This window comes from Anopheles stephensi, chromosome X (genome assembly GCF_013141755.1).
Source record: "Anopheles stephensi strain Indian chromosome X, UCI_ANSTEP_V1.0, whole genome shotgun sequence".
NCBI classification, from domain to species: domain Eukaryota; kingdom Metazoa; phylum Arthropoda; class Insecta; order Diptera; family Culicidae; genus Anopheles; species Anopheles stephensi.
The window spans coordinates 11,445,251-11,724,423 of record NC_050201.1 but is presented as its reverse complement, the minus strand read 5'-3'; the positions used below and the strand labels follow the sequence as shown (position 1 = coordinate 11,724,423).

Here is a 279,173-nt window from a genome sequence, read left to right as displayed (position 1 = left end):
TACATAGGAGAGCCTCAAACCAATCATGTCTACGTCATCAGCGTTTGCCAAGACCCTGGATAGGCTTATAGAAGATGGTCCCCGAAGTTTCCACCTCCGAGTCACGGATGGCTCTCTCTAGCGCTAGGTTGAAAAGGAGACAAGCAAGCCCATCTCCCTGGCGCAAGCCCTTGGTGGTAGCAAAGGGCCCTGAGAGTTTTCCATCCACCTTCACCTGGCATGTGATGTTGGCCATTGTCATTCTTACAAGCCTGGTAAGCTTGGCCGGGATTCCAAAAGAGCTCATTGCGTCGTACAGTTTTATCCTGGCTAAGCCGTCATATGCGGCTTTAAAATCAATGAAGAGATGGTAGGAGTGGAGCTAATGCTCCGTGTTCTTCTTCAAGATTTGCCGCATCGTGAAGTTCTGGTCAGTGGTTGATTTTCAGTTTCTTTCTCTCTCTGTCTTCTCTGATAGTTTCCAACTGTCTCTTCAATGAATGGAACAAGGAATGGGGTCGGCTGTATCAGTGTGCGATATATGGCGCATTTCGTGCGTTGTAGGAGTCTTCTGGATCTCTGGAGTCTCTGGTGCCCGTAGTAGGCACGATCCTCGGAAGTCCGAAGTTACGATCGTGGCAAGGTAGCAAAACTCCTCTAATACCTCATCAAGATCGTCACCGTCAATCCAAATAATCTGTTTCCGAGTCGTGCTCTTTCACGATCAGAGCCTCCGCAGGTACCTTTGTCTTCATCGCGTTTTAGTCGGGTGTACGCCTCGCACACCGTAAGCAAATATCCGTCCGATGATGTCGATGTAATCCGCGAAGTCATGATATTGAAGATACCGGGTGATAATCGTGATGTTGAGTTCGAGTTAACACTTGCTTGATTTGTCAGGCGCTACAACCGTAAAGTATTGAAGATCTACTGGAGAAGTCCTCACACAGTCCCAGTGACGTCGTCTGCAAATCCATTATCCTGGTTCTTCTGGTCTGTTGCATTAACTTCATCTGCGTTTGGGGCTATCACGTCTACTCCTGTCCATGAAAACGGCCTGTCCTGGTTCCAGTACATTGGCTATTGGCTTCAGCCAAGATTTTTCAATACGCTGTCCTCTTCCATCAGCCTATAAGTCCTCATGCGTGTTCTCTTCCTCATTGGTGGTAAACCTCATTAACCCTCTTCTGTGAGTAAGAGCGTGCCCCTTAGATAGGTAGAATTCAGGATTCCTTTTCAGAGTTATTCGTACGACCGTCTGATGTTCCTCTCCTGTTATTCTTGTTGTTTGTCAAATGTTGCTGTGTTAATGTGCTTGCCCTCCAATTGTGTTCTCAGGTCCGCAATGATGATGTTCTTTAAATCTTCCTCACTGTAACCTCGTTATCTGATCTGATTGTTATCTTCAAAATTTACTCCACTCCAGAGTGAGCCTCTCCTTAGGGCTCTAATGGTACTCAACAACTTGCAGCAGCCGATTGACTATCATGTCCTGTGTCTGACTAATCATCTTCCAGTCGGACACAGCTAAAAGGGTTTCATAGGCGTATGGAGGTATATAACATAGTCTCTGGAGGTGATAATCGAGATGGTACACGATCTACATGTGCAGTTGCATACGGTGGTTGTTGTCTTCCAGATATGTACTGCCTAACTCATTTCTTCAATATCCGGCCCGCCATATTGACTGCTGGCTAGAGCTTTAATCCTCATTCAGGAATAGCGGTTAAAGATCTAGGACTACATGCTTCCACCCTCGGCTCCGATTCGATTTCCGACAGATTCGAATACACTGAGCTCACTGTTCTTCTCTACACTTCCATAGTGGAACATGAGTCCGGCAACCTTATTACGTGCCCCCATCAGTGGCGGATCAACCTAGGAGCGGAAGGTGCCGCCGTTCGGGACCTCATCGGTTGGGGGGGCTTCGTCGGTGAGGGAAATCTTGTCGTTTATCTCTAATATCTCAATTAGAAGGGCCTCCAAATGTCCTGTCCCACCACTGGCCCCCATGTCATTCCTTCTCCGGTTAGGACGAGCCATCTAGATAGCTCAGTAAGCTGTTGGTTCATGCTCCTTCTTAACATACCCTATTTGCCCGATAGTTTAGGACTCGTACACGTAGAGGACTTCCGGGACGTATCAATACACTGGACATATTGTGTTTCCTATATTGCTGCATTCTTCTGGATCGCAGAAGTTTATGAAGATTGCCTGAGGAATTTGCTTTTTAAATTGGCCCAGCGTCCGGCAGGTAAGTACATTGTTTTGATCATCAATGCAATTCGAAGACCTCTTAGTTCACTCGGGTGTATGCAGTGGACTTAGTGAAGCCAGAGTTGCACACCCAGGTGAGCCCCCAGAGCTACCTAATGACTTCAGAGTTTCACAGTGTGGACATATCTTCTTAGCTCGGACGCAACTATATGGTAGAGGCGATAGGAACGGGGTTCAAATCCCATCCGGACCGTTCCCCCGTAGTGAGGATTGACTCTCCAACTACTTGGTATCAGTAAGTCTTGTAAGCCAGGAATGGTAAGCTTGACCTCAGAGAAAAAAAAACCATTAGATCAAGAAGAGAGAGAGAGAGAGAGAATTACCTTTATATTAAGGACAGAGCTTCATAGTAAAGGGCGAATCTTCATACTGAGAGTCCTCAGGTTCTTACGATAAGGTTACAGAGCGACTTAAACTTACCTGCTAAGGTCGTCCAACCTTCCAAGGTTTTTCATCACTAAACCAAGTAAAACAAAAAAAATTTTTTAAGGAAAACTGATTTCTGCAAATGAAATTCCAAACCTTTATTATTGCCTACTTCATCATTTTTGTTTGCAATTCGTCACCGCTTTTTCTCTTCTCCTTCTGCCGCGTCCTTCTCTACCCCCTCCAAGGGAGTCATTATTTGTATACAATTTTACATCATATTTATATACGCCGTTTGGGATGCAGCGTGTTTGATGGTGTGTTGCTTCCATCCCCAAAAAAACTATAATATGATCATCCATCGTGTGTTCATGTTCGAGTGTGCTTCTTTTTACGATGGGCGAATGTGTTTGTGTGTGTGTGTGTGTATGTTTAATACGCTTCTCCGCTAGCAAAACGTCTAACATTTAGTCCAGCGCACATCTACGTGTAACATTACCATTTTGTAAATGATTCGAATACTTATAGTAGAAAGAAACAAATAACGTTCCTACCTAACGGGACGTCTATGTGTGCGTGTGTGTGTGTGTGGTGTGGTGCGCGCAATACAATAACAGACTTCGATTAAGTGGGTGTTCCTTTTATGCCGTTAACTAACCTCCCCCCCCCCCCCTCCCCCCTCCCCTCTTCCCACAGCAATCACTTACTACCACCAACACCTCACGGTACACGGTAGTACACTTATATTGCACACCTAAAAAACAAAACAATAGAACTAATTTGATTCGCAACCACCCCCCCACACACACACTCACTCAACACACAAGCTTTTGTCAGGAACGTAACGGGTGTGTGTGTGTGTGCTGATATTAGTCACCCTCCGATCTGCCGCTTAACGTACAAAAGAGACAAACAAAGAGCTGTTTTTGTTTTTATATAGTCCTTTCATAATAATTACATCAAACAAAATAGTGTTCATTCAGTTCTGCAGAGTCTGTGACGGTAATGCAGCAAACCATCTTCATCTCTTCTTCTATCAAATTTTCAATAATTCCGTCCTAATTTTTTTGTTTGTCGCATGCCGCATGGGATGTGTGTCTATTTGATGCGATTACAAATTCCGAAGTCATATTGGTAGCTCAGACAAATATCATCCAAATCGCTTTAGAAGCATCGTTCCCAAATTCAAAAGTTACAATTTGTTGTTGTTGTTCTTTTTTTACTATAACAAACTCGCCTCTCCCACCCTCCCTCCTATTCCTTCCTCTTACTTCATTTTCCCCCTTAATTTTGAATCAAGGGTGTAAATAGGGGTTTTTAATATATGTGTGTGTGTGTGTGTGTTCAAACAATTCCTTCACCAATTATTCATGTATATAGAGGTATATACAAATTATGTTATATCAGTTTGTTATCAATCGTCCAGTTCCTGGTCGAACTCCAAAGCAAACAAACAACAAAAAAAAAACCGAAAACAAAAAACCTGGAAGAAGAAAAGGAAAACAAAATGTCGATGGGAAGAAAAAAGGTGTGTACCGCACCGCACACCACCACCATTGCGCGCGGACCTTGTTCTGATGGAAATTATTTTAAACTTCCTCCACCGGTTCCTGCAGCAGTTCGCGGTCCAGCTCCAAAAACAGTTCGTACGGCATGGAATGTGGCTGTTGTTGGTGTAGGTGGTGGTGGCGGGCCGCCGACGGTTCCGGTTCCGTTTCCGGCACCGTGCTCAGCCCGCTGTTGTACACCTGGTTCAGCTGCATCGCAAACACGTCCAGCCCGTGCATGTTCGGTGCGAGCCGGTTGATGATCAGCTCCATCACTACCGAGCAGTCGCGCGGGAAGCGCAGATACAGCAGCAGCTTGTGCAGCTCGCACCGGAACCGAAACGTCGAGACAAAGTTGATCTCCCGGTCGAGCATATAGTGGCGTCCGACCATTTCGCGCACCGCCTTCAAGATGACATCCTTCATGCGCGGGAGCCGGTGCTGGTGCTGCTGCTCCTCGATCCACTGGTTCCGCCGCCCGAACCGTTCCAGCGTGACGTACTTCTGGATGCACGCCATTATCGCTTGGCACAGGCCCTGGCGGAAGTTGGAATCGCGCGAGGTAAACAGCACACGGATCATGTGCTCGAGCAGGTTCGGTATCTCGGCGTAGTGATCGTGCAGCTGGGCAAACGAACGGGCGGCCAGCTTGCGCACCTGATCGTGCTCGTGGCGCAACAGCTGCCACAGAATTGCCCGATACTTGTGCACGTGCGCCGTGTAGGTCGTGTTTTCCGGCGCGGCACCACGGTACCCGCGGTACTCGAGCTTGGAGATAAACTCCAGCACCAGCAGCAGGAACGGTGTGACGGGATCGCGCTGCACGGGAAACGTACCGGCACGGTCGTGTTCATCCGGGCTGCGCTCCCCGAGCGGCAGCAGCGTCTTCAGCTGCCGCAACATAAACTCCATCGTGCGGTTCGCTTTCGCGGCAACCTCATCGAACGACGTGTAGACCGGTGCCCAATCGGCATCCGGATCTTTGTACTGCTGGCGTTGACCGGTCAGCTTGGCGGCGCAGGACGAGTACAGCTGCAGTGCGGCATTCCGTATCGGCCACTGCGGTGAGCGGATGTGGGCCAGCGCAAGTATCATCAGCTCATCGATGTGCGGCAGTATCGACTCGTTCAGTACCGTTTCACGGGCGAGCAGATTGAGCTGATGCAACCACAGCACCATCATCACCGGCGGTACCGTCTCATCGTTCGATTGCTCGCGCTCATGGTCGGCCGCCCGCTGGGCGAGTTGCATATGCTCCTCGAGATACATACGCAACGGTGAGCCCGGCACAATGTCAACCGCGTCACTGCGCATGCAGCTGTGCAGCATCCAGATGTAGCCGCGATGTCGCCGAAAATCGTCCAGATGCTGCTGCGGGTACTCTAGCATCGTCTCGCACATGCGCTTGATCTCCGCGGTGTACCGCTTCAACGGTCGGAACCGTGCGCTGTTGGCGCCCGTTTCGCCGGTAAGAACGTTCTGCTTGAGATGCATCAACTGGCGCACGACACGGCTCAGACAGTTACCGCCCGCTTCGATCGCACCCCGGTGACAGGCGGTCGTTATGATTGTGGTCAACGTTTGCAGATAGCCCTGGAATATGCCGAACGCGTGGCTATTTTCCGTCTCCTTATTGTTCTCCACTATCCACAGGGCAGAGTGCTCGATAAAGGTGGATACCGCCTAAAATAGAAAGGGGAATTATTAGATTGTTATTAGCGAGTAGAGGCGACAATCGTGCCGGTCTTCATACGACAGGGCCGAGGTTCAAATCCCATACTTGGCTATCCAACTGCGTGGAAGTACACTTGGTTAGCCGAGGTTTTTTCTTTGCACCACCTTGAACCAGAGCTCAGAACATCCGGTCATGAAAGAGTTTTTTTTTCTTCAAAATTCAATCCAACCCAAGGCAGAGTCAAGCCGAGTTTGACAACACTGGATCAAACGATCGCAGCTAGAACGCTTCACCAGCAAAAAAATGATATCATGCTACTGGCATCCGGGAGTCTGACGGAAGTGTTTCCGACTTGTTGTAGAAGGAATCTGTAACGCTAGAACAAGTATTATTTCCCTTCAACAATCGTACGGAGGAATATGGGGATAGGGGGGGGGGGGAATCGAAGGCGATGAGATGAGGAATCCGGGGTATCATTTTCCCCCTTTGCTACTCAACATTTCCTGCCTTACACACTAAATTTCAGACACGATAAACACACACTCCCTTTTTCAACGCACCACACTACAGTACAACAGCAAAACGTAACCTTTGGACGATTAAATTACGCACCACTACGGACGGTAAATGCGCCATTAGTTTTATCGTGTCGTTTGGGAAAACATTAAATGAAAGGAAATTCCGCACGTTGACTAAAAAAACAATGTTTGTTGTGAAACGAAAAACGTTGTTTAAGCGATAGCGGTTGTTCGATAAGCCGCTCGGTGGAACTAAATCCACCATCAACAGGCAGGCAGAATATGAAAGGTGCTGGTGATATCATTGCACGCTCGAATAAGATGCATCGACAAAAAGGAATGTTTTGAGACAAAAAGCACACAAACTAGAATTAAAGTATGGTAACGGAAAATTTAGAGAAATTGCTTCTAACCTAACAGCCAAGCTAGATAAATTGCTGAGAGAAAGCAGAGAAGAAAACACTTACCCGTGATGTTTTCCAGAGCGCTACCAGCATCCTGCGCTTGGCGAGCCCCATCTTCGACGAATCGATACAGCCGGGCGCGTGGTTCGTTTTCCATTCGTGCGATTGTTCGAGCAGCATCTGCAAACACCGTTCCATCAGCTCGAAGCTCGTCCCGTAGTACGGTTCGTCAGCCTGCTTCGCACAGCGCATGGCATAGCTCGCCAGCTGCCACACCTCCATCACGCAGTCATGGACGCGGAATAGTTCCGCATTGGTAAGGGCCGCCCGGCCGTCCGGAAACCCGAAACATATCTCCGTACAGCGGTCGATCAGCCGGTGCAGCTGCCCGTTCGGTTGGTCGTCTTCCGCCAGCACGGCGGCAAAGAAATCTTGCTTGTGGTGGTGTATCGCATCCCGCACCTTCCCGATCGTGTCCGCCAGCAGCTGGTGCAGCTTTTGCCGCACCGTGTCGGTATCGTCGCCGCGCGAAAACACGATCGCCAGCTGGTCCTGCAGCTTCGGATCGAAATGGTACGCGACGGGCCGGTTGTACAGCATCTTGAGCGTGATCAACCGTACGTCGTCGAATTCGCTACGCAGATGGTGCTGCAAACCGTACACCATCGAACGGAACGAGGAAGCTAGCTCGTCGAGCGGCAGCGACGCGGGCAACAGTTTCGCGATCCAGGCAACCTTCTCGGTCGGGCGCATCTGCAACACATACTGGCTGGATGGGGTGAACTCGAAGAATTGCTCCACAAACGCGGCAAACAAGCGGAGCGCGGTGATGGTTGGTTGATAGTCGACGGGTTTCGTGCCGGGCGGAAGCAGGTATCGATCGTACATGTCGTAGGACATGAATTTCGCCACCAGGGCTTGTGCGTCGCGGTTGAACTCCTTGCCGGTGGAAGGAGGTCGTTGCTGGATGTGGACGATATGTTTCAGCAGATTGCGACACACCGTTACGATCGTGTTGCACACGGCAAGATGGCCGGGCGTTTCCATCACCTCCACCATGTAGCGTGTCAGGTGTGTCGTGAGTCGGTACGTGTTGATTCTTTCCGTCGCACCGCACGCGATAATGTAATACCCGAGAGATTCTATCAGCAGCCCGAGCGTGGCCGGTGGCAGTGGCTTCTGCCTATCGGCCAAATCGCACAGGTGCAGCAGGAACGGTTTCAGATAGGCGTGCTTTTGCAGCTCGCGCCGAAACAGGAACGCCAGCAGGAACAATTTTTCGTGCTTGTTGTGCTTACAGTACGGTGGGAACAGATTCTCCACACCGAGCTCCTCAAAGTGCACCGTTATGACGTGCTCCAGGTTTATATGGGTGCGGTACACGGTGCGGTAGTCCTTCGGCGTGAAACAGCTGAACCAATACTTTGCCATCACCTGCACCAGGTCGTGTTCTTCCTCGATGATGACGGTTGCTACCAGGTCGAACACAAACGCGGTCATCCGTTGCTCCTTATGCAGCAGCCGAACGAGCGCCTGTCCACCGGTGTGCAGATGCTTGTACTTGAGCGACAGCCGAAGCGCCCCACCGAGCAGATCTGTGTCGAGGTGCAGCAGCGCCATCAACGTTTGCACCTTATACTGACCGAGCAGTATAACCAGAAGATGAAACTTGTTACGATTTATCCAGGACCATCGGCTCAGTTCCGGCACCACGATCTGACGCATGAATCGCTCATCCTTTACGAGATACTTGAGCAAGGCGAGCATGTTTTCCCGCGCCCCATGATACGGTGACTCCAGGTTCGTTAGCACGATGTGCCACATGCGCTCGTACTGTTCGCCGGTATGCACGTTCCGGAACAGATTCAACCGTTCGATGGTAAGCACGTTTTCCGACACAGTATTAAACCAGCGGTTGTAACCGGCGGCGGGTGAGAGGAACAGGGCGAGATTTCGTGCCGCTACGCTCGCAAGTGTCGGAAGCGTCTGCATGTGTGCGAGAAAGCGGGAATTCAGCATACCATAAATGGCGACGCTATTCTCATCGCATTTGCCAAGATCCGACACGCCGTACACCTCCTCCAGCGGTGCACCTTCCAGCACATTCCGGTGGCAGAGATTGTAGTAGGATTTGGAAATAATTTTCCGCTGGCTGTGGGTTTTGTTCGCATCCTTTAGGTTGGCCAGCAGCGTGCGGGTTAAGATGCTGCTCGACGAATTTGGTTCTGCGCCGGTAGCCGCCCGGTCCGGTGCTTCACCGTCCGCTGCATCGTTCACAAGCATCGGTTCCAGGTTGCTTTCCGGCATCCCGGTACCAGCAGTACGGCCGGCGTAGTTGCAGATATCCTACCGAATGGGGAACACATTCTGGTTAAACAACGCACAAAAACATCCCGCTTCCCGCGGTGCCCCCGCTCCGACATACCTGACAAACGGCGGCTACGTCCGAAAAATCGTTCGCCTCGTCGAGCTGCAGCTTCCAGCGGTGACACTGCTCGTCGTAAACTTCGGCCTGGTCGGCGTCACTCTGAGATTCCGCGTTAGCGTTCTCCATCTTGTGGACTAAACTACAATAGCGCTTCGCGAAGCTGGTTCTTTTGTTTGCACTGTCTATCGCGAGCGCGACTGTACGGGACGCATCTAGACTCTGTTGCGTTTAGTTCTGATGTTTCACGGAATTGTTCTTTTCCCGCATGTTTGCTCGTTGATAACAGGTTATAAAGAACGATTCCGCTTAACCGGGTTCGGCACGAACGATTCGAACGGCCGAGCAGGACGCAGCTTTGCCTGTGTACACGGCTTAGTTCAACACTACACATCTCTACATGCTAAGGGTGTATTTACATATGTGAGTGCCGGAATCGGACCGTAACTATATACTTTTTGGGGTTATTTGACGAAGGATTATTTATTTATTATTTAATTATTATAAATAATCAATTAATAACGATCGATCGATAAATAACGTTTCCTAACATTTTTGCTTAACTTTTACCTAAATTTAAGGTAACTCAGTAGCGAAAAGTGAGTGATGTGAGTTGGGTGGTTGGGGGGGGGGGGGGGCATCTATTAAAACTTTAGCCCTTATTTCAGACTTAAGTCGATGGGAGAATATGCTCCTATTCGACAGTTACCTTTCATTATGGAGATTTTAACAAGGGTTAAGGGCCCTACGGGACGCACTAACAATTCTGAAACTGAACCCGAACCAAGTATCCTGGATTCAGTTCCTATCCGATTTGGAGTTGGTTCCGAACCGGCGGCTCCTGTAAAATCAACTAAGTCCAGCTCAATCCATCCTTGAATTTTGAAAATTTTTCTTTCAGTTGATGCAAGTTCAGGTGAACTAAACATGAGCAGCAACTTTCACTTTTATTATTTAAAAATAAAAAAATAAATAAATACACCTACACAACTTGTATTTAGTTTAGAAATTTATACACAGAGATATACGTCCTGGCAGTTATTACGAGAATAAATTAAAAAAAATATATAAGAAAAGCCGCATCAAAATGTCCGTTACTCGATTAAATATCGCTTTTGAATTTCCATCCATCGAGCTACACTTGAAACCGTGCAGTATAAACGCGTGCCCCCCGCGAAAACGCTTTCCTGTTGTCTCACTCTCGCTAATCTTCCCGTTCCCGCTCACACGCGCAACACGCACACTTGCGTGCCATTTTTCGCTTGTGGTATTCCCTTCAGCCCTTTTACCGTATCAACCGCACCGCGGATAGAGTGGGAAAAGCGCACACAAACCCACACACACGCAAGTGCGCGGTCTGTTGTGATCGCGCGAACGTCAAACACGCCACTTGTTCGAAAGCGGCATTCAAAGCGGTCGGACGTTTGGCGATACAGCTCCGAAGTGATTTGAACAGCAACGACGACGGCGTTGTGTAGTTTTTGTTTCCGTTTCCTTTCCATCCATTCACTGTGTTTGCGGATAAAGCAAAAAACGTGTGCTGTTCTTCAGGTGCGTGCGTGCGTGATTCTTAAGTGGGGATATTAGATCAATAGAATAGAGTTTCTCGTAGTGTGTCGCTTGGTGTACTCGATGTGATGGTTTCTGCATATTTGTTTCACCCAAAAAAAGAGTGTTCATCTTAGTCGTACGAGGAGCGTACAAGACGCCGTATACTGTATCCTTGTTGTAATTGGTAGCAAGAGAAAAAACGGTTTGCCGCACGTGTAAGTTCCTCATCGGCCTTCCTATCAACCGACGTCAACCAAAATCAAGAATTGTTTGCTGCCACATAAATGCGGTGTTTTACTTTACGCGGCGCCAGCCGTACTTGCGCTGGAATGTGCCGCTGGCAGCAAGGGTTCGCGGAAGGGCCCCACCTAGGGTCATCTCGGCAACAGCGAGAAGAAAGACAAACGTAAACAACTTCTCGAGTGGCGAATTCGAAACAACACAACACCCCACACACGCCATACTCAATTCCTCGCGCAATTGCTTTGAAAATGGGTTTCCTCTGTCATCGCTGGTCTTTTAACATATTTTTGGCCTTTTTGAAAATTCGAATATTTAAATTCTTGTTATCGAACCTGCAAACATTTTGCGTTCTTGTTTTTGTGCGCATTTTTTTCTTTCTACACTCCACCTTCTCTCTTTCCCTTTGATTGGTTCTTTGTTTTCATCTCGATGTTCCGGTGTGCTGTGTGTGTATGTATCCTTGCGCATGCCGAGATTACAAAAAAAACACACATCGCTTGGAGCTTCACAACGCCAAGAAGCGCTCGAATCTGCCACTTGGGACCAAGGTTCAGCGACTTTTCCCTCACATACGCGTGAGCGTTTGTTTGTGTTTTACGGCTGGACTGTGTGGGCCCCGCGGAAGCGATCCACCAGTACGCACGCGTGTACGGACACGCTTCCATGTATGCGTGTTTGCTCCCTTTCGGATGCTGGCTGGAGTGTAGGCTTCATCCTAGAAGATTCTGGACATTCTTTGTCATCCGATATCCTGTGCGAAAGAGAGAGAGAGAGCAAGCGAGCGTGTAAAGATCCTTTTCGATTCATTTTTAACCACTGTTTTTCTTTGCCCTTAACAGCCCCTACGCTTCGGTTGGTTTTTCTTTTTGGGAACCTTTTTTTTTTAATCGGCTCTTCCGAGTACTTACAATCGAGAAATGCGTCCGTTCGGTGCATATTGGTTAGGTTTTTTGTTGTCTCATTCCTCTAAAAGCGATCATTCAATGCGTCGCTGTGTGTTGTGTAGAACCGGTCCGGAGCGCAGCATCACGTAGCATCAAATTATCTACACAGATGAGCACTTGCACACACACACACACACACACGCACACATAAAGAAGCGTATGCTCATCTCGTGGATGTGTGTGCATTTTTGCTGTTTACGGTGTGTTTCGGTGAGGAAAACAAAAAAAACCGTACACAAACACTTCTAACCACCACCATCGGTCAGATAAAGGTTCACTGTGTGTGTATATCTACATTGGTGTGTAACATAAATCCCACAAATGCTAACGAGGCTGCGAAGCGTGTTTTTGGTTGTTTGTTTGATGATTGTACTCTTCTTCTGTTATTGTTTTAATTATTGCGATGCATTGTACTTCCACCTTCATTTTCCATACCCAACACACACACACACACACACACACACACGCAATCGAAACCAGGAAGGATGCTCCGCGCTCTTTTTTTGGTTCGTATCGATTCCGATGCAATGATGATGGCAATGCCCCACTGCGTATGTGTGTATATGTGTATCTCACGGTAGTATTGAATTGACAACACACTGGCTGCACCGTGGTCGGGACGTGACCGCGGACATTACCGCAACGACGTTCGTCCTTCAAGGTCTAAGGTCATGGGTTCAAACCCTTGGCGTTGGTTGTATTTCGGTACCTCAAGGTTTTTCGATCCGATGCGCTTCTCCGTGATATAAAGGTCAGCTATCGATTATTCCGGGTGTAATGGGAGCCTTCTTGAACAAATTCAGCTAATTTGCCAGATGGAGCGATTCAATGAGGATCGCGGAATAAAAAATCTGTTCATTGTAAACATTAACTCTACCCTCTTGAAATCCGTTCGAGGGATATATTTATGGCGTTTTTCGAAATCTGAATAATACAAATTGGTTATTGGAATTCGGTCAGTTGGGTGCCAGAGGAGACAAGGTAGGACTAGGTATTGAATCCCGTCCGGAACTTCTCCCCGTACGCAGGATTATGCTGGTAAGCTAAATCAAGTAAGCCAGAAATAGAAGAGTTCAAGACCTCTCGAGGATTCTATCACGGGCTCCGAAGACACTAAAGAACTAGCAAAACTCTTCGCTAGAAATATCCGTCCAAATATGGATTGATTCCCCGTACGCAGGGCTGACTATCATTGACTATGGCTAAACTAAGTCAAAGTAGTCAGAAATGGTAGACACCAAGAACTCTGGAGGCAGTAGAGTTGGAGCAGAAGGTTTTTATGACGGCCTCCTGAGGATCGCTAGAAGAATGGGTCCGTCCGAATATGAATCGTCTCCCTTTGTAAAGGACTGACTATCTTTGAATATGGCTAAACTAAGTCAAATAAGTCAGTAGGTTTGATGTTGCACAGTGCTGGGAATATAGTTCGGTGGACAAGCCAGTAGTGGCGTAGATCTTCATAGTACAGGACCTGATAAAGTATTCCGCCAGGATCGTCTTCCCGTACCCAGGTCTGGCTATCCAGCTATACGGGTAAACTAAATCAAATAAGTCAGTAATGTCAGACCCAAAGACCGCTCAAGGTTGTAGAGCCAAACAAGAAGAAGAATAAATTTAATCAGTTTAAAAAGCTCATGGATATATTTATCCCGCTTTTCGATATCTTGTACGTCCAAGTTTTCCGGAATGTCAAAGACAGGACTTGGCGTCGAATTCCTATCATGGATCATCTCCCCATAGACAGGACCGACTATACAGTCTTTCGAGTAAATGAGGTGAAGAAAGCCAGAAATATAATAAAATCGAAGTCCTCTTGAGGTTTGAGGACTAAGGAAGCAGTTATTCATCAAGGACTCCTTCGGTGGAATTGTCTTCCCATACGTAGGACTGACTATCCTTGACTATGGGTAAACTAAGTTAAGGGAGCCAGAAATGGAAGGCCCCAAGACCTCTCGATATTCTAGAGTCAAGCAAGATGTTGTGCATCACGCATCTCAGTCAGGTGGTAGATGTGACAGCGGCACCGGTCTTCACTCGACAGAACCGTGGTTTAAATCTCATCTGGGCCGTTCCCAAATAGTGAGGTCTTGACTATCCAACTACGCGGTATCAACAAGTCTAGTAAGCAAGAAATGGCAGGCATGACCTAAGAGATTGTTAAGCCAAGAAATAAGAAGATGAAGCATCTCCTGAATGTCCTGAGGAGAACCTGAGAGTAAACTAAGTCAGGCAAGTCAGTAATGGTAGATCTCAAGACTTCTTGTAGTTGTACAGCCAAAGAAAAATCCTCACAAGGAATCATCATTAACTTCTTCTCGTTTTCTTTGTGTAAATGCTTGCAAAAACCCCATGTGCTACAACAATGTTTACATACGCTTAAACTGTAGCTTATTGAATTACGATTGATTCTAAATAAAGCGGCATGACGCGGCACCAGATCGCACCATCCATTACCCATTCGATACAATCCATCCGTCCGAGAGTTGTACAGCAAGGTCATTCGACACAACCCTTTTCCAATATTCTCCCTCGCCAAAAGTAAAAAGAAAAAAAAAATCAATCCTCACGAGTATCGGTTTTTTTTTGCTTGCGAATTTCGGTACAAGCTTACAACAAGCAGCACTACATTTTATACATCAACACTCACACATAGACACAGGTTTGGAAACAACAACAAACCACACACCAGAAACAAAAAAAAAATCCGGCAACCGAAAGCAGCAACCGATCGTGGAACCGATTTCGAAGCGGTATAAAAATCGAGTGCACTTTCCACAGCGTGCTTTTCCATTGGGAAGCTGGGAGGCTGGTGATGAAGAGCGGGCGGGTTGGAAGAGGGCGGAGGTTTGGGGTCTATGGGGGAAGGAAAGATAAAAAGTGTGTATACGTGCACGTAGGAAGACGTCGGCAAAATTGGGTTTGTCGGATCGAGGTGCGATGACTGGATCATCCCTCTCCTCCCTCTCTCTTCCCAACCCACACCCCACCCACACCCCAGACGGCGCCGGTGGAGGCAAACTAATTTCCGTTCTGGTTATAATTGAAAATTGCATTTTCACCTCGGGATGCGCCCGAGACGCGGATGCTACACCGAGGCCTTCGCAAGGAAGCAAGCCACGTTTTCGCTCTTTGCATCTTCAGCGAAAGACATCGCTACCCTCACGGGATGATGATGATGATGAGGATGGGAGCAATAATAATAAGAGAAACAAATTAATGTAATTGAAATGTTGCAAAAAAAGGGCGCGCACCCTGCCGGATCGGAATGCATCGAGCGATTGTCCGTTGCAACCCTAACCTTCATAATGCGCGTAGGATAGTTTACAGATTAGCAATGGTTTGAAATAATCCAGATTCTTCCGTTTTCCTTGCTGGGAAAATGGGAAGCGACACTGGCTGAATCCATTCGGTGCGGCTTTGAGAATGGTACAATCGATTCCGCGTGCAATTCTCATGACATGACCAGCTCGCGCGGAACAGGCTGGCGAGTCTAATGGTGTGTCTTTGTACAGTTCATAGTACTCTTCAGTGCAGAACGACTGCTCCAATGTTCTTTTACACATCTTGGTCCCAATAATCAAATTTTGCAAGCTTTGAACAGAGTCCATATCTCCTAAGGTGTACGTCTGGAGCTATTAATGGGTCAAATTTTACCGGGAGTGACAGGTGATATGAGTAGAGACTCATAAGGCTGTCTCTGAACCTCTATGTTTTTGTCCGTACTGACTTATGACCCAGGATAGGTGAGGTTATAGAGGACTACAGAGATGTGATTAGCTTGTTGTATGCCACTAATCTGCATCCCGAAGTCAAGCCATATGACAGGATCTGGATTGGTTTATATGAGATGATGCCAGAAGTCTCTAGTGATAGGTAGGGAAGTCTGGTGATAGACTCTAGAGATAGCAAGGAAGTCTCTAGCGATAGACACGATAGTGGCGGCGGTCCCCGCATGGCAGGACCGGGTATCCAGTCTCATCCTATATCAAAAAGACTAACTAGCTTACAAGTAGGTCATTTAACCGAGTATAAAAGTAAGTTCTAGATTAAAAAGAAGAAAAGGGAAGACCTGGGTCTTGAGAGTGTTCCATCCATCTTCACCTAAAACGTAACATTGGCATTAAGAATGCTAAGCTTGAGCAGAATTCCAACAGACCTAATTGTGTCGTCGACTGGGTGTGATCAAGTTATGGAAGTCGAAAATGGTAGGCCAAGATCTCTCGAGATGCTGGCATATGAGACTTTAAAATCTATGAGGGAGAAGGTTCTCTTCTCGAAGATTAGTCGCATTATGAACATCAGTGGTTGATTATTCATCCCGAATACCTCACTGATAGTTTCCCATTATCTCTTCTTCAAATGGGACACCGCTCGACACCTTGTAGTATCAGAGAGAATATCTCTTCACAGCAAGTGAACCTCTAGCTGAGATAACTGATACCTCAGCACTACTTCACGCGAAATAGTTATGTGACATGGTTATGAAAACAGTTGCAGGCGGAAAATAGTCACCGTACAGCTCAACAACGCTCGGTAGCTTCAGTATCATCACATCGAAATCGATCACATCGCACTGTTTCGAGCTGATTTACCCATAACAAAGATGTCCCTTGTTGGGCACGGTGTAACGGCCTGTGTAACGTACCGAAAGGGGGTTACACGAAAAACATTATTCGCTCACTAAAAACAGGCCGGCCCAAAATAATGCTGCCCAGTTGTTGACGATTATGGCATCCTACAATTATTTCAATTGTAAGCCCCGTGTGATTGTGCAAGCGAATCACTGCAAAATAGGAAAGAAGAAGCGCACCAAACACATTTCTGTGTTAACACAATGTAACACGGTAACGTCCCAGTGGTTCGGGTGGGTGCTGCTGCTGCTGCTGGGTGATGAGCTAGATGATTTGCGTTGCCGCTGTGCCGATCTCACTCTATTTTCCCTTTATTTGTTGCATCTGTAACCGACGCACTACGGACCACTCGGCCTATGGGATGTATAATTTGGGTCTGTTTGTTTTTTTTTTCTGCTACAGACTGGCCAATATTTCTAGCCTCGGAGCGTGATGCGATTTTCTGCCATCCTTTACAATCGGCTGTTTTTTGTGAATGATTCTTTGCCCGATTTTCGTTGGGGTCTGAAGAGTGAATGAAGGGAATGAAACGAAGCAATAAAAAAAAAACCCTCAAAGCAGACAAAAGAGAAATTAAGTATTTGAAGTAAAACACAATCTCATTTTTTGATTGACATTTTAATGTGCTAAAAACTGGAGCACACCACATGCGCCAGTGTGGAGACGTTTCTTGATGTCTCCACAACAAGCGCGGCACACATGTGTGCACGCAGGTTTTTTTGTTTGCTTCGGACGCTAGAAATCGTTGCACATCCTCCCTGATTGCTTTTTTTCCTCTTTCTCTCTCTCTCTCTCTCTCTTTCCTCCGCTTCTTCCCCATGCAGCGATTTTCTATGCGTTTCACTGGTCGTCGCGAAAGTAACATAAGAGCGAAGCACTGACGGCCGGATGACATAAGCGAGTTGGCATGCTAGAGCGCTGTGCCGCTGGGATGGCTTATGCCTTTGGCAGCATGTTTTCTGTTCATTTGTCTGCACGCCTCGCCAACCGCCGAGTGCCATAGTTCTGCTTTACATTTACACCGCTTACGGAATCACAATGTCTTCCCAATTGTTTTCGTGACACAGCGCTGCATAAGATGTGTGTATGCTGCTGCTGCTGTTCATGCTGGGCAGCGGTGAGATACTTGCTGTCCGGCATGTTTTTTCCCCCTTTAAATTTTCCCGCACGGTTCGCATGGTGGCTATTGGCTATTGTTGGTACGCATTATCAAGCTGGAGGGTTATAATTTATCGCTCAAGGTAGACAGTCGGTGATAGTTTGAGTTGCTGCTGGTTGACTGATGAAGTAGTCGACCGTTATGGCGAAGTTTGAAGTGATGTTTTTGATGTGGTTAAATACGATTGAGGAGCGAGCTCTCTCTGGAACGCTCCAGAATATCCAACACAAAATAAAATAAAAAAATCACGTCCATGTGCTTCCGTCCATGTGTAATGCCGTATCCTTCGTAATCACGAAATCAACGAATGTAACGTAACGCCGTTAATAGTTTTATCGAGAATTAACTCCCGGATTGGGAGCAGCTCCATATAGCGCAACTGGTAAGCGGTTGGCATTGCAACACACCTGTCTGGCGATCAAATTTCGGCAGCGCCGCGAGAGAGACAGCAGAGCAGAACCTTTATAGAAGGCTTTGATTATACGCTTCTTCCGCGAACTCTCTCTCTCCATCCAGATCCTCTCTCTGCTTTCAATTGGGGGATAAACTTAACCTTGTCATAGACAGGAGGACGACAACACAATAACCGCAAACATCACACAAACACCGCAAGTCGTAAAAAATGCGGTAGTAAGTACTACACAACGATCCTCTACTCGTGATGTTGGTTTTTGTCGCATAAAAAGGAGTTGTGTTGTGTGAGATGGGGGGCTCTTCGGTGTAGACGTAGAAAAGGAATCCAGTTTTTCGCCAGCAAAGAGAGTTGTGTGCTGTGTTACCGTAACCGGATGGAAGTCTCGAAACGAGCCTCTCTAGAGTGTGTGTATGGTAAGCTAAGCTTGTGCTTGTTGTGTGGGGCCCCCCTACAGGAGATCAGTAAAAGGGAAGTTAGAGCCCGCACATGCATAGCTGCACACAAACCGCAATTTTCTCGCTATAGGCTATAGGCGGTGGTGGTCTGGTCTCTCTCTTAGCTCCTAGCCTCTAGCAGAGGCCGCGCGTACACTGGCCCCAACGTTACGTGCCAACCAATTTCGGATCCCTTACATAGTTTCCCGCCGCTGTGCTTCTACCGTTTCCCACACACCCCGGAAAAGCCCTTCTTACTTTCATCCATCACCAACACTCTGCATCAGCATACTCTCGATTTCGTTCGCGCCCGCTTGCCTCAAGGTAACGCGGTTTGTGCGAGATTGGTCTGTAACGCAATTTCTAATCTCCACTACCCCGATATTCCGCCGCCTCGGAAGATTGCTTCCCTTTCGCCAACGAGCAACGAGAACGGTTGACATACTTTGTCGGTACCACCGAACCCGGAGGCGCTCTGCGGAACACCACAGCAGCTTTATTAATTTATTTTCTGGAACATCGTAATAATCGATGTTGTGTTGAGCTGGGGGTTTTTTTTTTACATATTTTCCTCCACTCGAGTTTTCTAGCGTTCCGTATTTCGAGAAGCCTCATTACATCGGAATCCGGAGCCAATGGGGTTCGATTTAATAATATCCTCCAATATTCCTCAACGCTCGAAGGCACGCTTGTCGCCACATTCGACACGTTCTTAATGCCGTGAAATGAGTGATAACAACGATCGGTTTTGCTGGTAGTAAACACGTTACCCAATATGGGTCGGGCGGGTGGACGTGACTCGTTGGGTTGTTTGTAATCGCCCTATTTGCGAACAAGCGACGAAAGCGAGCTCGATAATCTCTGTTTTTACTACCACACACATTGGACCCTCGTTTAAGCGACAAATCACATGTGCATGCTAGAAAGAGAGTGAGGGACGTGTATTTGTAGTGAGAATGATAAGCAAGCCCTAAAATGGCGCTGATTGTCTAAACAGAAATGGGGCAGTTTTACTAGCAATGACGTTTCGAGAACTGTCAAACTGGCCATTGTTGGGTTCTAGTAATCGCATCAAGCTAATGATGGAGATTAGACCATTAGGGTTAACATTTCGACAGTGCCGTGAAGAAGTGCTGTGCATCGATTGGTGCGGTGGCATGACACCAGACTCTCCAACCAGCAATCTTGTTTATGGTTCCGGCTTACACAATGGTCACCTCACCTTAATACAATAAGCGCAAAACCTTCGGTCTGCACTTGCTGCACTTCAGGCACAGCTCGCCACAGCGAACCAGCTTGCGCCTGGTGGAGGTCACCTTCTAGTGGGGAGAGTGTTATTTCGACTACTTTTGCTGCTAATTGCATCAATTGCTACGATTAGACCTTCGGCCAGCGTTCCTTTCGTCTTCGGCGTCAGCAGAGCGTGCAGAGCATATTGCGCGAGCTCCGCACGGCAGGGGACGCACCGTGGGACACAGTTCTCATGGTTAATGCATTGGGTTTCGGCGTTGGCAAGGTGCAGCAAGAAAGCTGCCGCAAATTTTCAACACTTCCGATCGATTGATCGGAAGAGAAAGTGCTGCTGGATCTACACGGTTGCGCCCACCGTGCACCGTCTATGGGGGGGGGGGTAAAAGGTGCACCAGCCAGCAAGTATCGCCGAATAAGGGGGCCTTGAAAACACGACTAAACTCTAAGCTGCTCGTCGACGCCCGGCACCAAATTAGACCAATCGTTTGTTTCACTCGTGCGGTGAAGTTTTCATGAGTTTTCGTATCCGCGCCAGTTTCCACGTTTGCTGCCCATGTATCTGTCCCATTTTCCCAACCCAAGGTGCTGCATGCCCAGCAACACCACTGACCACATTTCGTACAGCGATTTTTTGGCAATGTCTTGTTTTTTTTTTTGCTGCCTCTCGCTCACTCTCTTCATTAATTCCACTTCAATGCCGCGCTGCGAGAGTAAGAGTGGCCAAAACCCTTCCACCCAAAATGCGAAGGCCACCAATGTTTCCCAAACCGTGTCCGGATCCCTTCGCCCGCCGGTGTGAGGTGAGGTGTCGAAACATTAATAGAGACGCACCACCGAAACCGCTGTACCCGGCTGGAAACAGAACCTCGCGCAGCGAAAGCAATAGGAACTAAAATGGGAAGACGCCGAAGAGGCAGGCAGGCATTGGTGGTGAAGACTTATAAAACAATTCGCCACAAGCATGGAGAAGGAGAGCTGAAGAAGAAGAAAAAAAACACGCATAATTATTTGGAGGCCGATTCGCTTTTCTGATCTTGGACAGCGACAGCAATTTCATTGCGAGGCAAGATGGCAAGGCCTAGCTCAGAGAAAAAAAAAAAAAACAACTCCCCCCCGAAACATTGATTGACTATTTGTTGGGACGGCTTCAGGTGTGTGGTACCCTCATCCGAAGTACACACATCCTGCGTGGCGAGAGTTTCCGAAATTCGTCTGCTTGCTTTTATTTTGGTTTTTCGTCTAACTTTCAATCGGATCTGGTTGGTTGAAAGCAGTGCAAAAAGTTAGCCCAACGATGGACAAGCAAATTATTAACCTCGAAAGTGTTCAAGTTTCTATCCTCTCGCTGGTGGACGCTAGCTAGATCTGGGCAGAGATGTTGAGGCTTATCACTGGTTTGGTTGGTTTTGGTGGGGTGTCTGTGTGTGATCCAGCTGTCAACCGGGCAAACCCCCTAACCGTCAGGAGCTGTCAGCCGTGTATAACGAATGGCCTAGTTCGTGAGAAACTGTTGCGCCCTATTCCAACATTCCCGGCGTGGCCCCGCGCATTGTGTCTGCCGCACTTTCTCACACGAGTGCGGAGAACCGATCCGCGCAACGGATTGGCAAACATCCCATTCTTCCTAACCGAGCGTAGGAATCATCCCCCATCAGCTGGTGTGTCTCTAGGTCATCCGCACAGACGACTTTCGACGACCTGTCGCGGCCTAGATGTCGGAGAGGGTTGGTTGCCACATTCCAGCACGTTTGGTCCGTGCGCTGTGTCAATTCTGCCGTTTGTTTTTGGGTGGAATGTGGCCTCAAGATTTTCTTCCAACAGTTCCATCCAATACACCGTGCTAGGTGTTGAAGAATTTCTAGACAAGTACCTTTTTTGCCCAAGCACCAAGCCGCACACCATCTGACACAGGTTCAATCCGTAGGCCCTCTTTATCCAGGCACTCCAGAAGCAATGATAACATACTCCGGTCGCCTGCCTGGTGGTACGTGTGCTTTCTATTGTGGTTTGCCATACCGTACCCCGAGCACCCTATTCTGGTTTGCCTCTTGATTCTGTACGCTACTCGCCAACGGCCACCAGCTGACCACCAGGCTATTAATTTCCCTGTGCGTGGTTTCCGTTTTGCGGTTCGGGGGGGGGTTTTTTTTGTTGTTTTTATTAAAATATTTCCCCGCGTCTCGAATGCTCGGAGATGTTTTTCCTACACTCGAAAGGAAAGAAGCGAGGAACAAAGCACCTAAAATCGAAGTTACGAAGACTCGAAGCGTTCGCGCTATTGGCGCTGTATGCAATCTAGCCATTGCTTTCCACCAGCTTTTTTTCCACGGGCTTGTTTCGTGATATGTTCCCGGGTTCCATCTTCGACTGCTCCGGTACGTTTAGTATGTTGTTTTTCTCGCCCTTCTCCCATGCCCGCCGAGCCGGGGCTGAGGTTTTGTGGTAGATTTTCCTTGGGGTTTATCGTTTCTTTTTTCTCGGAAACAGACGCTACTGCCCTGTTCCCTGTTGGGGGCACCCAGTCGGTCCGTTAGACCGTAGACGAACGATTTTTGGTTGTTGTTGTTGTTGATGCTTTTCCAGTGTTGCGGACATAAGCGCCGAAACGAAGTGGTCGATTGTTTTGGGCGAGCAAAGCGTGAAGGCTGCCTGGTTGTCTGTTACTCCAACATCTCCAATGCGGTGGGTGCGCGCACCCACCAACGGGAGGGGAAGGGAGCAGGAGGGGAGGAAGAGATTCGGCACTCACTTCCTTGATTTCCACAATCCAGGTGCGAAAAGAAAACGCACCGCGCCTCGATTGGACGGTCCCGCCTGGCCACCATCGCATTCCATCCACGTTTCGGCAAGGGTGCGCTAGACGCCGGGCCCGACCCCGGCATCGTGAAGTGTAGTGAGTATGCAAAACTGCTGCTACGTGCGTGCTGCTGGCAGTCACGGTAGCACAGAGGCACACCGGAGGAGCACCTATCGATATCGTATCTAATTGGTTCGATGCGGAATATTTCTATCATATGGTTGAGTAATACGCTCAGCTGCGCCCGTGTGTTACATGTGCATTGGCCGGTAGCTGGGTGGATGATTGGTAGTATGGAGGCTGTGGCGATTTGTTGGTACAGATATGTCTTGTCGGTGCTTTTGGGGCGATTTGTGTAGACCAATATATCTAGAATACTAAAACTGGATTTGCTGTAGTCTTTGTGCTCAAGAAGGACCAAGAAGAAGCCTTGAGTAGTCAATAGCCATAGGTTTATTTATTCGAATTTTGAATTTCGTGCAGGTCTTTTATGTATTCAGAAGATACTCCCGTGTGTCTATTTGTACCGGAGGAAGTGATGTCCACGCTACTTAAATCTGTATCTGACATATCTACATCAGAGAATCTATATCCGAGCTGAACTAAGATCTAAAAACATTCTAAAATACTAAAAACTAAGATCTAAGATCTCTCAAGTACTAACTTCAGAGAACTTATATTCGGTCCAAGAGCTAAGATCTCTTAGAAATACAAAAAACTACGATCCTAGATCCCTCTGAAATTACCATCACATCGAAGAATTTATATCTGATCTAAACCAAACAAAGAATCCATATCCGAAGATCTAACATCTCTTAGATCAAAGATCTCTAATATCTAAGATGATTGCCTATGAGGATTTGCGATCCAGATATGATTTGATCCTAACTTTCGAACAGTGGCTAGCTGGAAAATCTAGACCAACATATCTGAGTTCGTTGTCGACCATCTGTTTAAATAGGACTAGCTATCAAACCTCAACGAAAGAATCAAGCTATTATGGTGAGGTGTTGCATGTACTTGAAAGATACATCCATATGTCAATCTGTGAATGAAGGATGAAGGGTTGCCCACGCTTCTTAGATCTGGATCTTCCAGTTTGATCTAAGATCTAAGATCTCTTTGAAATACTTTGAATTAAGATCTGAGATCACCCCGAAATGCCTACATCAGAGAATCTACATCCTTTCTGAACAAAGTTCTATAATCTCTCTAAGATCTCTTAGAGAAGATCTTTCATTTTGTATCAAATAAAGAGATGCCCACGCTCATTAGATCTGGATCTAATCAACTACCTGTTTTTAAAGTACCTACATCAGAGAATCTATATCCGGTCTGATCCAAGATCTCCCTGAAATGCCTACATCGAAGAATCTATATCCGTTCTGAATAAAGGTCTAGAATTGCTCTAAGATCTCTAAGACAATAACTGTCAATATGTACCGCATAAAGAGATGCCCACGCTCTTCAGATCCGGATCCCACCTACTAGCTGTTTTTAAAGTACCTACATCAGAGAATCTATATCCTGTTTGATCCAAGATCTAAGATCTCTTTGAAATACTTTGAATAAATATCTAAGATCTCCCTGAAATGTCTACATCAGACAATCTATATCCGTTCTGAACAAACAAAGTTCTACGATCTCTTAGATCAAAGTCCTTTACGATCTCGGATAATGATTGTCAAAGAGCATACAGCGGTACAGATCTAAAACATTGGTCCTATGTCTCCAATATGTAAATCTGTATCGGATGTAGAGATGCCCACGCTCTTAAGATCCGGATGCATACTTGTTGTTTCAGATATACCCACATCGAAGAATCTATATCCGAAGTTCTAAAATCTTTAACATCAAAGATGCCTTCGATCTAAGGTTTCTATGATGAAAGTACTGTACAGAGTACTGGTGTTAGCTTTATTATTGTATGTATTACTATTCGCCCACAGTAAAAACATAAATAAGTAAAAGAATCTTTGTGCACTGATCCCCCAATATGCCTTGATGTGATTCGTTACATTAGAGCTTGTTCTACATGTGTTCCACGTGCAGGAAACCAGTGATCTCAACTCATGTACAATCGTAACTTGTGGTCTAGGCAATTCCCTCCATCCTAACGGCTTACGGCTAGAAACAATGAGTTCGTTGTCTTTTCAAACCGTCTAGATTGGATCGGCGTGCTCGAATCGTTCTTTCGGATTTCATTCTATTTAGCATTGGAATGGTGGTTTCTTTCATGTGCCTCCCAGCACTCGCCATACGCCCTGCAATAACATCCATCCATCCCGGATCTAATGGTTTGCCCGCGTCTTTCATCTCCCAGCATCAGCAAGCAAAAAACGGTGATGCCTGGCGTAGAAGCGTCGTCTAGCTCATTTCCTTTCTCCGAGACGATAATAATAACCTGTTTCTTTTTAAAACTGCATCGTGTGGGATCTGGAGATGCAGCTGCACGGTACACTGCACCGTCGAGGCTGGAAGCGAGGCTGCTGGATGAAATAACGGGCTAAAACAGAACCGATGCCTCTGACTTCAGATAACCCCTCCCGGGCCCGGACGACATTGCGTCCTGTCCTCAACCTCAGCAAAAAGGCAACCCAACGCTACACACATCTGGAGTTGCGTTTGAGAATCCGCTTGGGTAGTTTCGGTCGCTGTGTGGTGCTCGATGGAAGGTGATTGGAAGAAAACTTTCCCCTCGGAGTCCTGGGCTGGCCGGGAAAGAATTTGAATATCTGTTTACTGCATTTCGGTTGCATGCGTTTGTTTACGATTGAAGAAAATGGTAGTTCTTCCACCATGGGGTACTTAGGGTCTCGGCGGTGCAAAAGCGGAGCAAAACGGCAAATCAGATGAAAGTTGGACGGACGGTTTGTTTTGGAGCAGTCGTAAAATGGAAACACATGTTGTGGCATGTGCACAGCAAAAGCTGATGTCATTCCGGCTGTCGAACTCTAACAGCGACGCGTACTACTGTTTTGGGGAAATTGGGGCCATTTTAATCGCTTGCAGCAGTTACCAACATCTCATCAATCTCGCTCAAATTCTCGTTTCCCATTCGCAGAGAGGGCGCCTCGCCTAGAAGTGAAAGCACGGAAATCACGCCACCAAAACGCCCGGACTCCAAACAACCCGGACCGCCAGAGCTGTACGCTGTTCTGCGCATCGGAATCCCGGTCCACGGGAAGGTAAGTGAGCTGGAATCGCAGCCCCGGGGACATTTGATGTTGATTGATGTCCACCAATCTGCCGCTTCCCGAAAATCTGTCTCTCTAACACAAACGCCACCGTATCTAGCTCTCTGTCACGGGGTTTGCCGGTTCCCACCGTGCCCGATTAGGACGCTTTAATGAGCCAAATTGAAACAGTCCAGGCAGGCAGTCGCAGCGCACAGAGAACCGAAAGGGAGCACCGTTTTGTCTGGTTGGCTGTCACTTATCTGTTCAAATTTTATGCAAGTGGGCCATCCGCTTCCGGGTGGGAACATCGCGCAGAGCAGTGTAGCTGGTAAGGGTTTGAGGTTTGACACTCCATCGGGGGTAGAACAATTGCTTTCCGGACGGTGGGGAACAAACGGAAGCATACAACGGTTTTGGCACAGTTTTTTTTTTGACGGCCCCAAAAAGGGAACAATAACGAGCGAGCGCACGAACGGCTTAACTGCGTCGCTTAAGCAGCTTTACATCACGTGCACAGGTGTATTGTCGCCCACGCATTTCACCATGGTCGGTGGTGCGTGTGTGTGTGTGTGTGCGGGCGTGGGTATATGGCTTCCAATGTCAGACCTTGTCTATTATGACAGACATGTACACGTGTGTGTATGTGTGTTATTTGGTGGGACTTTGTGTAGGGAGAAAGGTGAAAGTGTTGACAGCGCTTCTCAAGCGGGTGAATAGTGTGTTTAGATGTCAAAGCTCTACAATAATGTAAGGTGAGGAGGATAAGGAAGTCCCCCCGAAAAAGAACACTTCAACTGACAGCTAGAACAATCAAGGTCACGTGTGTAGCTTACGAATTGTACCGGCACGATGTGACACTGGTTCTGCTCGGGCACGAACTAATAGAACTGCGGTGATGCATATCATTTGTCGGACATTGTCGAATGGTATACACGCCGACACATCGTGCACGCTCTCGTCAAATCTCGTTTTACGCCCAGCTGTTTTTGCAGGTGTAACCACTAATCAAACAGGTAATACGACTTTATTACGTACTGGTATACAGTGGCGGTAATGAATGTAGAGCTATGTGAAGGTTTAACGAAAATCAAAAAAAGGTCTGGATGGCCGGATAAAAGATTTTAAGAGCGCTTTAATTAGTCTGATAAAATTATTAAATCATATAAAAAGAAGCTGATGAAGAAGCTGAAGAATCCGGACATATATACTCCGCTTGGATTCGGTAAATTCGCAAGATATTCGAAGATATTAGATTGGTTTTTTAATGCGATTCATCAGCATCCTCTCAACCGAGCTATCGACCTGAGAAGCTGTTTTGGCAGACAGGTGTCTATTAAAAAAATTGCTACAGTCACAGAACAGTGGTGATGTCCGTAAGAAATTTTAGTGAATTTTCGGTAACCTATTTGTCCCACAAATTGAAGATATGACCATATGCAGGTCTCAGAACACGAGTGCTTATTACAAACCAGACCCTTTCTCTCTCTCTTCGCGGCCTATTAGGTCATGCCTGCCTATTCTGGCTCACCAGACTTAATGCTATCACATAGTTGCATAGTCAGTCTTCACTGCGGGGGAGTCCTCCTCCGGATGGGATTGGAACCTCGGTCTTGCCGTATGAAGACTGGAGCCGTTGTCCCGACCCGACAAACCAGACCATAAATTCCAAACCTCTTAAAGAACATTGATCTTCGAAGTGCTCAAGGCTCATCAAGGAACCTAGTAATGGTCCTGTCCGGATCGTCTCCTCGTACGCAGGACTGACTATTCAGCTATTGATGTAATAACCTTTCGATGTTATTAGCACCAATGGAGATAAAGAAGAAGGAGAATTTTGCTGTCAGCTTTGGTAAGCTGTCACCAGTGGCGGATCAAGCCCCATTGGAGGACCTTTTAAGATTGAAATTTGGAGGCATATCGAATCTGTTGACGGGGCCAAAGTTAGAGTCCAAACGGAGATATTATATGAGAGCCCTTAATGGAGCTCGGAGAATTCTAAATGATCGAAGCTTCCAGGAAAGATACCCCTTGAGGCCCCTAGTATCTGTTCAATATACACATACTATGGTCCGTACTCGAAGGTCGTTAAGCAAAAGTAGAAAAATAGAACGCAAGTTGAATACCTGAAATTGAAAAAAAGAGGGAGCCTGAATTAAAACTGTCAGGTAAAACAACCGATTCTGCTGCACAAATTACTTCCGACTAGAATAATCGGTGTTGCGGAAACTGATGGCTTGGACCTTGAAAAAATGGTCCATACTCCAATATTTAACTATTTTTTTAGATAAAATTTTACAGTACTTTTTATTAAATTTCCAAACCATTTTTCGAAGGTAAAAATTGATAGAGTCCGGATTCGAAATAACCAGAGCTTCTGTCTTATTAATAACAAAATAATGATGTTGTTACACTTATTACCAACACTGTAGTCCCACTGATCTACTCACCCCAAAATGGAGACAGTGAACATATTTTAATACCAAATAACCTGATTTGATTCCAGAGATTGGACGTTGGCTGGATGGTTTTTTGTCCGTGTCGCGCTAAAACTACGTACACGCTTATGCAAATTCCATGCCAGCTTTGTGCACGTATTTTATAACCAGCGCCGCAAATGCACCACATGCAAAACCACCTTTTCGTGGGATTTTTATCAGTACCGTTTTGTAATCCCAAGCCAAGACCCTGGACCCCAACAGACTTAGGGTGCTATGCTGTGGGGCCTGGTAAAAGGGGTAGCAGACAGACGGTGTTTGGCGTTACGGCGTGATTAACGATTCACAAATTATGCAACTTATCAATTCCATGGCAGGACGCTTGGAATGTGTTTTTCGGGGGGGTTGAATGTGCAGCATGCTAATTACTATCTTCATCAACCTTCATCCAGGTTGCACCCGGGGTAGTGCACGGGTCGTGTGGGTTTTCTTTCCAGATTACGCGAGGGAAGACAGTACAGCGGGAGAGGCAGGAAAAAAGCGGCTGGTTGTGCAATCGCGTTCTGACAAGCGCCGAGACGTTTGCAACACTTGTCCACGTACACGCCAACCTTATGTACGTGCCATTTGCAAGTAATCTGCATCTGCATAGTGTTGTGACCAGAAACGGAGTTGAGCGGATTGATAAGAGATGTGCGCCTGCAAAGGGGTGAGCACAGTCGGTGATGTCTCGGCCGACCGTCTACGGGATGGCAAGCATAATGTGTGACCGGAAGAGGAGTGTAAATCTAGAACAGGTTACTTGCTCATCTCCAACTCCCAATCAGCGAGAGATGCACAGCAGTGACCGTAGCGCGACATTGAGCTGGTGTTTGCTTTGGGTGTGCATTGGAAATCGCCAATCGTACCACAGCGCCATCGAGTTACAGCATCAGGGCGAGCGAATAGACGAAAATACGCAACATATACGAGACGCACCTCCGACTGTGTTGTGGCAAAATATGCGTGACACAAAGTGCGGGGAGAGAGAGAGATGCGGGTAGATGAAGGGGGCGGGGAGGGAGGCAAAAATGATGGAAATTGATCAGATTATGTAACCGTGCCACACTGTGTGCCGGAAGGTTTAACGAGGCCTGCTCGGAAGTGGAACCGGTACGCAAGCGAATGCGCACACCGGTTGACTTAGTTAACCGTTTCGCCCGGAGGGATGTATTCAAATTTGTGGCAAACATATCGAGACTTGAGCGTTGAAGATGGGCACGTTCTACCCTGACCGTTTGTCACATTTTGTCTACATTCCTTGGGAAGATATACGCGGTGAGAGATAATCAGGTCCCAAGTAGGACAACCTGTTATGCGGATCGGGTAGAAGATAGGAAGAATTTCTGTCAGGTATGCAACACCTGAAGTGCGTTGAATATCTCATTATCATACAAGCCTGTGGGGTGAATGGTCCAGAAGACTCTTCTTGCACGTCACTGCCGACAGTTGCTCCGCAAAGTTTATCACTCGCGCATCATCTCCGGAGAAGAGTTGTTTTTTATTTGATCAGGTGTGCTGCTCTCTGGATGAAGATAAGATGCCGTCTTATCTTATGTTTTGGTTAGGTTGTTGTCTTTGAGTGATCGATGAGATGATGTAGACTTCAAGCTTATCGTGTTCGGATAGTAACTTTACTATCTGAGAGGCGGGAATACTTTTGGAGACTTCCTCTCTTTATCGTAGAAAGGAATTTACATTGTCTTAGGTGATGTTCTTCGCCACTTATCTAGCAATAGATGCTGGGATTTGGGAGTCTACGAAGTTTTGAAGGCGGGTCTAACTATCTAGCTAAGGGCTGAAATCAAGTGAAGGAGGTATGAAATAGAGATCTGAAACCTCTTGTGGTTGTAGTGTCAAAGAAGAGAATAAGACGAAGTTTTGTCGAGCGTTTGACATACTCAACTTATGAGAATTTGCCAAGTCTCACCCAGGTCCTGCAAACTTACTACAAAGCTTATACTAGGACATCACTCAACTTTTCCTAGTCTCGCCCAGGTTCGGCCAAACTCACTCCAAAGTTAATATCCGTGTTCAACGACTAGATCTTAAACTGACATAAACTTTGTTTTCACTCTGCTCGACGGTATTGTAGGGACGCTTGAAGTTACGGGATAACCTAACCGATACTACGATGTATCGACCACACTTTATACCAACCAAAACGATCCGTGAGAAAATGCGAATCTTCGAGCAAGGTTTGACTAGTGATGTAACGTGTTGCTGTCTCGCTCGTTCTCCTAAAAAAAACCAGAATGCTATTATAGTTCGCTCTCCAATAAAGTACTTTAGTAATTGAAGTTCGTTACAGCTTAAAAAGTTACTGCTATGTGCTCAGTAGATTTCCCCAATATGTCGGCTATATCTCTATGCTCTAAGGTGCTTTATCTGGTTTTGTTAATTAATGACACACTTTTTTTTGTTGTTGAAATCCCACCTGCAGATGAAACAAACCTAGACGATAGGATCGTCCCAACTAGTACGCAAGCGAATCAAACCCATCACCAGCAACGCCGCGCTTCGTCGGCCGAACTACACAGCGCAGCGACCAGATCTGGATCACCCGGTGCGGGAATGATGCGCCCGATAAGCACAAGCCAAAGCGTCATGACGGACGCCCAGGGACTAATCGTACCAAAGAAGCTGGTCAACCCGGTGCTCGAATCGATCGATCGACAAAATCTGCACCGCGAAATGATGTTCAATCAGAAGATGTAGGTGTATGGGGAGGATCAACCTCCCTGCTACGCGGTAGCATGCTGGGCATGATACTATTTTTTCTTCCTTTTTTTCTATTAGTGGCAAAAGCGTACTGAACCAAAAGTCGGAACTGCAGCGTGCGCTCGAAAAGCAAAAGGAGCGTCAGGTGCTGGCGGCACAAAATCTCGCCAAGCAAACGGAGCAAACCATTGCGACCGAGCTGGGCCGCGTCATCATGCAGCGGGCCCAACGGTTGGAGCAGCAGAAGGGTGGCAGCGGGACGGGCGGGAACGATCCGACCGCCGGTTCGATCAATCCCGAGTATTTAAATGCACGCGCCAAACTGCGGGCCACGGTCGATACGAAATGAACGGGCGTGCAGCCGTTGGGCGCCTCCATTGATGATACGCAGTAACGCTTCCTGGTTTACTTCCTAAAAAAAAAAAAAAAAACAAGAACAATTACACCCGGACACGATGGAATGGGATTGGCCGTACCCCCTGGGGCATGTTTGTAATTGAATCGGTTTTGTTTTAAGCTTTTTACGTTTAAGAAAAATATTCTTTTTTAAACTATTCTTCAGACACACTTCTTCAGAAACGAATAGCAAGTAACGTGCAGCAACAGCAGTAGCAGCCATAGAAATTAGGTTCGAAGTTGGTATTTGCGAGTAGTGTATGTGTGTGTGTGTGTGTGCGTGCGCGCGTGCGGTACGATTTCAGCAGAATGGAACACCGTTGGGTGGCAAAGGGGCGGGAAAGGAACCCACAAAATAGGGGGGAAGAAAAAACTACAACCCGCCAGCCAGCCGGGGGCCCGTTCAGCACAACACTGCGCCCAGTTTCTTTTGAAGTGTGCCATTTTACTGAAACGAAGTGTGAATGAGTAGATCGAATGTATGTGTGAGTCTGTTTTTTTTACCCGCCAGTGATAAGCGAAGTATGTGTGCAGAAGGATGCAGATTGCATGCAGAAAACCATAGGCTTTAAATAGGATTAGTGAATGAATGCGCTCTGTTGGCTGCAATAATTGTGTGTGTGTGTGTGTCTGGTTTTAAAGAGAGAAAAATCGTCGTGAAAAGCTTCACCCTCAACTCTACTGATCTGGTTCCTTTTGCCTATCTAATTTCCCCCCTCCAAAAAAAGAAGCTAGAAACGTTTTTTTGGAAAAGGAACTCTTTTTTACACCTGTACATCGTGTTTAGCGCGACCTGTGCTGTAATCTAGTTTGAGATGGCATTTCTACGTCTGTGTGTGTTTGTGCTAATATGTACTGATAGGTGATAGGAATGAAACAGGGCAATGAAAACAAAACAAAAAAACCAATAGACACCGATAGTTCTTCCAAAAATACAGAATGCAGATTAGATATTTCTAACCCCACGGTATTGTACTGGAGACTGGTATTGGGAATGATCGAGCTAGGGACAGAGAAGAGAGAAAGGGAGAGAGATTTTAATTATACAATCAAATCGTCGTAGCTGATTGTTTTTTTATTTGGGAGGGGGACGATACGTAGATAATAAAATCAGAAGATAAAGATCCCCCCCCGTCAAAAACCCACAACACGCCAAACACAGCTCAAACCTATATCCTCGTTGGTATTAAAATTGGAGTAAAGAAAAAAGGCATCCTATATATACCAAAAAAAGGGAAACAAAGGAAAACCAGATGGACTAGATATTCAAACACTAAAGAAGGCTGATACGCGGATCAACAGAGTAAGAAAAGGCGCGAGCTCAAAAAACCGATAATCTCCGAACCGTTTTGCGTTCAAACGAATGATAATCCCGGAATGGAAGCAATTTTTCTTTTCTTTCTAAACGCATAGAATCGCTAATTATGCTCAAGAAGCAGAGTTCCACTAAAGCATTTCTTCTCAAATAATGTAATTAAACGTTACTCGTTGTTCGTGTGCTTGTACATACAGGAATTCCTATTTAAATGATCACAATCAGACCCATATGCCATCGTGGAACGGAATTTGCGGTAGAGTTATTGCTCAAGCTCAAGGTATGTGTGTGCTCAGTACGCGGAAGTATGGTGGAAAAGATCATCCATGACAGGCCATCAATGGCGGCCCGATTATCTATAAGACGTGAAGAAACTTCCCCATACACACACACACACACACGAAACCTCACCGATTGCTCACCAAACCAAACGCCTTCGTTGCGTTTATGCACTGGGGTAGAGTGAAACCGCGACGGCGACCGACAACAGAGAAAAACTGCTGGTTTGTGTAATTTGCAAAAGTGTATTTGGCAGTAGTTTCGCGGATTGGAGCGTGTATTGTTCGATCGTCACCAAAATAAAAAAAAAAAACAAAAATCAATTCAAAAATTGCAAAAGAGCCTCAACCGTTCAGGATACCCCGTTTGTGATAGACCGCTCACGCAAAGGACACGAACGAAAGCGAAGTTAACATGATGGATGGACGCAAACAAATGTTGCGCCACGTGCGCTCTTTTTTTTAAAAAAAAACTCATCACCTCCCAACCACTTGGGTGGAGGAAACATGGTTTTGTAGCAAGCAGGGAAAGCAAAGTAACAATGATGGGCTTCATCTACCCTTTTTACAAAACAAAAAAACAAACAAACAAACAAATTGGGCCTTAGCGTAACATCTTGGAGACTTTGAAGTGCGGAAAACGTGAATGAAATACCTTTTTTTACCATGAATGAAAAGTAAGCAATCAAGCAACAACACAGACGCAACACATCTTACCACCGCAAGGCAGATCGTACAGTGAGTTGGAGGGATTTTAAGTTTAAGAAGTGAAGCATTTTAATGTATACACGCACCCACACACACACCCGCACATAGAGCAACAGGATGTTCTTTTTGATGTATGTGTGTGGGTGGTGTCTATAAAGGCTGTCCGAATGTGATTATGGGTGATTTTTTCGGTTTCTTTAAAATTATAAAAAAAATTGGAATTATGTTGTTTGTAAAGTTTAGTTGTTTGTGGTTCTCATGTTTAAAAAAAAAAAAAGATTGTTTAGAAATTGATCAGTGAATTGAAAAAATGTTTCACGAACATGTTGGTAATTTGATTTTTAAATAACATTCAGTTACGAACATACTAAACAAAAATCATATCGAAAGAAGAAACAATTTTTGGACACAAAACACAAAAAAAAACATAAAACAAATACACCCCTAAAAACATTTTCAATGACACAATGATTTATAATTCGCAAGCATAATATATACAAAGCCCCACTACCCAGCGTACCCAACGTAGTGCAGAAACATATAAGTGTCTTAAGCAAAAGAAAGATTGAACTTACAGAACAAAACCTTAACAAAAAACCAGCGTGTTAGCGTTGTGGGTGTGTGTATGCATGTGTTACCGGCGTATAGTAGTAGCAGCAAACAAAAAAAAAGCCAGAAAATAAACAATATACCCTACTAGTTCTCTTGATAAAAAAAAATCCATCTATATTTTAAATGTTTCTATTTAAAACAACAAAACACTACTACACAGTTCTTTTAATTGAAAAATAGTATTTTCTGCATTGTGAAAAAATAGAAATAAAAATAAAAACAGAAAAAAAGTGTTTAGGGGATCTTCCGCACGTAACGAGTTTAGGAGTAGTTAAAGTGAAGGTGTTAAAAGAAGATGAAAAGATTAAAACAATATTAAACTGTGTACCCCAACCAGAGCAAGAAAAAAATATCGAAAGAGAGAATAGAGAAGAAAAAACAAAATTTTGAGTGTAAAAATGGTTCGATTTTAGCACACTCAGGCGGTGATGGAACAAAAACACAAAAAGAAAGGACAATTTTTAACATTACAATCAATAGAAGAAAATCGGAAAATCAAACATAAAAAATTTATATTTTTTGGCCATCAATCCACCCATCCAAGACGACTGTGAATTAAATCACAGACTAGCTTTGGTTGGGAAAGGATGGGATAATATAACTTTGAAATGAATCGCAACGAAATTTCACTACTTTTCCCATAATCTCTCTTGATGGTAATTTCTGTACTACCCTGAAACCATCACCGATCGGAAACTGTTAAAATCGAAACCCGTTCTTTGCTCGGATTCGGATTGATTCGTGACTATCTATATCACACCCTGAAAATTGTAACGAAGTGAGACGAGAAGTACAGCAGAAACAAAAGAAGCTGGTAGAACCGTTTATTACGTGTAAGCATTTTATTAGGTTTTAAATATAGGATTAAAAAAAACAGAAGGAAAACCATAACTCTCTAGTTGGCGTGTTATTTTTTATTCGCTGGGTTTAAGCTTCTTTATGAGAAAACATATTTTATTGCTTTATTTTATTTAGTTTTTATTCATTTTTAATTCTCATTTTAATAATATTACAGATTTTTCTCGAAACGGACCGATATTTTCCCATACCATGAGTTCCGATAGTGAGAGACCGCGATCTGCTCGAGTGAGAAACAAATGTGCTCGACATTAACGACAGTGAGAAAACAGCTCGAATCGTTGTGTGGTTAGGCTAGTGCCCGATAGGTAGCGCTCGCGGATATTCAAAATAAAGTCGTTGATTTAGGTTGTTTACTGATTAAACATTTCTTTGAGGGCAATGAGGACTCAACAGCAGGTTAATGGGTTTCTTATCTCTGATGGTCTGTTATATCAATTTATAAGAACAATTTAACGGGCTTGAGAGATACATTTATACCACTTCAAAATTAACGAATTCAAAGATACGATAAAAATACTTATTTATCATTTAAACAACAATTTAAATATTTTTTTGCAACATTTTTCTTTCGTAAATCGATTCAAAATTAAGGGTTATTCATCAAATTGATGAGTCCCGTAAATTGCAGTGAACCCAAAAAGACTAGTGATGGGAATATTCCCTTTTTCTTAACTCAACGGAACCAGTTTCTTTTCGGAAAGGAACGGAATGAACTTAGAAGGGTTCTTTGAACCTACTTTAGTGGGAACAAGGTCTATCGTGCAGTAGTTGTCAGTGTACTATTCTCGTCTCGATAATAATATCGTCGAATAAAGACTGCCGTTTCTCTAGAGAAGGGAATCTTACAGTATAACAGGTTCTTTTAAATAAGCGATTAAATTAAAAAAAGTTTAACAATTATTAACACTCGCCTCTATTATCTATTACAACTGTCAGCAGTTTAACCCTCTCATGGTTTTAACCCTCTCATGGACGACTAAATAGATAGGTGCAAAAACACTACTCTCTAATTCTATTTGAACCTAGCTTCGATCCTTCCATTGAAGGAACGGAACGAATTAAAAATCATATTACCTTACCCATACCTCGGCAGGAGCTCGTTCTTAGAAAGAAAGCAAAATTTGATTGATGTTTTGATTAATGATACGAAAGCACGCGCTCTAAACAGAATTTCTGAGAGTTGATTTTAAATGTCTTAAAAATGTCGATAAGGAGGGTGTTGGGAACACTTGAACGCTGTCATATGCAAACACGTAAGCCATGAACGATTGTCATTTTTGTTCCATCAACATTCTCCTCGTGTCAATGACATGAACCGTAATAAAGATCTGGTGGAAGCATAGGATAAGAAGTGAACAAGCGTCAAACATCCCGCAAACCTTGATACGAGACGACTCGAGGGATAATACCTGCCTCCGACCGGATCGGATAAAGTCAAACGGCAAATTGGATTAGTAGCTTATTGTGACTTTGCCCCATTGTATTGCCGTTTGCCCTTTAGCGTGGCGCGGATTTTCCTATCCCGGTTTCAGCGGGTTAGCCGCACCGGCCTCACCGACCCCGAAAGTAAGTTGTTGGCTGTTGGTGTGCTGGTGTTAAGTCCATAATTTACAACGGCTTATGTTGCGCCTTTTCCCCGAAACGGACCTGACCCACCGAGGACTTGCCAGAAAGGGGCAAGTTAATCCAGTGTGTGACCTTACGGTTGGGAGCTGCGCTGGTGAAATTACAACTGACTTTCAAAGTCCTGGTTGGAAGTCCTTAAACGCGGAACCTTGCCTTAGCCCTCGCAAAATATTATGCCCTAAGGATATCCTCAAGAATCTACAAAAAAGACGCTCTAAAACGCGAAATCCAAAAACGCGTTGGGCAACCGGAATCTTACGAGTAAATCTTGGGTAGCAAAAACTGTTGCTACTGCCCGTCGTCCCAGGCTCATGCCTACCTGGGATATTCCCCAGCCTTTCGATACGGTTTGTTGGTTTTACGGGAGAGGATAATTGGATTAGCAGATTTAACACGCTGCTTATCCGGAGAATCCTTTCTACGGATCGGCTCTTCAGGTCTCGGGCATCCTTACACCCGGCTCAAAGAAAGGGGGAACCCCTGTTTTTCGGAAAGCAAAGTCACCAACGCTAATCGTCCTGGCAATGTGGTGTTCGGTATTGAGTAGCTACCCAGTTCTAAAGGGGTTTGAATTGTTTGGTTCGGAAATCGGATGGCTAAACACAGGATATTGGAGTTTTAAGGTGCTGAGCAGTAGGAGATAAGCGAACGATGAATCTAGTACAGATATTGGATGATTAATGAACTTTGGCATATTGATTGAAGTTTTAATGCTGGCAGCTTGTTTGTTGAAGTAACTTGGTACTGAGCTATCAAGATCTTTAGTGAGGACACATCAAGGACCCATCAAGGACCCATCGAAATAGACAGTAGAAGAATGAGGTCTTAAATACCCAAAGTATAGGCGTTGAATCAACTCCAACAGTAGCTTGCGTTGGACCTGTTACTTGGTAATATCTCACCAACAAAATTCTGAGTCCTTGCACACCCCAAACAATGGCGTACATCTCAATTTACTTCCCCTCCAGCATTATCCCACCTGTAAGCACAGCTCGCCTGACATCAAAGCATATCGTTGCGTGGACCGTAAAAATGTATCCTTTTAGACGACGAAATCTGACCTTCGGAACAGGAGCTCTGTACGTATGTCTTTCTCCAGTTTTTTTGTTGTTGCTATTCTTCTCTTGCGCTATTTACACTGCAGATTTTCCCATTCGGTAGCATCTATAGAATAAATGCACCGCAAAGCGTACAAAGTCTGGCCCGGCAAACACGGCTCTCCAGTTTCCATTCACCGCGGCAGAGATGGGACCGGCAACCGGGTGGATTGACAGGACGGTGGTAGGCAATAGCACCTACGCGGTGTACGCGAAATCGGAACCTCCAACAAGGTCCCCGGGCTTGGCATCCGGGCTTGGGAGCGTCGTGTATCTTGCTGTTGTTTTCTCTTTCCAGTTTTCCTTTGTTGCAGACAGGATCGTTGTGGGAATCTCAGGGACCGATCCGTTTATAAGCAGCAGCACCCCAACACGGCAGCGAGAGGACCTAGCGCGGTCCTCGCTTCCGAAACCGTATCAGATTACGCTAATTTTTCTCACCAGGTTTATCGGCAACTTGGGCCCGAGGGTCGCCATCACACTTGTCCAAAACACGTAAATTCTCGCGTCCCGAGAGAAGATTGGAGATAGAAAGGAACCTGGACGCAGACAGCAGCTCGAAGTAAATGCCGGAACGGAAGGGGGTGTGCTAAAGGTGAACCTATACTACCGGAAGCTGATGCCTACGGTTTACCCGGTAACGGATGAAGGGATCAACGGATGAGAGTAGGTGAGCTATCTGATGTCAGAATATATCTATCGGCCTCGGTGAGCAGACCGTAACGAACCGCTTCCATATTTCAATTCCATTTTTAATATTCTACATTCAAATAAAACGATTTTACGGCGATTTTTTAACCCGGCGAAGAAAAAAAAGCACGCTGTGCGCGTCTGACAGTTGTAAGGATTCTTACCGTTGCGTAAACACAATTGTTGTTTGATTGTGTGTGTGTCTACCAACCACTGAAAACAGCCTCCAAAAACTCAATCCGTATCTTCATTAATAAACAATTCAACAACATGATGCGAACCGCGCAATTGACGTTTGTATCGGGCAATGGCGGAGATTGCTTCTTCACAGCAGCAGCAATTAAAAACAACAAACAATCAAATTAAACCTTCTGCTTTGTGGTCGATTGGACACCTACTGATAACTGCTGCTACCGGCAACAGTCGGCAGAAGAAAGCCGGAAGATACCACCAGCAGCGTAAAGGATTGACGGAACAATACGACCGTTAGAAAAGTCCCGGGGACTAGTTTGTGGCCGGGGGTCGCCTTTTACTCCGGAGTCAAGCGCACGACGCGTGTTTAGTTTGGGTCCTGTGTGCCGTCCACAGATTCTGCGGACCACTCGCTTCTGGAGCATCCTGCTGCTGGCGCAAACGCCACGATCGATGCTGATTGTTTGTCAATAAATCAGCGTGCGGTCTGTGGTGTGGCTACCGAACAACAACACTCCCCACGGAGCGGCAAGCGAGTGAGACACCGCAAGGCGAGGGGTTTTTGTTTCTCAGTTTCTCAGCTACGGGTACGGTATGCACGGGGATGAATATCTTACGCCGCGTGTGTGTGTGTGGTACGGTGTGCAGTGAGATATTAACGGCTGAGAATAAAAATCTGATCAGCAAAAAAAAGATTTTGACAGTTGGTAAAATCAGCAGCCTTGGTCAGCTTTGGTGCTGAGAGTGAAGAATTCTTGGATGGTTTTGGCTATTGAAGCTGGCGCTAGAGCGAGAGAGCGATCCGAGACTCGTGGATATTCGAGAATCTTCTTCCTGATGACCAGCAAGAGTCTCCAAGAATCCAGAATCCAGCGTCTTGACGTATGCTGATGATATAGACAAAGCTCCCGGGACTTATAAACGCTATCCGATGGTGGAATAGATAGAGGCCTCAGGCATTGCTCGGCAGGACCGAGATTTAAATCCCATCCAGACCGCTCCCCCGCAATACGCACTGACTACCCAATTACATACTATTAAGAAGTCTAGCAAGTCAATAGATGGTCGGCGTGTTCTTGCAGGTCGTTACGCGAAGAAGAGGAAGAAGACTCACAAACGGCTCTGAGATATCTTCTTCTTCTTCTTCTTCCTTGGCACTACAACCTCGAGAGGTCTCGGCCTGCCATTTCTGGCTTTCTGTGACTTAGTTTTACCCGCAGTAAAGTAGTCAGCCTTACGTACGGGGATGCGGTCTGGATGGGATTTGAACCCCGGTCCTGCCGTGTAAAGATCGGCGCCGTTATCGCCTCGGCCACCGGACCGCCCCAATTCTGAGATATCTATTCCGTCTATAAAAATCTCTTAGCGGACTTTGGAGAGGAAGAGGCTTAGAGTGAGAGATTTTGACCCTGTATGTGTGGAAGGATAATGGAGTTACAATAACGAGCCTTAAGATCGATCGAGATATTCGGACAGAATGGCTTCGGACAACTCAGCCTTTTAAGACTCATTAGATCGTCCACATGGGCTGAGCAGTAGTGGAAGCTCCAAATTGGGATAGAGTGATGGCGTTAATGAGTCCGCCAGAGAAAAAGGCCAAGATCTTCGAAAGGCAGACGATTGCGCTCGAGGGCCAAGACCGTATGTAAGCAGCTCATCAACGCTCACCTCCATTTGAGAGGCTCCAGAATTATCCCAAAGCCAGTTCGCACGCGACGAATAGTTGTACTAAAGCAATGCTAGGTCACGCATATTAGTAGAGGTCTAAATACCCATCGGAGCTATCGAAAACCGAGACCGAAAGTTTTACGAACTCTCTCACGCATGCTGCAAGTGACAACGAACATCACCAAACGATACCGTTACCATCGTTAACTAGCGTTCCGTCACGCCTACGTCCTTCCAAGCGCCTGGTAACGTTGGTGAAGTCCCTACTCTTACGGGCCGCTGGACGATCCATCAGGACGATCGATCGGTCGATAACGCAATCGGTACCGCCGACCATTCGGTGCAGGTGCAAATACCCCCTCCCGGTCCGATACCTGCGAAATCAGTGGTTCCGATCGGTCCGTTTTGTCTCTGTGATCTTTGTCGCAACCGTGTGTGACAACTGTTGTTTTCGCGCAACCAACGCCCAGGGTCTCGGTGTGTTCTCACGCACAATCGCACGATGGCCGCAGGTCACACTAATCAGGAGCGCAAGGAGTCAAAGTAGTTATTCCGGAGCGTCGACAACCTGATAGCGGTGTCCCTTTGCGGATGAACCAATTCCGTACCGCCCGCCACCAAGATACACCGAAGGTAGGATAGTGTGGAAAAGTTATCGGATTGGGATTGTGTAACGGTTACCTTCTTCCCTTTTTTCCTAGTTTCGAGGAATGGATCTGGAAGAGGGCGGTTTAGGTGGATATTAATTTATTGTAGCTGCGATTTATGATACTTCGGTCCCGTTCGGCTAAAAGGTGTATCGGGGATCGGTGTCGGAAGAGTTCTGTGAGCGAATGGGAAGAACTGAAGACCCCTTAGCGCCGGGTTCGTCTACCTCGAAAGCCTTCGCTACAGTTCGCCGGTATATCTAAGGCTTTTGTGGTTGATTTTATTTATTGTACGGTGTACGGTCGTGGTCCGCTACTGCGTTATTACTATATCGGGTAGGGGTAGGGCTCTGGGAACAATCCAGGAATATCTTCCATCTTGACATCCGCCTACACCCACATCTTTTTGCGGTGGAAATGAATGAGATTTTAATGTCCCGGCAGGATGTAAATTATATCCTTTTGAAAAAACAAAGAGAAGTTAAAATATCGCTAAAACTATACCGCGCCATGGATTATCCTCGCTCGTCTAGGGCAAAATCGAAACATCGTTCCCAAAAAACCGAGACGCAAGCACAAGTGTAAGGATGTTACACGTGCACAAGATACGTGATACACACTTTTGGCAGATACGCTCGGCGGTGCATCTTTGTCCCGGGGCCGGCACATTAGGAGCGCAAAAATTTGAAAAAAAAGGACAACAAAGAACAAAACCCAATGCAAGCAGCCGTAAATCGCAAAGGGACACATCGGCGGGTCTTTCTATCGAGTTGGTCCCGTTTGTCGGCAACCAGCGGGCGGTCGCCGAACCATCAATTGCGTAAGCGCAGTTAGCGATCACTGGGCCACGAAACCTTCCACGAACCGTATTCCTGGCCGGGTTCACAGGCCACAGAACGGTTGAGAGAGAAAAGCAACGAGCAAACCAGGAAAAAGGGCTGACAGTAGTAGGATTCCTAGCGTTGCTACACACACCAAGGACCAAGGGGTCAAGTTTTCCTTGAATCGGCCCGATTCCTCAGATCATGTTCGGAGGTAAAGCGACAAGAAGAAAGACCTTAGCTGGTGTACGATTGCTGAATGCACTTGACGACAGGGCGGCTGTGTGTGTTTTGTTTGTCTGTGCCCTGCGAGAGAGAGAGAGAGAGAGAGAGAGAGAGAATCGTTTTCCCCAGAGATCTTGGAAATGTTCTGGTGCTCTGGTGTGCTGACAATTACCTCTGCCAAACGGGGATAAAGCAAGGAAAACTCCAATCTTGGCAAACGCTGTATCTGATAAGCGTCTGAGCTGAAGATCTCCAGTGTGATCCAATATCTTGAGATGTGCGTGAGACATCCAGTAGGACACGCGACCCACCGATTGGGTGCCATTTAGCAAGCATAATCTGCGGTCGAACACGTCACTTATCGCTTTATGATGTGCTGTGCGACTTTATGGCGCAGCCCGGCCAGTTTACTGCCGTACCTAGAGATGATTACTTTATTGGAGGGTGATGACGTGACTGAGAACTGGCTGGCCGTTACCTCGAAGTACCCCTTGACTCTCTTGTTTTGGGGTGTACAAGGTAACACTACCTCACCAATAAACGGCGAGGTCAATATTTAATAGGCCTAGACATTCTAGGGAGATAGAGCTTTTCCTGGGTAGAAAGTTTTGGTATGTTGGTTGGACCTCTTAGTAACAGGTCGGTTTATCCACAGGTTAAGCAGGTTGTTGGGTCTGAAGAATTCTAAAATAAAAGATGTTTTTTAAAGAGATCTCAAGTGATTCTACCTAACAAACAAACGTATTCTTCAGGTAATCTGAAGGATATTGAAGACTTGAGAACAACCAATGTAGCAACTCTCGTTGGGTAGGGAAGATATCTCGGCCAGGCTTAATATCTGTTTTAGCATGTTGTTAGTTCTGAACTAGTTCAACAACAGTCTTCCTACCCTTAGCGCATCTTCACTGTACCTACCAATAACAGTGTCCATATGCACCCCGTATCTACCCCAAAAAAGTGTCTTGTATGCTTCACTTTTTTTTCATTAAGAAAACATATCCACATTTTACGCTGCCAATACCTTCTGAACCGAGTGATGCCTACCTCCAGGAAAAAAAAAGGAAAAACACCAAACAAATGTATTATTGAGGCGTTATGATCTAATTATGCTCCAACCTCCTTCCTTCCCATCGCACAACAACCGTTGCTATTTTCTTTTCTTTTATTTTTTTGGTTGGGTTGTTAACAAACTTAACAGGCGTACAGGGAGGTCATTTTGGGTAGAACCTAGGTACCTCCCTTCGTTTTACGTTTTTCTGTCTGGCCTCCATACCCTTAAGAGTACCCTGACGGCTCCGTACTGGTCCTGAGCGGTGTACGCGAGGTAGCAAAAAAAAAGAAGGAAAATCTGCACAGAGACAGTTATGCATCCGTGACCTTGAATATGGTCTAGATTCGTCCAAAAAAAAAACTCACCAAGCATGGCGAACCAATGCGAATGCTTCTTTATTGTGGAGGTGTCACCCGGTGGGCATAACGGATCGCTGATGAAGTTGTCATAATACCGTGTTCGTGTCGTGTCTTTACGCCCAGGAGGGGTGGGCAAAGGGAAACACACACACACAAGGAAAAGGGAAAAATAAGGAGGCGACGATGTACCAACCCCGTACGCCCCATTTAACCCTTTTTTCTCCGCGTTGTTCGGTGTTGCCCGGCACGAAATGGACCCTTTTGCTGTGAGTTTTGGAAGCTTCTGGTTGGTTTTTGCTAGCGAACGCTGCCGATCTAGTCTTATTAATTGACAGATTTGATACGGCGGTAGCATCACATCTTCAATGTGACTCTTCTCCAATTTACTACATGTTTTTGGACGTAAAGGATGTTTCAACATGTTTAATAAAAAATGTGAGGTTTGTGATGATAGCATGGATGTCTAATGGCTCAGACTCTCTATGAGAGACTCTATCCCCTGGTGAGTTAATTTATAGAGACTTTGACTCATTTGACTTCCTGCGTCGCTTTTTGAATCTCTATGATCTAACCACCCTAGAATTAAATCGTGGATTCCTTAGACTTCTGATATTGTCAAGCGCATTGTTTAGAACATAAGGACATTTGTTTTAAGCACTGATAATCCTGATGAGGTCTGACTATCTAACTGCGTGCTAAACCAAGATACAGAACTCTAGAAATGGCACGGCGAGACCTCTAGATCTATAGGTTGTAGAGGCAAGAAAGAAGAAGAAGAATCCAGATGAGATCTCACCAACCTATAATTAAGTCGTGGATTCCATAGACTTCAGATATTGACTTCGTATTGTTTAGTCAATCGCATATGGACGACCTGATAATCCTGATGAGGTCTGACTATCTATCTACGAGTAAAACCAAGTCACAGAACCATAGAATTTGCATGGCAAGACCTCTGGAGATTGTAGAAAAGAATCTAGAAAAATTGATAAAGAAGAATCTAGATGAGATCTCACCAACATGTAATAAAGTCGTGTATTCCTTAGGCTTCTGATATTGTCAATTACGCATTGTTTAGAACATGAGGACATTTGTTTAAGGCCTGATAATCCTGATGAGCTCTGACTATCCAGCTACGGGTAAAAACAAGTCACAGAAAGCCAGAAACCTCTGGAGGTTGTAGAGCCAAGAAAGAACAAGAAGAATCCAGATGAGATCTCACAGTAGATACAGATATCATCAGTGCTATCAGATCAGATACTGATATCGCTGAGTAGGTTCCCCATCAGAAAGAGGCATCATACCTAGCGATACCTAGCCTACAGATGCTGAGTCTTATTGGACAATAAGAGTGCTTGTAAAGCGTAGCAATCTAATGCATAAAATAATCATTCTCATCTTTACTACAAATCAAATCTTCAGCCGTAACTTTGTACGCGTATCAGACAGCATTCCCGAAAACCAGGTCACGTTCGCTCCATTTACATATTGACTGATTAAAGATGCTGACGGTGTAACATTCGGTTCGTTCCTGATAAAGCAGGACTTTCTAGCTCCTTTAATACGCTGTCAGTAATTATTGCAACGCACACACTCGCGCGAACAGCATATATCTTTGTCTCGCTTTAAGTACAGGCTCCGAACGGTCCCCGTGTCGATCCGTGCCTTAACGACGTCTCATTTGTCAGCGTAAAAAGGTCTTTGTTTCAGGATCAGTTTTTTTTGTATGCATTATGTTTTCCGCCTCGGGGTGACTATTTCTGTTTTTTTCATGCTTTTTATATAGGTGCGCGTGATTCGCTACATTTTTTTAGCATTGTTGGCTCTTCGCTCCCTATTTGGGAAGCTTGTTGACCAATAAGGATGGTAGCACGGTAGCCCGCTTCCTGATACGGGTGCTTCTGATAATAGTACAGTAGAGAGTAGGCAAAACGCGACGCGTACGCACGCCGTCAAATTTACTCTAGGGTAACCGTTTTTTTTGCTTTCTTTGTTTCTCTCCCAGCCCGAAGGTGCTCAACTGCCCCAAACAGTGTGACGCGTTACGTTATCCTGGTTGGAGGAAAACTAATAAAAAAAAAACCCTCGGCCGCGGACACAAAAATCGAAGGGTGCGTGAGAGAGCCCTTTCGGCGGTTTACAAACCCGGGTACCCGAGGCTATAATGGGTGTGTGCGTAGTAATATGATGTTTTGGTGTCGGCTCCGCCTTCTTAAATACAGAGATTTGCGCGATTGGGCCCGTGCATTAGCGCACGCACAGTGGATCAGACACACACATACACACTCGCAGTACGCGGTTGCATTCGCGCTGGCAAGGCCACTCCAATGTTGTTGGAGCAATATGAACTGAGGCTATACGTACCGTGGAACCGTTCGCAGGACCTGTCTGGTCCTCACGAATCGGGATGCTGTACGAGCGTGTTCGCGGTTATCCTTCGATTCTGCTACGAAATTGTGTGCTATTTTGTTGGTTGAATTTTGTGACACTGTTAGAGCAAGAAAGAGAGAGAGAGAGAAAGACCGTGAGAGCGAGAGAGAATTACGGTGTGATCTTGTGGGCTTAGAAAATTAGTTCTGTCCCCTTGCAAAACGGCTAGACAAAAAGGTTGCCCGTCTCGCTCTAGCCCGTTACGCACGTAGCACCTTCTTAGCCTAGTCTTATCCGTGGCCACGAGAGACCATGGCAGATAATTGCCGTCCCTTTTCCCTTTGGCCCGTGGGGATTCACGGCGAGCGCAATAGAAGAGTGCGGTGCGAGACGGCCAGTTCACGCCAGCCAGCCTTTCTCTGTCTTTCCTCCGTCGGTGCGGTTCGTATCTCACCAGCGCAACGGATCGTTCGCTCTCGCTCTTGCTCACACACAACCGATCGGCCCGGGCTAGCTGCACCGGATAAAACGATATCCCTGTACACATCTCGAGCATACGCATATCTCACTGCTGCTGCTGTGTGTGTGTGTCACGTTGTCTCGCTTCCCCTACCGCGACCGTAGCAGACTTTCAGCAACCGAAAGCGAAGGAAAAGCAAAATAAAACACGAAACAAACAAAAAAAAAAATACACGAAAAAATCCCAAATCCCGAACCCATTCCTCAGTCGAAATTCGTCAGCCGGATGAGAAAAGCGTTTTACGCTAGCAAACCTATAATTAGTCGAAACGTGCCCGTCGTTGGTTTCGCTTGCCAGTTGCTTGCCATTCAAACACATATACGACGCACCGTCCTTGGGCTTGTGGCGTGGTTTCCGTTTCCACTGTATACCTTGCCACCTTGTTCTGTTCCTCTCCTTTCTGGTCTGGGTGCTCCCCAACAAAAAAAAAAATCAAAATCGCTGAGCATCATCTGGGCTCCGCTGGGCAGGAAAGAGTAAACACACACACTCACTGTGCTCAACGACGATCACGGCACGCGAAAGCGAGAAAGCCTGCAGCAAGGTAGATACTGAGTCAACAGGCACTACTACTACTACTACTACTACTGTTGGGCTAACTACACGGGGCAGGATTTTGTGAAAAAAGGAAGAAGAAATTGAAGAGGTGGAACAAAGTGATAAGAGGAGCAATGTTTTTCACGTGAAGTCTTGGTGAAATCGGTGTAAGGTGAAACAAGAAAAAAAACAAGGATAACGATATAGCTGAGTCTAAGATCGTGAAGAAAAGGAAGATAACGGTTAGATTACCCAGGAATTGCTACGTGAAGTGCATAATTCAGCAAGCTCCCGTTTAATCCGCTGTCAACAACGATCACCGATTATCAACTCAACTATCAAAAGACCGTTCCCGGTACGTGTTGTGTTATCCTCCGTGACATTGTGTGCCTGTAGGTGTGTGCGAGTATTCCGAATTCTGATAAGCGCCGATCGATACCCGCGCATCACCTTGCCGATCGTACTGAAGGACTCCCCCGGCGAACAACACAACAGTGTCAAAGGATCTCCACCCGTGTGCGTGTGCGTGAGATTCCGAAGCGAAGTGCATGCGTGTGCATCGCGCTTTCAACGCGCTCCAAACGCCTGTGGTGCTCCCCTTCCCCATAAGAAGGAGGAGGTGTTGATTTTTGTTTTGGGCTGGTACGGCGGCACTAACACCGTCGAAACCAACAACAACACCAGCTCCAATCTGGCAAAGGCAAAGCCAGCATAAAATCCGTGCATCTTCTCCTTCACACACGGAGCCAGAGCAGAGCCGAAAGACCCGTGGCAAGGAGGGTAAAAAAAAAGGTGTGTACAACATACGGGCACGCATCCCCAAAGTGTGTGTATGTGTGTGTGTACGGTTTGTCAGAAAGAGATAGAAGACGCGTAGGACGCGGGCAGGATTTACAAGGGAAGTACGCGCGGCACGCACGAAGCCGTACCCGAAGCGTTGCCGAACTCTCGGCTGGCCACACACCAAAAGCCAACCAAGTGTGTGCGAGAGCAAGAGAGGGAGAGCGCGACACTCCAGTCAGAAGAGTGAAAGAGTAGGCAACGCAGGCCTGTGCGTGTGTGTGTGTGTGTGAGAAGGAGTGAGAGGGGTGAAAACGGGGACGCTCTGTGAGCGTGGCAGCGAGATCGCGGGATGAGCAGCGTGACAGAGAAGGCAAGCGTGAAAGCGAGACCGTGCGAGAGGGTACCGGCAGCAGCAGCAGCAGCAGCAGCAGCAGCAGCAACTAATGAACGCCGTTCAGTGAGGCCTTAATAATAGTGTTTAGAAGTGGTTAATTTCGGCTTCAACCGCTCCGCGAGGCAGGTCACAAAATATCGCACCAGCGCTCCAAACCGGGCAGCAGCCATCAGCAAACCCTTGTGTCGTCGGAAGTTTTGGGTGTGCAAATCTTCGCCCACCCCGTGTGGGGCGCTTCGAAACTTCGATTTGCTTCGGGTTTTGGATTTTTTTTTGTTGCTTCTGTTTTGGTTATGTTGTGTGTGCCCCATGTGTGTATGCTTCCGTCCGCGTCGTGCTCCAGTTCCGGTTCCGGGTTTTGTGATCGCCGCCTAACTAGTGCGCGACACGTGTGTGCGGATGTGCTTCGATGTACCTGTGCAATTGTGTGCGTATGTGTGCTCCGTGAGTCCTGTGAAGCATAAAGCAAAAAAAAAAAATTGAGTCACCGGTGTGCTAATGTGATCCTGATGACAGTGAAGGACCTCCGGCAGGATTTAAGTACCCACCACCCACAATCAAAATCAAACATTGTATCCAGGCCGGGATAATCCATGCGCAAGCAGAAAGAAGTTACAGTGTGTGTGTGTGCCCCGGAACAGTGATCACTAGAGCGAACTGATGGCAAAAGTATGTGTCTTGCAGTAGAGATCCGATCAACAGTGTTAACTCTGAGCTTGATGTAAACCATCCTTAAGAATCAAGTTAAAAAAAAATCCGAAAAAAGAAGAGATCCCTCACCCAGAGCAATCTCCCGTGCGGAAGAGGACCCTCAGAAATAGCAAGTGTTGTACGGGGCGGGATACGATATCCTCGCGAATCCCCGCTCTGTGTAAAACGGCCACAAAATGATGGCTTCACCTAGTTTCATGACGCAGTATCACAATCACCAGTGGAACAACGGTACAACACAGAGTCAGGTAAGTCCTCCCGGATCTCTAATGCAATAAATTCTAGGTGCTAACAGAGACTCTCGTACATCTGTCCGCTTCCCACGTTCAGCTGTCAGCGTTAAACATCCTGCCATATCAGTATCCACCACAGCCACCGTCGGTTAGTAGTCTTGGATCGGTGGCGTCCGTAGGTTCGGCTGGCCTGTCACCAACGCAGTCTATCGCCTCGTCCAGCGGTGCGGCCAGCAATAGCAGTAGCTTCAGTACCGTCGGTGGTCCCGGAAATCACGGATCGGCCGTCGCCCTCGGGACCGCTGGCTGTGGGCCGGTCGGTGGTGGAGGTTCCAACACTGCCAGTCCCGACGTAACGGCAGCCGCAGCGGCAGCAGCAGCCGCATCCAGTGCGGCCGCATCGTACGGTTTCGGTATGGTGCAGCAGTCCGGTGCGCTTGAGATGACCGCAAGGTAAGTTGGTATCAATGTCCTTTTAGTCTCTCTCTCTCTCTCTCTATCTGTGTTCCAAAAATCATAATTCTGACATTAACTGTCACACATCTCTGTATCGCGATTCTGACGAACTTTCTTTGTGCTTCTGTGCTTCTCTCGCCCGCTATATTTTCTGGCTCTTATCTCTGTAGACCTCAAGCCATGCACTATCCGTCGTATGCGTCGTACAGTCCTGCCAGCTACTACAATAACGTCAGCATGACCAGTCCGTGGTTTGCGCAGGAAACCATGTACGGAACGGCGGCCGGCTGGCACGGTGCGGACGCGTACGGTCTCAAGCTGGAGGAGTACTCGCACCAGACGCAAGCACAGCGCCGTTGCGCACGCTGCACGTGCCCGAACTGCATCAACGAGTTGTCCGGGCTGCCACCGGTCGTCGGTCCGGATGAGAAGGGCAAGCGGCAGCACATCTGCCACATACCGGGATGCGAAAAGATTTACGGCAAAACGAGTCACCTGAAGGCGCACCTTCGCTGGCACACGGGCGAACGACCGTTCCAGTGTAAGTGGCTGTTCTGCGGCAAACGGTTTACGCGTTCCGACGAGCTGCAGCGTCACTTCCGTACGCACACGGGCGAAAAACGGTTTACCTGCACGATCTGTAGCAAGAAGTTTATGCGCAGCGACCATCTCGCCAAGCACGTGAAGACGCACGAAAACAAAGCGAAGAAGATCGCGAAACGGTCGGAAAAGCTGGAGGAGGCGAAGATGCGACGCGAGGAAACGAAACTAAAATCGCTCGAAACGTCAACGCCTGTGGTGTCGCGCAAGCTGCCGGCTGGTGCGTCGCTCAGCAAGCTAACCACGGCCAAGCGCCCGAAGCTGTCCGCCAGGGATGGGGGTGAGTCACGTCGGGAGGAGGACGCCGCGGGTGACAGTAGTCTCGAGCAGCAGCACACACCTCAACAGCACCAGCAGCACCAGCATCACAGCCAAACGTCCACCATGCTGGAGGACATCAATGCCAACATACGCGTACCTGAGATCAAGTCGGAGTATGGGGCCGGTGCACTGAATGTCCTGACGCCACCGCCGACCGGTAACTCGCCAACCTCGGCAACAGCAGCGGCGGCTGCTGCAGCGGCCGCTGCTGCGGCAGCTGCTGCCGCCTACCAGAACTACCACCACCATCATCACCATCACGTGGCGGCCCATCATCACCATCATCATCATGCGTCATACTTCCAGAGTCCCTTCTTCCAGGCGAGTGCCGACGTCGGCACGGGCACACCGGCCGGGAAGGGTCACTTCCCGAGCTACTGTGACGTGAGCGGCGGGAACTTCGGTCACGGTAGTAGCCATCATGGAGGAAACAATCTGCGGCTAGGTGGTGGCACGAACGCCGCCACCCTATCAGGCATGTCTTCTACCTCGCTGAGTTGCGAAAAATCGTCCGTTAGTCATCGCGTCGGAGGAAGTAATGCGGGCGGTAGTAGCAGCAGTAGTAGCAGCAGCAACAGCACCACCACCAACAACAATAACAACAACAGTACGACAAACACCAGCAGCAGTAGCAGTAGTAGCAGCAGTAGTGCCATCGTCGAGCTCAGCAACAGTTTGGTAAAGTTGGAGGAGTATGCCAACGGGCATGGTCTCGGTGGGAGTCGTCTCGAAAGCTCCGCAGCGGCCCCGGCAACAGTTGCCGAAAGTGGTAACAGGGCCGGCAACAGCACCAACAACAACACCAACACCCTCAACAACCACGTACTACCTCACGGTGCCCCGCTGTACCATTCGCTCGCCAGCGATCCACCATCCCACCATCCGTACCATCCGTACGCGGCAATGGCCAAGGCCGGTGGTGGAGGTGGTGGTGGTGGTGGTGTTGGGATGCCATCCGCCTCCTATGGAAGCATCTCACCCTACGAGCAGGAACCGTCCGGGACGGCTCACCAACATACGCATCCGTCGGCCGGCGTACCGAACTCCACGTCGGCGTCATCGTCCCATTTGGCCTCCACCTACAACATGATGATGAGCAACTACTCACTGCATCAACACCACCAGCATCAGCAACAGCAACAACAGCAGCATCATCACCATCAGCACCAACAGCACCAGCAGCAACAGCTTCTCAATCAACAGCAGCAGCAGCAGCAGCAACACCACCAGCAACATCAGCAGCAACAACTTCAACATCAACTTCAGCTCAACCTTACAGCGCAGCAGGCGAACGCCGGTGCGACCGCCACGAACGCACTGTTCAAGTAAGTCCCACTAGACGAAGTTGCAGTTGCTCCCCCTTACAATTTCGAACCGCCAGTGATTGCGCCAGAGTGATAGTTGAGTGGTCTTTGACGCGAATAGAGTTCTAGTGAGATTGTATGTGCCCTTGCGGCAAACAACTTCTTCAGAGATTATTTAACATTAGATATGTGGTCCTTGCGGGGTGTGGTCGTGACCTGTGTGGTTTGTATTATCCGGAAGGCTACCATCGTTCTTCAAATGTGCTATAGTAGCGGTTAGTATGTTATATGTAATGTCAGAAAATAAATGGCGCCCGCCAAGAACTCCCTCACTGCTCTGCTTGGCTGTGGGTTTTGCCAGGCTTCTCGATCGGAATAAAGTCAACCAAGACTGTCGTAACAAAACTGCTCAGGGACACCATTTTATTTGCCAACCGGTAATGCATACTTAAACCTGTGAAAGACCTGTAAATGATCAGAGCATGCTCGGTTTCGATGTACTTAGAAGCCGCATGACGACCCAGTTTTCGTAAGGAGATAGTTCAAATAGTGCATAAAATCGCTGGCCGAGCTACAAGCAAACATTCTGTTTTCCGCCTCAAGTGTATCCTCCAGTATATCTCCTCCGGCTACGTGTAAGGAAAAACAATCGCAACAGAATCACGCTTGATTAGCGCATTACGAGCGTGCGCTTCTGTCAGCTTTCTCGGTGTAAAATATGAAAATGTAAATACAAAATTGTACAGTGACGGGTTTTTTAGCAAAAAAAAAAAAGCTAGCTAAAATTCAAACAAAAAGCTACCCAGAAAAAGGCCCCGAAAACTCACCAAACAATGCGATAAAATCTCAGTGCAAAATTTCTTCGTTCAATAAAACTCCATTTATAGTCGGCAAAGTGTTGTTTTCTGAGCGGGTTTGAGGTTAAAAAAATATGCACCAGTAACTGATAGTAATATAGTGAAAGCTCTGCTTTCTTTTTGTTGTTTTTTCGTGCCCCGTGAACTGGAAATTTAGAAGTTTAGAAACGCTCAGATATTCTGAGGCTTTCCAAAGACGCGTGGACATGGTCGAAACCGGTGACATTTCGTGGGCCGTGAGAATGACCGGGTTCGTTTAAAGAGGAGAGGGCGAGAAAAAAAAAACATGAATTTGAATAATGTACAGAATAAGCAATAATACAAAAAACAACAACAACAAACAGTTATATTTAGACAAGTGCGAAGAAGTGGTGTACGAAGCCTATATACACATATAGACATCCTGTAGACATATATTTATGGAACCTTTCCCAACCTTTCTAAACGTAAGCGAGAACGTGGTTGCAACGAACCAATAACTTTACGATGATTATACTCTCAATTGAAAATAAATTACACAAAACCGCAATGGAAACTGAAGCTAACGTGGTGTTGCTGTGCTGATGAGCTCTCCCGTCCCGTGAGGATCTCGAACTATCCGAAACTCCAGTTTTAAACAAGGAACAGCTCGTGGTGACTAATGATGGGTCCTGATGGGTGACGTTCATCTCGCTGTGTGGCTGATGATAAGGTAACGAACTTCAAGATATTAAAGGGAAACACAGTTTGGACACGGTCTGACATCTGCTGCCCCTCCAACAAGAGTCACCATCAAAACGTGGCGACAATCCGCACCGCAGAATTAATGCATCGAATGACGCGCCGCCCGCTGTATCGGTTGGACGAAACGCGGAACGTTGTGCGGGGATCACCATCAAGAGATTTGGAGTTGATACATTTTTCATGCCCAACTTCTTCGGAGTCAGTCAAACCGTATCGGGCGGGTGTTTACCATTTCAAATGATCGGTCGTCGGACTGTCGGCGCTGCCGGCTGTGCCAATTGCAGTGCGCGGGTACGGCGGCACCACCCGGTGCTCTCGATATGATGCGGCTGTGGCTTTATTAAATATTTATTTGTTTACTTTTGTTCTTTTTTTTTCGCAGCGAACACTGACTGTTGCGTGCCCGCTGACGATCCCGCTGACGACACAGTCGTGTCGGACGCGCTCGAACGATAGGAATCGAGCCACTAAAAGGTGCGCGTCCGCCAGACCAAATCTCTGTGCAGTGTCTCTGCGAGCTGTGCTGTGCCTGTGTTCCTGAAGTAAAGGTAAGGTACCGACCCTAGTGCCTAGGACTTCGATATCCAAATATTGATCGTGGATTGGGATTTTTTTTCTTCGTGGGATTTCGTGTTGGTTCTCTGGTACGCCAATCACTACTAGCTCGCTCGCACTCACCGCAGAGGACGTAGCAACGCCGACAGCTCGACTCCCCCCGGTCATTGGCAAACGGCAGCAGCAGTAGCAGCAGATCACACCACCCGGGATTACGCCGGTTCCGCGAGCGTGTGAAGGCAACGGGGGTTTGCTTTTGGAGCGCGGTTCTCTACCACGCCTACACACGCGGGTTTTGGAAAGGGTCTAGCCGTTTTTCTTCCGTTGTTCTCCTCCTAGCGCCGATCGATGATGCTCACGCGTTACGCGGCTTTTTTCGGGTAGAGGCACCCGGGGTAATGGCGAAACAAAGCACCATTAGTTGGCGCTCGGATACAAAAACTATCGGGCGTGTACGTTGCAACGCTGCTGCCCGAAAGAGGGGTACCAGAGTCCCTGTTGCCTGCGCTGTTTGTCCGGAGCTCCGGCAGAGATCCTCGCCAAGCGATCCTGTCCATGGCTGCCATCGTCCATCAACCGTGTCCACGTCCATCAAAGTATGCGCACCGTGTCTAGGATAGGCGTCCCGGCCGTTGTTGGTGGCGCTTTTTGAAGACTCATGCTGCTAAATAAGCGGACCCCTGCGAACCGCCGGTACCCATGCACCCTGCTGACGTCTGCCAGCCACCCTAGTGTCAGTACAACGGAGCGTTGCTTAATAGTGGGCAGTGCAACATTGCACCGTGAATAGTGGCCGCGGTCCGGGTGAAGGAGCAGCAGTCAGTGATGTTTGTGTGAGCTCGCTTACAAACACTAGATACACAATGAAGTCCTGGCGGTTATCCTTTGCCACATTATACGGCTGTCATCGATTAGGCTGTCTGTGAGTAGGTCGCACAAGTTTGAAACTATTGTCCGGGAGTATTGAAGTATCGCAGAACGTGGTGTGCGTGAAGTGTGTGAAGTGCTTGGTGACGCTTGGTGTTCAAGGTGTGTTCCAAGTCGTGATTAGCTGGTGCTTGACGGGGCGGGGGAAAAAAAATGGAGCGACACGATCCACGCCATTTCTACTACAACGAAGATATGTTCACGGTAAGTCTTCCTCTCCTTACATGCATCTATCTACTGCAACATGATACCACTACCACCCAAGTAGCGCGCGATCATACTCCCGTCACGACGATGCGGTCGTGCTAAATGTTTCGCACTGCTCCACTAACCGATGCTCAAAGTTGTCCCGGTGGTCCTCAGAGTGTTTCAACAAGATCATTTCCCGCGGACATGCTATTTCCGTCGCGAACGGAAGCAAGCGGAGATCGTTCACAATATCTTCCGCGATCGTGTGTCCGCTGCCGAGTGTGGTCCCGGGTGATTAATTCTGCCCCCGTACCTGTGTGGCCCACATTTTGAAGTGTCATCGGCAAGTGTCAATCTGCCGCCGCCACAAACTCCACGGGGTCTCATTACACTCTTGGCGGCGATCCAGTCTCCAACGAAATTCTCATCAACTCAACATCACGGTTGTGCAGTTACACCGAAAACATGAACTTTAATTTCGTTGGTTCTTGGGCTTTCTCTCTCTCTCTCTCTCTCTCTATCTCACTCTCTCTCTTGTCCTCTCTGTATCGAAACGTAATCAGCGCAGGCAATAAGCGCACGCACAGCAAGTGAAAATTAGTTGTGTACCACCTCGCCTCCATTGCTCCACACGCCCGAGTACGGAGGGTTCTCCAAGATTTTTTTCCCCAAGTTACAAAGACGACATCAGCCCATCGTTTAGGGTTTCAAATTGCGCGCGGTGCCGCTTTTAGTCCCGTATTTTGACTTTTCTCCCCCTTTTCCAACCAGCAGGGGGAGAAAAGCAACAACAAAAACTACCACCCGGTGTGTGTGGTGCACCACACTTCTTGGCGGAGGCCCTCGTAAACTTCACACTGCAACATCGGCAAATGGGGAGATAAAAAATCCATAAAAATGAAACCCGTGTACCGAATGAAATTAAATTCACTCCCAGTTTTTTCTCTGTTTTCCCCCTTACTCGCCGTTGTGTCGTTACTTTCGCGTACCGAAGGCGCGTCTGGTCGGCGGGAAAAGCGAGCACGAGATGCTGAGTTTTGTGAAAATTACTGGCAGAACAGGGCAACAACGATGAACAGAAGAAAAAAAAAAAATGGCATCTCTTGATGGGCAGACAGTAACGTGGTGGATGATGATTGGAAAAAGAAACAGATTGTTATCACCAGTAAAAGCACTGTCATACCCGGGACACGGAGTTCGCAGCATCTGAGCTGATTCTGGGCTGGCCATCTTTCTCTTAACGGCCAATGCTTCATTTGCCGTTAAAGATACAATAGTTGGAGGTTATCTTAACCGGCGATTTGGCAGCTTGGTGGGTAATAATCGGAGTTTTATATTTTTTTTGCTATTGTGTTTATTGTTTATGGACAGATAACTACTGTTTATTTGCACAGATTGACAACATTGATTTGCTTTGGATCGGGGGTCTCCTGTCTCTACTGTATTGTCCAGGTTATAAAGCAAGCGGCCACAGACTTCAACCAAAATTACAGTTCAATATACAGTTTTGGTTGGTATTTTTGACCGATGTAGACGCCCTGAAAGGACTTAACGATTTAGATCGTTCGGTGCCTTTCGCATTACATGACCAACCCTCTGGGAAGAAAGAAGAGTCTAATTCGCCGCACAATGCAGCTCATAGAACTTGTCCTTTTAGTGGCCATTGTCCTTCTACATATTAAGCCCAAATATTTTTCTGAGCATCTTCCTCAAGAACGCGGGTTCTATCGCTCCAGGACTCCATGTCCAAGAGTCCATGTTTGAGAGGCCTAACGACCTCTTGAGGTCATGCCTGCCATTTCTGGTCAGATTTTATTAGACTTATGGGTACCGCATAGCTGGATAGTCAGTCCTCACTATGGAGGAACGGTCCTGATGGGATTTGAGCTCCCATCCCCAGCTTCGTCTTTCGCGACTGGTATTTGGAGCGGAGATATTTGTCGAAGTCGAGAATCTAAAAACAACTTACCTAGTATGTTAGCTGGCCAGCCAAAGAAACAAACTATCGCTGAGGATTGCCGCGGGTAACCTAGATTCGCCGTAAGGGTGAAGTTATTGCTCAGTCGTATACGACTAGTCGTTCAAACTTTTTATGAAATTTGACAGATGAGATCGGCTGACAATTTGATTGCACGACTTCAACTGTGGCCCACACCGGGCACGACTTTGGGGTGTGTCGGTGGTAGAGGCAGGACCTGGGTTTAAATCTCATCTGGGCCCTTCCCCACATAGTGAGGACTTTGTATCCAAATATGCGGTATCAATAAGTCTAGTAAGCCAAACATGGCAGGATGACCTTAAGAGGTCTTTAGGCCAAGTAAGAAGAAGAAGACCTCCACTGTCAAATACCATACAGTGTTTGTAAAACTAGACGTATACGATTGAGTAGTGACTCCAGCCTGGGAAACTGGGACTTTATAGAGCATTTATAGTCCCAGTACTCACATAAGCTTCGCAGGCACGCGGACTCTCTTCAAAACTGACGCACCCTTCGAAGCCGCAATTCTGACTTGTTCTGTACGTTAAAATCGCTTATTGTTCTAAACATGTAGACACTTGTTTTATGACCCGAACAACACTGTTTGTTCTCGCGAAAGGCACATTGTGTTAAACATGGGGACGCTTGCATTTATTTACCCTGGGAAAATACTGTCAAAACGCGTCAAGAACGCGTACGCTCGCTTCCTCCTTTTCCCATCTTTTGGCGGAAAACGCAAAACGAAAAACATAAAAATAATTCAACACTAGTTACCGATTAGCTTTAACAGCAATTACACTGGCCCGGTGCCTAGGCGTTGATTGAGCCGAAGATGGATGGCTTGATTAAAACCTTCGGCCAAACGATAATGAGCGCTAAACATTGTAGGAACGTGCAGGGGAAAGCGAGCAGAAAGTAAAATAAAATAAATTTATAAAAAAAAACCACAGCGAGGCACACACCCGGGCTCGCGCCTCCCACCCCCCCCTGCTCCCCTAATACACAGACACAGTGGCGTGTAAGTTGCAAGTGCACAAGTGCCTGACTGGAGGCCTCACCGCACATTCATTCATATGCCTCATCGCAGCTCCCTTTCTCGCTCTTTCTCTCTCCCTTGCTGCCCCTCCCGTGGGCTGATACCATTCATCTTCACCATCCGTCAAAACCACGACAAAAGCGTTTATGGTTTATTTTGTTTTACTTTATGTTGTGGAAAAACATAACAATCATCCCGTCAGTATCACTATCATCAGCGTGATCATCATCATCATCAATAACATGATCGGGTGGTATAATAATCAACATCGCTGCCAGTGCGGCAGCCAGCGCGCATCCCATTCAATAGGGTACAATTTCGGACCGAAGTGACGAAATGAAAGTGATGATAAAAATTAAGTGGTTGCAGGCGAAAACGGCTAAGCGTTACCCGGGCTGTCGGTGTGCGCGCGCGCGCGCATTCGCCTGCTTGTGTGTGTATATATGGGCAATGAATGCAGCAGCAGCAGCAGCAAAAAAAAAAAGAAAATAAGAGTGCAATAAATGCATCAAAAAACAAAACAACAGCATAAGAAAAAGGGGTGAGATTGCGTTCCGGCGATCAGGTGGATCATCTTTGCGTGTTGATAGCTACAAAACCAACTAGCTCAGCAAAGTTAAAAGCAAGCTTAAGGTTTGTGTAATGGATCTCTTCCACGTACCCGAGCCCCGGTTTTAAGCTAATTTGAAAAGAAATATTAATTTAATTTTAATTTAACTACAATGCCTTTATAATGTGCGCCTCTCCGGTGCTCCGCTTAAACGGGGCGCTACTATTAAACTGTAGCCTAACCGTAACGAATGGATGCGAACGGCTGCGAATGCGTGCGCTTTCGTTTTAATCCAACTACCGTTTCGGTATGGGATGGGACGTACACTGATAAGGTGCACGCTTTTTGTTTGCCTGCTAGCATGGCCTTGCTGGGGATGGGTTGGTAGCATAATTGGTAAGCGCACCTGCTCTCTCGCAGCGGGGAAAAGACACACACAAAGTTTCGCTCTCATCTATTCAGGTTCAAATCCGGATGTCGTACGGAGGAGAGTGGACAAATTTTGTTAATGTTCTATAAAAATTGCATATTTGAATTTCCGTCAAACACCTCTTAAAGGATAAAGTGAAAATATTCTCCGAATTCGATTCTGAAATAAATTTCTGACAATACTCTGACACTTCGGATGATTAATTTAATTGCTCTGGACTTATAATTATGATGTCTATTGCTCCGAGATAATCAATTCATGCTCCAGGGCGACCCGGTGGTGAGGTGACAACGGCGCCGGTCTTCATACGACCAGGACCCGGGGTTCAAATCCCATCCAGATCGTGTCCGTAGTGAGGACTTAGACTATCCAACTATGTGGTATTATCATTAAGTCCTAGTAAGCCTAAGAGTAAGAGGTCGGTTAGACCAAAGAAGAAGAAGAAGAATTCTCCAGAATTATCAAAGTAATCCTAATCCATTGCTGTAAAAGACCCTCGTTAAAAGGGTTAAAACTTCTTGCTGACATATTATGGGAAGCTCAATGCAAGCCAAGCACGATTCCATGATACCATATGTGAACATGACGATAACACATCTATTTTCGCTAGACCCCTCAGCACAACCTTCGACCAAGGGTCTCTAAAGTCCATCGTTTTTGGAGTTGGAGTTTTTGGAGTTGATTCAGATTCCATGGATTTTCTAGTAAAACTACAACTCCGATGACTAGTTAGAACAAGTGTTTTAATGCTTAAGGAATGTTTTCCTAGAAGATAATGAGGACGTCTGTTCTTCTTCTTCTTCTTTTGCCTAACGACCTCATAGGGCATGCCTGCCGTTTCTGGCCTATTAGACATCATAATACCACGTAGTTGGATAGTCAAGTGGGATTGGGATCCGGATGGGATTTGAACCTCGGTCCTGTCGTATGAAGACCGGTGCCGTTATCTCCTCCACCACCGAGCCGCTCCGCGACCGAGGATTTCTTCAAGAAGTTCAAATCTGGAATTCGATTTACTCGATCCCTACTAATTATTTGAGTTTATTGGCATTCAGGGAGGTTAGAAATGGTGTTTGAGTGCTCAAGGAAATCATCCTCAGAATTGAGGTTGACATATATTCTCTACATCCTGTAACTGGTTTCCTGGACTTTAACCCGAATCTTGATAGCCCTGCACAGTGAGAAGACAGTTCATTGGGACTTGTCACTTTGTGTTAGCTACTGACGTTGATAGCAACTGGGCCATAAAATCCTTGAACGTCGAGGACATTCGGTTCTCATGCTTACTTACTTCATTGTTGTGGGAAACGTAGTCCGGATTCTTGAGGATATCTATCCCTGGAGCTATGTGCTATAAAACAAGTGCTTTTAAAGATACTGTATTGTAGTAGTAAGAACTTCAATTTCTCTGAAAGAAGTCTATATAGTGCTCTATAGAGTGACTTCATTTTTTTCTGTTCTACACTACAATGATCAAGAATAATTGAAAAAGCAAACGAGCAATGAGCTCTTCGCAACAAAACCCAGGCAAAGAATTCCAATTTAAGCTGCTGTTAAGAACGCAAGCCCAACGGTGTTGCTTCACAATTAAGTTCAACATTTTAACGAGTGAAACATTTTGCGGCCCTTATCAACAGCGGCTCATCACCAATTTAAAGCAAAAAAAAAAGGGCAGCGAGCAGCATCCACACAGCAATGGCGCAGTTGGCGCCGCCGCTACTAAAAAAAAAAAAAAAACGCCAAATCGTTCGCCGAATCGATCACGCGGACTTCACTTCTCGCATTATGAAATATCGATAGATCGTTTTGTTGATGGTACGGTCGGTTTTCGCTACCAGTTCTTCCTCACTCCCCCCCCCCCATCCCACACCGTCATGAGCCACCGCCACGCTATGGGTTTAATGGATTGGGCTGCCGTTCCCCGGCAGAAGATCCCGACGGTGAGCCGCCCCCCCCACCACGGTAGCCCGATGGCTGCAGTGTGCGACCAACACCCAAGGGTGAGGTGCTGGTGGCTGCGCTTAAGTGGGTCCCAAAGTGCACGACGAGGGGCCTCAGCAAATGGATCCCGATCAAAACCGATCGATAGTGTGCGGTGTGAGATTGCGATCTACTACTACCGGAGCGATGTGGAGCAGCAGCAGCAGCACTTAAACAGCCAGCGCCCTCGTAAATCCACCGAATGTGGCGGGCATCACCGAAATGGGAAAGAAGAAGAAGGAGGAAACAAAAAACGTTCAAAAACAAGAACTCCGACGTGCCGGAGCGCCAGTGTGCGCGCGAGGTGAGCCTGGCCCGGGTCCGGGTAAAAGAGTAGTCACGACTTGCCAGGGCTCCGGCTCCGTAAGCCCCGTAATTAGGATAGAAATGCGAACGGTGCGGCGTTCGGTAGGATGGGTCCCTTTTGCTTCTCCCATCATGCCGCCTAAACGAGCATAAACCTAGCGAGTAGCAGCAGCAGCAGCAGCAGCAGAGGCAGCAACATCAACAACAGCTTCTTAGAGTGTGCGGCAAAGTCCGGCAACGCTTCGGAGGGAAAAGATGAAACGTTTGGAAAAACTGCCAGTTCATCGTCGCTCGGACACCGGCTAGAAACTAGCCCACGGTTCCACGGTTTCCCAAAAAAAAAAAACTCTCCCTCAAAAATCGTTGGCCGAGTATACGGAGCAACCACAAACCACGGTTGGCCCCGCGGGCCCAACTGGTCGAGTTGCCGAAAGGACTTCAGACCGGAGCGCGTGTGTGTGTGTATGTCTAAGGGGTCTTGGGATCTAGGTCTAGCAAATTGATAAATAATTACAGGGCCTCCGGGGCCGGTACTGTGGTACCTCAAGGGAGGCTAGAAGCCGGAGGGCGTCCCGGGCGAACGGTCAGATCGCTAGCGCCACACCGGGACCACGTCCACGTCGCCGGCCGAAAACCGTTGCCTTGATTTGCCGCCCGTTTGCTTTCTTCCGCTGTTTCTTCGCCGGTACCGAGGGCCAACCTAGTGTCCAGGTTGATGCCCTTTTTCGCTAACCTGTCAAGTAAGTGCATGGTATCGGTGGTGCTCCGGGAAAGCCGTACACGAATAGCTTGGTCATCTACGGTCATCATCGCATTTCGAATGCCGCCGCACATCCCGCTCGCCCTTCCCGCCTGGTGTTGGGTTCACCTCCCAGCATCGGGCACCCCGGGACGCACGTATCGATGGTGTGCGCGCCGATCAATTTCTGAAGATTCATCGGATGAGATTACAAGAGTGTGCCGTAAGAGCTGCCTTTCCGTGGGTACCCCCGTTCGGCTTTCGCATATATGTATATGCGTAATGGCCTTTATTGAGGGGTTCGTCGATGCCGTCCCAAGCCGAACCGAGGGGTGAACGGGAGGAGGCCTCACCTATGGGCAGAAAGTCACACACAAGCAGCCAGTACGCGCGCGGACGCTCTTTGGTAGCTTAACCTCCGAACTTTCGGACGCATTCGTACACCGCGCACTAGTTGCCGAGTCATGCTCGGTAGTTGTCCTGCGGTCTGTTTTAACTCCATCTTTTGTCTGTGTGTGTGTGTGTGTGGGTCGGATGCTGTGTTTACTTTACGATCCTCTTTTCATCGCCTCTGAACGGTGCCGGCTTACGTCAGCCGGCAGCCGAAGCGTGTACCGTCAGGGAATATTGGAACAGCGGGAGGCGCCAATCGTATCCTGGGTAAACTCAACGCAGGCTTCGGATGTATGCATCCTGTCATGGTGGATGATGGAGCTGACGGAATGGTTAAGATATAAAATACGTAATTGCAAGGGATGGAGATAGTTGGGTTTGGCCGCTGGCGATGAGTTTGCGACACCTACCAACGCTGTCATTATGTGATTCTGGACACGTTAATGGTGTGCTTGTTAAGCTGGTGATACTTATTGATACAATGCCTTTCTTTCTGCAGTTGGTTTCGATCCGTTGACATTGCTTTGAGGTATTCTTGGAACTCTGGAATTTGCTCGTTTCTTGGAGAATCTCTTGGTGGTAGGTTCGGCGAAATCCGGATATATTCTAGATTTGACTCAGATATTTAAATTCATTTGGGAGTCTTCCCAACTTCAAGATATTCCTTTTCCTGGTGATACTGATGTTGCATTTCTAGCAGTACATTAGCAAGGCGGTAAGAGTCACAGCCACCTGCGGCAACTGAACTCAAATCTCTAGCTGAGCTCACTAGCACTCAGAGATGCATTCAATCCCGCGTCTCTCCCCGGTCAGAAGGCATAATTACTAGCCCAAGCCTAATGTGCCCATCTCGGACCAGGCCGAAAAGGGTACGTCCTGCCTCGATTTAGCACACGGAGCTCGCGAACTGGAACGTCGCCGCTAAAGCCGCCACTCATCACCAAACAAAACCAAAAAGCACGAAAAAAAAGATCAAAATCCAAACACACAAAACAAGGAAATGGTTAGGAAAATGGCCCAAAACGTCAATGGCGCGGTACACTGGGGGTCATTTTTGCGGTTCACCCGTTCCGATAAATGGCCACCAAAGCGCCGAAATGAAGAGGAGCCTCTTGCAATATCAGCAGTTTGATTAATGGTCCAGGAGAAGGAGAAGCAACCAAAAAAAAAAGAAAGAAAAAAAGGCAACCCGAAAGCCCAAGTCAAGCTCCGGGCGACGTCGGGAAGTTTTTCGTCCGGACCCAGAAAAGCCAGCCAGCAACTATCGTTTGTGCGTGTATGTGCACTTTTTTGTTTCTTCTTCTTCTGCTCTACCTCACTCCAGTCAGATTTTCATCTACTCGGACCCGCGGACGGTCCGTTACTCTACTCGTCCCACCGTGATTGTCTGAGTTGCGCCACACGGCCTGGCCAAAAAGATGGATGGATGGTTTTTGGGTAACTTTTGCTTTTCGTGTTTTTTTTCCTTTTTCTTTCGTCCCCGGCTTTCGGCTCCTTTTTGGCCTTGATGGGGTCCCGGGAATGAGCGAAATCGGCGTTTCGCTCAAAACACTATCGGTGTGTGTGTGTGTGTGCAGGGTTGGGTAGGCCTCAGAAAGCTCTGAACGGGGTTTTGGACCAACGACAAGAAAGAAAACAGAAAGGAAACCCATAACCGGCGACGGCCACGGACAGAAACATTTATTAAAGTAGATTGATGATGAGAATTGTTTTAATGTCTTGTGAACGATCTAATTTACTTCTGTCTGCCGAGTCTTTAACGCCGACGCCAACGCCGCAGACGACGACGATGACGAAGATTTCCAGGATCTTTGACGAAAAGCGATAATGGAAGGGCGAGCGGTCACGGGGCGGGCATCATGGATGGGGATGGGGAATGATTGAGTTTTTGATTTATTTCGCGTTAGAGCGGCCTTTTGATGGTGCCGTACGTTTGTTTTTCCCTTGGTGTTTTGTCGGTGGGAGTTTTGATGGACTTGGCTTGGATGTTTGGTGTTTGCAGTCCCGATGGAAAAGTGGCCGTGAAAAATCTCAGCCTAGCAATCTTGATAGTGATTAGCAACGCAACGCAACGACGTTGATGCGTTAGGAGTTGATGTGATGCTCTACGTGGACATCTTCAACAAACTTCAAGGTTCAAGGATTATTTCAACTTCGGGACAGGATTAAACATGGTCGTGAACAAGATACATCCTTGGCTGGGAATTCGCACCAGGATCTTATGAGCTTAGTAAGCGGCCGTAAATTTGTTGATGAACTTGTCACATGCGAGTTGACACACGCTCAAGAACTCACTGGACTTCCAACATCCTGGAGCAATCATATCCTGAAGACGTTGATGCGTTGGGAATCATATACTACGCTAGGTGGAAAGTTGTAGAAATCTTCAAGGTTCCAACATTATCTTAACTTCGAAATAGGATTACGCATAATATCAAACAAGGAACATCCTTGACTGAGATTAGTCCTCGGGTATCGTCCGCAGATGAAGATGTCATATGCGAGTTGGCCCACGCTTGAAAGCTCACTGGACTTCCAACACCCTGGAGCCATCATATCCTGATGACGTTGAATAAATACATGCTCTAGGTAGATATCTTCAAAAAATTTCAAGGCTCAAGGTTTATCTCAACTTTAGGATAGGATTAGGCATAATATTAAGCAAGAAACATCCTTAACTGGGACATCGCATCAGGACCTTAACCCTAGTCTTGGGCTACCATCCGTTGATGAAAGTGTTACATGCGAGTTGGCACACACGATTCCGAACTCCGATCCAATACCTTGGAGACTTCATCTTACGATGACGTTGATGCGTTAAGAGTCTTGTAATGTTCTAAATTGATATCTTGAAGAATCTTCAAGGTTCAAGGATAGTCTTAACCTTGGGATAAGATTTGATATAATATCGAACAAATTTTATTTTTTGACTGAGAAGAATATCAGGACCTTAAGCCAAGTAATCGGCTGCCGTCTGCTGATCGAAATGTCACTCGCGAGTTGGCACACGCTAAAGAACTTCGAGTCAATACACTGAAGCCTTCATCTCCCGATGACGTTGATGCGTAAATCATCCTTCAACAATCTTCAAGGTTCAAGGAAATCCTAATTTCGGGATAAGGTCTATAATTTTCCTCGAATATTTAATCGGGCAAGTTACATTCTTGACTCAGAAAAGATATCAGGACCTTAACCTTAGTCATCGGTTGTCGTCCACTGATGAAGTTGACTTCTTCAAGAATTTTCAAGGTTCAAGAATTATCGCAACTTCAGGATAGGATTAAACACAATTTTGAACAAACTCCATTCTTGACTTATAGAAGATATCAGGACCTAGTCGTGGGCAGCCGTCCACTGATGAAGTTGTCACATCCGAGTTTGCACAAGCTCAAAAATTCCAAGCCAACATCCTGGAGCCAGCATATCCAGATGACGCTGATCCGTTAAGAGTCATATAATGTTCTAGGTGACATTCTTCATAAATCTTCAAGGTTCAAGGATTATCTGAACTTCACGGTTCAAGGATTCAATGCAATGTCGAACAAGTCTCATTCTTGACTGCGAAAAGGTATCGGAACGTCAACCCTAGTCATCAGTCGCCGTCCACTGATGAAGTTATCACAGGCGAGTTGGCATACGCTCAAGAACTCCCAGGTAACACCCTGGACCTATCAGCTCCTGATGGCGTCTCGCGCAAAGTTAATCAATTTCCATATCAAATGAATGGTTCTCGAGCTTCTGCTGTTGGAAGAATTAAGGTCTCCCCCTTCCTCATCTCGGACTTTGCCATCAAGGAACATGGGTCGCAACCGAATGCCACCCGCGATGTTGCCACCGATGGAAAGGATCCGGGGACATAAAAAGCCAAACAACCACAGCAACAAAAAAGGCCCCCCCCCTCCACCCCCTGAACGATCCTCTCGATGTTGGGGCGTCACCAGTCGATGCCGCCCATTTTGTACTACTTAATTTAATTATCTTTTATGTTTGGTCGGTATTAAAAGGGAAGGCAAATGGCAGGAGCAAAAAAAAAAAAGTTACCAACCTCGACCATTCCGGCTGCTTCTCCTTCTTCCAAGGTTTCGCGTGGTGGAATGCCTGCCTGTCAGGACTTTCTATTAACTTCTCTAACGTATTTAACGGCCACGTAATTATGGGATTTAGATTTTAGAGCAATATATACGACTACTTTGAGAGGGTGCAACAGCTAACACACGAGCGCACACACACACACACACACTCGACTATCAATTGGTCGTTGCTGTTTTTGGGGTGCTCGAGGTTAAAATTATAATTTAGATTTACTGCGTGTATGCGTGCGTATACACCCTCCGGATAATGAAATTTACTGCCATTTCACACTAATGAATTTGATAACGACTTCAAATCCGCAATCGACTTGCATCGGAGGGGTTTTTCCCCTTCGGGAAAATTGAATTGAAATTTTTATCTCATTACCGCGTCCTGCTTCTGGTCCTCGGTCTCGACTGGATCGGGTGCGGGCATTCCACGCTAAAACCGAGCCCTCCCGCCGCGATAAGACGTGACGCGGTAGACTTTTATCGTGATTTCTACTGATGTTACCCCAGTAGGATACTTGGACGAAAAATCGATCGAAGTACCACTGTGCCCGCGCGTGTGTGTGTATTTGCGCAAGATGGTAATAAATTTAAAAATTACTCTCCATTTTAGACGCGGCAGACGCGAACCACACCCAGCAATTGGGTGTGCGGTTTCGGGAAAACCTTTTGGCGTGCCGAAAATCACTGCCGCGGTACCATTGCCAGGTTTGGACAAATGTGGCGACACTGATCGCCGGAAAAACTGTACGAATCGCTGCCCCCGACCACCCCCCCCACCCCACTCATTCCCAAGACTCTGGCGGTGCTTTATTTATTTTAATGTAACAAATGAAAAGCAATAAATAAATCGCAAACCCGGGGGCGGTCTGTTTTGATCTCGGCCTTCGGCTTTTCCCCTTCTGCGCCGAAGTTCCAAGGTTCGGCTTTTAAACCGTAACGGGGGAGGGAGTTGTTTTTTTGTTGGCGTGGGTGAGAAAAGCTGGGGCAAGTGGAGAATGTTTTTCTTCAAACCTTCTTGTTTTCCCCCGCTAGCTTGCTTGCTTGCCTCTGCGTTAGCTCATCGCAGCCGCATATTGCACGATTGAGCGAAGGTGTACCGCCCACCACTTGGGACTACGTCGTCGTAGTGGTTGTTGATGAAGTTGATGAAGTGCGCGTAAAGTTAGCGGTAAGGTGCTTCACCGACACTGAAGTGGATGAAAATCCCTAGTGCAGTTTTCCACCAACAAAGCATCGAGTGAGTCGAGCTTGGGTAGGGGGACAGTTGAGATTTTGATAAGAGGATTTGATGAGATTAGAGCTAGCTGGTAGAATTTCTTTACCAAGGATATGATGAGATATTTAAGGGTCGAGGATTCTTACGGATAACGCGTGGATAAACGCATTTAGCACGAACAAAAGACATCAAAAGAGTAACATTAGGAAGCTTTCGCTTTTTTTTTGTTGTGGTTGTTATTGTCCCTCGCCTGCTACTTTAACGATTGCGTGATGTAATGAGATGAATTTGACGAATTTACAGAGTCCGCAAGACTAGCCGGTAGACATCTGCCGTGCTTTTCGAGATGCCACCCTAGTGCAGTCTGTTTGCTTTAACCACATACCAGGGCCACTTGAGTGTAAGCGCAACGAATTGCAAGAAAATTGGAAAACTAGACGTAATAGCCGGTAGTATAACAACCAACAAAAAAAAAAACCCAACCGTGTGGGGACCCTCTCGAACGATCTGTGAACGATCGATTGATGAGTTCGTGACCGGGTGATGGTTTGTGGTGGTGTGTGCGGCGAGGAGTCTCGAGTACGGTTGCCGTTTCGCTTACGGAAGTGTAAAATCAATTTTCTGTATCATAAATCACTCGTTACTTTCCCTTGCTGCCCTGCTTACCTTTTTACCCCGAATGCATGTGTCCCATATGTCGCAGTGACATACGGCTATTATGCCGGGCTGCCGGGTCGGGACGAATGGTCGCTTGGCTTTTGCAGGTTTCCCGCTGCTAGTAGCTGTAACTACGCTAAGCGCGATACGGTAATATATTTTTCCCCACTAATCTCAACGACAACAGTAGCCGTACCTGTGATATATCCCAGCCGAGAGCGCTACCGAGCGAGCGCCATGACGCCATGTCTGCCATGGAACCCGGTTGCCGGAAGTGTATCGGATTTCCGAAAACTCGCTCATGGTTCCGAGTGTGCCGGTCGGGGAAGGGGGGTTTTCCACCAGGACTACTGTGGGAGAGAACATCCAGCTCCCTTCGCCGGTGACGTTAGCGAAACATCCGCTCGAGTCAAGTAGCGACCGGTCGCAAACGCACTACACACTCAACCGTATACATATATATTCATGACAGTGCAGGATACACATTTAGGCGTATAAATAACTCAACTTTCACCCCACCGGTTGCAGTTGATTTGGCGAATATCTTATTTGTAGTGTCAGGGAACTAGAGATCCAGCAATAGAGGAAATAAAAAAAACACCCAAATCGATGCAGGATGGCTAGATAAAAAATAGCTTTTATACATCTCCAGAAACGGAAGTCATCAAATGCGTCCCAGTTTGGCCACGGGTGTAGGCAAACTCCTGACCCGTTAATACCGGAAGCACTGCTTCCGTTGTGTCACACGATACCAAACCACGCACACACAGCGATACACAGGGAGAGAAATGGTGTTTTGTTGCAAAAAAAGGGGCCATCACAGGGGCAAAAAAAAAAAAGCTGGAAGAAAATCAGACATTGGGACCAACCGGCACAAAAAATAAAACCAAGAAGGGATATTCCATTATTTCTTCGCAACGGATACACCGGTGGACGCTGGAAACGATGTATCTTTGCTTCCTATTTGTTGTCCATCCATTTTGCCTTGATGGTCCCCGTCCACCCCCGGGGACATCAGACTATTGTTGGCTATTACGACAATGCGAGTACGACGTTTGTGCAGGCCTTACCGGGTCTGTTAAGTGTCCTGTTAAGGGAACTTGCGTGCGGCATGCCTTTGCGCTGTGTTGCGTTTATGAGTTTGGCAAACAAGATGTGTAAAGCGAAAGAAAGGTGAAGGGAAGGACAAGGCGAGCGAGAGAATGGACGGGAGGGAAAACAATCTTTTCTTGATGCAACGCGCGGGTAACGACGACCGTTGACAGCGTCTTCTCCACGCGGCCCCGGCAAACACCGAGCGTAACAGTGGGACACCGTGCGGGCAATAAAACAGCTGTATTAAATAGAGTCAGCACGCAGAGGAAAGGCAAGAAAAAAAACCTTAACCCCAGAAAACTGCTAGGCGCTGATGTTTCCCGTCGAGTGTACTGCCAATCGAGTCCTGGTTAATGTTTTTTTGACGTCCTGTTTTTTTTTTCTCTCTCTTCGCCCAGAGGTCTCGTGGCACTGTGGAATATATTAGAATGTTTTGTTGGTTGGTCTTTTGCTTCTTGCTCTTTTGTTTGTTTGCCTATTTCGTAAGGTACTGTGGGACGTACGGGAGCAGTCATCCAATTTTATGGAGTACACAAGAAGCTGGTACTTACCGGGGTTGGTATTGCTTGGTGCGCGTGGTTTAATAGCCGCATGTCCGGCTCCGCTTGTCGGCGAAATGAAAGTGTTTGCGTAGTGTAATGGTTTGAGGATGGGTTTAGCTTACAATGGCTGATAGCCTCCCCCAGGGAAAAGAGGAAGTGCCTGTACAGCTCTATAGGAATCTTAACGACTCACAGTGACTTAAACGAATCGTTTAAGTATCGTTTAGGTGCTTATGAGCTGTTTTAGTACGCTCGGTGGAAATGGTCGGAGATTGCTAGGAAGTATTTGAAGTTAAGTATTTCAAATGTTTACAATTTGTATGCCACATAAAATTGGACACTTTGGAAGAAACGAATTCTTGAGATGGGAATGAGACAATGTTGATGTTCCATAGCGTACTGCTGTGAAGGTTTCTAGAAGTATGTCATTTTAAAGAGCTCATCTCTAGATCATCTAGATCGTGATGACAACTGAAGTTACGCAGTACAGTGTGACATACATCGCACTAGTATTACTCTTCCTCTTTAGTTCTAAAATCTCGAGAGATCGTGATCTGACATTTCTATCTTCTTTATCTTGATTATACCCGCGCATGGAACCGGACATCAAAGTCCTGAAAGGTGTAGAAAACCTGCTGTGCGCTATTGCTCTTGAGGACTGAGAGTTTTCAACACTGTGTAAACTATGGTGCAATTTATTGGCACAAATTCTACTGACTTTTCGTGGATCCGGAAAGATCCCGCTTCTTAATGGCTTTCATCAAGCGGAGTGATTATTCGCCACAATGGAAACCCTATCAATCCATTCCGCTTTAGTTTAGTTTAGTTGGTTTAGTCGGTTTGCCATTTCTGGCTGTCTTAACTTGATAATCAGTCCTGCTGCTTATCGGTGGAACGCAGAACTTTGCCCACGGATGTAACTGGGAATTAAATCAAAGGTACCTCAAGAACAGTCGCTCCCCTAGCCTGAGAGTTCTCAGAACTATGAAAACTATTTGCAATATTTGGCACAATTTTAATGGATTTGCAGTGGTTCTTTCCGTTAAGATCCCATTCCTTAGTGTCCTATAACTAAGCAGTTCTATTACTTTCAGCAGTGGAAACTCTAGATAAAATTTCCTAAAACCATGCTCATCATTCTTTTACTTCTTTCTCTTAAGGTAATGCTTGCCTCCATTTCTGGCTTACTAGACTTATTGATACCGCACAGTTGGATAGTCAGTCCTCAGCTATGGGAAAACTGCCCAGATGATATTTGAACTACGGTCCCGCCGTTCGCGAGGAATGGCGCCGCTGTCGCCCATCGTAAGGATGTTCGAAATTATAAAGCGTCCATCTCACACATATCTTCTTTTTCTTCGTTGGCACTGCAACTTCGAGAAGTCTTGGTCTGCCATTTCTGGCTTCTTTGGCTTAATTTTACACCTTTATTTAGATAGTCCTACGTATAGGACGAGATTCAATATCCGGTCTTACTGTATGAAGGATAGCGTCGCTACCACGCCAGTTACCGGACTGTAGCTCTACTCACTGTAGCTCTCAAGATCGTATACTGCGTCATTTGTTGCGGTAGACCTCGTGCATACCCTGCAATACAAGGATAGCGATCATTTCTTTATCTTATTTGTTCAGATATTAGATCTCGTAAGTCGTGTTAGATCTCGTAGGTAGCGCTAGCGTCGTTGCAAATAAACAGCTTCCCAAACAGCATTCATGGCGGACGATCGATCGACGATGGCTGTATAAATAAAGCGCTCGCTAGCTCACCTACCACAAACAGAAGCCACTACCTTTAAGCGGGCACCGGTAGCACGGGCAAACCTGCAAATGCGTGCCCCACTGGAAAGGTAAAGCGAAAAAAAAAGAATATAATTCCGCAAGTGTAATCATTAAAATGCTACCGCACGATCAAACTGTACCGAGCACTCCTTCTCTACGGTACGGAACGTGCTGAGTTTATACCGGCATCAACACACACACACACCACCGTTCGCATCGGATCAATGTATCCGGGATCCGTAATAAAAAGTCTCGGCACACACAGAGCACACAGCACATACCGCCGCACAACGAGAAACGATCCTTGATGCTATGGCTCTATCTCTTCCACTCACGCACACACCGTCATCCACCCACTATATCGTTTCTCTCTCTCTCTCTCTCGCTCTCGTTCGTTCGTCTCCACCACCGCGTTACTGTAGCGCCCCTACCCCCGCGCGTAAGCTGGTTTTTGAAGCACAATTAATTCAATCCGCAGCAATTGATTACTGGCCGTGTAATAGTCTGTAATCAGTTTCGGAGGATAATTTGCTCTCGTTTGCTGCTTACACGGTTGGCGATGCCTACCTGGTTCACCTTCTGGTGGCTGGCGCCCGGCACTACCACCGCTCGCTTAGTGGCATGATCTCGGTGTACGGTGCCTTTTTGTGCACCCACACCGTGTGGACACACCGTGGCAAGTAGAGGGACAGACGGTGCACGGTGTGTGAGTCTCGGTGGCTGTATTCAGCGCGCATGAACACTATAATACACCTAGAAGCTAGAGAGTTAGCTCTAGTTTTTTTTTTTGTTTGGTTGAGCTACTCGTACTCGTTACTTCTTCTGTGTGTGATGCTGAATACCGCTACATTCAAAAGCCAGCCAGTTGGCAGTAAAATTGTCGGCTGTCCGGTCTTGTGTTTTAACGGTGTGTGTGTGTGTGTGTGTGCTCTGTAACTACGATCCTGATCCTGCGAGACCGGGACGCCAAGACACGGGTGCAGTTGCGGTTCGCCCTCTTTCACCAGACTCTTAGCTACCGCCGCGCTTGGAGTGACGTAAAGAATATTATAAATTGCTCTACAATCAATGGTACACGTTCGCGTGATTGCTGAAACGGTAGTTTGCTGTTTTCCGAAACCCGTCTACATCACCAACTTGCCCAGGTGCTATTACCGATCGAATATCTTCGAATAGCTTTGGCAGCACGCGCGTCCGCCAACCCTGGGCACGTTTGGTCGGTGGCTTCGGACCTCAATTCCGCTTCCCAAGCGACCAGCACCGACAGTAGTTTTAATGCTCCAGCTGTTACTTGCGGTCGATGGGAAGACCGCTTCCAGGCAGGCAGGCAGACTCCTAGACAGATGGACCCGATTGGGGTCCCTGTCTGCATCTCGGAAGCGTAAAACCGAACCCGGACCATCCGCCAGCGTTTGGGAGCCCCCCCCCCCCCCCCCCCCCTTTCCCAAATCGCAAGGTACCTTTACGTATTCGGGCTTATTTATTTAAATTCCATTCGCGCGGCCATCGTTCAGGTGCGCGCCACAACCGAGCATCGGGGAGCGCTTGAAGTTCCTTAACGAAACGAAACAAATCAATTCCTTCACCCTGCCCTTACCGACGTCAGCTGATGCTGATGCATCTCTTACCTTCCAGAGGTCGGCCCCAGCACCGAATCTCGGCTGCGGAGGAAGTTGAGATGCAAGCGCGCTCACCGGGCGTATAGTAGTGACGTGCAAATGACTATTATCAATGCAGATAACGTGCAGGCGGGAGTCTAGGGTGCGAAGTTAAGCGAGGCGAACCTTGGTGAAGGTATAGACAGAGCGCAGGGCATTCGGGCATCGACACACGTTTCCGTATGGCGGGCGAATTCCAGCCTCAATTCCATGCTCCCATAATCCGTTCGTTTCTTTGCTGGAAGGTAAATGAGCCTTTACCCAATGGTGATGCACCTTGGTGCACTGAAACGGATCACGCTGGTTGTCCCGCCATGATCCGCCGGCTATTGTGGTGGTTGAAATGAGCGCCAGAAGAGCTGCATGCAATAAAGTGGCAGATAATCGGTGAACGATTATGTACGATCCCGGCGCACTACCGATGTACTGAGCGGATGTGTCTAGGGGTTCAGGATCGGGATCTAGGTGCATCGATCGTCCGAAGTTCGACAAACGGTGCTAATGTCAGTAAGGTCTTAAGGCACGTTTAAGTGGTACCGAAACGAAACGGAAGCCACGAGAAGTAGCTGATGTCTAGAGATCCAGAGCAATTGCGGCCGTCGATGGTAGGCCATATCTGGAGGCAACCTTGTCGATTTCTATGATTGGCACAGCTGAGGGTGAGGACTCTTTTTTAAGCGATTTGGATCGTGCTTTCAAGATCATGAAAATGTTCCACTTCATGAAGGAAAATGCTTTCACCAGTGTGTGCATTACGTAGTTCTACTCTCTCTCTCCCGTTCTTCTTCTGTTTTTGCTCACCCTTCCTTCCAATCATTATCCCTCTTCCCACACGTTTACACACAAGGTTAAAGGTTTCAGCGAGAGTGATACGAGCGAAGCGTCCTCGCAGGAAAAACGGAACAGGCACACCCTTCGGAAAAAGTAAATGATGAGCCTGATTATAGTAATGAGGAGATTTAAAATCAATTTGTCAGTTTATTCAGTTCCTCCATTCCGACGCGCCAGCCCGCTGCAGATAGACCGGCGATAGGATCGTTTCCCGTGCCGTTTTCCTTTAATGTTCTCCTATTTTCACTCCGAATTTCATTCATCGGACCCGATGACCGATTCCGTGTTCCGTTTCTGTGATCGGTACAAACAATGAAGCACACATTCAACGGTGCGTGTGCGCCGCTTCGCGTTGACTTTAAAATTTGGCACGTGAACAACGGCGCTAATGAATTTCCATCCATTCCGCAGTGGGCAAACGTAACGCTGTTCCCGTTCCGTGGACGGCCAGACATTTACGGGTTTGAGAGTGGCCGGGCACGTGGCGGTGTGTCCCAAAGCAGCGTGTGGCACGTGTGCTATGTTGGGAATTTGTCGCTATATCGCGCCTAATGTGACAGTCGCCTTTGTTGTCGTTAGGCCTGAAGCTAATGTTTTTTTTTTTTGTGGGGAGGGTGGTAAGCGAAGGCCGAAATTAACCATGTTGACAGCTATTCGTGTCCTTGCGTGTGTTATTTTGGAACCGATTGCTTATGCAAATGTGATGGTTGGTGTGCTGGAGCGGGGGTATTGGAATGACCTTACCTTGGTCAATGACTGTGAAGTCCACCAAGAATTGGAGGTCACTAAAGCTGAGGTGAATCAGCCGCCCAGAGACCTCGGTTTGGGGCGAGAGTTTCTCGAGGAATTAGAGACCTCTAATCTCTGGTGGAGATGAATCAACCGGCCAGAGATCTCGGTACGGGACGAGAGTTTCTCCAAGAATTAAGTGAGGTTTCGTCTTAAATAATTATTCCATTGGTCCGCGTCCATGGGACCTTGTAGTTATCTGGGGATTTCAATAAACTTGATGACCCACGGAAGCAGTACAATTGAGAAACATTTATTGATCTGTCTTTATCGAGAGTCGTGACGCAACCGCAGAAGCACAAATAGGAAAGTTCAAAGTAATAATGGCGATGACGCCAGTTTAATAGAAATGAGAAAATATTGAACGTCAAAATCTCCACAGACTTCGTCTCGTCCAAACGGGCCTCGTCCAAATCCAAGTCTAACGTACCTTCGCGGACCTTGTTCTGCGGATCTCGCCCAAAAGAACTCTCGAAGAGACATCACCAAAAGGACTTCGCTTAAGAGATTTCTCTCAAAGACCTTACTCAAGGAACTTTGTCCAAGACACCTCACCCAAGAGACTTCATTCAAGAAACTTTATTCACCGTTTATGTTGAGACATCGGATTCATTGGTCCAAGAAACATATAAAGTCAACATCTTCCCAAGCCCTAACCTCACCCGGGGATTCTTCATGAACCCTCCACCCTCAAAACCCCTTGATCCGTCACCGAGATGAGCCGAAAATGGCACGGCTACTTAAGTTAACGCACACGCGGAAGATCTAGATGCTGGCTTCCATTTGAAGCTAACCGCAACCGGCGAGTGGTCAACGAAATTGGTTCGAATCGGGTTGGCGCCATCGCTTAATTTGTGCTACAACTGCAACAATAGGACCCCTATACCCCACGATACGACTCGGCAACGTGCTGGATAAAACAGAAAGCATCAATGAAGCAGGTCTCTCGTGTGTGTGTGTGCTGAAACAGGGCGAAGAAAATCGACACGGGGCCACCAAAAAGGATATCGATCGTACGCAATCGATAAGCGGGAACCACTAAAAGTAGTGGCCTCCAGGCACCGAAACGAAACCCATTACGAGCTAGGGCACATTGAAATGGATGGAACTATGACTGTGTGGTTTCGCTGCTACCTCTCGACCTTACCAATGACGTTCGCGCAGTCGGCAGTCGAGATTGCCTCATCTTCTGCCGATGCCGAAGTAGCGAAGCGCTTGGATGGTAGAAGAGTAGCAAAGAGCGAGAAAAGAAAAGCAAGTAGGAGCAGCTAGAAACCTGCCCGTGCTTGTAAATTGGGCGAAGGAAAAATGAATAATTGGGCGAAAAATTCATAAGCCAGCGTGACGCACCGAGAGAAAGTGTACGACGCCGGTGTGCCGTTTTCTTTGTGGCCGAGAATCGCCGAGAAAAACAAACACGCACCGGTAAAAGGGTTGGAAGAAAATCAAAGAAAGCATCCATCCGACGCTGGAGAAAATGCTCTGGTCAAATGTTGTGCCGATGTGCCAAAGGTTGTTCGGTCAGTCACACCGCAAGTCTCCACACAGTAGTGTAGACTCCAGACGCTAGCATGCTTGCTTTCGGTTCGCGGCAGCCGCATCCAACATCCAACAATAGCCGCAAAATTGCCACAAATTAATTAGATTTAATCTAGTGAAATCAATCGAAGCACCTATCGCTGCCCCCTATTATTGCCTTCTCCACTTTCTCCACCTCCATCCACCAAGACCAGCCAACCAGCCTCCAGCCAACCTTTAGCGCCTTGTTGCTGTGGCTTTCTACTCGACCGAAATTTCGGCAACAAAAATGATGAAGCCCTGCCATGACGGTGCAGTTTCTTGGTGGGGGCCTTTTTTTCTGGTTGCGGTTGGTTCCCTTTTGCTTCGCTTTTTCGTAGCGCTTCGGTGCCGCCGCTTTTTTTGTTGGTGGTGGCGGGGAATGGTTGCTGACGGGAAAGCCAATGCCGATGATTTTCTCATTTTTTAAAGAGCCTTTACAAACGCTTCCGATGACGCAATGCTTCAAATGGCGTATAAGAAATTAATATGATCGTTAAAGGAGTGGGATGGTGGGGGGGCCGATAAAGAGTCAAGTGGTGTTTGGTTTTTGGGGGTTAGGGTGTGGCGGGGGGGGGGGGAGGGGGTAGCTTAGCGCCGGACAGAGGAGTACATGAATTAAGAAGGTAAATAGGGCCAGGAATTGCTGGGGACTAATTTTTAAAAATAGCTCAGCGCGTGTGCAACGAAGTGCATTGGGACTCTTCTAGTAATTACATGCTATCTGTAAGGAATCAATAAAAAATGTAGATTTGCTATTTATAATGTGAATCGGTTACCTTTGAAATCGCGATTACTTAGGGTACAAATGATCTGAACAATGATTACCTTCCACTTGTTATATGGTCATCTGTCGTGGCCTCTGTGTAATTTATAATAGAAGACTCTCTCATCCTTTTGTCTCATAGAAAAGTCACAGTCAAAACACTGTTGAGCGGCTGTCAGGATCTGGATTAACTTATGCCAGATGTTCCTAGACATCACATTTTCTGCAATTCCTAAGCTCTTATCGTAGTACGCTAGTATCAAGTTACCTAGTTAACAAGGAGTCGTATAAGGCATTCATTAAGTTTAACTAAATATCTAGGGAAGAATAACTACAGATTGACAGAAAATGAGATCACTGGACTATAAGCGTCCTAGATTCCTATATGATTCTAGAGATCCAATTTTCTACGACTCTGAAGATCTGATGATCACAAAGGTCCGGAGATCTCATTTTCTACAACACTGAAGATCTCATCCTAGTGTTCCAGTACCTAGTTGCGTAGTTAACGAATAGACATGTAAATCGGGGCGGTCTGGTGGTCAATTCGATAATGGTGCCGGTCTTGACATGGAAGGAATGGAGTTCAAATTTCACCCAGACCGCCGCACCGAACGCAGGATTGACTATCCAGCTACGGATAAAATCAACTCACGGAAAACCAGAGTTGGCAGCCCAAGATCTCTCGAGGTCGTAGTGCCAAAGAAGAAGAGCCATGTGAGGCTCCTGTCAACCTTAAAGTTATATTGCACCTTTTAACCTGCCCTGAATTCTCACCTACATGGAAGGCTATATCCTGTTTTGACGAATCAGAAGAAGAAGAAGATCTATCTAGGTATCTAGATCAGACACCTAGTAAACAAGGACACTTGAGGTTTTCTGATACACTCATAGCATATGGTCCCAGAGATATCGTTAGTCTCCAAATCTGAAGCACTTAATCTATTTATCTAGTATCTGGATATCTAGTTAACGAGGGGATTTGAAGACTTCTGTCAACCTTAGAGCATAAAATCCTTAAGATCTCGTTTTTCAAGATGACTAAGTAGTAAGAACTTCTTCTCTTTTTCTTTCTTGGCACTACACCCTCGAGAGGTTATGGCCTGCCATTTCTTACTCTCTGTGACTTTATTTTACCCGTAGCGATCTAGATGGGATTTGATCCCCGGTCCTACCATGTGAAGACCGGTGCCGTTATCGCCTCGCCCAAGTAATGACTTTGGAGGTTCGGAAAATGAGATCTCTTGAATGCATATGGTCCAGAGATCTCATTTTCTACTACTCCCAATATCTTACCCTAGTTCCCTAGTACCTAGTTACTTAGCTAACCAAGAGACGTGTAAATCTTCTGTCATCCTTAGAGCGTGTGTTTATGAAATATAATTTATTGCAACTCCGAAGCTCTTATCCCAGTTCCCTAGTATCTAGATATTAGATTAACGAGGAGACATGTAAGGTTTAATATGTTGTTTTCGAGTACAATTGAATGTATTCCGAAGTCAGAGACAATGTTTTACCGTAACAATCCTTATATAAGGGTCCAAGGTTTCCAGCATAATGAAGATCTGATGAGAGAGCTCTAGGAAACACATCTCCATTCAAAGCAGGTGTAGAAGTTTTGTACTTTGGACACCTGTAGGTTCGTTGATCGCTCTCGTTGATCTCTATTCTACCTCAACAAATACAAAGTACGTCATAACACCGTGCGTTACGCCGTTATGCTATTGAAAACTGTCTCACTTAGGCTTAATTGGTTTAAAATGAGCTAAAGAAAGTGTTTACCGTGCGCTCGAAAGCCAATGCGTCTAATAATTCGTTCACCACACCATATTTTCTTCATTTCTTCCATTACCCTATCTGCCACCTGTAACCATTCTTTCGAAAACCATGTGTGTTTTTTTTTGTGTGTGGTTGCTCTGGACCAGCACAAAATAAATTGTTCCCGTTGCACTGCGTCCCAGTAGCGTCCGAGAATATTGCGATTAATCACGATCGAAATGGATTGAGGGCTGGCAAGGGACTCTTCGATCTCGTCGGTTTAGTTTGATAAGTGCAGATGATTGTTTATCGTTGGCCCCAAAACAGACCATCTCCAAACCGGGAGAGTTTCGTACGGGTAAGCTATCTACCACGGCACACAGAAGCGAGTACGTACTGCGGAAAATCTTTTGATCACCTATCTGGCGCTGTATGGTGGATGCGTTTGTTTCCTTTCGCAACAAAAAAAAAAACCCCTTTAGCGTGCGTAATCGATGGAAAAGGAAGGAGATCCTCAGGATCTCGGGAGCGGGGAGCGCTTGTGGACGGGTAGGAAAAGTTATTATCTTTTTTAATTATAATTATTATCAATAATAACAGGTTTTGCAGTGGTAGCGCGATGCGTGGTGGTAATTTTTCCAATGTCCAACACCGTTTTTCTTTCTTTTTTTTTTTGGGAGGGGAATCGCCCATCCTGGAGGTGCTGAGTGGCCGGCGAAGTAGCCCATTTGGCACGCAGGACATGCAACCGGGAGCTCGTGTTAGGGAACATGTCAAAACGTTGCAAAAACAAATTGTTCCTTACCCGCGCATGGAGGTTGAGGAATTGATCTGATTGAAACTACAAGCAATCACTCCAGGACCTGTCGCCGGTTCCATCAGAAACTAGGTGAAGAGTATGGATTGAGTAGATGACCTTCAGGCGTTCAAGATGTCTATGTTCTTGCATTAGTTCTAGGTCACACCCGTCGTTTGTCACACACAACGCCGCCTATTACCCTCAAAAACCTGAAAGACTTTGTGACTTTGGAAAACTGTTGTAAGGTTCGGCGAGTCAGTTGGCTGCTCAGCGCACAAGTACCACCAAACCATTAAACAATGTTAATAGTCACATGGGGCCCAAAGCTGTCATCATTGGCTTTGATAATGATGGGCGGCTGATGATGGGTTTGCTGAGTAAAAGCGTGACGGATGGTTGCGGCCGCAGTAGTTGGCAGCCCTTTCTATCCCTTCTGCTCGGTGCAGAGCGAACTATCATTACATCTACTGTTACAACTATTACAAATCGTAGCACGTGTTTTGGGGCAAGAAGGGAGCAGCACAAAAGTACCTAACCTAACCGAGCTAAGAGTACTAAGAAAACGAACTTTTTAACGGACAATAAGGCAGTGACTCTGTCTCGCTGGTTCCGCTGGTTTGGTGCGGTCCAACCGGGAGGGGGGGCTCCACATGGCTGATTGTCGGTATGCATCACATGATTATGATATTTAGATAAAGTAATTACAAATTACAAAACAAACAATCGTTTCATAATGCTTCGTAGCTCCGCCAACACCGCTGCTGGCTCGTTCTTGGTACTTGTACAACGAGGTTTGCCAATTGTGTGGTCCGAAAAACCGCACAGAAAGGTAGGCCCGTTCTTTTTAATGATAGTTCGTTTTGAGGTTCGTTTCACCCGCTTTTACTCCCGTACGCGTTGTGCATGAGAAGCTATCATGGTAAGCAACCGCTTACGCTCGCTGCCATACTTACCATTCGGGAAATGTCTCCTAACTGTGGCCCGGTAATGATAGGACACCGATCGGAACATGTCACTTAGTAGCCATATTTATGCACACACACTCTCACAGCGAGACACCACATACACACGGTGCCCGTAAAGCGCAAAACCGTTTCGGGAAGTGGAGTGGAGTGCACATTTTTTGAGGTTATGTGGTCTGTCCGTGTTCTCAGGGATGTGCTATTCTGAAGTATATCCCAAAAACAACATGGTGTCTGCTTTTGGAAAGGTTAGCGAGACGGAACCGAAACCATGTTCCACCTACGCCCTAGCAAAGCACCCGGCATTCTAATTATTACGTTACGAAGCGTTACGACGCGGCTTATAGTAAACGCTGCAGAAAAATGGCATTTTTCCGCCATTTGCTGATGTCCAAGCATTGAGCTAGCGCAGTAATTGCTTTGTATGGGATTACTTGTTTTTGTTTACATAGTTGCTCTAGCAAAATTTGTTTAATTGTGGTTTTACAGGGTTTCTTGTACTATAATGGGACCGTTGAATAGCCTACTGGCCACGAAAGCTGAGAAACTTTTCCGGCACTTACTTTTTCAAGGTTTTAGTGCCGAAAAACGGTTTTCAGTTAATGTAGATGGTCTACGAACAAATTGTGAAAAATGGTTGAGAATTTTTTGACAGGTCAATTGTTACCAAACAGCTCTTTTGCTAAGTGTTTTGTAGAGTAGGACTGTTATACTTATACTGGAACCGTAACGTAAAGGAAGTGAAAAAGAGATAACTTTTCACAAGTCCATTTTTTTGCGCAGTAATATAGCGCCTGGGCACTGTGAGTTACCTGAAAATGATAGTTTTTTCGCCAGAAAACGTTTTTCTGCTAACGTGGCTGGGAGGCTAATCACTCAGTGGATTTTTTCAACAGGAAAGTGGAATATTGCAATCCCTTTGTTGAACGTTGCAATTATACAATGGAATGAAGAATTCGGTATGAGGAAAATTTGCAACCAAACTGTGGAATTTTGCAATAAGCTGTGGATTAAAAAAGCAGTAATAAATGCAACATTTCCCACAAATTGCCAATACGGGATCTAACTGTAATACGTAAAATTTAAATTAAGAATCCAGAAAATTAATTTAGTTTTTAATTTTATTTATTTATTATTTTTTAAGTTTAAAGCTGGAAACTAATGAACAAATGAAATTTTGTAATTTTATAGTTTGAAAGGATTGAAAATCAAATGCTCGTCAGAAACTCCACAGCCGAGTTGCAAAATTGCCTACATTGAATGCAACATTCCATTGTATGACTGCAACGTACCACAGTGGAGTTTCTTTGTACAATTGTCCAGTTGAAACAGCACACCGAGTCATTTAATAAATCCATACGAAATCCAGTATAGTACAAGAAACCACAAAATCTTTGATACAAAACTACGTTCTTGATCCGAAAGCTTGCTTGCGACATCCATTATATAACAATGGTTTCAAGTGTTGTATGTGTTTTTTTTCCAAATATCCACACCAATACAATATCTATCTCCTGTACACTCATTATACCATACACGGGGCGGTCCGGTGGCCGAGGCGACAGCGGCGCCGGTCTTCACACGGCAGGGCCGGGGTTCAAATCCCATCCAGACCGTCTCCCCGTACGTAAGGCTGACTACTTTACTACGGGTAAAATTAAGTCACAGAAAGCCAGAAATGGTGGCAGGCCGAGACCTCTCGAGGTTTGTAGTGCCAAAGAAGAAGAAGTACACTCATTATGTGCTCACCCCGAATACGTACACGCACCACCGTACACTACTTACACTGACGAGCTGTCAAAAAAAAAAGGCAGGGTTGCTTAACACTGTCTCACGCGCGCGCGCTCGCACTGCCAGCATGTTGACACTTGTCTATCAATTAGCGGCCAGGTACGGTCTACCGGTATCGGTGTGGAAAAATGTGCTCACACCTTCACGATTGACCATTTCCAGCATTGCGAAACCGTGCAATTCGTAACCAATAATTTCGGCTCCCCGATATCGTTGTACCTCCGTTCCGCTGCTCTTAGGCTAGAGCGAGAGCACCATCATTATAGGTCCGGGGCCGTTTGTAGCAACCAACGGCAGCGGTAGAACGATTTGTTTCTGTGCGCTCTGCTTAGTGGCATTAGATAACACAAATTATCGCCCGCTATAGTAGTGGAAGCATTCTGCTGACTGCTACTGCAAAAACGAAAACCGGTCTAACGAGCAGCCGGATAGACGAAGAAACGACCGACGGTGGTGCACAAATGCACAGTGCAAATTTGCATTCATCTGCCCCCTCTCCCCCTCCCTCGCTCCATCTGAATAATGAATTCGATAAACATTCGCAAACTACCACGTTGGTCGCAATTGGACCGGCACAATGCCGTGGAATACCGGTACCCCATTCTGCTGCTTCTCTCTTAGCGCGCGCGGTCTGTGTGTGTGTGTGTTTTTTTTTTATTGCCCTGTTGTTGCCGCGGTGTGATAAACCTGTCAATTACGTTCCTCGCTGTGTTACTGCCGCTGTCAATACTGCCGGCAACACCAAGACCCGGGGTGAAAGGAAGGTAGTTTTTATTCTTCGGAACTTCTTCCGACGTGAAGTAATCGATCGCATAATAATTCCAGTCGCGAAGGAAAGGCATCGAACGTTGGGAGTCTGAAGTGATTAACATCAAGCACTCTAGTTCCGCTATGCTTTTAAAAATCGGATAAGAAACTGAACGAGCAAAACAAAAATCTTCCATCTTTAGGCCTGTTTTCAGCAAATAAAAAACAGCACGACCATAAATTCTACACACAAAATGGCATTTTTCCACAAACTCGGCTCGACCACGTATGACAGCCAAATATGCCGATTTGCGATATCGATCATATGAATTATTTTTCCGAACGCAGCAAAAATCCCTCTCTCGAGTGTGTGTATCTGCTATCGCGTTCGCTGCATCTGCTCCTCCCACACGGACGTGGGACATTGGTTGCAACATTATGCGCGGGTTTGGTCGTTGCACGGTTGCCTCGGTTCACATGATAAGAATTTTATCGTGATCAAGGCGCATAAACGCGAGAGCGAGAAAGACAGAGCGACAGAACAGTAAATGAAAAAAAAAAAAGATTATTTTTGCCAAAGAATGATTGTGATTATATGGCTCGTTTGTGTCTGCTTTCTGGCCGACATTTGTTCTGTTTCTTTTGGGTATAGTTTAACACACAAACAGGATTAGTAAGAACAAAAAAAAAGGTAACAAAATGGCGATCGGTTTTGTTTCCGTTTTTATCATAAATATTTCTTCATCCTCTTGTACACTAAACGATGGGTTGAGAAACACTGGCCTTTCTAAGTTACGTGGAGATAACGTGGAGATGTGAGTATGTGAGTTCACTATTTGCTTTTGGAAGTAGGACCTTACTAATCTCTTTCTCTCTCTCTCGCTCTTCTTTCATCACAAGTGCATTCGTAGGAAGACAGGCAGGTCAGCAAGATTTGCCTGATCTGTTTCGGACAAATACTTTTCCAAAAGTACGACTTCCTTCCAGCCTGCAACAAGGCAAAAGGTACGGGAAGGATGTGTGGGTGGGTAAAGATGGTGGAACGAAAAGCTGCGTAGACGGGCCTCATTCCCCCTCTCCCCCCTCCTTTCTCTTCCACGTGCAGTTACCATCCACGAGAGCCGAGAAATAGCCGGAAAGAAATGAAGGATATAAATTTAAAACAATATTTATATTTTTCGACTTGGCGCTAATTATAGGCTACGGGTGAAGCCATTTTTCATACACTCCGAGTCGCCCGGAATCACCCGGAAAGATCCCGGGATATTCCTCGCCTCCCCCCCCCCCCCTCCAGTTTCGCTGCAACCATTCCTCCCGCGTTGATGTCAGCGCAAACTGAAGAAGTACCAAGGACTGTTGTTGTGGAGCTGCGTTTGCACAAAACAACGTTCAATTGTGTTCCGAAATTCCGAAACACTCGCTTCAAGCTGCCAAGCTGGGCAAAGGAAGGAAATAAATTTTTACCTCCCCACCCCCCATGTGTGCCAGACCACCCCCTTCCTTGTACCGGGGGAGCTCTGTCTTGGGCATTTGCAATGCACGGTGCCAGACAATGCATATATGCACCGTGTGCAGCCGTATTCGTGCAAGCCACTCCCTAGCAGTGCAGGAACAGGGACCAGCTCACCCACCTTTATCCCCGATCCAAATGCATGTTAAGAAGGCGAGGAAGGACTGGAGGTAGGAAGATGTCGGGTTTGGTGAATTCGATTCCGATTCACGTTGCATTTCGAGTCGGAAAGGATGACGTACGAGTTGTATCAAGGCAAAAAAAAAACCCCAAAAGTCTTCCACATTCGTGACGGGGTTTTTGAAAAGCAGTACAAAATTTTCCCAGAGATTAGTTGAGAACGATTGGAAGCATTGCTTGTCTGGTGCTGGTGTTGAGGATTCATAATCCCGAATATAGTTTACCAGATTAGCTTACGGAACGTTAACATCGTCTGACAAGACGGGTTGAGTAGCCTCGTACTCCACACAAGAGCATAGAGGACGATCCTTGTCATAATGTCCGGAAGTTACAAGCTTTTGAAGTCGACCTGAGATATGCTATGAATGCAAAATTATTAGACCAAAGCCTAAACACTAAACACAGATGTTGTAGACCCAAGGTTTAAAGTAGCTCCACAAAATATCTTCTTTGTGGGCCCAAGTCTCTCAAGGATTCTTTGGGGAGTGATCGAATATTCAAATATCCTTGGCTCATCTGTGTCCCTTATTCACCACATTCTCGAGTTATGCAGAAACATTGTAGGTTACGCGTATCTTCTTGAGGCAGGATTGGCCTATCGAGGAAAGAACTCTTCCGATGTATAACCAAGAATAACGCGATGAGAAGGCAGTCTTAAAAGAGATATTGGGAATCATCTTTCAATTCATCGTTTAAGATTTCTGTCACCTTTCAGATTTTCTTTGGGTGCTTTCTAGTCTCCACACATTAACCTAAATACAAGATAACCACAAGATAACCTAAATTAGAACGCAATCACTAAACATATTGATAAGGCGTAGGTGATATCGTGCTCCGATGAGGCCCCGTCAGTATGTCTGGAGTAACTCTGGGATCTGTTCAAATGGCTATTCAGTTCCAAGGATATGTCGTCCTACGAAGACTGTCAGAGAAGAACTTGATTACTACGAAGCATCTATGATAAAGCGGGAACTTTGGGGGTCCTGGTATACTGGCGAGATTTACATTTTCTGAAGCTTCCTTAGACAAACATCAGATGCGTCAGAATCTGATGCATAATATGCATCCATATTCTACAGTCGCACAGTATCGCCATCTTGTGTAAAAGTTGTTTAATTTAGCCAACATTTAAATTATTCAAAATGATTAATTTTCGTTTTTTTTTCTCTCCATCTCTCTGTTTCCATTTCCATTTTCCCGAACGCCATGTACGGACCATCCTGCACACGCCAACCGTTTCCATCATCTAAAGGTGAGTCATTTCGTTTCCTTGCTTGGCGCATTTAAATGAGAAACGTATTTTTCTTAGTCACTGCTTCTCTACCGCCCGCCTGAATGTATGCAATATGCACATCCCGGAACGGTGGTTTACGTTACAGCAAAATGGCTGCGGCCAGGGAAAAACAAATGGAATTTTTCATGCCCAAAGTCCTCACCTCGTTGACCACTAAATACACAAACACACTTGCAGAGCCTGGCTGGCAACAAATTGCGTACGTTTGCAAACCTTTCTCCCGCTCACTGCTCTTATGTCTCTATTGTTTCCAGCTGTAGTTTTGTTTCCTGGTGCCCTTTTACTTATCGAGTGCTCGTAAACAGTGTGTCAGCTAAAATGTCTTTCCCCTTGGCCCATTCCCTTCCCATTCTGAAGGAGCTCCCTCGGTAGTCAAGAGTTTCGTGCACGTTGCTTCGTTTCGTGAGTGTAATTTTACTCTTTTCCCAGCTCCCAGGGCGTGGTCCGGCTCATAAATCAGACCGAAAGTGACTTCTCGACTGAAGAGAAGTACAGGGTCTACACAAGGTCGTGTATTTGTGCCCTCCACCCGCTCTCTCGCACTCCCTTTTCGCTTTCTCCCCCAGCCAGCCTTCCCGCTCCGCCACACATGAGCGCCATTAGCCACAACTGCTAATCTGTGGCAGTTGGTCCACGATTTCTCCGGCAGACTGTGGCATGAGGGAGACTCTCACCTTCGTTCTGAATATCCTGGAGGTGTTCTTGGTGGAAAAAGAAACCCTTGGTGCCAGTTACGAATGACGATGATGAACTAGCTCGGATAGTTGGTGTGCTCGTGTGTGTGTGTGTTTATATGGACATTTGGTAAAGTCATCATACCATCCACTTTAAGGATGCATGATTACTCCCGCACGCACTCCGACTGTGATTGGATGGTGGAGAAAGCATTCCTTTTCCGAAACTACTTTTCGAGATATCTTGAACCGGCCATCGGGCAAAGTGTTCACCCACTCGCAGATAGCTTCCGGCAAGCGGACTCCGGCCATGTCTTGGACACTCCTTGCTGTGAAGCAAGGAACCCACCCGAAAACCCCGGTACGGCCTAGTATTTATGTACGCCTCGACTAGCGAACAGTTGTGCGTAACAGTCCGTAGCTAATGAAGTGCCCCAATGAATTATCTCGCTTTGGTTCTTCCGGACGGTTTCCCGCATAGCTGGCTGGTGTGTATGTTGTCCGGTGTTCTTGAGACCGAAGGGTGCGTTAGCCGAATGTGACTTCCGAACCAAAGAAAGCATTCTGGTTGATTTAGTGCTCCCGTACACGATATTTTGGATGTGACGTTGCATACACTTAACCCGCGCCTGGAATTGCTGATGGTCTAAAGCACTGGACGCTGGCTAGGGCGACTAGGATATTGCTGTACAATAACGTTACTGGAACTCTCCACCAGCACTGGAGCTCTAGCTCGAGACATTCTCGAGGATCTGTAACTATGTCCGAAGTTCCAGAGCACAACAGGATACACCGTTAGGCCTGGGCGTTGAATTCGCACCGGGTCAGAGACTTGGGCGATTAACGCCACCCGATTAACAGCTGGCAGGGCCCATCGCGCCACGGAACACCGGTGGCAATTTCGCACGCCTGTTTCGTCTGGCACAAGTTCACACGCGCAATCGCCACCACAGTAGCGGTAGTGCACATTCGCCTGCCTCCAACATTTCCACCCCAAAATATCCGGCATGTTCCCTGCCACGCAAAAAAAAAAAAAGAGAAGGGATTCGCACACACATACTTTGCCTAAATACGCCACCTGATTATAGTGTTTAGCCGATTATTTTCCTTTGCTGCTTCTGCCTGCCCCGTTGGCCGGGTAACGTGCTGTCCAGCTGTTACTGGAGTGCCTCCTGCCTGGCTCGCACCCCGGCCAAGGAAAGTTTCCCTTGGGGCTGAAGGAAAAATCACCAAAAAAAAAAAAACAGCAGCAGAACCAAAACACACGCAAATCAAAACAATCGATTCCAGCATGGTAGAAATAGCAGGGATGGGTGAGTGGAAGTGGAAAATCGTACCTCCTCCCACCTTATTTCACCCCCCCTTCCCCTCCCCAACATCTTCCTCCTGCTTCTCACAGTATTGTATAAATTATTGAGTGTGCCGACTTGAGCTGCTGGAAGCTGCAGCTAAATTATTACATTTCGTTCCTTCGGGTACCACGTTGATGACCGGTTGTCAATATTGGTAGAGCGAATGTGAAAATTATAACACATTTCGCGCTCCACAAGAGAGGGGCCCCTTTCGATTTATAATTAGTGTTAAAGCAACACAGAAAAATCAAGATAAAGATAGATTTTCGGAAGTTAAGGTGAGACCTTGAAAGAGGTGTCGTAGGACTTGTTAGTTGCAAATAAATGCTTTTTATTAAGAGTGGTATTAAGGTCATCTGTCTTGAGGTTTTCTTGAAGAGTCTGGACACTAGTAAAGCTCAAGCTACATCCCGAGGTTCTTAAGATTTAACTTCAAGACTTGGACTTGGAATCCTTACAGATTTTGTTAGGCTTCCCGACATGTCTGTAACCAAAAGTGAGGTTATAAAAATAACCTCTCTCCCTCTCTCTCTCTTTCCTTCGTTCGTTTGGGGGCCACGCCGTTCTCATTACGCACTACATTCTGCGGGGTATAATTATAGACCCCAATCGGCAAATCGGCGGTACTGGGACAGGGCCGAATCGCAAAGGAAACTGCACAGAAAATTCGGCTGATCTAAATCCGAAAATCCGCTCCAAATTTAACGATGATGACGGTGTTGTGCAGTACGAATCAGCAGCAGCAAAAAACAATTCGGCGCCCTATTGCATCTCTGTGTGTGCGCGACTTGCCTCAAGGGAGCGCCTTTCGCGATATGATGGATTCGCGGAAACAAAAAAATAGAAAAAAAGGAAGAAGACGAAGAACAAAACAAAAAACCCCGCACCGGCAACGCATCGAATCGCTTTGTTTTCCACGAAACACTAATGGATTTAAATGCATGGGCCTCTGCACCGAATGAACCTTTGGTTGTAATTTTTTTTTTCTCGCGTGCTTCTCATATCCTGCGAACTTTGGAGAAACAAAAAAGGAAAACCATCCTCCTAAGAGCCCCCAAGAGTCTTGGATTTGAACCTCATCCCACGATCATTCACGGGTGAAGTTTGAATGTCGTTCTGTTGTTTCCCGTTTGCACAGGTTTTTTTTGGAGTTGCAAAATTAAGATAGACAGCAGAGCGGGGTTTTTTTTTTACTGGGGGCGATACTAGACCTACATACAGAGCATGAAGCCACCGAGGGTCCTCTTATCGCGTGCAGAGAACAGAGCATGGAGTTACGAGAAGCGGGAAGAAAACTCCGCCGCGCCAGACCTGACGTGCTGACCCTTTTCAAACGTTCATCGGCCAACTGCGTGTCGTTGGATCTGTTGGGTTCTTTACTGCTCCTGCCAGGGGAGCACACACACCTGAGCATACGTTGAGCTGTTCTTCCGGGTGTTTCGTGCCGGACACTTGCTCACTCCGCACTACACTTTGAGGACTCTAATCCTAAAGCGCCCAGCAGTACGCTTGTGATCAATTACAAACATTCCAGAATATCTCTCATGTTCTCAGTGGCACTCATTACCCAGCCAAAACCAGAGGAACCGAAGAAACACAAGAAATACTCACGATGCTGCATTCTATTAAAACACCATTAAAAGGTAATCGGTCCTGTGCGACGGTGACGAGTCAACCTTCGAAGGTTTTTTTTGTTTGTTGGAAACTGGTTTAGAATTGGGCGTAATATGCCCGACGAAACGAAAAAGCTCAAAACCCCAACGATCATAGCTTCTAGCTTCTAGCGATCGGTGGGTTAGCGTGGTTAGGGTTAGGATTAATTACAAACAAACGAGCGGAAGTGGACCCGATCAATTTCGGATCGAAAAGATATTAGGCGAGGGGTGCGATCGTGCCCGTGCCTGAGATTTGTGGGATCCGGCGCCCCCAGAGATATAATGGTTCTGTTGTTGTTTGGTTATTTCTTTTTCGGAAAGGATTACCACGCAACGCAACAGAACGGATCATTTGCCGCGGAGTAATACGCAGTGAGAGAGAGAGAGAGAAAGAGAACGAACGAGCAGAAGAAGAAGGAGAGGGAGCGAGTGGACAAAATTAAATAGAGATTATAAGCTCATTATGATGATCTTATTAGCACCATTATTCTCTAACCTATTCTAAGATTGCGTCTGACAGTCGGTGGAATGGTATGTCAAAGTAGGAAGAGATGGATGAGTTTTTCGAGCTTGTCGTTTTTCCTCCGGACGGAAAAGAGTTTTTTTCGAAGAAGATCTTCAATTCGGTTCTGTTGGATTGTTTTTGAAAGGCATCAGCAAGATTCTGGGAGGATGGCTGTGGGGTTGTCTTTTTGAAGTTGTTGCCCCTGAAGTATACTAATTTCTGTGTAACTAAAAGCTTTGAGGGATTGCATGAAACGTATAGTTCTGTGGTTATAGAAATCTTGACGGATCTAGAATCTTGGAGTAGACTTCAGAATCAATGTCTGAGAAGATGTGTTATCATATAAATGCGCTCAAAATTTAATGGCAAATTTGAATTCTACCCGAACTAGGATATTGAACGAGTTCAGGTTCAACACACACACCATCTCAATCTGTTAAAATCCTTGTGCTCTTACATCAAGGACTTCACGAGCGGATATCCTACGATGCCTTGGAAACTAGATTTTGATTGGAGTGAAAGATCACGCTAGAATCTGCCGATGTACAGGTTTCTATGGGAGTTCCTTACTAGTAGTATTCATATCAACAAAGCCGAATCTTCCTCATGGCAAAGCTCGAATAACTTTCCTTATTCACATTAGGTCATAATTATCAAAGATGTCTTGGATTGCTAAAATTCACTGTTAAGATCCCAAGACTCTAACTGACATTCGAATCCCATACCAGGATTAGTTGAAGACATCAGCTACCATTATACTTTCCTTTGAAGAGCTCCAATAACTTTATGTCAAACATCCTGCCATAAATGTCCAGATGAGCTGTTTTAATTCACTGTTAAGGTCTCAGAACTCTAACCAACATTCGTCTTCCATGTCAGCTTTTGTTGAGCCCACCTCAGTAGCCATAATATTTTGTCCTCTCTCCTTAAGAGTGCTCCAACAACTTAACTTCAAACATAACGCCATAAATACCCAAGATGAGATGTTAAAATTCAATGTAAAGGTTTCAGGACTCTTATCAACATTCGTGTTCCTTACCGATATTACTTGAGGACATCTCAGAATACTTTCGTTATTATGAATTCAGGACTCCAAAGTTCCTGTTCCATCCTGATATTACTTAGAAACATTTCAAAAGCTTCCTCCCCGTCCTTGGGACAGCTCGAATTACTTTACTACGAACATCACGCCATAAATGGCCAAGATGAGATCCCAGGATTCTAACCGACATTCGTACTATCATACCAGGATTATTTGAGGACATCTCAGTAACCATCATACTTTCTCCTTTCCATGTGAGAGCTCCAATAACTTTACCACAAACATCCAAGTCCAAGATTTCCCAACATTCGTCGCTACGATGTGAAAGGTTGTTGACTAGATCATCCCAGGACGTAGGACGCCCATACCAAATGCGTGTTGATTACGAAAACTCCCAAGCTGCACAGAGCCTTCTTCGCGAAACTGCATCCAGTCAGCGGCGGCTTAAATGAAAACCCCCGGCTGCCGGTTTTGCAATTTCGGGCGCCAACCCGGCCCGAACATTCAGCCATTCCCGCTCACCACCAAGCCCAGTAACGAGAACAAATATTGAAGGAACTAAGCTCTCAAAGCAAAACCGTAGAACGTGAAGATCGTGAGAACTTTTAAATTAACTTTTCCCTACACTCTGCCCGCCCCGTAGCGTAACTCCCACCTACCCCGGGCCCGAGAATCCCTTTCCAGAGCGACTCCGTTGCAAAGGGTGGGAAACGGCGGAACCAACGGCCATTAAAAAAAATCCATTTCGAGTTTCGGGAGTTTCACTTTCGTTCGCGGCTCAATTCCGGGAAAATCGCCGAAAAATCGGCGATACCGATCGGCTCCGGCCGGACTTACGGCTGGCGAGGGAAAAATGATAATAATAAAACAAAAAATTGATTTACTTTTAATAACACGGTTCGGGGATTCATTAGTCTTGCTTGCAGCAAGTGGCTTACTGCAAACCAAATCAACACTTGCTCGTGACTCCGTTAGCCATCAACGGTGGCATCCCGTCACGGTGGCTCAAACTAATTAGAAGCAACGAAGGAATCACGATGCGTGTGTCCTATTAGCGAAAGAAAAGGATATCTAAATTAAAGTAATGAATGTTTCGCTATTTTATCGCCCAACTTAACCAACTCCGAAAAGCACATAAAACTGGTGTAAAGTGGCAACGAGAAGCGGTACAAGAACGCCGAACTTCCGATTGCGTTTGTATGCGAAGCGAGCAACATAAATCCGACCCCGAAAGCTCGTTCCCTAATCGGTAAAGTAAAAGGGAGAACCCGCAGCGGACGGATTCGCATCGGGCCGACTGCAGTGAAGAGTCGAAAAGCAACGAACGAAATAAAAATCGCGAACCGAGATGAAATGAAATTAATAAATGCTGCACCTTGTAATTAAATCGCTTAGCAGCAGCAACAGCAGCATCGCAAGCGGAATCTCCGTTCGGACGCGTTTGCTGGCGTTCTGTGGTCCTTCACCGGGAACCCTCTCTCTCGCGCCCCTGTTCTCGTCTACAGCCCCCGAATCTTCTGCAGTGTTCAGGTTTTTTGGTTTGGGAGTTGAAGACATGCAAGACGACCGCCGGTTCTCAGAGCTTCCTGCCCAGCTCGTCGACGGGAAGCCGTAGCAGTACTTCGTTTTCCGTCGTTGTTGCGTCCTTATAAATTGGCGCAACAACGCATTAAGCCACGCACATTGCGCACAACCCGGCACGAAAGCCAGTGTTTGTGTTCCGAGCGAGCTAAATTAGAAATGTGAAGTGAATACAGTAAAGTATTTACCTTGCTTGATGCGTTTTTACCACACACACACACACACTTCTGTTTTTGCAATTATGCACCGGGTTTTGCCGACTGTTCGCATCCGTCCGCATTATCGATCTACGGATGCGTCTCCTAATCGAATCCCGGGCAAAGTCGTAAAACAAAAATCAGCAAAAATAATAATGCTCGTTCAATCTTTCCTTTCTTTTTTCTTCGCCCTCCGTTTTTAGTGGTGGTGGATGGTTCTTATCAATTAATTAAAATCTTTGCTCGGTAGAGGGCTTTTTTTCTCTCTCTCTTGAAGCTGCACTCTTCAACGCTCTTCAGGCAGACAGAGGCACGCACCGTCTATCTGGCCGGTTTGCACTTGCAGTACACGCTTCGGCCTGTGCGTTGCAATCCTGTTCCCTGGGAGCCGTTTTTAATGGTGCAGTTTTTGACGTGTACACCTCAGGTCTGCGTGTGCTGATGGCCTTGTCGTCGGTTCGGCCAGAGATCAATCGGGATCGGTTTTTGGTCGATCGGGGAGGGGGGGGTTGAAGATGAAGAAGAGTGCTGATGGGCCGGGGGAGCGAGGTGGGGCGTTTTTTCGTCTTCAACCCCGGATCAATCCCGGATCTGTGCGAGTGAAGGGCTCATTAGGAATGCTAATGGTGGTTAAATGTTCCGGCGCGGTGAGCAGTTTGCAATTTAGCGGGAAACGGGCTTTTTGGGTTTTGAATGGACGAGGCTTCAACGCTCGCACAGGAAAAGCTTGTCGAACGGGCTAGAATGGTTGATGTACTGGTTTTACGTGTTTGAAGCTGTAGAAAGCAGGGAGCAATCTCTCAGAACTAAGAAGTGGCAAGTTCTGAAAAATGATGTTGAGATAATCCTGATGGATATGACGGGCAATAGAATAAGGCTCTTCTGGATAAGCCGCTTTTCCTAGACTGCTGCTTGTGATACTTGTAGTAAAAATATCCAAACCAAAATATGGGAAATAACGTCAGCAAAATCCTAAAATTATGGAGCAAATCTGTCTAAGGTCTAATGGTGTTTGGTTAGTTACTCTAAAGAGACTTTGAGTCTAGAGCTGCTATAACAACCAAGCAATTCCGTAGTAAGGTCTAAAATTGTCAGGAGATATCGCAAGATGACAGAATGACAAAAGGTATATCAGAATCAATTTCTTGAGATATTTAGTGATATCCCCATTTTTGGCAAGATCTCCAAAAAAAAAAAATCAAGCTAATTCATTGAATATCTAGATCAAACCTCACTTTTACACTTTTAGAACATTACGCTGGGATAGCCCTGTAAATGTTTTGATTCGCGAATTCCTGAGGAACAATTTCTAGCAAATCTTGCAACAGTAGTTGTAGAGCGTATACAGGCTTCCTAGGTCAAGAATGTAGCACTGTAGGTTTTCAGGAAATCCTGGAGAATATGAGCTAATTTGGAGCAAACTTAAGCACTGAGGCTGGTGTCATTGCTCAGTCGGATTCGACCGCAGCCTGATGTAAATTGGAAAACGTAAATATAAATGCCTTTATTTTTACGTCTAGACGAAGTGATGAGTTGATGGATAAATGAGACCTTGACCATATGATCAGAGGCTCTCACTTAAGGCTCTCATGAGTTGTGGTTGTGTTAACATTTCGGACATTGGTTTGACAGATAATATTTGAGAGCAAACTATCATGAAAAACTAGACATAGGGAAGAGAGACTTCAGAGTTCCAAAAACTCTTTAAAAATATGAACAAGATCTGGAGTGTCGATACTTTAGTGATATGATTTGAAGAATGTCCATGTCCATGAGATTTTCGGCTCTTTACTTAATGGTAGGTTTTGGTATAATGGACGAAATTTCAACTTACGGCAGGAATATCTAGTATTAAGATTCTAGTAATAATCAATTCGATGTATCTTGCTATAATATTTAATGTTTGAAACTATAATCTCACTATAAAAATTCTGAACTAGCTACTAAAGACTTAGATGCCATAGTGGTTAATGCAATAAAGCAGAGGAATGAAACGCAATGAGAAAAGCGACTGAAAATGATTTAATATTCACACTCTCCCATACCATTCTCAATTATTAACCTACCTCGTTGCAATGCATTGAGCATCTAAATCAGAAAGTCTTACTGTTACTACTAATACAACCTTCCTCAGTACCATTCACCACCATTCCAATGCAAATATCTCTCGCAGACTCGCCAACCTGATTAGCCCTCAGCCCTGAAGATTGGTGAATAAAATTAAACCTATTAAAGAGCTCTCGCCCAACGGCATGCGCATCGGCCAGCGATGCTAATTGCTGGCTGTTGCGCTGTCTGCGCGCTTGTCTTCACAAATTATGGATGAGTTTGATGCGCCGAGCTTCCAAATATGCAAAGTACCGGCACGCACGCACCTGTTTTGGGCACCCCAGCCGTCCTCGGGTTCGCATCCCCCGGTGTTGTTTGTTTGTTATCAGTAACTCGGGGTGAGCGGTCTGAAGTCGCTAGTGTCGGTAAGGAACGGGGCTCGAATTTGGGGCGAAAGGTGTAGAATGATGATCGATTGTCTCAGGCGTCAGACAACGAAATTCGCTTCGCCCGGTACTTTCCTTTGATGTGTGTAACAGTTCGAGTAGAGAGCGGTAGAATGTCCGAAAACAACAAAACATTGGAACAAGCTCGTCTAGCTCTATTCGGTTATTCCCCCTCCCAAAAAGAGCGCTCCAAGCGCTATCTCGCTAATGATATTTTAAATGATCGTCAAATCGCTCGCGGGACCGCTGGAGAGCGAGGGTCCGGGTGAATTGGTATTTATTTACAAAATCCGAGCAGCTCTTCATCGCTCCGAGCGTTTCGCGAGTTTTTCCCACGGCCCGGTCCGGACGTTCAAGGACATGAGTCATACAGGGCGATGTTTCCCAATCATCCTTCCGCCCGGGTCTGACCGTCCCACACTCGAGCAAGGATTTTGAAATATGATCAGCTTGAATACACACACACACACTTGAGGAGAACAGTGTCCAAGGGTGAAGCTTTTCCACCCGCGGCCGCATTTTGCAAAAGCGCCACCAGTGCCGCCAGGCACCCGCCCTCCCCCCCACCGAAACTTGCAATTGACTTGCCCTGACATAGACTTATAGCATCTAAGTGGATTTAATAAATATGGGATTCGGCATTCGGTTAGCGCGTTTCGCGCCAGCGGGGTTTGCACTGGAACAACAATTCCTCGGCCCCTTGGTTCCTTGGTTTGGTGGGCCCCCTTTTCGCTCTGGTGGTGTAATTTTCCTGTCAAATCGCCTGAATTTATGCGCGCAGGAATGCACCGTGCGCGAGTTATTTCGTTTCGCCCGTTCGCGCTGTCTCTGTGCTGCCAGCTCGCCCGCCCAAGCTTGGACAGCTGTATGTCCCATCAGTTGGACCCTTCCCTTTCTCACTCCCCCCTCTCCCCCTTACCACCCGCTCAACCTCCTGAAGGGATCCACCAGGGGCGGAGGGCTTATTGAATTGTTGCTATTGAAGTCCACCGAGTCCACCGGAGAAGATGTCGTCGATGTTGCGCCGACGCTGCCGGGGGTGAAGGATGAATCAGGAAATTTGTTTCTTTTTTTTCTGTTTTCCCGTGGGTATGCACATTTATTACTTCGCCATTGCTTTAATATGTTGCACGGGCATGGCAGGGCATTCGCCCGAACCGAACGCTCGAAGTTTACAAATTGGTTTCCCAAGAACAGTTTCGCAGAAGTTTGCGGTTACGTATTGACAAATGTGCGTCCGTTTGAATCGGTGCTCAGCAAACGTGTAATAAATAAACACTAATTACTAGAAATAAGAATACATTTATAATATGAAAACTGTATTTATTCTGTGTCCGCGTTTTTAAAACTGCTCGAACATGCAGTTCATGCAGTTGACAGATTGTCATTTGTTTAGTATCCATTTTTGCTATAAAGTACTAGATGTCATCTTTATAGCAAGCTCCTCTTAAACAAATACTACTTTTACCTAAGGCAGCCATTTTTTTCTCGTTACGCCTTCACAAGTCTGGCAAACTCAACCACGTTCGCAATTATCCATTATCACTGGAGAAATTATCCATCCAGCTGGTGCTGCCGCTCGCCGTCTACTACGCTTGCTGGCTGCAGCACGTCAAACGTCACGAATCTGCGGCAGCGGCACGTTAATCATGGTGAAATTTACAATCGATACGAAATGTGTGAAACACGTCCGTGGCCCTTCCCCAAACAGCGGGCGCGATCGCTTTTTTTGAGTTTGGTGTTGAGAGCCCCCCCTCTCCAAGAAAAAGCACCGGAAGAAGTAGAAAAAGCAGAAGATGAAGAAAAACTTTCCGTTTCCTTCCCCTTTTCCCTCCCCGAATGTGTGTGCGCTAAGGTGTGCAAGTTTGCATCAAATTATTCAAATGTGTGTTCACATTTACATAATTATGGTCCATTTGAATAAATAAAAGATTCCGCCCGATCCTTCCCACCCACCCTCCCCCCTCGGAGTGGGAGGTCTCGAGGGGGGGGGGGGAGGGGGTGGAAAGCTCATTCAAAGTTTACAGTTGGGAAAGGTTTTTCGCCTGGGCAAATCTGTGCCCGTTTGTTTTTTTAATAGCGCCTCATCAAATTTGGCTGCGCTACGAGGCTAAAGTACTGCTAAAGGAAGAGGGGAAAGGGGGGGGGCTTTTACACGATATCCTTAAAGGCACGGTGATAGCAAATTGCCCATGCCATTCCCATCCCCGTTCCAAATTAATCGATCAAACCGGCTCGGCTCGTCATCACATCAAACGCTAATTGATGCGTCATCGCGTTGCTCCAGCTGTCAAAGCGATAAGTGTTATCGTGTTTATAGGCACGGATCCGAATCCCGAACCGCGAGGGCCACCGATTGGCCTGGTTGCGCTTTCGAAAGCCATGTACGTAACCGTTTTTTTATTCAAACTGGTGAAACGGTGAAAAAAACCCTCGATCTGGAGGGGGGATTTTCCCGCGTAGAAAATCAGCCTTTTTGTGGTTTTCCCTCATTTTGTGGACAATAAAATAAATTTAGTTATAAAACGCGTAACAGCAAATGGTGGGCCTGTTTTTGTTCGTCTTCTTTCATGAATTATAATTTTCTCTCGCTGTGTGTTTTTTTCGTTGTTACACTTGGATGCCCGTTTTTTCTAAATATTCGTCCCACCTCACTGCCTCCTTCCTCCTTTCACGCGGCTCAACCCCACCCAACCCTCCCCAAACCTGGTGGTCACTAGCGAAGAGATAACAATTCCACTTCCAATTTTGCCTTCTGGTTCGTGAACCATGCAATCATTGGCCGGGAGAGCCAACCAACCAGCCCCTCCGTTCTTACCCACCACCACTTCTCCTTCCTCCATCTGCTCACCGAACGCTTTAATTGAAGGACGATACGGAATGAAGTTACAAACATAAACCGGAGCAAATGGAATACCGAAAACTCGAATGAATTATTCAATCACGTACAATTATAAACAATTTGCTGGCCCGTTGTTTTTCCCAGCCCAACATTTTTCCTTCCCACCCACCCACTAGCTTGAAATACCTTGCTCTCTCTCTCTCTCTCCCACACACACACTCTTGTTACGCGCCGCGCCCACAGAAAAAAAACCCCTCACCCACCCATCCATCCAACCTGCCCTCGGCCGCATTGATACCGAGAGCTCATTCATTGTTTTTATTATGATTTCGTCCATTGCGATCTCTCCCCACCCCCTTGCTACCCTCTTCCACCCCTACATTCCGGATGATACATTGTGTGTGTGTGTGTGTGTGTGTGTTTCTATGCCACAATTTGTTTGCATTTCACGTGCTCTCCTCCGGGTCTGATTTCATTTTTTGTATGTATTGTCTTTGAAGGGCAAACGGATTGTGCCGATTTATTGTACACTGTGATAGAATAATTCGTTGTCACGATTCTTTCTCTCTTGTGCTGTTTGTGGTTTGCAATAATTTTTTTTTTTGGGTGGAGGGGGGGGGAGGGGGGGGTTGGAAAGAAGATGAAAAAAGATTCGATTCATTGTATTTAGATTTAAGCGGCACGGTGGATTCATTTTGTGCTGGGATTTTTTTGTGGTTTCTGTCTTTATTTCAACTTGTTACTTGATGATTCAAACACGACTGTATTTGTTCTTCTTTTGCTTCATTTTTCTCTATTAGAAGTTTTGTTAAATCTCACATATTTTTTTTCTTTTCGAGTTTATTTCTCTCGAACTCGTGTACTTTTATTTCCACTTTCATATAATATCATATATTTTCCACTTTCATATCATAAAGTGTTTTCTTATGATTGTTATGAACTGTTGATATAAAATTATTTCCTCTACTATACTTTCTATTTAATTTAAATTAAATTTAATTTATGCTATTTTTATAAATTAGTTTGTTTTTGTAGTTTTCTTTTTAATGTGTATTCATTTTATCCTTTTAAATTTTACTTAATGTTTAAGTTTTATGTTACAAACACACTGAGCCGATTGTAATATTACCGATTGGCTTGGGAAGCATTGTATAAATCTTTTACGTAAAAAACATTCTATTCTGTTTCGTCTATTTGTTACTGTTATACATTTTTGCGCTATTATTTTAAATGTCCTGCTTTGTTGTTTTTTTAATAATTTTATCAGTCATATTTTGAGTATTTCTTTTCATTTTTTAAATCATTTTTTAAACCTTGTCGAATAATGCAAATGTCAATTTAACGATAAAATTGTTTTTATTTATATTATCAAGATCGAGTTAATAATATTTTAAATGGTCTCCTTTTTATATTTTTAATATTTTCGTTACAATTTTTAATCTAAACCGTTAAAATTTTTGACAGTTTTCAATTATATTATGATTGTTTGCTTCTTTTATTCCATTCGCTGGCTAACGTTTCGGTTTCCTTCTATAATTATAGTGAATCTAGTCTGCATCTTTTTCTAAAACATCTTATCAAATTTGATCTTAAAACTCGTTGTTCGTATTTTTATTAGCTAAATCATGTTTTTTATTTTTATTTTTGTTAAATTTCATGTTATAATAGCATCTTATAAACTTTTCTTGTGTTGTTTTTAAAGTATTTTCATTTGCTTACAGGTTTTTTTCAGTTGATAAGGCAATAGCAACCATTATTATTGTACGCTCCTTAGATGAAATGGCAAACAAAACTAGTTGATGCAATAATGAGTAGTTGATGTAATCTGAGGACTAGTAATGTCCTCAGATGATATGATCATAGTAGCCGTTGATATTGTACGCACTTTCTTGTGTGCTAGGAGGACGCGTAAAATATCAACGGCTACTATGATCATATCATCCGACGACATTACAATAAAAGGCATTTGATTTCCCCTGCTGCCTAAACCGTTTCCATATCAACAAGATTTCTGTGCCATTTCATTTAAGAAGCCTGCCATAAAAATGGATGCTATTGCCTTATCAACTGAAAAACCCTGTATTATATGTACATGGTTTTCTACCTACAGTTACAAAACCCTACTGTACTGCTTGATCAATTCGGCTTTGAATATTACTTTCTTTCATTTAATTTTTAATAATATTTTTTTCTCTAAACCATGATTTTTGTTTGCGTTTTATTTTACCAACGAAGTAGATTTTTTTGTCATGAGCTGCTGCTACCATTTCCTCTAACTCGGTGCTATTTATCCATTATCTCATCAAACGTGAAATTCAATTTGCACTCGTTACTTTGTTGAATATTTTTATAATCTTTGTTCCAGTTTATTTGTTTTCACTTGCATTTACTTACTTTTATGTTCTTAACAACATTTTACTAAATTATCTTGCGTAAAAAATTGCGTCTAAATTATCTAGTGAAAATGTAGCAATATTCTTTTATCTGCTATACACACAGTCACACAAAGCAGTTCCATTGCTATTTCTTCCAATCACTTCCAACCGCAAGACCCTAGCCCCAACTCCGATCTACCCCCTCCCTCCCCTCCCTCCACCCGTTTTTGACTTCTGATTTGCGTGATAGTACAAAAACAAGGAATTTCTTTTTTTTCCATTTCTTCCCATCATTACTGCACCACTTTTCATTATTTAACAGCACAACGATTAATGCAAAACTATGACAGGAGACGTGTGGGAGCGAGAGGAGGGTATGCGGATGGGAAGAGATTCTGGGTGGACAAATAAGCGTGTCGAAGGGGAGGGGTGGTTACAGAAAACTTGGAGGGAGTAGGGGGGGGGGGGGGTGCAAACTGCTCTGAGATTTTAAACATTTGTTGTTGCGCACGGGAAGAACCGGGGAGTCTCGCCCGGGGGAAACGTGTCATTTAACTCAATTGTAACTTCATTTTCTTTTTCACCCGGGGAACGGGAAAACATTTTTCCAGCACTTTTCCAGCACCCGGTGGTTCCGCTCACGGTTTAGGGGATTGGGGGGGTAGTTCAAATCGATTCACACCGTTCATTATCATTTTATGGCTCTATTGTGAGTTTTCACCAGCTCGCCGCCCCACAGACCAAACTTCAAGATGGTTCCTTGTGAAGGGGGGAAAGGGTGACGTTGGAACTGAATTTTACATTACACCACACCGGACAAGCTGGTGCAAACAGGAAACTGAATGGAAAAAGAAACAAAACGGGTGAAATATTTAAACGAACAAAAAAAGGGTTCCACCATTCCCCGAGCTGGACTTCGTTGATTTAGGACTTTAGAGGTTCAAGAAGTCAAAAAAATACAATGAACATTATGGGGTGGAAAATTCACCCCTCTCTATCTCTCTCTCCGTCCACCCAAGTACATCGGCTTGGAGGTTACGTAATGGCACATTATCCTTTTGGCCGGTCGCAGGCGAGCCGATGACACAGCGCCGGCCAGTTGCGTAAGTATACGTCTCTATATACGCCGGTACGGCTTGTCATCGCTTCGGCCCTACCGGACCGGGGTAATGATAATAATAATAATTATAAAACCAGCTTCTTCTTAAGGATAGCTTTGAACCTGCTGAGCCACGCAGCAATGGGGTGTTTCCAACGCGTGGAGTAAAAAAAAAGGACATTCGGAACCAGATTTGTTTTTGGGGCCGGATTTTCATAATTCTTTCCCCAAAAGCACAGCTGAATTTCATATGCAGCTCTGTCGTCGGTTCGATACACTCATTAGAGTGGATTTTTCCATGTGCGTGTCTTTATGTGAGGCGGGAGTCTAGAATACACCAGGGATAAATATTTAAATTTCAATCACCGGTTGCCGTGCGGGAAATTAAAATTTAATTTAATTCCTGCAATGCATTTCTTCTGCGTGGCGTCTCGGACGAGTTTGAAGCAGTCGGTTATTGGTCGATAATGTGGTTGGAGAGGAGTGTTGTAGAACTAGCTGGTCGATTTTTATGATCAGACTAGAAGAATTTTAATGCAATAATCAGTAATGAGTAGGAGATGCGATACAGTGACGGGCATTAGACTGAGACATCCTAATTTTTCGAACAGCTTAAATGTGAGGTTATGATATCGAAATTCATCTTGAACGATTGGTTTTTGAAGCTTTGTATAAGATCTTGGGAAACCGATGATCGATCAATCTAGGCTGAAGAGTCTTAGAAACAGAAGAAGAAAAGGATGTATTGGACGACAGTTGCTTCTCTTCTTTTTTGTGACTTGATTTTACCCGTAGCAAAGTACGAGGAGACAGTCTGGATGGGATTTGAACCCCGGTCCTGCCGTGTGAAGACCCGCGCAGCTGTCACTGCCACTTCAGAAGACCGCTCCAATAAGTCTAGTAAGCCAGAAATGGCAAGAATGACCTAAGAGGTCGTTAATCCAAGAAAGAAGAAGAAGGCTCTAATAAATTTTTAGTGCTTCTGATGCAAACACAATCGAAGTAAGCTAGGGAATATAATAAGATAGTTAAAAAATAATAACCCTAGACTTCCCTAGGCTAGCAATACGACCAGGCTGATCTTCATGAATTTAAAAAAAGACCTTTCTAAATGAAGTGTCTTAGAAACAGAAGAAGAAAAGGATGTTTTGGGCGAAAGTTGCTTCTCTTCTTATTTGTGAGGTAGAGTACGTCCATCTCTGTTACTTTAGCTTTACTATAAATTCGCATTATTAGAAGCATACTTTCTCCTCTAACTTCGACTACCTGCAGAGTTATAAGACTTCAGCTTCTAGGTCTGTAACATGTCAGTGGGAGCTGCAGCGAATATTATTTTTTATTTCTTACGGAACTCAGAGTTAAATTTAGGCATGGTTATACCTACTTTGAGTATCGGAAGAGTAGTAGTCGCAAACAATGGAAATTAAATTGGATTTAATAAAATTGCTAGAAATAAAATTGGAAATTAAATGGAATTATTATTTTGTCTTTCACTGTATCTCTATATAGTTCGTCCTGAGAATATCTCACTTTATCTTGAACGATGTTGTCTAGAAAGTAGAACAGATTTCAGGACTTCTTGATGATATTCTACATGAGTGTTCAGTAGAGTCCAGAAATTAGCCCAACTTTAAAAGTTCATTTTGAAGTCACTATTATAGTATGTTTCACACTATATCTTCGTTATACCTTTATTAATTATTTTATCTTAAAATTTAATCACACTCTTTAACCTCTTATAAATGAGAGCACCCTGGCTATTGAAGTTGAGGCATAATGGACCATTATACGGTAGGAAATATTGCACCTGGTGGAATAGGACAACAAAAAAAAAACAGTACATTCGCCCTGCATCATATTTCAACTGTTATTTTATCCGTTTCTGCTAGTTTTTTCCTCTTTCACTCTGAAGCAAAACTTAATTGCGTAAAAACATGCTCCTGCAATCCTTCACGCGACCAAAACGGTAAGGATAACAACCAATAAGAACGCGTCAGAGCCAGGGACAATGACCGATCTGGTTCTATTCATGCGAAAAGAAAAACCCGATGCGTGCGCTGTAAATAGGTTAAAACTGCATAAAAGCAGACGGGAAGCTGTATGACGCCCACTTCCGGCAAAAGTGGTGCACCCGGGTCCGTTTTTGTGCAGCACCCTTTGGCCCCGCTTGGTTTCTATACACGGAATGCCGAAACCGGAAACTGTCCCTTCCTTACACTGCATTTGTTCGGATGCAACTGGATAGAGTAGGGAATGAAATGCATATAAATGGTTGAGCTTTTTTTTTGCTCTCTGTTCTGCGGGTTTGATAGTTTTCCCCTCGTGATGTGGATGTGAAGGATCTTTCTTTCTTCTGATGCTGCTCGTGTTAGAAAGACAATATGATTGCACACTATAATCATACAATTGACATCAACTTAGAACTTTATGTCATGAAAGAACAAATAATCCTCGAGCACTAGATGATGTCCAAGTTGAAGTAGCGGATAACTTTAAGCAACGTGTGTTCGGAAGAATGTATTGCTGGACGATAAAGGATGATTGTGTAAAATAATCACCAATGATCACGACCTCAAATGACTAAATTTGGAACTGAATGTCTCGATCATTGTCGGACAATTTCATAATTGAGTCACACTTTATCATAAACGTGAGAGATCTCTAGAGTCTTCGTCGTCTAAGAGGCTTAATATACTAAGAGACTTCGTTGCTCTAAAAACCTAGTCGGCTAATGTGCTTCGACTTTGAGGTCTCGTCTAGCAAAAGATTTTGTTCTCTAAAGCGCTAACTTCTACCTAGAAACTTCACCGTCTGAAAGATCTCATCTACGAAGAGACCTCGTTGTTCCAAAAACCTCGTCTAATGTGCGTCGTTGTCCATTGAACTCATCTACCGAAAGACCTTGTAGCTCAAGGCAATACTGTCTTCTACTTAGAAATCTCGTCGTTCATTTGGCGCTCACCTACGAAAAGACCTCGCCATCTAAGTTATTTCCCCTGTCAATTGGGTCTCGTCTATCAAAAGATCTTGTCCTCCAAGGGTCTATCTTCTACTTAGAAACCTCGTCGTCTAGAGGACCTCATCTACGAAGAGATGATTCGATCGTTATTCCGCCGCCCATTGGGTCTCGTCTATCAAAAAATCTTGTCCTCCAACCTCGTCGTCTAAAGAACCTAACCAACGAAAAGACCTGTTTGTTCCAAAAATCTCGTCGCCCCTTGTGGTTCAATAAAATACTTTATTCTACTTAGAAACCTAGTCGTCTGAAGGACCTTAGCAAGTAGCGGATCAACCTAGGAGCGGAAGGAGCGGCCGCTCGGGTCCTCATCGGTCAGGAGGCGAAGGAAATCCTGTTGTTTCCCACTAATATCATAATTAGAGGGACCTCGACTGCCAATCCGCACCTTGTCTCCAAATATCTTGACCAACCGCTGACGAAGAGCCCTCGTTGTTTCAAAGACCTCGCCGTCTATGTTATTCCGCGGTTCATTAGACGTTGTCTACCAAAAGATCTTGTCCTCCAAGGCTCAATCTTCTGCTTAAAAACATAGTCGTTCATAGGGATCTCGTTTTTCCAAAAACCTTGTCGTGTAATTTACTATACCGTCTGCCAAATGAGGTCTCGTCTACAATAACAGCTCTCCCAATGGCTCTCCTCTACTTAGAAACCTCGTCGTCTAACTCCACGACTCCACGCGGGTTTATCTTCTACTTAGCAACCTCTTCGCCTAAAGGACCTCACGCACTAATGAAGTCACGTTTACCAACTCAAAATTTTAGACAGTTCTTCTTCAAAAAAACCCTTTCCATAAAACAGACTTCACTTATCAAGAAACCCTTTCATCAAGACAACTCTTTATTCTAGAAGAATTCATCATTTAAGCGAAATTATTGTCTAAAAGTATATTTCCAAAATTTTTTGAAGGTCTAACGAAGTTCTTCAATCCCCCAAATGGGACTTCTGAAGACTTGAGACTTCGTTCAATACCACCGGATAATTCAATTGTAAAGATCCGATTTTTAATGCTGCTCTATGATTAACAGTACGATACAACCGGATATCGAAGAAATAGGCTAAGAAAACCTTTAAAAAATTCACCCTAAATTTATTATAAGAACAGACAAACGTCATCACAACGTTGTCATCCGATAGTGCAATCCTTCTGCAAAGCGTATCCGATTGATTGGTTGACGATCCTCAAGATACAATATAAATGGATAATTATATAATGTTACTCCTTACTCGCAATCGAATCAAAACACGATTGTGATCGCATCTGCAACAAACACCCTGCAATATATATATGGTAGATAATTTATATCTAATCCTGCACATTATTATCAATTCAATTGCAACCGTTGATTACAACGAAATGATAGCATTTGTTGGCGTAAAATCGTCAACACAACCGTAATGACTGGCTCGTATCCTCGGAACCTCAATCACAATCCTCTCGTGTGCGTGTGTGTGTGAATAGGACTCGTCAAGTAGTAATTTATCCTTCGTCCAGAGCTCAATTCACTTTCTTTTCGTTTGCTACCAATTCATCCTTATCAAACTTCAAAGCCTTAACAAAGTTTGAGTTTTTATAGTAAAAAAAAAACTCCCAAAAAGAAACATCAGCAACTCGATATTGACATACGAAACTGTCTAAATATTTACCAAAGCCTTTGATGTTCCTTACAACACGCGCACGTGTGTGTGGGAGGATGAAAATTCATCCCTTCTTTTTTCGTTGTTGATACTTTTCCTATCACACACACACACCCCTCTGACACCGTACGGCAACAACCCTTTTTTCGCAGATTGGCCACTTTTCCACTCAAATTCCACTGGCACAGATTGTGGGGGGATGATGATTAGGTGTTTGAGGGTGCTGAGAGTGTGTGATGGGAAAATAGCGCCATCAATTTTTTTTTTCTCACAACTCCCTTACGGAAGTCCTTGGACCGATAGGATGGTGCTAATCAGCATGCTGGGGAGAAGAATAAACTTTTCCAATATTTTCTTTCCCCTTTTGAAGGTGGGCGATTTATTGAGTTTTATTGGAGGGTTTTGGGAAGAATTATTTGACAGTTGAGATTGATTTTACAGTTGTTGATCTTAGACAGAGTTCGAATTGACTGAGATTTCGGGAAGGTTCTTACGCTTTGGAGGAATCTCGGGGTATTCTGAGAAATGGAGTTTTCAGCAATTAATTGTTCGATATATCTTAGCTATAGACACCGGAAGTCTTCAGTTTCAGATTTTCGTTTTCAACTTCTTTGGTGAGGTATTTTCCTCGGATACAGCATCCTGGAACTTTCTGCGGTACTTCGCGACATTAGCATGCATAAGACCACTAGACCTTAGGGGCGGTCCGGTTAAAGTGGCGACAATAGCGCCGGTTTTCATACGGCAGGACCGGGGTTCAAATACCATCCGGAATCGTTCCCACGTAGCGAGAACTGACTATCCAACAAAATATCCAACAACGTATTCTTTAAGTCTAGTAATCCAGAAATGGTAGGCATGACCTAAGAGAGGTCGTTAAGCCAAGAAGAGAGAGAGAGAGCGAGGGAAGACCACTAGATTTTTGAGCCATCAACTCTCCAGACCTATGATCCATATACCAAGGGTCCTCATTCATCTGGGACATCCACTCATGTTAAAGTTAAAGTTCAGAATACATTGTCAATATTTGTATTTCGTTATCTTTCTGTTCAAATTTCCATTCAAAAAGGCAGTTCTTGAAGCCGTACAGCTTTTGACAGCTCCAGTACCGAATCTATCTCCAAAGTTTCCGAATCTAAATGATGCGATACGCTGTTCCAGATGCCAGCAAAAAGGAAGTTCTTGAAGACGTTCCGCTTTTGGACTGCTCAAGAATCTGTTCCAGTACCGAATTCAAACTCCCAAATTTCTGGATCTAAAATTAGCGATACTCTGTTCAGGATTCCAGCAAAAAGGAATTTCCTGAAGACGTTCAAGGTGCTGCTCCAGCACTGAGTGCAACTCTCTGTTTCGCAAATCTTCAGAAAACGTTAAGAATTAAAATTGGTAAACTCACTCGAGGACAATTTCACCGACAACTTCTCATCCTGTTACATCTTCCAAAAATCCTCGTAACTCTAAAAGCATTCCTCGTGCATCCTTCTGCTGTATTTTCCGAAGCAACACAAACGCATATGCGCGCCAAGCTGAATCGCAGTCATGTCGGATTCCGGTAGCCCAAAATCGGTAACCAAACTGGCTGTGTGTGTGTGTTTGAGGATAATGATTATATTTGTTAAAATTAGTCAATAGACAAACTGTGTTGTTCGCGAGCGGTGCGTGTGCGCGCGCGCACGCTCATTCTCGGCTCCCTGGCGGTTTTGTGATCGGGCTTTTTGTGGGGCCTTCGGGATTTTCTTTTTTTTTGTCGTTGGTAAGCGGGCCGGATGTATAGGGCTAGGGGAAACTGTTTTCCCCCCCCCCACACGCACACACGGACGCGCAAACATGCCATCTTTATCGCTTATTGGCGCAGACGGTCGAAAAGTAGGCGTTCCTAAGCTCTCTCGCCCCCTCCCTTCTGGGAGTTTCGCCGGAAAAGCTGGACCGAATATAGAGAGAAGAAAACACAACACACCCGCAGGGAAAATGGGCGTGTTGATTGGTATACACGCAGAAGGGTTCCCCTTCCACGAACCAGCACACGCACTCACAAAAGCACATGTAAGGGCCGGCGCGCGCTCTCTCGCTCTCACTCAGCAAGCACGCCATCGCGGTAGCAAGCGCCATCAAACGACGCTCGAGCGTGAGCGCTCACTAGTGTTGTCCCGTTCTCGTGCCAACTGGCAACGGTTCTCGTACGCGGGCCCCGTAACTGATGGCTGTGGGTGCTGAGCTCGGGTCCGTGCTCCAGTTTGACAACTGCCGGCGATTCTCGGAGACGCACAGCGTGTCGTGTCTCTCATCGACGCAGATCGCAGCTAAAAGGCGCAGCGCGGTGTTTCACAGCGGTACGGACCGAACCGAACAACAACAACAACAAAACCCTTTTGTCCCAAACCCTGCCTTCCCGATTCCCTGGTGGGAGTCCCTGGTGTGTGAGAGTGTTTCGCTGTGTGTGTATGTGTGTGAGTGTGCTTAAAGAAGGCGAACCAGCTTGAGGTTAGGAATAGGATAACAGGGCCCCCCGATAGTAATAGCTTCAGTAGCAGTGTAGTATTAGCAAATGGTAGTAGTAGTGAACAATATCTTCACTGTCTATGTGTGCGTGATCCTCCCCTTCTCTCTCACTCTCTTCTGCGCGCTCATCCTCTCATCCAACGCCAACGGTTCGGGTTTTTATGGGTAGCGAGGGAGTGAGACCCTATTCATCATCGGAAGCAAGTTATTCAAAAAACTACCTTTCCCGTTCGAGGGCTGCAGCGAGCGCGTGTTGTTCCCGTAGGGCCTCTTAGAAACTGCATCTTCCGACTCAGACTCGGCTCTTCAGATATTAGCTTAGATTAGCTAGATCTAGTGTTGTGTGTGTGTGTGCGTATGTGCTTTGTGGACATTAAAAGTTTTAATTTGGTTTTATTTTCACTACATCCCGGGTAACTTGGAGTTGAAGTTGAAGTTTAGAGATAGGACCACAGTCGTCGTGCATCCTTAGAGCCGTCCTCTACAGGGGCATAGAGATAACAGCAGCATACCCGACTCTATTCCTGTAGGACATCTCAGATCAAACGGGTCATCAATCAATCAACACGAACACACACACACACAATAGACCAGGTCTTTCCCGTGCGTTGAAGAAAGAGAGAGATAGAGTGATATCATCCCAGATATAGACAGAGAGAGAGAGAGCGAATCAGCGTTCCCGTATCACTAATCAACGATGTTCACTTTCAGCTTTCTCGTATAGGCCGCGTGACAGGGTTAGGTCCCGTATAGCGTTCCATGTGTTCAATGCGTGTCAATGGTGCAAATGTGTGATAGTGATACGTATAGGTGACAACACAAAATGACACTTGGTGCGATAATCATAGTAGCAGCAGCCGTAGCCGTAGTCACGCAGAAGGAAACGAGTAGCTCAGCTTAGTGCACTGCGTTAGTCGTGCAAAACATTTACGCACAACGACGTTAGCGATCGTTGGTTGAGTGGCTGTGCGTTGGGTGATTTTCAGCGGTGTCCGGTCCTCCGTTCGTCAGGATATTGTGGTACCGATTGCGGTATCCGTGGTTATATCTTCAATCAAACCAGCCGGCGATTGGCGTGCTACGATCAAACCTCCCCATTTGTATTGTCCCCATACATATATTGTCTGTGCTTTGTGTGTTTGTGAGCATCCGCGTGGGTGTGTGTGCGTGTGTCTGTGTGTGTGTGTCTCTAGTGAAAGCACGCACAAGTTGTGGAGAACGGTAGAGATTCGTATTCGATCCGCCCGTCAGGTGCTGCCACCATCACAACGGACCATCCGAGGGGAGCCGGCTTCGATCCCGTGTTCAGCATGTTGACCGACATGAGCCCATCGGCCGGGGCACAGTTCTACAGCACCCAGATACCGGCCATGGGCATGAACATCACCAACATTACGACCCACATGCAGAAACCAACGGTAAGTCGCCCGTCCGAGGAAGCGTGTTTACAGGCGGAGCAGCCGATTCTTCAAGGTTCTCTAAACCTCCAGAGTCCTCAGCATCGAAGATGCCCCCCTATATCGCGAAGGTGTCATCTTCGTGTTGCTTTGTCCTGCGAAGAGCTTCCCACTTACTTATCCAAAAAAGACATCAACCTCTAACGACTTCCTGCCCACACAAAGTGACTTCGGTGTCACACACGCACCGAGAGTCATCAGCGCTCGTATCGCTCGACACCATCAGCTCGCGCTGCCTGTCAACAACTTCCCTAACGATAGACCGGTGCACCCGATAAGCCGGTCACAGTCACCGGGCAAGGTCGTCCGGCGTACGAAACTCCCGCTTTCGTGGGGCCGCCCTTTTGTTCTAAGCCCGCCGTGGCCCTAGTCCTTGCTACGCAACCCGGTAAGTCGGTGCGCGTTTAAAAATATATCAAACCATCATTAGCCGATCGGATCGGTTGGATAAGACGAGCGCGAAACATAGACGTGTAAGCACACTCGCGCCCCTGGGAAACGCACGAGGTTCGGCTGATGGTCTCGTTTTCCGTTTTTCGTTGGGTAAACACATTAGCCATATTAGCTGTCATCCCACGATGACACTATCGCACCGACACGATCAGCTTGTAAATGAGGTTGTAAGCGATAACGAGGGGAATCGAAATCGAATTTCTAATCCCGCCTAGCCACTGTTTCGGCGCTTGTGCCGATTAAATTCTAGCCTCTTGGACGCTGCTTAAAAACCACCAACAAGAGTCTTGGGAACATCTGAAAACGAAACCCGCGACTCGTACCAAAGAAAAAAGAAAACGGAGACGCAAAGAACCGAGGAACAAAGTTCTATTCATCATTGTACCGTCAGCCTAAAGCAGCACAAAGCAACAGAACACACCATTTTCCGAACGGTGCGCCGTTCGTTTGCCCGGTAATTGAAATAATTACCGAAAGGAAATCTAGAGCACAACACACAGTGCGAAGGCAGCATCAAACGCAACGAGCTAGGCAAATTGTCATCGTTCACACAATTACTTCGAGGCGTTTTTTTGATCTACATTTTCTTCATGTTCTCCCGGGGCAGCGTGTGTTAAAGAGTCCGGGCTTGTTCTAGCGGCTTATCGGGCCTCAAATCCTGCAAAAGTCCCTCTTGACCTGCATTGCTATTTTGTTGTTGTTGCTTTTCTTGGTTTTGTTTTCATTTCACCACAGCACTGTTACCACCGGTTTATCGGAGGGTGATCGGGATTTTGGTGCAAAGAGGATTTTCGTTCTTAGGTGTGTATCGGGGATTGACGAGATTAGCTGAATGTTATGTTTCTTACTTTCGGGTTGCTGTTTTTGTTTTGCTGCTCGGTCCGTACTGTACGATAAGCGCAATGCTCGAGTGCACTTCGACCTTCGGGTACGATCACCCGCTGACGTCCGACGCAGCAGGACGTGCAGAACGTGTTGTCCTATTTTTTTTTGTTGCTTCCATTTGTGTCATACCCGTCTGGCGACGTGTCCTCGGTGTGGCTACAATGTGCAAATCCCTTAACAACGAAGAGAGCAACCCCTGAAAGCCGGGAGCGATTTTTTTTTTTCGTTCCTGGAAAGCTACGGGCAAAGCTAATCTATTTAGTGCGAAGTGGTTGGGAATCTGGGAAGTCAAAAGGTGTACAAGGGAGCGAGGAGGGGGGGGGGGGGGAGAGAAAAGGTGAAAATGAGCTGGCAAAATAGCAACAACGGTGCACTGATTTAGAGCGCAAACAGTTAAATCCTTAGAAAAGTGACGTTGGTAAGAAAGTCCAGCACATTGCGAAGATCGCTTGGATGGATGAAGCTGTAGTAGTTCTAACGCGCACTTGTTAGTTCATCGGAATAGAGCGATCGGTAAGTGAAGCGCTTAGTACACCGTAGGTAATGGTATGTAATCTCGGGTGTTGAAGCATCTCAAAACCTTTTCCATCGTGCTCTAATGCTCTTTCTAATGCCTAAAATGTCAAAATCACACTCCATTGCGGCACACTAATGTGACAACACTCCACGACACGCTCTCTCTTCTGATCTTTTTAATGGCATTACTGACAGCGCGCTCCTTAACATTTCATGCATATCTCTGTGGTTAAATAAAACGTTTCTTTTACATCTTCATCCTATGCACCACTCTCTCTCTGTTGTCGGTTTCCTCACCAATCACAAGCAAACCCGGTGCCGCGGATCACTTTTTGGCTTGTGCAAATCCGGCAAAAGGTTACTTCTCTACTCCCTCCGAGGACCTTCTCCGCACCATCCCTCTCCAAATCGTAAGACAAATTGTTTTCCCGCCGGCATTCTTTTTGAATGCTGGAATGGAATAAATTCTACAGTAACTATGTGGCATACCAGTAACAGACCGAACAAAACAAAAAAAAAAACCAACGCCGACTGGCAAAAGCCCATATCTCATCTTGCCGCGGTCCCAGGGTGAATTTATTCAATCTGCGCGAGCATTTTCCTCAGCCCCCTTGTCCCATCTCCATGCCGGTGAATGCTAAATGTCGCTAAAAATATGCCTCACGCTGGGTGCACCCCGGCGGGCTACGTTCCCGGGCCGTGTTTTCCTCGGCCGCCCTCCCGGTGTGTCGCCATGATCCTAGAACACGACGCGGTTATTGTGGTAACGCGTTAACGGCGTTAAGCAAAATAATCAAACACCGAACCCGGCTCTTCTTGGGCCGTCTTTTGGCAAAGCTAGCAAGAGAAAGAGACTGGACCAAAAAAAAAAAAAAGAAGCCAAAAAGGGCATCATAAAACCGCGCGCACGGCAGGGCCTGACAGTCTGAAGTCGGTGGATGGTTTGAGTTTTTTGGCGGCGTGTGTACCGCGAGCCGACGGTATTTTGGTTGAATACTTCATCCGTGGCTTTTTTTTTTTGGGGTGAGTTTCGACGCTCGGCAGCATCTTTCAGGTCTCGGGCGAGGATTCTGGCTGAAACGCAATCCTCACAGTGGTTCGCTACCGCACAGCCACCGCGCCTGTGGAATGGAATGTTTTGCATGTGTTTCATTGACAAATTGATACGACCGAAACATCGACACCGCTGGCGGAGTCGGATGGATGGATGGATTGCTCCGGATTGCGTTTGCTATTTTGCTGGTGGAATAAATTTAGCACACCGTGCAGCTGCGAGTCAAAATCTCGCACCGTCTTAATCGCTGTAATTTAAATCCATTTTCGGTGATTGGAGGAGCTATCTCGTTAAAATAGATTGCCGATCGGCAATCGTGTAAAGGAATTTTGCAAACAATTAGAGATTGAAGACATTTTTCATTTAGACGTTTACGAGTCTTAGTAATGTGTTATAGTATTATGAATAAGACTTTCCGATTGGATTTTTGATATTTGGAAATTTTTAAGTGACTCGTATGACTTCACGATATCTACTGTCAAGTTTTTTGGTCGTGAAGTTCATTTTAGGTTCATTACTTGGGTTCATTCTGGAGGACCTTATCGACCTTATCTGCTGCATGTCTAGCTTCTGAAGCTATAAACTATTTTAACCATAATAACCATTCTAAAAATCAAACAACAAATATTGATACGCAGCAGTTCATAATAAATTAAATTAACTTAAATCACTTAAAATAACTAAGGGCGAGATATTTTATTGAAATTTCTGTACCTAAAGAAACTTTTTAGGCAACTGAATGGTAGCTTCAGAGCCTTACCATAATTCCAGAGCTTCCACAAACGAATAAGTCTAAAAAAGACTCAGCTTGGCAAGTTCTACAGATCACTCAAAATGCATTCTCAACAACACCAATTGATTCTCCTCTGCGTGAGTCTCCTCTTTCTTTGTGGCATTATAAAGTACTCGTAGCTAGGATATTGCAAGGTCGTACCAGACCAGAGCTGCTTTCAGGCAGCGTGAGTCTTTGGATATCATCAACCATGACAGTGGATTTTAACACTTTTCTTCAACTAGTTTAAGTCGTTTGTAAATGCTATTTGTGACAAATGAATATCAAAAACAAATGCTCGAGCTTCTAAATACTTCCATCTGGATTGGCTTAACCGACCTGCTTTGCTAGGTTTTATGGCTTACTTCTTCTTCTTCTTTGGCCTTAGGACCTCTTATAAGTCATGCCTGTCATTTCTGGCTTACTAGACTTAATGATACCACGTAGTTGGGATAGTCAGTCCTTACTACGGGAGAACAGTCTAAATGGGACTTGAACTCCGGTCCTGCCGTATGAAGACCGGCACCGTTGTCGCAAACACCAGCAAGCCGCCTTATTGCTTGCTAGATTTCTTAATTATTATAATCTACACAGATATTATAGTCCGGACCATTATAGTCCACACTTCAGGGCATTGGTCGTGGAATGTGGAATGGAAGTTTAATTACAGCCAAATACAGAAATCAGAATGCAGAGATATTCAAAAGTCAAATGTACGATCACAGCTAAGAGCTGATTGACAGAATTTTTGATAACTAGGACCAAGATTCGCCAACCCTTCTAGAACTCACAACACTCGATCCTGCTATTTCTTTCTAATCTCAAACTATTTTGAAGTATAAAAAGTCTTCTAAGCTGGAGCACTTGCTCTAGAATATTCGCGCATCTCCATAACCACAAATACCCCCGTAAAGGCCACGTGTTGAACCGTAACCACATACCGCGATCCAATCGGCACCCACACTCAAACACCTGAAGAGTCCACCCCATCGAAACCCATGGTCACGGGCATTGCAAATCAGAATAAAATTTTTAAAAACGGGCGCCCCATTTCCAATTCCATCGCACTTCGACCAACTCCGGTGGCATCACATCACCGCCGCCTAATCGTTGTGACCTAAGCGATCAAGCGAACGCGCGAAACAAGTATCGGTGTTCCATAATGCATGCGTTGCTCGGGTACAGCAGCTGCCGCTGAAATCAACATGCACTCCCGGCCCGGTCCGAGCTTCTTCGGCAAACAAACAACGTCGGACTAAATCAGCTGCATTGATTTGGTCGCTTGACTTTCGACGGCTCCCCCGCACACACGCGGCCAGCGCACGTTGGTTGCGGGAAATATGAGTTTATAGAAATCAAATGAAATCACCATAGAAAGGATAATAACGTCTCCGTTCGAGGGCTGCATGCGATTTGAATTTGAAATGACAGTCGGTGACCTGGACGGTTCTAGAATGTTTCGCTTGGAGCGGATGTTTTTTTTTTTTTTTTGGGGGGGCGAAGTTTCTCGTACTTTCCAAGGTCTGGGGACAAGCTCGAATAATCAGCAGCTCGCCTTGACGAGCAGATTTTGGCGGACGTACCAAGTGCATCCACACCTGACCAGGGTTTGGTGAGCAGAAGCTCTGGGCCCTTGGGTCCAACGCTTCTCCAGATGACCCAGTGTAAAACTCAGGCCCAGAATTTGGTGACTAAGTCCTCCAAGGAAATCGTTTCGTCCAACATAACCTCAATCCCTTCGGGAGCTGTACCTCGAGAAGTTAAAGCTGCTTTAAAGTGTGACCGGTGATTTATTGTGTATTAATCGATTTGACGTGATGCGTTTACCCGACCGCGCACCAACAATGAACTTCACCAAGTGTACGAGCAACGCAATGCTTCCCGGCAATTCGTTTCGCCTACTTGAGAGTGCAGGGCAGAGGGTACGCAAAGCGTTCCCATTACCACAACGCGTGCAATGCGTGCGAATAAAAGGGTGTTCGACCACCTAGACAGGCGAGAGGATAGGTCGATAGAGGAATGCTCGTCTTTCTAAACGGAATAAAATAGAAAAAAACCTCCGAATCATCAACCCTCGGCGCGAAGAATGCGTGAAATCGGGTGGAAAATTTTAAACACCCAAAACCGAAAAAAAAATTAAACAAGAAAGACAGACAAGCAAAGAGAAGTGGCGCCGGCCGTAAACGCACACGGTCCGGTGTGGATTTTACCAATTTCACGGCTAATTATGATGCGCCACGGTACCGCGCTAGAGGAGACGGTTCGAACCCGGGTCCCCCTATCTAGCCTAAGGAAGCCGGGCATCTGTTTGAAGTGTACGTGAAATTTGGGAAATTTTACACCCGTAAAAAGGGCATCAATCCGGTCCCCCTCGGAGGGAGAAACCTGCTAATGGCTATGATTAATGGAACTATGGACCGTTCGGTACAGTTTTTCGCCAAAACGGGTGTGTGTATGCGGTGTGAAGGGTGCAGGGTACGGAAAGACGGATGGTTCTGCAGGACATCTGTAAAAGGCTGGGAAAACTGATGAAAATAGGAAGAGCGTTCGGTGGTGTGCTAATGGACATGAAGCGCTCTGGCAGCGTACAAACCGGCATTTTAAACCGTTCGAGTTTTGACAGCAAGGACAGTTGATGTACTTAATATGTATTCTAATGAATTGTTTACCATTTACTAGTATTGTTGAACACTTACCGTTGATCGTGCTAGAAGAAAAAAGTCATGGGATGAATTATGGGTTAATTAAATTGCTATAATTCATTTGCTATAATCTTACTGAAGTTCGAGTCGTAGTTCTATTTATACCATTTACTTCGCGAGTGGTAAACTAACATGTTATAATATTTTTTTTTATTCATAAAGAACGGCCTGGCCGTATTGCTAACATGTTTAATATTGCTATAAAATAAATTGGTTTATGATAGTGAATGAATGACAAGGAAAACTATGTATCTCCTAGTCAGGATTCTTGATTATTGCTCTTGAAGTGTCTCCGCGCTTAAAATGAAGTCATTTGGAAATAAAACAACCAGGTATAGATATATAGATTGCTCAGATTGATTTTGATATCCAAATCGCTCATAGTTTTAAACATGGAGGCATTTTTTTATGGCATAAAAGCCTCTGTAAGAACTCTCCGAAATACTTCCCTGTACTAGATGTCACAGCCTTTAGAAGCCTTGATTTTCTATGCCTCGATATGTCCCCTTTATAGGACAGGAAAGTAAGGTCTTCTTAACCCTCAGAACGCTCCAAATACAAAGTTTACACCTTAAATTAATACAACTTAAATTATCAAACTGATCGTTAGGTAGGTCGGATGCAATATCGTAGTTCACGGATAGTTACTCGCTAGAACGGTTTGGAATTCGTCTTTTTTGCAGTACTTTAACTTGTAGGATTCATCCGAGGATGCTATAAAAATTCTGGTTCCTTTGATAATGAACCTAAGTATATTTACTCTAGATGTGCTTCGAGAGGAAGAGTTTTGACACTTGGTCTAAGAGTTCCTAAGGATTTTCTAAGGCTTTAATCGCTTGGCGATCTTGGCCTGTTGCACAAGTGCTTGATAACTCTCATAGTCTAGCATTGCCGTCTACCAATTCGATATCCTAGTCTTTCAGCAGCACGCATAATTTCATCCCAGTTTTCGGCCTACGAAGCCCTTCCTGTGTCCATGTGAACTAACCTAAAAAGACTTGACGGGCTGGATATTCTGGTGGTTTTTCCATAACATGACTAGTCCAATAGGGCCCTGACGAGTCTAATTTGCCTTAAAAAGGGAGAATCACCGTCCGACTCTTAGAAACTCGTCTCTATAGTGGCTCCTTTATTGTCCTGACACACATACCAGTGGCGGATCAACCTAGGAGCAGAAGGAGCGGCCGCTCTGGGCCTTGTCGGTTAGAGTGGCCTCAACTGCCATTCCGCTCAGGGCCTTCAAATTATGACCTACCTACACATACGTAGCCAACAGTTTGAACATATTCCTCAGTATCCAATCCAATGTCCTACCTGTATTGCTAACAACTTTTATCAGATATAAAAAACGGGTATTCTCTTCAAAGTTAGGTACTTAAAACAATTTCAAAAACACAACAATCGAATCGCCAACTTAAGTTCTCAAGAAACCATCTCCTAATTCGATACGTGTCTTCGGCATCAGCTGTCATCTGTCACAAATTGGACACAACTAAGTAGCGAGTTATTTGTGACAGTAATGCTTGACATTTGTTTTATCACCATTGCCATTTTCACCTCGCCGCTGCAAATGTCACACCCTACACCTTCCCTTCTCCGCCCAGTCTCACACCTTCACGTGCTGGTGCTTCATTCTTCAACACTTTTCACCGAGCATTGCAGGCAAACCCTCCCTATCTCACCCCATTTAAACCCAACATTTGCTTGGCCGCGTCGTGTGAGGTGTTTCTGCTGGAGTTGCCCTTTTTATTCGCCCTCACAAGCCCCCGCTCCCCCGCTTTCCGCTCCTCCTCCATCTCCAGCACCCGTTGCAGTACCCCCCCGAGCGGTGGAGTGGTTACAATCAATTTGAATAAAATTCAAATCACGTATCACACGCTGTCCACGCTCTAGGGCGAGCACCGAAACTGAAATAATAATAAGTAAAAGTAAAGCGCAAGCTCAACGGCAAAGAAAGGAAGAAAACAAAAAAAAAGACAAGCAAGCTTCGCAAACAAGAAAAAAGCACACACACACACGCACGCGCGGGAAGGAAAAACTTGGCGCTCGGAAAACCGGTGCGGCCAGCCATTAATTATAAATTATTCACGATTTATTATTAATCCCATCCGTGCATCCGGGGGTCGGGCAGTGTGCAGTGTTTTTTTCTGTTTTTGTTGCTGCATGCTGCACCACATTACCTTTGCATGGTCTTGCGTTGCCCTTTACCTCCCCCCCTCCCCCCGCTCCCACCCTCTCTTACACCCCTTTTTTTCACCCACCCTTGAAGGAATGGCAAAGCTTTTCAACGCGCTGCGAGGTTTGGTGGGTTTGATTGCAAATTGGCCATCCCACCACCCACTTGGTGGGGTTGTCGCCTAAACCCCCAAGGGCGGCTCGCGCACTGTAGAAGCGCTCACCACATATACATAAACATAATCTTGTACGAAAGATCACGGTACGCGCGGGATACGGTCACAAATCGACGGCTCTCACACGGGCTCTGATTTATTATCTCTTTGCATCCCCCCCCTCCCCCCCAACCCTCTCTCCCTTACGGCCTCTTCCCATTCCCTTTATTTATGCTGCGTATTTTTTAATCCGATGCTTATCTAGCTCCATGCTGCGGGAGAACAAAACTCACCACAAGACAAACATAGTCCCGGGCCCTGCTAACGCGAAACGTTTTCGGGGTAGTTCGTTCGTTCCATATAACGCTCCATTCAGGAACGGACAGCGAGCAAACGATTGCACCAAACACAACAACAAAAAATCCTGCAGCCTGAACAGAACTGCACCATAATGCACCGAAACGATCATTCGACAGCGACTCGTCAAACGTTCGACATTCCTTTCTTGTGTGTGCGCGCGCGCGCCTCTTCTCGCATACTCTCACATAATTTATGCTGAAACTGTAGCCTCCCGCCCTTTCTACCTCCTCTTTTCATCACCCTCCTCTTTGCATCAAAAATCGGGGGAAGAAAAGAAAAAGTTTGCCGCCGGCTAGTGCATATCGGGGTGTTGCGAATGCAGCACGAATACAGATAGAAATTTACCCGTAACAAAAAATTCGACACGTACATAGTTAAAACTTGAAGCTAAGAGAAGACGAAAAAAAGCGAAAAGTAATAAAAAAAAACCCCCATAAACCACAATTGAAATTTTATGGAGCTAAGAAGCGGACAACGTCAACAGTGGATAATGGTAGGAAGAGATAGCATTTTCTCACTTCTTACGACCCAGCACCCAGCGTGAGGTCCGCTGCCGCTAGAGCAGTGACTGTTATAGTTGATTCGATTATCTGCTCTTGATTAGCGCACGACACCGAACTGTCAAAAGAGCACAGTTGGCGATGGCCGCCGCACACAAAAAAAAAGTGCAGCAAACGCGCACACGCATAACCAAGAACATGCAGCCAGCAAATGAGCGTTATCCCAGCAGGATGTCCGTTTTTGGGCTTCCGTTGAGTGGTGTAAACCGCACAGCTGGATCTCTCTCTATCGGGCTGCTGGGTGGCGCCGAGCGACCGACCGGGCAAGTAGCGACCAAGTTGCAAAAGTCAGTCCGTCAGCGCACGAGTGCATCCAGCTGTGTGCCCCTGCTGGCGTTGGGGTGATTTATATACGCTGCCTTCGGGTTCTGCAACTTCGCAACAAAGTTGCTTTATTTGTTTATGTGTTGTACCACGGTGCAGCGATGGAATTGGTTTTGCGTTTTGTCGGGAACGCGGGAACAGCGAAAGGCACAACACTGGCTGTGCTGCACACCGGGATATGAAACTGTCACCAAAAAGCTGTGAGCCGAATGTGTGAATCATTAGCGGGTAATGTATGGTCAGGGCGATGGTGTGGGGAGCACAGAATTGCTTACAGTGAGGGACATCAGAATAAGACTTGGGTTGGGAATTGTGGGTTTTGAGTTCGAGTCTCATGTTGGATGAATCAGAAATTTTCTGAATAGTATACTCTCCGTAAGTCCTTATACTCTTGATCTCTCTCAGCTGTTTACCAGCTCTTTGAGCTTTGGAAGATTACTTCAAGAAGACCTTGTGGAACAAGTTGTCTCGGGCTAGCAATGTTATTCGAAGGTCATTTCTATCAAGCTATAGTCGTCATCAAGTCTAGGAGGTCAGAAATTATAGGCTAGGATCTCTGGAAGTTGTGTAGTGGACAACTAGCTAAGGGTCTTAAATTTTGCATATTAGTTTGTGATTATCTAGAATTTATCGGACTCGTAAATGATCGGTTTCTAAGCTATTCTGGACTCGTCCAAAGGCACCAAAGTGAACTCCAAACAACTAGCTAAAGGTCTAAAACAATTCATTTTACTCTGTGAGTGTCCAGAATTTCCAGGACTCTTAAATGATGAGTTTTGGAGATATATCTTAAAGCCTAATCTGAACTTGTCTAAAGCCACTATACTGAACTACGAACCAGCAAAGGTTCTAGAATTTTTCATTTTGCTCTGTGTGTGTCCAGATTTCTCAAAATCCTACCTTCAAGTTTTTGAGCAATATCTAGCCTACTCTGAACTCGTCTAAAGGCGCCATAGTGAACACAAGACAACTAGCCGAGGACCTAAAATTTCGTGCTTCACTCTGTGAGTGTTCAGAATTTCTGGAACTCAAAATTTCAAGTTCTTGAGCTATATCTAGCCTATTAGGGGCTTGTCTAAAGGCTCCTATGCATGTATTCTGAAGATCCTCAGTAACTTCCTTCTTGATACTCTCGGTCATGTTTGCCTTGAGAAGTTAGACATTCAATATAGTTACTTTTTTGATGGAGTAAGTTCGTACTCAGAATTAGGAAATATATCACCCAAAACACCACAATATTCCTTTCGAAGTTATTTCGAAGTTTCAAAGTGCCACAGAAGCAGAGATCGTTCGAATGAAAAGATACTGGTGATGTTCTTTCCAAATTTTGGAGCAGCTATAACCTCATAGAACTATCGAAAGCTGTTTTATTCTTGTTTTGCCCTACAACCTTAAGAGATGTTGAGCCTGCAATTTCAGGCTCCCTTCACTTGGCTTACCCACGATACGAGAAGAGATATTCAAATCAGGTGTTAGAATCACAAATCGCCAGGTGATCTTATTCGATTGTCCTCCACTGTATAGCGTGCTTGGTCGCGTTTTCCTGTACGGAGGTTTCATTATTATGATTATCGCCATTTTTATTGCTGGAACTGCGATGAAGAAAAAACGAGCAATAGAAAACTGGGGTAAAATTAATTCTTACCCCATTTGTCAAAGGCGGGCGCGAAAGAGTGGTGCCTTAATTGCGATTGCGGGAAATCTGTTTCCTGAGTGTCTTGATTCCTGGAAGCCAAATGTCATTAGCGCACACAAGTTGAAGACGATTTTTCCAAGCCCTGTGGTGGTCGGCCTCTCGGCTGGAGCGATGCCATGGGAAAAATTGTTTCGAAGGTAAATAAATGGATCGTGCGTGTGTGTGTGTATAGAAAGGGAGAAAAAGAAGGAACAGATTTCGAGCTATTATCGTCTTGGTCGAAACACGCGATCGGTTTGAAGATTGCTGGTGCTGCAAACAACTGCAGGGCTGACTGCAGACTTGCAAGCAACCTTGACAGATCACAGCCACACTACGCTACATTGTTTCGTTCGTAATGAGCTCTGGAGGTTCCTGCTTAAAATGTAAGCCATCCGTACGCCAAGGCCAAAAACCGCACGCTTATCAGCTACGGCGGTGCTTCCTAGCGATGGTCGTTTGGTGCCGTGACCAGGATACTGAGCGTGGCACGCAACAGGACGGTCCGGCCAGCGGTTCGACTCGTTTGTCTTGGAGCGCTCAACCTCCGGGACTACGGAGTAATGATTGAGTTTTCTTTTGCGTTTCCTGTCTCCAACACCTCCTGCCTTTCCTTCTCCTCCCTACCATGGGATAGGCGACCTCACGCACAAATAAAGCAGAGCAAAACGCATGACACGCACTGCAACTCACCTTCGACCGGTTCGCTGGATGCGTGTGGCGTGTGGCGTGTGCATCCCACACACACACACACACAGGGATAACAAATGGCAATCGCTACCACATTTGCCCGGTTCGATTCCGTTCGATGATGCATCCCGTTGCATGTGTTGTACTTTGTTGCAGAATCTCGGTCCTCGCCGAAACATTGTTGGCGATTCCCAGCGCCGGAGGCCACTATTTTTGTCGAACAGGCTTCAGTCAACCCCGACACCGGACACGCAAACTACCAACTGGAGCGAAATTGTTGTCCCGCTCTCTCGCTCCTACTCCGATGTAGCTTCCAGTGTTCCAGTGCTAATGATCCTGGAGACTCGGTCCGTCAAATGTTAATTTAGCTACAATCACATCTTCGCTCATCTTTGTCTCTGTAATGCCAACTCGAATTGCGATTAGCGGGCCTATTAGCGGCGGAGGTAATGGAAATAGAAGTTACCACCTGCAAAACGTGCTACATTGTGACATTGATGGGGATGATTAATCAAACTGGTGCAAAAACTGGTACTTGGGCATGAACTCACGAAGAAGCATTTAGAAGAAGCGGGATGGGATTCCTGGAAGCGTATAAACAGAGCCATTAAACTGCGTCTAAAGCAGGATTTTAAATGGTGCCACTGAATGTCTAAGTCACGAATCCAGAGGCTCAATGATACGAAATGGGAGTCATTATAGTGCTCTCTGACGACAGACTATGCTAAACCTTCGGATACTCGATATTCACTTGGGTTGTGGAGATACTTTGCTCTTAAAGGCCTGAACGTCCAGAATTTCCGGATCTCCAAGATGGTCAGATTTTATCTAATTATCTCGACTACCAGCCATCTAATCTGGACTCGTCTAAATGAACTCAAGATTCTCTAGGTGAATTTACTCTTGGTTCTGATTGTCTGGAGAGGTTAGACCTTCAAAAGGGTCACATTTTTGCAAGAGTGAGTTTGTACTCAAAATCTGGATCTTCCTTGAAATCCAAAGTGTTCAGAAATTGCAGGACTACAGGTTGATTATTTTAGGCACTCAAGCTATTCGGGACTCGTCTTCAAACGCCAAGATGAACTCAGGACATATTTTTCGAGGATTCACGGCGTCTTCGTTCATTTCTTCCACAACCGTCTCGTTCTTGGTTCTTCAAAAACACTCACAGTTTTGAGAGATCAAGCTCATACCCAAACTCTGGAACTTAGTTATATCTAGCTCACAGTAAGAACATTCGTAATATACATTAAAATCTGCCAGAGTTCTTTACTTGTCCAAAGCTGAGTTGGGCCCTTTTGGACCAAAGCTTCAAGGTTTTTGAGAAATGAAGGCATCACCAGGAGAACTTGAACTTCAAAAAACCTCACCGTCACCCCACTAAAGCGACTAATGAGACACAGCGAGAGTAAGTCATCAGTTTCAACCCGCACTTCCCTCCCATTGTGATCAATTAATCGTATGCAGTTCTTTCTCGCCGAGAACAGAAAAAAAGAACACAACAGGGAACAGAACAGCCAAAAAACAGTGTTCGGCTTGCTCATGCAAATGCTAATCCGGTTCGGAAGGCGAGAGCATAATAACGAAAGACGCGCGGATCCATCGATCGATCGATCCGTCCGATCTAATGGGTTCTGGTATGGTGTGGCCGGGCGAAATGCAAAAGGTGGCCGGCGCACGAATGAAATACGAGTCAATCGATCGAGTTTGTAGCATCGGTCTCACTGTGTGTGTGTGTGTGTGTGCGATTCCTCCCGTCACCCCTAACCCAGGGCGGATCTCCACCCGGGTCGGAAATCCCGGAGCGCCAGCGCCAAGGCGAAGAACGAAGCGAACGCGAAAGCAACGGGGCAAAAATTTGATGCGGACTAAAAGCGTGTGTGTGAGGAGGGGGATGGGAGGACAAGGAAGAGGCAGAGGGAGTTGCGGGATTGACCGAGCGGCGAAAGAATACATAAATTTGAAACCCTCAAGACAACATAATTATAGAGCATCGTTAATATGGGTTTAAGTAATAGTGTGCGGGTGAATAGTACGGATGAAAGGGTGGAGCGGTGAGGGGTGCGGAGAGCGGGTGGTACGGTGATGCTAGAGCTAGGCTGGGAAAGGCCACAAAAATGCCGCTAGATGGAAGCGGGCGGACGCGGAAAAGGATCTCGGAGTACCGTGCAAGACCGAGCGAGCGAGCGATCGATGCGTAAGTGTGTCCGACGCGAAACGACAATCGGAACGCTGATGAAAGCACCGAATTGAAGGCGCCCCCAATTCAACCCCAAAAAGAGCTTCTCTTCTCACCACCCCCCCGCTCCCCGCCCCCCAGGCCCTTTTAAGCCACCCGCGGAAAAGCGTTTCAAATGTGTGCCGCCGGCGGTGACCGGTAGCCAAGCCTCGATCCATTCCAGTTCTTATCCGACGGCTCGGACCAGCAACATTTTAATGAGTAGGTGTGGGTGGGTTGGGTGGGTTTGGGTGGTGATGGGTGCACCTTCTCTTCCCTCCCTTTCACGCAATTTTCTCTTTCGCGGCCGCCGCTTTAACGGCAAGCCTCTGGAAAACAAATAAACCTCACAGGACGTGCAAGTCATGCTCGCCACTTTGACCCAGGATTCACCCTTGTAAAATCACCCCCAAGAGTAAGTGAGAGGGAAAAGGGTTTTGCGCTCGAGTGAGAAAAAAGCATGGGGGAAATCGCGTGCGGCGGAAGGTTTTGGCGTTGCGGGAAAATAAAGGGAAGTCCAGCGTTAAAACAGCCAAAAGCCATTAGCGATCACATTCGTTGGCAACGATTCGGCCCGGGGGCGCGAAGCGAAGTTCTTGGGGGGGCAGGAGGAGACTCGCCCCAGGAGTAAAACGCTACCAGTAGGCAAATGGATCCTAACTACGAACGCACACACACACACACGTGCAGAGCGAGAAAACCTCAAATTGGTTCAATTTTAGGTTTTTCGGCTAATAAATACATCAAGAACAGATGCACCGCCGACAGCACCGACAACCGATGTTTAAGGGGACAGTTTTCGGCTGTTTTGGGTAAGTTTGTTTGGTGGGTTAGCAAGAAGGAGGGTAAGGGGGGGGGGGGGGAGAGGGGGGACAAACAGAATCAAGAGTGTCCGAGTGTGTTTCCTTATCGATTTTATAGCCCTCGTGTGTGCACACAGGCGCGTTCGGTTCGTGGAGGCGATTTACGGGCGAGTGAGTAGCGGTACGGACGGATCTTAAGGTACGCAGGAAGATGAAGTTTTCAACACCGAAAGTCGTTAAATTGAATCCACTTACCACGTAGGGTTTTGCGGTTTTCGGAATTACGGGACCAAACTTTTATATCGGGGGTTCGACTTTGATGGCGAGGCGCCTTAAGTCCTGACGGCTACCGTGTGAAGTGATGTTACAAATTGGGCTGTAGTTTACTGTAAATCTTTTACGAGTTTCCTGGAAATAACTTTTGCTCCACAGTTAGGATATCAGAATAGGTCTTTTGGGGTATTCCAAGGAAATTACTGGAAAAAAGTTTGAGAAATCACTTTGAGATAATAATTTAATCTTGACAGTTCCTATCAGTATTTCTTAATGACAGAGAAGCGACATCAGTAAGTGATGAGACCTTTTGAGGGTCTAAGATAAGCTCTCGCAACTTGGGATCTGTCTTCTTGTGACGATCTGTCAGATCTTCTCTGGATATTACAGTAGCGATGTGATCATTATTGAGTAGCGAATAACTGAGACTGAGTGTCTAGGACAACTTGTCAATACCTGTGACCTGTCAACTTGACAGTAGGGGTGCTATAAGAGACTGGGTTTATCAAAATTTTACTTCTTTATCTTGACCTGTTTAGAGTAGAGCACTGCTTATGTTGCCGTTCCTCCACCAGGAATCTTGGTCCAGAACTGAGCTACTGAGCTGATGGTTCACTTTCCTTATCTACACACCCTGGTCACTTACTTCGCCTAGAGATGGTTCTTAGGATTGACCGGTCAAAAATGGAGAAAATTATTGACATCCACTGTCAGCATATTCAGGGACTCGTTCGTAGAAATACTATGATATGTATGATATCGTGGAGAAGTTTGTGGAGCCCACAGTAGACAAAGCAGAACTCCTTTACAACCTCAAAATGGTCGATTTCAACTGTTCTTCAACTTCCAAGGCTAGCTCTATGATTGTCAGTATTTGTCGCACTTAATTCAATTCTATGGACCTTGCGTTCCAGTGGGGCGTAGGCCTCACACACAACAGCAGATATCATCCACAAAGAATTAAAGAGATCGAGTAAAAATCGTGCTTCAAATGTCAAAGACCCAGCACTGCATGACACCATCCAGAGCAATACATTCTATTCTGAAAGAAGAAATTCATTCGAAATAATAGCGAAGTTTGTCTACTTCCCTGGAAAGTTGGTCTACGTCCTGCCAAGTTGGGAGTAGTGATCCGTGGAAACGTCTCTGACAGTTAGTCCACGCTTCTGATCTGTCTATTTGAGAGTAGTAGCCTTAAGATACAGCTCAACTAACTGACCTTGAGCAAAACTAACATGGATCGCACAAGCTGTAAAAAGCTGAAAGCGTTCTCAAGGATTCTGATCTAATTTCTGATGTTCATAGCTCTCTACTGAATAAAAATTCGTTCATGAATGAAGATATTCAGTATCCAATTGAATCAATTTGTAAACAAAAACTCCACCTCAAAACCCAGTTGCTAAAGGAGCTCCTATACTTCCCTGATTCCTGGTTGTCAGACTATCCTCGTTAGTTTGAGGGTCATTGCGATACTTATCCCCAAACTTTTAAAGTGAGTTCTAGTTCGAGGGTTCATCCCTTCCATTCCACTTCATCTCTTCCTCCCCTCCTCTTCCTCTTCCACATGCTTACCCATTGGGTAATTAGGGTAAATCAGACATGAACTTCAAAAGTTTTACTACCATAAACAAATTAAACACTCCCTTGAAGCTATACGCACACACACACACACACACACACACACCAGGGCGATGGGTTAAAACGGCGGCAAACTTTAAACGATAAAAATGAGTGGTTTCGATTTTCGTACTTTCGCTGCAACTCTCTTTGCTTCTGCTCCTTTCGCATGCTTTGCTTACCACACACACGTGCAACCCTGCACAGAGTCGTCGAATGGCCAAAGGCGATGGAAACCCCCCCCCCCCCCCCCTCCCCATCATAGATCCCCGGCGCCAGTCAGCGGGTGATTAATGTATCGTTTCGCCAGTAAAAGAAATTAATTGTTAAAAGATCAACTGGGGGGGGGGGGGAGAAAAATAAAAAAAAGTAAACACCGGACCCCATCCACCGAGGCGAACGGTGAGCTTTTGTTGCGGAACTGTGGCGGTTTGTTTCTGTGGCTCCGGCCTGGAACAGCCGAATAATGGCCTCGGTTTGGGTTTTTATTGTTTTTTTCCACCCGGGCCCGTCAATCTGCAACCACGTTTATGGTCGCCCGCGAGCGGTCCTGCTCCGAGCGGTTTCGTGGAAGTCGCGCAAAGGGTTGATGGGTTTTGTGATGGGGAATAGGCCCAACAAACAAACGGCCCCAATTTTGTACCATAATTCTGTGAAGCCATTCTCGAGCCCGATATAACATTTGGGTTACATTTTGCGGCAGTCTTTTCGGGTGTGCTGATCTCTCGCCGGCTCATTCGGGAGAGAGGATCAACAACAAAAAAAAACGAAGCATCAGAATATTAGTTTCCGTTCTTGACGATAAAGACGTCAATATTTTGAGCAAACTTGCTTTAAAAAAGACTCACAAGAGTATAGTTGCAATTGGTGGTCCGCTAACAACGGTAGTGTGTTAGCACAACCCTAGTGCGACACAGTTTCGGAGGCTTCTTGAACGTAACTCGCGCGTAATCGCCACCGACCAACGGCCAAACGATGCAGATTACGGAGTCGGATCGTCGCGCGAAACCAGTTCGGACAGTGGCAAGCGCGAGCAGAGCAAGTGCGCGTAGAAAAACGGAACCGGTGCGGTTGCGGGCACCAAGAGAGCAAATTGCACGTTTAACGAGCAAAAGCCGGGAACCCGTTGAAGGTTGTGCCCGCTTCCTCGTGCGCGATCGCGCACCATCGCGCGCCGCCAGGGTGCCATTTTCTGAATCCGGCCGGGGGGAAAACCGTGCTGCCCCGCTGGTACGCGCTTAATCGCATTGATTGATCGGTTGTTTTGATAATGTTTCCTGGCGTCGTTTACCCTCCCCTTTAACGGCTAAGAAAGAGACTTGGCTTGGAGGGGGGGAGGGAGGGGCGATGAAACAACAGAGTCGCGGAGGTACCAAACAACAGCTTCTGCGCTTCAACTCGTGTTGCTCGTTACACGCACGCGGTTCTGGCTCGGTTTTTTTCTTGCGCCATAAGGGCCGATCGGTCTAAGTTCATGTTCATGCGCAATACGTCGTAATTGGAGGGTATGGAAGAGGTCAGAGCGGCAAGGAGGAGAGAGGGCTGCAAGAAGAGAGGAGAAATAGGATCGGCAAAAGGGGTATGACAACGACAAGCGAGGATGCTAGTGAAATGTTGATAGGGCGACAAAAAAAAAAGGCACGAAGAATTGTGACGAGTGGCGCTAGCGCGTTGGATTGTTTTTAATGAAGAGCGAAATTAATTAATTGGGCGATTGCGTTAAATCAACACAAGACACGAGAAATGCCCGACCAAAGGCAAAGATTGTGGACAGCTGATAGTGGGGGGGGGGGGGGGGTTCCAGTTCCAGGAAGTTGAGTGTTGGTAGCTTGCCCGAATTCAATGCTGCTGCCATCAACGCTGTTCCGAAATGTCACCAACGCGCAAGATCGCCACCGTATCAAGATTCGAGTTGATCCGAGAATACAAGCAAGTAATCTTCGTTCTCAGTACAGTATGTTAAAGGATCTTGATAGCTAATGCTTCGACAAGCAGAGCTCGTTCAGAAAATGTTGCTCCGATCTCTATACCGAAGAGCATTCGAATGCGAATTTAAAAATTTGCCAAGAGTCCTCAAGATATTCGACGCATCTTCGAATCGGGCTGTCCGTTTGGGAAGATTTTTTCAAACCTTGCTCTTCGGATGAAGCAAGAGCTGTCACCAACAGCTGCAAGATATCATCACTCTGTCTGCCATCAAGAAACTCACTATTTCAACCGTACAAATTCCTTATTGCGACGCAAACTTGACGCTAACCTTTAACATTCCTTTCCGCGACCCTTCGACCCTTAATCGCTGTATGTGCATGTGAGCGTGTGTGTGTGTGTGTGCACGCTTTGCATGATCAACCCTTTCGCCATTATCCTTCAAGGCTAACTACAACCAGAAACCGGGAGTCGGTGCACCGGTGTACACTGTTCCGCCTTTATCTCGCCTCGCAGTTTGCCCACCATTTGAATATCATACCTTTATCTACCATGTTGCAATCTGTAGCATGAAGAAGTGGCGGGGGTGGTGGGGTGAGGTGAGGAGGGAGTTTTAATCGTCGTCGCTGCATCGAATTCGATCCCTTTCGAACCGCGCATCAAACCCTTCCCTTCTGTGCTAATGCAATTATCGCTCGTATTAATATTCTCATCCACCTTCTAGCGATTTACCATTTTTGCAATTAGAAATACATTCATCATTCGTCACAGTGGGGTCAAGCGGGAGAGAGGAGAGAGGGGTGATTTGTAAGGGACCCAGTGTAAAGCCCCGAGGCGGGACGGGGTGGCTGGTGGACCGGTTTGACGGGTTTTGGATTGCCATTGCAACCCTGCCGCTGCGTCGTGCATCACTCCGCAACACGCCATCGAGAAGCGATATCGAAGGAATCTTGTACATGCGCGGATCAACAAGGCGGTTTGCGCCATTCAACCTAGCCCTCCGGTAATCTTCGGCGATTGATGTGTAATGGCTGGCTGGTTGGTTGGTTGCAAGCCCCCGTACGTAGGGGGGCTCTGTACGTATGATGCATGTTTGAAGGCAGAATTCCTACGTGACCATTCGAAAACGTGCTCTGATACAATATGGATGAATGTCCAACGTTGCTGTCCCTCGAATATGAAGAGTTCCGGTCGGGACACCTCTGACTCACGTCCGGTGCTGGGCGAAGATTCCATAGGCAAAACGGAAACCCCCGAAAGAGCAACCAAAAAAAAAAGGAAGCAATTAAATCAATTTCTGTTCCTCATCAATTCTCCGTCCCAAGGGGAAAAAAAGGGTGTCAGAGTTTGATACACTTCGACGTCTCCAAAACCTTAAATGTTTATGGAGTCTACCGGCACCACTTAACCATAACAACAACAACAACAACAAAATCATCTCAGCACCAAGACACTCGGAACAATTTTCTCCAGAATTCTTCGACTTTCGACGGAGGAGTGTGAGGGGGGGGGGGGGGGGGGGGTTCGTATAATGTCGGCGATGATTTTAAAACCCTCCATCATTGTGGTCCCACTGATTGGGTGCGACGGTTTGGTTAGACCGTTTAGTTTTACGACCTTTGGAAGCTGTAAATGAGTTTCGACCCGGCCGGGCCCGAAATGAGACCAAATAAACCAAATTGGACCATAAAAATCGAATACCTGTTCGGTACTGGCGTCGCCGCCTCCACAAACATCTTCGTACCGCTGCATCCTTTAATGGTGCGGCGACGATGGTACACAAAGCGAGAGAGAGAGAGAGAGAATGAGTGTGTGAGAGAATGGAAAAGCATCTCAAAAATCAAATCCTGACTCGGAAGGACCACAGCAAGTGATCCGGGTGGGTGAGAAGGCGCGCGCGCGCGTTCCCTCCAAGAAACAAAGGTAAACGCACCGAAATTCTTCCCCGGTACGTTGTATCTTTGGGACGTTTGGGAATGTTCAACAACAACAAAAAAACAACACGAAATCCCCATAAACTCATCTCGTACGCGTTAGGGCGACGGCAAACCTGCGGCAAACCACTGAACCACTGATGGGGAGACCCCATTAAATCACCTGTTTTCGGGGTTCCTTCAGGGGTTCCTGATCGTTCGGGCACCGTCATGCTGCAGGGTGTTTTTTTTTCTTCTCTCCTGACTCTCTGGGCTCGTCTACACGTATTGTGTATGGATTGTATTAAAACAAAGACCGCACCATTCTTGACGCCGGCCACGTCGGGAAGTCCAAGGAAGTTGTGAATTAAGCCCGTCGTCGGAAACGAATTATAATCAGCCGACGAATTATGATGGACGGCCCAGCGCCGGCTCCTCTTCGAGGGTGCACGGGGTTTCGCTTTGGGCCAGTGGTGGGTTCGCTTGGGTGATTGAAACCACAAAACAAAGAAAGGCAAAAGTCAGAATAGGAACCAGCCAAATAAAAAAAAAACTGAGTAAAATGTACCTCAAAATGTAGCTGATGCAGAGAACCTCAATATCCTTGATTTTTTTTTTATTTTTGATTTTGTGTTTGCCCAAGCGGTTCTTCAAGTTGAAGTTCATTCCCGGACATTTAAGAACTTCAGAAATAGGTGCAAAAATTTGTTGTTACCTTCAGGTGGGAAAGTTCCCGATGCGATGTCACCGACAAGTGTCACTAACTTTTTTTTCTCTTTCTTCCTCACTCTCTCTCTCCCTCTTTCCCTTCTTTTCGATTCCCTTTTCCCACCCACAGGAACATCCGGGATTGCGAGGTACACCGCTGGCAATGTTGGCGGCCCAGTGCAACAAACTGTCCAGCAAGTCACCGCCACCGTTGGCGGACGCAGCCGTTGGCAAAGGGTTCCACCCGTGGAAGAAGAGCCCCATCTCGTCCGGACCCCACTCACCCTCGAACACACAGTCGGTCGGGCTGGGCGGTGGGAACGGCGGTAACGGTTCCGGTTCAGGTGTTGGTAGTGGTGGTGGAGGTGGAGGTGGAGGAGGTGGTGGAGGATTGGGAGGAAATTCGGTGTTGCAGTCATCGCTCGGGCGACTTTCGTCGTCCGGTAGCTCGTCCACCATTAGCCCGATGGCAAATCTCACGTCCAGGTAAGCGTGTGCGACATCCTCTAGCCTTTTGTTACAATCGCTTAAATTTAAAGAGTATATGTTGTGTGTGCGTGTGTGGTAGATTAAAGTAAAAGATTAATAGTTAGAGAGAAAATACGCTGCTTATAGGTAGCATTAGTTGGCGAACAAATGTGACAGCTGTCAATTTTATATGTATTGCAAAGAAAAGCGCACCTCACAACTGCTTTTATGATTTGCCTTTTTTAAGTCAACAGTAAACATTGCGATTAAGTCAACTGTCAAACAAACGGGTAATGAGATCCCATTCTTTCATCCGTTCATGCAATCCAATTGAATTCATCCGTTTGACAAGTAGTGAATTCTGTTCAGCATAGAATATGTTAATAATAGCTCGAGATAGGCATTTTGCACCTCAATGACACTAAATGCTGAACACCAGTATTTGACAGCTGTCAAACGGCAACTAGATTCACTACAGCACACACTGTCACCGGCACGAAACGAATTGTTAAACGATGTTGTATTATTATTCTCTTTTCTTGTTCTTCTTATCACTCTCTTTCTCTTTTTTCTATTTCTTTCTTTTTCTTCCCCATTTTTTCTCCGACGAATGCCCCTTTGTCTAAATGTGCCAAAACTACATTTGTTGTTGTTTGTTGTTGTCTCTCTCTCTCTCTCGCTCTACATTCCAATACGCATGTATACGTGTGTTTTTGTAATGCTTCCCCATCCTTCCTTTCCTTTCCTCCTCATCCCTCAATTCCTACCACATCTCCTGATTGCCCTCTGGTTACCGTTGTGCGATCCAGCGATCTTTACTTTTCCGGTGCGTCCGGTTCGCCCGGTGGGTGTGGAGCGGACAATGCGCACCACACCCTCCAGCACGCACTGGGGGCGGCAGCGGCAGGCAAGGTCGGTGGCGACGGGGGCGGACCGGGGCAGGCAAGCTCGACGGCGGCTGCGGCCGCTGCGGCCGCCGCCCAGCTCGGGTCCGTTTACGGCCGCCACCCGTACGACTGGCACCCGTTCAACGCGGTCGGCAAACCGGACGCGAACGGGCTGGGCGGCAACGGGGGCCACGGGACGCCGACCGGCTGGTGGGACATGCACGGGGCGGCCGGCAGCTGGCTCGATATCGGTACGAGCGCCGCCGCCGGTATGCACGCGGCGACGATGGCCAACTATGCCGCGTCGGCGGCGGCCGCCTCGGTGAGCGGTTCCGAGCATTACGCCTCGACACTGACGCACGCGTCGCTCACCAACACCGCACACCTGCTCGGCTCCGGCCAGCATCTGCTGCAGGATAGTTGCTACAAGAGCATGCTCCAGCCGGGCGGCGTTAGCGTCGGCCAGTCGGCCGCCGGCGTCGGCGTGGGCGGGTTCGGGCTAGGTCCGCACGGGGGAGGTTCGCCGGCACCGCCACCGAGCGCCCCGCAGGCACCGTCGCCGCGCAGCCAGCGGCGCTACTCCGGCCGGGCGACCTGCGACTGCCCCAACTGTCAGGAGGCGGAGCGGCTCGGTCCCGCCGGCGTGCATCTGCGCAAGAAGAACATCCACAGCTGCCACATACCGGGCTGTGGCAAGGTGTACGGGAAGACGAGCCACCTGAAGGCGCACCTCCGGTGGCATACCGGCGAGCGGCCGTTCGTCTGCAACTGGCTGTTCTGCGGCAAGCGCTTTACGCGCTCCGACGAGCTGCAGCGGCATCTGCGCACGCACACAGGTGAGAAACGATTTGCTTGCCCCGTCTGTAACAAACGATTCATGCGAAGTGATCATTTAGCCAAACACGTCAAAACCCACAACGGCGGTGGTGCCAGCGGTGGCGGCGGTAGCGGCGGCGGCGGCGGCGGCGGAGGTGCTGGTGGCGGCAGCAGTGGTGGTGGTGGCAGTGGTGGTAGTGGTGGAGGTGGAAGTGCAGGAACAGGATCCGGTGCGGGAAGTGGTGGCAGCGGTGGAGGCACCGGTGGCAACAGCTCATCCGGCCCAAACACCGCCAGCGGCAATGGCGGCGGCAATGGTGGAAGTGGTACCGCCAGCAGCCGAGGTGACAGTGCATCCGGGACGAACGGTGGCAGTGGTGGAGGTGGTAACGAAGGCACCAAGAAGGGCAGTAACGCGCAGGCACCGCAACCGATGGACGCACACTGCAGCGATTCGGAGGAGGGCGCTGTGACCGGTGCGTCGGTGACAGATCACTTGCACGGTGGACCGCTGGGGTCGCTATCGGCACCGCACGGTGTGATGGGCGGAGGGCCGCCCGGCATGCTCGGTGGCGGGTCCTGCCATTCGATGGGCTCTCCCGGACTGTCCCACTCGCAACAGCAGCAACACCATCAGCAACAACCAGGTTCCGGCCCACATCACCATCACCCGCATTCGCATCATCCCCATCACGCACATCATCAACATCATCAGCAGCAGCAGCAGCAGCAACAACATCATCACCATCATCATCAACAGCAGCAGCACCACGCGCACACGCCCAGTCCGGGCCTGGAGCACGTCAGCCAGCAGCAGATGGATGTGAAGCCGGGCATTGTCTGAGGCCCGGTGCAGTCCGACCTGTTCGCACTGTTCGGACAGCGCACCGACATCGTCAGGGCAGCGGCAGATTGGATCTGAACCGTGCTCACATCCAACAAACACACACAAAATTGCAAGTATAGCTCTGTTCGGGGGATGCTACCGAATCTCCCCCACCAGCGCAAGTCTCGATCCGTTTAACGTGAGCCGTTAAAAAAAAAACCCCCAGACCCGTACACTAATCAAGAAGAATGTTCAAGGTTACACCCAACGATCGTGATCCTTTCGAACTAGCTTAATGTCTCTAGGAAATAGTGCTGTTTGTTTTTTTTTCGTTTCCTGCTTCTTCTTAGAACACATCTGACATCCGTCAGGATGTAGGGCTTTGATGTGAGTATGTCAAAACAGTAATAAGAGGATTAGAACGAGAAGTCTACAAAATAAGGGATATTACAAAAAATATGAACCATAAATATGGTTACTTAACTTAAAAACAGAACACACTCACTCACACCCACACACACACTTTGTTATTTTATCCTCGTAATTGTAATTCGCTTTTTCTTATCTCGTTTTGTCTCATCGAACGATGGCGTCGATGAATTGTGAATCAAAATAGTAACAGCAACGCGCAGCAAGAGTAACTAAATGAATCTAAAGTAAATGTCATTCATCTGTCTGGTGGATGAATTAGTTGGATGAACACGCGCGAACGCGCGCGTGTGTATTGTAATATTGGGGATGATAAACACTGACACAGGGTAGCGTTAGTATCTGTACAGCCTAATGGGATCGTTGCGTGGTGTGTATGTGCCACCAGACGGCTACCAACATCCTGGATGTTAGTGCAGGGTTTTTCTCTCTTGCGATAAATCGTTACGTTTCTAGACATCACGCGGACCATGGATAGACGCTGAACAATGTATCGAATACACTGTTGACGCGCGGGTATGCGCGCCGTAATACTTAAGCCTGGCGAAGGGATATTACTATATTGTATTGCAGAAAAAAAAACATCACATTAACTATAACAGAAAAAATGAAGAACGAAAACAACAATCTTGTCCGACGAACCGCGATCACATTTGTACTTGGGGAGGGTTAACGTGAATTAAACAAACAAAAAAATGGGGGAAAGTTATCGGTTACTAATTTAACTTTAATCTCACTGATAAGTGTAAGTCTCTTGTTAGAAACGGGGATGGTAAGCGGGGTGTATTGTACACCGGTCCCAGCAGCCGCGTCAAGAAAGCGATCAGTGCCGAAAGCAAAGCTGAACGAACGCTTCAAATACGAGCCGGGCTAAAAGATTTGGGAAGCAAGTTTGGAAACTGCGAAAAGGAACGGTGGTCCTTCGTTTCGACGGCGGCTAGCATGTTAAGTGCATGTATGTAATAATTGAAATGTAAACAGTAAACATTCAAAATTTAGACACCCAAAAAGAAAAAAAAACCACTCACACACGCTAACATATTTTCACAAGTAAAAATTTAAAGCACTATTAATTAAACGTTCAATCCCCTGTTTAGGCGCAAAAGTTTTAACACAGAATCTCGCTATTGATGCATGAACTCGATAATGAATCGATCGATGTGTTCATGGGGAAAATGATTTATACGAAAAGAACAACACACAGAGAAAAAAACACGTGGAATGAACTATTTCTATCTACCGTCGCTAATTTGTTGTGACGGTTGGTGCGATTGGTATAAGTTTTTATCATTAGTAGGTAACTATTTTATTACCATTATTATTATTATTATTACCACTACTTCCCCTCGTTCCCCCATTCCCTTACTCCTTTCCGTAATTAATTAGGATGAACTCAAAATTGTCTTACGGAATGAATGATTACATGCAAGCAAAGCAAAACTATTGATGGATCGTAAATATACACCTTATGACACCCAGCTCGTTTTGGTGGATTTTTGATTCTCATCTACATCGTGGTGCTTAATATCACTTAGTCTAGCATTAAAGGGCAAACTTCTAGGAGAATCGAGGTCTTAGGATGCTGCAAAAGTCCTCGATATCACTCACGGTCAAGCGTCGTTGTCTGCTCTAATACCTAATATCTTGGACGCATCAAGGCATCACTTAGTTTGGCCTGGCCATGACTGGAGTCTGGCAAGTGTAATTCGATGCACCATAGTCCTCCATAATCAAAGATCCTTCTGCGCATGTTCTTCTCGAAGGCGGCTAAGAGGAGTACGAACATCTCTCGGGACTCAAGATCCTTCTGAGTATCTTCCTGAAAAGTACGTCAATTTTGACCAGAGTTCATGTCTCTGTGGCATAGGTGAGTACTGGCATTCTGAACGTTCTACATATATTCCCAATTTGACTGGAGAAGTTTCCGCAGCCTGCTTAGTCAGCACCCTTGTTCGCATCTCAACATCTTCGCAACAAACTCATACTAGCACAATCGGTAAACCGTCAACGCTTAATAGCGAAAGCTATAGCTTCCCTTCGTAAAGACGATACTTGAAACGAACCCCGCCAAAGGGCTACACACTATCAATCTTGCCGGCCATTATAGACAGCCGGGCCGTACGTGAAGCATTATTATTATTTACCCACGAATCAATGCTTGGTTGCGCGGGTTGATGAGCTAATTGCTGGTAGACGCTGCCCGTAATCAATTACTTCCCCTAATTGCCTTTGATTAGCGCTCTCCGGTTACTTTTTCGAGCTGCATCGTGCTGTGCCGGCACGCTCGCTTCCCGCGGTCCAACGAAATCGGATCATCGCATCAATCACGCGTGCGACGTAATTTGTTGGATGGTTTTTTTCATTTGTTTTCTATCATTGTCTGGGCAGTGCAGCAAATGATCTTCGTTTGACAGCAGTGGAGGAAAGGGTTATTTCATGAGTTTTTCTTTGGAACTACTACTTTGAGAGGTTTAGGCTTACTACTTCTGACTTCTTTGAATAAATCTTACCTGCAGTAGGATAGTAAGTCATCGGTCTTTAACAGGCAGCAACGGGTATGGAATCCCGTCCGGATCGTCTCTCCGTAGACAGGACTGACTAGTCAACTACGGCTAACATCAAGTCAAGGAGTCAGCTCGCATCATAGTTTTGCATCAAGCACACTAAGCTGATGCTTGGGCTCCCAACATTCAAGGGGTCCCAAAGAGTATCTCCCTATAAGCTGACCGTTAGGTCCTAGGAACGTATGTTACAAGAAGCCCCTTGTAATATCTCTTCCCATTCTAGCTCTATTCCAATCATCAGATTCGACATGCTAGGGGTCGTCAACTATTATTCCAGCAGCTTGATCCGCCACTGCGAGGCTGTAGTGCCAAAGAAGAAGAAAGATAGGCAGTCTTGCGTACGGAGAGACGTTCTGGACGGGATTCGATGACAGGTCCCATGTCTAGTGCACTCCTACCACCAAATGCAAGTTTGTGCTCTAAGACCCCTGCTTTACTGTTGGACTAAAAGCAATAAACAATGAATGTGTGGAGAATAGGTTATCCGCCTTGCAAAACAAAGACCCACACTTGAAGATGGAAGAAATTGGCACACGCACACCCACGCACTCCCACTCACACACAATCACACTCTTCTCACAAACGACGATAAGTAGATATGACAGCAACCTCGTTGTGCCACTGACACCGAAACAAAGTGACAAAAAAGCCTTTTGAACTGTCACGACACGGCCGAAAGATAAACAAAGCGGAGTTCGCAGCAAACGTTTTTACATTGTCTTCCCAGTGCGGTGCGTGTAAATTTCAACCGTAATAACTTCAAACCCCTGTTGCGCATTTTTCCTCCCACACCTTTCCGCTCACCGAGTGTTTGACATCTCGTCACCATAAAATAAACACACACGCACCAATGGTGGCGGCGGCATCTCTTTATCGGTGCGTCGGTCCCGGTACCCACACATTCCCTAACTCCATACCAGCGTGTGCGGTACGGTGACGTGTCGGTCGACGTGTCAAAAACTAATAAATTAAGTGCAGTGTGGTGTGAATGCGGCAAACATTATAATCACCGACGCTTCTTCACTTGCACCGAAGCCGGTTTAGCGTGAATGAATCCGTGGAATGATAAAAATCTTGCCCTCCCTTCCCGTGCTTGTGGCCCTGTCCCCATACAGGCAAATCGAATGTGTGAGCATGTGTGTGTGTGTGTGTGTGTGTGAGCCGGCAAGGGCCAAGACCGCACACGCAAATGAGAATAATAGAACTCCTCCGAACCGAGGAGTGCTTGCTCGGTTTCATTAGCCTTCAATCTTAACCCCCCGAAGCATCTTTCTGCGCGTGTCGGCATTATTATCTTTCTCCAAAAACCCAAACAATTTCGGTTTCATGTTGTCGAAAAAATACCCCCCTCCCACCTACTTCACTCTCTCCTAGGAGTGAGAAGGAAGCAGTGGAAGAAGAAAGCAAAGGGTGCGGATTGTGGCCGTACAACACCGAGGACAAACGACCGAAGCATCGGATCATTAATCAATCAGCCGCTTTCGAACCGCACTGGAGTTGATGGCTCGTGGTCGGTTTGTGTGCTTTTTTCTCTCGTGAGCTCTCGCTCTCTCTCTCCGTCACTCTCAAAAGACAAGCCTTTTGGGCAATGAGTTTTATTAGTGTACTACTTAGTGGTACCGTGGCAAGGTTTTCCAGCAAGGTGTCTACTAATTGGATGTGAGTGTGTGTGTGTGTGTGTGAAGCTTGTTTGACAGAAAGTACAGTGTGTGATATAAACAGATTATTCATGCTCTACAAAACGTTACGAGAATAAAAAGGTATTTCAACTTTATTTATTATTGATATATTGTTGATTATTTACTAACACTACTCATATGAAACATGAACTTACACATGCAGTGACGGACAATAGAATAAGGCCTCCTTAAAATAAGAATATAGTAAAGGTGTAAACATGATACCGTTTTCTATTAAAATTGGTTGAATATTTTGGGAAAACGATCCTATCATTGGATCAATTAAGAATTCAATTCTTGATTTTCTATTTGTCGTTCTGACGGAATTCTGACAGGGCGGTCCAGTGGCAGAGGCGATAACGACGCCGGTCTTCACACGGCAAGACCGGGGTTCAAATCCCATCCAGACCGTCTCCCCGTAGGCGAGCTGACTTTTGTACTACGTGTAAAATCAAGTCGCAGAAAGTCAGAATTGGAAGGCTGAGACTTCTCGAGGTTGTAGTGCCAATGGAGAAGCAGATTCTGACGGAATTATGGCCAAAACACATAAGACAGCGTATTTTCTTTTTTTGTATAGTTTTAGGCATATCCTACTTATATTTTTCAATTTCAACTACCAGCTTCGATTTGAAAAAAATCAGTTTTTTGTGTTGCAATTTTTTGTCATTATTTGGTCAAAATTTTAAATATTGCTTAAGTCTGAATTAAGAACCTCCCCCCAACAATCACTCACTTTTCACAACTATCTTTTTCGAACTTTTTACCATTATCAATTATTTATTTATTATTTATTATTATTATACTTTATTATAACAACATTTATTTTATTTTATCTACACTTTTACCTAAAGTTTAGGTATCTCAGTAGCGAAAAGTGAGTGCTAGTGAGTGAGAGGGGGGGGGGACTCTCTCTTCAGACATTAACCATATTCGATAGTCCGTCAGTGTATATGGTAATTCTAATGTATAATTGATATGATATTCTAAAACAAAATTCGAGCTACCCTGCATCTGACGACCTTTTAATAGAGTTACCTTCCTTAGACTAGAGATCATAAATTAGCTGCTTTTTCTTTTCCAAATAAACCTCCTTTTTCATCACCAAAATAACATTCCCCATACGCAATCAAAGCAATAAATTGATGTAAATTGATACAAATCGCGCTATTCTAAGGCATCGAGATGCATACCGTTTTGAAATTTTGAACAAAAAAGAGAAAATTAAGTCACACATTTCGCACGATTATGCTAATTTCAAATAAGAAAGAGCACCATAAACTAAGCTTCCCCCTTTGCCTATTCGTCAATTCAATTGGCCACGTGGGATTTGTGGTAGTGATACGGCCCTCCACCATATCCCTTGCAGCCTGGGAACCAATGCTGAACAATGTTTGTTCTGCTTTCCTTTCACTCTCCACGCACGCTCCCAACAATGGACAGCAAGGGACAGAAGGAAACACCCGGAACAGACGCGATGATTGAAAAATCTGGTGATAGATAATGCGAGCAGCAATATTGACACGGACTCATCCGCCGCGAGGCCGACCGGGGCAATTGTGAACAATCAGCGGTCCGGGACCCTCTTTCAGCCGAAGGGAAAACCGTCGGCCGATGCTCGTTTAGTAGCGTGCGGTACCGCAGAAATGATCCGATGCTTCTAGCTCCGTGTTGATTTCATTAGGGATTGTTCGGTTGAGGGTGGCTCGTTGAAAGATTATTCAATAATGCCACTAGCTGGTACAGGACACGGTGACTTCTCGAACCCGGGGAACCCGTTGCAAAAATCGCAAACCCGGGGCCCGTTAAATCAGGGGTGAGGCTTAGCGTAGGAAAAATCAACCATTCACGCACGGCTGAAAAGTGGTGCTGGTGGAAGAAGATTTCTTCCACGTCGAACGGTGCCCGTTATCCTTTAAGCTCTGTTTTGCTGTTTTTTTTTCTTATACAAAAAGGAGGCAAGTGAATGGGCTTTAGCGTGGAACAGCGCATCGACATTACATCGGCTTTCAGTTTTTTTTGGTTGCTGCTACGTGCTCGTCAAAATCAGCGATCTGTGGTAAATTGGGAAATTATGCAAATTTTCGATGGTTGCTTTCTCGGAGGAGACGAGAAACGGCTCGGTAGAAATTCGATTAGGCAGCGTGGTGTGTACTTGACAGTATGCTTATGGAGTGCATTAACGTGTGGAAATGTTATTTGTCTCCATCAGTGATCTAGAATGAGATTCAATTTTGCTTTTGCTATGAGCCTTATTATGAGAAGCAAATTTTACAATTATTTTCTCGTATCAAATTTATTTTATTTTAGAAAAGATTTTTATTTTTGCATTCAGTTGTAATTCTTTTCAGATTTAATATTATCTACCAGTAATTTATTGAGTAATTTTGTAGCTATTCGTAAGCTTGTTGGAATTAATTTTACGAACACGCCTTTAGCTCTTGTGCATCTGAGAGAACAATTGCCTAATATCAGGCGTTTAGTCGTTTTTGTCGCACAATTTTTATTGCAGTCCCGATGCAAGAGTTAGCCAAATTGCTAACCATTATTTTTTTTTAAACCGAAAATAATAATTTTAATTTTTGATCGGAAAACCCCTTTCCAAAGCCAAAGGTTGACCAATCGGAACAAAGCAAACGGAAATGAATTACAGTTCCACGTATTAGATGTCTTTGTTGTAGACCAATTCACGTCTAAAAACTCATCGCATTCATTCCCTTCCCATTGGATGCGTTCTTTTTCTGTGTTTGCTTTGGCCACACCAGCTCTACCGACCGCTTTCCGTGCTCAAGTGCCTTGCTGTACATTTATACACTATCTCTCCAATTTTTGTTTTAATGTTTTGTTTCGCTCTTCGCCCAACCCAACGCACATTGGTTCTGTACGTACCGCAATGTAGCATGTAGATTCTACTGAATGAGGCGGAAACATTAAATATTTATGACACGATTGCAGCCCATGCGGAACTGGGAGCCTCCCGGGCTGTCCCTGGTGCCGTCTCGTTCCGTGGTTGAGGTTGGCGTGCTTTTGCCTTTTCTTTTTTGTTCCCCTCGCTTTGTGTTGCGATGTATGCCGTCCACGAAATAGTTTAAATTAAAACAGCCATACGAATTTACATTTTCATCTACGTCAGTTTTCAAACTGGGCGAGCTTACCGATGATTTGATTTACTTTATTTGGTTGTTGATTTATTTGCGGTTTGAATAAAGAGATTTTTATTTTAAAAATGAATGAACCATAATAACGATGTCTCACAAGACAAGACAGTGAACATCGAATGTTTCGAGTAAATTCATTGACAAGCAATTCATCTGTAGCACGAGCAGTCAGTGGTGGATCTAGTCATGAGGAGACTTGTATCGAACCTCTCGAGCCCAATCCATTCTTCTATCTTATTCTTTATGACTTTTTTACACGACAAGGCTCTCTGGAAAAGTAGGCCTTTCGATGCCAAGTTCCCTAAGGTAGATAAAGTGAAGACAAAGAGCTACCATTGACTACGAGGTGTCTTGATACAACCTTCGTTCTACATCATTTCTAGAAGAGAAGCTAGCTAATGTCCTCACCTTTTCGGCTCCGAGATCTGTAGATAGATGACACTCTAAGGAAGAATAATTTAGCTACGAGGTCTTGTAAGAGGAGAAAATCAGACGATAAAACCTCTACAGCTTCAAGAGAAGCTTGGTAGGGGAAGTTTCTTGGATAATGAAATTTCTTATACTATGAGTGTTTCGGAATTATGAAGTCTACTTGGAAATCATTGTCTTTCTTCAGCCAAAGAAATATATAAAAATACGAGATCTTGGAGTAGAAGAAAATTATTCAAGGAAGCCTCCACATATTCGAGGTCCTTTTGCAGGAGAAGTTTCTGAAAAAACGAGATTCCTCATCTTGTGAATTTTCCTAGAAGAGGAAATTTTCCTTGGAGATCTATGTCTTTCTTTATATTAAAAGACCTCAGAAACTACGAGGTTTTGGATTAGACGCAGATCTGACACTGAAGCCTGTCTAACGTTCCCTTCGGCAAAGGAGTTCCTTCAACTTCATGGACTATGGACTCTGAAAGTTCCTTGGAAAACGAGATTCCTTGTACTATGGGTATTCCTAGATAAATGTTTGTGCCTCGGAAATCCATTTGAAGCTTTTTTAACTATAAGGTCTTGTTATACAAGAAGATTAGACGAGTTTGTCTCTACAACTTTGTGATCTCTTTGTTGAGGAAATTTCTTGGCAAAAGATAATTCTCTAACTATGAATTTTCTTAGGTGTGGAAGCTTTCCTTGAGGATCCTTTTCTCTAGTTAGACGAAGAGGCCTCGTTAACTATTAGGTCTTTGATTGGAAGAAGACCATACGATGAAACTTTTACAACTTCAATATCTGTTAGTAGGGGAAGATTGTTGAAAAATAATATTTCCTGAGGTGAGCAAGTCTTCCTTGGGGATCCTTGCCTCTCTTTAGACACCCAGGCCTCTTCAACTACGAGATCTTGAAATGGAAGTAGATTAGACGAGAAAGAAGCGTACAGTATAAGTTCCTCTAGGTGAACAGATCTTTCTTGAAGGTCCTTTTTCTTTAGACGAAAAGGTTTCTTCAACTTTTCGTATGAGCTTTGTATGGGAAGAAGATTGGATAACAACTTGAAGGGCTCTCTTAGATCCTTGTCTTTCTTTACGTGAAGATGCCTCTTTAACTACAAGGTCTAATATCAGAAAAAACTAGACAGAGAAGATTCTACAACTTTGAGGTCTCTTGGTAGTTGAGTTATCCAAAAAATTGTGATACTCTTTGCTATGAGTATCTCCAGGTAAGGAGGTTTTGGTTCAATATTCTTAACACTCTCGAAAGAAAATCGTATTGTGACACAAGCTATTCATAAGCCTTTATGCCCATAAACTTCTCAATTAGGGTTCAATTGTATTTTAATGTACCGAATACTTTATTACTTAATGTTGTCTGTAAATCGACAGCTATTTATCTTCAACAGTTGTTTCCTGCGACACACGCCTTTTTTATCAACCCTCCCATTTCAACGCGTGTCAATACACAATCTAACACCTAGAATCTTAAAGGCCGGTGACGTGTACAAAACACACATTCACACACACATAAGAACAACAAACACCTCGCCAACGACAAATCGTTGGGCATCACCGATGAAGTCAGACGAAATATTCGGAAAATGTGACACGCGTCCTACCGGCGTCAATAAATAATAGGACAACTAATTTAAACAGTGGCGTTCAATTGCACCCATCAGGGTGGAGGGGGGGGGGGGAGAGGTTTTTTTTGCTGTTACTTTTAACCAATGATTGGAAAGCATTCAAATTCAAAGCCTGGGTGACACAAGAAAAAAAGACCGACCGATTCGGATCGTTTGCTACCATTAAAATGATATTGTAAACCGGCGCCCCGGGACGGGACGCACCACAAAAGGCAACCTGATTTCTCCCGAGCAGCCAAGCTCCGGACACGTGCGTAGTTGTAAAGTTCGGCTGTAAAATAAATCCCTTCGAGCGCTTTGATCTTTTTTTGTTATGAGTTGCACCCTCCCTGCCGGTTTGGCCGTGATATCTTATCACACCGAGTGACAACAGTAAGGTGAGCTATTGAGAGATAAAGGCGTTCTGGTCCTTTAGCGGTCGATTTACAGTTTTTTTTTCTGGACCGTATCGTTTCGGAGTCCAAAAGCCTCGGGAAACCATTCATCAAGCCGTCTATTGTTTCGGTAAAAAATTAAGCAGACAGCCGGCAAACATTGAACCCCAACTTCCCAAACAGTTGCATGGAAAGATTGTATTAAACTCGTGCCAGATAAATTTAAATATAAATGAACGAGTGTGTGGCGCTCGGGATCTGCACGCACTATTATTGCTTAGGCGCTTTCGCGTGTGGGCAGCAAGATTGCGTGCTCAGCCGGCCTAGACAAGAGGACGATTATAGGCGCATACGCGAATCGTAAAATAAAATGCACTCACTGGCCTTTCACTGCCAACCCGAATGCCGGTGGTTGGAAGCACCGCTGGTTCGCCTTTCGCTAGATCAGACCAAGACGCATTAATTAATTCTCTGCCCTCAATCATCAATCAGCAACCCAAAATAGTAGTGAAAAGAAAAAATCCACCACAGCCATACATTTTTCATGCACGAGAAGAGCAGATGAGCTGATGATTAAAATTGAATAATGAGCTCGGGAAGTGGGTAAAAGAATACGTGAAACACAAAAACAAGCAGGTCGGGAATGTGTATGCAGAAACGATCCGCTATTAACATTATGCTTCACATTATGCTGCTTTCGTGGTGGGTTTTGTTTTTACCTTCTTCTTCTTCACCGCATATTATTCGTTTAAAGTAACTACTTGTTTGATTAACCAGCTCAAAACCTCATATCATAAATCTTCGCGCGACAGTTTACAACATTTTTGACGAACCAATTTTTAACTCGCCTTCTTTACGATGACGATCGAACAAGCTTCGTCCGGTAACGCATCAATGTGTACCCCGTTCGCTTGGGATGTGCCGGATTTTTTTTTTCGAGGGGCGTAAGAAAAGATTTATTAGTAGGCATAGCTTTTATGGCACTCATTAAAGAAATCCTATCCCGCGTTGCTACTGGGTGGTTTTTATGGGTTGGAAAAAAGGGTTGGGGGAGGGTGTAAAAATGTGTCGTAAATCAACACCACCGCCACCAGCATTTTGCCCCGGACCGAGAGTTCACGGTGCCGAGAGTGCGATGTCTTGGGATGGGAGCTTGATTATGGCCATTGATTTACGATTTTACGTACCGGCACGAAATTGAGGAATTTTGGAGTAGCTTTACAATCATTAATCTGACTAATTCCAATCACGCCTTCACTTGCTAGAATTGGGCGGTATTAGATGATTGCTTGTTATCTCATTTTATATGGAATGGATTATGGCAGATTTTATGGCATTATTTTTTAGATAATTTTTAATCATCTTGTTAGTAATTATGAACTCACGATTAGTATGTGATTATAGCTTGCTAGTGCTATAAAATAAAAAATAAAACTAGAGCATGTGATGTCGAATATCTGTTGTTGGGTGTACGTTGCTTTTTTGTTTTTCCAGGGGTGGCTTGCACGGCCTCTCCCCTAACCTCCTGCGTCGTCGGAGGGCCTACGCATCCTTGCTTAATCTCCCTTGGGATGCTAGGACATGGAGAACAGACGCTGGCCATCCCCCTTCCCCCGCTCAATTCAGCCATATGACCCATCCTCCCAAGGGGTTGCATTTCCCTGTGTACCCAAGCTCAGATTATTGGAGACGCCGTGGACGTATTGAGTTGGAGTAGAGAGTATGGAGATCCTATATTATCCTTCAAGAGGCGTCGGACCATACCCGTATCAGTGCGGTATTGCTACAAACACTGACCACAGAGGCTCTGATCGTGATAGAGCCCGAGTGGGAAGCAGCGTGTTAGTCGACGGCGACAACCTCGAGGTGGTAGAGAAGTTCTGCTATCTTCGGACTGTCGTTACTTCGGATGATGGTTCTTCATGGTTCTATATGGCCACGAGAGTTGGTGGTGTGTTCAAGGATGGAACGTGGAGGAGATGGAAGAACCACGAGCTTGCTGAGCTATACGGCGAACCGGACATCTTGACGGTGGCGAAGACCGGCAGGATACGATGGCTGGGGCATGTTATAAGGATGCCGGACTCATCTGGCTGATCTGGCTGGATCAGGTGAAGGGAGAGCTGTCAGAGACCGGGTGCCTACACGGATGGGAAGCTGCAGCCAGGGAACGATTTTCCTGGAGATCTATTGTTGACCGGGCCATGTCACGACGACGTGCTCTTTAAAAGAGTAGGCCAACATGATGATGATGATGTCGAATATATTTTGCTTAGCCGTTTTTCTTGGAAAATTATTTTACTATTCCTCTTTTATATGACAATAAGGGCTCCAAGCCGTCATAATTAAAAAATTCTCTTTTATGTCTCTAGTGTTACGAAATGCTTCTTCGAAAAATGCTAAGGAAAGGTAACATAATTTGATTTCACTAAATGTGGAGTTGAATAATATTGAATTGCGTCGAGCTTTCTGCATAAAACTTTTGGAACTGAAACAAGGATATGATTCGCACAAGATTTTAAAGCAATGAAGAAATTAAAGATTTCAATAAGAACTTTCAATTCTTTATTTATTTTAGTCGTACCGGTAGCATTGACATTCGTTTGTCCAGGTCATATTTCAATTTTCAATCATATTTCTAAGACTCGTATCATTAGATTCGATATATCGTCCTTATCAACTGAAATAAATGTCATAAATCTTGCCACGGTTTTTCATTACCTACTTGAAAAAAACATGAACTCTTCAACGAGGAATCTTGAGCAGGAGCTTGGAGCTTGGAACTGCTTCTGCTTTCGCTCTACAACCTCGAAAGGACTTAGTCAGCCATTTCTGACTTTCTATGACTTGATTTTACCCGTAGGTGATTAGTCAGCCCGGCGTACAGGGAAACGGCCTGGTTGGGATTCGAATCCCGGTCCTGCCGTGTGAAAACCGACACCGGTTTCGCTTCAGGCACTGGAACGTTTCATGGAACCTGGAACACCATGCGATGATTTCGAATCCCCTAGAAAGCTTCTAAGACTGCTGAGGGTCATCCCTTGTTGGCGGTTCGACATAGTTCGAAACTCATCGGGGACTTAGGCAGAAAGATTTAGCGTCGGCAGGCACGATTTTCAACTGATTTCTCTAAGGCTTTGACTTTGCGGATGATATCGACATCATTGGACGGATATCTGCGGCGTTCGAACGAAACGAGAGGTCCCTCGGATTGGATTCAAGATAATTGCAACAAACACAAGTTACCTTCTTGCTGGAGACTACTCCTGGGAAGTATAGGAGTTCTGCTACCTTGATACGATTGTAGCTTCCGGAGAAGGGTAGTTGATAGAGTCCTAGAGGCTTAGAAGTGCCTACCATGGGCTACAAAAACTTCTACGAGCCAGAAGACACCAGCAACACACGAAATATTGATAACTCCCGTAGTCCTCTCCGTTCATAAGTCCTATGCACTATGCTGACAGAGGACGATGGTAAGGACTATCTCTTGGTGAAGTGTTCGATCAGGGTATGCAAAGAAGGAGACTGAAACACGAGCTTACTGAGTGTTGGTTGAGACCGCTAGTCAACGCCGAAAGGAATAAGATAGCTTGTGGCATGTGATGTGTGGGGTGTCAGACTCTTGCTCTACTACGAAGGTGTTCTCGTCAGTAACCTGCTCGGTGTAAGGCGTGGAGGACCACAACGAGCTTAGCACTTGGATCACGTGGAGTCAATCTTTTCGGAGATCAGATTAGTAACTTGGCAATATCAATACGACTTGCTCACCAAGCGGTTCGTGGTTCGAAGATATCTGATTGTATACCGCATAGATAGATAATCCGTCCTCACTAGGGGGAACAATCCGGATGAGGTTTGATCCCCGGTCTTGCGGTATGAAGACTGGCGCCGCTGCCTTATCTACCACCAGGCCACCCCGGAAATTTAAACTAAGACCTAGAATAATCTCAATTTTACAATGAATTTCAGTGATTTTTTTAAGTGAACATTTTATACCAAACGTGCAAGCACCTTGCTACTAAGCTGTGTTTCTGAGTTCATTAACAGGAAGATCTGCCTCTGATTATGGCTTTTTAGAGCACTTTTATGTTATAATAATTTAACCGTTTCAAGAGAATCAAAAGCTTCAAAAAAAACTTCAAAAGGTAATGATAAATTGTTTAGAAATAATGTGATAAGTGTAGATAAATTAACACATAATAATCAAACTAATCATCTAATAAAGTGATCAGTTTCGTTAACGGGCCCTTAGTAAAGACGAGACGAGATCTAACGAAACGAACGTTACGTTTTTCCCTTTCAACAACAGGCAGCTACAGACACGAAACAGGACTCTCAACTTCTTGTCCGTCTGGCGACCACAACAACAATTGTGGATGCGGTTTCGACCCGGTGGCGTATAAAAGGATTTATCCCCTCGACATTTGCGGCATTTCATTGCGGCGTAACTGCAAGACAAATAATGTAAACCATTTGAGAAAACAAAAGACCGACCGAACTTCTGCAGATGGAAGTCCGAGCATATGGTGTGGGACACTTCAACTTAGCGAGCGAGAAAAAGGGGTTTGTTGATGGTTTTTTTTCTCTCTGGACGATCGTCCCTCACTAATGCAACTTGATGCAAAATTTGAAACAAACCACTAACACGAAAAGGAAAAAAAAGCTGAATCAACTGAATCGAAAAAAAAGTTTTCACTTCTCTTCTTGCCACCATTCGACTGCCAGTGTTTTGCCGATGGCAGATGACAGAAAGAAAGTCGATCATAATCGCTTTTCGAAATATCATCATTGTTTTGCTGCCTTCCCGATCCGGACGATGTCGACCAACTGTCTCCGTGTGGGGGTCCTTGCGGGTCCGCCACACCGTCCAGCCAGTGTATCGTTAGCGCACTGCCATTGTTACCTCTGCTCCTGCTGCAATAATGCACGTAATTGCATTTAATTAGCTGCAACAGGAGCTTGGCATTTTTGAATTGAGACGAATCGAACTGGCGCAACTGCAACAACAAAAAAATGTGTAAAGCTGCGTGCGTGATGCTAGTGGTTTTAATCGAATCCTTTTTGTTCTTGACTCTGTTGCTTTATCCTACAGTCCAACAGGCATGTCAAACACGGGTTTGACGGGAGGGATTTTGTGGATTGAAGATTCTCTTTTTTAATTATATTTTATAGGGCTTCGAATCATCGAATGGAGTTTTTGAATCACTTGGTGGAATGTTTCAATTTGATAGTGGAATATTGCAATCTCGTTGCGGCAAGTTGCAATCATTCAATGGAATGTTGCATTCAGCTTGGGGAAATTTGCACCTTGTTATGGAGTTTTGAAACTCTACCGAGTGTCTGTTGCAATCCTTTCAATCTGCAAAATTGTTCGATGACATTAGTTCGATGAAATTAATATTCCACTATATGATTGCAAAGTTCCACATTGGGATTGCCGATTTCCATTATCTAGATAATACATTTTAGAAAATGATTAAACTGTTCCATTTTATGTTTCGAAACGATACTTTGGCTATATGGCCCGTGAGCAATAGGAGCCCGGCTAGCAACATTGAATTGCGTTGAAGCGAATAGTGCGTTATCTTCAAGACTTCGCAAAACTTGGTGTTAGAGCTGAAGAGAGATAAAGAGAAGCTATCCGGCTTTTATGGATATGCGGATGCCGATTGAACAGCTGATACTATTGAACGATCTTTTGGTGGTTACTGATCAAAGTATTCAGCAGTACTGTTTTGTGGTCTAGTAAGAAACAGCCTACAGTACAGTTTAGTTAAAGGGTCTTATGAAAGATCTGGGATTGTGTATGGTACAACCTGTTCTAATATTTTTAGATAACAGAGGATGTATATGAATAACCAAGAATATGGAATGTAATCGAGCAAAGCATAGTGATCCTCAAGACTGTGCTACTATAAATCAGCTGGCAGATATTTTTACAAAAGCTATTAATGCTAGTCGACTTGAAGACTTCAGTTAGGAATATTGAGATGGAGTGTAGACAAAGTTGGCTTTTCCTCAAGTAGGTTTTTTTGGTGTCAACTCTACCGTTAAGAATTGCTTTAGCTGCTCAAACGAAAATATTTTACTAAGCATTTCCTCCTAAAATTCTGTCTTATCTCGGGCATACTCGGTTGTTGTTTTTTTGTGCCATAAGACTAGGTCCCATGGTCGGTAGGGTCACTTCGAGGTCTCCAAGACGAGGTCTCTTATTAGAAGGGGTTTCATTGATGAGTTCTCCAAGTTCTTTGGATCCTTGGAGGAACCCTTAGAACTTTCTTGATAGACGAGGCCCCATAGTCTTTGACATTCTTTGGGTGATGAGGTTGACGAGTCCCAATGCTCTAGATGACGTTCTCCATAAAAGACGAACACTTTTGAAGGACTTCCCTCTGTCCTATCTCGGACATACTCGTTTGACTTTTTTTTTGTGCCATAAAAATTGAATTTTTATAGCATATAGTATCCGAATGTGACATTCGCGAACCACGGTACGCAATATATTATTCCTTCTGTGCAAACCCATCTCACACCTTCTTATTGTTATGTTTTCTTCTCCTCCTTGATGCAGTGTTTAATACACACAATAGAACTGTTCCCTCGGCATCGCCAGACCCTTCCCTGTAATAATCCCTAATAAAACATGCTTACAGAGAACTGTGCAACCCATCCTACAAAGAGGGAATCTGTTAAGGATGTGCAAACAGTAACGGTGTGGTTTTCTGGTGACAAATTAAGCACACCAATCGAGATGTGTACCGTATCTCAAGGTATCTGTCCTACCTCAAGCCATTTGGACCGCTGGTAAGCTGTTTAAGGAAGAAAGGATCTCCCCCTCTTGCCGGCACTCAATAGAATCGATCATCGAGCATGCAGCTGATAGATCACTTGATTCCGGTAGGCTGTCGCGCCTGCAAAAAAACCCCTCCGTACAATTGTTAAACTGTCAGTGCATCGGATTCACATTACACAACAGCGCACGACCGACGCTCTCGGTAGGCATCTGCAGCAACAACCGGCATTCCGACTTCTTGCTTCCGTGGACCAGAAGGTACACCAATATCGGTGCAATAAAATTAACACACACACAAAACACTGAATGAACAACCGTCCCAAAACACACAAAACTCATCTATCATCAAATACCGATACCGACGCCGTGAGAGAACACGAACGGACAGATAAAGAACGAAGTGTCGGGGGATAGGGAGTGATGGAGGGTAAAAACTACAAAATCTGAAAAGTTATAAAAGATGAAAGCAAAATTGTGTCGTAAATTAATAATCACACACACACACTTACCCAATCGGCTCTCTTGGCTTTGTAAAGCGGCATGAAAATGCGGTAGAATGGGCGTGAAATGGTGACCCATCCCGGGTGAAGGACGAAGACGAGGACAGGAGGGGGAAAGGATATGGGTGCGGGCAAAAGTGGAAAGGTGGGAAGTAAGTTAAAGGCATGACTCTCAACTTTTGGTTGTTCGGACCGTGTTCTAAGCGCGTGGCATAGACAAAGTTTGCTCTATTTGGACAGTGGTCGGCAACCCGGTTTCGATGCAGTTCGAGTTGTGTTGGAGTTTGGGATTATCACAAATCAATTAGGGAAGGATAATATGACGTTAGCCACTTCTAAATAACGCTTCAAATCTTTACGTAAATGTTGAAGATTTCAGTAGGATCAGGGTAGAGTGTGGGACTTCGTTTATCCCTCCCTCCTTTCGGCCCTTTTCCGACGGGCTAACTGATTATCGACAAAGTTCCTTGGAAGACTCCATGGTGTTAGACGATTCCCGATGGTCGGTGTGGCTTCTTCAATGACAAAGTCTCTTTGTACACCAGGCCTAATGGACATGTCCTTCCAAAAAAAGATTTCCTGGTGGATACGATGAGGACATTTGAAAAATAAAATCTATAAGAGCAACGGGGCCCTGGTTGCCACCAAGTTCATCCAAGATTTCACTCGATATTGCTCTGCGACTATTATTACTTCTATTCTACGATTGTCAAAGTTGCTTGGATCAAGAGGCTCCGTAGACGGAGAGATCCCTTGGTGGACGACCTTCCATGGTCTTTGAAGCCCTTTGAATGATAAGGTTTATTAGTAGACTAATCTGGTCGGTCAGGTACCTTCGATGATGAAGTCTCTTGGTAGGAAAGACCTGATAAGAGATGACAACCTTTCATGCTATAAAAAGCGTCATAGAAGATGAGGGCCCTTGAGGGACTAAATCTCTTAGGCATAGGATCCCTTTGGTGGTCGCCCACTTCACCTATGGTTAAACCACAAATTGCTCGGTGACTCTGATTACTCTCAACCAACGTCTGATTGCCTGATTGATTCTCTTTGCAAACAAATGCAAGCAAAAGGTCCCGTAAACGTAGAGTTCCCTTGATGAAACTGCCCCATATACTTTTGAAACCTTTAGAACCATGAGATTTACTAGTCGTCGGGACCTCGGGGATTGATTTCTTGGTAGTCCAGGCCTCACAGATGAACAGGAACCTTGACAGACAAGATCTCTTAGGCCACCCACATCACCTATGGTTAAACCAGAACTTACTCGATGAGTCTTATTATTCTCATAGCTCGTTGGATCCTTGGCGGACGTAGAGAGCTCTTGATATACGAGGCTCCATAGCCTTTGAAATTTGTTGGACGATGAGGTCTATTACTAGACAAGGTCCCAGGGTCACTTCGAGGTCTACGAGGCGAGCTCTATTAGTAGACAAGACTTCATTGACGATTACCTCGTGGACGTAGAGTTCTCCTGTTCAGCGAAGCCTCATAGTAATGGACATTGTTTGGACGATGAGGTCTATTAGTAAAAAAAGTTCCTGGGTCAGTTAGGCCTAGGCTAGGTTTTTATTACGAGGTTTATACCTACGTCAGTTATACGAGGTCTTATTGACGAGTCTCCAAACTATAGATGATGATCCGCGTTCCTTGGACCCATTTATTTCACGTAGTGACGGCCAGGCCGTATATCTTAGGACCCTTGATGGATTTAGATTTCTCTTGATAGTCTAGGAGGTAAAAGGAGGCAAAATCAATAGTCTTTGACATTGTTTGGACGATGAGGTGTCTTTAGTAAACTAGGCCCGACCCTGAGGTATGACCTCGAAGTGCATCGAGATGAAGTCTCCAAGACGAGACCAATTCCTGTATGACATCTTTTCTTGGTAGACAAGGCCCCATAAAAAAAAAAACGAGGAGTCATTCGGCGATCTTCTATTTTATTCGTGTTATTTTAAATATTTTTAACGTTTTTTATGGGTTTAAAATATTTCAATTGTAAGAAAAACAATTCCCAGCTTAAAAAACAAAGTTTAATTGACTATTGAAGCAGTTGACGATGTAAATCTGGTAAAGATTATTTTTAAAGTTACTCATCTGTACTATTTTTATAACTTCTGATTAGTGCAACATATCACTGCTAATATATAGCAAGGTAGTTTTAAATAAATTTTCTCCTTTAAAGCATGAGCCGTAGTTTGCCCACCCCTGCCCGTAGTGAGCCGTAATGTGTTACAGACATATATACCGGGCATGTCGCTTGTTCACCACCGCTTTTTGTGTGTGTGTGTTGCTGTTCAGATTCGGTAGGAAAAACGGCATTTTAATCCCACCGTCGAGAGATGGGTCCGTTCCGTTTTAAAAAGTGACCGATTCATGCTTATTGTTCGCTTCGTTCTATTACGTGTGCCTAGACACATCCTTCGGTTGCGTCTGTACGTTGGCTTTTTTTTGTTCTTCCTTCGGTCCCCTTTGCTGCTTCTCCTGCTTCTTCCTCTTCTATTCCGGCGACTCCGGGTCCAACACGGGTTCGCACATACCTGTGAAGCCGGCAACCCGGCAAGCAAACCACGCCATACACCACGGAACAGAACATAAATCATCGAAGAGCTGCTCGAAGCAGTAAAATTCCGCCTCTACATTGCATGCGTACAGGCGTCCCTGTTTTGTGGTGGTCAGCCGGGTCCCGGGTCCCGGATATCATTGATATCTTGTAATTGTCACCCATCAGGGGGATGCCGGGATTCCGTGTCCCGGAATCGATAAATCACCATTTTCGATTGAACGGACGTACGATTGCGGGTTGCGGGCTACTCAACTTCAATCAGCATTCTTCCAGCCAGCCACCTCAACCCAAAAGGTCCTGCCGGGGTGGTTTTTGCGGTTTTACATTTGCAGGATTCGCAATGTAATATTCATTGTCCCGTGTCCCGTGTGTTTTTTTTTTTTTTTGCGCAGTTGACATCCAACGGCCGGCCGAGAACTGGTCCATCTGTTACGGACTGTTACGGGAAGTTTGATCGTCTGCCTTGTCAAGGATGCAACGTGTACGGTTGAAAGTGCATTGGCAAGCAATCAAACCTCATGCCAAACAGCGTCACAAATCAAACATGTGTTGGATGCGTTGTCCGGTCGGATGAGGCGCGTGGGAGTGTTTCGAGAGTATCCAGACGCAATCAGATAAATTTTACAAAACGTCACGTTTCCCAGTGCGCGGTATCTGCAAAAATGTAGCGAGTGAATAAGTGGGAAGTAACCGCACATTCAGGTCAATTATATTTGCATGGCTGTGTGTGAGAGTATGTGTCTGTTAAGTTGGCAAGACTAATCATGACTCTGACGTTATAATGATACCAAGTATCCACAAACCGAGAACTCTCCACCAGTGTTCCCGCGCATTGTTTCGTTTCGGAAATAGCTCCGGTATGGCCTAGGTAGGTAGGTAGCGTTGGCACCCCCTCTGGCAGTACATCCAACTCGAACTTCAACTCCAAAAGTGCAACAATTCGAAAACCGTTGGCACAAAGTACTACTTTAAATGAAGACAGCCAACTGCTTACCTCACTTGCATCCTCTGTTGAGCGGCATAAAAAACAACTCCGATTCGCAACCTATAATCAGTCCCCGGCTAATGACCGACGAACCGGAAACCGAACTCCGCTGTCGACGGACTAGCCTCACCCGTTGTCCTAGCTTCCACCTTGACACACGCCGTTGTCCGATTTATGGAAATGGACACAACACCGTGGAGACATATCCATACAGGGCGAAAACAAAAAAAAAGACAATGCCTTTGTCTCCAAAGTATGTGCGTTTATAGTTGACAGTTGGGCAGGTTGGGCTTCTGGGTAGTCTCGGCCTCGGAGCGGAGCATATAGCGAGTTGAGTTAGCGAGGGAATAAATAGGAAGGAAACGGTCGTGATGCTACAGAAACACCTTCCGAGTACGAGAAACAGGTGAAGAAAGGGTCAATAAAACAGCCTCAGCACGGGGAGAGCACTAATCAATACATCAGCTGGTAATAATCGATTCCGGATAAACATCTGTCAGTACTATGGCTGGGAGGTATATTGCATCTTCATATAATTGGTTCCATTGAAGCAACTGTTTTCCAACCAATCGTTAACGGACATGATGTGTACAGCACGAAGTCTTTATTATTTAATCTACTCTAGCTTTGAGCTGGAGGGATTATATCACGTTAGTCTGCTATAATGAGTTCGACCTCTCAAGTGCGTTTATACTATATGATCATAAGCAGCTGTATACTATTGAAAAGAATAGTGTAGCTATAATCCGACTTTATAGCATACATTATCGTTCAAATGTCACATAACCCATCATCCTAAGTGCGGGACTTCAAACAGAAATCCCCTCTTCTAATGAATTACTAACTAATTAACTTCAACCTCACTTTAATGCTATCGTTACCTCATTAAATTAACGGTGGCCTTATATATCAAGGGCCCACTAACGACACGCACTAGGTACGTGATACGCGTTCTTTCGGGCAGCGTTTTGGGAAGTAATTGGAAGTAATCTCTGGCTGACATTTCACACCATTATTAGCGAAAATTATCGGCACATCCGACCCCGGGAGGGGAGGTTAATATTTCACCGGAGGAGATTAGGATTCCTACTCCAACGATATGACTACTTCCTTTAGTTACAGTTGGATAGATGATTTAGCTAAAATGGTTTCTATCTCTACCGCAGAACCAGGCAAATTAATTCCGAAACAAACTCTGACCACGGCATTGCTAAGTCGCCCAGTCAAAATTGGTCTCCTGGACGCTCGAGACCTGCGGGTGCGGAACATAAAAACTGGGTTCCTTATTTTTCCAGAGCCATTCCCCGGAAATCGATACCCGATAGTACCCCGCAGTACCGGGGCGCAATGGGTGTTTATCCGAGCAGAGTCTGCCTCGGCAGATCATTTTACGTATAATTAAAGTAATAAATCTTTATCTCTTATTTTTGTGTCTAGTTTGGCTTTGCTCGCCGCACCGCGCGTCGGCCGGGCGGAAAAAGTCGTTCGAAATAGGAACGGGCAACTGGCACTAGGCCCAACGATTGTCTTGCCGACTTCCGCTTTCCGGGGCGGGGGTTGTTCCTTTTTTTTATTCTTCATTCGAGTGACCATTTTTGGGCCTGCCTGTTGGGACCCCATTTTGGCACCGTGTGCCCTGCCCTGGCGTGAGTCCCTCCAGAGAGCAGTGTAGTTATCGGGGGATTTTATTTTTCTTTGTTTTGTTAGTTTTATTTTTAGTTTCAGTTTTTTGTTCGTTGGTTCCGCGGTCTGCTTTCCGACGATAAATTTCAATATTTTACAAATTAAGATAATTACACTCGGGGCGTCCAACCCCGTGCCGCACAACTTTTTCGGGGATAAACCCACCGGACCCACGGGAGGGCGTGTTTGCTCTGTGGCAGTTTTTTCTTTACAAGAGGAATCCTGGGAAAAAAGGGGGAAATAGAGAAATAGAATTATACATGCGCTGCCCACTGGACCATCTTCGGATCTTGACCGGAATTCTGGATGCTACGCGCATTTTGGGTGGGAGGCTAAGGGAGAAGAGTGGAAGGATCGGGAATCTGTAACGAGATGAGCTCTGGAAGGAAATTGTAGCAATTCTCTCCAGCTTGAATTGAACAAGAAATATTTTCTGTTCGAGAACCTAAGAACAGCTTGACGATCTTTTGACAGATCTCACATAAACGTCAAAAGGACTTCAACGGATAAAAAAATCTTCCATTGTTCTAGACAAGTGTAGCATCTGGTAAAAAGAGTTCTAAAACACTTGTGGCTGTTTTCCCCCTTTGTTTAAAAGGATGCATTAGGCTACTTGTAGCTTCTGGTGCCGTGACCAGGATCCTTTCAGTTTGATTTGACACCCCCACGTCTGTCAGATGTTGTCGAACGCTTTTAGGTTGTAATGATAGACAACCGACTCCTATTGTCTGCCGCATCATGCAGACCGCACCAAAACAAAGCATCCCACACACGCATTCCAGATGCTTGGAATGAAAGGGGTTTTGCAGTTCCAACGGTCCCAAAAAATAAAAACGGTCCCCGTCGTCTGTAACTGGAGCACAGTGGCACCAAGGCACCCTTTCGCTTTTGCCGATGATCCTATTAATTAGCTTTTAATTAGACTTATCTCTCTCTCACTCTCACTCCCTCATACACACGCGCGCGGTATCTCGGAGTGATGGTGTTTGATTACCAGGGCCCCCTTTTTACTAGGCATCATTATCTAGCAGGATGATGGACACTTGAGGCGACGTTCGAACTGTGACATGGTGTAAACTGTTACCGGTGGTTTAATGAAACTACCGGAACGGCCAATTTGCGCCTACCGGAGCAAGTTTTTTTTTTTCGATTGTCATGTTTCGTGTGCATGCTGTGTATGAACAAACCGAGAACTTCCTGTGGGTAGCAAAGCGAGCAACAACAACAAAAAAACGTCATAAGTGAAGTGTAACAATAATATTTGTCGTCAGCAACGTTTCCGTTTGTTTTTGGCGGTGGTGAATGCGGTTATGGTTGATTTTTATTTTGCTCAGTTTCCATTTTACGTTTCTAATGGTACCTTACTTAAGCGGACCGTATCGCGTCTGTCATGCGTGACCAGTGGTGAAGTGGATGCCATTTTTATTTATTAGTTGCGAAAGTGTTTCACTTGAACGGTAAGCAGGGTGTGGCGTGATTTATGCAGCTACAGGTAAGAGAAATTGCTAAAGGAGCTGCAGTGTACCGGTTGTGGAGATTTTGTCCAAGAAATCCTGAAGAAATTGAGCAACTTCAATTCCAGGCGAGGACGAGTACTTCGCGCACGACACAAATGGTTTTTTTTTTTTGTCTTCCGGAACCCTCTTGTGTCTTTGCGTAAAGATTGCAGTTAGATGTGACTCGTTAGGTATTCATTAAAATGTCATTAGCCAGAGTGAGTGGTGGAAGAGCATTTTGGGGGTTGAGAGTTAAAAGAAATGCATTCAACGGGGGAATCCTCTCTCTCGAATGAACAAATGTTCCAAGTCGTTGAGTTTTCACTTTGGGGACAAACTAAACCGCAACACTGAACGGTGACGGTTCAAGTACTTCCAACTGACAGTTTCCATATGAATGTCTAAAGACTTCTCCAGAAATGTGTCATTCGACTATCGTACCAGAGGCAAAACTTTAAGAGCACCCATCGCGAGATCTCCAGAATTCTCCATGTCCAAGAAACCAACAGATTCCATGTGAACCTCCCAGTCAGGTCAGTAATAGGAATCAAGACGGACAGTCTCCATATGCCCAAGGATTCTAAAAATGTTTCAATCGTTCATGATACTACAGTTAGTACAGTATTTCTATACCTCGGTTAAGGTACTTTCATGTTCAAGAGGACTGGCAGTCTGGAATGGCGAAGAATTTCTCCTGAAACGTGTCAATTGATCCGATCCGTCTCGAGGTATTCAGTTCCCTCGAATGATTTATCTACCGCGGTTTAGGTACTTTCATGTCCAAGAGAACTGACAGTCTGGATATGAATGTCCAAGAAATCTCCAATCGATCATTGTTCCAGTCAGGTTAGTAAGAGAAAACATGTCGGGATCTCCGGTTCTCTCAAAAAACTTCCCAACCTCGCTTAAAGTACTTCCATGTCCACGAAACTGACAATCTCCATGTGAAGTTGTCCAAGGACTACTCCAAAATCGTGTCAATCGAGCATCGTACCAGCGTCAGGTCAGTAAGAGCATCCTTCCCCAGATAGCGCCCAGATCTCTGTATGATTTACCCTAACATTCACCCAACCTTCAGCATATCGGCTTGTGCATTTTTCCCAAAGTTAGCAACAACCAGCAATTTTACGACCGAACAATCAATTTTTCATTTTCCACAGCAACGCAACTTCATACAAAAAAGGAAACCAAATCGGTGAACAAGCGTGCTGGATGTTTATGGTAATTTATGGTTCACTCCCGTTCCAGCCTTAGCGGTTGGCTTCCGTGTGCTTCCGCTCAGATCGCACAGACACCACCCTCCCAGGAAAAGGACATCAAACAAAATATCAATGCTCCGGTGCAGGTCCACGGGACAATCACCCCCCCTTCCATCCGATTGGTCTGTGCTCCGATTTGAATAAGAGCAATTTGCGCTGTGTCGCCCATTGTTGTGGGAGCTCAATCCTCTCTGGCCATGCCGATTGTTGTCCCTGTTGATTATCACTACACCAGGACACGGAACTGACAACGCTCCAACACTGGGACCTCCTGTTGGTTGGCCTGCCCAGTTCCTGTTCCCGTTTGGGGAAACCGATTTGCGTGCGGCGACTGCGAGGGGGGGGGGGGGCAGAAAATGTCCCCATTTATGAAATAGTTCATTCACGGCAGCATCAAACCAACTTCCTTCCTGGTTGCCGATGGTACGGTCACTACAATTACGGTGTCGGTCCACAAAATCAACTCTCTTCGGTTGGGTGCTGGATGCCAATGCTACCGTACAGACAGTTTGCCAGTGCGCCCAGAGATGATTGAGTAGGTAGCACCGCACAGGGCGATAACTGCAATTCGGTGTTGAGCAATTGACGGGATGAATGCAACCCCGAAAGTGGATCGGTTATTACGCGGTTTTTTTCCCCCTGCAACACTCTGTCTAAAAGTGAAACACTTGAATTATGAGGGAGTTTCTTTTTTCTGTTGTTGCGGTCAATCGATCCGTTCCGTTTCTTATCCGTAGTTCTAGGCGATGAAATGGGGTTCAGGTTTTTGCACGGCATTGTGCGATTGTACAGAGCATTGATTGTAGCTCATCACAGACAATGACAATGACAATTGGCTTAGGTACAGTATCAACTGTCAGTTCAGTCCTTTATGGCCGTTTGTTTGGCGGTGTATGCATAATTTATTGGCAAGCGAATTTTACGGTCGGTGGTCGTTTTTATTTTCCAAACTGAACAGCTAACAGTACACAGAAAGCACGGTACTGCATGCAAGGACTGTTGCATTATTACTGTGTGTTTTTGTATTGGTTTTTGAATCTTTGTAGTAAGCTCAGGATTTTTTTATGGCTCCTGTTAGTAAATTGAAGGTTTCTATGCTCACCGTTTTTAGTTTTCTATTTTTTATCTTTTCTTCCCATATTGATCTATTGAATATTGCTAATTGAAGTGTACCTACCCCTAACAAGCTAAAAGGAACGCTTGTAATATACGTTTTTTTAATATTTTCCTTTATTTATATAAAAATTAAGTGTTCTTTTATGGCTATAGAAAGTTAGTATTTTGCTATAAAAATATCCCAGCTACTATGTGTCTTAGTATAACAATTAGAGCATAAGTTACACTTTTTATGGTATGGTATAAATGTTTTAGTCACGCATTAGTATTTCTCCTTTGTCTACATAACCTTTTTTTAGTATCTTCATTCAAATTCGGTGGTTCATGTCTAAGCTTAAGTAATTTCTCTTTGGGCTTCATAATATGAGAAGCTATAAAAGAGTTCATGTCTTTGCCACATCTGACGGCCATTTCGAATTTGCTAAATTACTGACAGCCACTTATGTGAGACGTCACATGATTCTTCTGTACAATTATTCATCTCCTGCTTGAACTTTAGCTCTACAATCTCCGGAATACTTGCCTTGCTTTGGTTACCAGCAGAATGAACGTAAATATATTTGCTAGATCTTACGGCCGTGTCGTATTTGCTAATTTACTTTTATGGCTGCTACTAATTTGAGGCGTCAAACCACTCGTTCTTCTACTTCTTGTACACTGGCTCTACAATCTCAAAAATATTAGCTTGCTGTTGCTACCAGGAGAATGAACACTTAGATGTCTTTTCTATATAGCTTTCTTCATAATTGCTATATTATTGTTATGATATCTACTAAACTGAGGTGTCACAAAGATTCTTCTTCTAGTTTGGCTCTATAATCTTACGAGGACTTGGTTTGCTATTACTATAGGTGGAATGAATGTCAGCTTTATTTCAGACTTTTTTTTATTAAAGTAAGCTCATTTTAAAATAAGTTTAAAATATACACCTATCGAATTTTGGCGAACGAAGTCCCTGCTAAGGGCGCTTTTTTTTACTGCTGACAGTTATTTCGTATTTCCTTAATGTTAATAATTAAAGTGTATACTGCTTTGAGGCGTCACAAGGATTATTGGTGTAATCAACTCATTTGTTTCTTCTTTTTCTTTTACTTTGGATCTGAAATTTCGAGCTGTTTGGGTTGCTTTGGTTACCAGTAGAATGAACACTCAAGTGTCTTTGCTAAACTATGCTTAATGTTTCGTTTCGTTACGCATCTGTTTTTCATCTTCATCTACCCTGTTTAGTATCTCACCTCAAAATAGTTGGTTCATATCTAGGCTAGAATATTTATATTTAGGCTGCATATAAGAGGGCATAAAAGAGGCTATGTCTTTGCTACATCTGACATCTCTTTCGTAATTGCTATTTTTTATGGCAGCTACTAATGTGTGTCATTTCCAAGTGAGTATCGATCTATTCTCGGCAAACAAAGTCCATGCTGAGGATGCATGTCTTTACAACATCTGATAGTTATTTCGAGATTGCAGGAATATTTTTATAGTACTTTTTAATTGAAAGTGACACAGAGATTTTTGTGTATAAATCACTCACCTGCCTCTTCTTTGGCATTACAAGCTCAAGAGTACTTGGCTTTCCATATCGTTTGACACATTTTTCCCGTAACTGCGCACAAATCACTCATAACTTCATTTACCCAAATTAAATTTATCATTAAAAGAGCTTAACTGTTCATACAAATCCACTGTTTGCTGGTCGTGTAATTCCAGTAATTCGAATAACCAGAATCATTATGTTCCACACCCATCATGCTCTGGTGTGCTGTATCGTTGTCGAGCAACGGTGGAGGAAACAGTACCGAGCAACAGGCACTCGCCCGACAGCAGCTTACACTCGTCCACAGTGCATAATCCAGTCAAATTATCGGATTATCGGATCTCCTCAACAACCGAAATAATCGCCACACGGATCGGTACCGGTGGACAACCGTGGTACAACCGTCCAAAACAGCGAAGCGATGATCACTTTCCCTCCCGTGCTTCGCCTTTCGCCGTACCAGCGCTAATAAAGCCCCCCCGCCGTCGAGTACACATTTATTATCCTGTCATTTGTCATCATTCGGGATTCGGGGTCGGCACGGTTCGGAACGGCAACGGTGACAACTGACAGACGGAAAAGCCGTTTCGTTTTGCTGTTGCACTAGTTATTTAGTCCCCCGTCGGAAAATCGGACTACCAATCCGTGGATGGTTTGGATTGGGAAAATCAAAAGTTCAAAATTGAAAAATAGACACGGAAGTAACATCGTGGGAATGGTACTGTGACCAGCAGCATCACGTCAGGACTCAACACCAACGTTTTTTTGTGGAAGATGGTGATGGTAGAGAGGTAGACAGAAAAGAAAAACTTTTCCCCCGCGGTCTGGTAAAACTTTGCGCCGGGTCCAGCTCGCATCCTTGTCGATGTGCATTGTTTTACATCGTTAGTTTGACCGTTAAGGGGGGGCTATTTTCTTTCTCAACCACAAACACACAACCTGGTTGTTGGGCTTGAAAGCATGTAGGGCTATTATTATGTTTGGTGAACTCAACGCCCGGACCCGAAACCGGAACTATCGCCCGGCTTAGATCACTTCCACTCGCACGCCCACTTTCCAACTCGAATAAAAAAAGTTGTTCAAAAGTGCATACATCCTTTCCCGCATGGTAATGTGTGGATGACTTTTACAAACTCCCCACCACCGGCCGGTTAGGGCCTGGCAAAGGTTAGACAGTTTAATGTGCCTTTAATAATATTTTATTCTTCAAAAATGCTATTTTTCATCTCCGGCCTGGGTCGGTGTGTCCCAACGGCAGGCACGCGCTTCGAGAGACTGCAAGGAAAAATAGGTTCTCCAGCTGTAAATGCCTGTTCCTGGATGTCCTGGTGAATGCGCCCAGTTTCTAAGGGGCGGGAATCGGTAACAATATACCTTAGGCCAACGAGATAGAGACAGAAAGAGAGAGAGCAGTAGAAGAATTACAACAACGAAAAACCAGGAGGCCTCCTGACGGAACTGATTGATACGGGGTAAAGGTACTCCCGGGTCCTGACAGCCATTGTTGTGCAATGAAGGGAAGCTGTATTTTAATGCACCTCTTTGTCGTTGATTGATCAGTGCTAATCATGGGAAAGATTTAGTTGGGAAATGTGTTTAGTTTATTAAATATAATAATAGATTTGGCAACGACACCGATTGGAACAAGGTAAAAATATGTTTACAGTAGACATTATGAGCAAATTAGACGAAGGAATGAACGAAATCGCAATATTTTTTTTAGATATTTAGGACATCACGTTAAGAGGACGCCAGAGTTGGATGTAAGCGCAAAATGATGCTCAAACCAGAAATCTTAAATAGATTTTTAGCTTTAAGAAGCATTTCATCTTCAAGTTTTAGTGTCCTGAAATAGGAACGCTAGAACTTGCCGATCCTAGCTATCGGAACCTAACGTTCTAGAATTTGCTGAATTGAAGTCACCTATTTTGAGATGAAGGTTTCCCTTGGACCGTCCACTGACATATCATTAAATAATCTCAGTTTTTCAATCACTCAATTCTCAATTCTCTTCAGAATATCTTACTCAAGCTATCCATCATGTTTGGAATGCGGCATATCCTCTACGTTTGGGGATATCACATATGGTCCAGATAATTATTGCGGGATACCTTCTCTTCATATCTTTGCCAAAGTGATCTAGCTGACTCTGAAGTTTATGAGTTCTGGGCTGGATGCTCAAGATAAAACCTGGAGTGACCTGTTCCGCAACTTTGAGTATTTGTGGATGAGGTCTTATGTTCTCAATGCTCAGTAAGGATATACCCATTTCTGTCGTGGTCAGTGCGCTTATCCTCTGATGTTACGAGTACAGTATCTTTGCTCTCTTGAACTTGGAGACTAGCTTTTCAAGGATTCTTGGAAGTCTGACTTGAGGATCCTTCCATGGATATTTACTTCCTATCATTCTAGTGGACCGTTAATCTGAGCCTCAGATCCAAATAAAACTACTCCTCGGCAACTGCCACCAAATTCCAATAAAAGTCTCCCATTGCACCTCATTTGCTCTCCTCCATCCTCAACTCATCTGGCTCCGGCAAATATTTATGCATCTCAGCTTGCGGCGTCTTATTTTCCCGACCTCAGAGTACCTCACTGTAGTTAGGTGTTAGAGACCCGAACCACCATTGCCGGCTTTCCCACCATCTCAGCACAAACTAAACTACCAATACCGACCCCTTACCCTCACGGGATCCACGGCCTTTCCAGAAAATCAATGCACAATTCCGCTTGGGCCCCTGTTGAAGTAACGGCGGCGGCATAATAAACGCCCGGCGCCTCCACCACATAGCGGTCTCATCAAATTGGGAATAAAGCTTGGGGAGACTTGGCAGGCGCCACCAGTATGATTCGGCGGCAAATTTTCAACCAACAACAACAAGAAAAAAGTAACCCTCCCCAAAAGCCAAAGCCCCGATCACCGCGATCACAGGGGAATGCTACTCTTTTTTTTCACGCTCGCTCACCATGTAGTAACACCGTCATCGGTGAATCGCCGAACTGGTCGCAGGATCCCACGCAATTATTATTTACGCAGCAAACGACCGGCGGTTGGATGAGGTTGGCTAGAGAGGAGGGCCAGCTTTTTTTTCGTCGCGTCACTGCCACGACTGTGCCACGGTTGCGCCCGCGTTCCCGTCAAACGTTTCTAGTTTTCCTTCGCTTCGAACTTCGGACCGGACGACCCGGAGGTCCAAGGTGGGTAAATTATTCTGTGCCGCGCTACTCACGTTCTGATCTGCCTAACGATCGGGGTTTTGGGTGGGTTTAGCTAGCTAGCTAGCGGCCAACCGAATGGGAACGCTCCAAATTGTAGAGACCCGGCCAGTAAGACGACGCCACTAGCCGCACCGTGGGGTTTGCTCGGGGAAAATAGCTCACCGAACGCGCCAAAGAACTCTAATTTTCACTCATCAACATTTTCTCAATTTCACCCGACGCCGCCAAACTGCCAAAAAAAACTAGGCGGGGGAGGGGGGGGGGCATTCACACACACACACACACACACCGAAGTTGAAGATCTTCGAATCGTTGCATATTTTCTCAAAATTATTATTATTGTTCGTTTGTAGGTTCTCCGGTTTCGGAAGACGGCCTAGGTCGTCTGGCCTAGTGGTGCCGTTTCGTTTCGTTTCGGCTCCGAAACAACCGAACCGTGAGGGTGATTTGCGTTTTGCGATCGATTTTGGGTTCGATTCTTACGACACGGCCATAAGCCGGGCGATGGCGCGATGATGAGGCTGGAGACTTTCATCCGGCGGCTCCCGAAGGCATTCATTACCCGGGGGCCGTGTACGGGTCTTTCGGTCCTATTCGGGCAGCAGTCCAATAAATGCGCCACCAGATTACTGTTGAATCATTCACCTGCGTGCCGTCACCGTTTGGCTACTTCACCCTTTAACGAGCGACAACGGTAGGAATAACCCCCCCCCCCCCCCCAAATTCGTTCGTAGCAAAAATTCTAATCCAACAAAATTGGTCCTAAATTCTGCGCCGCAAATATACGTCTGGCGTCCCGTTGGTGTAACCGATCTTCAAACTCCTCCAACTTTCCGGTTCGGAAAAGGTATCCCACCGAGAAGTATCCTATCGATCGATGATTGAGCATCCCGAATCGATTATCAAGCGGTGGGGTTTTTTTTTCGATACGGAAAGCGCCATCTCCTCTACCATTAATGATGACCCACTGGTTTAATGGCTTTGGACAGGGTTTATTTTCCAACCCGGGCGTTGTTTTTTTTCTATTCGTTGCTGTTGTTGTTTGCTTTCCTTCATGAATATGCACGGAGCTAATATATATTGGTAGGCAAACAGGACCGCTCTCAGCGTGGCGTCCCGGCATCTTCCGCCCTCTATCGAAGTAAGGATATTCCCCAAGCATTGGTCCTTTCTTAATAGGAGTGTAGAAGATAAACATTGTTATACTGGCGCCAACGTGCCAAATCCTTGCGCAAATTCCAACCACGGTAATAATCATCTTTAATGTTAAGTTTCTGCCTCAAAAGCCCCGTTACTAGCTTTAATCGCGTAACCGGGAATAAAATTTGGCAGAGCGAAAAAACCCTTAATTTGGGTTGCATTTAATTTGTTTCGTATCACTGAATCGGTAATAATTTAGTGAATTTAGCTTCATATGCGCTCGCCTGGTCTTCCAACGTCACGGCGGCTTGTTTTGCGGCGCAAATGTCATTCGACCAAAAACGCAACGGCAAGCAGCAGTCGCGGCAGGGGTTTACAAAAAAAAGCACAACAAAAACAAACAACAGCCGCGCCGGAAAAAGGAGGAGGGGCTTATTTTTTTCCCTTTCAATGCTGCGCGCCTCCGTGTGTGTGTGTGGAAAAATGGGAAAAACGGAGCTAGGGGAGGGCGAGTGAAATGACCGAAAAATGCGTTACACATACGCACAGCTTGTTTTGTTTTTCCGAATTTTTTATTACCTCTGTACATTTTACAGCTGTCGGTGCTTTTTCTTTAATAAGGAAAATGTTTTGGCCAAAAAGAAAAATTTATTAGCTTTTAAAAAAAGTAATTTCTTACTAGTCGTCTCGTGTAAAGCATACCTCGTCTGCTTGATTAAAAAAATAAAAAACTAAAAATGGCCGATACGAAATAGTAAACAAACGGTTCACGGCGATAATGACAGCAATGTGTCAAATAGTGTTTTGCGAGAAGCGATAAGTAAACACACAATATGCACACAAATAAGCAATATGGCGGCGGCCTTGTTGAAGATAGTGACACAGCAAGAGCTAGCCCGTACCTACCATCTGCCAGTAGCAAATAGATACAAACAGTTCAATTCTGCGCTCAAAATTGTGTCCAGCCATTCGGTTGTCATTGTTGCCGTTGCAGTATGCAGTTTATTTTCATGCGACATTAACACGGCGTGAAATATCTCTGAACCCGAGGCACCCGCACGACGACCTCAATTCGTGAGGTTATGGCGCGCGAAGAACCGTCGTTGAGTCGTTGAAGCTCTTTATCTACAAACAAACCGCCGTGACAAATGGCTACTCTTCCACGGCTCATCACACAACGTCTTTACAACGGATTTTCGCTTTCCCGCTCGCTCTTGTCTTTGTGTGAGCTCTTGTGAGTTATGACACATGTCAGCTTTGTGGAAGTTTCGCCCGCGGTGGCAACGGTCTGCAGGTCGTTAGTAAGATTGTTGTGCCCTTCTTGAGCGCGCGCACAAATTTGCGAAATCACCCATTTTACGACACCCAAAACGCTGGCGACGTTCCTCAAGTCGTCGGCTGGAGCAAGACATCAAACAACCGTCATACGGCTCCGGCCGATGCTTCGGTAAGCACGTGTACTCTACGATATCAGCAACCGGCTTCCGGCTCCAGATGCGTTACCCCACCCAGGGACTGACCCCAGGCAAGGGTAAAACGCCCCGTACGAAGTCACGCTGTGAGCTGTTGTTGTTCAGGCTAGCGTCCCGTAAGCGTAAGCCAGTACGCCGCCTATTACCGGGCCGGCCCCCTTTGTACGGCCCCCTGATTAGACTCCCGCGGACTTCTCGCCTTGTGCGGACCTTCGGCCCAAAAAAAAAACAGTCCTTCGTCACCCCGTCCAAGTTGTTGGAAGGATGGGCGCACGTTCCTGCCTGGAAGCAGCACCCAATCACACCGGTGTGCAAAAGATGCCAGGGCAGGAAAAGATTGCGGGCTCGATAATCGAGGCCCGGGAGGTCTGCCAAAAATGCTGGGCACACTTCCGCCGTTGGCTAGTCGACCTGCCGTGCAGCAAAAGTGGGCAAATCCTTTCTGCTGAAGTGCTGAAGCACTTTTTTTTGTTGTTGCGGGACCAATGTCTGAGTGGTTGGATAAGCCACCTAGAGCGTTTCGGGTTGGACTTGCTGTGCCATTTTGTACGCTATCGTTCATCTGGCAGGTTTTAACGGTTTTTCCTGATGCACCGTGAGGTCGTTGCAGCGGGCTTTCGGAAGATCTTCAAAATATTGAAGTAATAGACTTGTAAAAGGTTATCTTTTTTACACAGCCAATTTAGTGGTCTGGTTATCACCAAACAACATATCCTTGTTTCTTCCCCCGATGTTGGGCGACAGAAACATATAAGCCGGACCTATTTAGTACCAACGCCGCAAAGGATGAGATATTGAACCAGAGCTGTGTGTGTGTGTGTGTTGCCCATTTGAACGGTCTAATGTTTCGAGCGATAAATCAGTCTGTGCGCTGTAAGACGACCCAATTTTCTTCCACCAAACGTCCGATGACAGATGAAGTCGGGGACGCTGGCGCCACTATGAACCTTTGACCACACGCTGCCCAAGCCGAGGGAAAACCGATATCGAACCGATCGGTATTATTGATGGGCACACCCGGACACAAGACCCAGAAACCCATTCCAACCGGCTCGGTTCAAACGATCTGAACAAATTTTTAATTGACCGGAACTAAAATAATCCTCAAAAGTGGAAAAGGGATCGCAAAAAAACAACCGAGATGAACGACACCGACATAGAAACGACACCGAAACTGGAGCGGGCCGGATAGTAAGGGCCGGTCGGACCGGACCGGCACCGAAAATTGTCGGCAAAGGAACGGCGTGAACTCCGAGAACCTCGGGAAAAAAAGGTTCGGGATGAATGATTTATCGGGGCTAGGTGGCTATTGTTTGTACGGCCGATCTTGGGCTGCGTGGTGACGGTGGTTGCGCCTGTGAATCGCGACACACTAGTCGATTGTAGGCGAGAACTGTGTAGCAGCGAGAACGGTTTTTGGCAGTTGTTGGTCTTGTCGCCTGAGCAGGTGCTAACGTAACCTTCGGCTCGGATAACACTCAGCTTGCTGTAAGCTATTCAAATTTTTCGTACATCGACAAGGAAACTGTCGTGTAGATGTGATGTATGCCGATCGTCAGGACTTTGGGATATTGTTGAAGGTCAGACAAAAGATACCTTGGTTACCATAAGTTGTCAAGTATTGTGGAGAACTGACATGCGTTTCCGGAGGATTCTTTTCCGATACTTCCGGACACAGGTAAAGATATCTTCTTTCAGCAAAGTAGAATGTCTTTATTATCTGCAATTCTAGAGTCGAATAGCTACCGAATGTTACAACGTTAAATTCCACACCTGGGTCTTGGAGAGTATATAAAGTAGATTTAACAGACAGAACATTCAAATATTGAGAGACGCTTCCAAGTCTTCGTGTTTTGAGTGTTTGACTACGCCTTAAGTTAGGCAATCTCTTATCATTTCAGAGTTAATGAGAATTGTCTGTATTAGCAGGAGACAGGAAACTGTATGTACACTCTTTGATTGTCGCCGTAAAATCTCTGACATCCGGAATACTAGTTGCTATTAAAAGAGCTATTAGGCTGTCAGCCCTTTTAAAATATTGATAGCTGCAATCTCTCAACTCCGTCCAATTGTTTCTTCACTTTTCAACTGCTAATGTTTATCCATTGGTGCACTTCTCGATTTGACAGTTAGCCTGGCAAATGCTTCCTGATCGCACGTAGCACCCTCCAGGTGGGCGTCATTCGGCGGCACACTCAACCAATTTGTCGGCAAAGGTCCCCGGGACTTCCCGAGATTTTCAAACACCCTCTCACCCTAATGCAAAACTACAATCTGACATCGAAAGCGAATCTGACAACCAATGCATATCGATAAGTATCGAAACATTCAGTTTGTAACAATAAAAACCCTGGTGAACCAATTTCGCTACGCCGGCGTCCTTCACGGGGCTCATCTTACCTTCCGCCCGCGTTCTACACCGTACCGGTCACCGTGGCCCATGAATATAATTTAGTCCTGGAGCTCCGACTCCGCGCGTGTGTGTGTGTGTGCCGGGTCCGCCTTCGGTAACCGCCCTCCAACTCCACCCAATGCTTCGGAGTACGGAAACGGCCCATTTGCGCCCTTCTTCTTGAAGATCCTCACCTTTTCGGGATGTTTTGTCCCTAAAACCAGTGCAGCTTTACAACTTCGGGTCTATTATATGCGTTTGGCCCTCCTTCTGGGCCCTGTTCCTGCCGGCGCTGTTTCAATTGCATACTATTACGGACATTACGCTACCAGGACCTAGACGCGCGCCCATTCGTCCTCCTCCTTCTGGTCAGGGATCAGGGGCGCCTCGGCGAACTGGCGCACCGGCTCGCGTTGATCCTTTTGGACGCATTGGGCGATACAGCCGTCCGTCGGGGTAACAGTCGCCCTTAGGCGGCAATTTTTCATTTCATATTAATAGTTTTTACTTTGCGCTCCTATTTTGCGGCCCAAGGTTTTTCCCGGCGCCGGATTTCATTCATTCGCACCCAAGCTTCCCGCTCCTTTTTTTTGTTGTTGGGGTGTGCTTTATTAATAGACTTCCGTACCGATCGGGCGAAGCAGAAGCAAACGAACGAATGAACGAAAAAATATATATAAATATGCTGCATTTCTATGTGGAAACGTGGTACGGAACGGTGCGCCAAGACCAGAAAATACATTATCACATCTGTCACTTAATTATATGGTTTCACGCATTGCAGCCGCTACTCACGGCATTAACGGCTTGACGGAGCCTGGGTGCTCCGATGAATGGGTGCTCCTAGTTAGGCTGGCTGTCCACACACACACACACACATACACACAAAAGCGCACACAGAGCGCACACCAGGCAGGCGTTGCTGTAATTCTATTTTCCTCTCTTTAGGAAGATCTGGAAGTTCTGATGCAGAAGATTGAGGACTCGCGTGGACTCTTCGATAATGTTTTAATACTTTTTCTCCACTCTAAAATATATATTTTCATCCCCTTTCGAATCCATTGCTAAACCCCTAAAGTTAGGCAACGCACCACAACATTCAGGCACACATTTCACTGTTACCGGCCTTGTCAACGGTCGTTTAGTAGTCACGTTTGACAGATCGTTTCGGCATTGTTTTCTGCCGGTGATTGATTTGAACGCGCTAAACAAATGGGTGCGATGCTACCTGCGTTTTCTTTTTTTTCAGATTGTTTCGGACTTCAAAAAAAAAAAAAAAATACGCATCTCGTCACTATAATTTCCTTTTCACTTTTCTTCGGTAGAAACAATTTTGGAATGAAGGTTTTTTTTGCTTCCTTTGTTTGCTTTTTGTTTGGCGGCTGATTGACAGCAAATTGCGATCGATAGGTGATCGTTGATTGACTAATTATCATGCGCTAGGCGCACTACGTGGCCCTCAATCACGGCTTCTAATGTTGAGGGCTAGAGGACTTTTTCTCTTACTTTCGGTCTAGGAGATCCCTTTTAAGTCTTGAGGATTGATTTAACTTTTTTGAAGCAACTGTTTTCTATCGCTGCTTGATTTGATACGACTATTTTTTAATTCTATGCAGCCACCGGTATAACCAAGTCTAGGGCAGTCTAATGGCAGGCCAAGACTACTTGAGGTTATAGATCCAAAGAAGCAGGAATAGAATTCGTCATTTCTAATTCTACCTGTGGACTTCGAAGGTCTACAAAGTATCTCAGTGTGCATTACTAACAGATTAATATTGGTTCAAAGTGGTAATACGACCACAGTTACTCATTTAGCAATAAACCCACACACATACACACCTTTTCCCACCTCAACCATTTGCGGACCCAAAAGGACCTTCGCGCACCGGAAGCGTGCTATTCAAAGGGTGCGCTATTGCCTATTGCGCTTTAACTGTGACGATCGCAACACAACCCGATATGCTGCAACAAGCCCTTGGATGGATTTATTTTATCGTTTCATCTGTGCTAAAAGCAATAGGCAGCACCGATGAAGAAAAAAAATCCGTGTCTTCCTTGATCGTTTTCACCGGTTCCCCTATAGGTGAAAAAGGGCCAGAACAAAAGTAAAAATTGAATTTAAAAAAAAAAAACACACCAAAGGGTGCTGGCCATTGTGTTGAGCAGTTTAGGCATCTCCCGCAGCAGCGCAACCAAACTACTAACGGGCTACAGTAGTCGGTAGCGTACGCGCGACACACATTCGTCGTCTGCTGGGCAAGGGCGTGTCCTCTTTTTTTCGGTCCTGGGTGACAAATCGACTCGATGTCGCAGAAGTTATGTCCCCGGGTTTTTCGTCCCCTCCGGTTCCCACCCTCCCCGTTCCCTCTCACACCCATCCATCCAGCCTTATGATGATCGGGCACAATGGGTATAATTATATACAATTTTTATTTTTAATGTATGCAATGCTGCTCTATTAATTACATGTCCTATATATTAATAATCATAGAGTGCGAGGCTACATTGAAAAAAACGACACACCAGCTAAAGGAACCGGGCTAGAACGTTCCTGGTCGTATCCTGGCTAGAACATGTCAACAGTGCGATAGCCAATGGGTGAAAGTTTTTATGTTTTTTTCTCGTCCTAGGTGGCAATACCAGGTATGTGGACAAGCCTTATAGCGTGGCTAGTCAAAAACCGGCCCACAAAATCGATACGGTGATGAAGTGCTGCTGATGGCCTTGACTTAAAAACAAGACAACAAAGCCAAAGCTTGTACTTCCCGGCACGTGTTCTAGGGAAATGGAGAATGGAGTCCTTTAATGTATCCCTAGTAGGAATCTTATATTGAAGAGATTTTTTTATGAAGCTTTATATCAATTGATGCTTAACAGGTCTCCAATTCAATACCTTGGCCTCTCTGACCGACACATCATCATCCCATCTTAGTTTGACCACACACATACTATCCATAGAGATAGCCTAAGAAAGACTCTACGGACTGTGTCGCCCGGTGTCATTCTCATGACGTGACCACCGGAACCTAGCGAACCTAATTCGCTTTACAATGGTGTGATTAACACACAGCTAATAGCGCTCGTTATTTTAGGTAAAAAAGAATAAAAATCCTTTCTGAGCATCTTCTCGAACTCTCTGAACTCGATCTCGAGAGGATCCGTAGGAGGGTTGCGTCAGTGTTGAATAGAGTCCATCCCTCAGAGGCGTATGTGAGTACTGGTACTTCGTCCATCTTGGCAAATTTTGAGTAGACAATTTTCTTTAGGTTTCAGTACCTTCTGGGGACGGTCCGATGGCCAAGACGATAGCTGTGCCGGTCTACACACGGCAGGACCAGGTTTCAAATCTCTTATCCCGACTGCCTCCCCGTACCTTGCTACGGGTAAAAACAAGTCACAGAACGCTAGAAATGACAGGCCAAGACCTTCAAGGTTTTGTAGTGCCAAAAAGGAAGGAAGGAAGGTAGTAGCTTCTGACAGACAGCACCTTAACGTGTAACTCAACATATGTGGTGTTAACGGTTTTGACTTTTGGAATGAGATTGGTGGTTATTTGAACGACCTCAAAGTGGCGATCACCTATCTGTAGGTGACAGAGAGTCTCATAATAATGATATCAGCGTATGCCAGAACTCTGGATTGACTCGTAGAAGATGAAGGACGCAGCATCCTCCTCGAAATCTCGGATGGCTCACTTTAGGGCCAGCTTGAAACGAAGACAGACGTGCCCTTCTTACTGATGCAAATTCTTGGTGGTAGTACAGAGCCCTGAATGATTTCCATTCAACTTCATCTGACATGTGATGTTGGCCATTGGCATTCTTATAAGTCTGGTAAGCATGGCCGGGATTCCAAAGGAGCTCATTGCGTCGTTAAATGCTATCCTAGCAATGATTTTATATGCGACTTTAAAATCTATTAAGAGTTTCGGTCCAGGATTTGCCACATGGTGAAGATCTGTTTCGAAATCCCATCTGATTGTGTTCTACCATTTCATCGACGAATGCAACAAGTCGATCTAACTACAAGACCTAGGGAGAAGATCGATCTGTCTTCTTTTATACATGGATAGACTGATGTATGGTACTTATCATTTTATCATTCATTATCTCATACCGCTATTACTAATCCGACAGTGCCAGATGCTTTGTTGTTTTTGTGCTCATCCTTGTCTTTTCCTAGTTCTTCAATGCTGAATGGCAGTAGCATGATACCATCCGCTAGTGAGTCCTCGAACTGTTCGTTAAAATGAACGTTTAATAATCCATCAAAATGCTGAGCCCATCGCGAGAGGACCTCTAGCTGGTAACTAATCAGATCCTCATCCTTATTCCAATAGTAAGTAACTTCAGGTCTGAAGTTGTGTCCGGGTCCTTCTATCTCTTGGTAAAACTTTTTTCCTATTCCGTATTTGATATAAAACAGACAGTTTCACAAAATCCTAAGCCTTCAAAAATAACTCATAGTTTAGATAAAGGTTTTTTTTAAATTTTCTCAGAACAGCACCATTTACAGGAGTTAGGAGTAAAAAAAATTAATTATGTTCTCAATTAAATTGAATTTCCCACTGTGCACCGTCAGCGAGCGTCTGCTCGAATTTTTAAAATCGGTGAGACGGCTGCTCGAACCCAAAGCTGACATTCCGTGAGAGCGTGTATGTGTGAGCACAGCTGTCAAACGTCACAAATCTTGCCTTCCACGTTTGTTTTCCTCCGTGTGCGGGTTTGCGTTTCTGTGCTTGTGGAATTTTTCCGACTGCAAATTTACTGCACAGACGATAGAATTGCTGGTGCACGTTTCGCTAAGGTAATTGTTGAACTAACAGGCAACATGTCGTCCGGCGTGTGTGTGCTCGATAGGCGGAACGATAATATCACTGCCGCACCGGCTGTTTACGTATCGCCGGAAGCGAAAAGTAAGGTTAGGACGGAATTGGAACCGTACCAGGACGGAAAGCCTGCTCCCGAACCAAAACAAAGAACGCGTTCCGATCCAGCGGGACATTAAACGACCATCAATCTATGGAATTCAATGCACTGGTTGGCTGCCGAATTGAATGCGATTTGCTGGTGTAGTTGAGAAAAAGAACGGACCTATATGGGCATCGTCAACAATCAATCAATACATGCCTTGTCGGTCCGTGTGTGTGTGTCCGTTGTGATACGTATACACTTTTACTCTTAGTTTCGGGAGTTGTATTTGCCGGCTGGAAGAAGTAACGACGCCGGTCCTCATACAACAGGACCCGGTACCTAATCCTGTCCGTATCATCTCCCGGTACGCAGAGCTGTCTCAAAGCAAAACCAAGATCTTTCGAAGTTTTAAAGCCACATGAGAAGGAGAAGAAAAATATAAGACCAAAAATATCTAATATTTTAAATTGATTTTCTAAGTCCATCCCTAATTAGTAGAGTGGCCATGTGCTCACCATCCGCTCATGAATGGTACTGTCAAATCGGTTTTATTTTAGTACCAATTTGAACGGTACATCGTTTAAAAATAATCGCTAAACCTCCCGGTGATGTCTTTGCGTGTGTGCGCACAGCTTCCTAACTGAGATGTAAATTATGCTGTACTAAATAACTGTTTCATCCTTCACGTACTATCTATTCCTATCCCACAGCGCACGCTTCCAGAGTCACAAAGTCTTTGCTGCAAATAACGAAGCCAAAATGCCACCGAAGAAATTAGCCGAACCAGAAATTAAGCCTTTGATCGGACGCATCGGTACGAACCTTCGGATCGGCATCGTCGGCGTACCGAACGTGGGCAAATCGACGTTCTTCAACGTGCTGACGAAGAGTGCCGCACCAGCAGAAAATTTCCCTTTCTGCACGATCGACCCTAACGAGAGCAGGTACGAAATGATTTCCATCCCACCCTTCCCCAGCAATCCATGTACTGCCGCCCCCCCCCCCCCCTCCCCAAAAGATAGCACGAACCAATTTGAGCAGCAATGGTGGTAGCCGCGTAACCCTCATTTGCATATCAAACGACCGGGCCCATCGGGAAAATGGAAGGGCAGTGGGGGAGAGAGGCTGCGGGCGGCAATAGACAAACAGTGTGTTGTCAATAAGCATCCCATAGTCTGTCCAACTGTACCGAAGGAAGAGCCGGGAAGAGAACCGGTAACGATGGGCACGATTAAACGATCGACACGAATGTCGTTGAAATGGAACTAATGCAAAAGGCCGTCCAGTGCCGCGATATGATGGGGACCCGGGACGGAAGCCGATGATGGGATAATTAAAGGGCGACTGATCCGTACTAGCGGCCCGTTCCCGTGCCGTTTTTCTCCTTCCTTCGACTTTCACACCACCCCTGGTGATGCCATTCCAACCACACGCCCGGATGGTGCCCCGGTGGTGTGGTTCGCTTTACCTATATTTACACTCACACCACCGGGGTTGGACAAGAAACGCATCCAATCGGCACGCGGGTGCCTCCACCCGCCGCGTACCGTGCGCGCTTCGGTCGGTGTGGAATTAATTAAAAATCCTGCAATTATTCACCCGTGCACTCTCCTGCGCAAACTGCGTTTCGATAGCAAAAGAAGAAGAAGGGAAAAAAAACGCAAAACTCCTCCTGTCAGGTGCCGGGCTTGCTCGATAACACCTCACAGCTCTGTCCTGTAATTCGCATATACCAACCTCGCCGGTTTGGTACCAACCCCCCAGTTTCTAACCGTGTGGCAGCAATGGTGCAGACGGGAGCGGACGGACGGCAAAACCATTATCATTTCATCAAACGTCGCCAGGCCTAAGTTCGTGGGGCCCGCGAATAATTACTTGCCGCCTGTCCAAACCGCACCAGAAACCTTCTGCTCACACCTGACCCAGGCAAGCCGCAGCAATTTCTTCGTGATGCCGTTTTCGATGCGACCGTGTTTTGCGTATACAATTGTGTGCTTCTTGCTCGTAGCACAAGCAGCACACCGGGCCCTTTAACGTGAGATCTGGTCTGGTCCGGTCGGCTGGCCGCCGTAAATTTCATTCGGCCCCGGGAATCCAAATGGCCGGCAACGTTTCGCTTCCCGTCTGCTCGCAACCCGCTACGATCGAACACCAATTCGTATTTCGGTTTCGGTAGCGTGATAAAAGATAATAATAAAAGCGAAATTAAATGCAACCCATCGATGCCCCCCCCCCCCCAACGATGGCGGAAAGATGCACACACACACACACACACACACAATTGGAAAGGCGGTCCAGAAAAGGACATCACCTTCAGCGGATGCATTTATTTCGCTCAACCATTTTAGTTTTTGTTGTTTCACATTCACATTCGGATGGTATTTTTCTGTTTGTTGAATTGTTTAAAAATCGACATGTTTGCAAGAAATGTTGGGGCTTGGGTCTCGCTTTTTGTTTTTCATTGTACCATTGCAATTTTCGAACAACAGGAGGAGTTTTTTATGGATTCAAAATGACCACATAACATACGGTTTCGCGTTTCCCTGAACAGAACTTGGCCCTGAGGCTCTTTGGATGGTTTAACTTAATGATTCAAATTGCACAGCAGTTAACGTTGGCAAGATCTTGGAACCGTTGTTCAATGTGCTGTATGCCCAAAAGCAATGTGTCGGAAAAGAGATCCTTTTTTACTCTAGTTAGTGCGTTTTGTTATAACTTTAAGTCGGCATTTACGGATTTTATGTGTAACTTTTAAGTACACATAATAAAACAATGTCTAATTTCATTACTTTATTATTCTTCTTTTCTTTTTCTACTAATGCAGAGTTCCGGTGCCCGATGCTAGATTTGATTATCTGTGCGAATATCATAAGCCAGCAAGGTAAGTGGATGTTAAGTTTTTTTGCACTTCAATAACTTGTTCTGCCTATACACCAAAGTCTTCATGGGATAGTAGCCGAATCTTGGCAAATCTTGTTGGGTTCAAATTTGGACGTTCAGATAAAAAACTGAATAATTGGGATACGCTAGTTATATCCTGATGTAAAACGATGAATTTTTACTAATGTTTTAAAAACTGCAAGGATCGTCTAAACTCCACACACAAGACGCGAGAGATGTTCTAGAATCCGAGACAAATACCAGGCTTCAAGAACAGTAATCATTTTCCTACCAAATCTGAAAAACGTCCCCACGGTATTCTGGTAGTTTTCGGATACTGGAAGCTTCGATACACAGGTTGCACATAATCTGGTTGATATTTGAATACAAAATGTGAATGTGTTCCGTTAGGCGAGATGGTAGCTGTGCCGTGTGAAGACCTCGGCCACCGGACCGCCCCAGCGATAACGGCCGTAGTATTATAACCCATTAAATAACCGATATTTCCTAGCAGGTCGTTATTCCACGAAGAAGACTTGGCACATATGATGATGTGTTGAGCCGTGCAGTGTGCCATATTCCTTCAGGTCAGCTCGTGTCCACGAAAATAAACTACAGACATTCCGAAAGAACAACACAACAATCAACAATCAATCCAGTAACAGTTTAACTACCATTCTTCAATATTATATCAAGCGTTCAGAAACATTTTACTCGAGTCGCCTATAAACGATACTTTGGCTCTTCAAGTTTGATTCTACATGAATCACGTTGATTTTTATTTGGGCATGGCTTTATAAAGGACAAAACCGTCATGAGGCTCAGTTTAAAGAAATGAGCACACAGCAGGACCTTGGATCGAATCCCGTCCGGGGACCGTTCCTCCGTAGTGCGAACTGATTATCCATCTACGAGGTATCAATAAGTCTAGTATGTTATTGGGCGGCCCGTTGGTACAGGCAACAACAGCGCCGGCCTTGGCGGACCTGGGCTCAAAACCCATCTGGACCGTTCTCCCGTAGTGAGGACTTACTATCCATCTACTAGGTGTCATTAAATCTAGTAAGAAAGAAATGGCAGACATGACCTAAGCGGTCGTTAAGCCAAAGAAAAAGAAGAATGCTGTTAGATGGCTCGCAAGACCAAAAAGAAGAACGAGGACGTCATGAGACTTTTTTGGTGGCTTGCTACTTGGGTATAGCCCCCGTACGTATGGTTGACTACTTTGCTACGGGTAAAACTAAGTCACAGAAAGCCAGATATGGCAGCCCGAGACCTTTCAAGGTTGTAGTGCCAAGGAAGAAGAAGAAGCTACTTGGATATACACAAATCCCTTCGTCCTAGCGATCCTCATTGGTAATGTATTATATCCTATATTATTACGATGATTCTCTTACTTTCTTGTTAAAAATACTGTTGGAAACTTTGTAAATTGATCTAGACTTATAATTCTATTTCGATTTGATTTCAAAATCCTCGTTATTGTTTTATTGCGCTCATATTGAATTCTCCTTTAATTTCGCCTAATATTAAATGTTCCCTCATCTCCGCTGCGACCTTTTGCTATGCTTTTTTATATTTGTTTTATTACACTTCATTTGAAGATACTAGTTTTGAACCATTACGACAGATATTTCAATAAATAATGAAACGAAATAATGCTTCACAAATCCTACGAAATAAAAGAGATAAAATCCACTGCTACATAAGACCAGAGCCAAAACGAACCATACCCGTAGCACGTAAAACGTTAAGTACTACTATCTGCGCTTTACACCACCCGGTTAAGCACGCCGGAAGCCACGCAGCGTAGTTTAATGCGATTTTGCAATTATAGTAATTCTACTAAATACGTCTACTGACCGTATCGAACACCGCCCGGTCGGTCCCAGCCCCATCACAGGCGGACGTACCAGATTAGGGGAAAGGAAATTGGACAATGATTGGAAAACCGCGCCCTTTACCGTATCGTGAAAACCGATATTACGCCGATACCGATATCTTATGGCACCATAAACAATAGTTATTTGTGGCTGCAGTGCCATCGGGCTTTACCAACCCTCACACACACACTCACATACTAAACGTTTAATTTCGCAACATAATAAGCCACAGAGGAGTTTGTTGAAAAGGACGAAAGGTGTACGCTGTAATGGGGATCAGAATTTGGTTTTTCCCCTCGTTCATGTGGGGCGTTTTGCGGTGGCAATGGGCTACCTGAAATATTCCCCAACTAAAAGAGGCGTGGCATACTTTTGCCGTGTTCATCAATCCTTCTTTGCATACTGTGTCTGTCGAAACGGTCAGTTTATGGGGTGTCCTTTGTTGTTTGGTTGCGTCAGGATTCGAAATTTTCGGCTACGCTCTGACATGGAAGTACACAGTGAGACCCAGCTACGATTAATCTTTGCAACCTTCATATAATAGTTGTCCATGTAGTTAATCCTTAATTGATCGATCCGTACAAATTCGGCAACCGGCTACCGTTACGTAGAATCCAGGCACCTGGATTCTAAACATAGCGCCATCATGGTGCGCTCAAAAACATAAAATGGAGAACTATGCAGGGCGAAAACAGACAGGTTAAAACAAAGTAAACGTGTACCATCATCGAATCGGGAACGAGCGGGAGCACTAATCAGCGGAGTCCTAATGAACTGACAGCGCGAATTGCTGCTACACACCGGGATGTTGAGATCCCGCATCGGGAGGAAAGGAGAACCGATTCGACCAATTGGGAAATAGCCCTCTTTCAGCACCAGGAGCACACACATTGCTACCGCGACGATGATGTAGCTCCCCTCTTCACAGATGCAATCCGGCGAAAAGCAAAAACACGCAGAAGGAGAAAAAACAAACGGTAGCACCATCAACAACCCCATCAACGAAGCAGGCTCCACGGCTTCCGTGCCAGTGCATTCTTGCCCTATCGTTAAAAGCGGTCGAATGCGTGTGTGTCTGTGTGTGTGTATTTCTACAGGAGCATGGAAAGGTGTTGCGTTTCGCGTTCTGTTACCTACGCCATCTCTGCCGATAGGGAGGCTCTCCCCCATCACCAATCATCTTCTCCAAGGTCTGAAAGAGAGCGCGCTAGTTTGAACAACAACAAAAACGGGAAGGCAAAACATGGATGAAAACAGAGGGCAGCCAGCAGCAATAGGCTGCGCAAATGTAGGAAAAATTGTCGGACCACGGTTGTGCTGCGAACCGGGTAAAAACCGGGAGCAGCACAGACGGTCAAAAAACCAAAATGGAGCCTATCCTTGTTCTGCACGCGACGCAACATGCCACACAATCCTGCACGAAGGCGAAAACGAAAAATGGCGCCCACGGGCATGTGTGCCCCAGAGTGTTTCTATGTAGCTCGAGGCCGGGAGGGAGAGCCTTCGGATGGGGGAAGCTAAGCTTTTAGGAAGTTTTGCATAAAAGTGGGGTAAAAACAATGTTTCTTTCTATTGGTTGTAGGAGTGTTATAAATGGCGGGTGATGTAGCTGTTTGATGATTGAAGTTGACTTTTTTTTTGGCTATATTTGGTCTACAACTTCAAGAGCTTTTGCGGTCTATTGCCATTTCTAACCTCCTTGATTTGATTTATCATTAGCTTGATAGAGCATGACAGTAGGACTGAGATCCGAAGGGATTTGGTACCAGGTCCTGCCATCAGGATCACTTGGCAACTCTCAAAACACATCCATACTAGGAGATCGTTTTCTCACTCCAAAATCCATTTTTTTTTAATCAACACAGGAAGTTGAGCGTGATTTGCACGTGTTCTTTAACCTTAAACTCAGCGGCCCCATGCCGGCCACTACTGTCTTGTCTCTGTGCACAGAAAGCAGCTTGGACCTTAATAGCCCGTGAACGGCTGTCCGCCCAGGTCTTAAACCCGCGCAGGGACTACTATTTGCTACGCAAAGCACCAGCAAGTCGGTCATTATGCAAATACGGCGAACAGATATTTCCATCCGGAGGTTTCGGACGACCTGGAAGCGGCCAGGAGCCTCCCCAAAAAAGGAGAGACCCGGTTCCCCAACACTGCAAACCCTCCTACTGCCGCCTCCTGGTGAGCCATGGTGCAACAGCCCCTTAGAAGTAAAAAAAATAAAACGCCCGCTTTATCAAGTCCTTCTAGCGAAGCAAATTGCAGGCGAGAAACGGGCGACACACCAATATATGCAGCCGTGTGGTAGTGTGCCGCGACACCAACAACAACAACCACGCCAGCAAAATAAGGGAACAATATTATTCAAATCACCTAGCAATCATCTGCCGGGTGGTTAAGGGAAAAATTCTTAGAATTTCTTACGATCAACGATGGAAGGCTCTTTATAGAACATTTTTTTGGGTGCTGAGAGAGAGCGAGAGAGAGGGAAATAAAAACTCCGCTGGGCTGGTTTTGCGGTTTTGTTCGACTTTCGGGAGGAAAGCAAACGGATTGTTCCGATTTCTTCTGGGTCCCCCCCCCCCCCGGACTCTGGTTGTGGCTGGCCCCGTCCGACCAGACCGACCGCCCGGCCGAACATTTCATTGGCTCCGGTAATCCGGCGTTTTGTCAGCGTTTTATTTTGGGTGGAATGTGTCTTTTCTTTTTGTTGTTGCTTTGCAGCTTCGATGTGCTTCTGAAAGCGCAGCCCGGTAAGCAGCAATCCAGCAACTCCCTCCCGGGGTAGGTTGCAGGACAGAGCAACGGAAATGCATGCCCAGACGTCATTATGCCGTTACACACCCTATAATCATTGCCATCGGTTGCGCACTTTATGTGTTCGTTTGTGGTGTACATGCTCTTTTTTCTTTACTCCTCGCGCTGCTGCCGAGTTTTTTTTTCCATTCCAACGAATTGATTCCGTTTTCATCTTTAGACCTTTCGGTCCGTGCCAGCGAGTGTGTCAGCTTTGCTTTGCCAAGCCTCACTCAATGCTACACGACCTCTGCAATCGAAGTCGAATCATCTTCATCAACTTCAACATATTTGTGATCTTGAAGTTCGCACAAACGCAAATGTGCAAATGAGCAAATCGGCAACAATTCTCCCAAGACTTACTTTGCAAACTCTGCTCCAAAAGAGGCAACGAGCGAAAGATAATGGCGACCGTCAAGTGTGTAAAATGAGTCTCCGGTGCTGCTGCTGCTGCTGCGCCCAATGGAGGAACAAAAATATGGAAGCAAACCGGGCACACAAACGATGGCAACTTTTGGGTAACAGATTTCGGGGGAAAAAACTGAGACAGAGGAACATAATTATACAAAATTGGCCAAAATTACGTAAAATTGCACAAATTTTGTATACATTCACACACACATGCATGCATGGCGCTGGTCTTCATGAAATTTATATTCCCACCGTATGGGGAGCAGCCTTCTTAGCCTGAACTCGCAATACTGAGTAGCGCGTTGAAAGTTAAAGCCAACGCGCGAAAAGTTAGGTTAGGGTCTAAGGACATGAGCGTTAGGTGCACAGTGAAGTTCTCGAAGTACTTCTCAATGGGATACCTCTTTGCTATCTAATAATCGAATATTCTAGAACCTTTTATCTGATTGAGATGTGAGTGTCGTACGATACCAGTTCTGCTTCCCTCTATCTTTCATCTATATAATATCCTAAATCATTAGAGATACACAATAGGGAATACATCGCAATGTCTGATTGAAATCCTCGAAACACTGAGAACTAAAGCATCGCACGAAAAGGTAGGTTTAGTGTTAGGATAGAAAAGATAGGTGTGCACCCAGTACTTCCCAGTACTCTTCCCTTTTTCCGATGTCTAATATCCCAGCTAATTAAGGATACTCTATAAGTTATACTACCTCCAATTCTAAATGGATCACACACCTGGGGGTCATGCTCCAGCAGGAGTATGCTTGTTGTACAACGAATACAAAACAAATTTTTGAAAATGATCCTCAATCACCCAACAAAATACCGCACAGCACAGCTTCACAAGGAAGCTGGAACACTTCTTGTCGGGGATCAGATTCAACATAATCTGGATAACCTCAAACATAAATGTCTCTCATCCAATTTTAGGATGATTCAGACGTTGTTCATTGATGATTAGGCAGGAGATTTGAAAATGTACATGTTGTAAATATTGCCTTTTTTAAAATAAGATAATTTAGGTTAGTTAGTTAGTTAGTTAGATACGTTAGGTACGAAAGACAGAGTAAGTATTTTATTTATATTTATAGTTAGACGGCTTGGCGCCGTATTGACATAGAGTAAGTAGATTCAAATAATATATGGGATGATTCCCATCATGAAGGCAGCTTAAGTGACCTTCCTCTACCAGCTAGTACAACTGGACTTCATAAAAATATAGTCCTTCTGACTTATTTTCTTCAAATTAATTAAATTCAGTAGAAAACTACAGCGTAACCACTAAATACAAAGATTCCTGTAAGGATGTTCAAAGCGACCTATTAATGTAAAAATTATTGTAAAATAAAATCAAATTTGTTCTTAAAAAAAGGATACGCGATAAAGATTACCTTAAAATGTCTGGTTGAGGTCTTGTAAACTTTGACAGCGAAGGCAGATAACACTAGGCAAAAACTAGGTTAGTGATCAAAGATGTAAAAGTTAGGTCTGTAACTCTTTTTCTATCTGTTCTCGATAGTCACAATTTCTGCTGTCTTAAATCCTAACTAATTTGCGATTAGCAATATGTCAAAATGTCTGATTAACATTCTCCAAACATTGGGGGCTAGGGCAGAAACGGTATGTTAGGTTAGCGCTCAAAGATTTACTAGGTAGATGCCTCACTTAGTTCCCAGAAACTTCGCTCTTTTCCGGATTTCTAATATCCTAGCTAATTAGTGATAAAGTATTAGGAATATCTCAAAATGTCTGATTGAGAACTTGGAGACTTTGACAGTTAAAGCAGAGAACTGAGGTGGAAATTAAGATTTGATGTTCAAGGTTTTAAAAGTTAGGCATGTAACGTAGTTCCCGGTACTTCTCAATAGGATAGAGTGAAGCAGAGATCATTTTACCTTTTTTTTGCTGTCTGATATCCTAACCTGCAACTTAGTTCCCAGTGCTTCTCAGAACCATATACGTCAGAATGTGTGCCCACAAAGGCGACCATACTTAACAGCTTGTTCTTTATGAAAACCTTCAGTTCGACGAGACGTTTTCTAACTCTCAGGACAGTTTTGGCCTATATATTCCACTCGCTAGTTACAGCAAATTTGAAGTAGTTAGCTCTTTCTAGGAGCTACATTTGCCAGAATTTGATTATACGCTTGGAAGCATCACCAGTTTAAAATAGCCGCCCGTCTGACGATGCTGACCGTCGCGAGCGTCCTACGGTTGGAGCTCATCATTCGAACATCCTCGGCGCACTCATTCGCACACACACACACACACACATACACCAATACCAGAATTCTTTGTCTTTTTTTCTCTCTCTCTTAAACATCGCGTTAAGTCGACGGCAAGTATCCGCGCGGCATTAGCATATCAAAATGTACCTCTAGAACGAGTCCGCATATAATTGCTACTTTCGTAGGGCAATCTTCTCCCCGCCTCGACCCGTTTCGAAGCCCGCAGGAACCGAACACAGCAGCAGCAGCAGCAACACCGTCCTCGGGAGGATACCGTTCCCAGGGAAGGACAAATCGATTTTCTCCCGATCGATCGGGGGTCGCCATCGGGTCGGACCCGGGTCGAGACGGGCGCTCCTTCACCATCAGTAGGGAGAAAGGCGGGGGCCAATAATAGCCGAAATTAGGTACCTTCGCAGAAATTCCCTCCACGCCTCCCTCTCACCCGTCCTGGCCCCGATGCTTTCCGCGCGACGTTTGCGAGGTAAAATGTTAAGGACGCCTAGGAACGGTGGAGCCGAGTCTTAACGAGCGTAAGACGTCTACGTGTGTGAGATATGCAGATTGAAGCGTATTAAGTCGAATCACTAACCAGCGGAGCAGAGGAAACACTGGTGGAAGGAGAAGGGTTTCCTTGGGAGGGAAACTCGATAAACCGAAATAATAGTGCGCGCGCGATTTTATACATTGTACACAGCAGCAGTGGCGGCAGTTGAAAATGTAGCGAGTAATTGAGAGTGCACTCTCTGCTGTGCTTCTTGAATACGCAAGGAAGAAACCCATCCTGATGATTTTTTCGCCGTTCGCGAGGAGGGCTCGGCAATAGTGCAAACGATGCAGGGTTTTCGAGATGAGCGCTTAATGTTCAAGCCATGTCTGGACGTTACTGAATGAGATGAAGTGGGCCAATCTTCAGGTAGAAATGGTCTTTGAGGCATTCTCCCGACACCGTGTGGAAGTTTTTGACCCACGACAGCTAAATTACGCGAGATTTTAAATTTCGGAACAAAAACAGGATTATCCAATCTAGTCCTATATGGTGAAGGAAGCCAGTAATGATGGACCAAGACCTCTGGAAGTTGGAAAGCCAAAGAAGACGGACGATAGGTCGATATGATATCTTCTCAAAATAGAAAACTTTAAGTCGGGGACGTCTTGACAGTACATGTTTCCAGGCTCAAACATCGCCTCACTTAAAACCATTTGAACGCTTACTAAATATGGACGTTACGGTCACCAGGAAGCATCTTTTCTATCGTTTTACGCTTAGATTTTGCTTCACATGAGAAAACCATCTGGTGTCTTAAACATCTTGGAGATCTGGTGTCCTCTGTGAGGCTTATGAGTAACCCCTCGAGGGCCAGCTCATATTTGCGCACTCCTGCTCTAGACTCTTTATCCTAGATGCTACATATCTCAGAGGACTCCAGGTCTAGAGCTCACCCAAAAACCCCTGTAATTGCAAAGGAGATAGGTAGCAGATGTGTTGAGCTCAAGTAAATGTAATTGATACAGGGGGCTTTTAAGTGTAATTTTGTGGCTATGGTACACTTCACCTTTTTTTTGTTTTTACAACGGCTCTCTCAATATCAGAAGGCTCGGTTAACGGAGCTCCTGGGGCGATTACCACCAGCCCAGCCCGGTCCGAGAATGAAACTGAGATAGCTTCGATTGAAAAATTAAGCAAATTACACACACGCCGTATGCATAACCGACCGGTTATTTAGTGTCCTCCGCTGAACACCCCATTTTGCCCAGCCACGAGTTGGGTTCTTGTACCAGGTAGTGCGTCCGTACATGATGAAATTTCTCTGTACGGTCCATCATTATCAGCTATTGGAATCTGTATTCTGAAGTGAACTGTAGAGCGAACCAAAAATTGATGAAAAAGTCTCTTTTGCAATCATTTTGATTTGTATTAATACGTTTTTTTAAATATCACTAACGGACATTTTTAACGCATTACACTAATCAAAGCTATATTGTTTTCTTATGTGTATTTTCAGCAAGGTGCCAGCCTACCTGAATGTGGTCGATATCGCCGGTCTGGTGAAAGGTGCTGCCGAAGGACAAGGTCTCGGAAATGCATTCCTGTCGCACATCAACGCGTGCGATGCGATTTTCCACCTGTGCCGTAAGTGTCCTGCCTGCCTGATCGACGTTCTTAAGCAATTGCGCTTTAATACAATTCGCTATTCTGCGTTCTCCTCTGGTGCAGGTGCGTTTGAAGATCCGGACGTAACACACGTGGAGGGCGAGGTCGATCCGGTGCGCGATCTGTCCATCATCAGCGAGGAGCTGCGTTTGAAGGATGAGGAAAAGCTGATGATTAACCTGGACAAGCTAGAGAAGCTTGTCACGCGCGGAGGTGACAAGAAAAGCAAACCGGAATATGTAAGTTGAACGGGGGTGTAAGGTGTAGGGCCTTCAAACAAATCTCTAGGAACGTGCCGGATGCGTCCCGTAGAGTACCTTCAAGATGTACAAATTACGAGCCAGAATTGTTTGCACACACACACACACTCGATGTCGGTTGGGGATGTCTCGTGCCGCGCCATTCGCACCCGCTGAGAAAGCCATCGGGGCAGCGTCTCTGATACCTTTTCATTCATCAATCATTTCGCTCGTCGCGGACCCCAATTTACGCTTCCTGCAATACTGTTGGGAGGCTTCAATCGTACGATACTTCCTCTCAATATCGCTTGTTATACTGCACTATTGCTCGCGGCCATGGGATCAAAGTTCACGATTGGACCACCTGTAACGATTAATTTAATGTTTCACACCCCGACACACCGAACACCTCTTGACTTCCTCCCACTCAACCGGCCGCCCAGTTGATTGCGTGTTCCCTCTCCGTATCACAGCATCTAGAAGGCGGCGGTATTGCATAGCGATATCGATTGTATCGATCGTTCGGAGTTATTTGTTCGATCTAGGAGCGGCTCACCGAACAAAGGAGGAAGCCAACCGAGAGAGGGTATCGGTTTTTTGGGGTGTAAATTAAATTTAGAATCACTCAACCATTTATCTTCTCTTTTTTTTCGTTGGCTCCCCTATCCCACCCTATTACTTGTCATTCGACGCATGCAAATCCAAAGGCAACAAGCGTCTTACCGAACCGCACCCATAGCATCGGCTAATAACATGTGTACGGCGGTGGTGGTTAAAGAGCATCTAAATCTATTAACAATCAGTTTGTGAGGGAGCGCGAAAGGGAGAATGAAACGAAACAGGAGAACATTCATGTATCGTTTCATTGATTTCGGCATGAATGAATCGACAGGTCGACATGCTGCTGCTTATTGTCCGATGTGGTTCCTTTTTCTTTCTCGTGACGAACGACACGATTTTAAGCGTTTGTAGAAGAAGGTCATCATCGGAGCCAACCTACGAGACAATGTTGGAATGATCAATGAAACGTTTTTCGATCGTTGAAATGTATCCGCTTTTTTGTGTCGTGTTGTATGCTTTCCGTCGGCAAGAATGATTTCAATTGCATTTAGTTTCATTTGTCATACTTTTGTATGTTCAAAGTGTCACCTTAAAGAGCGAAGTTAAAAGAAAATTATTTGTGTTGAAATAGCCAGTTTGAGTAATTCTAATTGGATACCTACTAGCTTTAAGTTCAAAAGGAAGCAAATGACTCTTGAGATGCGTTATGAGAGTTAGACTCCGTTTAGCGTTACGCGAGTTCTGTGATGTTATAAATGTTTCTCATAGTCTCAACTTAATCCATCGCGAAAGATATGGTTTATGAGGATAATTTACCTCAGGCTTCAGTAATACTGGTTGGCAGCCAGTATCGTTGGACATTATCTATGTTAGTATTCGTGCTGTCTTTTGACTTAAGGCAGGGTAGAGATTTCAAAGACTGCAAAGTTGTCGTCTCTATACATCACCCCTTGGGGAAATCCGATAGTTGACCACCAACAGCTTTGTTGGTTGGTATTCTCACCTGAAGTTGTGATATTTACTGGCATTTCAAAAGCGCCTATTACCTTGTATATTATTGAATCTTGGCATTGGTGGTCACCGGCGTTGACAGGACCGGGAGATCAAATCCATACTAGACCGTTACGCTAGAATTGCCAATCCATGCTTACTTACTTATCCGACGCTACAACCGTTCCGCGGTATTGGCATGCTGCAACAATCCTCGATACCGCTCACGGTTTAGCGCCGTCGTCTGCCAATCCGTTATCCCGGCCGTTCTGGCGGACGCATCAACGCCATCACTTCATCTCAACTTGGACCTACCACGCCTTCTCTGTCCGTGTGGACGGTCTGAAAAGGACTTTACGGGCTGGGTCGTCCGGTGTCATTCTCATGACATGACCAACCCAACGGAACTTGGCGAGTCTAAATCGCATGCATAATGGTGAGATCACCGTACAGCTCGTAGAGCTCATCATTGTAGCGGCTCCTCCATTATCCTTCCACACCTACGGGGCCAAAAATGCTTTTGAGCTTCTTCCTCTCGAACGCGGCTAAGAGGGTTTGGCGTCCGTTTCGGACAGAGTCCATGTCTCAGAGGCGTATTTGAGCGTTTGGATTAAAAATATTCTACACAGTCCCAGCTTCATCCGTCGCGACAGGTATTTAGAGTGGAAAAGTTTCCTCAGGCTGTAGTATGACGCCAGCACCCTTACGCGTAACTTGTTGTCGGTGCTGACGTTTGACCCCAGATAGGTGAAGTTTTGGACGACTTCAAAAATGTGGTCACCTATCTATACATCACCCCTGCGTATATCAGTGTCTGTTGTTAGCAGGGCCGCTGGTGGTATCACCATCGTTTATAGGAGAGCTCTTCTACTACATAGGGGAGTCTCAAAGCAAATGATGTATATGTCATCAGCGTATGCCAGGACTCTGGATTGACTTATAGAAGATGGTCCCCGAAGTTTCCACGTATGGGATTGCCTATCCACTTACGGGTAAAATCAAACCAAGGAAGGGCCAGAAGGCTTAGTTAAGGGTTTAGTTACAGTTTTTAAATAATTAAAGATATGATAAGAATGTTGCTGCATCAATAGTAATCGCATGACGAAGATCTAATTAGTGGGTGTACGAAGAATAAGCTATCAGAAATTGTGCCTATTTTTCTACAAACAAGTAGCTGGAGTGGGTGGTCATACAAGCATTGACATTTCAGCGACTCTATCTCACAAGATGCTTATCATCTTTTTAAAACATCCCTTCGTCTAAGAGAGCTTTGCCTTCCAATAGACTAAGACATCTCGTAGTCAAAGAAGACGAAAGGGTGTTAGGGATCAATCAAATCACCTTAACTACCAAAAGGCCTCTTAGCCGTAGAAACCTCCTCATCCAAGAAACCTCATCTGTCAAACTTAATATATAATTGTATAATTGAAGAGAACTAATCGTCAGGGCGGTCCGGTGGCCGGGCGATAACGGCGCCGATCTTTACACGGCAGGACCGGGGTTCAAATCCCATCCAGTCCGCCTCCCCGTACGTAGGGCTGACTACTTTGCTACGGGTAAAATCAAGTCACAGAAAGCCAGAAACGGCAGGCCTAGACCTCTCGAGGTTGTAGTGCCAAGGAAGAAGAAGAATCGTCCGAAGGTCCTTCGCGTGTAAGGTGTACCCACAAGATGCCCGAAACTCATCTTCAGGCTCATTCACACCCCAGATCTCCTCAAATTTGAATCCACCGCTGATGGGAATAAAGCCTCCACAAGTTAGGCTCGCTTATGCAACTACTCCATAAAACAATCATCATCCCCTCTAGGCGTAAAATTTATCATGCACAGTCCATGCATGTACCCCAACAGCAAACAAACAAAGCAATTCACTTCAATAATGATTAATTATGCATCGTTCAATGTGCTCAATTGAATTTAATCGTGTTTTTTGGGGTTATTCACGGGCAGCAGCGCGCGACGAACCAAAAGAGAACCAGCCTTGTCACTGCCATAAAGTAACTATAATTGACCTAAACATCCGTCGGAAGGATTGATTGTAACCGCAACCCCCAAGAAGAAGAAAAACGCATACAAGCGGACACACAATGGATGAAAGAAAAAGCCACTTGGCGTGTGGCCTTTCTCGAGGTAACAACCCCAAAGCTAGAAAGCTTTCCCCCAATATGAATCGACGGAGGACACACACCAATGGGGGTGGACTGTGTTTTTTGGGGAAGTGCTCTGTGTTTTTTGGGGAAGAGCAGGGTGCAATATAGGAAATCACTCAAATTTGAATCGAAATGTCGCTGGATGATGATGGCACGTGATAGATAAAGGGGAAAGGCTAGAGTGTGTGCTGTATAAAGCACATACGCACAATCGTGGAAGTACACCGCACAGCGCGAGATGGGAAAAAGAGATTAATCATTTCATCAGACTCTATTGATTTGATTGTCCGGGGTTTTTTTCCTTTCTTCGATCATCCCTTCGATGTTGGGGGGTTCACCGTTGGATGATGATCCACCCTATCGCTACATTTTCCGCTATCCGCTAATAGAGCAAAGAAAAAGAAACGCTTTTCCCTGTCCCGAGGGAGGACCACCTGCTAAGCGTGGGCCGTTTTGGAAGTAAAGCGTTAAAATGCGTTCCATTAGGGATGGATAATCATTCAATTCGATCAAGCTTCATCTATTAGCTTGTTTGGCCAACATCTATTATCTGATTAACAAGCCGTTGACAAAGTGTGTAGAAGTGTGTTGGGTGTGTGTGTGTGTGTGTGTGTTATGCGATTCCGACGGTCTTTTATGTTGAGGATACGAATGGTGTATAGAATTGGTTTGTGTGTATAAAGGAGCCACCAGCCGCCCATTCATTCTGACAAGAGGTGCTTTTTCCATCCAAGTGGTTGGATGCACACTTTCCATGCTCTAAAACCATTTATCATCATGCCATGTAAATATGACTGCCTTTCTTGGCTTTTTTTTTAAGGGCGGCTGTGGTGAGCGTGAGTGTGAGATTGAATGTAATTAATCATCCATTTATGCATCTACTAACCTCAATAACCTATCAACGATTAGAGCGATAGTATACGGAGTCTTGGCGAAGCGAACTAAAAATAGAACATTCGTAGTTCCAGTACTCACATACGCCTAAGGAGACATGGGCTATGTCCAAAACTGATATATTCGTCTTAGTCGTGCTCGAGAAGAATATTCAGCTGAATATTAAGAGACTTGCCAGGCTCAGTTCTCCAAGTTGTGTTCGAGTGGATATTCAGCAGAATATTATGAGTCTTGTCAAGCTCCACTTACTTCACTTTCACAATAGTCAGGCTCTACTCACTTCATTATCCTAGTTAGGTAGCTACGTTTTCTTTATGCCGGGATTTTCGAGAGGATATTCGGCAAAACATTCCTAGATCGGTCAGGCTCCAAGCTCTCCAAGTTTCTAATTATAACGTGTGCATGAGGGACGGCCCAGCCCGTTAAGTTTTTTTAAGCCAGAATATTCAAGAATATCCTCTAGAAGAATATTCAAGACTTGCCATGCTCCACAAACTCCCTCTATTCTAGTAATATCGTGAGAATGATGCTGGACGACCCAGACTGTTAAATCTTTTTTGGGAATAGCCGGAATATTAGTTTGACAAACGACGTAGCACGACCGTGACTTGTTTTTTGCTTCCAATCACACACAAATGAACCTTATTAATGCTGACTCTTCCATCGCTCTTAGGAAACACTGCTGAAAATCAAGGACGTGCTGACGGAGGAAAAGAAACACATCCGATTCGCCGACTGGAGCGCACACGACATCGAGGTGCTGAACAAATATCTCTTCCTCACCTCCAAACCGTGCATCTATCTGGTGAACCTGTCCGACAAGGACTTTATCCGGAAGAAGAACAAGTGGCTGCCGAAGATTAAGGAGTGGGTCGACAAGAACGATCCGGGCGCACCGATCATCCCGTTTTCCGGCGCGTACGAGCATCAGCTGGCCGAGCTGGAAACGGACGCGGACCGCAAAGCGTACGAGGAGGAGCACAAGTGTGGTTCGGTGCTGGACAAAATTATCACCACCGGCTACAAGGCGCTCCAGCTCGAATACTTCTTCACGGCCGGCCCGGACGAGGTGAAGGCGTGGACGATCCAGAAGGCAACGAAAGCGCCGCAGGCGGCCGGCCGCATCCATACCGACTTTGAGAAGGGTTTCATCATGGCGGAGGTGATGCATTACGCTGACTTTAAGGAGGAGGGCAGCGAGGCGGCGGCAAAGGCCGCCGGCAAGTATCGGCAGCAGGGTCGTAACTACGTCGTTGAGGATGGTGATATCATCTTCTTCAAGTTTAATGCCGGCGCGGGACTGAAGGATGCGAAGAAGAAGTGATATCGTCAGGCGGTCACCACCATCATCGTCGCACTGCTCTACATCAACATGATATTCTATGCACACCTGTTTCTGCCCCAGCTCAGCTATTAATTGGTGAACGTAGTGCGCGCACCTTGCAGCAAAACCCAACACGTTTGAGATTTTCGTACAGCTTGTGTAACACTGTCGCGACGCGGCTGATGAAGGAAAAACTAAAAAAAAGCTGAAGCAACGATGGATAGCGCGTGAAGAGCCATGGTCTTATTTATCGGTTTAATAAATTTTGAGCGCAAAGCATGGAATAATTCGTATCTCCGAAAACAGTAAGCAACTAACAACAAATTGAGTCCGGAAAATAAACGCGTTTATTATCGAACAGCTTCTAAACGGCTAACATAAACAAACAAAAGCTTTGCGAAGCTGTTACGGCACAATAATAATTTAATTTTTTTTATAGCAATATAATGAAGAAAGTTATAACTAGCAACGATTTAAAGGAAACAAAAAAGCGAAATGCTAAAATTAATTTCCACCTTCGCAACGGCCAACAGTGCATTTGAATCGCGTCCACCGTGCACGGCCCAGCTGTCAAATCAGCTCGACTGTCAAAAGCGAACTGTCAACCGGGCGTGATGTTTTGCCCAGTGCACGGTGTGGCCACGGCTGAACCAGTTACCCAGCCATACAGCAGCAGAAGGGAAAGCAAAAAAACAACGAAGAAAAAAGCAGCAAAAAGTCACTTCTCGGACAAGCAAATCACAAGATAACAGAGAGAGGCACAATCCAAGCAAGCAAGGCAGCAGAGCAAAAGTGTAGGAAAAGTTTGAGCGGCCGCCACCCTAAAAAGAAAAAAAAAAAACACCCCCTCACGTCAGAAGTGCCCGTGTGATTCACGAGTTTTGTTTTCACGCCCGCAGCATAACCAATTAACAGCAGGCAAGTGGTCAACGACGATGATGGGCCCACCCACAGGCCAAAGGCACAGCCGAAAGATCACATTAGAGCATCGACAAATATAGTTACGATACCAGCACGCACATTAGTCCGCCGTTTGTTGGCGAGCAGCAGCAGCAGCAAACGGCAATGGATGGTACCGCGTTCGGGTGGTCCTTTTTGGACAAGTGTGCGTGTTTTGCTTTGGTTAAAGAAACAGTCCACCCTGGAGGCTCCGTTTTTTTTTTTGGGGCCTGTAAAGCATCAAGCGGAAGAGAGCCGAGCAAAAGAAAAAAAAGCGCTCACAACAAGTTGTGTGCCCCATTGAACCTGTGCGATCCTTTATTTGATAGCCGCTGATGTAAAACCCATCAGCACCACCGCTGAACCGTGTTCCGTTTGTTACGGTTATTAGTGAAACCCATATTCCATCACTCAATTAAATCATTTACACCGTGCCCGGGTGTGCGCGCGTGTGTGTGTGTAAGTATTATCGTCCAGAAATTAAAATTTTTCCTTTCTCGTTATCTACTTCCCAGTGACGAAACGAGTTCGAAAGGCGTGTTAATCCTCCCGGGAAAGCTAAAATTCCCCATAGCGGTGTTTGTTTTGTGTTGTTTTTTTCGGAGCTGTGAATAGAAACAACGAACCAACCTTAACACATACAGATTCACGAACACCATCACAACGCGCTTGGGGAAAGGATATACGTGCTTTTATAAGCAAAGGCTGCGTGCGTGCACGACCCAACGACTCCACCGCTTCAATCAACCGCCAAACCCCGCTTCAAACGATAGTAATCAAATTTACCACCCAACCAACACACACACACGCGAAGGCCCAACGCCCAGCAACTCGCAGCAAAGCAACAAGTTCGGCACCGACCGAGTGTAACCAGCACAGCCACTTACGATGGCCAAGAAAACGTACGATCTGCTGTTCAAGCTGCTGCTGATCGGTGATTCCGGCGTGGGGAAAACCTGCATCCTGTTCCGCTTTTCCGACGATGCATTTACGTCCACCTTTATCTCCACGATCGGTGAGTGATATTATCGCACTAATCCGTTTCCTAGCTTCTAGATTGCACCGTGTTTTTTTTTTCTTTCCTCGGCGTGGCGTGCCAGCGGTTGAGAAATTTTGCCAACGGAAGCCAATGGGAGTTAAAGCCCTGCAAAATAAAATTGATTTAATCCCCTTCCCCATGTACCCTACAACAAGCGGTACACCACCGGTCGCTTGTACGAGCGCACCCTCGATTCGATTATCGGAAATTGATGTCTTCAGTCAGTAAGCCGTTTCAGCATCGATTAGATAATATTCTTTCCGCGTGTAGTCGTCACACGGTTTGTGGCGGGTTTTTTAATGTAATGTAGTAGAGGCGACAGAGGCACCGGGCTTCACACGGCAGAACCGGGGTTTAAATTCCACCTGGGCCGTTCCCCTATAACCAAAAATATGGCAGGCATGACCTATAAGAGGTCGTTGGGCCAGGAAAGAAGACGGTTGTTCCTGTCCAAACCGCATCCATTGCTCCGGTGCATTTGGATGCTTGCAAATTCATTTTCCATACCGTACCGGGAACATTATCTAACACAGGCGGTGACTGTCACGTTAGTCGGTCAAAGAATTAGGCAAACATTTCCTATTAACACCTGTCAGCTAGCTCAGCAGGTGGTAAAATTATGAATAATCGTGCTGGGAGAAGAATAAGTTACAATTTTTCTACCTTACTTTATAATTTATTTTTTTTATTCTCCATTTTGCATTCTTTTTTTCCAGGCATTGATTTCAAAATCAAAACGATTGAGCTGCGGGGCAAGAAAATTAAGCTACAAATATGGGACACGGCCGGCCAGGAACGGTTTCATACGATCACCACCTCCTACTACCGTGGTGCGATGGGCATTATGCTCGTGTACGACATAACGAACGAGAAAAGTTTTGACAATATAGTGAAATGGTTGCGAAATATAGACGAGGTAGGTGGAAGTTTTTTATGGTTTTCATGCGCGTGTTACTGAAAAATCCATCCCCTTTTGCGCTTTCGCTCTAGCACGCTAACGAGGATGTGGAAAAGATGATACTGGGCAACAAATGCGACATGGCGGACAAGCGTGCGGTGCGCAAAGAGCGGGGAGAAAATGTAAGAATTAGCTCGTTTTTTGTATCGAACGAATGTTTAAATCATTGCTGCTTTCACAGATTGCCCGTGAACATGACATCCGCTTTATGGAAACGTCCGCGAAAGCGAACACCAACATCGAACTAGCGTTCCGCGAGCTTGCCGAAGCAATACTGGACAAGATCGCCGGCAAGGAAACGACGGACAACCCGGACCGGGTGGTGGTAAACCGAAGCACCGGCGAGCGGTTACCCGCGTACAAAGCCTGCTGTACGTAGTGTGCTTACTACCTTTTTCCCGGGCTGTTGGGTACTGTCCATCCCCATCCTCACCGCACACACTGCGGGAGGTTGATGGTGGGTGGGTCGGGTTGGGTTGGGTTTTGGGATTTCGCGATGCTAGTTTCGCGTTTCGGTGCCGTTCGCTTTTATCTACGTGTTTTTTTTTTGTTTGTTTGTTGCGTTTTAAGATTTCGGGCCCACACACACACACACACTCACACTCACACGCATACATGTACAGTGGGCCAAACTGATGAAATTAGTAGCAGATAATAAGTTAGGTAGTGGGATACAGGCGGGGGTTAGACGAGCAAGAAATTATCATTCGCATACACACATTTAAAACACACACACACACACACACACATACACAGAGAGACACGATCAGCTAGCGATAGGGACAAAGCCAAGAAGCGCTCTAAGTAGCTCTCCGAGTATTGCTTAGTAATATCAAGCAGCGTTTACACACGGGTAGGCGTTACCATGCGTTATGGGAGATTCCTACATGTCTCTTTGCATGGTTGCACACAAACACACACAACCCGTCGTAACGCTGGATCGATACAAAGTAGTGGAAGAGTAGTTGGGTGTTGGTAGTGGAAGCATCGTCAAAACCAAAACCGCGTGGTAGCAAGCAAGCATTCTACTCTTCTGTGCTGGTGTATAAACGGGGGGAAACAAGCTTCCCCTCTCCCCCCCCCCCCCCCGCCCAAATAAACGTCTCTGCCATCGTCATACCATACTTTTTCGTCCCACCAAACTTTTCACCCCCAACCCCCAAACCTCGACCTGCAAAAAGATAAGTGGTTTTTTTATGTGAATTGATAAAACAAAAATCAAACAAACCCCCGGACGCGCGCCCGCTTGCGCTTTAGCTTTATAATTACGTTGGTAGCAAAATGACACTAAGGGAGGGAAAGGCAGGCGGCACACAGAAATGTTAGTAACAAATTCGTTCTAAGCAGGAAGGATCACACTTTTGTGTTTTAATTAGTCGCAAGACGAGCCTAGGGAGGGTGGAGGAGTGCGAGGAGGAGGACTTCAGTTTATGAGTTTTATCTTTCTTTGAATCCACTGTTTCGTTGACGGCGATTTGAAGCAGCAACACACATTTTTATCCTAACATCATACGGCGTTTTTCCTCCCACCCCCGCCCAAATTCGTTTTTTTTTTTACAGTTTAGCATGTTAGCAAAATGTAACTAGTGTAACAAATTTATTTCCTTCCTTTCCTCCTTCGCTTGCCGACTTTTCGTTCTACCATTGTGGTTCGTGTGGAAAGCTAGTTGAGCTATTGGCGCGTGCCGGTGTACTACTTACGAACCGAGTGAACCGGAAAGGAAGCAATTACGTTAGCAAAAGCAAGCATGTGGGGTTGACACAGAAAATCGAAACAAGCGAGGCGCGAGTTGAAAGCGAAAGGAAAAAATACACACGCAAAAATCAACCAGAAAGTAATCAAAACCAATCAAAAAACGGCCGTAGCTTTAAGCCACAGCAAACACACACACACACACACACACACACACCTTTTCTTCACAGGCTTTCTTTAGCTGCCGTGCGGAAATCTGGTGGATACGTATCCGCGCATTAACGTTATTAAAAGCAATGAAGGAGTTTTGCATGTTTTGCTTCCCTCTTCTCGGGGGGCCCGGGAAGGAAATGAGCAGAAGTGAGCGGAGGGGTGGGTGAAATATCGAAAGGATTATGAAAAATAAAGCATTGATGTTACTACAGTGGAAAACACACACACACAAAACAAAGGCATTTTGGCGAAGGAATACACTGTAGTGGTGAGGTTAAAATCACTCAGTAACGTGAATTAAGTCAGTGTGAGTTGAGTTAGAATCGTGAGTTAAATCTTACACTCACCTTTTTGAGAGTTAAATCTCGAGGAATGATTTAACTCTCCGTACCGAGAAACGACTCACTGCGTTCATACTTCGCTCACTACGTTTTACACTCAGTCTTACTTACTTATCAGGCGTTACAACCGCTTTGCGGTCTTGGCCTTCTGCAGCAATCCTCGATACCGCTCTCGGTTTAGTGCCGTCGTCTGCCAATCCGTTATCCCGGCCGTTCTGGCGGACGCATCAACGCCATCACTCCATCTCAATTTGGGCCTACCACGCTTCCTCTGTCCGTGTGGACGGTCTGAAAAGGACTTAACGGGCTGGGTCGTTCGGTGTCATTCTCATGACATGACCAACCCAACGGAACTTGGCGAGTCTAATGCGCTGCAGGATAGTGAGATAGTCGCTCAGCTCGTAGAGCTCGTCATTGTAGTGTCTCCTCCATCCAGAAATGCCTCTGAGTATCAACCTCTCGAACGCGGCTAATAGGGCTTCGTCAGTTTTGAACAGAGTCCATGTCTCAGAGGCGTATGTGAGTACTGGGACTATAAAAGTTCTGTACAGTCCCAGCTTCGTCCGTCGCGACAGGTATTTAGAGTGGAGAAGTTTCCTCAGGCTGTAGTATGACCGGTTGGCAGCCAGCACCCTTGCGCGTAACTCACCATCAATGTTGTTGTCGGTGGGCTGACTTTTGACCCCAGATAGGTGAAGTTTTGGACGACTTCGAAGGTGCGGTCACCTCTCTGTACATCACCCCTCGCGTAAATTAGTGTTTGTTAGCAGGGCCGCTGGTGGTGCCACCATCATTTTGGTTTTCGCCTCGTTAATCTCCAACCCGAGGTTCTGTGCCGCACGCTCGATCCTTTGATAAGCTTCTGCTACATAGGAGAGCCTCAAACCAATGAGGTCTATGTCTTCAGCTTATGCCAGGACTCTGGATTGACTTATAGAAGATGGTCCCCGAAGTTTCCACCTGCGAGTCGCGGATGGCTCTCTCTAGCGCCAGGTTGAAAAGGAGACAGGCAAGCCAGTTCTCCCTAGCGCAGGCCCTTGGTGGTCCACCTTCACCTGGCATGTGATGTTGGCCCTTGTCATTCTTACAAGCCTGGTAAGCTTGGCCGGGCTTCCAAAAGAGCTCATTGCGTCGTACAGTTTTACCCTGGCTAAGCCGTCATATGCGGCTTTAAAATCAATGAAGAGATTGTAAGAGTGGAGCTGCTGCTCCGTGTTCTTCTCCACGATTTGCCGCATCGTGAAGCTCTGGTCAGTGGTTTCAGTGGAAAATGATTTCAGCCAATGCAATTTGTGTTTGGGATAAAAAGAATTTAATGTGATCGTTATTAAACTCAGTGAGTTGAAAGGAAGTGAGTGATTTAAAACGCAGTGAGTGAGCGGTTAATCAGCACGGAGAGTTAAATCATAAGTGAGGTGAAATCACTCTTAGTGATGATTTGAATAATCTCAGTCATTGCTAAGATTTAACTCATTCACCCATTCTGACTCACTTTGCACATCAGTACTTAGAAGCCGTATAGACTCCAGAAAACCATTTCGGTGGGGTTGAAATAGGTTCCTGCTTTTGACGTCCTTGAGTTGATAAAAAGGTGTTCAAGAAACCTCACATGGGAGGAAAAACCGATTTGCTGCTTACACAGTGACCCATTGTTTTAACCTAGCTTTGCCGTGTCGTGTTAATAAATTTGCCTTTTCTCGTCGTTGTGGATGATGATAATCGTCTTCTACTGCAAAACACACTTAAAAAAAACAGGCTAATACATAGCTAATAGAGCCAGAGACCGGAGGAAAGAGAATGTGTACACCACCCTGTAAAATATATCCAATATACAGTGCTTAACACAACTATACGGGCAGCTCTTGTTTTAAAATTAAAAAAAAGAAATAGAACAGATAGCTTAAATTGATGTTCTAGCCCTTAAACCCGTAAACATGATTTTTGCACATGCAAAATTCCTCCATATAACGTAATTATACGAACACTTAGGGGAAACTATTTTTTTCTGCTATAGTAATGGCTTTAAAAATCGTGCAATAATACAAGCAGCTTAAAACAACCTTTTTTAACATCAATTTATTTTTGAACTAATTTACTAAACGTGTTTTTGCTACCTGTCATACAGTTTTTGGCATGAATTTTTTCCATATTTTGATTTTTACTTTTTTCGGTATCGCAGTCCAGGCATTTTTAATAACTTTTTAAAATAGTGTATTTGTGTTGAAGAAGTGACAGCCATAGGCAATCTTAGAAATTAATAGGAGAGGCGTAATGTTGGCAAATTTCAGACATACATTGCTTTACAGAGCTGCCGAAAATTTGGAAACTTTATGTAAAGCTGGTGTATTAATGTTACAAATACTGCTAGACTGACATACTCATTTAAGTTTTACTTTTACTAATACTATTCACCCACGAAAGTATTTACTCATACTAGCAATACGGCCAGGCCGTTCTTTATGAATAAAAAAAAAAAAAAAAAAGTATTTACTCATACTCATACATATACTCAGTGCTTCTGATAGTGATGCAAAGGGGTAAAAGGTTCAACGAATTTCCTTTAGATCCGCCATGTTTTGGAGCGTTTCTGTGGCTGTTTGTCAAGAAATGTTCCTAACCGACTTTGACAGTGCCGATTAATGATGCTATATTTTTCCAATATTTTGTCCAACATGCTACCTTTCTGGAAAAAAACGGACTGCGTTGAGTTTACTCTTGGCTTCCGAGTTGCTGTACTAGTGAAAAGTAAAGTATGTTCGATATTTGCCAATTTTTCGCTTTTCTTATCAATATGTTGCACTACTTTTTAGGCATTGCTTTTTTTTTAAATACAAATACATTATTTGAAAAACTTACCAAAAATGCATTAAGTTATTAAACAATTTGAACTCATACATGCGATTTCAACAACTCTAAAAAATAAAAGTATGAAGCGGGGCAGCCAAAAATTTGGAATAAAGTTACTTAAAAAATATATTAATATTAATAAAAATTGCCTTAAGCTGCATCAATTTTTGCACGATTACAACAGGGGAGCAAAATATTTTCCTTAGATTTTCGTATAGTTATGTTCTATGTTATGTGGGAAATTTTACATCAGTTTTACATCAGTTTACATCTATAGCATCAATTTAAGCTATCTTTTTTAGTTCTTTTTTATGTTCAAAAACAAGAGGTGTTAGTACAGTTGTGTGAAGGACTGTATATATGTGTCCCTTTGATGGAAAGTATGACAAAAGAAACGTTCGTTTTTGTTCGGTGCTTTAATCATTTGTGTATGATTACAATTAAACCAGGCCAGCAAAAAGCAAAATAAAATGCGCCCCACGAGCGATAACGATCATTAATCGCTTGCCAGTAGGCCAGTAATCAGAAGGTTAGCAGAACGAACTTTGTTCGCTTCATCGAGACGGACAAACACAATCATCAGTACACAAGGCGGAAACAGAGCTTGCGCAGATGGATATGGACTCGAGAAAAGTAACCAGGAAAATCGTGTCCTACGTGTATCCTTTTTCTCTATCCCAATATACTTTTGCTCAAACGCGTAAGCCTTGCCTTTGCTTTTTTAATTGGAAAATTTAAAAAAATCTCATAATAACACACACGATGTACAGGAAATGGTGCAGGAATAGAGAAAGGATAGTGTGAGACGCGTGCAAACCAAAAAAAAGCAAAGGAGAAGGAAGTTAATACAAGCTTGTATGATTGTTCTATATGTAATAATGATTGTTTTATGCACGAACCGTTACTTTGCTACCGTGTGATGCCAAATTTAGAAAACGAGCGGAAAGAGGAAAACATGATTTCAACGAAACCAAATAAAAATCTACAAAATCTGGTTAGAAATGTGTGATCGTAAGATGTGTGTGTGTGTGTGTGACTTTCTGGGTTTAGGGTTTTCATCAGTTTCAGTTTGCCTTACTTATGCTGCTTGTTTGATTTTCTATTGCTGGAAACACCGGTTACTACCCTGGGAAAGAAAATTTGTTTTTCCCCCATGTGAATGTTACATTTTACAATAAAGAACAAAACGGTGATTTATAAAGCAAAGCTCGCGACGCTATATTCTACACAATATTATCCATTCACAGATCAAAACCAACCGCCCGAAACGAAACCCGAAAGGAACCACAACAACCTTAAACCGAAAACCTCCCCCTGACCCCACTTACGCAGTCCCCCCTCCTCGACCCCCTCGGGGCCCGACTGTTTTCCCGATCCAGTCCAGGTACGGTGCATTCCCTTGCGCAATCGGCATCGCAATCACTTCGGCCACACTGTACGGATGGACTTCCCGCACGTGCCGGATCAAATCCTCCACCCGGCTGGTGCGCGTTTTGATCATCAGCAACACTTCCGGATCTTCGTTGATCTTACCCTCCCAGGCGTAGATCGACGTTAGACCGGGGATGATGTTGACGCAGGCAACCAAACTTTTCTCGACCAGCTGGCGGGCCACATTAACCGCTACCGTGTTGTCCGGTACGGTAACGAACGCGACGGAATATTCACCGGGCGCGGGAGCCGTCGACGCTTCGCTGCTGGCCATCCGGACGATTTTGTTCGGTACTACGGACGAGCTGCGGATGATGGATGGTACAAAGGAAAGCGAGCGTATCATGAGCGATCTCGGTGTGGGGAAAATCGTTTTACTGTGAGAGCAAAGGGAGGGTTCAAAGAAAAGAAAGTTTTAAAAAGTGGAAAACTTACGTTGAACCAATCTAACTGACCTGTTGTGTCGATACGAGGGATGGTATTTCAATTTAGCGGGTGATTGTTTTGATAGAAATGCGTTTGACAGCTGATACGGGCAGGCTGCTGTGCGTTTACGCCAGCGTGCTAGCGACTGCAAACGGATTTCAATTCATTGCACGGATTCAAAAATAAGCAAATCAACGAATCGGAGTGACGAAAATCTTTACGAAAAATTATTTTATGCATGAACATATTGTTCAAACGTTAAAAAGCGATTTTAAAACGCATAAATTGTTAAATAAACAAAATCTATTTAAAGCTGACTTTTACCCTTGATTCGTCCAGCTGTCAAAACCTTCGTTAAAAAAACAACAACCGAAAACCACCAGAATGATTGATCTTTCGTTCGGCACGCACACTGGCTAGCACGCACACATACGCACCACTACTCACCCTTAAATAGCACGTTCTTTATATCGTGCTGCACACACAGCATGCCCGCAAGTGTGTACATATGAATGCGTGTGTGCATGCGCTCATGTGTGTGTGTGTGTGTGCAGGCAAGGGACGTTTGTGTTGTGTGTTTGTGGGGTAAAATTATAACCTAAATGACCTGAGCCAAAAAGGTGCGACGACGGAAAAAACGCGACAAAAATTTGCGGAAATTGTTTTTCACAGAGCTCCGCACACGCACACACCCGCACGGAACAGTGCTTCAGTGGTCACGGTTTTTTTTTTTTGTTGTTGAGCAAACGTTTCGGAACTGAACGGGGTTTCTCGCACGTACGGTAAGTGTCCGAGCAAAAGGCGTAACCACCACTACCCCACCACACCACACCACACCATCCAATGACCCGTCCAGGACCCTTAAGTCCGTACAACCTGGCCCAGCCGAGATCGCTCTGTACAGCCAGGGTATGTGTGAATGAAAGAAGCACTGGTAAAGGCCAACTCCAAAAAAAACCACTTGTCATTGTTGGCGCACCACCCCACAACGGTGGGGTCTCATTGCTGAGGGTAAATTTTAGGTACAAAATCGGGCCATTCAATCGTCCATCGCCGCAACTATACGGTGAAAGGAATTACCAGCTTCTTCTATCAAACGATGAGTCGGATTGAGATGTAAAGTGTGTGTGTTCGGTGGTACACGGATCGCTTCTTCTACGGTCCGCCGAAGTGTTCCAATGGGACGGTTCCCATTCCTGGGATGCTCGGTAGTGCGGATGCACTGGCGCCCGCATGTGATAGAATCGGTGGAGCAGATGAAAAAATAGACGGCGGCTGGTGGTGTGATACGGTGCGGGGTGTGATGGGCAGTGCGTAAAATGTTCGCTGCTTGCCGAAAATCTGCCTTCGGAGCAGTCGAAAACGGAACGATCGCATCAAATCAGTTATAAAATGCATTAAAAATCCCGTACCCCGTGCAAGCACGCATACATGCGCGAGCTGTTGCGAAGAACCACCGAGAGCTACCAACACACACACTCACGCGCAGGCGACCGTATATCGGGAGCTGGTAGCTGGTAGAAGGCGGATTACATCGAGAAGGCTACCAAACATCTGATTATGTTTTCGGGCACTGAATTTACCCAGCGGACAAGACAAATCGCGAAAGAAAACTTACTCATCGCCGGTTGGTACGGTCACCAGCAGCAGCAGCAGCAACAGCACGCACACACCGATCAATGTTCCTCCCTCAACCAATCCGGCCATCTCACCGCGGTGGACAAATAATGATTGGGGAATATTTTTACAAAAAAAAAAAAACAGGATTCAACACCGTAGCTAGCGCGAGTGAGTCAGCGATTCGGTCTCACCTTCTAAGCTCACCAATCAACTTGAGTTATAAAACTGAACGCTTCACAGTTTGCTTGCTTTTACTGTCTTATCGTTAGAGAGCAAAAGGAAAACTTCTCGGCCGAACATTAATTTTTGTTTAATTATCTCATTCTCTTTGTAGGAAGACGGGGACAGAGTTAAATGCTGCCGGTCGATCGCTAGCAAAGGATAAACTTGCTTTCGTCGATCGGATTTACACAGGCAGTGCTGCTCTTCTGCTGCCTGGGAAAAAACCACACTCCACACAGTCAAACCGGGTAGGTTAATTTTCACGAAAACTCGTACCACGCCGGCGAGACATACCTTCAATACCGTAATTCCGTTCCTTTTTTTTCGGTTTGTAAATATCATTTCATGTTTCACACATGTTGACTGTTGCTGCTGCTGCTGCTGCTGCTGCACCGTTCCCATCCTGTGGTGGTTTACGTCATTCGTTGATATTTTTGAATCGGACCTGTGTTGCCATATTGTTTGCTATCTGTTCCATATTGCTCATACACACGCTACATACCTGGGTACGTATAACGACCATAGCAGCATCGACAGTGACCCTAAATGAAGAGACCGTTGTAACATTTGCTCGGAACGAACCACCAGAAACAGCTTTTTTATACCGATGGGACAGCGACGAAAACGTAATGTACGTGCACATGTAATCATCATCACCTGTGTAACGTTCTCTTTTGGAGTGGTTAAAATGCTTGCTAAGAATCTCATTTTTTGTCATGGTGTTAACTCTATAGGCTTTGATTGATTTTCTCCATGTACAAACAATGAGTCTGGCGGATGATGTATGTATGATGTTGGCCGGATTTCTATCCGGCTGGCTAGTTAGCACTACGTGGTGTATATAAGTTTAGTAAAACTTTCTATCCCGTGCGAACCAGTCTTCACACAGCAGAATCTCTCACTGTGTGACTATCCGCCTAAGGGGAAACACTAATGCGAGGAATCAAGAAAGGTTAGGGCGAGAAAAGGTTTCGAGGGTTTAAAGAGCTAAAGAAGAAGACCCCCTCTCCGCGCCGCTCTCTACCCGTCAGACAGGGCCGGGGATCCAATCCCATCCGGGTCGTTCCTCTGGAGTGAGGACTGCCTGTTCAACTACGTGGTCTTAAGTCTACAAAACCATTAAATTAAGCCACCGTGGCGCCGAGACATTTACTTCGCGATATAGAACCGGTTATACCTTTTATTACTGAAGTAATACCATAGTAAATAACCTGGAATTATTATTCGCTGGATTATATCCGCTGGGCTAACTACCTTGCTAAGGGTAAAATCAAGTCACCGAAAGCCAGAAATGTCAGGCCGAAACCTTTGAAGTTTGTTGTGCCAAGAAAGAAGAAGGATTGGCGGGGGCCCGGTGGTACATGCGACACCGGTGCCGTCTTTCACTTGGCTGGACATGGGCTCAAATCCCAGGAAGAAGAATAATCTGGTAATGGTAGGCAAAAAGCTTGTGGAGTTTTTAGTCAGTAAAAACCTAACAGTGGCCTGGAGATGGTTTTCGCCGTAGGCTTCGCGAGTGCAGATTTACTCCATGAAAAATGCCATCATATGGCTGGCATGATCTCACAGGTCCTTAAGACAAGATGCGCGAGAGGAAAAGAGCTTTTGTTAAGGAATCGTGGTTCAAAGCGCGTGTTGTCAAGCTTCTAAAACTAGTCAGCGGATAAATAGGTGCCCAGTTTCTCACATGGTAGCCATAGCAAAGATCTTTCGTCAGTTTTTAAGACTTCTCGGCAGCACGGTGGTATAGACGACACCGGCGTTGGTCTTCATACGGGGTTCAAATCCCATCCGGAACTGTTCCCCCGTAGTGAGGACTGACTATCCAACTACGTAGTAACATTAAGTCTAGTAAGCCAGAAATGGCAGGCATGACCTAAGAGAGGTCGTTGGGCCATAAAGAGCAACTTCTCGGCCGCTTTTGTTCGAATGCTTTATACCTGTTTGTCGCTCAAATATGGCCTTGCTGGATGTTCTTAGCACAGCTATTGAATCAGTCACAGTCGTTGTCGACGCCGTAGTACAGAAAATCGAAAACTCTGGTGGAACAAGATAAAGCGCTTCGGATGAGTCAGACCAATATCTTCCCGGCCGGCCGGCCTTTTCTGACCTCCGGTATATACTCTGGCCGAGCAAATCAATTCCAGGAATATTGCAAATTGCTTCCCCTTCTTTATCAACAGCATCCAGCATTCAAAACTGACACCGAAGTACATACTCTCCTCCTTTTTTTTTCTTCTTATTTTCATATAAATATCGTTCCTGTTTGCCACACCGCTCTAACACGCCTCATCATCGCCACCACACTGGACCGAACATCGCGCATTCGAACACGTTCACCCCATCACCACCCTGCGTATGGTGGCGCCCTGGACGCACAGTGAAGATGTGAACGGGTGGTTGTTTTATGATCTAAATTTTGCCGAACCGAACCGCCTGCACTGTCCCGGGTTCCACATTACATGAAAAAAAAACACACACACACACTCCTCAGAGCCAGCAATATATTTTATTACACCGGTTTTAATTCTGTCTTGCGACGTACGTGTGTGCGCCATATGTATAGTGTGTTACATTTTTATAGCTGCATTTAGCGCTAAAACTCTGTATAAATCGAAACGACCGTATAATGATGTGATGTGTGTGAATGCGTTTATGTAGCTGTTTGGTTTTATTTTATATTTTATTCGATAATATACATACATATACTCCATAGCGTCCCTCTGTCCGGTGTATGTTTCGCGGCGTTTGAGTGCAATTTAGGGTAGGGTCGTGTACGGTGTGTTCGATAAGAAGGTACGCAGCGGAACCGATCATCCAGCCTGGTTAGTTGTTGAGCGAAAGGCATGTGATATATATAAATAGCTGGTAAAATAGTGGAATCGGAATCAATAAGTAGGTTTGTGTAAATGTCGTTGGTTGCAAGCAGGCAAGAGTGTCAAGTGAACCGTACGAGCGATACACCAGTGATCAGTGCTACGCTAAAGTCCAGACGGAGAGCTACTAAACGATGGCTTGCAGCGCAAACCGTCACCAGTGATAGCAAAACGTTGTTCGTGTTCTTTGTTCAGCCTGTCGGTACTGTCCGCGAGATCTGCCAAAACTTGGCGCATCAAGCCGAACTGTATATAGCTGCGTGCGCTCTGAAGGCTCTACGACACGGCTCGGCTCGGTATCCAAAATCACACAACTGCCTAGAGCGGCTGCACGAACCATTTGCTTTGGGTCGTCCGATTAGCATTAGTTTTGTTGCATTTTGATACATCTGTGTCATCAGTGTGTGGTTGAGTGTGTGTGTGTGTGTGTGTGCATCATCGATCAATCAGCAACCAGTGCATTCACCTATCGCATCATCCGCCGTCCGTCACACACAATAAACCCGAACACGCACAACACCAGCAACAGGGGAAGCAAAACACATCAACATGGAGAGTCCGAGTGCCGGTGGGAGGCGTCGGGGCAATTCGCGAATCAATGCCGAAGATCAGGCCCTTGATCAGATTGCAAAGGAGGTAAGTTAAGCAAACACTGGCTTATTTTTTATTTATTTTGGGGATATATTCAAGGGTTCTAACGTTCCAGCGCTCTTACTCGTGATGGTTCGTAGTTTCGGTTTTGAGTAATGGCGGCTATTGAATGTCAGGAATGCGGATTTACTCATTAAAGCCGTGGACTCCGGCCTCCATGAGTTTCGGATGACGCATTCTAGCTCCTAGGTTGAGTGGGAAGACTGGCAAAGGTCCGTTTCGTTCACCGTGGTTGGGATTGCACAAGAGTTGTCTCGGTTACCTGGACAATGCTGTCCGCTTGAAAGTCTCTCAAAAAGTTGGTATGAGTGAAGGTGATGTTCTATCTTTTTTATCATGTTCTATCACCAATAATTGAGATCTTCGCCACGATCTCGTTTGACCGTTGCTTTAGAATATAGTTTCCTATTATCGCATCTAACCTACCCAAACGCTGGGCTGACTATCCAGCTATGGGTAAAGTTAAGTCAAAGAAAGCCAGATATGGCAGAGATCTTTCGAGGCTGTGATGCTAAAGAAAAAAAGATAAGAAGAAGGAGAGAACCAGCGGACCTCCCCATGCTCTACCGAGTTCACTCGGAATAAGGTGCATTTCAATTGCAGGAGAAGGAAATGTCTCCTACCCAAATAGCATACGTCCATGAATTATTTTATGTATTATTAAGTATAGTCGATAAGATATACGGCCTGGCCGTCACCACGTGAATTAAAAAAAAGGAAGAAGAGAACCATCTCATCTCCAAATGAAACGACCGGTAAAATCTCTTACACGAGAGGAAACTCAGTTGCCAGTTTTCAACATCGTAAAATCCTTATAATTGCTAAACCCTCATTTTATATGCAGTCTTATGCATCGAGGTTTATAATACCGGTTAGCGAATCTTGATCGAATTTTGGACCGTCTCCTTGTCCTTCTTCCGTAGGACTTGAATTCTGCTTTCGGGTAAAGCATCTCAAGCAAACCACACATTATCAGACCAAGACGCCATTCGAGGCTCCCCGTTTTCCTGCGTCCTTCATGTCAGTGGCGGATCAAAAAAAGTCCTAAGCAGAATGAAATTTGGGCGCACCCAATATATTGGTATCTGCTGACTGAGCGTGTTAGCCGTTCTTAGTCACGGCCAGTACTTTACCAGGCAACTCGACTATCCATAAACGAGAAGAGATTAAGCTCAATCATGGCAAACCTTTACGACATCTTCACCCCATTAACACCGGGCCCAATCGTCCGGTGCTGGTGAGGTGCTCGTTCGGAACCGGCAGACCGGGCGTTTTGATTTCTCTCTCTCTCTCTCTCTTCCGCACAACTAACGCGCTGCCCCGGATTGATCCCGGAGCCCAAGCAAAACAGCAACGGATTAATGGGGCCGGATGTTTTCCAGCTGCACACACACACACGCGCTAAATGCATTTTTTATGTCCGATGCAATTGCAGCTTACAGCTCGCTGGATCAAGCAATTGAGAGTCGTAAAAATCGTTCCATCTCGTCGCACTGCCGAAGTAAATATCATTAGCAGATGTTTGTGTGCGTCGGGCCCGGCCACATTACACATTACCTACCATTATCGTCTCATTTTCTTTCGTGTAGACGGAGTTGACATTTCGGAGATAGGCTGGGGAAGAATCTCGGAGCCGTGAGCCGAACCACCCCTCCGATCCCCTCGATACAACAATAAGCATGTGGCCGGTAATGATCGTTTATTTGTCTTGTCGGTGGGTTTCGACTCTCGATCGCAATTGATTTTATAGATCGGAACGTCTTTCTCCTCCAAGGTATTCGCTTTTTTAGGGGGTCCTATATTATCGGCCAGCCCATCAGCAGCAACAGCAGCATCACCGATTTCGTGACCATTTCCTACTGTCTGTGCCGCTGTTGCTAGGTGGAGGAAGATGGTTCTATTTCCATCGTATCGGGACCGGGTAATCAGTAATGGCGGGGATGGGAAGAAAAATTACACACCATTACCGCTTTGCTGGGTGGGTGAAAAGTCCCAAATTTCGGGGGTGAAAGGTCCGGAGTTTTCCCTTCGCATTGTACGGCATCTCGAACGTGTAAGGGCGACCCCTATTCTTCATTCTTCATTCCCGTGCATGTTCCATTACCGGATGGGAAGTTTGTGTTTGTTTGAACATTTTATTGGCTTTCTTTCTTTTTGTTGGCGTTGAAGTAGCATCGCCTATCTATGCATAGTTTGACTCGCCACGCACTTAAGTATATTGCAAATTGAAAAGACATCGATTGCGTGCGTTTCGGTCAGATATCGGTCGAGCGATAAGAAGCATTTCTGGTTTGTGTAGACAACCTTTGCTGTGATAAGCGACGTATCGAACGTGTCTTGTCATTTGACTGAGCGATTTGATTTGATGCAACCTCACCCGTAAAGCGTATGTGTCTCTTAAAGGCGTGTTTAAAGGTCGAATTTTTCACCGGAAAAGCCGGATGACGGATGTTGTGCTGAACGGAACATTTGCTACTTAAGCTGCCAAAGGCTCACGGCGCTCGAGACGCGTTGCTTGAACGCATTGCCCGCTTTAGGCTAACGGCTGTAGTGTTACAGGGGTTTCCGTGGGTAAAAAGTAAGCGTCCACTTCCTCTACAAAAATTCTGAATATTGTGCGATGGATATGAACTATGCACAGGATGGTATATCGCTTTATGATATTAGTACGTAAAATTGTACCTTGGATTTATTCCTGTCCCCAGATTATTCCTTAGGGAGCAGGGTAGACAACCTTGGCGTCACATATCAGGCTTCGCAGTATAGCTCTGGTGCAAAAGTTCCTCAGCACTGCCAACAGTCTAGCATCTTTCCTCTGCCAATCTGCCAAAAAATGACTTCACAAGCCTACAGAAGTGGGATCCCAGTCCAGCTCATAGAACTCACCCTCCATTGTACGGGGCCAAAAACCCTTTTTTAAGTTGAATTTTTTGACAGAGTTTATGTCTCAGAGGCATATTCGAGTACTGGGACTACCCATTCTCTACTACAGTTCCAGCTTCGTCCGTCGCGAAAGGTGTTTGTGGAGTGGAAAAGAGAAGACTCAATATGTTGTCGATGACGATTTTCGGCCCATAGATAATTGAAGTTTTGGGCAATTTTACTCGAGTCCCTCAAGTTTATGGTGGTCTTATATCGTGTGTTCTTCTCAAAAGATATTCTCAACCATCTTAACCCATTGTATGGGTAGGTGGTGAGCATCATCATCAGCGGTCCAGTCCAAGGTCAGGTCAAGGAAGCCAGCAATTGGCATGCCTAGGTCCTAGGTTTTCGTGACGTCATTTGTGTTCTCCAATCATACAACGTTGTGCTGCATCTCACGCCTGGCAAACCCTGCAAAACAAAAAACCTAAAAACGATTAAGTCTTTAAGCTTTCCACGGCTTAGCAAAGATCGGTAAGCAAAAGGGTGTTGCCGCTCGAAAAACGGAACCGGAAAACCTACGTCACATTTGGGGGAGGCCTTTTTTCTCATTTTCTCTCTCCCTCTCGCTTCTCTCCCTCGCAACATGTATCGCAAACGATCAATCGATCTTTGTCACATTGTCGTTTGAGGCAACAGTTCGACCCTTCGCTTAGGGGAAACGAAACACAGATGTGCGTCTAATGTTGGGAGGAGAGACAAGAAGGAAAAGAAAAGAAACTCCCGGTACTCCGGTCCGGTAAACGATTGACTGACAAGCGTAAGACGCGGCCACATTCCAGGGTGGGACGGACGAGGCACTCGGTGGGGGGGGACTGATGAGGCTGGGTAAAACAATGCACCAGGAGGGGGAAAATGGTAAATTGCCGCACGGCACGCTTCACCGATGGCGCGCCAGTTGCAGACCTAATCCCTGTCTGCGACAGCCGGAAGCGGAAAAATAGAATGTCCGAAGAAAACTCTGTACGACAATGGGGGGGTTGGGTGATACGATTATGCATCGCTTCTTCTCTGTGGAGCGTTCTGTGGATGTGTGAAGGATTGGTTTTTATCCGCAATAGAAAGAGACTTCGAGAGAGCAAGAGCGAGAGATTATTGAATGCAGTTTTGTACGACACATTGGCGACATTTTTGGGCGATAAAACTAGTGAGCTACTACTAGATGGGGACATGGCATCAGACAGAGGGATTTGCTAGGTCGTTACGATTCCCAGACGTGATCGTGTCGCGTGTTACATACGCTAAACGTGACTAAAATTAAACCTTCAACCTCTCTCTCTCTCTCTCTCTCTCTGTCCGGGAAGCGAACCTTTCCCAGAAGGACGTTCGGGTGACTGCATCGCTGAAGTGTATCGAAGGCATGTTGCGCTTTCTTACCATTCCTCACGCGAGTCCACCAACTAGGTTAATTCTATCTGCTTTTGCTGTTGGTTTGCGACATGGGCAGCAATTACGCCAAAAAAAACACAATACATTGTTTCGTAAGAGCCAGCCCCCCGGTATTGGGAGGCTCTCATCTACCTCCCTCCCCCCAATAATTCCAGACACATCCTCCAGAGGATCGTTAGACACATTTCTTTGCCCAAACAATACACGATGACCTCACCGATCAAAGCCGGGCTCGTACGGGCAAGACGGCCCTCTCCATCATCGCGGTACGCACGTGTGTCTTTCTGATGGGGGGAAAAAAAACCGGAAAAAGCGAAACCGAAACCGAAATGCAACGCGTGTGAAACATTGACACAACACGGCGCGACACATGAGATTGCGTCTGATTCGCGCGCTAAAGATAGACATGCATGTCGTGTGTTGTGTTTCGGGGTTACGGGCAATGCCTGGTGGATCTGGACCTGGGGCGACACATCAATCTGGTTCCGGAGGAATCTGTCAGCTTGGTTCTGTCTGTACCTCCCTCCAGACATGCCCCCCCATTCCCAATTCCCGTCCAGGTTTGCAGTTGCGGAGATGGGAGAATATTTCTTTTTGTGGGAAAGACAAAACGAGACACCCGTTGACAGATGGTGTAGCGTATCGGTATTGTTTTTCCGGTACTTTGTTTCATTGAACTGTGCGATTGAACGGTGGCAGCGGTTGATAGATGATACTTAAGAAGCGCAAATAGAAGTAGATTTTGGGGTGGTCAGCAGATAGCAGTAGTTAGTTTTCAGGACGAAAAGTCCTCCAAAACTTGCATGTGTGGAAGGTCGGAGAATTTGGAAGTCATTTCCTACGTATCAAGTTTGCAAGTCTCGGAGTTGAAGTTCGTGAGTCCTGAGCTCCGGCTTTTACAACATCCTCTCATTGCTGGAGAAAGTCCTGATCGCTTCCAATAGTCTTGCCCATCAGAAGCTGACGAGAAGAATCAGAGACTTGGTGGTTTTGTCGTTGCATATCGTAGCTACCGATTAGACTGATTAGACGTCATCGACTGTGTACCAATTCCTATCTTGTCCAGGGTCTTGTCTACCGCTTGGTACAAAAGCTCCTAACCCCTAGGAGCATGTTCCAGAAAGACAAACGAGATTTTTCTCATCAGCTTTTGATAGGCAAGACTTGTCGTGTGACCGTTACCAGGAAAAAAGCTGAGATCCGGAAGTAGCTCGCGAGCTTCAACTTCTTATTCTTCTTCCTAATTTGTTTCGTAGTCTCTCCGTTGGTCCACTTTATCACGCTATTGTGGAGATCGGCAATTTATGTCGGCCCGATGTCCCAGTCAACTACTTCATTGGAAGATATAGAATAGTACGGATCAAACCTTAAAATATAGTGCCTTAACTTCATTGTCCATAGTAACTCCAGAACGCCCTTCCAGCCCGTAGTGAGGACTGACTATCCAACTACATCATAAAGCCTAGGAAACTGGTCGTACATGATCATCAAATGATCTCCAACAGGATAAGAGTGGGTGCAATATCGGATTCTGCAATATCTCACACCTTTTGATGTGTGAAGAAATACCTTGACGCTATCTGCCTATATATGGAGGGCCATAAGATTTTCCCTTCAACCTTTAAAACATGTCGGTGAAAGGTTTATGGCTTGGGCTTGCTTGTCTGGAAGTTGGAATCGGTGCAATTCATCGCACCGCGAAAGCATCGAGTGACTCATGTACAAAAATATCCTCCAAAGTGTAATGCCGCCGCAGAATAGAAGTAGGCCGTAAAAATGGCTCCACCCGACCGACTGCACACCGATTGTCCGATGTTTATACATGTGTGCAAACAAAGAATGTAAATATGTTTTTGTATATTCTCTCCCACTTCCGGAGAAATAAAATTGCAACCGCTGTAAACCATCGGCGGGAGCCGGCACGCCGCCCGAGCAAGGTCGATGGCGTTCTTCGCTCTTCGCTGCATACGCACGCATCCGTACCGCCGATGCACACAGCGGAGTGTTTTGCTGCAGCCGGCTTTTCTTCGCCGACGACACGCGTGTCGACGCGAGGCCCCATTCAGACGGATGTCCAAAAATAACAAATCTGCCGTCGGGCAGACGGGCGGCAGATCGTGTCTGTCTCACTCGCGCACGCCCAGGAGGATGCGGCGGAACGGAAATACTCTGCGGCTCCTTGGGCGCGAGTGCTCGCAGGACGTGCCGCTGCGTCGGAGGCGAGGAAAACGACAATCGGCAAACGTGGGTCGCCAACAGTCGCTCCCGGTTGACTGAACGCTGTGCACGCGCTTTCCTCTGTCCTCGTGACTGACACGGAGTCACGGTGAGCGTGCGCGCCCGTGTGCGGTTCATTCAAAGTCAGCTGCTTGTGCCGCGTGGGCTGTGTGTGTGTGTGCGTTTGAAGCGCAGTTGTTTTTTTTTCTCTCGTTGGAGGTGTAATTAGTAATTGGTGCGATGGTCGCCTGTCGGAAGTGATACCGAGATTGGGCGACGATCGAGAAGAATCAATTAGTATCTTCCTGAGATTTGTTTGCTGTGCTGTGTTGCTAAGTGGATGTGATGAAGCTCATCGCGGAACACCAGTAGAAATTCAACCCCAACGAACGAGCCTCAAACGTGGTGTTTCTTTCTGTGTGTTGTATCGATTCTTCAAAAAAACGTCTCCAATCAAACGACTCCTTACGCCGGCACACCATGGTACAGCTTAAGCCGCAGCAAACGACACTGGCCAGCAAGCTGGTCGTGCAGCATCAGTGCGGACCGTCGCTGAGCGATTGTCTCGAGCTGGAGGCTGCCGGTCAACCGAAAGGTCTCGCCATCAAGGGAACCTGGCGCTACGTGAGTACCAACGTTGTGAAGTGAGTGAGTGGGTCATCGGCGCCTGCGACACCGTTCGCACAGGAAATGCATCTGTCTGTGGCGTGCGCTATTCGCTAAAGATAGCATCGGGCGTATGTGTGATTTTCTTACACGTGTTGACAGTACTGCAGGGGGAGGGGGAGGGGGGGAGTAAAACGCATGACATCATTAGCAAGATGCAGCCTGTACCTTCAGCTCTTGTCTCAGATCTTCGAATGTCTGGTTTGAAACCAGATGATATTATTCAATTACCGCCAAACCAGGCGCGATTTGTGGTTAGCTCTTCGCTCCAATTAGCAAACGCCGATCAACCGGCTACCTGGCGTCGGACCCAAAAGGGAAACGATCGATGTATGTGCCCCACTAAAGGCACATCACTTCAGCTAAACATCGAACCGAATGCATCCACTCAACCTACCGGGATAGAAAGTATTGCACATTTCTGGGGGATGTTTTTTTCTCTTCTTCTGCAAATCAAACAGCCCACACCGCACCTACATTATTTGCAGCGATGGAGAGTTAATAGAGCATGGTAAAAAAGCATCATGCTGGAGCCTAGACGATCGGGGTGGATGAATTGAGCTTCATACCATGGATGCAGCACGCTTTGAATGCCACTGGTAGGCTTCACGCGAAAGATCACCCGACGTGTGGAGATGGGATGGCACTGCTAGCGAGCTGTTCTATCGCTCCGTCTCTTTCCTGTGACTTGTGGAGCAACTAGTCTGATTGATAAGTTCCAAAACGAAGTATTAGCTTTGGAGAATGAAAAATGTTATTGGGAGTGAGAGACCCGGTGGTATATGCGACAGGGGAGCCGATCTTCACAAGCGCCGGGTTCAAATCTCATCTGGGTAGTTCCCCCGTAGTGAGCATTGAATATCCAACTATGACCGTAAGAGGTCGTTAGGGCAATAAAGAAGGAGGTGATAGGGACTCAGGTCTTCTAAATGACCGTACTACATATCGAATCCAATGCGGAACTTCACCTCTTAGGGCTGACTAAGTATAGGTAAACCGGGGTAAAAATCATGCCATGGAAGTCAGGATCTCTCGCAGTTGTGGAGCAGTCCCCAAATCTCTCGAGATTGTAGAGCCCGAGACCCCTACCCCAGATGCTCTCGGTTATATCCCATGGGAACTGTTCTCACATTGCCATTGTGTGGATTTTACAGTCTCACTCGCCTCACGAGGCGCCTATTGTCCGTGACCCTTTAACGTTACAAGCGGGACCATTTAACAGCTATGGTGCTCTGCTATAAAATTCTATTGCGTTTTTTGTTGTCGTCTTGATTCTCTCCTATATTACCTTCAAGAACCCAACACCAAGGTTGCACTCTATGTATTGTGTGAGGTTTGTTGTCCGTAAATACCTGAAATGTGCTGTTCGAAGTGGAAGTAAAATAAATACATAGAATTATAGCAATAAATTTTATAGCACCCTCCGATCAGCAACAACTAGCTGATCGATTTCATGCGGCCGTGGGGGACTTAAGCAAATCTACAACTCCTGATTTGTTTTTCTCTCTCGTACCACTCACCCTTGTTGTTTTCTCAAGCTTAGTCATGCTCCAAGCACCACCGACTGGCTGACTAACTGTCTGTTTGTCTCGCTTTCCGTCACTACTTCGACTGAATTGACGTAATGGCGACTTCTAAATCTTTCTCCCGCAACGACGAACAAAGCAACGCATTGCCGTTATTTGGGACTGTCTAATGGCGCGGCTTCTTCCCACGACCAGTTCTCCAAGATTGGGTGCCATTTATGTGGGGGCCCTCGAGGTTGCAATAGAAATTGGATTGCATTCGGGGCCAGTATGACAATGGTTCGGTAGCACAGGTATTTGACGTTTTAACCTGAATGACGCGAAGGTACTCTTCTCTGGGCGTGTGCGAGACGATCGTCGTACCTTCGATGGGGTGATGTATGTGGTGGCTCATCATCATCAGCCGCAATAGGGTGACGCGCACTGGAAGGAATGTTTGTTTTTCGCAGTCATGAGCCTAACCAGTGGGAAGCGCTCTACGTGTGTCTTCGCTTCAAGATTAATCTAGTGTACACCAATCCCACCATCCACCACCGCCACTCTTTGTAGCACTGTGGGAGCTGGTCGGGTCTCGGCTGGAACTCGGCTGGATACACTTTCACTAGCCGTTCGTGTGCGTTGCTTTGCTATACGGGCACGAACTACCTGGAACCGATCCTACTCACGGTGGGCTCCAGCATTCATTCAGCCACTGTTGGGCGTACGGTGCGGTGCGTTCGTCGTGGTCGTGTTTAGTTTGGGGGGCCGTAAGGGCTCCATCATCCGGGCACCTCACAGTTATCTGTTCTCCGTGCTTAGAGTGGTGTTGAGCGACTGTTACAACTATGTGTATAATCGTGCGTGCGCGTGTCGGTGTGTATGTGGTTGGTGCATCATCAATTGACCTGCGTATCTAGTTTTACCTCCAGGCGTCATACTGAACCGTGTGATGAGGCGTGCCCGCGTTACGCATCTCGCCTGAGTTGTGCCAATCGTTCGTCACATCTCACATTGCTACAGTTCAACCAAAACTCAAGACATGCATTACAATCAATTTTAAAACAGTGGAGTTCATACACTTACTCATTGTGCGGACGAAATTTATTGGTAGAGACGTCAGAAGTACTAGAATTCAGTGGTCTTGCTTTTTAAACTCGGAATTGCTCCTAATTGAATGTCTAAACTTGTTTTAGTATTCTAAGTGGCCGATCTAGCCCGAGACAAAGTAGCATAATTGTTTGATGTCTCGTTCGAACAGTTTTACGTGCTCTAAAATATTAGTCAGTGCGAACTATGAATGCTGTCTGTAAGGGTCCTACCTGAGACAAGTGTCCTTCTCCACCAGACTAGAGATATGTGTGCAGGTTGTTAATTTTGGTCGATTATGATTCGATGCTACAAACTGGACGTCAATTTGGCTAAAAATCAATTCTAAAGTGTTAGAAAGCTTAAAGGATGTAACCTATCGGGCGGCCATTTTCCTGAGCGCTAGTTGAGTACTAGAATCATGCATAGTAAATTTCGAGCATTAGTTCGTGCTGGTTTATATTTTGATAAAAACCACCAATTTTTAATGTAAACACCACAGTACAGTCGTGACATCTTCCAGCTGTCAAATAGTATTCACATTGACTCTAACAGATTGAAAAAACGATCAAAGTACACATTGAATCTTTGGCTCGGAGGCAAACTGTCACTTTCCCGTCGTACAAAGTACCTCTCCTCGAAAAGAATTCCGCTAATTAACGAATATTTTCCGAAAAACAAAATCTTCTCGTGAACAAAAATCATCGGTACGTACTCCACCCCGTAAATTAGTGGTAAAAAGCGTAACAAGCAAATGCAAAACTACATCGAGCGGCTAGTGACATTCGAGATGGATGGATGCCACCCAGCTGTGTGGACCGGTACGGAGCTACCGTGTACCGACAGTTCCGCTGTAGAGCCGGCACAGAAAAGTAATAGCAGCAGTGTGGGGGACATTTACGTGCTAGCAAACACTGAGCTTTCGCCGGAGTTGGTCGAGGGTGGTGACCGCACGGTGCAGAAGCTGGTTGAGCTGAGCGCACTCGATCTGAACCGGACCCCGATGCCGGTTCCGGCGGATGGGGACGATTTCTACGCCTGCACTACTAACGCGAGTGGTTCGTCTTCACCCGAGCAGCCGCCAAGGGACGCGAGCCGGAACAGTGGTAGCGTCCGGAGCGATAGCTACCATGATTCGTCCTCGGTGCCGGATCCGGACAATGGTCACCAGCAGCCCGGCACCCATACGCTGCACGGTTACGAACCGCACCGGCAGTTTCATCGGCTGTCGGTATCGCACACCGGGGACGAGTTCAGTTCCGAGGAGGATGAAGCGTTTGTGGAACTGCTCGAACGTGCCAGCGACATCGTAGGTTATGGTTTTCCGGCGTGCACGGAACATACGACCACCATTTTTCTTTTCCCGTTTCTCTCTCTCTCTCTGTGGGTGTTGGGTGTCTGATTGTTCGGGTTCGGATTTGTCACCGGAGTTTCTTGCTTGTGGAGATGGGTAACGAATGGTTCACAGTTGAACCATATTGTGGCTTACGCATTCTGTGATTGTAATTTTATGTTTTCATCGTCATCGCCGCTTATTGTGCCGTGTTTGCAGGGATATATGTTAACCGTTTTTAGGCCGAGACGTGGTAACTTACCCGATTTGAGGTTAGTGTGCGGAGGTCGTGTTGGTGATCACGAGTGAGCCAACATCCAGGGACCAACGCCACGAACAGCCCTAATGGTGAGATGGCGTTACGCAACTCCTATCAAACCGAACCGGTCGAATGTATCGTGTGTCTAATCAAACGCCTATCAGGTTACAGTTGCTGAGTCCTGCACAGAACAACGCCGTGCAATAGAATACTTTCAGGTTGATCACCTTCTCCATCACGAACGCTCCATTGATTGTCCATGTCTGGTGAAGGTTGTGGGTTGATGTCTCTCGCTCTCTTTCTCTGTCTTGATCCAGTCGTCGTGTTCCACCAGGTCTAATCTCAATGCTCTGTATTCCTTCCCCCCATTTCTGTATCTTCCGTATGGAGATGCGCATCTCGAGTATCTGTATCTAGCAGTTGTATCTGTCGGCGATCAGCAGTCGCTTGCAGGGTGAAGTAATTATGTGTTGTATAGCTATCTACGTGTAAACGTTGCCATCTTACACCTTTTCCCATGTTTTGTGTCCTATCGCTTCCATCCCAGACATCGTCTACTCTGTCTCTAATTACCTTTTTGTTTTGCTTTCTTTTCCATCTTTCCCAACGCCGCTTGCATCGGTAGGCCGAGGCGCGATTAGCAGCCAGACGACAGGCACGTGCAGAGGCCCGCGAAATACGCATGCGCGAGCTGGAGCGGCAACAGAAGGAGCAGGAACAGTCGGCGGATCGGGTGTTTGATCTGCAGCAGCAGTCGATCGGTCTGTCCGAACCGGCCACCCTGGTCGCTACGCCACGCTCGAGCAGGATGATGGGCCAGAACGCGCTGACACGGGGCAGTGCCCTGTCGTCCCGCCGCAATAGTGAGGATTCGCTCGAGGAGGAAGCCCGCAGCCTGCGCGATCTTCGGCACGAGCTGAAAGTGAGTGGATGCCTTCGAGAGTTGTAGCATATACTGTAACATTTTCTTTTGCTTGTTGTTTTTTCTCTGTTCTCCCAGGACGTTGAGGATCGTTTCCGCAAGGCGATGATTGCGAACGCACAGCTAGACAATGAACGCTCCTCGCTCAACTATCAAATACAGCTGCTGAAGGATAAGCTGGAGGAGGTGGAAGAGTCCCATGCGCAGCTGCAGCGCGAGTATCGGGAGAAGTGTCGCGACCGGGAAGCGCTCAAGCGCAACAACGACAAGCTCAGCGAGGAGCTGAAGCTCGTCCAGGGTCAGCTGCAGGAGCGTGACGCGCTGATAGAGCAGTACGGGCTAGTAATAGTAACGGTAGAGAATGAGGATGGTACGGATGCGCACCGCGCCCTAGTCACAGCGGATAACGCCCAGCTGCTCAAATCCGTTCCCGGCACACTAGGTTCGTACAAGCGCCGGCTGCTTCAGAATTTTATGTGTACCCTGCTGTAACGGCCGATTGTAACTAACAAATGATTTGCATGCTTTCGACTTGTTGACGACCCTTAGTTTTACTGAGTTTAAATTCCTCTGGATGTATGGATTTGATAATGGTCAGCTAAGCTAGAAGAACACTTGGTGGTATTTTCATGGTTCTCCGTTTTGGTCTTTGACGTAGTTCGATAAATAAGAGCTCTTGGAGCTATTATAGGACGGCTCGTTGGTGGACCTGGGTCGTTCCCCCATAGTGAGGACTGACTATCCAACTTTGTGGTATCGAAAAGCCAGAAATGGCAGGCATGACCTAAGTGGTCGAAAGGCCAAGTAAGAAGAAGAAGAAGAAGCTATTGTTTTGTGAAACCGTTGAATACTCAACGCTCTTAAAGAGAGTTCATGGTTTGATAAGACTTTTCAGGGTTGTGGCATTACATACTGGAATAATCAAGCCTTTTTTGGTCTCGAACATTCGCCAACTCGAACAGTAACGAAGATAACCGCATTGGAGTGAGAAGAATCCTACCAGAAGAGAAGAGAATCGAAGGGTCTTGCCGGAAGAATATCGATGTACTTGCATTTTGGGGCAGACATTTGTAACCTTCTCGAAACGTGCTTTTTATAGCCTGCTCAAGGAACCATCTTGAAGACTCCAACCCCTGAAGCTCTCGCTTCGTTTCGTCCGTAACTAACCCACTAGCACGCAAATTGCTTCGTTATTGCAATCGCGAATATCCTGCCATTAACGTCCATTTTGGTTTTTCTTCCCGTAGACGTAAGACTGAAGAAGTTTGCGGCCGAAAAGCAGGAACTGGAAACCGAACTGCAGGCCCTCCAGCAGCAGCTGAACGATATCAAGAGCAAGGGCAGACGGTATACCTCCATGAACGGTTCGCTGGTAGACGACGACTATGAGGATGCGCAGCGTAAGTGTAACTGTTCGGGATTGCCCGCCCGCTACTACGGCCCCTCTCCTTACACCGGTCTCATTCCAATTTGTTTCTTTTTTTTCAGGCGAAGCGAACAAGCTTATCACGGAGTATAAGTACAAGCTGCAGAAAGCGGAGCAGGAGATTGCCATCCTGCAGGCTAGTCTAGCCCGCTCGGAAACGCAAGTGATCCGATACAAAAGCACTGCCGAGGCGGCAGAAAAGGCGGAAAGCGATCTTAAGATCGAACGAAGAAAGCTACAACGTGAGGTAGGTAGCCTGGCTGACGGCCTGGCCATCAGCTCGAGTTTACTCTTAGCTTGCCGTTACCTATGACCAGTCGCTCGACGCGCCCGCCTACCGGGGGAAAACTTTCGTATTCATCTGTTTTCTTTCTTCCTTTTGTTTCGTTTCCATTCCCGCACGGCACGGTTTCCCGTGATCGCGTGTCTGCCCCCGTTAGCCAATAATAACGCAATACTGGGATGAGTGTCACTGTCAGTGACAGCGCATCATCGCGTTACACCATCATTGCGCACCGCACCGATGCGGCGTCCCTTCGTCTATGCATGCACATTTCTCTCTAGCTAAACCACTGCCGCAAGGGATCTTTCTCTTGCCATCTCTTTATCGCTCAGTCGCGCCACGCCTGGCGACTCTGTGTCTTCGAACTGGACGCGCTCCGTCTGAATATCTTAATCACACCACACTCTCTCTAGTTAAGCTTTTGTTTCGCTGAACGGTACGGTACGGTATGTTGCGTTTGAACATTCCAAACCCATCACCCCAATACACGTTGTCCTCAACTTTTTTTTACGAGTGGACGGTTTGGTTTGAAAGTTTCCTGATTCTGATTGCTCGCCCGTTTTGTGTACGTTTGATGCTGCTTTACACACATTGTTCTCATACGCTCATCAAACGAACGTCATTAATCTCCTCTATCCTTCCGGCGGGGAGAGGATGTTTCTAATTTCATGTACAGTATACTCTACCCATCTACTCACTTTGCCAAGACACATTTTGTGCATCGTCCATTTCGTCCATATTTGTGGGTTTTTGTTGTTGTTGTTGTTGTGTTTGATGCTTATTATTTTTAATAGAACCATCTCCGAGTTTATCCCCTTAATCCCGTTAGAGACAGAGCCAATAAACTACCCTTCGGCAGACTGTCTGACTGTCTGCGGGTAGTCGTCAACTTTTAAAATTGAATAACTTTCCTATTTATTATCCAATCTCGATAAACTGTTCAGGTGAAAGCTAATTTATGAAGAAAAAAACTCAAATATCTTCCTTTTTTACGTTGAAGGAATCCTCAACATACCAATACTCAAGTGAAGAGAAACGGCTCGAAAGTAACGCTTCGTAACGCTTTTCTTTTACGCGGACTTTTTTGTTTGTCAAACAGTCTCCCAAGTGCTCGTGAATTGAAATTTTTATTTTTCTTTAAGACAAACTTAGTTGCACTCATTAGAACACTGATTTATTTGTTAAAAATGTCGTAAAATAGCGATAAACAGTAATTTTATTTTCTTTGCACCCGGAGAAAAGCGTTATTTTTGGATTAAGTGTATGGCCAACGTTTTAGCTAGTGATGGGCATAGTCAGTCAGTAACGTGAATTAAATCAGTGTGAATGAGTTAGAGTAGTGAGTTAGATCTTTAAGAATTAAATCTCGATGAATGATTTAACTCTCCGTGCCGACTTATCACTCGCTCACTGCGGGTTAAATCACTCGAGAGTTTCATAACTAATTGGTTAGTCAGCACGGAGAGTTAAATCATAAGTGAGTTAAAATAACTGTTAAGTGATGATTTAAATCATCTCGGTAATTGGTTTAACTCATTCACTCATTATAACTCACTTTGCACATCACTAGCCTATCGGCTAAGACTCTTATCCGTCTCTCGTTTCGTTCGTTTCGAGTTAGAATAAGGTTAAAGATGGTGTGTTTTGTTCAAGAAAAAATGACTGAGTGGTCAATATATGTTAATATTATAGTAAAGTTCTGTCAACGTTTCTTTGTCGCTTACAACAAGTTGATTCGTGAGCGTTTGTCCTGTCATACCCGATTCCCTACTTTGCTTCGTGAGTTGGTTTCCGATGCGTGACAGTGGCCCTAACACGGATGTTCTGTTCTCTTATCCGTTTTACCGTCATTACGTTTAATTAACCAAATCGAACACACTGGCTCGTTTTCGAATTTGTTTAAATCACTCTCTAACGCCTACTTACTGTAATAAACTAACGAATCAGAATGTGCGTAATGCCCAAGCTAATCTATTGCATTTCGCCCTCCCTCTAACAGAACCGTGAAGCCATGGATCGGCTGGAAGAGCTAGAAACATCGAACAACCATCTGCTGAAGCGGCTAGACAAGCTTAAGAACGTCAAGAGTACCATCATGAAGGAAATATGATAGGAACCGTCGGCGTCCCGTGCGAGTCGTCCACCCGGGCCAACAGCCGCGACGATCCGGGACGGTCGTGGAGGATCGAAACATGGGAACAAATAATTTAGTAAACGGACAAAACACACACACAACACACACACACACACACGCAAACCCCCTCACCAACGGTCGCTGGGATACATTTCGTTTGCCACAGGACCATCATTCCCAGCTGGAATCGAAAAAAAAAAATACAGAAAACTCCGTTCCCATTGTGTAGAATGAACCCCCGTTTTGAACCTCCCAACTACTCCTTCCCCCCCCCCCCCCCTCCCCGCAATCCCATCCTCCCGGAAGAGTGTATGATTTTCGTGTTAGTATTTACCATCCCCTCCCCTTGTTTAAGATACGCCAAACGAAGGCGTATGCGAAGGGTTTTCGGCGCACATATGTAAAATATATTCCTTGAACAATTAAGTAACGGTAAGACAGTAAGCAAAAACAAAAACGCCCGGCGTGTGTGCGAACACTTGCGGGCAGACGGGCGGAGAGGTTATTGATTGTTAACAAGGGCGAAACACAACATTTTTGCTTAGAAGCTCCTAGTGCGCGGTCTGCTTAGAAAACAAAATTCGCTTCCCCCCCGGGTTTGGAATGATGTAGGCGACCTTAGTTGCCGCTAGGTTTGTTACAACAACAAAAAAAGAATGCAACTCGTTATTATTTCACACAAGTGTAATTTTTTTTTTAGAATTGAATTTTCGCGCCAGCCACCTGTCCGACAGCTCGTATGATATTGTATGATAGGTATGCCTTCCTGCTGTCCTATATTTATTTAAGGCCATCACACACACACATGCAACAACAAAAAGTCCGCTTGTAAGCACGAACGCGCGTTACACGTTACACCCCGTTACGGCAGTTAGCCTAGGCGTCCGACAGATGCTGCCTGCCCTAGCATGGCTAACGTAGACTTGTAATAATGCTGTGCCAGGTGTCGACAACAAAATAGAAAAATAAAAACGGACGTCAGGTTTAAGAAGGATAACGATCCGCTAACCAGGAACCCGACCTCGGCACTTCCAATCGTGAACGGGAACGCCCCGAACGGACACGTACGCACTGTATCTAGTAGTAAATTTAATGCAAACACAAACGAAACTGTCTTACTATCCATTGCTTGCCCCCTCCCCCCTCCTCCTCATCCTTCGTCACCTTCCCCTTCTCCTCGCCGTCTCGTTTGGTAAAGATTGTGCGATGAAGCACGACAGCACCAGGCAGAGCTGTGAGTCCTAGCTTCACGCGAAATCGTTGCAAATCCATGTCCCGAATGACACATCTCTCTCTCTCTCTCGCTGTTATCAGTATCGCTTTATGAAAAATGGCCTCCTATATCCCTCCCTAATCCACCACCAACCATTTTGTTTTTCTCTTACTTAACAATTATGATTCGCAAAAGCAAACAAAACAAAACAAACACCACTCGATAGATTAATACGCAAATCACGAAGAGAACGAATGGGGGGGGGGGGGGGGAGGGGGGGGGGTTAATTTAGGTTTTGTTTTGCTTTTTTTTAATTATTAAATTTTTGTTTTTAATTTGTGCCGCACAAAAAGAATTAACGATAAGAGCAAAAGGATGATGTGTGTCCCGGTGTGTGTGTGTGTGTGTGTGTGTGTGTGCTGTAGCGTTTTGGGGGTCGTAAGTTTATGCTGCAAAAAATGTGTAAATTTTGTTTGTAAACCATTTTAATTTAAAAACAAACAGGAAAAACCGAGAGGGCACCCGCTTAGCTGTGTGTAAAGTTTTGATTTTGTTTTTGCAATTCTTATACGTCCAACCGTGAGACTGGTTTAACTTCCATCCCCCTCCCCCTTCCCCATTTGCTCCTTCTTCTGTTTTGTCCTCCACGTGGGCACAGGACATTGATAGCGTTGCTTTAAGGTTAAGCTGTTCTTACCGTGAAATTATAATACGTATACATTTAATATATAAATAATTGCAATTGCTGTCCGCCGCCGCCCCGTGTTCTGTGTGGGCGCCTAATTGGAAGCTTTATTTGCGTGTTTTGTTTGCGCCACTATGCTAGGGAAAAGTTATTCGAGAGAGAGAGAGAGAGAGAGGGACACACACACACATCAACACCGATGGGATTAGCGTGATAAGTAAAAATTCGAATCCGGGGAAAACTGTTACAAAAGCCTGCCGGAAAAGCGTCCGAGGTTTCGTGTCGCTCCGTTCTGTCCTTCGGGAGTTCATCCCCCCCCCCCTCCCCCCGCCTCCCCCTATTAGTGAGAATTGTGTGTGAGTGCGTGTTTGGCGGCCCCGGGCTACTGTACAATTTGGGGCTAGGTTCGAGTAAGCGTGCGTTTTATTGTATTATTATTTATTTTACCAAGCTGCGAAACGTCTTTCAAAACTGGCTTCGTTTTTTTTTCTCTTCTTTTAGCCTGAGCCGGGGGTTTTCTTTTAAATTTAAAAATAGCTTTTTTTGCTTAAAGTGAGTAAGAAAAGGAATAATAGCAGCGAAAGCGCAAAGGCGAAAAGTATAAGCGAACAACTATAGAAAAAAAAAAATAAAAAAAACGAGAAGTTCTTAAAAGCGAAAACTGTTGATAGAATGAAAAGCGAAAAACTATTTGGAAAAAAAAACATCAAAACACAATAAGAACAACTAAAAGAAAAAGACGAATGTGTGAAATGCGTTAAACTGATGATGGGGGAAAAAAGAGAGAGGCAGAGAGATGGAAAGAGAAAGTGGATGCAAAAAACAACACACGATTATAGAACAAAATAATCAAATAAAAAAAAGCACACAGCCACACACACACACATGCACGCATGCAAAGAGGAAAATCCGGTTGAGAGGAGGGAGAAAAGGAAAAGAAGGGAAAAAATCTAGAATTGAACAAACAAAAAACACAAACAAATAGCACTCAACTAAATCAACAACAAAACACAACAAGAACTAGAGCTAAACAGATGATAGATGATAGCAACAATTTGTACTAAACGAGCAGCAATCAGCAAAACGCAAATCGATTGATATGTGCATGTGTGGTTGTGCGTGCGTGCGTGTCTGTAAGCATGCGATTTCTATATACATTCGCAGGAACAACACAACACCCTACACCGTAAGCGTAACTCTGTGGCGTAACTAGAGATGAGCAAATAAATTCTTTTGACTGAAGATAAAAGTAGTTTTGTTGGCTTTTGTTATGTTTCAGCTCGGCAGATTCTTTATAGGTCGCGCTATTTTTTGTTGTTGTTGTATTTCTTTCCTTTCCGTCTGGCGCCGTCATTTATGGCGATTGGGGTCCATAAAATCTGTTCCACCCTTGACGGGCGCAGACGGCGATGGAGGGTCCCCGTTTCACGATCATTGCACTCTCCCAGCAGCAAGAAGGGTAAGGTGAGCGAGAGGGAGAGAGAGCGAGCGCGTGTCGGGTAAGCTGTTTCAGTTGCACACACACACGACAGAAGGGAGGCATCGAAAAAATCGCAAAAGATTTTCCGTGTCGTATGTCGTTCCAGCTCCCGATGAGTCAGAGCCTTCTTTCCCTTCTTTCCCCCTCGGTCGGGTCCGATTCGCGCCGGCCGGCCAATGATCTGATCGATCCGATAACGACGGTGGATCGCGTACAGTGCGGGGACGATACATTAAGGGTAGTGGATATTTCTTACCATGGACTTTTGTGATAACAGATGGGAAAAGTGGCTCAAATCGTTGGTGGAATATTGCTTGCCCGGTCGTGGAACTTGGTGGAACTTGGTCGTAGAGTCTTCACACGGCAGGGCCGGGGTTCAAATCCCATCCAGACCGCCGCCTCCCCGTACGCCCGGCTGACTACTTTGCTACGGGTAGAATCAAGCCACAGAAAGCCACAAATGTGGCAGGCCGAGACCTCTCGAGGTTGTAGTGCCAAGGAAGAAGAAGCAGCCAGAAATAAGAACTGTTGCTTTAACTACTTTTAGATGCCTTTCATTTTATTACCATTTACTAATTTATATATTTAACAAGCAGCGGAATAGTGTAATACACGACCAGAGTAGCATCTATTCAGACTTTAGCTAAAATCAGTATCAAAAATAAAAAAAATAAACACCCATATAAATAAATTACCCGCCAGCACTTAATTACCCGGTCACCACTGTAGTAGCCGCGCGCTCGTGCGATCGTGGCACTCGCGAGCGGTCGTGCCCCATTCACACCATATACGCAAGTGTTCCTTCCCATCACCTGATAACGAACCGCCTGAAGTTATGCTATGCCGTTGCGATCCTCGTGTACCGGCCCGAACCGAATTGGCGTCGGGCGCGTCGTTTAGTGTGCTCGCACGCATTTTGCTCTGCAGTCTGCAGCTAATTCGCATACGCATCGGACGTGTCTGGCACGGTGTCGTCAACGGTCGCTCGAACCGACGCAAAAGATCGTAAAAGTGGTGCAAACGAAAGCGATAAAATTCTTGCTGCGCGATAGCTGTTTTGAGCTACCGAGTATTTGAAGGTGAAATGAAAATTAAAGAAAAAAACCGGGATATTCTCAAGCCCACTAAATCGAATACACATCTGTAGGAGGGCAAAGCAATTGCACCGTAACCATGTCCACGGAGCAGCAGCTGACCGATTTTAACTATTCGATCGGTAAATTTGTCACCGCACCCGGCATCGAGATCGGGATACTGGCCGGCCTGATGGATGACACCAACACGTACATCATGCTGTCGGAGGGTTATGTACTGCGCCGTCCGCTCGCCTGGTGCCGGTACGTGACGCCACCGGAAGATCCGCACTGTGACATCCCGCTGCACAGCACGGTGGTGGTGGCCGGCGGCCGGCTGCAGGGGATGCTGGGCACGGTGGTCGGTACGCTGGAGGGACGCGCCTTTATGCGTGCCCTGAACGGTTCCAACCCATTCGATCCGGCGGAAATCTATCACATCGAGGCGGTGGTGTTCGTCGAGGATGCAAACTGGCTGACACAGTGGCAGGCGCCATACGAGCATCAGCGATTGTTCCGCAACGGATACTTCCTGCCGCCGCGTACACGCTAAGCAGCCCGGCTGATGCCCTGCGATTCGCAAAACGATCTGGAATTTCTGCGTGCGTGCGTGTGTGTGCTGCGGTGGACGTGCTTATCGTCATGATTTTTGTAGGCGAGATCGGATGATTGGAGCATCGGCATTTTTGGGGGGGGGGGCTAGAAGGTACCCCGACGAGTATTATTTGTTTGTTTTGTTTATGTGGCGAGATGGTAGGAGTGGGTGTTTTATGCTAGATGTAAACAGAGACATAATTACATCATGCGTTTAATAACATCGAAGGGGAAAGGAATAAGAAAGTTTGAAGTTTTTTAACAGCCCGTCCGGACACCCTAAATTTCGGTCCATTTTTATATCAGATTTTTCGAAATCGCTTTTTTATTTTGAACCTTTAAATTTTTGAAAAATTTCCGTGAATAATCTACGGCCATCTTTATCTAGTATATATTCTAAAACAAAGCAAAAAATCTGGACTTGATTAAACATGATTTTCCGGCTTTGGAGGATGATTCACTTTTTAATGCGTAATCCAATACACATGCAATATTCGAGCAAATACTAAAGAAGCTTTTCCTCTCTCTCTCTCTCTCTCTCTCTCTCTCTCTCTCTCTCTCTATTAGCATAAATGCATCTTCTCAACTCTTGGCCGTTTTCAAACTATAAATTTTCAAAGATGATGTTTTTAATTTTTATTTCCTTAATTGGGGAAAACCCCCAAAAAAAAGTTCAAGTAATTTTTTTAAAATTTTCACAGCAAGCAATGCTTTTTTATAGTTGTTTAAAAACTAAATTCTATTAAAATTTATATTTTTGATCAACAATTTTATGAACCCGAAAAACTTTTCAATCGACCTAATTAACGTTGAAGTGTCTTCTGTTGACGGTTTTCATGCAAACTTTAACTCACTGGAACTGAAAACTCGAACTACTTTGGGAAGGGTTTTTGGTGTGGAAATTTTAACAAATATTTACAATAATAATATTTCACAATTTTCCATTTGAAGAGCCACAGCATGAAAATAGCTTAGAATTGAGGCGACTTATTGCACTTCCCTCAGAAGATTAAACCGCCATCGGATCACGTATTAAAAAATGTAAAAGCCTCCAAAGTACCCAGTAAGGTAGGCTAGAGTAAGAAGTGTTTGTATAACTATCCGTGACAGGATTTAATGTATATTTATAGAATTTATATAACAGTATAATAAGAGAAACATACTACGAAGGGTAGAAAATCGACGAGTTTCGAAGTTTAAGCATCACCAGAATTTGAGATTGCGTACAACAACAGATTCCCCAGTACTTCCCCAGCTTCACCTGTAACCCAGCTTTCCCCCGTTTCAAAATTTTCTCAATAAAATCAATAAACCACTAACAAACAAAAAATGTACAAAAAAACTACACATTGCATTTTGGTTTTTCTGTAAATAGATAAAAGGTAATATTTTATTATTATTTTGTTATACTCTTCATCATTACCAGGTATTGGATTGTTTTCGGTTGAAACGTTATAAATCTTGCGCACGGGGTTTGCTGGCCCACAAGTGCTGTGCTTATTAAAAATTGGAGCCACGAGAGCTCGCCTTCTTTGCTGGAAAAAGAAGTGTTGAAATTATTGTTCAATACAGTTACGTACAACGATATTTAGTAGCCTAAAATTGGAATGTTGGATTGGAAATACGATGACAAAACGGATGAGGGGAGGGGTGGGGTGGGTGGGTTTATGGTTGAAAAAGAAGTCCTGGAACAAAACGGGAAAGGGTATTAAAAAAAATTAATTCGATCTTATCATTTACATAACGCTCCCCCGACCGAACCCAATGTGGCTTGGTGGGGTAATGGTCCGGAGGAGACGTTCATGTTAAAAGGCTCTGTTTTATCAATAGGTTCTGCCGGCGAGCTATAGCTTGCGTCAGTTAAATGGTAAAAACCCTAAAATTTGATTTAAAAACAAAAAAGCGTTCCTATCTTTTACAAACACTAGCAGCTAAACTTTATCGCGGCTGAATCGGTTTCGACGATAAGTACGCGAAGAGGAAAAAAAAAACACGACGCCGGTGATTTAGCCACAGTCGTACAGAATCTCCTCTGACACTGTGTGTGTGCGTGTTTGTGTGTGTGTGTTGTCAGCGCCAGCTCAGCTTGTAAGCAGGCGGACGAAACGATGGCACCAACCGATCCAGCGCGGCGACTTTCGATCCTTTCTTCTTGCTTTACCTGTGTGCTCGAGCACTTTTCGAGCACTGTTCGAGCAGATGACGCTCTCGCACGCATCGATCGACTCCGTTCGCTTTATCGAATTAATTAAAAAACAAAACTAAGTAGGTCTATCATATATACTCTCTCTCTCCTTCTCTCTCGCTGCATCCTAATACTAGCATTTTATGGAGGGATAAAGAGGAAATTGCTAACCTCTGTTTGGGTTAAGTACTATACTAGCGCCGCCATATTAGTAATTGCTTTCCTATATTCGACAGCTGTGTTACATGTGGTGGTCAGTTTGAGAAGAAAACAAAAAATTGGAAAAGCGAAGATAAGAAAATCGATCCTCGAAATTGTTTCCTATCTTCTCTTTCCGTCCAGTTTGATCCTTATGTTTCATAGTCTTTTCTGATTTAATCCAATTATATCTAAAAGATCCCTATAACGCATAAACCCTCCGGTCTCTGACCGAGCTGCTGGAACGGCTCGGAAGCGGAATGTTCCGAAACGACATATAAAGCCGGCCATGTACAATCGTATGCTTCTAGCATCTCTTGTGGTCTTGGTGGACTACTGCTGCTGCGTGTACGTTTCTGGAAACAGCAGCAGCTTTTTTGTTTTTGGGAAAGGCAACACTCAATACCTTTCCCTGTTTTCTTTAAATACAAACATTCACCTTCCATTGCTTACTCCATATCACAATCAACGGCATCCCAGTTCACAACCAGTTGGACCTGCTTTCGCTACAACTCCCAACCCAACGCCAATATTACACACTACACGACACTGTACAAAGAGACGGATGGGTCGCCGTCACGACCTGGATTACTACCGCCGTACCGGCATCTGGAACCGGGCAAGGTACGTCTCACAGTCGGCACAGTAGATGTCCGGCAGCAGGCAGTACTTCTTGCGGCACAGATTGCACTGGACGGTTTTGCCGGACGGTTTGATGATGGCGCTCCCGTTGTACGTCGGTACGGTGCGGGTCGGTAAGCCGACGACATTTTGCTGCTGCTGCTGCTGCTGCTGCTGCGACTCCATCTGTAGTTGGTAGTGTTGCTGCGCTAGTGGTTGTTGCTGCGGTGGTTGGGCCTGCTGTTGAAGACATCCGTTGGTCGAGGGTGATGGTGATAGGGTTGATTGGGTACCACCGCCGACCTCAGGACTGCCACCCTTGGTGCCAGGTTCGAAGCTCACCTTCTTCTGGACGGGTTTCGGCTGGAGTGCGGTGGCTTGGGACGTGACACCGCCGAGATGTTGGGCCTGCTGGTTCATCAACCCGACCGAGGTTGATTGTTCGTGGTAGAGTGAAGCGGCCATGTTGCTGTCGTACCCGAGCGGGACTGGTACGCGTTGGTAGGGGGAGGACGATGCCGGTACGGACGTGCCTAGCTGTTGCTGAGGTTGTTGTTGATGTTGGGTGTAGGGTGACGTCACGTTACCGTTGTACGTGGTCGTGAGTTGTTGTGCAGGATGCAGCTGCTGCTGTTGTTGCTGCTGCTGTGGCTGATACGCGTTAAGAGGCTTCGGAGGCTTCTGGTACACATTGGACAGTCCGATACCACCGTTCTGGGGTGCGGAGGATCTCATAGTGGAAGGTGCCGCCACTCCACCAACGCCACCGCCTCCCATCGCTTGCTGTTGATGTTGCAGCAAGGAGGCTAGATTCTGGCGAAGTAACGTGTTGGAAGCGGGACTCGTGTTGGTGGTGATGGTGGTCGGTGAGGCGGACACGGTTTGATAGCCTCCGACGACCTGGTGATGTTGCGGTTGCTGTTGCTGACCTACCCCCCCGTCGAGCATGTGGGGCACGGTCATGTAAGGTGACGATCCGGACGTACGACCATCGAAGCTAAGCTCACTGCCCGTATCACTGCCGTAGAGACGTTGCTGCTGCTGTTGCTGCTGTTGGTGTAGTTGCAGTGTCATGGAGGGTGCTACACCGTACAACGATGGGGAACTCTTCGTCGGCATCGTTGCGTTGAACTGATGCGTCTTGAAGATGGTCGCGTTTGCTGGTATGGAGCTGTACTGTTGCTGTTGCTGCTGCTGCTGCTGCTGCTGCTGCTGCTGCTTGTAACCCTCCAGATCAGGTCCATTGTTAACAGCAACACCGTAGTACTGCTGCTGTTGCTGCTGCAGCTGTCGCTGTATTTCCAGGTTCTGCTTATGCATATCGGCTGCGAGCGAGTACACCGGGCCTGCTGCAGAAGCCGGTGGCAGCGGTGATTGCTTGAGCTGTTGCGTTGGCGACGATGCCTTTATCGGGTGGTACGTAATACTGGTCGAAAGCGTTGGCAACCGTTCCTGCATGGTGGCAGATAGCGGTGGATGGGGTGGTTGCGATTGTGATGCCGCACCAACCTCACCAGACCCACCAGACATCATCACACCCGCAGAAGGGTCTGTTTCGGGGCAGCTATTGGCAGCGGATGGATTACTACCTCCACCAGCGGTGCGCAGGACGCGTTCCAGAATGGGGTTAGGTATGAATCCATCATCTTCGTCCTCATCCGCCGTCGCCACCAGTATGACTTGATCGCAGAACGATACGCTCTTCTTCTTCGTGCGTCCCGATGACACTTGCGGTGTATCGGAGCAATGCAGCAGTTGTGACTTGCTGGTGGTACTACCGCTAGCTGCAGCAGCACCAGCCGTACCATTGTTGAGCGTTTGCTGGACGACTTGGTTCAGCATCTCCACCTCACGGATCTCTTCCTGGATCTGGCTCTGCGCAATGTCATAGCGTGGTTTCGGGAGTTGCATCCGGTACACGACCCCAACATCGCGTGGACAATCAACAACATCGACCCCAGCATTGCTGTTGCTGTTGGCAAACTCTGAACCTCCAGTCGCGTCACCCATCATTCCATCACTGGCGGCTGATGGTGGTGGTGGCGGTGGAGGTGGTGTAGTGCGGGCAGCTTTCTGATCGGCCAGCAGCAGCCCACTCATACCGGTGCGAATGTTTGGTGGATGAAGTTGTTGCTGTTGAAGCTGCGAGCCCACCGATAGCTTAAACTGCTCGAATCGTGACGCAAGATCACGCACACTGCGCTGATCACCGGCACCATTCGATGGGGCGGTGCTGAGGACGTTGCTTTTTTGTCCTTGTGGTTGCTGTTGATATTGCTGTTGCTGAACGGTAGGGGCGCCAGCTTCCCGACACTGTTGCTGTTGCTTCAAGGCAAGCTGCTTCAGCTGCAACTCCTTCAGCCAGATCTCCGAACGTGTGGTTTCGTTCAGAATTTCACTAGTGCTTATTGGGTTGTTGGGATTGCTCGCACTATTCTGATGCTGCTGATCCTGCAGGTGTTGCTGATACTGCTGCTGCTGCTGCTGCTGTTGTTGTTGGAGTTGCATTTGGTGCTGCTGCTGTTGTTGCAGCTGCTTTGCCTGCAGCTGTGCCAAAATGCTCGTTGTGTTCTGTATGCCTGATTGACTGTGAGGCATCGACGGCTGCTTCATACCCTGCCCACCATTGGTCTGCAGGCTCTGTATCTCGTTCAACTGCTCGTGCAATGGTTCAAAATCAATGGCAGGCGGTGGTGGCGGGAAGTCCTCGCTTGCTTGCCGCGAATGGCACGTAGTGGAGGGAGGACTTGGATACGGTGGCAGCTCGAGCAGTGCGGCCGACGATTGCGACTGATGTTGCTGCTGGTGCTGCTGGTATCGTACGATCGAGTCCACCTCCTCCATGCCGACCGCAGCCGTTGCCGATGGATGGGGCGGCAGATCTTGCGCCTTCACCGGCGACTGTTCCTGGTGCACGACGGCACAGGTCGTGATGATGGTTTGGCACGAGTCCTCGCTCATGCTCGTGTTGGAGCTCATCGTGGAAAGGTTCGAAACGTTCGCTTCGTGGAACGGTTTGAGGCCGGTCGTTGGCGGATGGGTCGGTAGCCCACTGTTGGCGGCAGCTGCTGCGGCCTCCGTCACGTACTCGAGATGTCGCAGATTAACACCGTTCAGGGGTAGCTTCTGCATCTGAAGCATCGACGGTGAAGACGAAGCAGATGATGGTGCGTAGGCGTTCGATGGCTGGTTGGGATGTTGCTGTTGGGAGGTGGACGGTGCACTGGACACTGCCGTCAGTGCGGATCCGATCCGAACCGGTGGCGGTGGTGGCACTTTCGGGATAGACAGCGAGCGTCCACTGCCGTGGAAGCTCTTGCGCATCAGCTTGCTACGCTCGAGGTTCGGGTTCGTGTTGGAGATGGGATGATAGTCAAAGTGACCCTCGGAAAGGTACCCACTGTTGGGGTTGTCCTTCGCGCTGACACTCAGCCCGACTGCACTATCGTCCAGTGATGTGCCGAGCGGGCCGCCAACGCCACCACCAATTCCACTATCCAGCAGGGATGGATCGCCGTTCCCATTCTCGCCACCGGGTCCACCCGAGCCTGACCCACCAGTAACGGCCTCGGTCAGATCTGGCATGGAGCGATTTTTGCGCCGTATAAGCCCTCCCATCAGCAGCTTCCGACGAATCTTGTGCTGCTTCTTGCCCGACTTTGCCTCCTTCTCCTTTCGATCGTTTGCATCCTTCTCCTCCTTGTGCTTGCGCAGTGTGTCCTTCGCGTTGACGAGTCCCGGATCGGCGTACGAAGCACTGGAAGCAAGCGCTTTGTTGCGATCCTCACTTCGGCTACGCTTCTCCTTACCCTCCTTACCATCCTTATCGCCGGAGACGCGTGAAAACAGGCTACGACTTTCGCGCTCCGTCGGCGCTTTCAGATCGATCGCCGGTTCCGGCTCGATGTGTTCCGCCTCGATCAGCTTCAGTGTGACCTTCTTTTTCGGCAGTGTGGCATAGATCTCGATGTTCTTCGAGGGTGAGTTACGCAGCACGCTGCCCCCACCCGTACCGGCCGCACCAGCCGTCGTGCCGGCCGTCGTCGATCCCGACAGCGCGTGGTGTGCGGCTGCACTGGCCGTCAGCATCTTCTCCTTGCTGTTCTGCCGTCGATGCTGTAAAGCACCCCCGCTCGTCAGCACATGGTACTGCTGCATCGTTTGATGGTGCAGATGGAGCTGAGCTTGCTGCTGTAGTTGCAACTGCTGTTGCTGCTGTTGCTGCTCTTTAATCATTTCGCCACCCTTCTCGATTAGGATGCGTCGGTTCAGGGAGCGAGCACGCATCACACAGGTGTTGTGCTTCATGCGTGCAAACGTCATCGTGTGAGGATTGCTGTACGGTGCGTCCATTGCAGCACGTGCCTTGCTAGCAGCGGCATGACACAGCACGAGGGCCGTCTCGAGATCGTGCGCGTCTTCCAGCAGCCGGGACTTTTCCAACAGTTGATCGGCTTCCATGCATAGCTTCTCGCAATCGCCCGACAGGACGACGGATTCCGGTATCTTTGTCATGGTGCCATTCCCGCACGCCGAACCGGACGATGCCATCAGCAGAGAACCACCCGTACCGCTCGGCTGATGCTTCGAAGGGAAGGAATCCGTTGAGGACAGTGAGTACGAATCGTACCCGGCATCATAGAACTGTCCACCGTTGGTACCGCTACCCATCGTGCCGAGTCCTGCGTTGGTTGAGTTGTTACCGCGGGTAGGACTTGCTGGCACACTGCCACCGACTTGCCGCTTGCCGACGAGATACAGATACGGATTGTCCAGCGTTGTCGAGGAGGATGAGGAGGCCGAGTTGCGATCTCCGCTCCAATTGCCCGAATCACGGCGTCTTGGTTGGTTAAGGTGATCCGGCATCGAGAGTCCGTCCGGTGAGGATGCTGTACCGCTCGACGAAGATGGTGACACGTTAGGCATGCCGACGGAGTTACTCACGCCACCTTCAACACCGTTCACGAGATTACGGTTGTAGCTCAGATTTTGTGGATGATGTTGCTGCTTATTGGTACCGTTCGCTAGGACTCTCAGCTGCTGCTGTTGCTGTTGCTGCTGCTGCTGCTGCTGTTGCTCATGACCGGACGGGAAGATTTTATCCTGTATGACGGACAGATTTTGATACTGTGCGTTCAGCACGTTCTGTACCGCTTTACGGCTAATGTAATGTTCCTTCTCCTGTGCGTCCTCACCGGCACCAGCTCCTCCCGTGCCGCCATTAGCCGTCGAGAATATCTTGCTCTGTATCACGGTCAGGTTCTGATAGTCGCAGATGGGAAGTGCCCGGTTCGGGGTTGGTGTAATGGCACGCCGGACATTCGAACCCATCGAAGCCTTTTCCGGGCTCGGTGTAACGGCCCTCCGATGCTGGGCCAGTGTCGTTAGCTCTTGCTGTTGTTGCAGTTGCTGCTGCTGTTGCTGTTGCAGCTGCTGTGGCTGGGGCAAAGCGTACAGTAGCAGCAGCGGTTGATATCGTCCCCGGGAGCACTTCTCCACAACGCCCTCCCAGCTTGGGCCAACCTCCTTCACGTTCGCATCGTCAAAGTACACCCAAACGCGCAGCTTCGTGTGAAAGAAGAAGGTGGTGTAGTGTTTGCCGTAGTACGACACGACGCCCACCAGCTCGTGATGGACGGTTTGGGCCCACCGGTGGTCGGACACCTGCTGGAACACATCGCACAGCCGGAGCGTGGTGCCGATCGCCTTCAGCACGGCGTGCACCTGATCGGCCGGTGGACGTTCCGAGTCCCACACCACTCCGATCGAAACAACGTCCGGCCGGTTCAGCAGTGCCCGCCGGATACCGATCTTGGCGCCACACGCACTCTGGAATGGAGCAGAAGAGGGAGAAGGAAACCGAGCGTTAGAGTTTTCGTTCTTGAGCTTTTGCGACAGTAAGAAACAATACTGCACAGTGCGTGGGTTCATGTGTCTTGCCCTACTAGAGAATAATCTGCATAAATCTCGTTAATTAAAAATTAATAGCGATGTTTTTAATGCGAACTCCTACGACGCTGCGTCGGCCAAGCGTGTGTCAACTAGAGAGTCAAAGGCTCCTTGAAGGGTTTACTAATAAATTGTACTAGGATAAGGTTAGGACACTATTAACTGTCAATGGTATTCGACAGTGGGATGTCACAAGGACAAATTATTATTGCATAAATAAATAAAAATAGCTTATTACTGGTTTGATTTAAAGAAAGCAGAGTGATGTGACAATAAGGCGTCAAGCCGTAATACTGGAAATATAAATCCAACCGGCTGAGTATTTTTTTGTTTGACTACAAATAAAACCGTTCCTAAAATTTTATTTTATCAAAAATAATATTTGTAGATAAAAGTTTGTATATTGGACATCTATTAACTTTTACACCTTGAAACCGTTAGCTTAATTTTAATAAAAGGTTTTTTTTCGCAGGTTGCACATTGTATGACTTGTTTTAGTTTTTTTCTGAATTCCTTAAATTCTACACAAATATGAAAATGGACTAGAAAAAAGTAATTTAATGGTTTTTTTTTACTAAATTTTAGATCTATTAAGATTATATCTAGTAACAAAACGGCCAAGCCGTCCAAAATAAAAAAGCTAGAAGTACTTCTAAAAACAGATATTAGGATTATCTATTGTTTTGTGCATATGCTAAAATGTGCATAAGTATTTTTTTAGGAAAAGAATGAAAATGATGTGATTTTTTTTTTTGAATTTGTTGCTACAAAAAACAATTCTTACCACGAAGCCCAATTCAGTTGGCTATTAAATTAAAACAATAAGCTTGCAATTTAAAACCTTAGTAAACGATGAATGTTTGTCTGAACTTTTTAGCCCACGTGATAAACCACTGTGCCATACTCCTTTTAATTCTACAGTACTTGTGAATATGGAGACTTTCTCGTAAAAATACCTCGTAAAATCGTCTATGGGGGAGACATTTTATCTCTTTTTCCTATAACGTTCAAGGATAACAGCCTTAAGGTGCTAAAACAATAATATATTTCTCTCTCACCTGGTGTCGATAGCAATTCAAACACCTAAACGGTACTTTACTATTATAAATAGCTGTTTTATGGCCAATACTTATATAGTTAGGTAAATTACTTTTATGGCTAATAAATTAGTTTTATAAATACTAACAAAACCCACGAATAAAATGTTAATGATAGGCAATATAAAACAAAACGGCATCAATGACAGATCAACCAGAGTGACATTAATGTCTTCAGCTTCATTTCTCAGACACTGGTTCAAACCTTCATCCATTAATTGTTTGACTCATGATGGTTGTTATTTTGCCGCTCTCTCTCGCTCACAGAAAAGCAGTAACGCACCATTTGTGCACTTTCGGTGCACACGCGTCTAATGCAGAAAATGTATGGCGCCTAGCCTCGACAGGGTAAAATGGTGGTCCGTACGTACCGATCAGGTTAACCTTGACAGCTCGGTGTCGACCACTCGGCTTGGACGGTTTGTGTGTTTTTTTTTTAAATATTGAATATACCTTTCATTCACCGTCCAGTTGTAAGTATCTACAACGCCACCCACCACTACCAGCCCGCTCTCCGCCGAGTGTAGGTGATCGCAGGATTACATTAATGTTATGATTTAAGATGCAGACAGCACGCGGTGTACACGCGTGCACGCTCTCGAGGCACACACTCGAGGCAAAGCAGACAAACAATAAGCAAGCTAGCAATAGCGATCCGAGTCCGAGTCGATGGGCGAGAGAGCGAGAGACGTTGTGTGTTTTAATTTGCATAGCCTCCAACATTGCAGCATGTTGCATTGAGGTACGGCCAGGTGGAGGATGGTGTGGAAGCGGCGTGCAGGAGGTTGGAGCAACTCCTTCTTCAGTTGCCGCCGTGTCATTTGCGCTGACTTCTGCACTGCACCACCGTAGGCGAACGTTGGTGGTGGGCCAGCCTGTTTTTGTTAGACGCCATTTAGCACCACTCTTGGCGCCTTGCCACAAACAAAGAAATCGTTCCACGTAATGTTACTGTCCTACACGGCGCACTCAAAAAAAAAGCCCGCAAAAGCCATCGAATTTTCAGGGCCATTCCGGTGGTCTGAAGTGGTGCTTTCCCTTGTGGCACACCGAAAGAATTATCCCATCACTCACGCATTTGCGTCTCGCATGTGGTCTTGACCACGGGGGGGGAAATCCATCACACGGAAAGAGGACGGCGCAAGCGAACGAGCGTGTGTTCAATAAAATCGAGGCTCAGCCGCGAACATGCCACATGAGATGCTGGTACTTCACATCCTTGTTTGATGTAATTTTGCTTCCGAAGATTACTACCCCGTTTTGAAGGTGGGGATTAAAAAAGGCACATCTTTATGCAAGGTTTCGAGCGACTGAAGTGCACGAGATGCGGCATCCCTTTCCTTTTTTTCCTTCCATTTTTACGCAGTGACATTGAGTAGAGGATGTGTGGAAACGGACAACGCATCGGAATCCTCTATGTAAATAAAAATATCTTCTTACTGCTTAAAAACTTTCACCATCATCCACGACGCGGGGTGGTAGATTGAAGTTGAGAGTTCAATTGAAAGATAAGTAAAGTAAAACAGGATGTTACACGTATGGCGATTCCTACGAAAAAAGCTCTCCTTCATATTCTCTTCTTACCACCTTCAAGAAATTTCAATTTGGCCTCTATTTAGCATGTACTTGCCCCGTTAAAAAGGTCCCCCCCCCCCATTAAAATTCCGTCCGAGATTTGAACCCACTACGTGCATGTTTCGCTCTCAAGAACAGTGTGTGACGCGCCTTTACCGATTGCGCTACGCAGCCGGCTACTTCCCGTACGCGCTCGGAGCGCATTAAAATAGAAATAGAAATAGAAAACTCTAACTTACCGGACAGTCGCGGATGTCACCCATGTTGCCGGCGTTTCGCAGCAGCTGGCCGAACGTGATGTTTTGCTGATGCTGTATCGACAGCGAGTTTTGCGATGTTAGCGCCGAAGCAGACACATAGTGCACCATCTAGAGTGAGAGCGTAAACGATTAGAAAACGTGGCATTAAAACCTTATCGATTGAGAGACACAGAGAGAACAAAGCAGGAACGACGAATTTGGGGGCGCATTAGTACGAGCAGATAATGACATTTTATGAAAATTTGGGTTGGTGGTTGGTTTTGTCTCGTCTGCTTTCTTAGTTTTTCCAGAATTGAAATGTGAAGCAGATAGCTTCACGGTGCGGATGCGGGGATGAGGGAAACGGGACAGAAAGCTATAAAACGCTGTTCGCTTTAACCCGGGCGCTTATCGCGCACCCCCGTAGGGTGTGTATTACGTTCGCGCATTCAGCATTCGTGTCGCTTCTCTTCACGGTCATAAAAATCAGAGAATAAACACGGCGAACGGCAGTCGGCCGAAGGAACTGGGAGGCTTACTAAGGCCTGGGGGTGGGGGGAAAACTCGATCCCGCATTAGGGCTGCATTAATTAAAAACGAGTTCATAGTGGTGCGATTCCCGTTAGCATCGCGGATCTTCCCGCTTTTGGGGCCAAGCGCTCTCCCGATATTGAGACAGTTAAAAGGCAGCACGCTTTAGTTATGCTGCGCGCGCGACTGCGAGCTCTCTCGCTCCCAAACTCGTCTTATGTTGCTTTCAAGGGTGGGATAAGGAAGGGGTGGACGAGAGGTTTGGAAGGGGAAGAAGGTACGGTTGGTTTTGCCTTTCAGCGGTCAGCCTGTTTTATTGAAGAATTTGTGATGTGATGTTTATTGCGAATGCAGCAAGAAGATAGTTTATGTGGATATTCGCATTCAAAAAGGCGACCGCGGCGCTTGTTACGTTAATGTATTCGCAACGCCCCGGGGTGAAGATTAAGCTTTTTAAGTGTGTATTTAAGCGCGGTAAATAAAGTGGAAAACGCGACAAGAAGGATGCCCATATTATCGGGTCATATGAATTTTGAACGAAAATTTGAGCCCGGCATTTTGTTTCTGTAAGAAAACCGTTTTGTTAAATGGAAATTTAAAATCCTTCTCACGTTCATAGTACACCGGGTAGCATGTGATTTGCGTTAAATTTCACTACCAACGTACGTCTGTTTGCTGGCGAACATGCAACCATTTTCTTGCTTACGCTGCAAAAATCGTAACCATGAGAACTTCTCGACAAAAAAGGCAACAAACCAAAACCACCTTGCTTGTATCAAATGAACCCAACAGTAGCAGCACATTACCCAACCGCTTCCGTTCCTTCAGTTCCGGCCTGCACCGTTCCAGAACGTGAAATTCTCGCTGCGCTAGGCGCGAAAGCGCAAACGCTTACCTGCGTAAATGGAAGCTTCTCCGAATTGGCACCACACTCGCACACGCTCTGCTCCACGACCCGCATCGCAAACCGCTGATGGGCGACGCATTGTGCCGCCTCGCAGCTATCACTGTCCACCGGGGAAAGATGCTGATGGACGCGGTGCAGCAGCAGCTCGAAGCATTCCGCCGCATCGCCCAAACAGCCGAGTGGAAATCGGCGCCCGGCTAGTGGTCCGCTCGCTAGCGCTCGCCGCAGCGGTTCCGGACAGAGGGCCGGCTCGGAGCTGCTTTGCAGCTGGGAAAACAATTCCTAAAGAAACAAACAAACGAGAAAAAGAAAAAAAAACGGGCACAGAATTAGTTTCGAGTTACCAGGCGTACACGTGTTCTGGGTGTTTAAGTTTGAAAATTGTACAACGACAAAGCGGAAAACCGCAAACAGCCACGCGCCCAAAAAGGGTCTGGCTAATGGTGTGCGGTTTTGGGGAATGCGAAACTCACAACAACCGCATCGATGCAGGACTGATACTCGTAGTGCTGCTGTTGCTGCAGCTGATGCAGCTCGTTCTCCATCTTAACGCGCTGCAGCAGCTCCTGGTGGTACTGAATAGCCTGCTGGTGCTGTTGCTGCTGCTGCTGGAGCTGCTGCTGGTAACTTCCACCCCAGCAGGTATGTCCATCGAATCGTCCCGGCTCATCATTGCCATCCCGGTCAGGATGTTGGTCACCGGTCAAGCTGACGGCGCTGCGATGATCCTTCGGCAACGTTGCACTGCTTCCCTGCGTACCGCTGCTGTTGCTGCTAGCCGACCGCACGTAATGGGTCGGCTGCACACTGCCAGGGCTTCCTGCCGCAGGACGTACCACCGCACCTTCGCCCGGACTCGTCATCGCTTGCTGCGCAACGTTCGTAGCGGCGCGAGAGTCGGCAAAGTTTGCACCGGCGGCAACGGTACCGGCCGCATCATCACTCTTTTTCACCGGCACCGGATCCTTCCGCTTGTACCGAAACTTTATCATTGTCTTTTGGTGCACTTCACTACACTGTTAGGACTGCTTACCATTTACTAACGCAACAACGGGAAGAGTAAATACAAGCGATAAGCGATGAGTAACTGATCCGCTTTATCGCACGCAAACGACACAAGTACTTCCGACCTTTGTTTCGGTCTTCATCTGTTCAGCGTGAGGCGCTTTGCCCGTGCAAAGGTTGGCCACCAACTGGCGCGACACACCCGAGTGAATCAGGCCTAAATCGGAAATGCCCATCGCATTCCCCACCGATGACACGGTAAAGGGCAGCAAAATTTCGAAATAAAAAAAATCCGGTTCGTCGCTTATGCATGCACGTTTGTTCGAGCAAGTCTTTCGTTTTATGAGGAGCTCGTTTTTTTCCGATGCCTGTTGTAAAGTGATTGCAATTTTTAAGTGCTATTAAATGGAATTAAATTTACAAGTAGCATTTCAATCGCAACCGTGCAAAAAAACCTGTCCGGTGGGACGGATATTAAAAGTCGTAAAATTATCTCGTTTCGCAAAAAAAAAACCCGCTTATCGAACGTTTTGGGTGATCGGAAGAAGACCGACAAACGAGATTGAGAGCGGATCAAAGCTAGCAAATTTAATTCCACCACTTATCGCTATTCGTAATTTAATTGCTCGAAATCTTTTCGACGCCGGCAGCGTTAGGTGAAGATGGGGCAGTACGCGAGACATTGGGCCCTCGTGCCTGTGTCGATCTGATAAGCCTCGAAATGGCAGGATTATTAAATGCCGAGTGGAACCAAAAAAAAAACACAAATAAAAAGGAAACAAGTCCCATGTCGCAACGAGCTGGTTTTTAAGGTTGTGGCTGCTTGCAGTCTTTTAATAGTTCCGGATCGTAGTAGCCGATCGTTAAACGGGGATGGAGATATGCTTTTTGTTTTGCTCTCCGTTCTCGGTCTCCTTATAGCTATTTGCCATGGCTTAACGGGTAGAACGACCGCATAAAACTGACCGGTGTATTATCGAGCTGCATTTATGTGCGTGCAAACTGGGTTTTCCCGGCCGATGCAAGCACATAAAAGAATTCATAATGCCATAATGAAGGCATTTTAAATGTCTCCGTTTTCTGTATCGGTTATAGGTAATAAAAAAAAAACGAATCACACATCAAGCCACAGCTTAGCGTAGTGGCCAATCCCATCGGCTTAGTTGGTTTGATTGCTGTTTGGTCCATTTTTAAGGGAGGTGCGGGCTTTGCTTTAAAGGCCCCAAAGAAAAAATGGCGCACGGCGACCAGGGCCCGCACGGCAGTTGCTTGGTGGATCGGGATTGACTTGACGCGGTTGATGGATGTATGGTTCGGCCCTGCCTTGCCAATCTGGCTTGCCACGGTGAAGGGGATAGGTATCGCTGCATCAACGGCAGTGATTTTCAAGCTTTGAAAGCGCACACCTTGAAACCGTGGGGGGGGGGGACGAGAGACACCACGTATATATGACCCCGATTTCTGCCTATACCTGTACCGTTTGCTCTTATGCGCACACACACACACAACCACATGCAGTCGCGGACACACAACACACGAACGGACGCGAGAGATAAAGTCCTAATGCGCCCTCCTCGGTAAATTGCATATCACGGTATCGGAGCATAAAACCGTGGCCCTCCCGAGGGTGCACACACATGAGTCATGAGAGTTCGCGAATCCCGGGATTAGGTGCACATGAACCTCACCGTTCTGGGTCGCTGAGCAAAGCATGCCGAGTTTTTCCGGGGGGGGCCAAGATGCCACTCCAAACGGTGCTCCGCGTGGCTTTTTTGCCCTCTTCACACTGTCTCTCTCGCTCACTCCTAAACTCAACCATTGTTGGAGCATTGGGAGGGATGGAGATGGAGAAGTCTTGTGGAGTCCGCGCACAAGAAAATCCAGATCCAGCCTGAAGAGAAGAGTGCTTGTGTGTGTGTGTGTGTGTTTTTTTGTTTCATTCCTTGCCGACTCAAACACTCCGGATCGTCGTGAGTCGTTCTTTTTTGATTCCCTCTTCTTGTTGTCGCTTTCGGGCATTTTACGGCTTATGCTTCAATCTTCTTGGGATGCAGGAACGGGATGGGATACACACACACAGGTACACAGAACGCATCCATTCCCATAGCAGGTGTTGTTTCTCATCGCACCCGCTTTCTCAGCGAAGACGCATCTTTCTCTCGTCGTTTTTAAACAATGGTACCCCACAAGAACTGACTCATACACCGAGACACGGACACGCACACACCGTCACTAGATGTGAAGTTCTGGATCTCGGCTTGTTTCTTACTTTTCTAAGGGCACAACATAGGGGAAGCCACACAAGAAGGCCTCACGCGCTTAGAAGAAATGCTGAGCAAATGTAGTTAACTTCAACAAAATAGATCCCTCAGTGAGTTTGTTTTTGAAGAAGTTACTAAAACTCCACTACAATAATAAAATCACATCCACCACATACACACACACACACTTTTGTTGTTGCTCCTTCTATGCTAACCCAACGCGCGCGATGCGACGGATCACGGAACTTAAAATCGTGGCCTCCGACTTGCGCATGGGTCCGTCGCCTAGCGCACATTGAATGCAAGGTGTGCGCGGCACAACACACCAACGCCCCGAACTCGCGAGTGCTCGCTGGCTTAAGCTTCGCGTAAGAATGTTTGCCTGCACGGCGGTTCACTCTCACACCTTGCCTGCTCGAACAAACTTGCTGCGGATGCAAAATGTAATGTAATGTTGAGCACCCGTTTGCCTGTTCGTGGCTCACAACAACTTCACACACATAGACAGAGGCGCGACGCACCGATCACTCACTACCACCACCTGAGTCGCCTGCACGAAGCGAATGAATCGGGTTCGGTGCGGTGTGGAACGTTTCGAGTCCGGCCGATCATGCCGAAGGGAGCGGACTGCGTTCCTTCGAGAAGCATGATTCGAGCAGTTTCGAGCAGTTTTGGAACGGCAGGGGAAAACAAATGGGCACAACAGAAACGAAAGCAGCGTAAACGAGTGCGAGCAACAGCGAGTGCTTTCGAACTTAAGCTGGAGAAGTCTCCGCACCCACCTTAAGAAAGTACTCGAGCTCCGTCACTTCGAGCCTACCAACTCACGACAGTTCACCACTCCCCCACCACCACAGTTTAATGGGGGGGGGGAAAAACACGAAGAAAAAGAAGAAAACAAAAAAACCATCTTAAAGTCGTGTTTTATGATCCCCCTCTCCCCGCCTGAAAGCCACCCAACTCCCCCCCAGAGGCACTCACAGGCAACAGAAGCAGCCTTCTCTTTGTGGCCTTTTCTGGCTTGACCGTGTGGAATTAAAAGCTCCACACGAGCGAGTTGAGTTACATTCGTTAAGTGTGTGGAGAGTTGTACGGAAGGGAAAGGGGCGATGGGAGGGAGGGAGGGAGAGAGAGAGAGCGAGAAGGGTGTTTGCTGAAGCTGTATCTTAAAAGAAGCAAGAGAAAACGACCGAAAACTCGTTTTCTGCTTCAAGTTGAACAACTTTCCGCTTCTTCTTCTTCGCTTCACCTTCTCTTGCTGGACGTACAGTTCTTACCGGTTTTTTTCCTTCTCCTCCTTTTCTTCATCTTCTTCTTCTTATTTTCAAACAACGTCCAACTCCTTGGTTGCTGTTGGTGTCTCTCGGTGGGCTTCGCTATTCGCTTGCCCGTTCTTTACGGTACAACTCATATCTTAGTCACTTGGCCCGGAGGGGAGGGGATCTCGGGAGAGGGTGTCCCCTCCGCCACCACCACCGCACGTCGCCCCCCTCCTCGCCCCTTGTTCGTTGCTCGTCAGTATCTCCAACGAGCGAGGTAGTCTCGTTGTTTGGTGGCGACCCGCAAAATGAAGGGACCCGCGCTAATAAAGTTGCTTTGTTTTTGTCCCTTCCAGCAAGCAGTTTTAAATGTATTGCATCGTTGTTTTTTAACCTTTTCGAGATTCTTCACATTGGAGTTGTAATATTCTTATCCGGTGAGTTGTTTTCTTTTTCTCTTCTTCGGGCTTTCAACTTTGTGCCCGAGAGCTTGTTCAGCTTCTCCTTTTTACCTGCTTACCTGACGGACCATTTTGCACCTTTCCTTCTTCAACCTGAACCTTTTTGAAACCTTGTTGAAGGTGTGTGTGTGTGTGTGAGAGTCTGGCACATCAATCAACCTTTTGCTTAATGTCTCCGGGGCCAGGGTCTGGAGAGGTCCCCGTGGTATGGTAAGGTTGGGCCATATTTCTACCGAGCCTTTGAATAATGTGGCACTGCTAAGGTAACCCAAGCCATCAACAGTAAGGGTGGTGTATACGTGTGTGTGTGTGTGTGTTTCCACATTAAGACAAGTTTGTTTTGTTCGATCTTACTGCCATGATGATTGGCGGATTGTGGAGAAATCAACAAAGATCACGTACGATCACACACTCTTAGGTTAGAAGTAGCTGCTTCTCTTCTCACAAGACGTTAGAATTGTGAAGCTTTCTACCATAGGGCTTAAGCTTCTGCAAATAGAAAACATTAACGTCCGACTTTAGCGGGAAAATCCGGAAAAACAAGTTACCTTCTTGGTGGACGATTCTTGGTAACAAAAAATTATGGCGGACTTGCGAAACTCACCACACCGCGAGTGATGAGAGTAACGCTACGATCAAACTCACCACCCAGCTCTTGGCACCGTTAGCAGCAGCCGATTCCGGTTACAGAGCTTTATTGCAACGCGTTTAAAGAGCCCGCGATCGTACCGCGAATAATCCGTGGTGAGTTTGCTGTGGTGAGTTACGAGCTGAAGCTTTATAACCAGAGCTGTAGCTCGTTTGTGGCCGAAGAAAATCATTCTTACTCATACAGGTTTCTACAATTGCTTCTAATCTGATGGACAGGTTTCTGATGAGAAGTTAATCTTTGTTTCACGTGTGTTGGGGTACGTATTATTGCACCCATCCAGACAAACTACCTTACCAGACAAACTTGTTGCGGAATGGGATGTCCACCTTCCGCTCTTTAACTTTAACCAAAAGGGAAAAAAAACCAAACGGAACTCATGTCAATCTCGGGAAGGTCATTTTCCCGAGACGCCCGCCGTTTGTGTACTTGCAGGATCGGGATGAGACAAGGAAACAAGACACACAAAAAAAAACAAACGGAAAACCGTCTCCCGGGCCCACATTAAGTAATTACACCCGTCTCTGCGTGGAGGCAAATCTTTCCTGGCACGTTCGGTGCCCAAGCCAAATGATTGCTGTCCCGTAGGCGAGTCGCCACACAGGTATTGATCCTCACCCGGCCGACGGATATCGTCATTTGGTATTCACTGTCACGCACTTCCTTTCGGGCACAAGCGCAAAATAAAACTCAAAAATTCCTCATCCTTCGTGCCTCTGGCCCAGGTCAGCTTGCTCATTAGAGAGACCTCCTTAAAGATCCTTTTCCTCAACCGTTTTTTTTTCCCATCCCTGTCGATTGCTTTGTGCATTGAATTCTAATGTCGCAACACACATTCCAGCGCGTGTTTGCGAGTAGGGGGTGGTACATTGTGGCTAAGAGCAGCACTATTGTACGACAGTAAAGCTGGTCGTCCGCTAACATTATCACGTCAGCGCGTAAAGAATAGTTTAACTTTGTACACCTAGCAGTAATAAACAGTTTTTACCATTGCAACATCTCAAATCAAATTTTCTTATAGGCTATTTTACCCAAAAAAGAAAACTAAACAAACAAACAAACAAACAAAAAGCAGGACAGCTTCACAATGCACTCCCACCCACCCACAAACACATGCGCGCATCGGTTGGAGACGAAAACACAATTTCTCTATACGGCAATAATGCTTCATTCGACTTTCGGAAACTTCCAATTTCGTTTGACCGAGATTACTCTCACACACAGCCATGCATCGAAAGTGTTGAATCATGTATCGGACCGTACGATTTATCCCGTATCAAACGGTCGCAGGGTAGGTAGGCCATTTTTTCCTTGCCTATCTTAACCTCTCGCCTTGCGTGTGTTGGTAAGCGATTATGATGAGAATTCCAATCCCAACATGGCTTGTAACAAGCCCACTCGCAACGTGTGTATCCACGCAGATGGAGCCTTCTAGCAGCTTAGCGCGAAATCTGCCGCGCTAAGTTTGATCCCATTACACACGCTTTTAGAATCAGCATAAACAATTTTTCTAGGTTGAATTTATTATCAATTCATATTGTAAATGTTGGAATCATTTTTAAACCATCTCGAGGCTTGAGCTGCAACATTCGCAGCGGATGGAATTTAGAAATCACCTAAATTCCACACATAACCTTTGTGCTAGGTTCGATAACCTATCACCAGAGGGCGCTTTAAGCGTGTTTGCGCCAACACCAACACAAAGCCAACTCATGGGTTAAGCGTTTGCAGTCTGCTAATATGTAGCGCCTAAAGTTAGGCTTTGCGGCGATCGCCGGTTCAGATCCAAGCGTTTATTATTTTTCTTTAGCAACTTTGCAGCCGAGTGGTTTGGAGGTTCCACTCAAGCTGTATTAGGGTTTAAAATAACTATTTCTTACTTAAATTTAACTAATGCTAATCGTGCACATTGTACAGGGAATATTTTGTTACATAATTTAATGATAAAGTCCTATTACAGAAGCTAATTATTTACTAAAAAATGCTTACACATAATATTCTAACGAAACTGATGGATCAAATTGCAGAAACTTACCTTTAGCGCACAAAAGATGCAATCTGGACCACCGCAGTCATGTGTTTGTAGCTGCCGAAACGATCGCCGGAAAGCGTCTAGATGCCAGAGCACCTATTTCAGTCGCACGACGCACACAGACACACAGCCAACAACGGTGTTTAGAATGTTCGTGCACACACATGGAAGAAAAGGGAGTTGGGAAAGAAAACGGCCATTAGTATGGTTCTGTCACGGATTAGAAATTATCTACAGCTAGAGAATTAAAATTATTACATCGAGCAGAGAAAAAGAACCCCTTTCTGCTTCTCTCGTTAGATATTAACGAAATCTCCATCTCGAATAGTATGATTCACAACCAAATTGTTTAAAACAACCACAGAAAAAAAGCCAATAGAAAACAAAGCCAATTTCTAAATAGAATTAAATTTCCAAAACCAGCCGAAAAAGGGGGTTCGTCGCTTATCCGCTTCACGTCAAGTCTTTCGTTATTTTATCCCTTTTTGCGCGGTTCTTACGACCGGAATTGGACGGTATTGTAGTTAAAAATTCAATAACAACAAAACAAAACCTCGCACCAGCCATCCGGCACTTGCTCATCATTATCCGACAGCAAAAAAGCAGTACCCAATAAGTATAACCTTATGACAGCAGATGTTCGAGACTAACGCGTCCGGCTGTTGAGGGGTTTTTTTTTTTCTTCCTTTATTTTGCTCCAGAGAGCACCTGCCGCGATGCAACATTTGCGTTACATCGCACCGGTTAAGAGAGGGGGGGATAAACAAGGTGGAGAAAACAACAACCAACCAAAAAAACGGAAGGAAACCAGAGGAAAGCGAGACATATTGCCGTAACTTCCACTAGCCTTTAGGTGGATGGTGCAATTTGAGACTTTAATGGTTTGTTGGTACGTATGAGAGTAGTGCACGTGTAATAGTCCCTCTCAGGCTGCCCGGACTTGATCGAGTGAGACTAAATATTTCATCTTGGTGATGAAACGTGTGCCTGTGTGTGTGTGTTAAGATAGAAAAGCATAAGCTTCTACATTAGCTAGACATTACCTTGCACGTTTGAAAAAACGCTCCGATCGGGTTGATTTGTTGCACTAACATTATGCCGGTTTTGTGGTTCTTTTTTCCTTAAATCGTTCTTAATATGAAAACTGTTCACTTCTGCACAACGATCGTCTATTTTGTTTTCCCGCCTTCGTCAATAATGGTCTCCCGAGAAAACGACAGTGTCTTCTCCAGCACATTTATGATTGTTTTCATCAAATTCATCACGGTTTTGCACCCGATAAATTACACATTACACACGCACAGGCCCGTGGCACAGGAAATGGTGTCTTGCGGGAAACACGTGCACCAAGAACATCGGTACGGGGTAATTTTTTTTCGTCACCACCGCTACACAGCCGCCCGTACGGTACACGCTGCACTTGTTCTTTTCTTTCCCCCCCTTGCGCTCAATTAACATTCCCTTTGCCGGATGCGTCGTGTTCCGCCCGATGCGCTCAGACGCTTGTTGGTAGTTGCACTTTGCAGTGGTAGTGGTGGTGGTGGTGGTTGTTTCTTTCCCATGTCCGTTTAAATGGTTTGTTGAGTGTCGAAACAATTTTTTTTTAATATTATTTTTGATTGATGCTTTGAGTAAGTGTGGTTTGGAGACGATTCATCTTCTGCTACCGTTTGACGAATCGATTTGGGCTGTCGAGCACATTTGAACGTCTAATTGGTCAACACAAACAAACACATCCTCGCACCAATTACAGCGAATGGCCGCCATTGTAGGGCGTCCCTGTTTGCTGGTAAAGATTTAAACCGTGTGCTGCGGATTGCATACCATCAGGCTGTTACAGCACCTGAAAACCGGCACACCTTTCAACGCAACGCTTCATTTGAATCCGTCTCGTTCGCTTTTGGATGTGTGGGTGCGTGTGTTTATATTGCTTCACCCCACACGCATACACACACATGTAACACTCACAATCTGTTTTCACGATCTTGAGCTGTGCCGTGCACCTTTTCAATCGCTCGAATAATCGAATCTTCTGACACGCTCTCCACTGCTCACACAACACAACAGCAAAAACGCACAAACACTCACGCACACCAGTGTAATAATCTCGTCACTGAGCGCCATAAAATCGGCACATAAAAATAACGCAGCCGACACGAAACACGTCTTAAGATCATGTTGGTCATCTGAAGACTGATCATGCTTTCGGGGGGAATCCGAAGACGGTGCGCACCGATCGAGCAAGCACACGTTTCCCGCGTTCATCCCTGTTCGCTCCTCACCCTGCTGTATCGAGAGCAGGAGAGAGAGAGAGAGAGAGAGAGAGAGAGAGAGAGCGCGCGTGAGACCCCGTTTCAACAAAGCTTGTGCTCTGGAAGCAGCGAGACGCAATGTATGCAGCCTGCGCAAGAAGAAGAAATATGCTCGTTTGAGTGTGTGTGTGTGTGTGCTGGTATTTGTTGATGCTTGGTTTGCTTGGGATGCTCCCCCAAGCTTGAACGGGGAGGCAGGTCAGGCAGAACGGTAGAAGCATAGCAGGAGGGCAAAGCAAAAGCTCTAACAAACGCTGCTAGCATGTAACCCGCTTCGAAGGCGCGCAGCAGCAGCACGGTCGTCGCCGTCTTAGCATAGCGCGTAGCATAACGGAGCGACAAGAAGAAAACAACCCGGCCGCAAACGAGAAGAGCGCACACGAAAGAGTAAGAAGCAACCAGGTAAAAACACGGGGTGAAGAGAAACAACAGGTAGCTCGGAAGATGGAAAGGTTAAGCCAAGAGGGGTTCGTCGCTTGCTCCGCCACTAGGTTTCTCTTGCCGCGCGTTGAAGTCTTTCGTTTTGAAAAGTTGAACCTGGTGGATAGGAGTTGTTGCTTTTTTTTTTCTTTCGTCGTTCCTCTCGTCTGTTTCATTTTCTTTTCCTCCATTTCCTTACACCTACCGCAAGCTCCAGCAGCACGGGAGGGCAAGATGTGAAGGGCTTTTTGTAGCATGTTTCTCTCGCCTCACACTCCCATGCCGGTTTCCATCTATTTCGCTTTATCTTTAGTTCAGGTTACACACTTGCTTAATTCTTTTCGCTTCCCTTGCTTCCTACACCTTTCCACAACATGTTAGTTGGCGTTCTCTTTCTCTCCCTTTCTTTCTTTCTTTATACATGCTATCCTCTCTCTCTCTCTCTCTCCTTCACTCTTTAGTTTTGGTTTTTCATTTTATCCGCTTCATCTCGGCGGGACTGAATTATGGATCGTTTTCTAACATATACAACGAAATCGAAGGAAGAAAAAAAAAACAACTGAGCGTCTCTGGGGTCTCCGTTCTTACTGTGGTCTCTTCTACGTTCTTGCTATTTAAAGGCATAACAAGACACCTAACGCTGGACTGGTCAATTTAAAACCATTCGAGACCGAGGAGCAAAAAAAAAAAACAAATTAAAACCGTAGTTATACAAGAAATAATTTACTATTTAGCATTACAAAAATATGCCTTTAGCATACCATTCTCTCGCATGCATTATAGCAAAGATATGTGACAAAAAGGATTCGAATCGACACGGCTATTGGTTTAATGGTTTTTTAATGAACAAAAATAGCTACACAGCAAATCAAGCGCCAATATTAACCAGTAAAATGAGTTTCTTATTAATATGTTTCGTTTTTATTTTATTCTTCTACCCAGCCTTACCTTATAAAGCTTTTCGCGCGCTACACACAAAGCGCGCTGCTGGGCTGGATGGATGATTGGTTCGAGAACGGCGGTCACTATTTTAAATTGACCCCTTCATCAGCATTAGTGGCACGGCTGGCACGGGCCTAGCATGCGTGTGTGGTGGTGGTACACGTCTGCATAAAACATGGCCAGCAACGAACGTATCCACCGATCTCGTAGCAAACACCCAAAACACCCTTCCAGCTTCGTATCCTGAACGAGCGCGAGATAGGGAGAAAGAGCCGCTTACAACCACCATCCTTCCATCCAGCCCGCCCAACCCTACCACGAAAACCCTTTAAATTGCCCAGGGTGCCCACCGAAACCCTCGCGAGAACCCTCCGCAGAAAAACCTCCAACAGCAGTAACAAAATCACCGACCAAGACACACACACACACACCCGGTTGTTGGTCACACTGTTCGATTCCGTTGGTCAATTCGTTGGAGTCCGAAGTTTTTTTGTGTTTGAGATGGCGTCTTGTTCTTTCTCTCTTCTTTGCACCGTTTGGTCCCGACCGACTCTACGCTACTAGTTCGTTGGTCTCCTTCAGTTGGTCTTTCGCAACGCCGCCAAACATCGGCTTGGGTGTACGGAGAGAACTCGCCAACCGTATACGGAGATCGAATCAAAGTTAACGCGCGTATGTGGGGGGGGGGGGGGGAGGCGAGGGAGCGAAGGGATTTAAACACTGTGTGAGGGAATGTATGCGTCGCCGTGAGTGCGACACACCATTAGCAATTCAGCTGTGTTGTTCTTTTTTTATGTTTTTATGGAGAGAACCCTTTTTATGGTTCCTTTTTGATATAAGAAAGATGGATGAAAAACAACACAGCGCACGCGCGCGTTCATATTGTTGATTTTAAAGGGGAATTTTAATCACTTCTTGTCAGGGGGGAGGCAAGCAGTTTGCTCCAAAGGATTTTGCTTTGAGAAGGCTTTGTGTGTTGCGCTTCGATCTTTTCTCTAACGCACTACAACAATCTCAGGAGGAGGTGTCTTAGAATGCCAATTTAGGCTTCTTTTCACTAAAATTTACCCTTATTTGGATTAGCAGGCAAACAAAGTAACTGATTAAGCTTATTAAAAAGTGTTTCTATTTATTCGAGGTGCGGGGTTTGAACTCGTGACCCCTTATAAAATTATCAACTCTTACTAACTAGCGTCATCCCGCACGGCTACGGTGCTCGGTGCGAGTGAGCTACGCTAAATCTTAATGATATAATCAACACCGTTCCATCTGCAGAAGGCACCAAACTAGGTTGGAAAATATGATTATAAAATACTGGCTATTTTTTTGCATAATTCTCCAACATCCGACCTGGATGGGCTTTCATTGTTGCGCGGGCAAATTGTCCCATCGTGGAAATGGTTGAAGCGTGCGGAAAATCTCGGTTATCAGTAAGCGACCCGGGTGGTAAGGGGCGGGAAAAACTAGCTCAAATCGTGTGTGTGTGTGCGCGCGTGTAAATGGAACACACGTACCAAAACATCATCCTGACAACAGTTGGAAAAGAAGGTCGCAGACTACTGCCACCAAGTGAAAATTGACTGTTGTGCTTTTTCCCTCCGTATCATCTGCTTCAGTCACTGTGCGCTGCTGCTCTCCTTTACACCGTTGCCCTATCTGGCGCCCTGTCTGCGCCACAGATGAGAAGAGTGACTTCTGCATGCAAATGTGCCACGCAGCCTCACAGTTTCACAACTGAAAAAGCGCAAAAGCTGAGCCGAGAATTAATGCGGACTCCGCCGCGTGTTGTGGGTGCGCACGATGACAATGGAAAGCCGCTCGCGATATGATACGGTGCGCAAGAGATGGGGGGGGGGGGAAGGGGGTTTAGAAAACTGGTTGCTCGAAAAGCTTGCCACACAGCATTTTGCCTCGAATCACAGAGTTCCGAATTCGATTGGATTCGAAAGAGAGGAAGAAGAAAAACAAAACCAAAACAAAATGAGCGGACGAAAAACGAAAAATGTGATCGGTGAAATGCATGAAAGTGTGAGCAGCGTTTTTTTTTATTTTGCTTGCTGCAGTAAGAGTGTACAGCGTTACACGACAATGTGTAAGTAGTACACTTCGTACTGTAATTTTTTCCGATGAGAGAGGGTTGAAATTTAAAATCTCTCCCACACACTATCACATTTTAGTTAAGAATTGAAAATACACAAGTGTATTTTCTTTGAAATAGAATTTATAACAACAAAATGAGAGTGAAAAATGGCACTTGGTAGGTAACAACAACACAATCCTCTACACATTTTCATCACTGAATGAACCACCCATGCACTGCACCTACCTATCACCTATCAGTCAATCACCCAGTTGCTGAACAAAGCGTTAACGAGTTAAACTACTCCCAAAACTCCAGAAACTAATAACCGAAAAGATTTTTTTTAGTTTGGATAAACGATGAACACCAGTCCAATTCGAGTTTCGAACCCATAACCGAGCATGTTGCAGAGACATCGCTTATCAACAACACTATTTCGCCTGCCGAATGATGATACGTTCAAGGATCAATATAAACGTAATGTACGGGTGCAACTAAGTTTAAATAATCTTTCTAAACTCTAAGTACATTAATTTCACTACAAAAATGCTTTTCTTTCAATAAATTAATAGCAAAATATTGTCGCTCGTCTTCCGCTAGAACGGATATGGATATTTGCTTACGGGCGTCCGCACTAAGCGGATGCTTGCCGTACGCCCTGTCACAGGATGTAACAGTGCAGCGGTGTACGTATAATTACATGTAATTACTAAACCTTACCGCCAGGCCCGTGCCGTAGCGCAAGGCTCCAGCTTCCGTCCCGGTATCATCATTCCGGTTTCGCACTGTGCCACTAATCATTTCCGTTCGGTTATTAAAAACCACAAACCAGTCACACACTATCCGGCCGGGTGGTACAACGGCAGAACCGCACACCTTAGCACCTGCTTGTATCGCGCGCATAATGACAATCGGGCAGCATCCATTCGATAAATTAATATGATCAGCAAGCGTCCGATATGCAGTTGGGCGGAGAACTGCGTCCTGCGGCGCGCAGTAACGTCTGATTGCAGCAACGGTACACCTAACAGGGCTGCGTTCTTCCTTCTTCCGATATATAGGAAGATTGATCGACGAGCCAAACAGGATAGAATTTTAAATGAAAAACATACTTAGAACACACACACCTTAGCGGATGCGGTCGGAAATTGAAGCATGTTCGCAGCGCTGGGAGTATGTTCCGGCTTTTGCGTAATTATCATAAGAACTGGCTACTATCCACCCCGTTGTCGCCATTAGCTTTTGGCCGATTGAATAATAATTTTGCACTAGAAAACAAATGTTTACCCGTAGGAAAGAACAAACACCGTAAAGGTGACGCCGGCTCAACCGTAGCAGCAGTAAGAGAGGAAAAAAGCTCTTAAAAATTATAAATACATCTCCGATGCTCGCCGCCGGGTAAATGACTCATTTTTCCGTTTGCTACAATCAAGCAAATCCCCTACAACGAGCAACCCAAAAGCAACGCAGTCACGGTAAAGCTAAAATCAGCCGAATAATGACCACCTGCCAAAAACAAAAACCCTTTAACTTTGTACGAGAATCTGAAACGGAGCGAACAACAGCAACCCAAAAAAAGATACACGCGTGGCAGACGGAACAGGTGGACGGGCCATGTGCATTTATAACCACTGCTTGGCGAACCACTGCCATCTTTTCTCAGGCACCTGACACATGTGTGTAGCAGCAGCAGGTTGTTGCCGAAGCAAAAGAAAGCACTCCGTGAACTCCGTGCCTCCGTACCAGCGCTGTACCACCCCAGGGTACTGTAGTGCCGCAGATGCGCCCGTGTGCAATGGGTTTCGTGGGACAAACGCCTGCCTGGTTGGGGGGGGGAAAGGTCTCGGGTCGCTTGGTTGGTTTGTGTGGGAAAGCTCCACCAACCGTAGATAATTTATGTTTTCACATTCGTAGTCTGATGGCGCATCGCATCGGTTGGCAAGTGGAAAAGTCGGAAGCGAGAGAGCGAGAGAGCAAGCGAGAGAACAAAAATGGAAAAAACTTATGGCAATTTTGAGGTGAGGTCCTGGTCTTTCTTAAAAGTTAGAACATTCGATGGGGAGCATTTTGTTTTTTCGTGAGGGCTAGAGTCAAATTTTGTAAAAGTTGCCTCAGCTTCTTACGAGTCTGAATCTGGACGAGTTAAAAGCATTCTAAAATGGAAGTATCTTCGCTTACCCAACAATATCTTGCTCTGTACGACTAAATAAACTTGTTCTCTTAGTACTTTTAAAGAACTTTTCCTTACTTAAAACCCCCACCCGAAATAATGTTAACAGCTCGCACTTACCTGTACCGCACAGTTGAGGAAACAATTGTTCTGTCCGGGCCCGTTCAGCAGCCCCTTGGCATGGCGTACCGGCCACTGGCCGTTCGCAAAATTGGCACCGTTCATCATTGGATCCGCCTCCGCCCGAAAGCTACTGCCGCCCGCGGTCGTTAGCGTCGCGTGTGCCGGTCGCGCAGCTGCCTGGCCACCGGTCGTATTGGTGCTGCGCGCTTTGTCCGGATGGACCGGTGCCGGTCCCAGCCCGGTCACATCCACCACATTGAACAGGGCCGTATGTGCACTAGCGCCGCCGGATGTGGATAGCGCCGAAGATGGCGAAGATACCGAGGAAGGTAATGATATCATTATCGTGCTGGACCCGTGTCGTGTCGACTTCCTTCCTACGGTCGTGTAATGGTTGTACGCTGTTGTAGCTGTACGCTGATTGCTTTCGGACACACGGGTTTTGTGCATGCATGCGGTGAGATGTTGCTTATTTCATTTCGATCATTTTACACGGCACATGCAAAAATATCTGTCAAAGGATAGCAGTGAGTAGAGGAGTGAAAAAGAAAGAAAAAAAACATATTAAAGCAAGGAAAAATAAAATAGAACAAAAAATAAAGCTAAAACAAACTTATAAAACTATAAAAAATAAGTAATAAATAAATAAATAAAAGTAAGGAATAATTTAGAAAAAAAAAAACAAACTACTTAAGTAATAAAAAAAAATTAATAAAAGGAGTAAAGTATTAGAGAGAAACAAAAGTTAAAAACATCAACCATAAACCATATCCTCTTACCTAAGTTGTTAAGTAAGGTAGTAAAAGAGTGATAAAAGTTGAAGTCATCCTTTACCAACGCCCTTCTACTTAAAAGGAAAGCAAAACAATGTAGAATATTTAAAAAGCACACCTTCGGATGCTAATTTCTCACATCACAACACCCCACCAAACGGCTACAAATCAAACGCACACACGTTCAATGAGTTTTCTTTTATAGCATGAGACTTTTTGCTGCTGTTGTTGTTCGCTTGTTTGATTGTTGTTTTTATCCACAAAATTCGTTAATTTGTTTTTCTTCCCCCCGTTTTTCTTTTTTTTGTTTTTGTCTTCCTTCTGTACTGAGAAGTTATTCGTTTGTTTTTATTGGTTTTGTTTTCCCACTTGTTTTCTAAACGATTTTATTTATTTGTTTTTTTTTTAATTTTAGATTTTTGTTTGTTTACCACAATGTGTTGCCAGCCTTTGGTTTTACGAACTATCTCTCGTTTCTTATTGCTTCACCATCTCTTGTTAGGTTTTTTTGTTCTAATTTTTTTGTTTTGCTTTTCATTTCAATTTTTTTTTTGTCAAAGTGTTTTACGCTCGTGATGTTGTTAAATTAAAATATAATGAGTGTTTTCCGGCCCCTTTTACTTAACTCCATTTCCACTCGCTTTTTTGTGCCAGTTTTTTTGTTTTTCATTGCTTTTTCCCTCCAATGATAAGGGTCAATTTTCTATTCAGTCAAAAACCGTTAGCAATCTATTGCAATTCGTATGTATGTGTATTCGTCTGCTGCTATTTGATTGAATAGTAGTAGTATTTGTGGGTTTCTTTTCATTTTTTCATTACAATCTCTCGTTACATGTAATCGATGAAAAAACTGTTCACTTCGCTGTGTTGACTATTAAAACGACACCATTCTATTATTACTGGTGTAGCTGTCACACATTCACTACTTCGCACAACATTATCGTCTTATTTTCGTTTCGTTTTGTGCACACGGATTATATTGCCGGCAAGAACAAATAGCATAACAAGTTACATCAGGTGTTTTTTTTTTGTTTGTCATTGTGTATATGTGTATATGGGTGTTTGAATATCTCATCGTGTTCGTACTCAGCAAACACCTCCTGCTGATTTGCTTGCGACACTCTAGGAGTGTACAGTTGGAATCAAATCTCTCCTGGCGTACCTTTAGTCATAATATATCTAGTCTCCCTATCGCTCCCTTCGCTCAATAATAAGCACTAATAAATAGCAAAACAAAGAAAAAAGAGACAAACAATCAAACAAACTATTTTTTTTTCTTCTATCGATTACATTCAGGCCATCATTAATTGTTAGTATTGCATAGTAGAAACTTGTAATTCAATTGCTAAAAAGCTCTTAAAAACCCGTCCGATACGGAAGGATTTGCATACCGTTTCGCTGTGTGGCGTGCTGCCGTTGCACAACGACGAGCAGGAAGGGTGGTCGAAACATGGGTCGAAAGGAAGTAGTATTTGGGCCGGGTTTTTTCCCCCCCACGTAACTGCTGCTAAATAAAACAGATAAGTATTGGGTTTTGTCTTTCTCGGACAAATTTTCTGTAAGTACTTGTAGTACCACAAACACACACACACACATAAATATTTTGTATTGATGATGCGTATTCTTATATGCATGACAAACGGAAATAAAAATTAGTTCCTGCAAACTATATAGCACACACCGGCGCGAAACTGGTTAAAAACGAGTCGTTTTTTGTTTTCTTCTTCTGCCGGGGTTTCCTTTCCTACCGTTGACTTCATTTCGTGCGAGTAAAACGTGGTAAATATACAATATACAATACATATACACGCATAATCATACGGGTTTATCAGCTGTTATTTGCAAAGATTTAATTAACACGTATTACGGTATTATCACAATGGGTTTTTTTCATTTCTCTCTTTAGAACTACCACTTTGAAACATTTTTTCACCGTATTTTTTCCATTTTTGATCCATAGTCTTCGATTTTTCAAGTCCTTGTTTTTAGGGGTTTTTGTTTTTTCAAAGGATGCACAGCTAATTCCTTTTCGTTTTCTCTCTAAAATGCTTCATAATCATTTTTTTATTTTTTGTAGATCATAAAGCAAGTGTTTCCATGTTTCCATGCAACTTTTACATACATGGATGGTGGAATTTTATAAGCCCATTGAGGAACTTTGCAATCATTTAATGGAGTTTTGCATACATTGGGGAAAGATTGACAGCGTGACTATAATACTTTGCTGCGAGCTATCGCGAGTGTTTGGTTTAACCCTGTCAAACTGTAGGATTTCAAGATGTTTGTTTACATCATCCCACCCTATAATTCTCGTTCGACCGGGCTTAAAGCGAACTTTAAGCTTCCTTCATCCACTGCTGATAACAAAGTTCCTCACCCGAGAGGCAAATTTACCCCAACTGAATACAACATTCCATTATATGATTGCAACATTCCACAGCAGGATTGCAATAGTCCACTGTCCAGCTAAACCATTCCCCTAAGTTCCATTATATGATTAGAAACCCTGTGATACACAATTCAAGCAATCAAAGCCTTCGCCACATTGTTTTAAACATGGAGACACTTGTGTTATGATCTAACTAACACTGTGTAAGTGTATGTTTGTGTGCGTGGGTGTTCAGTCTCGGCAGGCTAGTGCGACGACCTGCCCACTGTCATTGCTTTGCTCGTTGGAACCGCTGGACGTAGCAGCGGAAGAAGGAGGAGGAGGTGGCGGTGGAGGGGGTGGAGGTGGAGGAGCAGCAGCAGTAGCAGCAGCTGCTGTGGGAGGATGGTGAGCGGGGGAAGACGATCGTAAAGAGGTGATGGTGGCGGCAGGCGAAGGTATTGTGTCCGGATGGCGGAACAGGGTCCGGTACGTGGACCGGAACAGATGTCCGTGAGGATTCGCGTGCTGGAAGTTAAGCTGGGCTGACTCCTGCGAGGAGTGAGGATGGGGAGCGGACAGTGCGGAGTGATGGCCACCAGAGATGCTGCTGCATGCGGGGGGGTGTTGGTCAAGGGAGGATGATAGGAGTGAGCTTCCGTGTAATGGCGACTGCCTTGGCGATCCACCATGTGACGAATGAAGATGCCGGAGCTGCTGCTGTTGCTGTTGATGTTGTTGGTGGAGTTGTTGCTGTTGTTGCTGCTGCTGCTGCTGCTGCTGCTGTTGCTGATGGTGGTGATGTAGGTAGTGATGGTGATGCTGGTGATCGTGCAGACTATGCGCCAGATGGTGAGGTTGATGGCGATGGGAGGATTGGGCCAGTGCGCCCAGCGTCGTCGAAGCACAGGAGGACGTCGGCGAGGAGGAAAGGATGGACAGGTGATGGGACAGTCCCGATACAATGTCGGCCGATACCTTGGGGTTCGGTGGAGAGGAGAGCGCACTCGGCACCACCGTATGCATGTGCTGGTTGAGATGGGTATGATGGTGAGGGTTGTGGAGCGAAAGCGGCGGCTGATGGGAGGACGAGCTGGAAGAGCAGGACGGTGTGGGGGAGGAGGACGAGGACGGATTCGGATGCAGCATGGGTAACATGGCGGCGGCCGCGGCGGCTGCTGCCGCTGCGGCCGCTGCAGCTGCCGCCGACGAGATTGAAGATTATTCTAGCCGCGTAATGTAATGGCCGCCGCTCTGCTGGGGCGGCTGTTGCTGCTGTTGCTGTTGTTGCTGCTGCTGCTGCTGCTGTCCGTTGTTAGCTGATCCTCCACTGCTGGCACCTCCTCCACTTCCACCGCCGCTTCCACCACTAGCACTCGCCACCACACCCGCCGGTTCCAGCTCGTTGGCCGCCCCGGCGGCTGCCGAACCATTAGCACCACCACCACCCCCACCCCCACTACCACCACTCGCTATTGCACTGGTGATGATGGGTAGGTGGCGGGTCGGAACCGGCGGCAATCCAGCCGCAGCGGCAGCCGCCGCAGCCGCCGCACTCGGCGGCGTCATCTGCGACAGGTCCGTCATGTTGATCGATTGACTGTAGGCCGCCGCTGATGCAGCAGCCGCCGCAGCCGCAGCGGCCGACGCAGCCGAATGCGTGTTCAGATCCATCGGCTGCACGGACGAGGGCGAACTGCACGGCAGCCGGTGATGGAACGTGTAAGGCATGCTGAGCGAATGGAGCGAATCGGACAGCAAGTACTGATAGTTGTCGCGGGGCGGCTGCGCTGACATTAGACCGACGGCGGCGGCCGAATTGCTGATCGCGTTACTGTAGCAATCGGCGGTGGTGGGCTGACCGGAGGCAACGGCCGCCGCCGCCGCCGCCGCACCGTACGGATTGTCGTACTCGGACTGGTACAGCTTGGCGGCCGTCGCCGACGGTGAGCAGATGGCGGCCGAACCGATACTACCGATCACACCACCGCCGGTCGGGCCCGCCCCGGCGCCCGATTGGCCGCCCAGACTGCCGGTACCAAGGCCCCCGTTGCCCAGCCCACCGCCACTACCGCCCCCACCGCCCACGCCACCCACATGGTTGATTAGCCGCTTTTGCGAGCGCAGCTTCTCCTCCCGTCGCCATTTTGCGCGCCGATTCGAGAACCATACCTGATAATGCCGATCACGTTTACGACCGGGTGTGTCAGTGTAGAAGGTGAATTTGACAATGGCGCAGCAGTTAAGTAAACAGAAGAAAGTAAAGAAGAGAAAGGAAATCCATGTTAGTAATAGGGGAAACAGCCCACCACCAAGTACGGGTAAATAGCAATCCTATCTTATGTACACATTAGTGATTGATAACCGATAGCTTATTTAAATAATTAATAGTTTTTAAAAATGTATATATAATAGTACAAAAAAAGTTAAAAAAGAGTTAGTATGTTAATTGCTAAAATCGATGACAATAGTCGTCGCTTGTCCGTCACCTTCTCTTAGCAGCTGTCACTGTAAGTAAAGATTACGCAAAACATTGAGAAAGAGACAGAGAGAGAGAAAAAGAGATGAGCGGCGATGGTTGAAGCTGCATTCCGGAAGCAGCGGACACTCCATCGGAAGTCTACTTAAGTCTAGCAAAAGCAATGCGAGTCACGAGTCAGAATAATCATCCGGCTATTGGGAGACGATTGTCCATTTCCACTGCTGGAAGCATAGTTTCAGGCGTGAGGTGAGCATGAGAACAGTATAAAAGACATAAAAAAGACATAATTGCAAATAAGCAAACGTTTTTTTTTTTTTTTTTTGCTGAAGATTTCTTTTATCGAGATGCAGTAGAGGAATAAAGTTCTGGAGGAACAATTTGAATCTTGTAGATGTTTTAACCAACAAAGTTAGCTGCGACTTAGTAAAAACCGAATTGATGAATAAAAGAGAGCTCAGATTCATTCATATCCTTCAATTAATTCGCCCAACAAATAATAACACAACTCAACCCGGCACCGATAGCCCATTTCCGTTCGGAAAAACGAATACCCCTGCTGGATAATTCTACCAGACGGACCTATTTTTCCGAACACTTCCGTCGCTCGTTCGACAGCGGTGACTGTGCGCAGACTCGCTAAATGACCATTATTCCGTTCGGATGCTGTTCCGTCCCGTGCTCTCTCTCTCTCTCTCGCTCCTTCTTCCCACCTACGGCCGTGAGAGGAAGTGGGATATTTCCTTCCCGAACCCCAACAAGATGTGCGTTTCCTCGCTGGGATGATTTCTTTAGCAGCAAAACGACGCAAAACTCCCTCTGCCTGTACGGTGCACACATCATCCAATCGTAGTAGTCAAGCGTGACAATGCGATGGAACATTATGGGCATCCCCGTGCACGGATGCGACCAACCAATCGTATCATCCATCGTGTTTGTGCAGTGAAGGAATCAACAGTGAGATAAATCACACCGGTTGTTTGGAATAAAAAAAATCGGTGGTCTACAATTTCATTACTAATAAACTATTTTAACTATTTTAAAATCTGTGTAGTGCCATAAATACTCAATTTAATTGATTGGAATTACTTAAATGAAACCTGTTGCTGTGTAAAAAATGAGAAATAGATTTTAAAATCAAGTTGCTCAGGGGTGTTCCAGTTGCGAGTGCAGGGTTTTCCAGGACCGTTAAGTAATCGTCCACATACTTTAAATAAAGTACAGCACGAGAGAATTCGAGACCTAGAAACTGTGGATATCTCGCCCTGTATTAAGCATAATGGCAGTTCTTTAAAACACTGTAAAGGTACATGTACACAGCTATTTGACTCCATATCTCTCTTACTAACAGCAAACTGTCACATACTGACAACAGCAACTGCAAAAAAAACTGCCAACGTGTGTGCTTAAATTATGTTTTACACCAGTAAAACTCTACCAAACTGTGTCAGCAAGACTGAGCAAAGCAAGATGAAACATCCTAGCTTAGACCTAGCCTCATATACTGCACTAATATCCACAAGATAAATCAAACTTATAACTTATATCTTCTTCTTCATATGTCAGTTTTGACATGCCAGATTTCACCAAACTCGTCAGAATCGCCAGACAGGATATACATACAATACAGATTGTTTCGAGGGTAAAATTTAAAAGTTCCTCGAGACATTGAATAGTTCCGGCATATAATAGACCCTTACGACTCGTTACATTGAGAGTGCATCGTTGGTATGTTGCCGTTCATTTGTACGACACAATTTTCAGTCCAGATAACCGATGCTAAGATGCAAACCGAAGTCCAGATGCAAATATGAACATGCACTTGTACAAATCAATGTCTCCAGGAACGTTTCAATAATATCCTAAACAACCCTGTAATCCCTTTAAAAAAAATCTACCAAAAACCTTCTGATGGCAAAAAAAACAGAACAAGACCTAAAAAACACGAATGCCCTTAGGTTAATTTAATTAACAAATATAATAATACTTCTTTTCTTCTTTTCTTTTTCTTTAGTTCAGCACCTTGAAGAGATCTTGGATCTGCTATGTCTGACTCCCACATTACTTGAATTCCTATTACTAAATAGTAGAAAAGTTCCCGCTGCGAGGTTTGCTGATCCGAGTTGGGATTTGAAACCGGTCTCTTCATGTTAGCATCTATTACAGCTACAAATATGCCACCAGACTGCCCCGGACCTAAACGTGTTAAAACTGCCACTTAAATACCAAACAACATGGTCTAAGTTATAGCTAGACGTAGGTCAGGTCATTACTGTCTTTACACTATTTAAATGATTTTCTAATTTACATTTTTAATTCTAGTTCTTATTTTCTTATTTCTTAGAAATTTCTAATTTCTAATTTACATTTACATTAAGCTTAGAATCTTAATTGTATTTCATTGTATCTATTGTATCTACATAAAAAACATTTAATACAATAAACATTGCCTTTCCTGTTTTCTGCTTGTTAAATATTAACTCCAAATATCCAATCGTAAAATATCTTCTCTGACCTAGATCGGCCTAGCCTGTCACCAGTTTCAGCTACTGTCCGAATTGTCACATACTCACACTTATTGAGGTCACAAGAAGCAACACGCACCCAACAATAAGAGGCAGAAAAAAAGGAACATTAAACAATGCACAAAAGCAGTATTATGCACAGCATCAACGGCAACGTCCAACAAAACAAAACAAAAAAAAACACTTTCCGCGTGCTCTAGATGCTCTTTCGAGACGGTCTAATTTCCGCAACACAACATCCGTTTGTGTCAGGATATGCGGTCCCCCTTCCTTTTCGGCCCCCACCTTCTTACCCCTTCTCCCATCCATTCAGCACTGTAATGATGCGATCGGCAAATTATTGTGCGAGTTTAGGGCGGTTTCATTGTTCCCACAATTGGCCTCTGTCGTCATCTCAATTACATACACACCCCACGGGGACCGAACCTTTTCTTCCGCTTTCCCCCTCCCCCCCCCCCCCTTCGCATGTTTACTTCCTCCCTCTTTCTCTCTTGAACGTGTGCTCGACCGCCAGGGAACCACTTCATCCTGCGTTCGGAACCCGAAACTTCCCGGGAGAATGAAGCGGTAAAGATGCTGGACCGATACCACCGCCACCGAGATCGAGGGTTGCCGAAAAAAAAAGCAAGGGGTTCAAACATTTTCAATTACACAAACGGTCGGCCCAGCAAAGGAGTGACGTTGGGAGATTTAAGATTGCAGCGCAACCCCTGGCCAGACATCGGAAAGGGATTGTGAAGTTGCGAATTGTGGGGGAAAATCACCCACAGTTTCATCGATGCATACCACCCTGGCCACGGGGTGATTGGCAGCATCCAGCGAACCTGGGAGGGTCGACACCTAGCAGTGTGCAGCAGTGCGGGAGATCATAGAATTTTTCGCGGCAGAGAGAAACGGTTCCTAGCCGATCGGTGACAGCAGGCGACGAATGCTTCACGCAACACACAGACACACTCACACACACACACACACAAAACTAGCGCAACTAATTAAAACTCACAATTCGCTGACGAACTGGGCGAAAGTGGAAAAGGTTTTTCTATGCACAAAACGGTTTTTCCGATGCCCGGAAATCTATCCCCTGGGCGAGAGAGAGAGAGGGGTTACGGGAATCCGTAGCAGGGAACGGGAATCCGAAGGACGACCGCCATTCATGCGTGACGCGAGTGTCGGTAGCTATGGCAGTCAGTGAAGCGAACGGTGAAGCCTTCTCAGCTGGAAGTAATCGCGCGGCTCGAAATGGCTGACTTGGGCTTGTCGTTCGCGGTCGAGAGTTTTCACGGCAATCTATTGCTTCTTTAGAAAAGAATATAGAATTCTTGCTATAAAGTGTAAATCTTTACTGCTATAAATTCTATTAACTTTGCTATAAAAACTTCCCGCAGATGGCTAAGTATATCTTCTAAGTAAACATTGTGCACACACAGAACCCAACACACACTCAGAGAAGGTAGGGTTTTGCTGCTGATGTTGAAGATCACCAACGATTTGATAGTATTTTTTTACTCAAATAAATTAATTAAAGACCCTTATCCAAGACCTCAGTTTTGCATGCTGCACCACACACACACACCAAAATGACGCAACGCACCGAAGGAACAAACTACAAAGAGCTGGGCCACCGGAATGAGCGACTGCAACAACTGGATGAGAAAAGCGACCGTTTGCAAACGAAGAAAAAAAACCCCAACACCCAACCGGATTTGTTGATGTATGTTGTTTTGTGTCAAACGGCGCATCGCTTGACAGCCGGACCTGGATGACTCGCAGTGCGATCTTTGACAGTGTGACAGATATCCCGGAGGTTTAAGCTGCAGCTGCCCATATACGCGTCGCTGGGGCCATGGGCACACACATCTAGCGGGAACTCGCGTTTGGGGCACTATACCGAGTTTTGTACCGAAACTAAACTTTAACAACTAAAATCTATCCTAACTGGGTTATTATAGTTCACAAAACACGCCAGACATTTTGCCAAGTTCTTGCGATGTGTGAGGGCAAACATTCGCACAACCCACCGTAAAAAAGGGGCACAGCCGTCTAAAAATCGATAAATTGATCACGCCTCGGTGCGTCTCGCTCGCGACTGCGCATAGCCGACCGTGCCTACTCGTACGGAACTAATCCAGGAAAATCGTCGCATCGTCGTCCATTCTCAACCGCTGCAGTCCCTACTGCCCTGTGGTTCCTATCGACCCGTGGTTGAAATCTGTTTCTTGGGTGATGGCTTTTCGCTGCCGGCTTTGCATTCAGTTCTGCTGTTTGTTTCGCGTCGGAAAGAAGTTTCATTAAATTCTTATCAAACTTTTGCTATAAAAATTGGTTTTTTGAAGCATCACACTTTCCGCGTGACTTAACGCGTCCACATTTCTTACGTGGTACCCACACAAAAGAAAAATCATCACAAAGTGTAATCAGCACCAGTTTCTGCTCTCGAAAGTGTTTACTCGTCCGTACGCCTGGTTTCCGGCTTCCTTTTTGCAGGATTTATCGCTCTTTTCCTGCTTTTCCGGGTGATGAGATCAACAAGCGCTGTGCATGTGGTGCCGTAAAATATGAATCCAACAGAAAAAAGCGAACTAATCGTAAAATCATTGTCCGTAACGTTACAGAGCGCTTAACACATTTGAAGTTTTGTGGTGGCGTACAAAAAAAAAAACATTCGAAAGGAGGATGTTTTTGGCATTGCAGTAGATTTACTAATTTTATGGTGGTGCTTATCCGGCACGCAAAGGTCTGTGCTATCTAGCAACAGTTCTTGCGGGTTGTTAAAAAAAAAAACACAATCTCTTGCTGTTTCTCCGTGTTTAATATTTGGACATGCCGAATGTCCAACGTTTGGTGCGATGACACTAATGACCTCGGTCCCCGAAGAAGCTTACTATCGGTTTTTGGTGATAAAATGGCAGGAAGCCTCCAACTGTGCTGTTGAAATATGTTCCCTTCCATTCAACTGCAACTACGTCCAGAACAGTACACGACACACTGCATTCCGGTGTTTGCAGAACACAAACAAATTAACTAATCACTTGACAACATTCTAGGTACGAAAATAGAGAAAAGGAGAGCATGAGCACGTACTGCCGACTGATATTGCGATGAATGTTTTCAAATAGAAGCACAACAATTATAAAGACAAGGAAAGAAAAGGTTGATTTTCTGTAACAACCAAATAGTACACAAAAGCTTAACTAATTACATACTTTTAGGCGCATCCGGTCGTCACCAGAAGGGAGATTAATTCAACCGGCATAGAAAAAAGCATGGGGCGGTCCGGTGGCCAAGGCGACAGCGGCGCCGGTCTTCACACGGCAGGGCCGGGGTTCAAATCCCATCCAGACCGCCTCCCCGTACGAAAGGCTGACTACTTTTTTACGGGTAAAATCAAGTCACAGAAAGCCAGAAATGGCAGGCCGAGACCTCTCGAGGTTGTAGTGCCACAGAAGAAGAAGAAGAAAAAAGCATTCCAATTTTTTTTTTGCTCTTCAACCTCAAGAAGTCTTGGCATGCCATTACTGACTACCTGCACTTCGTTTACCCGAAGTCAAGAATAATCGATCCTGCGTACGAGGAAGGAGGTCCTGACGGGATTCTATACCCGCGATACTGGACACGCATACGAAACAAGGATTCTCACCACTCTAAAACATCATCAGGGCTTGGTCATTAGGGATTCGTTGACTAAGTTTAACCCTTCTTCTTCTTCTTCTTTCTTGGCCTAACGACGTCACACTATGGAGCAACGGCTCAGATGAGATTAGAACTCAGGTCCTACCGCGTGGAGACCGGTGCCACACTTAATCCTCATCTACCACAGGGCCGCCCTTAATCCGAGGGGCGAGTTTAACCCTTAGTCAAGGATTATCAGTCCTGCGTTCTAATGATAAGGGATTCTGTTCCTAAGGTGTCTCTGCGCCCCACGACAGAAAACATTTTCCTTGGTTCTACAAACTCGCCGCTTACTCATTTCTAGTTTCCTTGACTTCATTGTACTCATAGTTGGTTACTCTGTTCTGGGAACGGAGAGATGTTTGCTGACGGGATTCGATACCCGTTAGTGCCTCGTCTACGGTAACGGATTCTTACCACTCTAAAACATCAAGAGGTCTATCGTAGCCTGCAATCCCAAAAGATCTTGGCGTGCCATTTCTGGATTCCATGGCATGATTATATCCGGAGCTGGATAATCAATCCGACGAACCGGGAAACGATTCAGACGGAATATGATACTAAGTATTCTTCTTTTTCTTTAGCTCTACAACCATGAGAGGTCTAAATCTGCCGCTACTACTGGCTTCCTTGAATATATTGTATCCATAAGAGGATAATCCGTCCTGCGTACAGGAAGACGGTTCGGATTCAATATCAGGTCCGGAGTCTATTGGAGTCTGACGCCGCTACCATCACTGTGCTAATCTTTCTTCCTTGACACTACAACTTCGGCCTACCATTTCTGGCTTCCTGTAACATGGTTTTACGCCTAGCAAAGTACGTCGTAGTTAGCCCTGCGTACGGGACATTGTGCTAATGGTGGTGGAAAATTAGAAATATCCGTCGTAACAGCTCTAAGAAACCTGATCGAAATCAACCGAAAAAGCCTCCACCAAAGAAAATCCAAAACTCCTGTTTCTGTTCCTTAGTCCCTGTTAGTAACATCTTAACTTCCCTCCAACGATCGTATTAGTATTACCCAATCCAATCAATAAAATACAGTTAAAGAGACATAAACGCATAAGACAAGTTAAAAAACCATATTACTTACGCTTCTGGAGTCTGTGTGCTCAAAGTGAACACAGCTTTTGCTTCCGCATATTCCTCTTCGCCCAGACGCCGATATGTTTTTGTTATGGCTTGGAACTACGGAATGGAATTCTCCAAGGTGAGGTTGTGTCGCGAAGTTGTCGCGTTAGATGTTTGATAGATGGCCAATAGCTTTTGACGGTTTTACGACAGTTGATTGTGACCGTGCGTCCGTGGGGGAGGGGAGTTGACGATGATCATCCAGGCCTTTTGCGCGTTTCCCTTTACACATACGCACACATACACGCACACACACACACACAGACACACAACACGACTTCTCTTCTCGATTTTCTCTTCCTGCCTGCTTTTCGCCGCGTAACAGCAAGACATTAAAAACTTTCAGTGGCCGAGATGCTGCCGACGATGGATTTCACATTTCAGCGCCTGCTACCGCCTGCCTGCCGCCATCTTTCTTGCTTTCCATTTCAACACTTTATCGTCACGTACGCACATACACAAGCACACGGAAACACATAGGGTACAGGGACGTCATGGATGCTGTGGGTCGCACACTCGCCGTTATGCCAGTGGAATGTTTTGTTTGTTTGTTTTTTCCTCTTTTTTTCTTTTTCTGCTCTAGAACCAGTAATGTGAACCGGAGACGTGAGTTTTGGGCCAATAATTTTTTAACACCACCCTTGGCTTGCCTTCTGTCAACCACTTTGCAGCTAGATCGTTTCCCATGCACATTTGGTCCACTTGGTCGCGGGGTTGCATATCTGCAGGCGTACGGGTATTCCCTTTGTAGGATCAATCTCTTCTTCCTCTTACCGGTAGGAGTGCAGGTTCTATTCGTATCTCATCGCGTAGGAATGTGCCCGAAGAACCGCTTTGTTCGCTCGCTTGTGAAACAGGTTCGCTTAATGTTGACAGTTGTAGCGTCTGTAATTGCAAGTGGCAAGTCGCAAGTGGCCTTGCGTACCGCCGTCGGTCCGGATGCGAACAAGGCCAAACCACCAAGACCGCGATCGCCGGACCGGACGGTGGGTTAGGTTTCCCTGTTGCGATGTGCGTATAGACCAGGGTCACCACCACGGTATGAAGATCGGCCGCTTCTTCCCTTCGTCACCCGTACTGTAAGATGATCCTCACTACCTGTAGTAGGAGGGTGTTACTACCTAGCCGCTACCGGACCCCATCGGAAACGGTACCACCAACACTCACACTCACGCACACACACACACCCACCGCAACAACAGTGACGTGTCACAAGAGTCTCGAGACGGCCTGCTCTCTAGTGTTTCTTTCTTGCCGTGACTTGCTGGTGACTCGCGTTGGATGTCGCTTTCGCTTCCATCGCTCGGAAGTTCTTCAACTTGGACGGCTTTTCCGGACAGTTCGACTTCTGCTAGCTGCCTCCTTAGATAGTTGATTGATTGTAATCGCTTTTTTTTTTGTTGGTTGCACTTGGTAGATTGCTTTTTTCGGCACACGGCACAACAGCAACAAGTAAGCAAAACACACTCCACTTCACAAAACAGCACCGACGACGACGCGACGCGATCGACACGCTCAAGTTTCTTCGGGCGTCTGAGCGTGTGTGTTTCGGGCGCTCGTTCACCGCCGTCGCTCGGCTGGAATGTTGCTCTTGTTGGTGTGCGTGTTCGCCGCACCTCTTCGGACGACGATCGAACGTACGTAAGCTTTCGGTGTATGTGAAGCTGTAGCATAGAAAGCCCTTGAACGCAGGGTTGTAGCCATTGTTGGCATTTTTAAGCACTTATGGCCTCCCTTCTTTTTTTAAATTTACTTTACATTATTTTAAGTTTATAAGTTTTAATACTATTATTAGATATGAGATTACAAAATGCATTATATTAGCTTCCCGTCGGGAAAAAAACATGTTTAATATGTTATTTTGCACCTGAGTTTGACACCCTTGCCGTAGTTGAGATCGCTAAAACTTTAGCAAAGTCTTCTAGAAAATCTAGCTAAAATTTTGGTTGCAGTTGTATTATGGTATAATTTGTAATTTAAGTGCATTTATACAGTTTTGTTTAATGTTGTTTTGAGACAGACGCACGACACAGTACAGTGTGTATAGACTTTCCCCGCAAATCCGGTTTAATATCGGCGTTGGTTTTTTCTTCCAACCGAAGCGTCGTTTGGGGTGGTTATTTACACTAGAGCATCCGATGCACAGCGGGCATTTTCCGGGAGAAAAGTTGCAAAATCAAACATCAAATTTTCGTAAATTTAAAATTTTTGCTCAATCTATAGGTGCAAACTAAGAGACAAGCAAAATCTTAATTTTTTACGTCTAAAGAATACCTCTCTACGAATTTTCAAAGTTAAACATGGTTTAGCAATACGGCCAGGCCGTTCTTTATGAATAAAAAAAAATGGTTTGAAAGAGGTAAAACATACATTGCTTTAAGTTCATCTTTGAAATGCTGTATCGGAATTGAGTTGTTTAGATAATGTTTAAAATATTTTTAATATTTAATTTAATTTCACGTTAACAGATAAAAAGCTATAATTCCAAACCCCCAAAACCCCAAAAAAAATTATTTTGACATGATGCCAAATATTTTCACCGTAAAACACCGTAGTATAACAAGTTATAGTTGTATAATTGATTTAACATTGTGCGAAGAAAGATTTTGCAGTTTTGCGCATTTTTTGAGTTATTAATTTGTTAGTGCAACAAATTAGCAATACGGTCAGGCCGTTCTTTATGAATAAAAAAAAACCACAAGTCATAAAGTATCAGTCGTCTTCATCGTACATTTTCATTATATTTAACTTAGTGAGCAGTTGGTTTTAGAAACTATCGAATTCGACATTGACTCTTGTTTCATGGCGAACTGTTTTATATGAGTTGCAGAAACAAAGCAAAACATGCAGGAAAAAAATCCAGAGAGAGTTACATTACAGATATATTCATGAAAGTTTTAAATACTTCTGTATCGTATGTTTGCTTTTTTCTAGTTTCTAGAAAAAAACAAGCTGTACTATTTTTCTTCTTCTGTCTGGATTAATGACCTGCGTTTAAAGGATGTTGGCCATTTAAAGGATCACTTTACTTTATGAAACCAAGTAGCCAGATAGCCTACATTTGAATCTATACATTTGATACCTGGCCTATAGTTCATTATTCCTGTTTGCTGAGAGCATTTCTTCCTAAAATAATAGCAGCCAATGTTTTCAACGCAAGTCAATCGTTAAAAGTAAAATTTAATTTAATGTTAAAATATTTAAAAACGAAATTCATTGAATATTAATTTGTACGAAAAACAGTTCAAGTCTTGAAGGTAATGCTAATTGTAAAGACTTTAACTTTTTTTTAAATCCAACATATCCAACCTTTGTACTTTCTTGCCAAAATTTCAGAAAAAAAATGCAGAAGAATGTCTGCATTAGACATTGGTAGGGAAGATAAAGTTTTTCTAGTAAAATCAAGTCTCAGAAAGCCAGAAATGGTAGGCCGAGACCTATCGAGGTTGTATTGCCAAAGAAGAAGAAGAAGATAATACGCAGGAAGATAGCAGCTTCCTTTGACTGACTAATAAATGTGAGGTGCGAGATTTTTCGGCCGGCAGGAGCAAAGACTGACTACGCATTTTTGGGGTCTGGGGAGTCTGTCAATCCAGAAATTGTAGTTGATATCTCGTGGGTCGCTAAGCCCAACAAAAATTGCAGGGAACTCCCTTCGAAACACCGTCAAGCAAAGTAACAAAAACCTCATCGAAATACTCATTTTGAAGATTCAGTCATAGTCATATCTAAGTGAAATGAATATTGAAGCATTCTTTAAATGTTTTACCTCAAAAACTTATATCTTTTGGATTGACAAAAATCCTAAACCAGTCCAAATGACTCGGTAGGTCCTACTAGTGTCAAGGTAACTGCAAGTAGTGGTTGTATTTGTAATGCTTCCAACGATAGCACTTCGCTAGACTGTAGCTTAAGTACATGCTCCTGAAACTAGACAATTTTAAATGATTTAGTAGTAGGTAGTAAAAGCTCTGGTGCATCCGGCCATGACAATAACTCTGTAAAAACCATGACAAAGTTTGCATTTATCGCTATAATTTATTTTGATTCCTTAACTTGAATAAAAGACAAGCATAGTCAATTCATTGTTGGTGAATTCCTCCTGTGAGTACTTGTCAGATCCAATCTTATTAAAAATAGTGTATTTCAATCCTAAAAACTATACGGGATGTTTTTATTATAACAGAACGGCATAGCCGTATTATAGGTACATTAGACTGCGAGCTAAACATGTTAAAAAATAATATTTTTTCTTTAAAAACATTGCTTAAATCTATGACCACAGTCATGAATTAAACAAAGTAAAAGATACACTATTTTTAAGCTACTCCAACTTGTACATGTGTTTATTAATTTTTTTTAACGCTCTTTTTTCTGTGCATCGATTTGCCATACTCAATCGTATATGTTCGTTCGTAGATATATTTCAAGGCGTTATATTCCTTATCGAAAAATGATCATAAAAATAAAGTAAAACTTTATTTAAAATAGAATAAATGCTTATTTAGTTTTAAAATTCTTCATCAACATTTTGTACATTCATCACATGGGATTTTTTATTCGTTTCTCAAACTAAATGTTAGGAGTTATGAGTAATTGCATAGATTTAGGCGCATATAACCTTTTTGGAATAAAACCGTGGAGAATCGATAGATTTTCTTACCTTTTCGTGTAATTATGTTCATTAGTTTAGAAAAAAGGCAAAGGAAAATGTGATAGCATACATTTAGGCGCTAATAATGTAACAAAAATGTATTTATTTATTTATTAACAAACGACCGACTAATTTTTTTTTACAATCTGCTAAAAAAGTCAGAAAACAAACAACAAGCTTGCATGTGTTTATACAGTAAGTTTAATGGTAGTTCAGATAAACCATCTAAAGCACAATACAAATAATATCTAAATAATTAGGATGGTCATACCGCTCACCAAAATAAAGGGTAAGTTCCTCCGATCCTAGCCGGGTCCGGGTTAAGTTCAGTATCAAACCGATTTGTTTTGCTGATAAACCCGAAGGGGTAGTATAGTTTGAATCCTCCCCCAATCGGAATTATGAATCGGTTGCAACGCTACACGCAGACGTGCACGTGGCCACTGTGTCGGAAGGAAATAAACAACGTAACGAAGTATTGGCCGCGTTCCAAGCGATGCATCGTGAAGTGATGACGGTTCGTCCTCTTTCCTACACCGTCACCAACGGATGTAATAGCTCTATTACGGCTCCCTTGTACAAATAAACCTTCGAGCAGCAGCAGCAGCAGCAGCAGT

The 279,173-nt window shown here is 45.7% G+C and overlaps 10 protein-coding genes across 49 annotated transcripts; 6 read left to right on the top strand and 4 right to left on the bottom strand.

Moving 5' to 3' along the window:
* Positions 1 to 3,541: 3,541 nt before the first annotated feature.
* On the bottom strand, positions 3,542 to 9,538 carry LOC118507523. Its single transcript, XM_036046088.1, has 3 exons — positions 9,192 to 9,538; positions 6,830 to 9,112; positions 3,542 to 5,852 (listed from the first exon to the last, which is right to left on the bottom strand). The coding sequence occupies exons 1-3, from the start codon at positions 9,318 to 9,320 to the stop codon at positions 4,212 to 4,214; spliced, it is 4,053 nt and encodes a 1,350-aa protein (XP_035901981.1). The 5' UTR covers positions 9,321 to 9,538; the 3' UTR covers positions 3,542 to 4,211.
* A 939-nt stretch (positions 9,539 to 10,477) lies between these two features.
* Positions 10,478 to 35,190, top strand: LOC118508112 (protein FAM107B). 2 transcript variants are annotated; one of them, XM_036047618.1, is made up of 4 exons: positions 10,478 to 10,742; positions 25,681 to 25,804; positions 30,713 to 30,983; positions 31,069 to 35,190. In XM_036047618.1, the coding sequence occupies exons 3-4, from the start codon at positions 30,844 to 30,846 to the stop codon at positions 31,337 to 31,339; spliced, it is 411 nt and encodes a 136-aa protein (XP_035903511.1). In that variant the 5' UTR covers positions 10,478 to 10,742; positions 25,681 to 25,804; positions 30,713 to 30,843; the 3' UTR covers positions 31,340 to 35,190. The 2 variants fall into 2 exon arrangements, with proteins under 2 accessions (XP_035903511.1, XP_035903501.1); XM_036047608.1 differs by lacking the exon at positions 10,478 to 10,742 and adding an exon at positions 10,776 to 10,957.
* An 11,080-nt stretch (positions 35,191 to 46,270) lies between these two features.
* On the top strand, positions 46,271 to 53,162 carry LOC118507617 (transcription factor btd). Its single transcript, XM_036046337.1, has 3 exons — positions 46,271 to 49,099; positions 49,182 to 49,537; positions 49,711 to 53,162. Exons 1-3 carry the CDS (start codon positions 49,028 to 49,030, stop codon positions 51,788 to 51,790), a joined length of 2,508 nt encoding a protein of 835 aa, XP_035902230.1. The 5' UTR covers positions 46,271 to 49,027; the 3' UTR covers positions 51,791 to 53,162.
* Positions 53,163 to 53,353: 191 nt separating this feature from the next.
* On the top strand, positions 53,354 to 137,551 carry LOC118507633 (transcription factor Sp9). 9 transcript variants are annotated; one of them, XM_036046435.1, is made up of 5 exons: positions 53,354 to 53,893; positions 54,009 to 55,031; positions 132,778 to 133,133; positions 133,925 to 134,838; positions 134,899 to 137,551. In XM_036046435.1, exons 2-5 carry the CDS (start codon positions 54,981 to 54,983, stop codon positions 135,660 to 135,662), a joined length of 2,085 nt encoding a protein of 694 aa, XP_035902328.1. In that variant the 5' UTR covers positions 53,354 to 53,893; positions 54,009 to 54,980; the 3' UTR covers positions 135,663 to 137,551. The 9 variants fall into 9 exon arrangements, with proteins under 9 accessions (XP_035902328.1, XP_035902275.1, XP_035902303.1 ...); XM_036046382.1 differs by lacking the exons at positions 53,354 to 53,893; positions 54,009 to 55,031 and adding exons at positions 109,100 to 109,242; positions 110,123 to 110,829; XM_036046410.1 differs by lacking the exons at positions 53,354 to 53,893; positions 54,009 to 55,031 and adding exons at positions 109,100 to 109,325; positions 110,123 to 110,829.
* Positions 137,552 to 139,297: 1,746 nt separating this feature from the next.
* On the top strand, positions 139,298 to 195,858 carry LOC118507857 (obg-like ATPase 1). Of its 3 annotated transcripts, XM_036047041.1 has the most exons (7): positions 139,298 to 139,368; positions 140,252 to 140,397; positions 177,692 to 177,925; positions 179,806 to 179,862; positions 189,192 to 189,319; positions 189,404 to 189,579; positions 194,848 to 195,858. In XM_036047041.1, exons 3-7 carry the CDS (start codon positions 177,741 to 177,743, stop codon positions 195,496 to 195,498), a joined length of 1,197 nt encoding a protein of 398 aa, XP_035902934.1. In that variant the 5' UTR covers positions 139,298 to 139,368; positions 140,252 to 140,397; positions 177,692 to 177,740; the 3' UTR covers positions 195,499 to 195,858. The 3 variants fall into 3 exon arrangements, with proteins under 3 accessions (XP_035902934.1, XP_035902923.1, XP_035902911.1); XM_036047030.1 differs by lacking the exon at positions 139,298 to 139,368 and having other exon boundaries at positions 140,248 to 140,397; XM_036047018.1 differs by lacking the exons at positions 139,298 to 139,368; positions 140,252 to 140,397 and adding an exon at positions 176,713 to 176,874.
* Positions 195,859 to 196,123: 265 nt separating this feature from the next.
* LOC118508045 (ras-related protein Rab-10-like) lies at positions 196,124 to 204,530 on the top strand. 4 transcript variants are annotated; one of them, XM_036047463.1, is made up of 5 exons: positions 196,124 to 196,416; positions 196,953 to 197,452; positions 198,193 to 198,392; positions 198,467 to 198,556; positions 198,616 to 204,530. In XM_036047463.1, exons 2-5 carry the CDS (start codon positions 197,326 to 197,328, stop codon positions 198,811 to 198,813), a joined length of 615 nt encoding a protein of 204 aa, XP_035903356.1. In that variant the 5' UTR covers positions 196,124 to 196,416; positions 196,953 to 197,325; the 3' UTR covers positions 198,814 to 204,530. The 4 variants fall into 4 exon arrangements, with proteins under 4 accessions (XP_035903356.1, XP_035903367.1, XP_035903378.1 ...); XM_036047474.1 differs by lacking the exon at positions 196,124 to 196,416 and adding an exon at positions 196,427 to 196,570 and having other exon boundaries at positions 198,616 to 198,813; XM_036047485.1 differs by lacking the exon at positions 196,124 to 196,416 and adding an exon at positions 196,456 to 196,603 and having other exon boundaries at positions 198,616 to 198,813.
* A 191-nt stretch (positions 204,531 to 204,721) lies between these two features.
* LOC118508086 (divalent-cation tolerance protein CutA) lies at positions 204,722 to 207,128 on the bottom strand. 3 transcript variants are annotated; one of them, XM_036047566.1, is made up of 2 exons: positions 207,004 to 207,128; positions 204,722 to 205,264 (listed from the first exon to the last, which is right to left on the bottom strand). In XM_036047566.1, exons 1-2 carry the CDS (start codon positions 207,090 to 207,092, stop codon positions 204,853 to 204,855), a joined length of 501 nt encoding a protein of 166 aa, XP_035903459.1. In that variant the 5' UTR covers positions 207,093 to 207,128; the 3' UTR covers positions 204,722 to 204,852. The 3 variants fall into 3 exon arrangements, with proteins under 3 accessions (XP_035903459.1, XP_035903467.1, XP_035903475.1); XM_036047574.1 differs by lacking the exon at positions 207,004 to 207,128 and adding an exon at positions 205,415 to 205,549 and having other exon boundaries at positions 204,722 to 205,336; XM_036047582.1 differs by lacking the exon at positions 207,004 to 207,128 and adding an exon at positions 205,395 to 205,413 and having other exon boundaries at positions 204,722 to 205,336.
* LOC118507704 (leucine-rich repeat flightless-interacting protein 2) lies at positions 205,846 to 230,043 on the top strand. 20 transcript variants are annotated; one of them, XR_004905695.1, is made up of 11 exons: positions 205,846 to 206,167; positions 207,340 to 207,475; positions 207,756 to 207,858; positions 209,609 to 210,739; positions 221,272 to 221,848; positions 222,757 to 223,053; positions 223,132 to 223,495; positions 224,301 to 224,453; positions 224,542 to 224,726; positions 224,920 to 225,208; positions 226,762 to 230,043. XR_004905695.1 is itself a non-coding variant. In XM_036046672.1 (10 exons), exons 4-10 carry the CDS (start codon positions 210,702 to 210,704, stop codon positions 226,870 to 226,872), a joined length of 1,725 nt encoding a protein of 574 aa, XP_035902565.1. In that variant the 5' UTR covers positions 205,848 to 206,167; positions 207,340 to 207,475; positions 207,756 to 207,853; positions 209,944 to 210,701; the 3' UTR covers positions 226,873 to 230,043. The 20 variants fall into 20 exon arrangements, 18 of the variants coding, with proteins under 18 accessions (XP_035902565.1, XP_035902543.1, XP_035902474.1 ...); XM_036046672.1 differs by lacking the exon at positions 224,920 to 225,208 and having other exon boundaries at positions 205,848 to 206,167; positions 207,756 to 207,853; positions 209,944 to 210,739; XM_036046650.1 differs by lacking the exon at positions 224,920 to 225,208 and having other exon boundaries at positions 205,848 to 206,167; positions 209,614 to 210,739.
* Positions 230,044 to 233,295: 3,252 nt separating this feature from the next.
* LOC118507366 lies at positions 233,296 to 275,455 on the bottom strand. Of its 5 annotated transcripts, none has more exons than XM_036045790.1 (6): positions 273,865 to 275,455; positions 260,955 to 261,468; positions 252,914 to 253,006; positions 245,232 to 245,525; positions 243,806 to 243,934; positions 233,296 to 240,774 (listed from the first exon to the last, which is right to left on the bottom strand). In XM_036045790.1, the coding sequence occupies exons 2-6, from the start codon at positions 261,405 to 261,407 to the stop codon at positions 234,916 to 234,918; spliced, it is 6,828 nt and encodes a 2,275-aa protein (XP_035901683.1). In that variant the 5' UTR covers positions 261,408 to 261,468; positions 273,865 to 275,455; the 3' UTR covers positions 233,296 to 234,915. The 5 variants fall into 5 exon arrangements, with proteins under 5 accessions (XP_035901683.1, XP_035901694.1, XP_035901720.1 ...); XM_036045801.1 differs by lacking the exon at positions 273,865 to 275,455 and adding an exon at positions 261,737 to 262,038; XM_036045827.1 differs by lacking the exons at positions 260,955 to 261,468; positions 273,865 to 275,455 and adding an exon at positions 253,954 to 255,111.
* LOC118517413 (glycine, alanine and asparagine-rich protein-like) lies at positions 265,284 to 266,632 on the bottom strand. The gene is made up of 2 exons (XM_036063553.1): positions 266,624 to 266,632; positions 265,284 to 266,432 (listed from the first exon to the last, which is right to left on the bottom strand). Exons 1-2 carry the CDS (start codon positions 266,630 to 266,632, stop codon positions 265,320 to 265,322), a joined length of 1,122 nt encoding a protein of 373 aa, XP_035919446.1. The 3' UTR covers positions 265,284 to 265,319.
* Positions 275,456 to 279,173: the final 3,718 nt, after the last annotated feature.

Excerpts from the sequence above, each read along its gene's own strand:
- LOC118508112 (XM_036047618.1), top strand. The coding sequence starts at position 30,844 with ATGATGCGCCCGATAAGCACAAGCCAAAGCGTCATGACGGACGCCCAG. Across the intron at positions 30,984-31,068 it reads ATGATGTTCAATCAGAAGAT|TGGCAAAAGCGTACTGAACC; the intron begins GTAGGTGTATGG and ends TTTTTCTATTAG.
- LOC118507704 (XM_036046679.1), top strand. The coding sequence starts at position 210,702 with ATGCCGAAGATCAGGCCCTTGATCAGATTGCAAAGGAG. Across the intron at positions 223,496-224,300 it reads ATCCGTTCCCGGCACACTAG|ACGTAAGACTGAAGAAGTTT; the intron begins GTTCGTACAAGC and ends TTCTTCCCGTAG. Across the intron at positions 224,727-226,761 it reads GAAGAAAGCTACAACGTGAG|AACCGTGAAGCCATGGATCG; the intron begins GTAGGTAGCCTG and ends TCCCTCTAACAG.
- LOC118507633 (XM_036046382.1), top strand. The coding sequence starts at position 110,722 with ATGTTGACCGACATGAGCCCATCGGCCGGGGCACAGTTCTACAGCACC. Across the intron at positions 133,134-133,924 it reads ATGGCAAATCTCACGTCCAG|CGATCTTTACTTTTCCGGTG; the intron begins GTAAGCGTGTGC and ends TGTGCGATCCAG. Across the intron at positions 134,839-134,898 it reads GCATCTGCGCACGCACACAG|CCAAACACGTCAAAACCCAC; the intron begins GTGAGAAACGAT and ends GTGATCATTTAG.
- LOC118508045 (XM_036047463.1), top strand. The coding sequence starts at position 197,326 with ATGGCCAAGAAAACGTACGATCTGCTGTTCAAGCTGCTGCTGATCGGT. Across the intron at positions 197,453-198,192 it reads CACCTTTATCTCCACGATCG|GCATTGATTTCAAAATCAAA; the intron begins GTGAGTGATATT and ends CTTTTTTTCCAG. Across the intron at positions 198,393-198,466 it reads GGTTGCGAAATATAGACGAG|CACGCTAACGAGGATGTGGA; the intron begins GTAGGTGGAAGT and ends CTTTCGCTCTAG.
- LOC118507857 (XM_036047041.1), top strand. The coding sequence starts at position 177,741 with ATGCCACCGAAGAAATTAGCCGAACCAGAAATTAAGCCTTTGATCGGA. Across the intron at positions 177,926-179,805 it reads ATCGACCCTAACGAGAGCAG|AGTTCCGGTGCCCGATGCTA; the intron begins GTACGAAATGAT and ends CTACTAATGCAG. Across the intron at positions 189,580-194,847 it reads AGAAAAGCAAACCGGAATAT|GAAACACTGCTGAAAATCAA; the intron begins GTAAGTTGAACG and ends CATCGCTCTTAG.
- LOC118507523 (XM_036046088.1), bottom strand. The coding sequence starts at position 9,320 with ATGGAGAACGCTAACGCGGAATCTCAGAGTGACGCCGACCAGGCCGAA. Across the intron at positions 9,113-9,191 it reads ACGTAGCCGCCGTTTGTCAG|GATATCTGCAACTACGCCGG; the intron begins GTATGTCGGAGC and ends CCCATTCGGTAG. Across the intron at positions 5,853-6,829 it reads CGCTCTGGAAAACATCACGG|GCGGTATCCACCTTTATCGA; the intron begins GTAAGTGTTTTC and ends TTTCTATTTTAG.
- LOC118507617 (XM_036046337.1), top strand. The coding sequence starts at position 49,028 with ATGATGGCTTCACCTAGTTTCATGACGCAGTATCACAATCACCAGTGG. Across the intron at positions 49,100-49,181 it reads ACGGTACAACACAGAGTCAG|CTGTCAGCGTTAAACATCCT; the intron begins GTAAGTCCTCCC and ends TCCCACGTTCAG. Across the intron at positions 49,538-49,710 it reads GCGCTTGAGATGACCGCAAG|ACCTCAAGCCATGCACTATC; the intron begins GTAAGTTGGTAT and ends TTATCTCTGTAG.
- LOC118507366 (XM_036045790.1), bottom strand. The coding sequence starts at position 261,407 with ATGCACAAAACCCGTGTGTCCGAAAGCAATCAGCGTACAGCTACAACA. Across the intron at positions 245,526-252,913 it reads GCATCTTTTGTGCGCTAAAG|GAATTGTTTTCCCAGCTGCA; the intron begins GTAAGTTTCTGC and ends TTGTTTCTTTAG. Across the intron at positions 240,775-243,805 it reads GTGACATCCGCGACTGTCCG|AGTGCGTGTGGCGCCAAGAT; the intron begins GTAAGTTAGAGT and ends GCTCCATTCCAG.
- LOC118508086 (XM_036047566.1), bottom strand. The coding sequence starts at position 207,092 with ATGGCCGGATTGGTTGAGGGAGGAACATTGATCGGTGTGTGCGTGCTG. Across the intron at positions 205,265-207,003 it reads ACCGTACCAACCGGCGATGA|CTCGTCCGTAGTACCGAACA; the intron begins GTAAGTTTTCTT and ends CATCATCCGCAG.